Source organism: Neomonachus schauinslandi, chromosome 8, assembly GCF_002201575.2.
Source record: "Neomonachus schauinslandi chromosome 8, ASM220157v2, whole genome shotgun sequence".
Lineage (NCBI taxonomy): Eukaryota > Metazoa > Chordata > Mammalia > Carnivora > Phocidae > Neomonachus > Neomonachus schauinslandi.
In genome coordinates this window covers 95,599,762-95,839,140 of record NC_058410.1, presented here as the reverse complement: position 1 = coordinate 95,839,140, position 239,379 = coordinate 95,599,762, and the positions used below count along the sequence as shown (strand labels likewise).

Sequence of the window (239,379 nt, the reverse complement as noted above, 5' to 3'; positions counted from 1 at the left end):
GGGGAGAGAGAGGGAGGGAGGGAGGGCGAGGGCTACGGGGGGAGAGAGAGGGAGGGAGGGCGAGGGCTACGGGGAGAGAGAGGGAGAAACGGGCCGGGGGTGGGGAGAGAGAGAGAGAGAGAGAGGTACACACAGGCAGAGAGAGAACGAGAAATATACAGAGAGCGAGTGATCGAAGCACAGAGTGAGAGAGACACACAGCGAGAGACACACACAGAAACACACACAGCGAGACACACACAGAGCGAAACACACACACAGGGCACACCGAGATACACGGCACAGCGGGATACACACACGCGCACAGCGAGATACACACGGCGCACACCGAGATAGATACACAGGAACTATAAGCACTTAAGGTAGCTAATGCCTTTCTTCCATCTCAGGAAGGTTTTTAATAATATCACATTTGTACCAATCTTGATGGTTTAATTCCTGCTTAAAAGATATTTGTTTCTCTGACAAATTAGTTTCTCTAATATTTCTTAAACTTTTTGGTGTATATATGTATCCATTCTTGAGTTCAGTCATTCAACATAGATTTTAAGGATTTTCAAGAAGCTTTGCTGTCAAACCGTTGTAAGACAAATCGTAAGGAATGACTACGGGCTCAGGAAAAAGTTAAGAAATATATCCTTAAATTCCCAAATGTCTGATTTAAAATTATTTCTTTTTTATTTTTCCTTCTCAGTAACATTTACTAGACAGCTACAGTTCCAGGGCTGAGCAATATGTTCTGAGTACTGAGGAAGTAAAGTTAAAGAAGGTATAGCAAAATCTTTGTTCTCATGGAGCATTTATTTTGTTGGGGAAAGAAAGAACATAAACAACTAAATATACAAAGAGTTAAAAATTCTATAATAAAAGTTAAACAAGTTAATGTGAGAGAAAGTAATTGAGGCCTTTCTTTAGACTGGGTTGTCCACAAAGACTTACTAAAGACGTGAGATCTGTGCTGAACCTGAATGACAGACAAGAAGGAGCCAGGCTAAGAGCCAGGGAAAGCATTCCAGGCGGAGAGAAAAAGCAATGCACAGGACCTGAGGTGGGTCTGAATCTGGCTTGTTTGAGGAGCAAAGACCTTGGGGTACAGCACAATGCATGAGGGGTAACTGGTAAAGGTATTTTGAATACACAAAGTTTTAGATGCCCTTTAGATATCCAAAAGGAGATATCAAACAGGTAGGTGCTTCTCAAACTTAAGCGAGCATATGAGTCCTGGGATGGAGCTTTAGAGACTATTTCTCAAAAGGTCCCAAGCAATGGTAATCCTGCTGGCTGTGGAATACATTTTGAGTCGTAGGACAATTTTTATTTGTGGTATGTAGTTAAGCACAAAGGAGAGAAGGAGGAGACCAAAATACCAGAGGTAGAGGACATGGGACCAGAGAGGTGATGGGACATGCATAGAGTGGTCCCTAGGAACCAAGAAGTGCTTCCAGGAGGTGGAATGTCAAACAGAGTGGTAAAGGTAGCATGAGGACAGATACTTACACATGAACTTAGCATACAACAGCCCCTGGAAAACTTGGATGGAGTAAGATAAATTCTAATACAGCTCTAGGTGGGTTTCAAGATTTACCATTCCTCTCCAGCCCTCACTTCACCCCCTACTAATGCTTGAAGACCGCACTTCCTATCTTCATGGAAAAAATTAGCAGGATCACCTACTTGCCCTTTAAATGCATACCCCTCGGCTTTAAACCTTCTCCTGTTTCCATCCTTTGCTCCTGTCTCAGAGAAGCCAAATATGGTCTTTCCTTAGGGTTAACTTAACTGCCTCAATTCCCCACCATTTGATCATAAAATGTGCTCTGGTCAGGTTTTTTTCCTCCACTTCACTGATCTGTTCAAGGTCACCAGTGACCTTAGTTGGTCTATCCTTATGGTTTATTCCCCTCTTAAGTTACTGTTTAAGGAAGGGGCATGTAATGTTCTTCTCAAGGAAACATGAGGAGTTTGGGATGGGGGTGGGAAGATATTCTTCATTGATTAAGAAAAAAAATTAGAATAAAACCCTCCACAGCTGCTGAGCTTTGTGTGGAATGTGAGGCTGGGAAGTGCACCTACCATCTTATGACCCTGGGGAGCAGGAGCCTGATGGTGAGCCAATACCCTGAGACAAAAAAGAAGACAATGCAGAGAAACTTTTCACTTGGAACATATTGAGCTACTGAATTAAGTGATGGTGGAAAAGCAGTATTTCTGAAATACTGAAGAGAATTTTTCTTGCTGAAGCCTATCAAGTTAAGCTTTTTATTTGCAATTTATAGCAGCCTAACTGATGGACTCCACCATAGCAGAATGTACCTTCTTTTGAGCTGCTCAAGGCAGACAATAGCTTCTCACCCCTCTCTCCTGCCCTTTTCTCCCACCTTTCTACCACCTCCCCCTCCATTCCTGAACCTTTCCTCTCTGCCTCCCTCCCTTGCCCAGGATCCTCCCTTTTTCCCTGTCTCCAAAACTGTTCTTTTAACTTCTGGGTCTACCCTACATGGTACAAAACTTATATCTCCTAGCCCACAAAAGCAATTTGCAAATAGTTACTGGTATTCACAGCAATTCCTCACTTGCCTGTTACTTCAATTCAGATTTCTGGCTGGTGCTCAGGTCTTCATTTTATCTCTTCTTGACAATTCTGATAAGGCTGATATTTGTGGCTAACTTATTCAATGTTGTATAAGCTGTCACTCTTATATCTGGAGTTGATCATTTTGGAGGTATGGGATGCACATATATAGAAATGAATAGCCATATAAGTGCAGCTAAGAAGGAAGTAAATGTTATAGTAATCAGAATAACATAAAAGGGCATCCTGCATTTTCTCAGAAAGTCCTAGTCAGTTACCATTGATTTGCTTGGTGAATTTCATGAATCCGGAACTTAGGAAATTTGTGGTTTTCAGAGGACTTCATCTTAGTTTTAATCTATAATAGGTCATCAACATAAACATGTGATAAAACATGTTACATATTCTAGAACATAGGTTATTTTCCTTAAGGGCGGATGCCATAAAAGATTGTTTTGGTAAGTATTTTAGTAAAGTTCATAGTTGCTTTGCCATTCGTAAGCCTTTCCCCAAGGCTAACTCTGGTATGGGTTTGTGTGGGTTGTTGGGGTGGGTCCTACAGTGATTCCAAGTTTTCCTGGTTAGTTGAAATGTGGCTTTGGGGGGATTCTGCCTGTGGACTTCAGGTAGTTTTATGTGCTTTAGTGATTCCCACACCCACCCCCAAACCAGAAATGAAACTCCAATCTAGCAGGAAGTTTTAGATGGTTTGGGTGGGGAAAGGATAACAAATAACTAAAACATGAACTTTCTTGTAGTGAGTATGAATAGGAAACATTGAGATATTCTCGAAAATGAATCTGTAGACTGAGATGTGCTCTAAGTGTGTGCTAACCTGCACCCGGAGTTTCAGATTACTTGCTCTGCCTTCTGGAGAATCCATGGTTTGTATTTCAAAACAGCAAATCCTGGCTGTTTCTATAAGTAGTTTGCACCAACAGATCCTTTTCCAAATAGCTCAAAACTAAGAACCTCACAGTTCCATAAGAGAGGAAAACCTAGTCGCCTCAGAAGATGGGGTACATATCCTACTGTGCACACTAGGGCCGGTATCCCATTACTGCCCCAGTGCACAGGGCTGATTCTTGAAGAAAGACCCACAGGGAGATATAACAGGTAGATCCATGACGAGCTGTGATTTTGTTTGCTCCCTGCACTGCCCCCCTGCCAACACGAATCCAAATGCAAAGATTTACTCAGGACTCAGGATAACAAGCTCCTGCTCCAACACCCATCACAACCTGATGAGTTAGCCTCTTCCGTGGGAATTTAATGTGGTTTTGTCAATTACCAATATGCTTCCCTCGTGATTCTTACTATGAATATCTTTAAAGTTAACTGAGTTGTAATCAGTACTTCTCATGTTTTCTTGAATTTCTTTTTATTTCAATAGTTGTGATGAATATTTAATAGACAGTCCACAATGATCCTTTCATATTTCAAGTTATATTCAAATTTATTCAAAGATAAGATCACTAAGTATTACTAGAGAAGTCTACATAAATAATAGAACTGATGGTACAGACCTGCATTTAATAATTCTGTCCCCATATGATTTGCCTAGGTTACAGAAATGTTTTTTCTTAACATAGTCTTCCTGCTCCTCTTCTTAACTTTGATATATTACTTTTTATTTCTAGCAATGCTTTCTATTACAAGAGATAAAATTTCAGTCATTTCAATGTTAAAAATAACCATGAAATCAACCAAAAAAAGTGATTTAATCAAAGTACCCTGAATCAATGGAAAACAGTTTTTGTTTTTGTTTTTTGTTTTCCATGAATTAAAAACTGCCTTAATATTCTTAGGATCACAGTGACCTTTCCTTTGGCAATTTGGGTGTGATCTGAGAGTTATCAAAGTGGATTATAATATATGTATCAATCTATTCTTAACATTGCAACTGAAACATTGAGATGAAAGTCGGACCTTATATTTTTCAATAGTTGAGTAACACCATCCTGGTTTTTACCAAAATTGATGAAAGAGAAAATATGGTAAACTGGATGCATATAACAAACATGGGAGGTCATAATGTTTCCAGGATATGGCATCTTGCCATTGACCACAGCCTCTTGGAACAAGATAAAGTCATTGAAATAGTTAACAGATGTTAGCCATACTAGAAATATAAAAGTTCTATTGCTAAAAATTATGTACGGTCAGATGGAGATTTGGCGCTTGGGCCATAATTTAACTGACTTGGCAAATGGTAAGTTGAGATGCAGAGGCATAATGCATAATATCAAGGCCACACACTTTGCACACTATGCAGGAGCTCATAAACTACTGACAATATGTATACTGTGCTAAGCCAGCTTGATTAAGTATTAACACAGCATTTGATACTTAGGGAAATCTGAAGTCAATTTTCACATCTACTAAATTAAAAAGTTATTTCTATAAGAGCAAAAGAGTAGACTTTTCTCCAAATTCAAAAGCATGTCTACAAATCATATTATTTAGTTTCAGCTTGCAATTTACCAATGATTGGTATTGCTTTCCACTGATTTTGTAATCTATCTGGTAATACTCTTTAAAATTATATTTTCCCACTCTTGTCTATCACTTCACATTTCAGAACAAGTTGACAGTAATGAATTTCAGATAAGTATCTGTAGCTGAAATGGATCTTCCCAGCCTTGAGTCACAAGTTCATTCAAGTCAAGCATTGAAGGACGCTTGTGCTACTTTAGAGTTTGTGGTTTTATTCACAGCTTTGCAAATAAAGTCACCAGCTTCCATCACTTTGTAAAGATTCACACCCTGTTAAGGGAAAGAAGGGGTGGATTAGGGAGAAAGAAGACAAAACAGATTTCTTTTCATTTTATTAGTAGTTAATTAACAATCTGAAATTACTTAACAAAATGTTACTCATTGTTGATTTGAGAGTAACATTTGTCTTCTTCATGAATCACATAATCAGCATTTTGGATTTTTGTTTTATTAAAGCATAACTTGAATCTGACTCATATAAAATTATAGGCTATCTATCCCTGAAAAAACTCAGTGTAATTCAGGGTAGTATCTAAATTCTAGGCAAGACAATAACAGAACTAGGAACAATCTACAAAATACCAGTGGAAGGTAGTTAAAATTAGTATGGTTTGGAGGAGTTCATAGATAAGGACTTAAGAAAAAACCTTTTTACTATATAAACAAACAACTTGATAAACGTATGAGCAATACAGGAAAAGTAACTATATAGTTTTAACGATACTCAAACACTATCAGTATGATATTGAAGGAAATAGTTATAGGTCAAATAAAATGAAGTAGTATTTAGTACACATCTGGAACTTGTTTTCCTGAGAAGCTGTACTGTTTGAAAGCATAAACAGGATCAACAAAGGCTTAGGTAAATCCATGAGTGACAGGTAGGTGGTTGGGTATGAAGGCCAAGTTCAGGACATGCTCCTCATTTCTTGGGCTTGGTGTAACAAAAGATCCCATCAAGGTCTCCACCCAGCACCTCATCTGTCACTATAGGGAAAGTAGAGCATTAGGTAGATTACCCAGAGATTTGCCCTCAGGTAGCATTTCATAAACTCCTATGTCTTAACATGGACTAGAAACAATGTGGACTTAAAATTGAACAGACTCAGGCTTCCTTGCTATTAAGTAGTTCTTAATATTTATGTAAGTCTGTCATTTTCTTAAGAGAGACAAATATAAATATAGGCCCTTTTCATAACAGTGATCATGAGATCATCGTTTTAATACAGTCAATTCTCTCTAGAAACTTTTAGAGCAATGTTTCCTTTGTAGTTTACTTCTCTCTTTTTAAGAATGATCAAGAAAATTATTCTGTAAAATGATACTTATAAATGATTCTCTTTGTCTTTTTGCTATAAAGTTGTTCTTCAGTTATCAACATTTGCTTTGGTTTGAGATTGTCTTGTCCTGGGAATGGCTTTAGGTAGAATATGTTAGGCACATTTTATTTGACATCCTAAATGGAGTGCTATTTAAGTTTTATGAATAACTAGCTACATGTGTCTATCACTTTTGAATTACACCCAGCAAGGGATTATAGACAGATCTTAGTCACCAGTGTTCTTTGCTTTCCAAGAATTCCATTGATAATAAGTATGTACTGGGATTTGCTGACATTTTACACAAAAAAATTCATTTTGGCCTTTCTCTATCATTTTACCTAACAGATATCATTATAAAATAATATAGCCTTTATTATTGAATCATTTGTCAGGTGCTTAAATATGTCTCATGTACTATGATATGTTCTGGGTTTTCAAGAACCTCATGTAAAATAAGGCTTCTGTCCTCAGGCTGTTTAGCGTCAAGCAGGCAATATGGACCCCTGTTGAGAGGAGTCCTGTATTATAATTAAAGTCACTAATAGAGATATGCTCAGGTGATTATGAGGGCGAGGGTGGGGCAGTAAACCCATTGAGGAAAAGAAAGTAGAGAGGAGTGTGTCAGGAAAGGGTATGAGGAAGGGTACATTCTGACCCGAGTCTTACTTGGGGAGTACGAGTCATTGAGAAAGAGGACAGAGGGGGCACTGCAGCCAGAAGAACAGTACAAAACTTCTAAAAAAAAAAAATGCCATGCTGTATATGTAGAATGATGGGCAGAGATGACCTGAAAAGGCATGAAGAGGCCATATTGGGTACAAGAACACAGCTTTGCTTTACAGGAAATGAGAATCCACTGATGAGAACTCAAGCGGAAACAAGGCATATTCATATTTGTATTTTGGATGAAATTCTCTGATGATAGCATGGAAGATGAATTTAAAGCCAAGTCAGAAGTCTGCACACCAGTGTGGAGGATGAATACCCAGGAAAGAGCTAAGGAATTATGCTGACATAGCTATAGCAAGGATATTAAAGAACAAACAGCCAAAATATCTTATAAGTCAAATTAGTGACTCTTGGTAAGTGATATGGCATGGGAACCATAGTAACACTAGATCCTACAGAGAATCTTGGCTTTTTAGCCTAGGTAGGTGGTTGAATTGTAGCTCCTACCCCATGTAACAATTCTCTCCTTAAATTTTGAATGCTTAGGAATGAAGCCATGGTTTATTTGCATTTCAGCCCTCAAGTTCTAGAACGTGACCTGATACATAAGATGCATCATAGCATTAGCTGGGTTCAATTCAGTCATCTAAATCTCCAAGAAAGAATCTAATTTGCCTCAGTTTTTATCATGGCCATACATTTCTACCAGAAATGATTAAGCTACTGTAAATGAAATAATAGGTACTCCTAACCATGAAAGATGGGCAATAGCTTTTGGTGTTTATCCCAAGAGATACCCATCTCCTAGTGAATGTGATTGAGCATTTCTATGTAATGAGCATAGCTGTAATGATTTCTCGTTGGCTGCAGGGGAAGCTAGACACAGAAATAAGATCCTGATACAACCTCAGGGTAGGTTTAGAGGTAGAAGCACACAGGTTGGCATGGAAGTCCTAAGGGAGGAACCCAACAATATGAGGTTAGGCAGGGAGACACTAGAAGACTTTTGGGGGTGTGTGCAGCTCAGTCTCCAGGTGAAATCGAGGATGGGGAATAAGGCCATCTTAGTGGTGATGGAAGCAAGAGCCAGGAGTAGAGGTGAGAAATAAAATGGTGTGGAAATGGGAACTACAGGCAAGTGGTACTGCAGGAGCTGTCATGTAAGTAGAGTGAAGTGAGAGAAGATGGGAGAGAGAGAGAGGTAAAATTCCATGTTGTAATCCAGAGGAGGCTTTTACATCTCAGAAAACATTTTGAACTTCTAATCATCTGTGAACTTTTTTCTTTTATATTTTTGCCCTCCTCCCCTCCAAAAAAATCTGCCTTACAGACTAATAAGCAATGTTAACGAACATGTGGCAAAACAAAGTGCTAATTTAGGTGGATGCTATAGAGGATGTGACTTTTCAGGAACTTTTTTAAAAGAATTCTTGCTGTCCAGTGTCTCACGTACTAAGTAGTATTAAGCTCTCCTCTTTCTTGATCATTCCAATAGTGCCCTGGGCTCTTTTTCAGAAGCCCAAGTTGTCACTGCGAGAAAATCAAGTTCTCTGTTTCCTCCTAGGAAAACCTCCATCCAAAACAAAAGCTCAGAAACAACAATCCTAATGCAAAGACACAGACTCTCATTCACAGTCTGTGATATCAAATGAGATGATACATGAAAAAGTACTTTGGAGGTCATGAAGCACTATAAAAATGTGAAATGGTAGCATTATTGGTGATGGGGCTACAGCAGTAAGTTACTTTATAAAGCCCCCTAAAGAGTTTTTATTGTATTTTCCCCACTGTGCATTTTAGCAAACAGCAAAAGTGTAGTAAAACTTTGACCTTAAAATTGCTTCCCAAATCTGAGACACATTCCCATTTGTATCTGAAAGACATGAATATTAAAATATGTTAAATAACTTACTGTGTTGAGCCCCAAGCCATTAAGCATATATATCAAATCCTCAGTGGCTACATTTCCAGAAGCACCTTTTGCATAAGGGCAGCCACCTAATCCGGATACTGCCGAGTCCACCACATTAATCCCCATCTGGAAAACAAACCAGAACACTCAGGGCTTGTCTATTTATGGCATGTAAATTGTTGAATTTCTATTTAATCTGTTCCAAAGAGCAAATAAGCAAAATCTAAACCCATTATCCAAACACACTCACTTACTCACCTGCTGCTAGAACAGTCCCGGGGGTGCTGATTTCTTTTCTACCTAATCTTGTATTTTAGGCTAACAGAAACTCGAAGGATCTCAGGAAGTAGAATAATCTTAGATCAAAATAAAATGGTGTTATTCATTGTTAATCACATGACTGTAGGGGGTGAAGCTTGAAGTAAGATGAATTCATTTCCAGATTGTATAGATTCTCCAACCAATTCTCTAGTTTGATCCTAATACTATTATGTAAACACAAAATACTTCCAACACTGCAACTCAGAGTCAAGGTGCCTTAGAAGACTGGTGGTAGTGGTAGGGTCACTGTTTGAAATAGGATGTTTTAGGCTCAATTCACCCACTCAATTCACTTGATCTTTACTGAGCCACTATCTTGCGTACCCAGCCCAGCTTCTTTGGGAGAAATGAAGAGCTATTTGGGAGGCAAGACTTCCACTACTAACAATAGCACCATCCCACATTTACTGAGTCCTCATTAAGTGCTGGATATTATTCCTAACACCTTATGAATAGTAACCCATAATCTTCCCCCAAGCCCCATGAGGTAGATATCCTTCTATCATCCCCAAATCACAGATGAAGAAACTCAAGTATAGCAGGATCACAAAATTTGCCCAAGGTCATGTCTGTCTCCAGAGAGTTCACACTGGAATTTATGGTTTCTGGAAACAAGCAAATTGGTACAGGTCATGTATGTGGGGATATCAGAGGTAGGGGATATGTGTGTGCTGGAGATGTCCTTCAAGACATGATTACAGTGGGGTCTGAAAGGAACCCTGAAGATCAGAGGATTGGAGAAGACTGGAGAAGAGAGGCAGGCATGTCATACCTTGTAAAAGGCACAGTTGGATGATCAGAAGCTACCAAGAGGCATAATCTGATTATTCAACTCCTGGATATTAAAGAGAAAAAGTAACATGACTTCTGCTAAAATGAGCAGCCCCTTAAAGCAGAGATCTTGGGCAGCACGTTAGGTCAGCCATTCACATTCCCAGGATCAGAACCATACATCGTGGCTACATCTCCAGAGTCAGCCTTACAAGACCTGGGCTCAGACTTGAGAATCTGAGCTTTTCACAAGATCACGGATGCTGCTCTTGCTGCCAATCTGGGGATCACACTTCCTTTTGTTTTTCTTTTTGATTAACTTTTTATTTTAGAAGAGCTTCAGATCTTCAGAAAGCTGGTGAAGAACAGAGCATTCCCATATATAATGCACCTAGTTTCCCATATTGTTACATTATCTTACATGATTATGGTAACTCTGTCACAGCTGATGGAACATAATCGATATGGTATTAATGTCCACACATGATTCTGATTTCCTTATTTTGAACTTAATGTTCTTGTCTGTCCTTCAGTTTGGATTTGTCCAGTGTTTTTCTAATGGCTAGACTAGAATTCTGAAATATTTCGAGGAAGACCACAGAGGTGAAATGCCATTCTCAATACATCGTATTAAGGGTACACACTGTCAACAAGATTGATGACTGATAAGCACCTGGATCACCTGGCTGAGATAGTATTTGTCAGGGTTCTGCAGTAAGGAAGCCTCTGCTCCCCACTTTCCTGACTGTACTCTCTGGAGAAAAGTCACTATGTGCACCTCACACTTAGAGGTAGAGAGTATCTACAGAAATCACTTGGAATTCTCCCATTTGGGAGATTTGTATATTCTCCTCGATTTATTCAAACATTGTTTTTTATCAGTAGGCACTCAAGGTATTTTTTTTTTCAGTTTGGTTTAGAATCCAATATTATATATTTTGTGGATCAGGTTGTTTAAGATTTGGTTTTTAGCAGCTCTTTCAGTTGGTTCCTGTGTCTTTTTGTCATAACAAAGGGACTGTGTTTTGAACCATTCTTCTAGATTTCGCCTTGAGACTTAAGATACCTACACTAAAGCCTACAAGGTTTAAAAAAATTTTTTTTTGGATGATAGACCAAAACAGTTAACAGAGGTGATCACTGGGTGGTATGATTACAGGTAATTTATTTTAATTTTGTTTGTCTTTATTTTCCGATTCTTTCACAATGAATGCTAATTATATATAAAGTATTTTAAAAAAAAGGTTTCTGTAAACCTATGTGGTAGAATAACATTATGTAAAAGAGAATGAACATAAATGAATCCAAGGCTCATTTTCTTGATTAACATCATTATTTTGCAACTAAGTGATCTTTCTAGGGTGTGAGACTGCAGGGTTAATCTGCATACAAAATCTTTAAGACATGATCTGAGTGAAAGGTTACCTGGAAAATGGCCTTTCCCTATTTCCTAGAATCTGAAGAGCTGTAGACCTGGGGATTTTCTATCTGTAAGCTCTATTCCCAAGTTAATTGAATCAATTCTATGCACTATGTGGCTTTAAAGCAAATTTGAAGAGTTTGTTAAAGTATATATTACCTGTGAAGGAGAACATAAAGATATTAATGTTTTAATATTCTCTTTTGAATTCTCTTTTAAAAAAAATCATGGTACTACTTTAAAAGCACTTTTTATGCAGTATCTCCTAAATTCTGACCTCTATTAAATGTTCAATTCTCCCTAGAAATAAATCTTAATGGATAATGTTATCCATATACTAAGCTATGATCTAATTCTTAAATAAGCTGCTTTAGGAGCACCTAGGTGGCTCAATTGGTCAGGCGTCTGACTCGGTTTTGGCTTAGATCATGATCTCAGGGTTGTAGGATCTTAGGGCTCCATGCTCAGTGGGGAGTCTTCTTGAGATTCTCTCTCTCCCTTTCTCTCTGTGCTCCCTTCTTCCCCCCTCATATGAACTTGCTTGCTTTTGCTCACGCTCTCTCTCCCTAAAATAAATAAATCTTTAAAAAAATAAACAAGCTGCCTTGAAACTTTGCAACTATGAAAATTTTGTTTTACTATGTATATTTTCTTTACATCTACTTCCCTATTCCATTGGAAATGATACATACTATGATGTAAACAAGTTCTTGACAGAGTAGGAAGAAAAACATTTATTTTCTACATTTATTCTTGATGGTAAATAGAGGGACAATTTTTGTACTTACTGAAATAATACCATGTATTTGAAGATAATAGATGGGATCTTAGATGATTTTATCATACAAGAGATTGTCTTCATTAAAAGATGATTTGTAGATACTCCCTTTCCCATGTCTCCAAACACAAACCACTATTTTCAGGCTTTCACATTCCTATGGGTATGGGTGTGTGTGCACACATGTGTGTTCCCGGTGTGTGTGTGTGTACGCGTGCTCACACTCAAACGTGAGCAGGTTTTTGCACCATAGATTGAAAAACAAAGCATTTGTTTTGAGGGAAAGTACATCTTTAGATGAGAAACCACAAGGTGGCAATGTAGCTTCAAAATCCACCAATTTAAAGTCGAGCATTTACAACCCCACTGTGTTCCAGCCTCCCAAAATGACAAACATGTAAATAAAGCACTTCCGAAAAAAAATAGTTATTTTTATAATATAATGAGGAACTTCCACTAATGGTATAGAATAATAAAAAATATACTGAACCGCAGTTTGTAGTCTTCCTTTGACTTGAACCTGTTTACGAAGTGCATTCTTTGTGCCAGCAATTGGAATCCATACAAAGTACTATAGCTCATGGAGTTCAGCATTAGAAATTAAAATTACATATTTTGTCACTGAGAAGTAGCATACTATTATCAAGCTAGGAACCATTTTCCTCAGAGCTAAGGGAACTAGTAGTCCTCCCTAAACTAAAACCCAGAACTCAAAGGGTTGAGGTGTCCTTGGCTCCCAGCTTCCTCCAAGCTCATGATGAAAGCTATTAATCCAGTAACCAGGAAATGATAAACTTGAGTTTAGTTACGTGTGCTCTGTCTGCTTGAGCTCTATACTTATGTGCTTGGACTTAGGTGCTGAGAAAAATGAATAAGATATTAGTAGCCACTTTTTCTGGAAAATGGTAAATTGTAGATAAACCATGAGCACATCATTCTGTGCTACAATCTTAGGAGTATTAATTTTGTGTAGTGCTTAGATGCCCTGACCGTGCTGATATGCTAACGAAAAGTACATCTTGACTTTTTCTTAGTGCTGTAAGAACTTATTTCCCAAATAAAATAAGAAATCCGTAAGAGGAGTCAAATCTTTTTGCAAAGCTTATAATGTCCTATATCTTCATGATTTAAAAATATTTAGTGAAATCTCAAATTTTAGGTATTGAGGATACTAAAATCTTAAGGAACATGTACAATTTTGATATGTTAATTTTTGAAATGACCTCTTTACCCTCTAAGATCAACTTTTTCTTTAAAAAATCTGTAATGTTAGATTTAATTTAAAATGAGATGTTTCTGATGGTGTAAGTTACCCATTTTTGGATTTAAGTTACTTGGGTGGGGAAAGATAAATGTTCATGTGGGATAAATATTAAAAATGTACTCCTTTTTTAAATAGCTGTTTCCTTAGCCATTCCTAAGCCCGTGTACCCTCCAACAGAGGATTGCAATTATCCAAGCATAAGGTGCTGCTTGTATTCCAGTGATCAGGCCAGATAACACTAATGGAGCAGGGCACTCTTGCCAATAAGCCCAGAGCTTGCCTTGAGCTACTTCTCAACCAGCATTCTAAAGGGTTACTATATACTGAGTTATGATACCACCTGAGAAATAACACTGTTTGCATTCATGTGTACTGGGAATGTAACATGTAAATCACAGATAATGAACAGTTAGCATACATGACTTAAGCCCAGTGTTTTAATTAAGTGAAGTATATACCAAAATTGGTATGTAAATGATGATAGGCATATATATTACTGTTGGGGGATAACTAAGCTAGTGGTGACACTTTCATATAACCTCCCTCCTCTTTGAAAAGGTTTTCCTACATGCTTCATTCTTCTTTGCCTTACTACACATAATGAGACAGATTATATTCTTACCTTTATTTAGTATATTTCAAATGGAGATAGAAATGGGACTGTGTACATAGAAGGGGGGTAAGGAAACGGATAAACAGATAACAAGGGAATTCTCAATTTCAGTAAAATAAAATAATAGACTATTAGTGAACATTTATTGAATGTTTATTTTGTCACAGATCCTGCGTCTTAGGCCTTATATATGATAAAGCTGCACAAAGTTAGGGTGAAATGCGTAGTAACCCATGTCCATTTTACTGATGAGAAGACTGAGGCTCCAAGAAGATAAGCACTATTTCCTGCTTCAAACAGTGTAAGACAGAGGAAGAATGCAAATAGCTGTGTGCTACTGTCAAATTTTAATTGTTAACATTTCATTAATACTGTATGCCAGGCACGTGACTAAACACTTTGCACGGTTTCATTTAATCCATGTAATAACGTCAGGAGGCAAGGTGTGAATTAGGAAGAGAATGTTGACAAATCAAAAGGCTTCATTTTCTTAAGACGCTTTTTTCAACTTTCTGAAAAGTCTCTACACAATGTAGTAATAGGAGGCTTTCAAGAAAGTAAATGATCATTGTCCAAAGGGTTTTTTCCTAGGAAGCTAGCCCAAGAAAATAGCTAGAAATGTTATAGATTCATGGTTCAAGAATGGATATTCTTTGTAGCATGATTTGTAATAGGAAAAAAAGGCCATAAGTTAAATGTCCAATAATAGGGAAAGAGTTAACAAATTATATTAGACTATTATGAAACCATTAAATATTTTCAATGAATATGTAATGGTATAGAAAAATGATGATAAGAAACTGGAAGATAGGAGTGTTTGGGTGGCTCAGTTGGTTAAATGTCTGCCTTCAGCTCAGGTCATGATCCCAGGGTCCTGGGATCAAGTCCCACATTGGGCTCTCCGCTCAGTGGGGAGTCTGCTTCTCCCTCTCACTCTCCCTCCCTGCTTTCCTTTTGTCTCTCTCTCTCTCTCAAATAAATAAAATCTTTAAAAAAAAGAAAAGAAACTGGAAGATAGGACCATGCTTGGCATCATTCATTTGTGTTTCTAAGAATTTTTTTATCCTCCCTAATAAGTACATATCACACATGTAATGTGTACTCTTGTTTCATCATGATCCCCTTCTTCTGCCAGAACAATACCCCTAAACCATACTGGCCTTTCTCATTTCTTGGTTTCAGTCTAAATTCTAGAGATGATTCCTCTAGGAATCATCTACTTCTGCCTGTTCTTGAGTGGCTATTGGTCCTATACTGCACTTCTTCAGTAACCACCTATTCCCTCTAACCTACTGGCATAAAATAATTAAGTCAGTCCCCCTCAAACTTGAATGAGCATAAGATTCCAGTTACGATGTCTGACTAGAGGGTGTTACACTAAATGAAATAAATGGGACAGAGAAAGACAAAAGCCATATGATTTCACTTATATGTAAAACCTAAAAGAAACCCAAAACAAAAGAACAAGCATTTATGATGTCTGAGGTAGGACGTGAGCTTCTGCATTTCTAACACCTCCCAAATTATGCAGAAGCTGCTACTCCCCAGAACACACTTGAGTGGAAAGAAACTCCGGTTCTTCTAGGAAAGAACTGGTTCTTAGGTGTCAGTATAACCTGGTCCAGTCACTATGGTGATGCCATCTTGCCTTGCACAGTGTTGCTCAAATGGGACCACCTGAGTATCAGGTTTACCTAAAGTCCTGGTTAAAAAGGCAGATTTCTGTTGTCTACCCCAAAACTGAGTTTTTTTTCTTGTAAAGTCAAAGCATTTGCATTGTTTCAGCCTCCAAGTTGACTTTTATGCATAATAAAATTTGAAAATAACCTGATTTACCTGTTCATCTGTGGCAGATAGTGCTGGCTCTTCAGCAAAAATTTGTTTCCTCCTCTTCTGAGATTCAGCTAGGTGACATAACCAAATTGCCCTTTAATTTAGGTGTGGTTCTGTGACTGTAGGTTAGCCAGTGATGTGCAAGCAAAGTGATGCAAGCCATTTCTAGAATATTTCTTTTCAGAAATTCTGTCAATAGTCAAATGCAGATGACAATGAGGCCTTAGGGAATGGTGAGCCAAGAAATGGGAAGAGCCTGGGTCCATGAATTACCATGTGGAGGAGAGATAGCCACTGACAAAAACCTGTTCAGTGAGGAACAAACATCCATGTGTTTGAGCCGTTATTCATTTTGGGGTATACAGTTATATCAGCCAATTAGAAATAATATTCCAATTGATGGCATAGATTAAAATCTACATTTTTCCAGCTATTTTCTATTCCATCTGTTTTGTTTTTCCTCTTTTCTATCTTTTGTTTATTTTTTAATGATTCCATTTTCTCTTTTATTGACAATATTTCTACCTCTTTAAATTTTTTAGCACTCTATGGTTTACAATATAAACTTTAATAAGTCTACCTTCAACTCTCCATGACACAGGTAGGGAAGGACCTTACAATAGTATATTCTCAATTCCATCCAACCATCCTTTGTGCTATAGTTTCCCTACCTTTACTTTTATATACCCGTAATACATTTACATACCCATGAAGTGTTGTTCTTTTTTTGCTTTAGGCAGTTACCTTTTAGAGCAATTAAATTTTAAAAAATTATCTTGATTCACTCCACTTTTTCTCTGAAGAAACTTGACAGGAATAAGAATATCAGCGATTCAAATCCTAGTATTTAGTTAACACTCATCTTTTGGCGGTAAAAGAAGATGAGTTAGTGAAAGACATGAGGAGTTCAGGAGGAGGTCCAATGTCACAAGCCAGAGTAGGGAAAGTTTCTCTAAATACTTTTTTTTTTTTTTTTGAGAGGGAGAGAGAGTGCGAGGAGGGAGAGGAGAGGGAAAAATCTCAAGCAGGCTCCGTGCTCAGTGTGGAGTCTGACGTGGGGCTGTATCTCATGACCCTGAGATCGTGACCTGAGCCAAGATCAAGAGTCATACACTTAACCAACTGAGCCACCCAGGTGCCCCAAAGTTTCTTTAAATACTTATACCACAGTGACGAATACCTCACCTACATAAGGAAAGTAAGACCTGAGAAAAATCTGTATTTATGAAATTGACAAATTTTGATATTGATGGGTTCAGCAGAGACCAGACTAGGAGAGCTGGGAATTAACTGAAAAACAAATGGAGGTCATACAGCCTAGTTCTTAAAAAATCAGTTTAGGGAGACTTGTATTTGAACTTGTTCTGCCACTTGTTAACTGTGTGATGTTGATGTTACTTCTCTGTCCCATCAGCTATAAGATGAATATAATAGTACTGAATCATGGGCTTGTTGAGGACTCAGTGGGATCTTCCATGGAAAGTGCTTATCACATAGGATGGCATATAACACACAGCAAATGTTGGCTTTAACAAGTATATGTCAAGGGTATAGAGACAGAAGACATGTGGTGATAAAGAAGAAAACCAGGGTATAATTGGGGGTATATGAATGGGGAGATATGGAGGATATTTGAGACCTGTAACTTGGAAGGCTTAAGGGACAGAGGTAAGTAAATGGAAGTAAAGAATGATACCACACATAGAAGAGAAAATTCACAGAGGAAAAAAACCTTAGAGAGTGTAGATGAGTTTGGAATTAAGGCAGTTTAGCTAGAAATTAGTGGAGAATACTATCCTTTGAGGTGGGATGGACAGAGGTACAGAGATATGTTAAGGGAACACAGACCCTGAGGTCTTCACAGAAATAAATGATCAATACTCTCAGAAACACAGTAATTGAGTTAATCGGGGAGTTAGTTCAGAAACAAGTTAAGTCCTTTTTAGCTCCCTGACACTAGCTTCTCTTGGACCAGCCCTACCCTCCACTTAACACACTCTTGGATGTGTGCACAGAGGTGGATGCATAATGAAGAGGAAGGAAAGGGGACGGATCCATAAATAACACCATGTAAACAATAAAAAAATGTACTTATACATATGGAAGTGACTTTTTAATAAGAATCTGTAAATGCCAGATTTTTACAACTAGAAAATTTAGTCAATTTTCTCTATGATTGATTAATTGATTTAAAGGGAACTAAGCCCCGGAGTTCCTAGTGGGGCTACCAAAAGTCACAGAGGTCATTATTCTAGAGATGGATCTAGAATTTAGACCTTCATGTTTTTGTAATTTCACTGGTAGGAGGTAAATAACTTCCAATTCCAAATTAATGTTAGTGGGAGGCCTATGTAATAGTGTAAATATGCTATACTAAATATTAAGTAAATATTAAGTAAAAAAAAAAAAAAGTTACAGAATGAGAGCACAGTCATGCCTGATAAGAATTAGGTGTTACAGTGTTATTAGTACTCACAAACCAAGGAGTGCTTGGGATAGTGGGAAGACCAAATTTTGGTAAGAGGAGGGGAGTCAAAATAGCAGGTAATATATACAAACTATATGAGGGCAAGAGCCTTCCTCTGTCTCACTCCATTATAGGCTCAGCCTGTAGCATAGCACTCAGAACATGATGAGTTATTTCACAAGTATTTCCGAAAGAATGCAACAAATAATGTACCTAAAAGAACAATGAATGCAATAGCAAGTCCTGCGAGCAAGTATAACCATACATGGTAATAAGTGAACTTGATACAATTCAATTGGAAACACAGAACTGTATAAGGAGGATACTAAAATAAATGAAACAGTTCAGTGGATCACCACCTACTTTGTTTGCTCCCTAAACCTCCTTCTCTTCGTACCACCTTCTCATAAAACGGGTTCCTGGAACCTGTTTGTTTGTTCAGTGACTCCTTAGTAATCCTCAGTGCAGCTGATGGACCTAAATTGGATCAATCGCAGTCTCCTCCCCCATAATTTAGAAGAGAAACAATAACAGAATCCACCTTTCTAAAAGGTGAGATGTAGGGTGCCTGGGTGGCTCAGTTAGTTAAGCGACTGCCTTCAGCTCAGGTCGTGATCCTGGAGTCCCGGGATTGAGTCCCACATCGGGCTCCCTGCTCAGCAGGGGGTCTGCTTCTCCCTCTGACCCTCTTCCCTCTCGTGCTCTCTCTCTCATTCTCTCTCTCTCAAATAAATAAATCTTTAAAAAAAAATAAAATAAAAGGTGAGATGTAGAGCATATGAGGTATGGACAAGCAACTTTTTCCATGAGCAATGCAAAGTAGAGAAATTGAGTCTGCAGTAAGAGGGAAAAGGAAGCATCATTGAATTAGAAATGTCTCTTGAATTCCAGACAGCTTCTCAATCTTTCTGAGGTCCAGCTTCATTTCCTCCCTTTGTTTTTGAAATAACGTTTAATTAGAGCTATGCCAGGTGCGTTAAACCATACAATAATCGTAGGAAGTAGGTATTATTATCATTTTCATTTTATAAGTGAGAAAACTGAGCCACGGAACATTTAATATGATCATGCATGATGTTACATATTTGGTAAGTGATGTAAGCTGAGATGCAGGATCAGGTGGAAAAACCTCTAAATCTCTGCTCTTGACTTGTGTGTATACTTCTCTAAGAGGTTTCCACGGGACATCCCTGTATCCTCATAACAGTCTCCTTTTTGCTTGAGGTAGCTTGAGTTGGCTACTGTTACTTGGAAACAAAGAATAGTAACTAACACATCATTAAGTTAGTGACCTGGTGGAGAAGATATTCATAAATACAGAGAACAATAATGTAAAGTAGAGTGTGGTAGCTGCTATGAGAATTACAAACAGAGCTATTCAGAAACACCAGTGAGACAGTATCTATATTTTGCAGTAGAGCAAGGAAGGAGGGGCAGTGTGAAAAGGTTGATGAATAGTTTGGCTCTGCTTTGGGCCTTGAAGGATGTTGACAAGTGGAGGATGGTGAGGGAAAAGATACTCTACAGAGAGGGAACAGCTTGAGAAAAGGCACATATGATGAACAGGCCAAGGATGTACTGAGAATATTTTAATGAGACTTATATTGTAGGGGCTGTTGAGGTGTGGAAGGAGTACAGCTCCAGATCATGATAGGCCCTGAATGCCTTTCTCTGGGGGATGAACTTTATTCCCTAAGAAATAAAGAGCTACTTATGGTTCATGAATAATCATGACATCATCAGCATTTGTTTTACTCAAATTTTGTTATCAGGGGAGCAATAACTGAGATGGATAGAAGGTTGAGAAATATGTAAGTAGAAGTACTTGTTAGAAAATTAGTACAATGCATGAAGTCACTGGTGATGAGTACTTAAAATAAAGCAGAAGGGGAAAAAGATTTTTGTTAAGGAACAAATTTGACATTTATGAGGTAAAATAGTGTCTAAATGAATAATAATGGAAGAAAGAGGTGTCATTGACAAAAGCAGTGATTTCTAGCTTTAATAACTAAGATGATCCATTAACTGGAATGGGATATAGAATCAACTCTAGTGAAAGGTAGAAGATGGTTTCTTGGAAATCATTACAGATATAAAAAACTGGATATTTAACATGTCGCTTCTTAAAGCATCCCTGCTTGTTCAAGACTAGCTTTAATTCTTAATCTTTCATTGCATACCTATTTCTTCTCATTTACATCTGGGGTGATCCATGGCTTTGGTAATGTTCAAATTTATGGTTAAGCATTCTTACAACCCAAAGAACTGGCCTCCACTGGGTAGTGGAATAATTTAAAAAGATATGACAACGTGCTTCCTGGGTCCCTGAGTTGAAAGCTCCTCCTCTCCGCTGAGTACCAGGGATGTGGTTGGGGGAATGGGTGATAGGAGTTCCAGATAGGTTTAGGGGAGCCCTAGAATACAGGGACTGGTCCTGCTTCCAAACGTGTATGCTGGAGGGTGTACAAGACTCAAAATCTCCCATCCAGTTGGGTGGGATTCCAGGGTAGCAAAAGTGAAGTGAGGAGCCTGGCAAGTGGGACCTAAGGCAGCCTCAAAGATAAAAGGCACTCAAACCTGGCCATCAGACCAGGCACTCAAACCTGGCCATCAGACCATGGTGGATGGATACTCAAACTCCTTTCAAACTAAGCAAGAGCATAATAAGAACAAAAGGCAAAGAAGGGCAGGGGAAATTTGAGACACTGAGTTTTGAATGGAAATGACTAAGCTGATTAACATTAGTATTCAGCCATTAATTAGGAGATATTTGGGGCATTTAAACTGAAGGTTCATTAAACTGAACTGAAGTTTAAAGCATTTCACAATATTACATCACTACATGAATATTACTACTCAATCCTTGTTCATTTCAAATAGTTCAAGTTCGGTCTCCCTCCCTCCCTCCCTCCCTCCCTTCCATCCTTCCTTCCTCCCTCCCTCCCTTCCTTCCTTCCTTCTTTCTGAGAGGGGGGAGAGAGAAAGAGAGTCTTAAACACTGGGTGTGGAGCCGGATGTAGGACTTGATCTCACAATCCTGAGATCATGACCTAAACTGAAATCAAGAGTTGGATGAGTAACTGACTGAGCCACCCAGGTGCCCCAATCTGATTTATAAATGACTTACCGGGAATCTTGGTTACTCTAAAGACACAATCGATCAGAGTATCTCGCAAGATATTTATGGTAATAATGGTGTTAATTTTTCTAAGCAGTGAGTATAACTTGAAAAGAGAGAAAGCTGAGTACACATGAAATCAAAATAGATTTTCCTTCAGTTGAAGCCAGTTAACTGAAAGAAGGTAGGAAAACAAAAGTAAGTGTAATCATATTTAAATGTATAGGATGTGAAGCAGGTTTGGACCAAACCAACATATCTGGAAAATACGATATAATCAATGGTTGAGGCAATTGCGGGTATTTATCTTGGATAAGACTCAGAGGTAGATAATATTTGAAGTTACAGGATTCAAGATCATTATGTGGTCAAGAAAGTAGACATACTCTATATGATTCCAGAGGAAAATTGACAGAGGTAGATTTTGCTTGATTATGAGAGATAACTCTGTAGCCATTCAATGCTGCCTAAACTTGATTAGCTCTCAAAATAATGATCTCGCTGCCACTGAAACTATTAAAAGACAATCTAAAGGTAGTAGAAAGAATCCCTTCTACAGTGAGTGAAACTATTGGCTTTGATGGCCCCTAGGAATTTCATCCAATCCTAAGTCTGTCTATAAATCCATGTTTCACTTAGCTTGCTCAGTAACATCTAATTTTGTCATAAAGTTATAAACATAGACAACATTAAAATATGAAGTGCTGCTTCTAATATTCCTGGGGTAGGTCCATTCCTTGGCATCTGAATACAACAGGTAAATTCTAAGCAAAGACACAGCAAAGACCTATAAAACATAGTTTAAGGGAAAAAAAAACTTGAAGATGCTCCTGAAGGGTGTCAAACCCACACATATTTGGTATTTGCGGCAAGGCTGCCAAATACCACTAGAATTACAAAAGCTCCCATATCACTTGTAACACATTTTAGGATTTGTTTTAACTTTAATACTTCCAAACATCTAAAATCCAATGCCACCCTTAGTTAAAAGTGAAAATAGAGTAGCAGATAGGAATTTTTAGATCTGAGTCCAAGTACTATTCCCTCACTTGGCTAGATAACATTCAGAGAAAAAGAAAAATCACCTATGAAATATGTAGGAAAATACAATATTAACCACGGAAAAAACGGATTGATATGGCCAAATATCCTGTTTGGGCAAGAATAAAGTAAGACAACTCAACTTTCACAACAGGAAGGCTGCCACCTGCATCTCTGATTTCCACAGTGCATAGCCCTGTGATGGTCAAGTGCCTGCTTGCTCTGAGAGGTCATTCTTGTCTGTCCCTTTTCTGTTCTTTAACACAGGGGACTGCCTGTGCAGCCTGCCTTCCCCCAACTCCCACATGAGCTAGATTCCAACTGGTTCAGACGACAGAAGGCTCTGTTGGAGAAAGAAACTACAATATTCCCCCTTTCTGTTTCAGGTGCTATTTCTAGCAGAGCCTGTTTCCTCAGTGGCTCTAAATGTTGACCATGGACAGGCCCACAGTTCCAACTTCCTCCTGGTGACTCTGGATGGTGGGTTCCTGTAACAATGTCTTCTTTCTTTGTCCAGCCAAGGGGCCTCACTGATGTTACAGTGGTGGTTTCTTGCTCCTGCTTATATCAGGAGTGCCTCCTTAAAAGTGAGAGCACTGAGGGGCAAGCTACAAGAAGGTACTCACTCTCAGAGCAGAGTACAATCAGCACCTGAGAATGAGTGCTCCCTAAATGATGTGCCCTAGGCACCTGGTTACCCTGCCCTAACCCAGAACCTGCTCATTTCTGGATTGCTTTGCTGCCTAATGTTTAGTTTTATGGTTCTCCAGTCACCTGTGCACAATTTCCTGGATTCGGCTGCTTACATGGCTCCTGTTTTCTGGCTGGACCCTGAAAGATCCAAGTATCCATTTCATGGAGTTGTCTGAATTTGCTTCTATCTAGCTCCTACCAAAGGCAAATTGAGAAAATATTAAAGGAAGACCTTTTTAGGAGTATACAATCCCTCCTCTTCTAAGTATTTTAATTCTAGCCTTACATCAATTTAGTTAATCAGAAAGACATAGACCAGGATCTCATGAGCTCGGACTCCTACAGAAATAGCTTCCTTGAATGCCATTTTAAGGTTATTTTCTTGCATTTATTAATAGTTATTATAAACACTAAAAAATAAGTTGTGGTACATGATTTCTCCCCCCACATGTATCTTAAAACCTCCTGCTGGAGATATGGTTCTTAATTTTACTATATCGTGTCCTATATTAATCAGGATGATTAGGTTGAACTAAGGCGGGAAGAAAAAGAGGGGAAATCTATTGGTTCACTTAAGTGGATTGTGGAAAGAGTTTGGAACTAATCTTGGAAAAGACTGGAAACTTTCTCTTTCCTTCTGTCTCCTTCCCTCTCTCCCTCCTTCTCTCTTCACCCTCCCATCTTCCCCTTTCTCCTTCCCTCTGTCTTCATCCCCTTCTCCTCATCATTTCTTTCCTGTGTGGACTTTATTTTTTCATGTCTGCTATGCCAAAGGTCACAGGATTTTATATAAGAAAGGTGAGCACTTTTTCATGAGCTCCAGCCAGGAAACTATTGGGAAAGTTTTGGATCTTTATTGAGCCACCTTGAGTCACATGTCCATCTCTGGACCAGTTATTGAAGTCAAAGATTTCTTGCACTAGGGCCATGAGTCCACCATATCGTACACTTATTAGAGGTGTTGTGTATATGTTGTGTTTGTGTGTGTGTGTTAGGGAGAGTGCTGCAATTTCTACGCCCTCATAAGAACTACATGGTTGGACTTGTGGGGAACAGTTTCTTAGAAGAAGGAAGGTGTTATTTTCACAGATCAAACAAGGACTGCTCAGCAAATTCCTTTGGTAGAAGCCATGTCATATATTCCATTTAAATTTCAGTACCATAAAAACATCAGTGTTTAGCACTCATGTAACTCCTTATGTCTTTGTCTTTAGAAAAGTTAAAACATCAGGTAATGCTCTGTAGTGGCAACTACTGGTCCCACCAGTGCACAAACATTTGTTGAGTTCCTATGTTCTTCTGGGTGCCAGGTATAGAGTCGTGGGAAATAACATGCACAGAATTTGTGCTCTTATGGAGCCAACTTTCTGGTGGAGGAGAAAAACACGTAAGATGGTTAAACGACAAGGTAAGAGTAATTCAGGCAACAAGTGACAGGAAGACATGGCAATTTACACCATTCTTCCAAGAAACTTTGCTTGACAAAGGAGTATTTGAGCTGAGACTCAGATGAAGTAGGAAAGTGAACTTAAGTACTCATCTGAAATAATCATGTTTAAGACAAAATGAACCAAGTCAGGACAAATGCCTTGAAAAGGGATGATGCTTGGTGTGTTGAGATCAGTAAAGAGACCACAATGACTGCAGTGGCAGGAACAGGGAGACAGCGTTAGACAATAACATCAGATGTATGGCAGGGCCAGATCTTGTGGACAAGTATATTTTGATAAGGTCAATATCATTACTGTGGCAAACAGGAGTCTCCATCAGCATTTTTTCGATGGTAGGAATAGAATGGAAAACATCTTAGGGCATTATACTTTTTTCTGTATCATGAAACATTTTGCTGTTTGATAGGCCACAATGTTTTGGATTAGGAAACCACAGTAGACTAAGGAGGATGTTACAGGCCAAAGCTCATGAAGCTATTAACAAATTAACTGAAGTCATGTTTATGCTTTCCTGTCAAATAAAACATGTTGACTTGAACAAAAGTCTTCTGTAATTGACTACAGGAGATTTAGTTTCTTACTAGACAATATAATAATTACATAAATGTCTACTAGTTGAACAGGTTCTGATTTCACAGGGAGACCTCCTTTTTTTGTCAATATTACTATGAAATGATAGCTCTTATGAACATATTCAGCTTCATATAAGCTAAAGAATCAACCAAACAACATATTCAATTATACACTTAGAAAAGGCTTAGGATACCAGTATATTTAAGAGACAGTCCTTGATAGAAAAAACTTATAATCTAGTGGAAAAGCTATGATGTCTATGTGAATATATAGAAGGAAGACTGTGAGAAATACTAATTCAAGTCAATTAGGAAAATATTATAAGAGTTCAAGGAGAAGGAAGTTTTCAGGCCAGGTTAATCAGGGCAAGTTGCATGGAGGAAATGACTTCTGAATCTGGCCTTGAGGACTAGGATGATTTTACAGAGTATGGCACTTGGAAGGAGGCCTTTAAAAAGAACTAAAAACAACACCAATGACTGACCTTGTTAATAACAGTTTCCTGTTTATTGACATTTAACATTAATTCGATTCCTCCCACTATGTAGCACAATTTTGTAGAAGTACCCAAAATATTCATTTACTATTTATAAAAACATTTATTAAGTGGTTTCTATGTACAACTCACTATGGGGACAAAAATAAAAGTTAGATGCAATATTATAGAATGGGTTTTTAAAGATAGGAGTATGATATGTACACACACACATTTTTTAACTTTGAAATGCTACATTACTGAATATGTTTAAGATAGCTATATATAAGTATAGGAGGAGATATGCGTATCTTTATGTTGCTATTGGTGGGTATGTGTGTATATATATTTCAGCCATCTCACATAATTCATGTTTAATTTAGAACTCTCAGAATCTTCTTTACAGCTAGTGTCCACAAGACATCTGAAAGTACTATTGCATTTCTTAATAGAATTAGGTCTGTTCTTGCTCAGTATTTCAGGCCAGTGCCTAATCTTGTATCAATTACTCACATCATCTCACATGTCCAGAAAGAATTTATATCAAAGTTTGTCAGCCATCTAACAAAAATGCATGCATGCTTCTCTAAAGTAGAGCTGTATTTGAAATTTAATTTTACAGAGGTGGAACTCTTCCAGGCATCATATCTCACTAAGGATAAGAGAAATCCAAAACTGTATACAAAATGAAGTACAGTACTGTATAGTTATGCAAAATTTGCTGGTTTCTTATTGCAATATATGTAAAACCAAACATAATACTGTCAAGTTGGTATCTAACTCAAAGGTGAATGATTTATGTACACGAATAACTCATTATCACTTTACCAAAGACAAATGACAATTGAGAGTCGGAGAAAGCACTCACGTTTAATTTTACCCAAGTTTTTGTCCCTTTCACCAACCACATATTTATAAACATCATTTCACACCAGACAAGGTTTGGGGGAATACAATAGATGTGGCCTTTGGGTTTGCTTTTAGTTCTTCAGTAACTGGTATTTGACTTAGGAAGGGTTACTTTACCTCTTTCGGTCTCACTTTCCATATTTGAAAAGTGAGTTGTTGAAATAGTCCCCTTCAAAGTCTTACTTGTAGAGTACCGACAAACATTCTTTTTTTTAAAAAAAGAGGAAGGATAGGGTTTATGGTTACTCTCCTAACTATAAAGGAAATGAGAGATGTTTAAGACCTCCCTATAAAGTTTCAATAAAATGTCATTCAGGGTGCTCATACCTGCCGAACATCAGACATTCATAGCACAGGTTTGCACGTGGTAGACAGTCTGTGTTAGGTGAGTCAGGGAACATATTTTGCGTTTCTAATATATAATTCTACCGATAAGATATATAACAGTTAGGGGGCGCCTGGGTGGCTCAGTCGGTTAAGCGGCTGCCTTCGGCTCAGGTCATGATCCCAGGGTCCTGGGATCGAGTCCCGCATCGGGCTCCCTGCTCTGCGGGGAGCCTGCTTCTCCCTCTCCATCTGCGTGCTACTCCCCCTGCTTGTGCTCTCTATCTCTCTGTCAAATAAATAAATAAAATCTTTAAAAAAAAAAGATATATAACAGTTAAAACTGCATATTTAACATTAAGAGGATAGCATGTTGATTGTACTATAAATCATCGTGCTTCTCAATATATATGAAACTCTTTTTCTAAGTCACAGTTCCAAATGTTTTCTGAGTCATGGATTCCTCCAGGACCAGTATATCCTTTTGCTAGAAAAAAAAAAAAAATGCACAAAAAAGACACACATTCAAGTGAATATATTGATCTGATCCATGGGCAGAATACTTTTCTAAAAGAAATGTATTGAATTCACTTGTCACTTTAATCCAGGGGAGGAAAAATGTTCCATTGTTACTAGTAAGCTGTGTAGCCCATGTCTCTGCACCTTGTGGTGTCAGTTAGTGTTTTTTAACCTAGACATTTCTGAAATTTAGTATGAAGATAAGTTTTAATGTCACCATTTTTTTTATTATTAAAACACCAGCAACATTTAAACATTTATCTGACCAAGTAACATTAAGTAGGAAATGTCTGTGAGACATAAAATAGAAGATGTAATATCTTTTCATGAGAAACAACTTAATGTGTTATATTAAGACTTTTGCCCTTAGGGTGCTGCTACAGAACTTGGAACCAAAATCAGTTAACTCTGTGCCCTGAAAATGGAGAAAAAGAAAAAAAACCACAAATCTAATTTGTAAAATTATTCTGTGGTGTTTTGTTGGCAAGCAGTATAAACATCCTGAAGAATAATGACCCATTGTATTTTTTTAGTCATCCAGACATTCTTTAAGGTAGTAAAGATTTTTTTTTTTTGAGAGTAAATTGTTTTTTGGAGAGTCAAAAAGAAACATGTGGAACACATTCCTTGGCATTCTAAAATCTCCAACTGTGACTGACACATGTACAGTATTTTGAAAGTTAAAAAAAAAATCATACTGTTGTTCTCCAAATCATACTGTATCTGCTAAGTAATACTGCTTTTGAAAAGGTGTGGCTAGTGTGTCAAAGTCTGGTAATCAAGGTTAGGGGGTGTAGGGTGGGAGAGGGACTAAAACCAAATAGGCAAAGAATTATTTGCTACTTTTGAAATACATCGTTGATTAGAATACTTGGCACATGGTGAGAACAAGAATATAATTTCTTCTTTCACGTTCCTTTGAGAGTAAATTCCCTTAATGAAAACAGATTTATTTTGGTACTTCATTTAAAATTAAAACCACTCTTTGAATAAGAGAAGGTAACCATCATTTTATCAGAACGTCAAAAAATGCCACCATAAAATTAGACCAGTATTCTACAAAGTAATATTTTATATTTTAAATGTATGTGTACTTGTGGACCCTGGACTTAAATATATTGAAGAAGTACTCAAGGTAGTCCGCGATGTCACTCTGGCTGCTGCAAAACACAGAGCTGTGTAAAACTACCTGAAAACACATTAATAAGGAAATCCTCCTACTTAAAACTTGAGAGAGGAAAGTCTATAAATAGTAGCAAAATTAAATAAGAATGTAAATGGCTGTTTACTAGTAGGGCAGAAAGTTTGTGTGATTCATTGTGATCCACATGAATGACAAATACAGCAAATCAAGACAATCATTGGCCCCATCAGATATGTAATATATGCGTGTGAATATGGGGCCTTTGGGGCATAACTGATGGAAACCTCCCTTGAAATTAGAGTCAACAAATAAGCCTCTATGAAAACACCTTAGAAATTTTTTAAAAAGATGTAGTAAGAATGACTGTTTTGCTTCTCTATGCTTTTTTTCTAAAATATGAGTTACTTCTTTTCTCCAAAGAGGCAATCTGTCGTCTTGGGACCTTGCCTTCCTCAAAATTTTCACTTTTATCTGTTGGAACCATATCCAAAATTATTTCCATTCTTCCCATGCTAACCACATATGCTCACCTCTTAAATTTCTGGGTTTTGTTCTCTTCCTCAATTATACTGCATCGTAGCTTTCTCCCCCCTGACTGCCCTTGCCCCATGACTACTAGAGCTCTCCTCTCTCCCACATATATCTGCCTTCAACTTTTATATCTGGAATAACAACTATATGGTTTGAATTTCATCTAGAGATTTATTTATGTTTCAAAATGTAATCCATAATACTGTGCCAATACAACCTTACAAATTCTTTAAAGCAATCTAAAGTAGAGCATGCAAATGATCACTGAAAATGCCAGTCATCTTCAGCTGTACTTGGATAAGCTCCTGTAAAATGGTCTAAGGATTATTTTGAATACCACCTAAGACCAAACTGATTATACAGACTTCCTTTGTTATAGGCATGCCCCAGATGCTCAGATCTCATACTGCTGCTGTATATTTCAGCCAAGAGGCTTCTCAGAAGTAGTTAAGGGCAAAATGTATATACCAAACAATGACTCCATCACAGTTAAAACACAGTTTATGAAGGAAAATTGTGCATGGAAGGTACAAAGAGTCTCTTCCCATGTGGAACAGTATGTGTTGTCAATATTCACAAAGAAATTATGTTAGGGTTGGAGTGCTGAGTCCATGCAGCCTTTGCCTGAGAAGAGAGAAAGATATGTGGAAAAAATGGCTTTTGCAATGTAAAAAATTCTGCAACTATTTTAAAGCAAATGAAAAAGAAATGTTATAATTCATAATTTATTTACTGCTATGCCTTAGTTTCCTTGCTTTAGAACTATTACAGAGAAAGTTCCAGAAAAGTTATGCTAGAACATACAAGTTTTCAAAGTGTTCTTGTAAGATAATAAAATATATTCAGATACCGATATTTCAAAATATAACAATAGAAACATAAAAATTTTGGTTTGAAACTGTAGGTCAACTGCAGATTTTCTATCAAATAAAAATACCTACATTTGTTCCCTAAATATAGTAACCCCTTGGCACCTCTCCAGATGGAATCATCACTGAAAGAAAGTGAGCTTTGTCTTTTGTTCTGTTTCTGATTGAGCTGTTCATTTTTCTGCTTCACATACTCCTGCTTTCCTGAGAGAACACAAGGGACATGCTTTCAGTATAAAATATTTCCAAAGTCTTTTGATTGTTTTGAGTCTCCCCTCCAGGGCCATACTCTGTATGTACAGGATCATTTTTAAAAAATGAGAATACAAAACAGGTGGAAATCGGGAACCAAATAAAACTTTTCAGACCAAAATGTCTTATTTTGATTAGAGCTTTGTTCCTTTTTTATCTAGTTTAAATATTATATTGGCAATGAGATTCTTGAACAATTATCTAGGATTAAAATTTCTGTCAAGATACACATTTCTAGAAACAATGACTGTGAGCAATACGAATATTAAATTCCAAGAGAAATTGTTAATTGCTAATGTGTGATAGCTGAAAAAATTACATCTATGTCATTAGATTTTCATGAAGAGGATTCACTGGTTTAAAAATCTTACAAGATTATATAGAAAAATATTAGACTCCTAGTTGCGGAAATCAAATTAAAAAAAGACAAAAGACATAAAAGTCTTATTCTGCAGGGGCGCCTGGGTGGCTCAGATGGTTAAGCGTCTGCCTTCGGCTCAGATCATGATCCCAGGGTCCTGGGATCGAGTCCCACATCGAGCTCCCTGCTAGGCGGGGAGCCTGCTTCTCCCTCTGCCTCTCTCTCTCTCTCTCTCTCTCTCTCTCTGACTCTCATGAATTAATAAATAAAACATTAAAAAAAAAAAGTCTTATTCTGCAGCCATAACATTGATAATGTGACTTAGTGATTTAAGTTTTTTGAGTTCAAGAAAGCACTCCACAGCTAGGCCTCTATATACCCACCTGGATAGACATCTAAAGGATATTTTTAATAGATAAAACCTAAAAACAAAGTTCTCCAAACACAAATAATATGGCAATAGCTAAGCCTGACATTCAGTTTGAATTGTGATTCAAAACAACCTAGTGAGGCCTAACAGTAAAATAAAACTTCCTCGGGGCGCCTGGGTGGCTCAGTTGGTTAAGCGACTGCCTTCGGCTCAGGACATGATCCTGGAGTCCCAGGATCGAGTCCCGCATCGGGCTCCCTGCTCAGCGGGGGGTCTGCTTCTCCCTCTGACCCTCTTCCCTCTTGTGCTCTCTCATTCTCTCTCTCTAATAAATAAATAAAATCTTTAAAAAAAATTAAAAAAAAATAAAGTTTCCTCTGTGTGGATTTCCACAGGTAAAGCCAACACCCTCTCCTACTTTCTAGTCTTTTAGAATTAAGTATTTTGTGCGTTTTCCCAAGCATTGTGAACCTGCCTAAGCTCCCCATGAAATCAGTCCTGGAGGGAGGATGCTTTGTCATAAAGAAGTCTTCTCCTGATTAGAACGTGGTAAGGCAGGTTCTCTTATTTTAAAACCTTTCTTGTTTATTCTGCTTTATACTCCTCTATTTGTTTTGCTTTTTCTTATTAGGTTTATTGAAAGATAGTTGACATGTAACATTATGTAAGTTTAAGGTATACAACATGTCAATTTCATACATTTATATATTGCAAAATAATTACCACCATAGCATTAGCTAATACCTCCATTTGGTCATGTAATTACCATCTCTTGTATATCATGAGAATATTTAAGATCTACTCAATTAACAACTTTCAGGTATATAATACAGTATTATTGGCTATAGTCAACGTGCTGTATATTAGATCCTTGGACCTTATTAATTTTATAATTGGAGGTTTGTACCATTTGACCAATCTGTCCCCATTTCCTCTACCCTGCCAGTCCCACTTACTGTGTTTCTTTGAGTATAGCTTTTTTTAGCCTTCACATATAAGTGGTATCATACAGAATTTGTCTTTCTGTGACTGACTTGTCTCAGTGTAATGCCCTCAAAGTGCATCTAAGTTGTCAAGTTGTCATAAATGACAAGATTTCCTTTCCCATGACTGAACATACATGTGTGTCCATACCACATCTTCATCCATCAAAGGGCACTTAGGTTGTTTCTCTATCTTGGCTATTGTAAACAATGCTGCAATGAATATGGGGTACAGATAGGTCTTTTTTAAACTTTTTTATTAGAAAAGAAAAAAAATATTACATAGGTCTTAATACCTGGACACCAAATATATTCACGAACAGCGACTATCTTCATGTAAACCGTTCTAGGTAGAAGACGCAGATGGCACTCCTCTGGGGGAGGGGTTCCAGCCCCCACCCCAATCAGCCCCATCCCCTCACAGCTCAACTCTTCGGTACACATAGGGGGACAAGCCAAAGGCAGCCCCCACGTGCATTTTTCTTTCGGGTGTCAAAGATCCCTAAATGATCCCAACATCTACCCTTCCTCCTCTTAGATTCATGCCTTTGTAAGATAGCTGCCTAGGACAGGTCAGTAGTGAAGCTCTGATAAAAAACAAACACAAAAGCTACAAAAACAAGAAACACCTTGGGCCCCTTAAGACCATGAGCTACACAAACTACCTCTGTGACCTCCCCATCTCTCCGGGGCAACTACCAGGAGCACACATCCCTTGCAGAGGCCAGTGCAGCCCAGTCATTCTCCTGACTCTATCAGACCACTGTTGTCTTAATTGTTAGGAACAATAAAAATAATAAGGCACATGTTACATATACATCCAGCCAGAAGCCCCGTTGCCCCCTAAGCCTTTGTTTCATGCTACAGTACTGGGGAGCATGTGCCCCCAACTGCGAGCCGCCTGCACACCTCAGTGAGCTTCCTAGGAACCACAATGTTCCCTCTACCTCAATCTTCTTCCCCTCAGGTGGCTATTGTCCATTTCCTAAGAGTAGGCACCAGTCTCTCAGCTCCTGCCTGCCTAAGTCCACCCCCCAAATTCAGTTGTCTCTGCCATGGGGATGGGGTTGGTCCCCAGGCCCAAGTTCAATACTTCTCAATGAATAGTTCTTGGGAGCTATACAGATATTTCTTGGTGATTTGGAAGCCCATTTGCTCAGGGTCAGGGATGGGCTAAAGCCAGAGATGGAAGGAGTGATGGTGGAGCTGAATAGCCCCTGGATCTTAGGCCAGAGGTATAAGTTCAGACACCGCATGAGGGTCAGCTGGAAGCTGGGTACCAGGCTGGGGTCGAGGGCCTGCTGGCCAATGCTGTGGCATCTCTTGCCCTACAGTACACAGATACCCAGCAGTGCCCCTCACAGACCATGGGGTTTGCTGTAGCCCAGATGCAGTAGTTCCTTGCTCACCTGGCTGACCAGCCAGCTGGGCATTGATGACAGCCATTCTAACGGGTATGAGGTAATATCTTGTGGTTTTGATTTACATTTCCTTGAGGATTAGTGGTGTTGAGCACCTTTCTATGTATCTGTTGGCCATCTGTATGTCTTCTTTGGAAAAATATCTGCTCAGTTCTTTTGCCCATTTTTTAAAAGATTTTATTTATTTGAGACAGAGCGCACGTGCAAGAGAGCATGAGCGGGGCGGGGAAGAGGGAGAAGGAGAAGCAGGCTCCCTACTGAGCGGGGAGCCTGATGCAGGGCTCTATCCCAGGACTCAGGGATCATGACGTGAGCTGAAGGCAGACACTTAACTGAGCCACCCAGGCGCCCCTTTTTGCCCATTTTTAAATTGTGTTGTTTGTTTGCTATTGAGTTGTAGGAGTTCTTCATCTGTTTTACATATCAATCCCTTATCAGATATGTGACTTGCAAATATTTTCTCCCATTCCACGGGTTGCCTCTTTATTTTCCTGATTGCTTCTTTTGATGTGCAGAAGGCTTTTAGTTTGATGTAGTCCCACATAGCCTCTTGTAGTTTATTTTTGCTTTTGTAGCTTGTGCTTTTGATGTCATATCCAGAAAATTGCTTCCAAGACCAATGTAAAGGAACATTTTTCCCTATGTTTTCCTCTAGCAGTTTTAGGGTTTCAGGTCTTCTAAGAGTTTTATCCATTTCAAGTTAATTTTTGTGAGTGGTGTAAGATAGGAGTCCAATTTCATTCTTCTGCATGTGGTTATCCAGTTCCCAACATCATTTATTGAAGAGCCTATCCTTTCCCCATTGAGGATTCTTGGCTCCCTTGCAAATATTACTTGAACACATATGCGAGAACTTATTTCTGGGCTCTCAATTCTGTTCCATTGGTCTATATGTCTATTTTTATGCCAGAAACATTCTGTTTAACTTTGTTGAATAGCTGTATATTCAAGTTTGAAATCAGGAAGCATGATGCCTCCAGCTTTGTTCTTCTCAGGACTGCTTTGGTTCTTTGGGGCTTTTTTAGGATTTTTTTTTTTTTATTTCTGTGAATAATGTCACTGGAACTTTTATAGAAGTTTCATTGAATTTGTAGATGGATTTGGGTAATATGGACATTGTAACAATATGAATTCTTCTAATCCATGACCACAGGATATCTTTCCATTTGTTGTGTCTTTTTCAATTTCTTTCATCAAAGTCTTAGAGATCTACTACCTCCTGGGTAAAATTTATTCCCAAGTATTTTAATGTTTTTGATGATACTATGAATGGGATTGTTTTCTTTATTTTTTGATGTTTTGTTGTTAATGTATAGAAACCCAATTGTTATTCAGCTTTACTAAATTCATTGATAATTCTAGCAGTGTTTTGGTGGAGATTAGGATTTTCTGTATATAAAACAGTATCATCTATAAACAAAGACAGTTTTGCTTCTTTCTTTGATGTCTTTTATTTCTTGTCTGATTGCTCTGGCTAGGACTTCAGAACTATGTTGAATAGAACTGACAAGAAGGGGCACTCCTGTCTTGCTCATAATCTTACAGGAAAAACTTCCAACTTTTCATTAAGCATGATGATGTTTAGGTATATCACACATCACATTTACAGATTTTGTTTTTAAGTTTCATGAACAAAGCTGTCAGGATCATTTCAAAGAATATAAACTTTATAAATCAACATTGGGGCATTTGCCATCTTTAAGATACTGAATTCTCTCCTCTGTGAACATTATATATCTAGCTGTTTGTCCTGATTTCTTTATATTTCTTTTTTTAATTTAAATTCAGTTAGCCAACATATAGTACATCATTAGTTTCAGATGTAGGGTTCAGTAATTCATCAGTTGCATGTAACACCCAGTGCTCATCATATCATGTGTCCTCCTTAAAGTCCATCACCCAGTTCCCCCATTCCCCACCCCTTTGTATTTCTTGAATATCATTTTTAATATGTATAGGTTTTTACATAAAAAATTTAGTATATATTTGGTTTTAACACATATTTGGTTTTAACACATATTTGGTTTCTTCTAGTAATCTATAGTTCTTTTGTTGCTAACTTCAGTATTTTATTTAGTTTGTTAGATATTGAGAATTATATATAGTCTATTAAGCTATTCTGTGTGGGAGCACTGTGATGTTGGATATTTTTTAGCCTAGAACTTTGCTGAATACTTTTATTACTATATATATTCCCATTCCTACTACCACACAATAGTTATTACAAATGATAGGACTCTCTAGGAAAATCCAAGAGAATATATATTCTATCATTATAATAAAACATTTAAAAATACAGATGATTTTTTTAAAGTTCTTTTTTTAAAAGATTTTATTTATTTGAGAGAGAGAGAGAGGAAAAAAACACAAGCAGAGGGAGGAGCAGAGGGAGAGGGAGAAGCAGACTCCCTGCTAAGCAGGGAACCAGATGTGGGGCTCGTCCCAGGACCCTGGGATCATGACCTGAGCCGAAGGCAGACGCTTAAACTGACTGAGCCACCCAGACACCCCTGATTTTTAAAGTTCTAATTACTTTTTATTTTTCTTATTTTATTACATTTATTACAGTGCTAAAACATTGACAGACATCTTGTTTTAGAAAGAGACTCAATTAAAAAGTTCATAATTTAATATAATATTCATTGTAAGGTTTTGGTAGATAATATTCATGAGCTCCAGGAAGGTTCCCATCTACTTTAAAGAGGTTTTATCAAGAACAAGTATTTAGTCTGGTGATGGGTAATAAAGAGGGCACGTACTGACTGGAGCGTTGGGTGTTATACGCAAACAATGAATCATGGAACACTACATCAAAAACTAATGATGGAATGTATGGTGATTAACATAACATAATAAAATAAAAACAAGTATTAACCATTTTCTGCATTCCTTAAGACATGGTTTTCTCTTCTAATCTATTAATATTATGATTACATCAATTTCCTGATATTGAACTAATCTTTATTCATTCCTGGTATAAACCTTGGTGTCTCAGTCAGTTTGGGCTACTATAATAGAATACTATAAACTGCGTGGCTCACAAAACAGCCATTTGTTTCTTACACTTCTGGAGTCTGGGAAATCCAGCATCAAGGTGCCAACAGATCTGATGTCTGGTGAGGTCCCTCTTCCTGATTTGCAGATGGATGTTTTCATGTTGTATTCTTACATGATCAAGAGAAAAATCCATCTCATTTCTTCTCATAAGAACCTAGTCCTACTCGTGAGGCTTCTACTCTTATGACCTAATTACCTCCCAAAAGTTCCCATCTCCTAAAACTATAACAGGAGCTTTAAGATTTCAACATATGACTTGGCTGGGGGTGGGGCACAAATATTCAGTTCATAACAATTGGTCATGTTGTATTCTTTTCCATTTTGTAACAATTTTATAACAGTTTTTCAATTTTATAACAGTTTAAAATATGTGTTAAAACTTTTTTTTTTTTTTCCATTTATGCCCATGCATGTTTTAAAGTTGGTCTGGCTCCAAAACCACTGCACTTAATCTCTATGGTGTACTGCCATTAGTAATGGAAGTTGTTAAATAACAAAAATTCAACAGAGTAAATTTTAAAGATCCAACTGGCTTTACTAACTCAATTAATGAATCAGGCAGCATGCCATCTAGCAAGTAGAGGGGACTTCCAAAGGGCTACAGAAAAGAAGTTTTTAAAGGTAGAGAGGGAGCAGGAAAAAAAATGAAATTATTAGCAAAAAATCCATTGTTTTAAGCAAGGTCACCCTCCTAAGGTAAAGAGAAGAGGTGTATTAGTAAATTTCCTAGTGCTAACCAGGAAATTCCCATGTGGACTGGTTAAAGGTTACATTCTCAAGGGTTGAAACTGCAGTTAATTTAGGTATTAAATCTTGATTTACTGACTTGAGGCCTTTTTTGGCCTCAAGAAATAAGGGATGAAGTTCTGCCATAAGAAATAAAGGATGAAGTTCCATTTCTTGAGCTAATCTGACAAACTGAAATGGCTCTTGTGATTTATTGATTTATTTATATATTTTTTTAAGATTTTATGTATTTATTTGACAGAAAGAGAGAGGGAGCACAAGTAGGGGGAGAAGCAGGGAGAGGGAGAAGGAGAAGCAAGTTCCCCACTGAGCAGGGAGCCCCATGCGGGGCTGGATCCCAGGACCCCGGGTTCATGACCTGAGCTGAAGGCAGCCGCTTAAGGACTGAGCCACCCAGGTGCCCCTGAAATGGCTCTTGTGCTTTAACTCTTCTGTCTCCACTGCCTCTTCCATAGTTCAGGCACAACTCTTCTCTGCTTTGGGGGACCGCAACAGCAGTTTAAATGTATGTATAGGACAGTGGTTTGATCATTAACCATCCAGTCACTCCTGCAAAAACCATGGGAATCAGCTATGCATCTCCCTCTCCCCTTTCTCTCTCTCTCTCTTGCCTTCCATTTTCAGCCAATCATGAGGTCCTACTAGTATTAGCTCCTAAATAATTTCCAATAGCCCTCTTCTCCTACTCTTTATAGTATATGCCCTATACACAAAGCCATCAATAACTCTTGCTTGGTTCGCTGAAAGAGACTACCACCTGATCTGCCTTGTCCTATGTTCCTTACATTGACCCTCTACAGATCTGCCAGAAAGATTTTTCTAAAAATACAAACCTGAAGTTCTAATATCATTTCCCTGCTTAAAATCCTTTGTGTCTCTCCATCACCTACTGGATGAAATCCAAGATTCTTACCAATGCTAGTGAGGCCCTTCATGTTTTGGCATCAGGATATGTTGTGCAGCCTCATTTTTTTATCATTGTCTTACATTATATTTACATGACCATTTTCTTTATGTTGCCATTGTCTTGAAGTTCATATTTCAACAACATAAAACTTGTAGATTCCCTCACTGTTTGTAACTTCCTTGTTCTTACCACAACGTCTTTTCCCCTTGAAAATTTGCCTATATATGAAGTAATTTTTTGTCATCTGAAAGATTGCTTCTTTTATAAAACTACATTTTTGGAATAAAATCATGGTTTCAACTAATAAAGATCTCATTTTAAGAAGTTCTTACACACCTGTAAAAAAACATTTATTTTATGGATTTCCATGCCTGCAGTTCAAATATACAGCCTACATTCAATATAGAATATATTTTTGTTTTAGAATATATTTTCTCTTTGTGAATATTCTTTTTTGCAAATGTTTCAAGCAAGAGTCATTTCAGATTTCTTCTGCATAGACATCTAGTATTATGTTGCCATGCTACCTGAATGGACATTACTTAATTCCTGTTCCACCTTACATCTAACACCAACTGAATTAAATAATTCAACTACAGCTCACTTAAGGAAAATCAGCAGACCTAAGCAAATAAACAAAAATCAGCTTCTGAATTTTTAATTGTTTCACAGACCTTCCAAGTATTCCCCCATTAAGCACACATGTTCTGCTCTTTTTGCATCCTTAGGTACTGTGGTATCAGGTAGTCCTACTTTTCCACAAAGAAATCAAGGAAAAAAAATTCCTTATCATTGATGTAAGAAATAGAGTGTTTCTATTGAAACTGTATATTCTTAGCAGTATTTAGTCACTTTGAAGATAGGTATTGAACATTAAGCATATACTATGTGCTAGACCCTGTGCTAGAAATTATGACTAGTCTTTTTCCTCACTGTTAAGTGGAATACTGACATTAAGTAAGCAGTGTATAGTGCTGCAATAAACATGGAGGTATAGGAATGCCTGGGTGGCTCAGTCGGTTAAGAGGCTGCCTTCGGCTCAGGTCATGATCCCAGGGTCCTGGGACTGAGCCCCACATCAGGCTCCCTGCTCCACAGGAAGCCTGCTTCTCCCTCTCCCTCTGCCTGCCGCTTCCCCTACTTGCGTGCGCTCTCTCTCTCTGACAAATAAAATCTTAAAAAAAAAAAGATGGAGGTAAAGATATCTCTTCAATACTGTTTTCATTTCCTTTGGATATATAGCCAGAAGTAGGATTACCGGATCATAGGGTAGTTCTGTTTTCAATTTTTTGAGGTACCTCCATACTGTTTTCCACTGAGGCTAAACCAATTTACATTCTCACCAACAGTATTAGGGTTCCCTTTGTTCCACATCCTCACCAGTATTTATTGCCTCTTGTCTTTTTGATGGTAGCCATTCTTACAGGTATGAGGTTACATCTCATCATGGCTTTGATTTGCATTTTTCTGATGATTAATGATATTGAACACACATTATTAACAATAGTTAAGATATGGAAACAAGCTAAATGTCCATGAACTGATTAATGGATAAAGAAAATGTGGCATATATATGCAATGAAATATTCTTCAGGTATGAGAAAGAAAGAAATCCTCTCATTACCAACAACATGGATGGACCTTGAGGTCATTATACTAAGTGAAATAAATTAGAGAAAGCCAAATACTGCGTGATATCACCTAAATGTAGAATCTTAAAAAAAATGATAAAGAGTAGAAAAGTGGTTATCAGAGGTGGGGGCAGGTGAGGGAAGTAGGGAGAAGTTAGAAAAAGTGTACAGACTTTTAGCTATGAATGAGTTCTGAGGATCTAACATAAAACATGGTGACTACAGTTGATTACACTGAATTGTATAAGTAAAATGTGCTAAGACAGTAGAACTTATGTTCTCACCAAAAATTAAAAAAAAAAAAAAGTTATGTGAGGCAGTGGATGTGTGGGGGGAATCATTTCACAATGTATACACATATCAAAGCACCATGATGTATACCTTAAGTATATATATTTTTTGGTCAATTATACCTCAAGCTGAAATTAAGACAAATCAGCGTGGAAATACTGTGTGAACAGTAACAAAACCGGGTATATACCATGTGGTACGTGAGCACAGTCCGGAAACACCTGTTAAGGAACTCTTTATAAAGTGTGACTTAAAAGACAAATAGAGATTGTCCAGAGATAGGGGAAAAAATGTACCATAAAGAACAGCCTGTCTGAATGTCTCCAATCCAGAGGATTTGAGTGAAGAGGAGCATGAGAAGCGATAAGGCTGTGGTGGCAGGCCTAGCGCAGCCTAACAAGGGATCTGAGATCTACTTTGAGAACTGAAAGGTGCAGTGGAGTCACTAAAGACTTTAAGAATGTGAGTTCTTACTGTCTGCATAAGGTAACAATGGATTCAAGTTTCATTATTTTGAAATTACTGAAAAATGAATAGTACCCTCTCACAGATACACAATTAAGTTAGATAACAACCAATTTTACCACCTAGTAAAGTACAATAACTTTTTTTTTTATTAAAGTGTAATTAACATACAATGTTATATTAGTTTTAGGGGTATAACCTTATTAACAATTCTGTACATTATTGGGGCACCTGGGTGGCTCAGTCGTTAAGCGTCTGCCTTCAGCTCAGGTCATGATCCCAGCGTCCTGGGATCGAGCCCCGCATCGGGCTCCCCGCTCCTCGGGAAGCCTGCTTTCTCTCTCCCACTCTCCCTGCTTGTGTTCCCTCTTTCGCTGTGTCTCTCTCTGTCAAATAAATAAAATCTTTAAAAAACAAAAACAAAAACAATTCTGTACATTACTTAGTGCTCATCACAGTAAGTATAATCACCCTCTGCCACTGTATAACATTATTACATGATTGACTATATTCCCTATACTGTACTTTTCATCTCTATGACTTATTTATTTTGTAACTGGAAGGTTGTACCCCAATCTCCTTTATCTCTTTCATTCATCCCCCCACTCATCTCCCCTCTGGCAACCACCAGTTCTCTGTATCTAAGAGACTGTTTTTTGGTTTGTTAGTTTGTTTTTTAGGTTGCATATGTAAGTGAAATCATACAGTATTTGTCTCTCTGACTTATACCCTATAAGTCCCATCCATGTTGCTCATTCTTTTTGATGGCTGAGTAATATTCTATTGTGTGTGTGTATAAATAAATGACATCTTCATTCTATTGATGGACACTTGGGTTGCTTCCCTATCTTGGCTATTGAAAATAATGCTATAATAAACATGGGATTGCATATATCATTTCAAATGTTTTTGTTTTATTTGGGTAAATACCCAGTAGTGGAATTACTGGATCATTTGGTATTCCTATTTTTTCTTTTTGAGAAATCCCCGTACTATTTTCTACCGTGGTTACACCAATTTAAATTCTCACCAACAATGTATGAGGGTTGTTTTTACTCTACAGCCTCATCAACACTTGCTATTTTTTGTCTTTTTTATTTTAGCCATTCTGACAGGTAGAAGGTGATGTGTTATTGTCATTTTAATGTTCATTTACTTGATGATTAGTCACATGGAGCATCTTTTCATGTGTCTATTGGCCATACGCATGTCGTCTTTGGAAAAGGTCCTTCAAGTCCTTGGCCAATTTTTAATTGGATTGTTTGTTTTTTTGGTGTTGAGTTGTGTAAGTTCCTAAATATTTTGGATATTAACTCATTAGATGTATCATTTGTGAATATTTTCTCCCATTCAGTAGGTAGCCATATCATTTTGTTTATGGTTTCCTTCACTGTGCTAAAGCTTTTTATTTTGGTATAGTCCCAATATTTTATTTTTGCTTTTGTTTCCCTTACCGGAGGAGACATAGCTAGAAGAATGATGCTAAGGCTGATGTCAAAGAGATTACTGCCTGTTTTCTTTGAGGATTTTTATGGTTTCATGTCTTATAATTAGGTCTCTAATCCAAAGTGGTCCAGTTTCATTCCTTTGTGTGTAGCTGTCCAGTTTTCCCAGCACCATTTGTTGCAGAGACTGTCTTTTCCCCCTTACATATTCTTGCCTCCTTTATTATAGATTGGCCATGTAAGTATGGATTTATTTCTGGGCTCTCTATTCTGTTCCATTGATCTATGCATCCGTTTTTGTGCCAGCACCATACTATTTTGATTACTATAGTTTTGTAGTAAATCTTGGAATCTGGCATTGTGATACCGCTAGCTTTGTTCTTCCTTTACAGAATTGTTTTGGCTATTTGGGTTCTTCTGTGGTTCCATACAAATTTTAGCATTATTTGCTCCAGTTCTGTGAAAAATCCTGTTGGTATTTTGATGGGGATTGCATCGAATCTGTAGACTGCTTTGTTTAGTAAGGACATTTTAATGATATTAATTCTTCCAATCCATGAACATAGAATAGCTTTCCATTTGTGTCATCTTCAGTTTCTTTAATCAATGTTTTATAGTCTTCAGAATACAGATTTTTTTCACCTCCTTGGTTAAGTTTATTCTTAGGTGTTTTATTCTTTCTGGTAACGTGTAAATGGAGTTGTTTTCTTAATTTCTCTTAAAGTACAATATCTTATAAAAGGTGCTCAACAGATGTTTGATGAATTCCTGAGGAACACAGAAAAGTTCTTTTATAATGCAATGTTGCCACACCCAGTTAATTACCTACCTCAGACACAGATTTAGAGAGGAAGCCAACCTTCCAGTGGAAAGGTAGAATGATTGAATGATATTCTTGAATCTGGTATGGAGGCTAGACTGCCTGTTAGGTGATATATGGAGCAAATATGAAGAGTGAGAAAAGATAACATTTCCAATGATTAATATGTACCCACATTCACTTAATCCTCACAACTGCTCATGAGTAGGTACTATTGATATCCCAAATTTACAAGTCTGAAAACATGGGGTCTGGGGAACTTAAGTAATTTTCCCTAGGCCGCAGAGTCAATTAGAACCTAAACATTTAGATTCCAGAGGCCCTGCTTGTACTACTGTTCTATATTCTCCCATTTAGGAGCTAAGCTACTATAGATAAAATCAGAAAAAAAAAAAGTGAGTTGGCTTACCAGAAGTAATAGCTGTGCTTTATTTTTAAATGATGCATTTATTTATGTATTTGCAGATTTATTTTGATTAGGGACCACACAAGATGTTTGAGGATAGAGAAAGCATGTATTTACAGACCTATATTTCATTGTGCATATTTCCTTTATTCTCTAATTCATTTTATGAGTTTCATTCCAGGGCTCTTAAGATAGTATTTTGAAATTGGGACAAATATATTAATGCTGAAATGAGGAACTTCATGGAAATAAAAACAAAAAAACAAAAACTGGAAAAAAAGTTTTCAGAAGACTTAAAATGACAAAGGCCAAAACTGTCAAAGAGAAATTTGAATTTGAAGCAAGGGGATATGCTACATGAAGTAGGGAGCAGTAGGCAGAATCTGCTTGGAAGCCGAAGTGAGGAATAACCAGTCCAAATCCTGGCTATGTTTTACCACTGTTCTGTACACCTTGTAGACACTGCAAGACAGAGGCAGCTTCTACAGTCCATTGATCTTGAAGCCAGATATTTATGCAGTGACCCTCAAGGTTAGTTATCAATAACATGGAAATATACGTATGAAAATAGTTGTATTGTTTTTATTCCTTTGATTATTTGAAATATTCAATGCAAGAGCGGGGGAAGTGCTTGAGAGCTAGTTAGCAGAGAGGGAAGGACAAACAGAACGGGAGGAAAAAACACTTGCTACCGTTTGCAATTTTCACTGGCCAAATGGAACCCAAGTAAAAGGGGGCAAGTTACTAAACGCAAGCATAAACAAATAATCCACGGGGCTTCTTACATCATGGGGGTGAGGCAGGTGCGTATTCATCTTTTGGCACATTTGGGAAATGAAAGTTCTATTCTTTATTCAAAGGCCATTAAGTTATTTACAACTCGATCTAGAGGTTTCGTATTTATTATTGTGAAGTATAAAGCCAAATGTCCCTTTTTCAGGAGCACCAAAGATTAACAGATTAGAATGTTTTCCACATGTCCATTTTTACTGTCAAGAGAATTTTAAAGAAGTTTTCCAGCTTCCGCAGCTGAACCAGATGTCAGTGGGTCCCACAGTGAAATGAGATTGGCAGAGTAGCCTCATGACCCTGGGGTGGTTTTATCAGAGATCAGTTTAATGTCTAAGAGCCATTCCTTGCTGAAGACTGTTCAAGTTTTTGGGTCCAATCTGCCACAATTACAGAAATCTGCTGACTTGGTTGAACGACTGAAACCAAGCAATATTTCTTATAACTTTTCTCACATGACACTGTAATTGTTGTTTGTGTTGGCACAAGAAAAGTAAAGGGTCTTATTTCCACTGTGAGTTTCCGGTCTCTGATTTCAGGAACATCAGTAGAGAATATTTTACCAGCCACATTTTTTGTTGTGTAAATAGTCCTGGTGATTTATCCTATAGGTCCCTCCAATGTGTTCTCAAATGACCCAGGGCTGAAAGATAGTGGACGGACACATTATAAAATAACTGTGTTAGCACAATAATGTTTTATATTTTCATTGCTATCTTTGGTTCAGGATTTCATGGCCAAAAGTCCAAATGTGGTTACAGTGACATATTTCATTCTTTCTTTCTTTAACTTTTAATTTTCCATTGTTAATGTAAAAAGCATATTTAAAGGGGACATACAGTTTAAAACATAATAAAATGAACATATTTCTTTCCACACAGTTGAAGAAATACAGCATCACCAATATTTTTGAATCCCCCTGCAAGCTCTCCTTGATTACATGCACCCTCTCTTACAGAAAATTCTGCAAATCATTGTTTTTCTTTATAGTGTTACAATATAATATGATTGTTAATTTTGCATATTTTTGAACTTCACATAACTGAAATATTGCTTTAGGTATTCTTCAATAATTTGCTTTTCTTCACCCATTATTAGTTTGAGATGAATCCTGTGATTGCACATAGCTCTAGATATTCCTTATCATAGCGTATTTCATTGTGTGAATACGCCCTATTTTACCCAATTCATTTGAGATGAAATTAAGGCTGACTTAGTTTTTATTATTAACAGTTTGCTACAAACTCTTTTGCTCTGTCTCCTGTTGTACATGTACAAGAGATTTTCTAAGTTTATATCTCAGAATGAATTGCTGGATCATAGGCTATATACATGCTCGAAATTACTATGAAGAGCCAAACTTTTTCAAAAGTGGTTCCCTTTTGTGTGTAAATACCCTTTTGGACACAAAAGTGTTCCCTTTTGTGTGTAATACCTAATGGAGTCCTTTGACCATTTTCCTACTTTTTTTTTTCACTTTTTTTTTTTTTTTTTTTTAAGGAAACTCTTTAAGTATAACATACATACATATAAAGAAGAGCACAAATCCTAAGTGTACGGATCAATGAGTGTTCATAAGCCCACCCACATCAGAAAGTAGAATATTACCAGTCCAAGATGCCCCCCTGACACTTCCCCTCCCACATTATGCTATTCTCATCTTAACATCTATCACTGTGGATGAGCTTTGTGTTTTTGAATGTTAGGTAACTGTAATCTAATAAATACTTTATCATGGGTCTTCTCTTGCTCATCAAGTTTTCTTAAAATTCAAACATGTTGTATGTAGCAGTGTTTTGTTAATTCTATTATATAGATGTACATACCATCAACTATATAAGTTTTATTGCTGACGTACATTTGAGTTCCAATTTGGGGCTATTACAAAGAGTATTAGTGTGAAAATTCTTGAACATACTTCTTTATGGTGAGTAAGCGTATACATTTCTGTTGGTATATATTTAGGAATGCAATTGCTGAGTTTTAAAGTATACATATGTTAAAAAGTGGTGGTATCAATTTAAACTCCCACCAGCACTGTGTGAGAATGCCATCTGTTCAAAATTCTTGCCAATACTTACCAGACATTATAATTTTAGCAATTCTTGTGGCTATCCAGTGGTATCTCACTGTAGCTTTAATTTACATGTATCTGATTAATGGAGTTGAGTACCTCTTCATAGCTTAATGACCACTAGTAAATCTTCTATTGTAATATGTCTCTTCAACTCATTTGGTCATTACTCTCTTGGGTTTTTAATTTTTCTTCTTTTTCTTTTTTTTTAAAAGATTTTATTTATTTATTTGAGAGAGAGAGCGCAAGAGAGCCCGAGTGGGGGGGAAGGGATAGAAAGAGAAGGAGAAGCTGACCTCCTGCTGAGCAGGGAGCCTGACGTGGGTCTAGATCCCAGGCCCCTGGGATCATGACCTGAGCTGAAGGCAAACACTTTGACTGAGCCACCCAGGCATGCCAGTATTTATTTTTTCATAGATTAGTAGGAGCTCTACATGTAGTCAGTATTACTATTCCTTTGTCAAATATATGAATTACAAATATGTTTCCCCATATTGTGGCTTTTTTTCACTTTCATAATGCATCTTTTTATTCTAATAAACTTAATATTTTAGGGCAGCTTTAGATTTTCTGAAAAATGTGAATATAGTACCTAGAATTATCATATTAACTTACCCAATTGCCATAACCAATTACTCCTATTAACATATTTTATTAGTATGTATCTTGCTCTTTTGGGGTGGAATATTCTACAAATGTCAATTAGAATAAATTGGTTGATAGTGCTGTTCAGATCAACTCTATCCTTACTGATTTCCTGCTTGCTTGAGCTATATATAAATTACTGAAAGAGGTATGGCAAAGTCTCCAAATATAATAGGGAATTTGTCTATTTCTTGTTTAACTTCTGTCAGTTTTGCCTCAAATTTTGATGCTGTGCTGTTAGATGCATATATATTTGCAATTGTTATTTCGTCTTGGATACTTATCCTTTTGTCATTATTAATATGCTTGCTTATCCATGGTAATTTTCCTTGTTGTGAAGTCTGCTTTGTCTGAAATGAATATTGCTACCCCACCTCTCATTTGATTGGTCTTAGTATGGTGTGTGTGTGTGTGTGTGTATATATATATATATATATATATATATATATATATATATATATATATGAGTATTCATGTTTAAAGGGGATTTCTGGTAGACAACAAATAGTTGGGTCTTATTTTTTATCCACTCTGACAATCTCTTTCTTCCAATTGGTGCATTAATATAATATGTATTAATGTATATATAATGTATATACAATGTATATGCAAATACATTTGAAATGATTAGAGATTATAGGTGGATTAATATCCACCATGTTTGTAAATGTGTTCTACTCCTGGCATTTAAAAAAAAAAATTTCTCCATCTTTTTCAGCCTTCTCTGGTTTTAACCGGGCATTTTATATGACTATCATATCTCAGTTTATCAATTATAATTCTTTTTTTTAAAATCAGTGTAGGTTTGAGTATTTTTTAAATTTTTATTATTATGTTCAATTAGCCAACATATAGTACATCATTAGTTTTTGATGTAGTGTTCAACAGTTCATTAGTTGCATATAATTCTTTTTTTTTTTTTTAAGAGTATTTATTTATTTGAGACAGAGAGAACGAGAGAGAGCACATGAGAGGGGGGAGGGTCAGAGGGAGAAGCAGGTTCCCTGCTGAGCAGGGAGCCCGCCCGATGCGGGACTTGATCCAGGGACTCCAGGATCATGACCTGAGCCGAAGGCAGTCGCTTAACCAACTGAGCCACCCAGGCGCCCCAGTTGCATATAATTCTTTAAACAGTTTTTAGTGATTTCCCTAGACTTTCCAATACACATTTTTAACAAGTCTAAATTCACCTTCAAGTAATTCGATAGCATTTGTGTGTAGTGCTGGTACCTTATAACAGAGTATTCCCAATTCTTCCCTCTGATCCCTTTTAACATTGCTGTCATTTATTCTTAGGCTAAAATTACTCTACACTCTGTAACTACTATTACTTGGAACAAATGGTTGTCTATTAGATGTATTAAGAGTATTTTGAATAAAAGAATTGTATTTTACTTTCATTTATTGCATCTCTGCTCTTCCTTTCTTACATAGATCTGATTTTTCGGACACACATAATTTTCCTTATCTATGAAGAATATCTTTCACATTTTTAGTAGGGCAATTTATTGATGATGAAATAATCAGTTTTTGTCTGAAAAAGCATTTGTTTCTCTAACACCTATGAAGAGTAATTCTTTTGAATACAGAATGCTAGAATTGTGGGATTTTTCCTTCAACATTTTAAATATTTCACCCTACTTTCTGTTGCTGGCACAGTTTCTAATGAGAAATCCAATGTAATTCTTATGTTTCTATACAAGTAAGATGTTTATTTTCCTCTGGCTGCTTTTAAGATTTTTTTCTGTCTTTAGTTTTCTGAAATTTGAATATGATATGCCTAGGTGTAGATACTTTTGTATTTATTTATCCTGCTTGGTGTTCTCTGTGTTTCTTGGATCTGTGGTTTGGTGTCTGCCATTAATTTTGAAATATCCTCACATATTGCTTCAGCTATTTCTTCTACTCTGTTCTCTTTTTCTTCTCCTTCTGGTATTCCAATAACACGTGTTACACCTTTTAAAATTGTCCCACGGTTGTTGTATAGTCAGTTTTTATTCTTTTCCATTATTTTCCTCTTTGCATTTAGGTTTTATGAAGCTTCTTTTGACATATTTTTAAGCTCACTGATTCTCTCCTTGGCCATGTGCAGTCTACTGATGAGTCCATCAAAAGCATTCATTTCTATTACTTTCCTCCCCTTGAATTTCCTTTCAATTCCCTTCTTAGAGTTTCCATCTCTATGCTATATTCACAACTCTTTTTATTTTTTTTGCAGTTTCTACTTTTGCAATTAAAGCTGTTAACATTGTAATTATAGTTACTTTAAATTCCCTGTCTGAATATTCTAACATCTGTATTATATCTGAGTTGTTGTTTTTTTTTCCTATCCCGTTAGTAAGACATGAAGTCTGGCAGGGACTGGAGTGGGATGGATATCCTTCCCCAACTGGGATAAGGCTCTGGTAAGGTCTTTTTCCCTAGAGAATAGGCCCTTGAAGGGAGAATGCTCTGGTAATATTACCTAGTGAATATTCTTCTGCTCTCCTTGCCTAAACCATGCGAAGATCTTGTTTCTCTCTCTCCCACTCCCTCTGCTTGTGCTCCTTTGCTTCTCAGCTCCTTGCTACTAGAACTTGGTGGGGTTCCTTGAGGTAAAACTTAAGAAATTGTGATGACTCCTTTGAGACTGGCTCTAGGGGTTTCTCCACCTCCTGCTTATCCATGCTTAGCCTCCAGCAGTCTGTCAAAAGTATCATTTAAATGTGTCTAATAGTAAGGAGATCTCAGCTGTGCATCTCTGGATTTGTCTATCTCCAGATTTCAGGACAGAAGCTTGCCCTGCAATGTCAGTTCTCTGATGGGTCCAAGAAAAGTCCTTTATTTTGTTAGAATTTTTTTCTTATTTTAAGGATGAGGGTGATGATTCCAAGCTCTTTACATGTGGAGCTGATACCAGGGTTTTATAATATATCTTTTTTATGGACAGAAAATTCTAATTTTAATGTTGCCTGCTAATTGATCTTTTTCTATCTTGTTAACTCTTTATTATGTAATAAATCTGTCTATGCAAATCATTTTCTTTCATGTTATTTACTTCCACACTTAGATGTAGAAGCCACTGGGACTTGATTTTGTGTACAGTGTGAGGTAAGGGTTAAGACTTTTTTTTTTTTTTCCCGTGTGGATATCTCATTGAACAAGCACCGTTTATTGACAAAATAATGTTTTTCCCACTCAACTGTGTTGATGCTTTTATCACAAATCAAATAACTGTATGTATTTGAGTCTCTTTTTTAAAAGCTTTCTATTTTGTTATTTTGGTTCATATGTGTATCCTTACATTATTTGTTGTCTTCTTGATTTTTATCTTCATAATAACATTCTGATATGTTCCCCAGATTTGAAATTCCTCTTTTAGATTGCCTTGACTATTTTAGATCATCTGTAGGCTAACATCAATTTTAAGAAATACTTGCTGATTTCCACCACCCATCCCCCCCCCCCCAAAAAACCAAAACAAAACAAAAAACCTGCTGGAAATTGTATTGGGCTTGCATTGAATGTATAAATCAATTTGGTGAAAACCAGTATATGCACAATACTAAATATTTCATGCCAGAAGTTTGTCTCTCAATATTTAGAACTTCTTTCCATAAAATAATCTGTTACCTTCTACAAAGCAATTGCACGCGTCTGTGGTTAGATTTATGCCTTATTTGATATTTTAATAATACTACAATGGGAAATGTCCTTTGTAATGAAGTATGTTATTGGTATCTATAGGTATACTGGTCATTTTTGTATATGGCATGTGTATTCTTCAGTCTTCTTAAACAGAATTACTGATTTTAATAATTTATTTAAAAATTCTTTTAAGATATTGAATATACAATGATAACATCTGAAATAATGAAAATTTTATGTCCTCCGTTCCAATCTGTATACCTTATAAGTTCTTGTCCTTTACTGAACTGGATAGAACCTCCTACTTTCTTAAGCATGTTGAATAATTTTCTGTATCATTTCAGATGATCATAAGATTTCTTTTTTATTAATGTTGATAATTCCGCTGATTGATTTTAGAATGTTTTATTAAAACTTCTGGAATATAACTTGGTGGAAATACATTAGTGGTTTTTTTTTTTATGTCAGTGGATTGCATTCAAAGGATTTTTTTTTAAAGATTTTATTTATTCATTTGAGACACACAGATACAGAGAGAGAGAGAGAGCATGAGCAGGGAGAGAGGCAGAGGGGGAGGGAGAAGCAGGCTCCCTGCTGAGCCAGGAGCCCGATGTGGGGCTCGATCCCAGGACCCTGGGATCATGACCTGAGCTGAAGGCAAACGCTTAACCATCTGAGCCACCCAGGTGCCCCCATTCAAAGGATTTTATTTAGGACATCGTGAAATAGATTTGACTATGATTTTTCTTGTACTATTCTCCTAAGTTTTGTTGACAAGGTTATACTGGATTCATGAAATGATTTTGGAGGAGAACAGTGGAATTGAGCATCTAATATCACACTGGGGCCTCAATAACTTCAGTTGCACCCGAAGCAACTCAAGAATTTGCTTCCCTAGTGTTTAAGATTTGTTTTTAAATTTTAGGCAAGTGAACAAAAATTGAATAGTGAGAAACACTGAGCACCAAATGTATGGTATAGACATACACTGAGATAACAATGTCTTCTTTTTTTAAACTTTTATAGTGATTCCTAATACATTTTCTAATGCTGAACCTAACTTGAATTCTTAGAATGAAACAAAGTTCTTGGTTGATGAATTATCTTTTTACATATTACTGTATTTTGTTTACTAATTATTTAGGATATGACATCAATGCTCATGAGTGAGAATGGCCATAATTGTCCTTTTATATACTGTCCTTGGTGGATTTGGGAACCAGAAGCATATTACTTATAAAATGAAATGAGTGGCTCAGTGGGTTAAGTGCCTGCCTTTGGCTCAGGTCATGATCCCAGGGTTCTGGGATCAAGCCCCACATTGGGCTCTCTACTCAGCAGGGAGCCTGCTTCTCTCTCTCCCATTCCCCCTGCTTGTACTCTCTCTGTCAAATAAATAAAACCTTAAAAAAATAATAAAATAAAATGAAATGGGTTAGGTTCTGCATTTCAATATTGTCTGAAAATGTTTGTGTAATACAGAAACTACTTTCTTTATGTTCAATACAACTTAACCATAAAAGCATCTGGGTCTGATGTTTTCATTGTGGAAAAAATGTAAATTATTTCAATGCAGATCTATTTCTTTTTTCCATTTCTGATAATTCATATCATTGTATGAATTTTCTTTTCACCTAATTTTTCAAATATGTTGATATAATCTTTTCTTATGTTTTCTTTACTGTAACATTGTACATTCCTTCCATCTTCTCATCTCTCCTTATGACATCAAAAATGAGATGTGAAGAAGCTCATGAAGCCATTCAAAGTTTCACAGAAAAGTAAGAAACTATAGAACTTAGGAAGAAGCAGAGCCACATTTCCACAAGAATTTAAAACAGGAGAGAAATGAAAGAACAAATGAAAACAAGTAGATACGAATGAACTTAGAGATTTATCTGTGAGACATGGTAGAGTGAAGTCTTAAAAATTTGCAGAGCAGTAACCTCTTTGGGTGAATGGATTATAAAAGAACAAATATGTGTTAAAAATGAGTTATTACCAAAATATTGCATGTAACCAAAATAGTTCTTGAAGATGAAAATATTAAAGGAAATATAAAAACAGACATGAATCTAGGTTAATAATCACACAGATGTTTAAACATTTTATATATTTGTTTAGATTTTTAATGATGTAGCAAAGCTCTCAAAATACTAGTGAGGCACTGCACTCCAGGTCATTCTCCTTGTCTTAGGTGGAGTGAAAATTTGCATTTGAAATGACATCTTCTTTATTAATCATTAAACTAATTTTTTCCAGTTTTGAGATATAACTAATATAGATGAGTGCATAAGTTGAAGGTGTACAGCATAATGGCTTGACTTACATATATTGGGAAATATTACAATAAGTTTAATTAGCATCCATCATCTCATATAGATATATTAAAAAGGGGAAAAGCAAAAAGATAAAAATTTTCTTGTGATAAGAACTCTAACTTTTAATACTGTTGTATGATATATATATAAATGTTGTTAACTATAGTCCTCACGCTATATACGTCACCAGTATCTATTTATCTTATAACTTGAAGCTTACACATTTTGAAGACAGTTCCCCAATTTCCCTTCTCCCCTTCCCTCACTTCTGATAACCACAAAACTGATCCTTTTTTTTTTTTATGAGCTTGTTTTTTTTTTCCTGTAGGTTTTTAGTTTGTTTTTTAGATTCCATATGTAAGTGAGGTTATACAGTATTCCCTTTCTCTTTGTTTGCCTTATTTCACTTAACATAATGTCCTCAAAGTCCATCTATGTTGTCACAAATGGAAGAATTTCTTCCTTTTTTATGGCTGAATATTCCACATTGTACATTTCACAGCTTTATCCACTCATCTGTCAATGAACACTTAAGTTGTTTCCATATCATGACCATGGTAAATACTATTGCTGCGCACATGGGGGTGCAGATGAAAAGGTTATACCAACATACCTGAAAAGTTAGGTGAAATGAAAATGCATAGAATGATATAAATTATCAGAGAAAAAAAGAAATAAAACATCATTGAATGAGTAGTTTGCATATTTCAGATTACTATTTTCATTTCTTTGAATGTAGTCCCAGAAGTGGAAGTGCTGGATCATAAAGTAGTTCTATTTTTAATTTTTTGAGAATCCTTCATTCTTTTTTCTATAGTGAATGTACCAGTTTACAATCCCAGCAACAGGGTAAAAGGGTTCCCTTTTCTCCACATCCTCATTAGCATTGGTTATCTCTTGTCTTTTTGATGACGGCCATTCTAACAAGCATAAAGTAATATCTCATTGTGGTTTAGATTTGTATTTCCCTTATGATTAGTGATGTTGAGAGTGATGTTGAGTGAAATGCACCTGTTGGCATTTGCATATTGTCTTTGGAAAAATGTCTGCTCAGGTATTTTGCCCATTTTTAAATTGGATTGTTTTTTTGCTAATCGAATTGCTATTTGCTATTGTAGGAGTTCTTTATATCTTTTAGATACGAACTCCTTATCCAGTATGTTTGCAATGACTTGTTCCCATTCCATAGGTTGTCTTTTTACTTTGTTGATAGTTTGTGCTGTGCAGACACTTTTTAGTTTGATATAGTCCCACTTGTTTTTTATTTTGTTGCTTGTGCTTTAGGTATCCTATCCAAAATATCATTGCCAAGATCTGTGTTAAGGAGCTTTCTTCCCTGTTTTCTTCCAGAAGTTTCATGGTTTCACATTTTATATTTGTCTTTAATCTGTTTTGAGTTCCTTTTTGTGAGTGGTATAATACAAGTGTCTAGTTTCATTCTTTTACGTGTGAACATCCACTTGTCCCAGCACCATTTATTACAGGGAGTATCTTTTCTCCATTGAGTATAATAGTTGAACATATTTCTTGGGTTTATTTCTGGGCTCTCAGTTTTGTTCCATTGATCTTTTTTAATGCCAATACTATACTCTTCCTTTTGCCTTTATTTTATTTTATTTTATTTTTTTTTATTTTTTTTTTTGCCTTTATTTATTTTATTAAGTATGGTTGACAATGTGACATTATTTTCAGGTGTACAACTCTGATTTGACAACTTTATACATTATGCCCACCACAAGTGTAGCTCCCATCTGTCACCATACAAGGCTACTGCAATACCATTGACTATACTCCCTATGCTGTGCCTCTTATCCTCATCACTTACTCATTCCATGACTGGAAGTCTGTATCTCCCACTCCTCTTCATCCATTTTGCCCATCCCGCACCCCTTTCTCCTCTCACAATTATGTTTGTTCTATTTAGGAGTCTGTTTCTGCTTTTTTGTTGTTTTTTGGTTTTTTTCTTTTTAATTACACATATAAGTGAAATCATATGGCATATGTCTCTGTCTGACTTATTTCACTTCACATCATGCCTTCTAGGTCCTTCCATACTGTTGCAAATCGACCTCATTCTTTTTAATGGCTGAATAATATTCCACATTTTCTTTATTCACCCATCTTTGGGTTGCTTCCATATCTTGGTTATTGTAAATAATGATGCTGGAAACATAGGGTGCATGTATATTTTCAAGTTAGTGTTCTCATTTTCTTTGGGTAAATACTCAGTAGTGGAATTACTAGATTTGTCATTTCTACTCTGTACTCTTTGAGCAACCTCCATAATTTTTTCCATAGAGGCTTGCACGAATTTGCATTCCCAGCAACAGTACATGAGGGTTCCTTTTTCTCCACGTGCTCGCCATTACATATTTCTTTTTGATTCTAGCCATTCTGACAGGTCTGAGATGATATCTCATTGTGATTTTGACTTGCATTTCCTTGATGATTAGCCATGTTGAGCATCTTTTCATGTGTCTGTTGAACAAGTGTATGTCTTCTTTGAAAAAGGATTATTCAGATCCTCTGCCCATTTTTCAATTGGATTATTATTACTTGGTTTTGAGTTGTAGAAGTTATGTTTTTAATTTTATTTATTCATTTGAGACAGATACAGAGAGAGAGTGAGCAGGGGGAGAGGCAGAGGGAGAAGCAGACTCCCTGCTGAGCCAGGAGCCCGATGCAGGGCTCAATCCCAGGACCCAGAGATCATGACCGAGCTGAAGCAGACGCTTAACCATCTGAGCCCCCTAGGCGCCCCTATTTTATTTTTTTAAAGATTTTATTTATTTATTTGACACAGAGAGACAGAGCCAAGTAGGCAGAGTGGCAGGCAGAGGGAGAGAGAGAAGCAGGCTCCCCACTGGAGCAGGGAGCCCAGTGTGGGGCTCAATCCCAGGACTCCAGGATCATGACCTGAGATGCTTAACTGACTGAGCCACCCAGGCACCCCTGTTCTTTATTTTAGATATTAACCCTTTATCAAATATAATTTATGAATGTCTTCTCCCATTCAGTAGATTGCCTTATCAATTTTTGTGGTTTCTTTCACTGTGCAAAAGCTTTTTATGTTGATGTAGTCCTAATAGTTATTTTTGGTTTTGTTTCCCTTGCCTGAGCAGACATACCTAAAAAATGTTGCTAAGGCTGATGTTAAAGAGGTAACTGCCTTTGTTTTATGGCTTCAGGTCTCACATTTAGATCTTTAAGGATCCTTGATACCTTATGTTGTTGTTTGAGCATCTGAGTAAGTGGTCTCCTCTTCCAGAATTTGCAGGTTCTCATTGTCAGAAATAGTTCTCCAACAGTTTGCTCAGTTTTGGTTCTGAATATGTTGTATTGCAATGTCCTTGTCCAGGTGGGACCTACTAGTATTGCCTGTTTTAGGGTGAGTCAAATGGTCATGCTTGAGGTCGGGGGTGAGTGTGCCACTGGCTGAAAACAGTTGGATAGGACTGCCGGCTTGGTTCCATACCGAAATATTGCCTTAAGTCTCTAGTCAAACTTATTAGATGGTCATGACTGGGTAGTATAGTCAGTATTAGGTGGGGCTATGAATTAGCTTCCCCACATGGGCAGGGCAGCAGGAGAAGACCCAGGGCCTGTATGGGTTGTTGTATGGGGGCTCTAATCAGGCAAAAGTGTACACTGAATTCCCTGGTCCATGGAGGCCACCAGTTTTCTCTGCAGGTAAGGAAAGCCACAAGCTGTGTTCTCTGTTTAAGTGCCATGTAAGCAGGGTTGGTGGAAGGGCTGAAGGCTGTAGTCAGCAATAAGGGGCTAAAAATTCATTTTCCAGCCTGGGTACAGTGGAAGAAGTGGCTTAAAGGCCGGTAATGCTTTTGGTTAGTGAATTGTTTTATAAAAATAATTTTGAAAAGGATTTAAGGTGCCATATTTTTGTTATAAATTATTCTATGTATTTAAACTAAAAAAATAGTTCAGTAACCCCCCCACACCACCAATATATTCTCTGTATCTGAGAATTTTTTTTTTTACATTCTAGATATAAGAAAGATCACATACAGTATTTATCTCTGTCCTGACTTATTTCACTTGGCAAATGCCCTTGAAATCCACTGCTGCTGCAAATGGCACAATTTCATTTTTTATGGCTAAATAATGTTCTATTGTATATATAACATCTATCAATTCATCAGTGAGCACTTAGGTTGCTTCCATATTTGGCTATTGAAAATAATGATTCAATAAACATGGTGCTTCATATATCATTTTTTTTCTAGTATTTTTATTTTCTCCAGATAATTTCCACTTCAAAGTGGAATTGCTGGATCACCTGGTAGTTCTAATTTTAATTTTGTTGAGGTACATCCATACCATTTTCTATAATGGATGCACCAAATTACTTTCCCACCGACAGTGAATGAGGGTTCTCTTTTCTTCACACTCTCATCAACACTTCTTGTCTTTGTAATAATAGCCATGCTAATAGATCTGCCTAGATATCCCATTCTGAGTTGATTAATATTTCCCTAATTAGTGATGATGAGCATCTCTTCATTTACCTGGTGACCATCATCTATGTGTCTTCTTTGGAAAAATGTCTATTCATATCTCTTGCCCATTATTTAATCACTCAGTAGGCTGCCTTTTCAGTTGGTTGATGAATTTCTTAGTGTAATGCAGTCCCACTTGTTTGCTTTTGCTTTTGTTGCTTTCGTTTTGTTGTCAGAGTCAAAAAATCATAGCCAAGACTCCTGTCAAGAATATAACTGCCTATGTTTTCTTTTAGAAGTTTGGTGGTGTCATGTCTTACATTAAGTCTTTAATCCATTTTGAAATAATTTTGGTGTAAGATTCTAGTTTACAATCTAATTTTCCCAACATCATGTATTGTAAAGATTTTCCTTTCCCGATTGAATATGTTTGGGTCTTCTGTCATAAAATAATGGACCCTATATTTGTGGGTTTATTTCTGGATACCATTGATCTATGCATCTATTTTTATGCCAATACCACTACTTTAATTACTATAGGTTTATAATACGTTCTGACATAACAGAGTATTATGCCTCTATCTTTGTTTTCTCAAGATTAAAGTTTTTATTTTAATTGCAATTAATTGCATGCATTATATTGGTTTCAGGTGTACAATAGTGTGTAAACCTTTCCATCCATCACTCGATGCTTATCAAGATTTATTAAGTGCACTCCTTAACACCCATCACCTATTTAACCCATTCTCCCACTCACTTTCCTCTTTGTGCATTTCTTTAATTCCACATCTGAGTGAAATCATATGGTACTTTTATTTCTCGGACTTATTTCACTTAGCATTATACTATCTACCTCCAACCATGTCATTGCAAATGGTAGGATTTCATTCCTTTTTTTTAATGGCTGAATGGTATTCCTGGGTGTATGTATACACACACCCACACATATCTCCTTTATCCATTCATCATTCAATGGACACTGAGCTGCTTCCCTAGCTTGGCTATTGTAAACAATGCTGCTATAAACATAATGTAGTTCTCTTAACTTTTTGAGGAACCCCCCCCCCATTTTTATCCAGTGACTGCACCAGTTGTGGTTCTATACAAATGTTAAAACTGTTCTATGAAAAATGCCATTGGAACTTGAGGGTCTAGATTGCTTTGGGTAATATGGACATTTTAATAATATTGTCCATGAACATGGAATATTTTATAGTTTTCAGTGTATAAGCCTTTAACTTCTTTGGTTAAATTTATTGCTGCACCTTTATTGAATTTGTTATTTCGAATTTGTTATTTCTAGTGTTTTTTTTTTTTTGGTTAAGTCTTTAGGCTTTTCAATATGTAGTATGTCATCCACAAATAGTGACACTTTACCTTCTTCCTTTCCAGTTTGGATCCTTTTTATTTCTTTTTCTTGCCTTACCACATTGACTAGGACATCCAGTACTAGTTAAATAAAAGTGGAAAGAGTGAGCATCTTTGTCTTATTCCTGATCTTAGAGAAAAAGCTTTCAACTTTTCATTACTGAGTATAATGTTAGCTGCAGGCTTGTCCTATCTAGCCTTTGCCGAATGCTCTTTTCTCTACACATGCTTTGTTGAGAATTATTATAAATGGATGTTACGCTTTGTCAAATGCTTTTTCTGTATCTATTGAGATTGATTTTTATCATTTTTTATTAACATGTTGATTGACTTCTGAAAGTTGAACCATCCTTGCATCTCTGGAATAAATCCCACTTGAATAGCTATCTGTTCATCTTACGCTTCTCATAGTCTGTCTTGGCCTCTCAGGTGCAAGGTGGTACTTACACCAACTCCTTCAGGTTATTCTCACAGAGAACTATACTGAGTGAAAGAGAATTCACTTCAATTTCTTTTCATGATAAATATATAAACTCAAAATGTTAAAAATGTTAAGGGAGAAATCTTTCTTTAGAAATTTATTCTTTACCAATATGTCTTATATAAATTTAAGAAAATCGGAAAACAATGGATCTGAAATGTCCTCAGGTCTTAAAGTAAAGGGAATCTTAAAATCACCCCATCCATTCTCCCATACTAAAGCTCAAGACACATCCTCCCCAGGTTTGGGCTTTATAAAGCCCTTTACCAGCCTTTCCACATTCTCCATGGAAGCCTCCACTGTCTGCTGAGAACAATTTTCCACCCCTATTGTTCTTAATCACAACCTAGGACAACACTGGAAACAGCACATGTTTCATTACATTTTGGTGCTGCATATGTGTTGAAATACAGAGGCTTAATAAATTTCCTGAGCCATTTTCATTGAATATAAAATTATGAATCCCCTGCCTCTCTCATCCTAACTTTTTCATTTATATAACCACAAGTGATCCTCATAGAATCTTACACCTTATATCCATGTTGATTTCCAGGCCCCCCGCCCCAGTTTTGTATTAGTACAGGATCTCAGTACAATGTAGAAACTCACTTGAAAATATTTAAAGGTGGGGTGGCTCAGTTGTTAAGCATCTGCCTTCAGCTCAGGTCATGGACCCAGGGTCCTGGGATAGAGCCCCGCAATGGGCTCCCTGCTTGGTGGAGAGCCTGCTTCTCCCTCTCCCCCTGCTCTCGCTGTCAAATAGATAAAATCTGGAAAAAATATTTAAAGGTAATATTTTTTCAATTAAAAAAGAAATCATTTGTGTAAAAAAGTCAAGGACAGATAATTATAAATGTACATGTGTATACATCTTACTTTTATTCATTTTAACCTCTAATTCCAATTAATCTTATCTAGAATTTCTGTACTTACTAAGACTCCTGGATTCAGAAATGGTCCCAAAATGATGATATCTTTATTTCTTAAACCCACCAACCACTCTCTCTTCTTTAAAGAATTTAGATCAGATTTCTATGGGCGCCTGGGTGGCTCAGTTCGTTAAGCAACTGCCTTCGGCTCAGGTCATGATCCTGGAGTCCCGGGATCGAGTCCCACATCGGGCTCCCTGCTCAGCAGGGAGTCTGCTTCTCCCTCTAACCCTCGTCCCTCTCATTCTCTCTCGCAAATAAATAAAATCTTAAAAAAAAAAAGAATTTAGATCAGATTTCTAAAATTCAAATTCTTGCAGGGGTAAAAACAAGTGGGATACAACCTGCAAACTTTCCAGGGCTACCTGTAACTTTGGTCCAGTCTATTTTTGTCATGCAAGAATATAAAGTCACTTTGACAAACAAGTTAACACTTCATAAAAATCCATAGCAAGATTTTCAAGTGCCTTCTAAAAATTTAAGAAGGTAAGTAGTCAATATATTTGCTCATCTAACATTATGTGTGTTATTGTTCCTTTCAATCTTATTTCGTTAAAAATGTCTTCAATCTGCTCCTCAGGCCAAATGGCCGAGAGAGGCTACTCTTCATCTGCCTCTCCCCTAATGTCCCTTCTACTTTAATTTCTTCATAATTTAGTTACATCTTCCTACCCATACTACAAATGAACCCACTTACTGGGATTTGTTTCTTTACCCTTCAGTAAGTATGATTTTTAATAAGCAAACATATTAACATTTCTATATATTAATTCAAAAATTCTCACTAAATTCTGTGCCTATTTAAGCAAATGAGTCAAAAATTAGGATCAAATTCAGAAAGCTGTATCTTTATATTTCCTTTTTTTCGTAGATACACTATGGGTAACTGTTGGCCTTCTTAGAGCTGATGTGAATACTAATACATTTCACTTGAAGGTCTGGTACCTATAAAATCTTGTGTAGTATTTTCAGGGGGAACTGTTCCAAAATGTCTATGTAGAAAAATAAATAGAAACAGTATTCTTTTAATTTAGACCTTCAGTGAACACTGAAGCAAATGTTTCCTTTAAGAATATTTACTGAACTGAAAACATTTTACTAAGAAATCTGAGCTTTAATGAGATCAAAGTAAAAGGAATCTAATTCTCAGAGCATCCTTTTCAAACCTCAACTTTTTACCTCAGGAAATTGATGTTGTAAACATTTTCCATATCCCGTAAGGAAAGTTTTTCCCAAGAAATGAGGAAATGAGCCTTAGGGCAACTCAATTTTCTGAATGAAGGGAGAAAAAGATTGATAAAATATAAGGAAGCAGCAATATATTAAAATAATTCTACATCTACAGAAATAACCAAATGTCATTTTTATATAAACAACTTGAGTAAAATATACCAATTTATTGAGGATGAGGTAAATGAGACAAATATTTAAAAATAAGGAAAAGACTACATCCAGGGGTCATGTCATATTAGATTAAAAGTCACATTAATTAAAACTAGACCAAAATGACAGGGTAACAAGTTAGGGTACCATGTCTCTTCCTAATTCTACTACCTTTCAAGTAGGTGGCTTTGGTGCAACTGATCGAAACTGGATAAGCCACAGTGGCCTTATGTGAGGGAAAAAAAGTGTCATAGCTTAACATTGTCTATTGGTTAGGAAAGAAGACTTTTTTATGTAGTTATCCATGTATTAGAGAACTTATCTTTCACCATAAATAAAAAATTGGATTAAAATTGGATTAAAGATTGGAATATAAGAAATGAAGCCAAAGACAAGACAGGTAAGCAAGTTCTATAATTTAAAGGTTCTTCTAAGCACAATTCCAAAGGCAGAAGCCCTTAAGGGAAGACAATGTTATTGATAGGTGGTCTTTATCCAGCATTTAACATAGTTGATTACCTCTAGTCAAGATTCCTTCAATATCCCCTGGGATCTACTGATGCAATATTTTGGGGTTCCAGCTTTTGTCCTCATTTCTGCTCTTATCTACAGCTAATTACTTCCAAATTTACCTTTCACCCAAAACCCATTCTTACCCATCCAATTGCCTATAAGCATATGTAGGGATGATGAGGTACAGGTTTTTTAGATTGATACACTATCAAAACCATGTGTGTACAGATACACATTTTTCATTATACATGTATGACCTATTTTAATAATTTCCCTCGTGTGGTAAGTACACAATTTTTCTTTGTACTTAGCTATAGTTTCCACATATTTAAAAGTCGTTTTTTTAAGTGTTGAAATCCAACCTCTAGGAGGAATGACCTCATCCAGAGGGCAATCTTTGCTCTCCCTCACAAGAACAGCAACTGTTCATGGACAAGACAACCCAAGAACAGGGGAATGAGACCATCAAAGAGACTAAGGCATACTGCATTAGAAAGCAGCTACATGCTGACTGCATTGCCCTTCTCCTAGGTCTGTGAGGTCTCCCCTGAGAAAAGAGGTCCCTCTGGGGAAAAAAAGCCTTGTGGTGACATCTGGCTGGGTGACATCCTACTGGGGTCTTGCACTGTATTGAGGGGACTCTGCCTGGGATGGAGAAAGGGGTAGTGGCTTTTTAACAGTCTACACTCCAATCTTGGCAGAGTAAGTTCATACAGGCAGTATCCCAACTAGCTAACAGCAGAACCAAATTAATGGTGCATTCTGTCCAGGGAAAGCAGTGGAATTACTCATTGAGCTTGGTTTGCCCAGACCTAGAAGCTAAGTAACTGCCCAACCTAGCCCCAATTAACTGGAAGGGCTGATAAAAGCACTTGGCAACTGCACAAACTAGTAATGTTCTTAAGTTATAGCACCACCTAATGCTGACTACAGTAACCCAGTCACAACCATCCAGTAACCTGACCAGAGAACCCACCAAACCAGTGAGCCATCCTTCAGCCTCACTGGGGCAGGGAACCAAGCCAAATGTCCAATTGAACTGCACTTACCCAATGGTGAAACTCCAACGGCTGATGGCAAACTTGAACAATTGACTTCCAAAAATAGACACTAAGCCCTATGGCCAAGGACCTGACCAGCAGACACTTCAAGAACCCAAACTGATTGGTGGTATACTATTTATGACAAATCTACAAAGATCAGGTAAAGATGATACCACTAAAAGAAATAAAGCTCCAGTAACTCTAATGAAATCGAGATCTACAACCTGTCAATAATTCTTTTAAGAAGTTTAGTGAGCTATAAGAACATGCATAAAAATAATGAGGAAAACAATGAGAAGTTCAACAAAGAAAAGATTTAAAAGCAGACTTCACTATCTTTACCTATCAGTAATTACTTTGGATGAGGGGATTTCATCCATTTTTATTTAAAGATATAAAGCAGCTGAATGGATTAATATATATCAATATGCTACCTACCTGAGACCTTCATTAGCCCTTAAAGACACGTAATCTGAGAGTGAAGAGATGGAAAAAGGTATTTCAAGCAAATAGTAACAACAACAAAAAAATCGGGACTTAGACAAAGGTCATTACATAATGATAAAGAGGTCATCCTAGCAAGTAAACAAAAACTGGGACACCTGGGTGGCTCAGTAGGTTGAGTGTCTGGCTCAGGTCATGATCTCAGGGTTGTGAGATCAAACCGTGCATTGGGCTCCATGCTCAGTGAGGTGTCTGCTTGAGATCCTCTCCCTCTGCCCCTCATCCTACTCATGTTCTCAGTCTCTCTAAAATAAATAAATCCATCTTTAAATAAAAGCAAAAACTGATGAGAAAAACAGCAATGAAATAATAGTTTGGGACTTTAATATCTCTGCTTCAACGACAGAGAATCAAGAGGAAAACAGAGGACTTGAGCAACACTATAGACCATTTGGACCTAACGATATATACAGAACCTTTTATCCACCAACAATAGAATACATATTCTTCTCAAGTGCACGTGGAAGATTTTCTAGAGTAGACCATATATTAGGCAACAAAACAGATCTTTGCCAATTCAGGAAGATTGAAACCATACCAAGTATCTCTTATGACTACAACCGTATGAAAATAGAACTCAATACAGGAAAATTCATAAGTGAATATAAGCTAACACATCTCCAATCATTGGATCAGAGTACAAGCAAAAATGGAAACACCAAAACTGTGCACGCAACAAAACCTTTCTAAGAGGCAAGTTAATAGCAATAAATGCTTAAGTTTATTTGGGGATTGTTCTTCTTAACTCTACACCTTAAGGAACTAGAATTGGAAAATGAACTGAGCCCAAAGGTAGAACAAGGAGAGAAATAATAAAGATTGGAACAGAAAAATAATAAAAAGGAGAGAGGAAACTAGGGATTCTGAGGAACTCTTATATAGACTAAGGAGAAAAAAATGAAACAAACAGGATAAAATGCTACTAGGATCAACCAAATGCCAACAAACTGGACAATGTAGAAGCAATGGAAGAATTTTTATAAACCAGCAAGAAGTAAAAAATCTCCCAACAAAAGAAAGCCCAGGAGATGATGTCTTTGATAGTGAAATTTACCAAATAGTTAAAAATTTAATACCAGGGAACAGTCCCATTCATTTTACAAGGCCAATATTACAGACACCACAGCCAGAAAAGGACACTACTAGAAATCTACACACCAGTATTCTTGATGAATACAGATGCCAAAAGTCTCGATACTAGATACTGAATACTAAAATAAATTGAATTGAGCAGCCCATTAACACTTTGATCAAGTGGGTATTATCCCTGGGATGCAAAGGTTGAACATCTACATTAATTAAATCACATTAATATAATGAAAGAATCCCATCATCATTTCAGTAGATACAGGAAAATTATCTGATGAACATTTTATAATAAAAAATATTGTACTCAGGGAAGAAAGGTTGAAAGCTTTTCCTGTAAAATCAGGACTAAGGCAAGCATGCCCACTCTCCTTACTCCTATTCAACATAATGCTGGAAGTCCTTAGAAGAGAAATCAGGCAAGAAAAAGAAATAAACCCATCAATTAAAAAGAAAGAAGTAGGGGCACCTGGGTGGCTCAGATGGTTAAGCGTCTGCCTTCAGCTCAGGTCATGATCCCAGCATCCTGGGATCGAGCCCCGCATCAGGCTCCCTGCTTAGCCGGGAGCCTGCCTCTCTCCCTGCTCATGCTCTCTCTCTGTGTCTCAAATGAATAAAAAAGAAGTAAAATTGTCTCTACTTGCAGATGACATGGTTTTCCGTACTGAAAATCCTAAAGACTCAACCACAAAACTGTTATATCTAATCAATGAATTGTCCGAAAAAGAAATTGATCCCATTTATAACACCATCCAATAAAAAAGTACTTAAACTTAACCAAGAAAATAAGAGATCTCTAGTCTGAAAACATTGATGAAATAAACTGAAGGAAACACAAAAAATGGAAAGTATCCTGTGTTCAGAGATTGGAAGACTACTGTTAAAATCTCAACAGTACCAAAAGCCATCTAGAGATTTGATGAAATCCCCATCAAGATTCCAATGGTACTTTTTACATAAGTAAGAAAAAACTATATATATATATAAATATGGAACCACAAAAGATCAAAATTGTCAAAGCAATCCTGAGAAAGAAAAACAAAGTGGGAGGCATCACCCTTCTAATTTCAAACTATTCTACAAAGCTATAGTAATCAAAACAGCATGGTACTGGGATTAAAAAAGATCAATGCAACAGAATCAAAAGCTCAGAGATAATATGTTTAATATTTTACAAGTTATTCAAGAATACTCAATGGAGAAAAGATAGAATGTAACTAGACCCCTATTTTACACCACTCACAAAAATTAATTTGAAATGAGTTACTGTCTAAAATGTAAGATCTGAAACCATGAAATCAGAAGAAAACAGTAAAAACTCCTTGACATGACTCTGGCAATGATTATTTGGCCAAACCTAAAGCATAAATAACAAGAAGTAAGTGGGACCACATCAAACTAAATAACAGGAAAAAACAATCTACAGAATGAGAAAAAAATTGTAAAACATATCTGATAAGAGATTAATATCCTAATTATGTATAGAACTCCTATAACTCAATAGCCAAAAAATAAACACCCAATTAAAAAAATGGGCAAAAGGGGGCACCTGAGTGGCTCAGTCAGTCAGGCATCTGACTCTCGATCTCAGCTCAGGTCTTGATCTCAGGGTTGTGAGTTCATACCTCAACATTGGGCTCCACGCTGGGTATGGAGCCTACTTAAAAAAAGATCTGAATAGGCATTCTGTAGGCATTTTTCCAAAGACAATGCAAATGGCCAAGCAGCACATGAAAAGATTTTAACATCACTCATCAGTAGGGAAATGCAAATTAAAAGCACAATGAAATATTTCCTCATACCTAATAGGATGGCTATAATTGAAAGGACATTAAAAAAATGGTGAAAATGAGGAAAAAGGTAAAAAGCTTGTACACTGTTGGTGGGATTATACACTGGTACAGCCACAAAGGATAACAGTATGGAAGCTCATAAAGCAAACAAAAACTACAAATAGAACTACCATATGATCTAGCAATTCCACTTCTGGGAATATATCCGAAGGAAATGGAAACACTATAACTCAAATAGGTATCTGTACCTCATGTTCAATGAAGCATTATTTATAACAGTCAAGACATGAAAAGAACCTAAGTGTCGATTGACGGATGAATGGATAGTTTGGTGTGTGTGTGTGTATATATGTGTATATATACACATACACCATGGAATACTCTTCAGCAATAAAAAACAAGAAAATCATGCCATTTGTAACAACATGGATGGACCTTGAAGAAATTATGCTACGCGAAATAAGTTGGACAAAGGCAAATACTGAATTATGCCATCTAAATCTAGAATCCAAACTTAAAACACACACACACACACACAAAACCCTAGAGAGATCAGAATTTTGGTTACCAGAACTGGAGGGTGGACAGAGAGGGAACTGGAGCAAGGTGGTCAAAGATACCAACTGCTAGTTATAAATAAGTACTAGTGATGGAATACACAACATGATAATTATAATATCACTGTTACATAGGAAACCTGTTAGAGGTCAGTTAAGCATCTGTCTTTGGCTCAGGTTATGATCTCAGGGTCCTGGGATCGAGCCCCATATTGGGCTCCCTGCTCAGCAGGGAGTCTGCTTCTCCCTCTGCCTCTCCCCTGGCTTGTGCTCTCTCTCTCTCAAATAAATTTCTTATGAGATGTTAGATGTTAACTAAACTTACTGCTGTAATAATTTCATAAAATATGTAGTGAAACCTTTATGCTTTACACTTGAAACTCACACAGTGACTTGTATCTCAATAAAACCAGGAAAAAAAACCAAATAATATGCCCCTTTAAAACTGCTTTAAACAATAAAATAATAAATGCACAATATAGTTTTGACTGTATTGTTAAATTATTTGGCAGACAGGCATTCCAAAAGTCTATTTGCCTTAAGGACTGAGGCAGGCCTGATGAATTATTTTGCTGTGGTCATGTCAAACATGAAATATGGATTATTAACACTGCATTTTTTTCTCATAAAGTTTACAATATCTTGGAAAGATAAAATATCCTAATCACCTGTTTTCTAAACTTGCAGTCTTGGAGTCATTACTCTGATTTCCTGAACCACCCTCACAAATAATAAATGAATGAATGAATGAATAAAATAAGCAAGCAAGCAATTCCTAGTCCCACTGAGTCTGCATTGAAATAACATTTTTCATATGTGTCTTTTATTCTGTTTTCCCTCTAATCATTTATCATCAGGAAGGGACTATTGTAGTAGTCTTTGCCCTATTGTCTGTGTCTCTAGTCTCTGTAACTTTGCCTTTTCCTCTCTGCATCACCCAAAATCATGTAAGTTCATCTTCCACATAGAATTTGGAGTGAGCTTCCTGAAACAAGGCATTAATCAACTTGCCCTGACTTGCAATCATCAAATAGCTGTCCATTGCCAGTAAAGTATAACAAAATAAAAAGCTCATTCATGTTTGGTGCATACATTGTCACCCTTGGGTTCCTTTGACAGCAGAAACTCCCTCTGCTCATACAGGAAACTCTCCAAGATCAGACAGTAATCAAGCTTTCCACTACTCCAGAGCTCTTCACTGTTCAAATTACATATCTATCTCTATATCTATCTATAGATACTTCCCTATCACTCTATAGAGATAGATATAGATATACAGCCACTCATCCTCAAAGCAAAACCAGTACTAAGCATGGAGGGTTCCAGTGCTACATCCATATGTGGACTTAATTCATAGCAGCACCCATTGCTGGGTGTAGCTACTGATGTCACCCTACCTGTTCTCCCCAGGCAGGAGAGCTGTCACAGCCCTACACAACATAGAGCATGGCTCCTCACCCCATCTAATCAGAGAGGCTGATAAGAATACTTGGATATTGTGTAACTGATCAATGCTTGAGCTGACAGAGCTCATCACCCACAAAGTAAAACCAGTGGCCCTACTGGGTCAGGGAACATGGAACATGGGTCATCTAAGATCACACTGAACCCTGTCAAGGCAGGGAAGCTAATCCATATCCCCAGCTACTGGTTAATATAGTAGTCAATCACAACTATTTAGTAAGCCTGAGCAGAGAATCCTGGTAACCACAGAGCCTATCCTACAAACTCATTTGGACATGGAACCACACAGAAGTAATTTCCAACTGTTCTCAATCACTGCCATCCCCCAACCCTGACCTCTGAGCTCAAATAGTTGATTTTTCCAAAAATAGACCCTAATGGCAGGCCCCACCTACCCAAGGATGTTACAAGCAGACACGTCCAGAAACTCAAACTTAACTAAATGGTGAAGAACTGTCTCCTACAAAGCAAACCTGCAATGTTGGGAAGAAAAGATTGCTTACTCAAATGTACAGATAACAGCATAAGGACTCAAGGATCATGAAAAATCAGGTAAACAGGACACTGCCGAAGGAAATTAATAAAGCTTCAATAACTAACTGTAAGGAAATGGAAATCTATGAATTGTCTGTTAATTCAGAATAGTCCTTTGAAGAAGTTTAGTGAATTATAAGAACACACAGACAACTAAACAAAATTAGGAAAATGGTACATGAACAAATTCTGAAGTTAAATAGAAACCACCAAACCAAACAACAAACGGAAATCCTCAAGCTGAAAAATACAATAAACGCATTCCAAAGAGAGTTCCAAAAGCAAACTCAACCTTGCAGATGAAAGAATCCACAACTCGAATGATAGGACATTTGAAATTATCCAGTCAGAGAAGTAAAATGAAAGAGCAAAGAAAGACAAAAGAACTTATGATACCATGAAAAAAAAAAGAACCATAATCTCATGGGAATTCCAGGAGATAAGAAATACAAAAGGACACAAAGTTCTATAGTTTAGAACAATATTGGTTGAAACCTTCCCAAACATGGGGAGAAAAGTACATATCCAGATCAAAGAAGCCCATGAGACCCAAATACTTTGAACCCAAATAATGCTACATGGAGATACATGATAAATTGTCAAAAGTCCAAGATGGGGGAATCCCAGTCCAAGATGGTAAAATAAGAAGACCATGAACTCACCTCCTCCATGGACACAGCAAATCTACACCTATTTATAATGTAATTCCTCCTGAAGAAGTGCTGACTGAATAGCTTCTACATAGCAAAAGATAGAGAACAGCAAGAGAGATGTAGACATGATAGTGAACACTGATCCCCAACACTGCAAATTACAGTGGAGAGAGATGGTAATGAGATAGCAGACTTGTCTGCTCTAGGGCACAGAAAAATAAAAGATATAGTTTAAAAGAGCAACTATAATATAAAGGAACCAGACCCAGAACCCTGCCAAATGGCAGGGGAATTGCTGGAACTTCCTCTGGGTCTGAAAGGCTGTGAGCTCCATGGTTCAAGTTTCCTCTACAACTTAATAGCACAGAAGGGAGCAAGGTTTCAGGTGCCATAGCTGACCAACCACCTCAGTGAGTCCTGGGCCTAGCCCATACCAGCCCTGGAAACACTGGGGCATAGGAAAAATGGAAAAAAAAAAAAAAAAAAAAAAAAGAGAAGAAGAAAAAGAAAAGGCTGTGGTTTAAAAGAGCAACCAGAATATAAATGGACTAGTATTAGAATCCTTCCAAATAGCAAGGAGCCACCAGAATACTCTCCAGATTTAAGGAGCTAGTCAGCCCATGGTTTAAGATCCCCCTTCAAAATGACACAGTGGATGGGAACACAGTCCGGGTACCCTAGCTGGCCTACTGCCTCAGTGAGCCCTGAGCCCCTAGTCCACACCAGACCCAGCCATCCCACTGAGTTGGCCCCAGCATGGCACACACCAGGACACTGGTCAGCACTCACTATACCTCCATCTATCCCACCAAGAGAATACTGGCATAAAGCACACTGGCACACTCCAGGCCCACACCACTTTGGCTCCAGATAACTTGCTAAGGGTACCTTTGGTGCACAGTGCTCCAAGACCTGCCGGCTCATGTCTCCTCACACAACCAAGGTGCCCCATGCACGGAGTACCCTGGGAACCCCAGCTTGTGCCCACCTTGGTTTTAGGTCCCCACCATGTCACCCCCTGCACTGAGAACTCTAGGACATCCCAGCTTGACCTACTTCAGCTTCAACAGTCCTGCCAAGATGCCCTTGCTGCAAAGAACACAAGGATACACCAGCTTACACCCGCCTCGGCTTCAGCTATCTAGTCAGGGTTCCATCTGCACAGAGTCTGGTGATGGCCCCCAAGCCATGCCCAATTCACCTCCCACCATCCCATAATGGTTGCCCCAGCACAGAGTGCCTTGGGAGCCTGAACTCATGCCAGATACAGCTCTAGCCAGCTAGTGTCACCAGGATGACCATACATAAGACCATTCCTTCAAGTTTAGGTCAAGTACTTGCTCTAATTCACAAAAACACAGAAAGTCAAGCAAAATAGGGAAATAGACAAATATGCTCCAAATGAAAGAATAGGAAAAAACCTGAGAAAAGGAACTAAATAAAATGGAGATAAGCAATGTATCTGATCAAGATTTTAAATTAATGAACGTAAAGAGGCTCAGCAGAATGGAGGGAAGAGTGGAAGAACTCACTGAGAACTTCAACAAAGAGACATCAAATATAGAAAAGAACCAATAAGAGTTGAAAAATACAAAAACTAATATGAAAAACATACTAAAGGAAACCAACAGTTTAGTAGATAACAGAAGAACAGATCAGTTGAGCTGGAAAACAGCATCCATGTTGAACAGAAAAAAAAAATTAAAAAAAAAAGGACAGCTTAAGGGTCATCAAGCAAACAAACACTCACATTATAAGGTCTCAGAAGGAGATGAGAGGGAGAAAGGGGCAGAAAACTTATTTGAAAAAGTAATAGCTGACCTGGGGAAGGAAACAGACATCCATGTTCAGGAAATACACATAGTTGCAAACAAGATTAACCCAAGGAGGTCCATACGACAACACATAATGATTAAAATGTCAAAGGTTAAAGATAAAGAGAGAATTTTAAAAGCAAGAGAGAAGCAAAAAGTACAAAGGAAACCCCATAAGGCTATCAGCTGATTTTTCAGTAGAAACTTTGCAGGACAGAGGGAGTGATATGATATATTCAAAGAGCTGAAAGGAAAAAACCTACAACCAAAAATATCTGCCTAGCAAGGTTATCATTCAAAATTGAAGGGAGATATAGTTCCCAGACAAACAGAAGTTAAATGAATTTATCACTTCTAAACCAGGCTTCCAGGAATGCTAAAGGGACCTCTTTAAGTGGAAAAGACCATAATTAGAAGAAAATCATGAAAAATAGACATAAAATATGACAACTTATACATAAAACATGGACGGGGAATAAAACTGTTCTTTTAGAATATGTTTAAAATTAAGTGACCATCAACTTAATATAAACTGTTATAAACTTAGGATGCAATATATGAACCTCATGATAACCACAAACCTGAAACCTAAAATAAAGAGAAAGCCAGGAATAACACTACAGAAAGTCATCAATCACAAGGAAAGAGATCAAGAGAAGAACAGAAAAGAACTACAAAAACAACCAGAAAACAATTAACAAAATGGCAGTAAGTACATACATATCAATAATTACTCTAAATGGAAACAGTATAAATGCTCCAATTAAAAGATACAGGGTGGCAGAATGGATTTTCAAAAACAAGATTATCTATATGCTTCCTAGAAGAGAATCACTTCAGACCTAATAACACATACAGACTGAAAGTCAAGGGATAAAAAAAGACATTCCATGCAAACGGAAAGGGAGAAAAAAAGTCAAGATAGTAATACTTATATCACACAAAACAGACTTTAAAATAAAGACTATAACAAGAGACAGAAGGGATCAATCCAAGGTGGTTACAACAATGTAAATATATATGCACCCAACAATGGAGCACCTAAATACATAAGCAAATGTTAACAGACATAACCGTAATACAATAATAGTAGGGGACTTTAACACCCCACTTACATCAATGGATAGATCATCCAGACAGAATCAATAAAGAAATAGTGTCTTTGAATGACATATTAGCAGAGATGGACTTAACAGAGAACATTCCATATAAAAACAGCAGAGTATACATTCTTTCAAGTGCACATGGAACATTCTCCAATTCAGATCACGTTAGGCCACAAAACAAGTCTCAATAAATTTAAGATTTAAATCCTATACATCTTTTCTGACCAAAGTGGTATGAAACTAGAAATTAGTAACAAGAAAAAAACTGGAAAAAAAAAACACACACATGGAGGCTGAACAACGTGCTACTAAACATCCAAAAAAAAATACATGGAACCAAATGAAAACACAATGGTCTAAAATTTTTGGAATGCAGAAAAAGCAGTTTTTAGGAGGAAGTATATAGCACTACAGGCCTACCTGAAAAAAACAAGAAAATTTTCAAATAAACAGTCTAACTCTATGCCTAAAGGAACTAGAAAAAGAAAAACATAAAAGCCTAAGGTTAGTACAAGGAAGGAAATAATAAAGATCAGAGAAGAAACAAATGAAACAAAGAGTAAACAAACAAAACAATGGAAAAGACTGATTAAACCAAGAACTGGTTCTTTGAAAAGAGAAACAAAATTGCTAAATCTTTAGCTAGACCCAACAAGAAAATAGAATTCAAATGAGTAAAATCAGAAATAAAAAAGAAGTAACAACTGACACCACAGAAATACAAAGGATTATAAGAGAATACTACCAAAAATTATATGCCAACACATTGGATAACCTAGAAGAAATAGACAAATTTCTAGAAACATGCAAATTTCCAAAACTGAGTCAGAAAGAAAAAATCTGAACAGATGAGGTAGTAGCAACAAAATTGAATCAGTAATCAAAAAACTCCAAACAAGCAAAAGTCCAGGACCAGATAGATTCACGGGTGAATTTTTATCAAACATTTAAAGAAGAGTCAATACTTGTTCTCCTCCAACTATTCCAAAAAATAAAAGAGGAAGAAAAGCTTCCAAATATATTCTGTAAAGCCATAATTACCCTGATACCAAAACAGATAAAGACTACAAAAATAGAAAACTACTGGCCAATATTCCTGATGAACATAGATGCAAAATCCTCAACAAAATATTAGCAAATCACATTCAACAATATGTTAAAAGTATTATTCACCACAAATGGAATTTATTCCAGGGATGCAAAGATGGTGCAATATTTGCAAATCAATGTGATAAACAACAAAAGGAAGGATAACAATGAGATGATCATTTCAATATATACAGAAAAAAACATTTGACAAAATTTAACATCAGGTCATGATAAAACCTCTCAACAAATTGGGTTTAGAGGGGGCATACCTTAACATAATAAAGGCCATACATGAAAAACCCACAGCTAACATTATACTCAATGGTTAAAAAATGAGGACTTTTACTCTAAGATCGGTAATGGGACAGGGATATCCACTCTCTACTTATCTCAACATAGAACTGAGTTCTAGCCATAGCAATCAGACAAGGAAGAAAGGCATCCAAATTGGCGTGGAAGTTCAACTGTTACTATTTGCTGATGACATGATACTATACATAGAAAAGCCTAAAAACTCCACCAAAAAACTATTAGAATAAATGAATTCAGTAAAGTTGCAGGATACAAAATTAATACATACAGTTTTTGTGTTTCTATACACTAATAATGAAGTAGTAGAAAGAGAAATTAAGAAGACAATTCTATTTGCAATTCCACCAAAAAGAATAAAAAAAACCTAGGAATAAATTTAACCAAGGAGGTAAAAGACCTGTACTCTAAAAACTATAAAATGTTGATAAAAGAAATGGAAGACTGCACAAACAAATGTCAAGATTATCCATGCTCATGGATTGGAAGAATTAATACTGTTAAATGTCCACACTACCCAAAACTATCTACAGATTCAATGAAATCCCTATCAAAATACCAATAGCATTTTTCACAGACCTAGAGTAATACTCAAATTTGTATGAAACCACACAAGATCCCAAATAGCCAAAGTAATCTTGAGAAAGAAGAACAAAAAAAACTGGAAGTATCACAAACTCAGATTTCAGGATACACTACAAAACTAGAGTAATCAAAACAGTATGGTACTGGCACAAAAACAGACACACAGGTCAGGAAAACTGAATAGAGAACCTTGAAATAAACTCTTATATGATCAATTAATCTATAACAAAGGAGGCAAGAATGTACAATGGGGAAAGGATAGTCTTTACAATATGTGGTGCTGAGAAAACTAGATATCCACAAGCAAAAAAAAAAAAAAAAAAAGAAACTAGACCACTTTCTCATGTGTCCAAAAATAAACTAAAATGGATTAAAGACCTAAATGTGAAACCTGAAACCATAAAAATCCTCAAGAACACATAAGCAGTAATTTCTCTGACATTGGCCTTGTCACATTTTTCTAGATATATCTCCTTAAGCAAAAGAAACAAAAGACAAAATAAATTATTGCAACTATACCAAAAAAGCTTTTGTACAGCAAAGAAAACTATCAACAAAACAATAAGGCAACCTACTGAATGGGAGAAAATTCCGCAAATGATATATCTGATAAGGAGTTAATATCTAAAATAAAGAATGTATACAAATCAAAACCACATAATAATCTCATTAAAAATGGACAGAGCAGTTGAATAGACATTTTTCCAAGGAAGATATAAACATATCCAGCAGTCACATGAAAAGACGCTCAACATTACTAATCATCAGGGAAATGCAAATCAAACTCACAATGAGATACGATTTCACAGAATGGCTAGAATCAAAAAGACAAAAAATAACAAGTGTTTGGTGAGGATGTGAAGAAAGAGGAACACTTGTACACTGTTGTTGAGGATGTAAACTGGTGCAGTCACTGTGAAAAACAGTATGGAGGTTCTTCAAAAAGATGAAAATAGTAATACTATACGATCCAGTAATTCCGCTACTGGGTATCTATCAGCATATATGCACCCCTATGATCACTGTATTGTTATCTATAATAACAAGATATGGAAGCAACTAAAGTGTTTGTCAATAGATGAAGAGATAAAAAATAAATGATGTATATACACAATGGAATATTCTTCAGCCATAAAAGATAAGATCTTACCATTTGCAACAATATGGATGTCCCTAGAGGGTATTATGCTAAATGTAACAAGTCAAAGAAGGTCAAATACAATATCACTTCACTTATATGTGGAAAATAAAAAAAGAAAAGCAGAAAAAGACTCATAAATACAGAATAAGCTGATGGTTGCCAGAGGGGAGGGAGGTAGGAGGATGGGCAAAATTAGTGAAATGGAATGGGAGATACAGAGTTCCAGTTATGGAATAAGTCACAAGGACAAAAGGTACAGCATAAGAAATATGGTCAATGGTGTTATAGTAGTGTCTTATGTCTAATGTAACATTTTGTGTCAACTATATTTAAAAAAAAAAAGACAAAAAAGTGTAAAAATTAGCAAGAAAAAAATAGAGACGTACACGCAAGGGAACCCATATAAGACTATCCGTGGATTTCTCAAGAGAAACTTTTCAGGCCAGTGGAGAAGAAAAGGATATACTCAAATACTGAAACAAAAAAACTGTACAGATGACTGGGTGGTACAGTCCATTAAGCATCTGACTCTTGGTTCTGCTCAGGTTGTGATCTCATGGTTGTGAATTTGAATCCCACATCAAGTTCTGTGCTCTGCGTGGAGTCTGCTTCAGATTCTCTCTCCCTCTCCCTCTATTCCTAATTCGTGCTTTCTTTCAAATATTTTTTTTTAAAGAAAAACATGTCAATCAATATTTCTATACCAGCCAAGCTGTCCTAAAGGACTGAAGTAGGGATGACAATGAGTTATCACCTCATACCTGTATAATGGCCTTCATTAAAAAGACAAGAGATTACAAATGTTGCCAAGAATGAGGAGGAAAGGGAGCCCTTCTGTACTGTTGGTGGATTGTAAACAAGTATGGCCACTATGGAAAACAATATGGATAATCCTCAAAAAAAATAAATAAAACTACTGTATGGCCCAGGAATTCCACTTCTAGGAATATATCCAAAAGAAACCTACAACACTATCTTGAAAAGTTATGTGTATCCCATGTCCACTGCAGCAGTGACAGATGAATGCAAGAAGTTTTTGTGGTATATATACACCCAATGAAATACTCAGCCATAAAAAATGAGGAAATCCTGCCAATTCTGCCAACATGGATGGACCTTGAGAGCGCTATGCTAAGTGAAATAAGTCAGACAGAGAAAGACAAATGCTATATGATCTCACACGTGGACTCTAAGAACAAAACACCCCACCGAACTAAGAAAAAAAGATTCTATTTTTGGTTAACAGAGACCATGGTAGAGGAAGGGGGATTTGGAGTAAAGTGGTCAAAAGTACCGGTTTCCAGTTATAAGATACATAAACACTTGGGATATAACATACAACATGATGACTGTAGTTGTCATTGCTGTATGACTTACAGGAATGTTGTTAGAGTAAATCCTGAGGTCTCATAACAAGCAAAATTTTTGTATTTCTGTTTTGCTTTTTCTTTTTATTGTATCTATATGAGATGATGGATGCTAACTAAGCCTATCATGGTAATAATTTCACAAAAAATATAAGTGTGATCATTTTGCTGTATATCTGAAACTTACGGTGATTTCAATTATATCTCAATAAAATCACAAAAAGACAATTATTACAAAATATATTTTACTTAACTTGAGAAGTCTTTAGAAATATGTATCCATAACCTGATTTTTAATTATTTACAGATTTTTATTTATTTTTTTAAAGATTTTATTTATCTGAGAGAGAGAGAATGAGAGAGAGAACATGAGACAAGAGAGGGTCAGAGGCAGAAGCAGACTCCCTGCTGAGTGGGGAGCCCGATGGGGGACTCGATCCTGGGACTCCAGGATCATGACCTGAGCGAAGGCAGTTGCTTAACCAACTGAGCCACCCAGGCACCCCTTACACAGATTTTTAAAAATGTAAGTCTGTAGAACTTAAATTTGTAACCTAGGTGAAAATAACATTACCTAAACAATTTGACATGATTTCAATTATTTTGAGAGATGAAAATATTATTGAGTAAAGTGATGGTATTTCATCTGCTTCTTTTTGTCTATCATACCTAATAGCAGAGACACTGTCCCATGGAAGGTAGACAAATTTTTGGTTAAGCGAGCATTTTAAAATAAATTATAAAATAATTCTAAATGGTCACAATTGATAGGCATAATTTCCATTGTATGTTCTGCTCTATATTAAAGAAATTTATAAATAATGGAAAAAACTTCGTAGCTTCCAGTTTGGGATTCCACATTTGACACGCACTTCTTAAACTTCTCTTCTCCACTGACTATTCTTGAAGTTAACTTTTACTGAGAGTCCTAAAACCAAGTTTGGTATGCTACAGTGAGTAGTTTTATAAAAATGAGATCTAACAGCCATATTAGTAACATATATTACTTCTACCTAGTTCAAGCCCAGAGCTAGAAATATCTGGCAACATATGAGAAAGTTGTTCAAACAATAAAGCTGAGGGATTCTTGACTTCGGCTTAGTAGGGTATCAGTGGTTCCAATATTCTGTGTGTGTGCTTGTTTTTGTTTGTAGTGTTGGGCATACAACCATTAACTTGTTACATTACAATAAGTCAAAAACTAGTCAAGAGAATAATACTTTACATTAATACCAAACTGACCAATTTCAAACCAATATTCTAAAGGAAAATGAGCATTCACATTACATTCAGTAGCAAGATTATATGTGGTATATACAGTTTCCTTGTAAATATGAACTTCCAAGAGACAAAAAAATTGAGAAAAAAAACTTGGAAAAAATTAGAAAATGAAAAGCTGACTGTGTTTTTATACAAATAGGGCAAAACAACAAGATTTCCAAATTGAAACCATATGTGTTGAGAGATGTGATGAGTACTTGGTTGAAAACAAGATCGTGAACACAAGGTTAAAACAATAAGATGAGACATTTACAGAATGAATAAGAGAGGTGCTTGAAAAGATAGTGAGTTTTGAAATTTCCATCTCTTATGCCAAGGGAAGAATTATATCATATCCTGGCCCAAAGAGCCACCAATAATATAAAAGCCAAAGTTAAGTACTAAAGAGAAGAAAGACTAGAGTGGGAAGGAAATAACTGTATGAATAGATGTTATTTTTTTTTCCTGAAGGTGATAACAGCAACAAGGATTCATTTTAAATTAAGAATGGTTATTTTTTAAAAACTGGTAAAAATATTTACCAGGAGGAGTCTGTCCTCCTGATTCGAAACTTGCATTCTTATGTGCAAAGAAAATGAAATAACAGCTTTAGCCAAGGATTTCTGTCTTACTTGGTACACCCAGACGTAAAGACAAAGAGAGAGACATCCATTAATCTAATTTTTGGAATAAAATGGTCATGCTAATAAAATCAAAACTTCTAAGAAGAGCAAACAAGATATTTTGATTAACTATAACTGCTATGTATTGATGAAAATTTCATGAAAGAGATATGAACATGTTCTTTATCTTCTAGGATGATAGACATTTTGCATATGAGGGAATGGGAATCTAGAAAAATATGAAACTTTCTCAATATCATATTCTATAGATAATGGAAAACTCAGTGTCTAAGCATAATGTTGCAAGTCATAAGTGAAAAAAAGAAGTACCCACTGGGTGAACACTAGGTAATTTCAAGAAAATGAAGCAAACAGCACCACATTCAGGCTCATAGGGAGTGAAAAGACATCAAATAAGTCCACTCTTCACTTTCTACTCCAAGCTGCATGGTTCTTTATTCTACTTTTCTGTTCTCCAGGACTGCACCTTCAATCCACTCAGCCTTTGGCTCCCAAGGAAGATGATCTAATATGTGTTAGGGATTTTCCTGGATCCTGAGAACTGTGACTGGTGAGAATGGAAATCATAAGGTGTAGGGTTCTCCATGCATACCCCTTTATCCCAGAGTGTCAATCAATTGTAAATTAAAGGTTCTGATATAGTTGGGAAAACAAGGATTGTTTTGCAAAGTTAAACCACAATTAAAAACAAAACAAAATATTCTGCTGATGAATTCAGTGTTTTTCTTTACAGTCTCATAGAATCTTTTCTAAATAGAAAAAAAAAAAAAAAAAACAACCCTCGAGGCGCCTGGGTGGCTCAGTCCTTAAGCATCTGCCTTCGGCTCAGGTCATGATCCCAGGGTCCTGGGATGGAGCTTCGCATCAGGCTCCCTGCTCAGTGGGAAGCCTGCTTCTCCCTCTCCCACTCCCCCTGCTTGTGTTCCTTCTCTCGCTGTGTCTCTCTCTGTCAAATAAATAAAAGCTTAAAAAAAAAACCCTCAATCAATTTTTATAACATTTGCCTATTAAATCAGCAGGGATGCATTGCTGTAGGAGACACAGAGCATTTTTGGACATATTTTCTTTTGTGGTGAGCTTCAAGCTTATGATCTAAGCATAATCCATTGTATAAAGATAAAATACTTTCATTTTTAGCATATTACAGTAGAATTTCATGTATTTTTATATGCTGATTAATTGAATGCCAGTTTACAATGCCATCTAGTTCAGAAGCTGCTTTTCTACCTCTTTTAAATACCTGTAGAGGGGCACCTATGTGCCTCAGTAGGTTAAGTGTCTGCCTCTGCCTCAGGTCCTAGGATCGAGCCACACATCGGGCTCCTTGCTCAGCGGGGAGCCTGCTTCTCCCTCTGCCTGCTGCTCCCCCTGCTTGTGCTTGCTCACTCTGACAAAAAAATTAAACAACACCTGGGATTTGTAGAAACAGTTAAAAATTGTTATCTCTGAAAACAAAAAACTAACTGATCACCTATTGCTAAAACCAGAGAGTTTATATTAATAAAAAGATATTGGAGGTAAACAAAAAGAAAGCAACATCATTCAAATATTTAATCATTTTTCATCCCCGATATAAGCCATCTAAACACTTGAAAAAAATAGGAAGGTACTTTTTTCATCTTGTTCACACTGACTTTTATGGCTCAGGAGCCCTGCTTGTACACACTTGAAATTTGGACAACGCTAAACTTCTGCTGGACTTCTTGTCCTCTTTTATTTTTTTCTTTTTAAATAATTTACACATTATCCCACCTTTCGATGAGAATATCTTCCAACAGAATACTGTGCTGGAGAAAGCTAATTGTGTAGAAAAAAAAATTATAATCAAAAAGTTTTGAAAATACAGAGTGAGATATCACCTACTCTGTCTCCATGCCACCAATTAACACGTACTGTTTTTTGTGGTACTGGATTTCATTTGTTTTTCTCCGTTTTTACCCAGTTATAAAGACAAGTCATTTGAGGAAAAAAAAAGATTGTGCAATTGTCTGGTATTAAGTAGATTAAATAATTTGTTCACTAGTGTTTTACTCAGGTACTTGGGAACATGAGAAGGGTGAAACTCAATTTTTACATAAAAAATTAAGACAAGTATATTGGTTCACATACGTTTCTTCCATTACTAAAATGTTGTATGTTTTGTCACCTCATTTTCTTGCTTTTTCAGTTTTGAGTGGTTATAAATATCCCACACTTATAGCTGTAGTTTCAGAATTATTTCTCTATATTAAATACCTGATAATTATGAATTCTTGACTTCCATACAATTATGTACAGTTGAGTAAGTCATATGTTCAAGTAATAAAAACACACAATAAAACCTGGGAACCCAAGAAAGATCTCTCTACTCCACGATTAGTATGTGCTTTCCAGACTGAGGGGTGATGTTCCATTTATAACTCTCATTTGTTTCCTACCATTGTGGCCAAGTTTCCACTTATTATATGTCTCCTTGCCTTAATATTAACTTCCAGTTTAGAGCACTGTAAACTGTTTCTCGAGCCCTAAATTAAAGCAAATGATATCCACTCCACATCCACCACCAATTTTACTAGAAGCCACTTCAAAGATTCCATTTTAAAAAATGAAGTATGGCCACTGCTTCCCGAAGCCAAGGTTAGCCCCGTTCATAATGAAGTGGAACTCTCTCTGATTTCCCTTCTATTTAAACACCGGCAGTTTTTTCCAAGACATCTTCTCTCCTCCACTAAAGGTAAAGCTGGTCATTTTGTTGTTGTGGCTGTTGTTACTGGGGAGGGGATGGGAGAGGAGAAAAGAACCCTGGAGAACTCAGCCTTACTCAATGCTTCCGGGGACCAGCACACTTGTGTTTACAGGGACAGTCCAGTACCACATCCACCTCCGTTTATGAACATGCAAGTTCCAAAACATTAAAGATGGTCTCAGCTACACTCAGTTTCAAAGAGAGCGGCAGTGTATATTTCTTTCTTATGTTGTCACTGACTTATCAAACTGTATAGATATGGATGACAAAAGAGACAAAAGAACTTTACAAGGTCAACTTTTGGCTTCCTCAGCAGGTCTCTGCTTTTTGACCTTTTCCTCACTTGTTCATTTAACCTTGCCTCCTCAGCTTTACATCATGTTGCTTCTTAGATAAACCATTGTTACCCTCTTCTTTACCTACTTATACTGTGACTACAACTTAAGCTCTGGGGCAATGTAAGACCAGCTGGAAGTACACTCTTGCTTTCCCAGACCCCCTGCCCCCATTTTGCTGTCCTACCTCCCATAGTTACCTGGTGCTTGTGCACATAGTACAAGAGTAGAAAACACAGTTATAGACACCTGTAGATACATTTCCTACCAACTGCCACAGGAGCTGATGAGAATGCCCACCCTCTTGGGGTGCCTGGGTGGCTCAGTTGGTTAAGGGTCTGCCTTCAGCTCAGGTCATGATCCGGGGGTCCTGGGATCTAGTTCTATATCGGGCTCTCTGCTCAGTGGGGAGTCTGCTTGTCCCCCTACCTCTGCCTGGCTGGGCTCACTCTCTCTAGGTCTCACTCTCTCTCTCAAATAAATAAATAAAATTAAAAAAAAAAAAAATACCCACCTTCTTAGCCCGTTCCCTCCCTTGACACACACAACACACACACACACATATCTCAAATAGTTCATCTTAAGTTGAAGATGTTTTCTTTCAGAAAAGACCTGAAGGTGTCACTAACCCACAACCATTTAAAGGTAATTTATCTGCCCGATTCTTTCATTCTGCAGGTGATGTGAATTTGAACCCTGCATCCACATGGGGGTTGACAAAAGGTTATTAAGTATAAAGAGGGACCAGGTGTTTCTCCTCTATACATAGTCAAAGCCATAATGAATACTCTTGCCCTCTCCCCTTGTGAGGTGGAAGTTTTGCTGGTTCGTCCTTTGAGGGTATGGCATTTTAGAGGGGTCTCTCCATTTTATACCGGTTCCCATGCATGCTCCCTATATCTTACTTGGGCCCAGGGTTGTTTCCTGACCCTTAATATGGCTGTTGTAGGATGAGAAAATGACCCAGGATTTTGGTCCTTGCTTCTTTCCAAATAGACACTCTGCAATTCAACTAATTCAGCATATGTCATAAAGCTTAGCTTCTCTCCTGAATATATTTGTCTTCTCTCAGTTCCTAGGACATAATCCTCCCCTCTCCCAAGTACTTTTGACCAAGTGGTGTTTCATCTGCTTGAAGTACTCTTTTCATACACTGCCATGCACACACAGACACACCCATTATAGGGGTTAGTTCTCATGCTTTACATATGATTTTAAACATTACTTCCTCAAATAATCCTTGTTAACCATTAAAATCACAATAGGGAATCAGCAATATTTTGCATTTTGGCATTTTCAAGAGGCAGAAATTTGGGTGCCCAGATTTTGCACTATTATCCTGAATCCCAAATAACTAAATTGTCATTCATCATATAGTAAATATACTATAAAAAATAAATTACTACTAAAAGTGTTATCATATAGAAGATATACCCATATGAAGGAATGAGAAAGGGAAGGGGAAGGGAAGGACAGAAGTGAGAGGAGAAGGAGGAGAGAGAGAGAGAGAGAGATTGAAAAAAGGAATATCCATATCAGAGGGGTGGGGGTAGTGGGAGAGACAGATGTCTTCAGGAACGTGCTGGTCAGGAACACTTAATAAGTTACAGTTGTAGCTGAACACAGAATCCTGAAGTGATGCCTAGTTCTCTATTGTTTTAGAAACTAGAATACCTAGGAAGGGAAAATGGTAAAAATTCCCACACCCAAAAGTCCATGGGATATCAGTTTCTGTTCTAATTCAATACAATATTCCTTGCTTGCTTCCCGAGGATAAATATGGATTTGTGCACATATACTACAAAGTCAAAATAAGCTTTTTCTAGGACTTGATCTTCGCATTGTTTTTTAACTTCTGCCAAACAACTGTACACTTCAGGTCTATGACATAAAGCTTCACATATTGATTTTCAGCCTCATAAGAAAGTTTTGATACGGTCTTATCTTTAGTTGTCAAAATCTTAGGTTCTAAAAACATCACATGAACCTATTTTTAGCTGAGTTTAACAAACTAACACTAATTTTATGATATACCCTTATAATAATTTTTATATGTATTGTTTTAAATAAAAACATTCAAAATAACTAAGTTATTAGAATTTAATAAGTAATTTTTAATCATCCAACTTTCCAGATCTCTTCACTTTGATTATCTAAAAGCCTATGTTTGACAAAAACCAGGGATTTGCAGACAAAAGGATGTCTGCAATATCAGAAAAATATGTTAAACAAAATATAGAATATTTCAGTGCTGTATCTTCTCATAATAGAGCACCAAATTATCAACAAGAACATTACATGAACACAATAGAACACTCTATCTTTGTATTTTGTACTCCTCAGAATGCCATTATACTTTAATCTATTAAATTATATGGCTGAGAGCACGTAAGAGTTGATAAAACCAGACGTAGATCTACAAAGATTAATACTTTAAAAAGAATAAATTCAGGACTGAGGGGCTCAAGATAGTGGCATAAGAAGACTCTGGGCTTGCCTCCTCACACAGACACATTGAGTCTATACCTATATATGGAGCAATTCCTCCTGAAGAGGAACTGAGGGCTGAATGAACTGCTTCTTCACAACAAGGGATAGAGGGACCATATGACGAATGGCAGGAAAGAACCAGACATGGTAGCAATGGAAATCCTACCTCTATACTATGAACTGCAGAATGAAGGATAGGGCTGGCCTGTGCACAGATTTGTCTGACCTGCAATATAGCAAAAAAGCAGTGGTTTGAAGGGCGCCTAGACTTTAAGTTAAGGAAGCCTATTTATTTACCCTAAAGTATTCGATCAAATGGTGGGGAAATTGCTGGAGCTCTCTCTCTGGGATTGGAGGTATTGGGGAGCACCATTGTTTCCATTCCCTCTCCACACTGATAGCTCAGATAAGAGCAGAGTCCAGGCATCTAGCCAGCCTGCTGACTCAGTGAGCTCTGAGCCCTTAGCCCACACCAGCTCTAGCAGTCCCCATAATATAGTTCTCCCAACAAAGTCCCCCAACCGATGCCACCCCATACATAGCTGTCCCACCAAGGATGTTCCTGCATAGCATACAATGTGACACCTCCAGTGTGTACCCACTACAGCTCCAGCCATTTTGCCAAGGCATCCTGGACACAAACCAACCTGAGACATCTCCTGCCTGTGCCCATGCTGCCAGGACACCTCCTGTATGAAGCACCCAACCCAATTCTATCCCAGCTCCAGCCAGAGAGCCAAAGCCTCCAGGCACATGCAGTCTACAAAGGGGATGTTCCTATACAAGGCCACTCCTTTAAGACTGGGACAGGTAGCTGTTTCACCTAACTCATAGAAACAAACACAGAAAGTTAGACAAAATTAGGAGTCAATGAATATGCTTCAAGCAAAAGAACAAGACAAAGCTTAAAAAAAAAATAAATGAAACAGAGATAAGCAAACTACCTGACAAAGGGTTCAAAATTATTGTTATAAAGAAGCCCACTGGACTTGAGAGTAGATAAACTCAGTAAGAATTTCAACAGAAAAAAAATTTTAAAAAGGAACCAGTTAAAGCTGAGCAATACAATAACTGAAATGACAAATGCACTATCAATAGTAGATTAGCAGATGCAAAAGAATGGATCAGCAATCTGGAAGAAAGGGTAATGGAAAGCACCCAAGATGGGCAACAAAAACAAAATTTTTTTTAAACAAGAATAGGTTAAGGAAGCTGAAACAACATCAAGTATATTAGCATTCACAATATAGGGATCCCAGAAGAAGAAGTGAGAGAGAAAGGCACAGAAAAATTACTAAAAAAATAAGAGCTGAAAATTTCCCTAAGGTGGGGAATGAAAAAGACTAACAGGTCCAGGTAGAACAAAGAACCACTAATAGGATGAACCCAGAAAGGTCCACACCAAGACACAGAATAATTAAAATGTCAACAATTAAAGAGAAAATCTTAAAAGCACCAAGAGAAAAGCAACTAATTACATACAAGGAAAATTCATAAGGTTGTCAGCTGATTTTTCAGCAGAAACTTTTCAGGCCAGAAGAAAGTGGCATGATATACTCAGAGTACTAAAAAGAAAAAAAACCTACAACTAAGAATACTCTACATGGCAAGATTATTTCAGAATTGAAGGAGAGAGTTTCCCACACAAACAAAAGTTAAAGTTCATCACCTTTAAGCCAGCCTTATTAAAAGTGTTAAAGGGACTTCTTTAAATGGAAAAGGCAATAACTAGAAGAAAAATATTAATGGAAAAAATTGCACTAGTAAAAGCAAACATACAAACATAAAAAGGTAGTAAATCAATCAAGTATAAAGCTAGTATGAAGATTAAAAAAGGAAAATCAATTCTGTTTAAAATATTAAGGGATTCACAAAATCAAAGATAGAAAATAGACATCATATACATAAAACATGGAGAGGGAGGAATAAAAATGTCCTTATTAACATCATCATTAATACATGTGTTCTAACTTAAGCAACCATCAGCTTAATATTAACTTCTATACACTTAGGATGTTGTATATGAACCTCATGGTAAACACAATCCAAAGACCTATAATAGATTCACAAAAATTAAAGACAAAGATACTCAAGCATAACATCAAGGAAAATCACTCATCAAAAGGGAAGAGAGCAAGAGAAGAAGGAAGAAACACAGAAGAACTACAAAAACAACATGAGAACAATTAACAAAATGGCAAAAGGTATAAACCTATCAATAATTAAATATAAATACCCTAAATGTTCCATCAAAAGACATAGGGTGACTGAATGAAAAAAAAAAAGCAAGCCCCATCTCTAAGATGCCTACAAGAGACTAACTTCAGACCTAAACATATATAGAGAGACTGAAAGTGAAGGGATGGAAAAGACATACCATGCAAATGGAAACAAAAAGCTAGGATAGCAATATTATATAACACAAAATAGACTTTAGAACAAAGATTGTAACAAGAGACAAAAAGGACATTACATAATGATAAAGGAATCAATCCAAGAACAGGATATAACAATTATAAATATCTATGCACCCAACCACAGGAGCAACTAAATATATAGAATATTAATAGACATAAAGGGAGGAATTGACAGCAATACAATAATAGTAGGGAAACTGACCACCCCATTTACATCAATGGGTGGATCATCCAGACAGACCACCCCATTTACATCAATGGGTGCATCATCCAGACAGAAAATTGATAAAGAAATGCTGGCTTTAAACAACACATTAGACCAGATGGACTTAACAGATATATACAGAAATTCCATCCAAAAATGGTAGAATACACATTCTTTCAAGTGTAGATGGAACATTCTCAAGAGATCACATGTTAGGACACAAAACATGTCTCAATAAATTTAACAAGACTGACATTATATCAAGGATCTTTTCCAAACATGACAGAATGAAACTAGAAATAAATTACAAGAAAAAAAAGAAAACAAGCGGATGCCGAACAACATGCTAGTAAACAACCAGTGGGTCTCCAAAAAAATCAAAGAGCAAATCAAAAAATACATGGGGACAAATGAAGACAGAAACACATTGGATCAAAATCTTTGAGACATAGCAAAAGCAGTTCTAAGAGGGAAGTTGAGAGAGGAAAAAAAGTCTATCTCAAGAAACAATAAAAATCTCAAAAAAACAATCTAATATTATGCCTAAAGAAATTAGAAAAAGAACAAACAAAGCCCAGAGTTAGTAGAAAGAAGTAATAAAGATCAGAGTGAAATAAATGAAATAGAGACTAAAAATACAGTAGAAAAGATTATTGAAATTAAGATCAGGTCTTTGAAAAGGTAAACAAAATTGACAGCCAGATTCATCAAGAAAAAAAAAAAAAGAGAGGGGACACAAATAAATAAAATCAGAAATGAAAGAAGAGAAATAACAACCAACACCACAGAAATACAAAGAATTATGAGACTACTATGAAAAATTATGCACCCTCATTTGGACATCCTAAAAGAAATGGAGAAATTCCTAGAAATATATACTCTTCCTATACTGAATAAGGAAAATGGGAAATCGGAAAAGCCTGATTACCATCCATGAAATTGAATCAGTAATAAAAAAATTCCCAACAAGCAAAATTCCATAACCAGGTGGCTTCACAGGTTAATTCTACCAAACATATAAAGAAGAGTTAATATCTATCCTTCTCAAACTATCCCAAAAAAATTATAGGAAGGAAAGCTTCCTAATTCATTCTACAAAACCATCATTACCCTGATACAAAAAACAAAAACAAAAAAGATAAAAAACACTATTAAAAAAGAAAATTACTAAGAGGCTAATTTCTCTGATGAACAGAGGTGCAAAATCCTCAACAAAATATTATCAACCAAATAAATAATACATTAAGGATCATTCACCATAATCAAGTGGGATTTATTCCAGGGATGCAAGGATGATTGAATATCCACAAATCAATATACATGATATACCACATTAACATAATGAGGAATAAAAATCTTATTATCATCTCAATAGATGCAGATAAAGCACTTGATGAAATTCAACATCACTTAATAAAAACTCTCAAAAAAGTGGGTTTAAAGGTAACATTCCTCTACATAGTAAAGGCCACATATGAACAACCCACAGCTAATATCATACTCGATGGTAAAAAGCAGAAACCTTTTCCCCTAAGATCAGGAATATCCAATCTTGCCAGTTTTATTCAACATAGTACTAAAAATCTTAGCTTCAACAATCAGACAAAAAAAAAAATCCAAATTGTTATGGAAGAAGTATAACTGTCACTATTTGCAAATGACATGACACTATATATAAGACCCTAAAGACTAGACCCAAAATGCTGTTAGCATTACAAAATGAATTAAGTAATGTTGCAAGATAGAAAATAAAGAAAAATCCGTTGCATTTCTATACAGTAATAACAAAGAGGAAGAAAAAAAAATGAAGTAAGCAACCCCATTTACAATTGCATCAATAAGAATAAAATGCCTAGGAATAAATTTAACCAAGCAGGAAAGACATGCAGTTTGAAATCTGTAAGATGTTAAATAAAGAAACTGAAGATGACAGTTTCCAGAAATGGAAAGCTATATCATGCTTATGGATTAGAAGAATTAATATCATTAAAATGTTCATATAAGCCATAATAATCTAAAGATTCAATGCAATCCTTATCAAAATACCAACAGCATTTTTCACATAACTACAACAAACAATGCTAAAATTTGTAGGGAATTACATAGCACCCTGAATAGCCAAAGCAATCTTGAGAAAGAAAAACAAAGCTGGAGGTATCACAATCCCAGATTCCAAAATATATTACAAAGCTAAAGTAATTAAAACAGCATGGCCCTGGCACAAAAATAGACGCATAGATCAGTAGAACAGGATAGAGGGCCCAGAAATAAACCCATCGTTTCATGGTCAATTCATCTATGACAAAGGACATCAGAATATATGAAAGAAGTCAAGAATATACAATAGGGAAAGACCATCTGTTTAATAAATGGTTCTGGGAAAACTGGACAGCCATATGCAAAAGAATGAAACTAGACCACTATCTTTACACCATACACACACAAATAAACTCAAAATGGATTAAAAACATAAATATGAGACCTGACACCATAAAACTCTTAATATAAAACATAGGCAGTAATCTCTTAGACACTGGCCTTAGCAATATTTTTCTATACTTATCTCCTCAGGCACAGAGAACAAAACCATAATTAAACTATTGGAACTACACCAACATAAAAAAACTTTGGCACAGTGAAGGAAACCAACAGAACAAAAAGGCATCCTACTGAATGGGAGAAGATATTTGCAAATGATGTATCCGATAAGGAGATAACATCGAAAATATATTAAGAACTTAAACACACTTTAACACCAAAAAAATCCAATTACAAATAGGAAGAGAACCTGAATAGACATGTTTTTTTAAAGAAGATACACAGATGGCCAACAGACACAGGCAAAGAGATTCAGTATGAGTGATCATCAGGGAAATACAAATCACAACCACAATGAGATATTGGCTCATACTTGTCAGAATGGCTAGTATCAAAAAGACAAGTGCTAGTGAAGATGTGGAGAAAAAGCAACCCTCGTGTACTGTTGTTGGAAATGTAAATTGATGCAGCCACTGTGGAAAAACGGTATGGAATTGCCTCAAAAAATTAGGAATAGAAATACCATACAACCCAGTATTTCAACTTCTGGGCATTTACCTGAAGAAAACAAAAACACTAATTTAAAAAGATAAATGCACCTATCCATTCTGTGGCAGCATTATTTACAATAACCAAGATATGAAAGCAATTTTTGTGTCCATGAATAGATGAAAGGAGAAAGAAGATATGGTACATATATACACAGTGCAGTATTACTCAGCCACAAAAAGGAATGAAATCTTGCCATTTGCAACAACATGAACATTGCAAATAAGCCAGATGGAAAAGACAAATACTTCATGTATAATAATATAGGTCTGCAAACAAGCCATACAGGGAAAGACAAATACTATACGATTTCTCTTACATGTGGAATCTAAAAACCAAAACAAACAAGCAAATAGGCTCCTAAATACAGAGAACAAACACTTGGTTGCCAAAAGGGAGGTGGGTAGGGGGAATGGGTAAAATAGATGAACAGTATTAAAAAGTAAGTACAAACTTCCAGTTATAAAACAAAGTCATAAGCATGACAAGCATGTGGAACATAGTCAATATTGTAGTAAGTAACAGAGAGTAACTACACTTACTGTGGTGGTCATTTCATAATATATATAATTATTGAATTACTATGTTGCACCTAAAACTAATATTGTATGTCAACTACCCTACAGTAAAAAAAGAACAAATTTTATCAAATCAAATTAACAGCAGTAGGAGACATCATTGTCCTAAAAATAAATGTGTAATTTTCAGATATTTCCTGAGTGCTTGTCATGTGGTAGACACTGTTTAAGCACTATATTCATAGCAATTTATAAATGTTATCCCACTAATACTCTTAATGTTTATAAGTAAGGATACCCATTTTGCACATACACACAAATAATACAAAATACCTGAAGGGCCATAAGGATATTTGCTAAGGCTTGTCCATATGTGTCATGGCAGTGAACAGCAAGAGCACTAGGTGGGATTTCTTTCATGACACTCTCCAACATTCTCTTCATGCTTCCTGGAGTTCCCACTCCAATGGTGTCTCCCAGAGAGATCTCATAACAGCCCATGCCATACAATCTCTTAGATACCTGTCGGGAAAGGTGAGGAGCTAGTAAAACAATGGAAATGGACAGTCTCAAACCCTGTTATTCCTTAACAAACATCATCCAGAAGTAAAAGTCACAACTAAGATCAGTTACGTATCCATGGGAAACATTTATTTTAGTTTTCTGGTCTTTTTCCTGTTTATTAAATCCTAAGCATTATATAAAGGTTTTAAAGACATTACTATATTTTTCTAATATTCAAATTTGCCTTAGAATCGTAACTATCTATTTACATAGTTTGGTTATGAAATTATAAGCTACAATTTCAATTATGGGAGGCTTACTTTCTCAACCCTATCATCAAAACAGGAACATTACAAATTTACTTTGGAAGTAGTATTTCTTGAGACGTTAGATTAGAGGTCAAGAGATATCAATACTAGTTCCAGCTCTGTCAGTAAGTAGTTTTGTGATTGATAGAATCACCTAATATTTCTAACTTAATTTTTCCGGCTTATAAATGGATGCATTTGTGCAAAGTAAACTGTAAGTTCCCTTCATGCTGGGTAACTAATGTCACTTTCAAAGAGCAATATGAGTTTGCAAGAAGGCAGCATGGTATGTTAACAAAGACATGAGTTCTGAAATCAGACAAGCCTGGATTTAAATCTCAGCTTCCACCCATGCTAGTCATGTGATACTGGGTAGAAGATTAACCTTTTTAAGCCTCAGTCTCTTTTCTGTAAAATAGAGACAACAAATACTCTTATTAGCATATTTTCTAAGCCTTATTATTTTTTTTAAAGATTTTATTTTATTTATTTGAGAGAGAGACTGAGATAGAGAGAGCATGAGAGGGGGGAGGGTCAGAGGCAGAGGGAGAAACAGACTCCCCACTGAGCAGGGAGCCCGATGTGGGACTTGATCCCGGGACTCCAGGATCATGACCTGAGCCAAAGGCAGTCGCTTAACCAACTGAGCCACCCAGGCACCCCTAAGCCTTATTAATTTTTAAACATTGTATTAATGATGATGTTAATAAGGACATGTTGAGTCCTTATTAATGAGAATATATAAAAAATCGCTTTGTACAATATCTGACATTTGTAAAAAGTACTGTAACTCATTTATTATGTATTTCTTCAGTGCCCATTTTATGACAGGCACTAGTTTAGGTGCTGGGATATAATAAGCATATAAGTATTGAGATGGTTTATGCTGTCAACTGAGGATTGAACTCAATTCCACTCAAAAAAGTGTAAATACAAGTAAAATAAGAATTTTGGAACAAAGAAACAGGATTCTAAGAGCATGTAGCAAAGGATATTGACCTACATTTATCAGGTAGGAAGGGCCTAAGTGAGAGCTTGAGATAAAGTAGGCGTTAACTTGTTGAAGAGGGTGAGAAGAAGGGTACAAGAAGAATGTTTCAAGTGGAATATAACGTGTTCCAGACAGCTGAAATAGAAAATGCAAAGGGCATTCCAGATAGGAAAAAAATACAAAGGGTAGGTGTGGCAAGAAAGCAAAAACCAAGGGGGGAATGAAGCTACATAAATCTGGTGAGGTAGGCATAGGACAAACCATGCAGAGCCTTGCAAACAAGCCAAGCTGAGAATTTTGGTTGAGGATTCTTTCATAAGAGCAATAGGAAGCCACAATGGACTGTTGGGGTAATGGGGGTAGTGGCAATATTAATCTTTCAGAAAGGCACTATCAACAATATCAAAAACAGGTTGGAGGGCACTCAGAAGGGCCCCCTAGTCCAAGTAGGAGACTATTACTGGATGGAAACTTGGATTTTAAAAAAAAAAAAAGGCATAATGTTCATTCTTCCCTACTGCCTATTAAATGCTGGAATTTCTTAATGGCCAGGTAAAGGACAATGAAGTTTCAAAAGAGAAACCTAACCACAGTTGGATGAAAACCCAGTCAAGGGAGTTTAAGGAAACAAGGGTGTCATCAAGGACAAGTGGTCAGTAGTCCCAAATTCTGCTAAGATGTCAAGATGAGTACTGAATATGATCTTGCATTTTTTAACCCAAGTGCTAAGTGGTGGTCTTACAAAGAGGGATTTCAGGGGCGCCTGGGTGGCTCAGTCGTTGAGCGTCTGCCTTCGGCTCAGGTCATGATCCCAGGGTACTGGGATCGAGCCCCGCATCAGGCTCCCTGCTGAGCGGGAGGCCTGCTTCTCCCTCTCCCACTCCCCCTGCTTGTGTTCCCTCTCTCGCTGTGTCTCTCTGTCAAATAAATAAATAAAGTCTTTAAAAATAAAAAAAAAAAGAGAGGGATTTCAGTGAAGTGAATGGTCTAGAAGTCACCTTGGAGGATGATAAAGAGCTGGTGGCACCTGAGGAAATAAACACCAGTAGTGTAGACAGCCCTTTGAAGAAGTTTAGATGTAGAAGGATAAAAATAGGTAACCAGTAAATAGATGTGGATGCTTAATTAAGAAAGGAAGCTTTCAGATGGCAGAGACTTGAACGTGTTCAAGTGTCAACAGGAAGAATTCTAAGCAGTTGAATATACAGGGGAGTAAACAAGAGGAACTAGAAGCTTGAACAGACTGAACAGTTTGCAATGCTGACTGCAGGCAGTAAGAGAGGGAGTCGGCCACAAAACCTAGTAGAAGAGTACAGAAGGCTCATTTAAAGTTGCTGGTCATCAACTAACGCTTCCAATCTGCCTATTATGCAATTCTCTTCAACAACTCCTCAGGCATTCTGGTGCAGGCATGGAGAGGCTGAGGGTATGTGTGGTACGTCCAGAGACTCCACAAGGCAAAAGGCAGAAAAGCAAGGGGTTTGGTGTACAGGTAGAGTTGGAGCCTCATTTTTTGCGGAGCCTGAAGTGATATCATTTTGGAAATTTTAAGAAAAGAATATGTATTTGTAAATGCAAATTAATAACAAAGTCTTAGAAGGGTCCCATGCAGGTGAAGGACTACAACACGGAAGAATCCTTATTTTATAGTGTATCTGCCTCTGTGTGTAAAGGTCTTAAGAATAGACTGTGGGACAACACTCATTTGAAAAAAATCTGCAGTAAATTTCAAAAGTTCAAATGAATGCACAAAAGAGGAATGGCTTTAGCCAAACTGAAGGTTTATCCTCATAAATTCTGATTTTCTAACAATGCTCTATCTTCATGACTTTGGTAACGCATTACAAAATATATGAAAATAACAGCCTTAACAACAGGTGCACAGTAATATAGTTCACATACAAATGTGTTTCTGAGAGCCTAATATAGTCTCAAAGACTGAATATTTTGTCTTCATTAGTATCAATTAATAAACAAGAACAGGAAGTAGAAAATGAACTTCAATAAGCAGGTCTTTAATGGATATAATCTATCACCACAAAATTGCTCTCTAATAAAAGCAACTTGAATCTCAGCAGTAAGAGCTCTTGGATCTTAAAGGAACAAAAGCAGTGTACAGCAAAAGCAGTGTATACTCTGATACAAGTGTCAAAGTATGCAGGACAAAAACAAAGGGAGCCTACCTGAGCAACCAAAGCAAAGTTCAAGTGTGTGTGCACAAACTGTCCCAACATTCTGATGGAATGTGGAAAGGCCCTCACTGCATTCTGCCCATGTAAAAATGAAACAGGTGTTTTTATTCCTTCACCTTTGAGCACCCAAATGATAAGACTCAAAGGTTATTTAACTTTGAGGAGTTGTAGCCAATATATCCATCTGCAGTGTCAAAATGAAACAGTTAAGTAATCAAACTTGTCTTCCATTCCATGGTTCTCCTTAAACTCTGTTGTCAGATGCAAAACACAGTAAGGAAAATAGGCCACTTTTAAAAATAATATACATCATTTTACCAAGAACCAGAAAACCAGGGGTATCTTACTTCTGTCACTTTTTGTGGTGTGATGTTTCCTTCATACGGACAGCCCAGGGCACAAGACACATACCTAAATTTAAAATACAGAATCATATAAATATATGGATGATGGATAAGTCATTTCCTAATTTTCATTTTATCAAAATTAAGAAATAGCTAAAAAGTCATCAAAAATGTATTTTACACCAGTTCATTACTATTCTCAGAATAAACAAAAACAATTTTGGAACATTTTCAATTGATCTCACATTTTTATCTAGTAATTACAATTTGATATGTTATCTGATGGCAGATAGGAATAAGATAACATGTGTTTATCTTGTGGAGTTATTTATACAACAGCAATATATGAACATTCGAAGCAGAAAATATCACTGAACTACATAGTTTTATTTAAGTACATACATTCAATTGTTAAATATCCAGGTCTTTGGACTCAGAGAGAGATAGCATGTAGATGACTAACTGAATTTCTTTTTACTCCCATTTGGATCTTTTGGACTTATTTAGATACAGTCATTAATCACCCCAAAACTTCTAAACCTGGCCACAACCTCAAAGTTCATCTTGTTTATCTCCTGTGGGTATACTTAAATCATCCCAAACAGAAGAGTTTCTAGTCTGTTTAAAAGACTCCAAATAAAGATATTCCATAAGCTTCAACAATTTAATATAAAAAGTCAAGTCTTTCCTGAAATGATAATACTTTTCCATCTTAAGTATTAAGCTTTAGAAAAAGCCTGTTTTAGCTATTTTCAGCTCAACACCAATCCCATTTTATTAAACTTTCCTCAGAGATTTTACAACGCTTCTATTAAAATAATGCATCATGTGTTTGATTGTCAGGGATGAAGCAATTCACATGAGACAGGGGTGGTAGGAAATGAGGCTGGAGATCCAATTTTCTGAGCGAGAATATAACAGGATTTAGATAATAAGGCCCTTGAATGCCATGCCAAGGAGTCTGAACTTTGAGATCACTCAAAGTTATTAGGTAATATAGTGACAAGATCAGAGTAATTTTCCAGGAATGTTAACTCTTTGAGAACTCTGGAAGTGGTTGCCAGAGGAAAGGTGCAGGCAAAAACAAGACAAACCATAAAACCATTATTTCTATGATTCCAAGATGCTGTCCATTATAAGATACACTATGAATTTCATAACAGATTTTGGAGTGAAAAAGTAAACTATATATTCAATGATTCAATCCATTAAAATGTGAATAAAAGTTGTGTTTTGTGATTCAAATAAATAAGCAATTTACTAAATCAGGTAAGCAGTGATGAAGACAGAGAAGGAATAAAGAGGTTAATTCAATTAAAATTTGAAAGTTATGCTGGAGAGGAAATCCATTTCTCTGCTCCAATAATTACTATAATTTAATCTTGTTTGAATAATCTGTATAAATTTAATCAAGACAACTGGAAAGAAAATGTTACATAAACCTAACACTTGGAAAAGGAGGCTAAGGTTGAAAAAGAACAAACATTTTCAATTCAGATACAATGATTATAGATAAATATGTATTTTCTGTGTGTGTGTGTGTGTGTGTATAATCACCTTTATTCTAAACCCAAAATATCTAAATGTGATTAAATAGAAAATCCAAGCCATGCATTTACATGCCATCCCTCTAAATATATATATAAAAAAAAAATAAAGAAAAAAAAAGTGCAAAACAATAAAAGCAAAACAAAACCAACCTCTCCTGCATTCTCAACTAATCTGGCCATAGCTACCCCTTTGTGCTGTAATTTTAAGTTGGCCACGTGCATTTTCATTCACTCAAGTTTTCCCTGATTGCTTTCCAGGTTTGCCTGGTCTTCATATTCCACCGATTCCAACTTTGTCCATGTGCATTTTCATTCATTCAAGTTTTCCCTCTGATTCCTTCCCAGGTTTGCCTGGGTCTTCATATTTCACTGCATTCATCTTCACATATTCTTCTCCATCCTTGTAGGTGGCCACTCCTTTAACCTATTCACACATGGAGCTACTTTCTCCAAAACAAACATAAGGATTCTCAACTATGTTCATTAACTTACTTTAATATTCTATAAGCACAGGTTGGCAAACTAAGACCCACAGGCCAAATCCTGCTCATTAGTCTTTTGCAAGTAAATTTTATTGGAACAACGCCATGCCCATCTGTTTACCTATTATCCATGGCTATTTCTGCATTGTAAGAGCAGAGGTGAGGAGTCACACAGAGACCATTTGACCCACAAAACCTAAAATACTACTGTCTGGTCCTTTACAGAAAAAACTTGCTGCTGGTAATAAGTGAAATACTTTCATGAGTGTGAGAATGTCTCTACCATGATAAAAATAGTCTACATCATCTGCTTTGACTAGTGGCTAGAGTCAATGTCTAGATTTCCGCTCTTCTCTAGCAATTAGAGTGGCTCTCAAACTTGCCCACACAGAATCACCTGGGGAGCTTAAAAAACAAAACCATGATGGTTAGGACACACTCCAAACCAATTAAATCACAAACTTAGGAAATGAAATTCAACCACTAATATTTCAAAATAATTTCTAAATCTCCATTATTTTTTTAAAATTGAAAACCACTAAACCATTAGCAATACTACCGCCCCTGGATTGCCTGATTCCCTTGCATAAAAAAGGGGACAATACACAGATTTGAGAGTAGCTAGTCTCAAGAATCTCCTATTATGCCATAGAAACTTTGATCTATTTTTGATTCGCTGGTGGTTCAATTTCTCACAGACCTATCTCAAATCGTTCTACTCTGATGAAGCCCCAAACTACAACCTCTCCATTTCTTTTTTTTATCCAGTTTCTTACTTCTGGCTTAATGTCCTTTAGTACTTTTTTCCACCAATGGTTGAGTTTAGCAGACCATTTTGTCAGCAAATGATTTTATTTCACCTTAATTAATGTATAATAGTTTGGCTACGTATAAAATCCAGGTTAAGTTATTCTACCTTTTTGAACATATTTCACTATCTCTGCTCTCAGTTTTACTGATGAGAAATTTGCTATCTAGTGGTAAGGCCTCTATAGCAATTTTATAGTAATTTGTTCTCTATTATCTTTAGGATTCTCTGTTTATATCTAATATTCTACATTTTACCATGAGAATGTCAAGACTTGTTATACTTCTTTAATATTTACATTGATGTTTTTCTTCAAATCTAGAAAATCCTCAAGGTATTAATTCATCAAACCTATCTCTCACATCTGATTTCCTTTTTTTCTCCTGAAAATCTTGTTAGGCATGCTCTCTTAACCTCACTTTCAAAAGTTCTATTAATTTTTTCTGTGTTTTATTATTGCAATTTCCTTAAATCCTACTTCCAGTAATACCCCTTTCAACTGTATGTAATCTGCTGTTCAATGCAATCATTGTTTTCATTTAATAAATATATTTTTAAAGAAATGTTTCTTTTTGTAAAAGCTTCATTATTTTTTATAAAGATCTGTTCTTTTATGTTCTTCCTTTTCCTCTTTATTTTGAGGGGTTAATTTATAATCTCTCTTCAGATTGTTCTATTTCCTTCCTTTCTGTTAAAGTTTTCCTATATTTTTTTGTTTTTTCTTAGTGTACACTTTGTATCATCATGTGGTTTATAAATTTTACTGTATCTTTTCACAGTGATTTTAGTTTCTGTAGGAATTCCATGACAGTCTTGATTTATTCAAATGTCCCCATAAACAAGATCTGACTTCCTTTGGCCCTTGCTCTATGGACTTTACCAGTTCTTGGAAAAATTTCTACCTGAATTTCTTAATTTGGGTTTCCAGGATATACCAACAAGTTCCACTGACCTTGCATTTACAAGGAGGTGATTCCCGCTTCCAAGAATAATCACTTTCAAATCCATGTTTTAGTAGAATATCTGTCTTTTCCCATATAGACATTAAAATCCCATTTTCAAGCCACTAGGGATTATATCTGAAATAGATACCCCATGTGTTAGTGGCGTCAACCTGCATGCTTACCACACTTTCTTTGATGAAATCTGAGGACTTTCCTTTCTAGTTTGGCTGTATGTTTTAAAAGTGGTTATATTTATGTGTTTGTAATAGGAACAAAAAAGGGAGTCTCTGCATCAACTCAGTCCCCCACAGTCTCTGTCTTTCATCATTACACAGATAGATAACTCCAGGAACAACTCAAAATCTCATGAACATTACAAATTGATTCCCTGACATATTCACATGGCATATTAAGCTCAGTATGTCCAAAATGGTGCTCATTCCTGTTTCCCCTGCATTTGCCATTAAAAAAAATAATAGTAATACAGTCATTTTCAGAATCTGTCCTGCCAAATCACTTAAAGGTCATCTTTGAGAACATATTCAATAACTTGGGTTGGCTGGTTCTTCCTCTCCAGCCTCTGTAGCACATGACCTCTGCCAGTGCCAGCCCAAGTATACAGAACAGTCCCTGAATATCTTCTCCAGGACAGCTGCAAACATCTGCTAAGTGCTTTCCTTGCCTCTGGTCTCACATCACTCATTTGTACACCAATATCTATTGACAAAATAATATGACTACAACACAGATCTGTTTACATAGTTTTATACTTTGAAAATCTTTAGTGGCTTGCCATTGTCTACCAAGTAAACTTGGTATTCAAGTTCAGCAATTTGTGAAACTTCAACCTAAATTTCTACCTCTCCCCCATTACACAGCTTCAAAAACTCCCATTCCAGTGAAAGTAAACTTTTCCCTGTCACCTAAGCATTTTTTGAGACTTCTCTTCACTATGCCTTTGTTCTTTGTAGATTTCCTGCCCCACCTGAAAAAGCCATTATTTCTGTTTATGCTTCCATATATTTACCTATCTTTAATGACTTCATTTTACTGACACTTTCTGCATTAAGTTTCTCCAGATTACCCCAGAGAAATTTAATATAGTATTACTTTAAACTTGAATAGGATTTTTCTATATATCTCTTAATGTATTTGCCTTTTTTGACAATATAATAATTTTTTCTCTATATATTATTCTCCAGTCTGCTTGAAACTATTTGAAGGTTGGCTACTTTTTCATTTTCATATTCCATACAGTATCACTAGACAGTTCATTATATAAAACACTCAATATTTCTTGAATGAATTAATCCACAAATGTGTTAAGGTGACACTGTCATCATTTGAATAATTTTCTATGCAATTCCTAGTCTTTGCTCTAAATGTATAATCTTATACAGGCTATTAAAGTTCTAAATCCTAGGGGGGCGCCTGGGTGGCTCAGTTGGTTAAGCGACCGCCTTCGGCTCAGGTATGATCCTGGAGTCCCTGGATCGAGTCCCACATCGGGCTCCCTGCTCGGCAGGGAGTCTGCTTCTCTCTCTGACCCTCCCCCCTCTCATGTGTTCTCTCTCATTCTCTCTCTCTCAAATAATAAAATCTTTAAAAAAAAAAAATAAAAAATAAAAAAAAATAAAGTTCTAAATCCTATAGCCAGAGAAGATAGCATATATTTATGCGTTCAGACGTAGAATATTTTAAATATTATATAGGATATATTATATAGGATGACCGAATAATAAAGGATTTGCCAACCAATATTGAAGCTCATTGTGCTAAAATTAAAAGGATGGTGTTACAATAAACTCTGTGGATAGAAATGTGAGTTGTTTTATTTTTATTTGTGCTTGTTAAGGCCATTTATCAGTATTATGCAAAATCACGATAAAAGAGAAACTGAGGCATTCAAGTCTTTAACAACTTTTTCTGGTAAAACCGAATCATGAAAAAGTACCTACAATGAGGCCTTACCCAAGCCTACCTTCCCACAAGTACCCTACATCCTTTCACCATTCTGGCAAGAAGGATGAGGAAAAGCCTGGAAAAAATTTTCCAAACACTTTGAAAGGAAGCAATCAACCACTGCTATCCTCAGACGAGAAAAGCAATGCCAAGAGCAAGGAGATGACATGTGATGTCAATTAAACATAATTAAGACATTTAAATGTAGGAGCTGTTTTGATGCAGTCGTGCGGAGTACATCCACCTATAAATACAAAATAGCATTCCATTATTAATAAGCCAACCAAAAGTGGATTGTGAAAGCCTGTTAAACACTTAACACTGTGGGTGATATAAGAAATAAGGACTATCCCTTGGTCTCAAGGAGCAATTCTGCTAAGATGCTCTTTTAGCTCTCAAATGCTAATTTCATGAGAAATGAAAAAAACACACTCTTTCCTCAAAGACTCTATATGAAGGCGGTTTAGACATGACTGTACCAACACAGCTTACACATATTAACTGTTGCGGGGATGTGTTATTCTGATAAATAGCAGTGCCAGAATAATATGTAAGGCTAAAAAAAATGTATAAACCCTCAAACCATATGCATGACAGAAAATAGCTTTAACAGATGTCTCATTTTTAGAGTTTTATGTACCATGTTTTGGTAAATGATGCTATGAATTGCTCTTCTGATTTTTCTTCCAGGCCAACACAAAGGCCTCAGTTTAACAGAGGTTGGAAAGGAACCTGACCAATAAACTGTCCATTTAGAAGATGGTGCCATATATGCAAGTGAATGCCATTGGGGTAGATCATCCAATGGAAGGTATTTGCTATATTAGTCATGAGAAACACTGACTGCCAGTCACTGTGTATTTAAAAAATTGAGACTTAAAGAATGACGCTCACTATCACGCTCAATAATATTGCTATTACCTTCAGGGCCAGGATCAGAATCCGTAATGACATGTTATATCAGGCAGAGGGGGAATGAGAAATACAACATGGGCAAAATGACCTAAATGGCTTGGCTAACAAACAAGAAGGCTGCAAGTTCTTGATTAAGTAGGTGTTATAAATTATCTCTCAAAAGGAAAACCAGTGAAAACTGACCACTTTGAGGGAGAGGGCTCTGCCCTTACTTAACAGAAAGATTGCCATTTTAAAGGTCAGAAATTATACAGAGCTAGACAACAAGTCAAAAAATAATAAGCACAAGAATTTCCTAACATCATGAGTGTTTCATCAAGGAAACTGGTCACTGATATACATAATACAATCTTATTCAGAAGCCTTTAAACCAGATTGGATTTTTATTGGTCTCGGCTAAGAAGAAAGTAGGTGGTGAGGGTCATAGTAGATCAAGAGACGCAAAATTGGGGCACCTGGGTGGCTCAGTCGGTTAAGCGACTGCCTTCAGCTCAGGTCATGATCCCAGGGTCCTGGGATCGAGCCCCACATCGGGCTCCCTGCTCGGCAGGAGGCCTGCTTCTCCCTCTCCCACTCCCCCTGCTTGTGTTCCCTCTCTCGCTGTGTCTCTCTCTGCCAAATAAATAAATAAAATCTTTAAAAAAAAAAAGATGCAAAATTTATGCACTCTAGGAAAACAAAAGCAAAAATGAACCATAAAAAGATTTTGCACAGTGAAGGAGACCATCAACAAAATGAAAAGGCAACCTACCAAGTGGCGGGAAGATACCTGCAAATGATATAACCGATAAGGAGCTAATATAAAAAATACATAAAGAACTTATACAACTCAATATCAAAAAATAATAATCCAATTAAAAAGTGGGCAAAGGACCTGAATACATTTTTTCCAAAGAAGACATAGAGATGGCCAAGGGACACATGAAAAGATGCTCAACATCATGAATCATCAGGGAAATGTAAATCATACCACAAGGAGATACCACCTCATGCCTTTCAAAATAGCTAGTATCAAAAAGATAAATATATATATATATATAACAAGTGTTAGCACTGAGGTGGAAAAAAAAAAGGAACCCTCGTGCGTTGTTGGTGAGAATGTAAACTGGCAGGCACTGTGGAAAACAAAGTGGAGATTCCTCAAAAAATTAAAAATAGTAATTCCATACCATCCAGTCATTCCACTACTGGCTATTTACCCAAAGAAAAGAAAAACTCTAATTTGAAAAGTAAAACATTAATCACATCCTAAAATTGTTTTTTGTTTTTTTGTATCTAAAAGTTATATATTATTATCTTTATTAGTTTAACGACTAATTTGTCTTTTACTCCTTATTCTCATTATTTTGTACCTTTTTTCCAGGAATTTAAGAATTTCAGCAGTTACAGTTCACAGTTAAATATTTTTGCATTGTGTAATTTTTTTTTTTTAACAATGGATGGATAATTTTGTTTGACTTCTGGGAAATTGTTACAAATATACTTCTTTCAACTTTCAACAGGTTCTTTCAGAGTAATCACGGATCAACTCATTTTAAGTGATTTTGTAGGAGAGGCCTAAGATGTAATTATGTAACAAGTTTTGCTTTGTCATGTACAACTGCTGACCTTGTGAACTTATATATTTATAAGCATTTTAATAGTAAAATTAATAATGGCTCCTTAGTGATAGTTTCCTTTTTTAAATTAATATTCTCACGAAGAGAGAGAGCATGTGATTCTTGTGACTTCATTTAAGGTAAGTCGATACTTAGACAAAAAGGAATAAAGCTAAATGTCTGATATATTAAAGTACTACCTTCATATCTCGAGGCATTTCAATTTTGAAGGGATCTTGACAAGCCAAGAGATAATTATTTCAACAAATGTATTGATAAAAGTAGAGAAAATGACATTTATCACAGACTTATTTTTCTTTGCCTTTTTCACTTTTTAAAAATTTAGACAAATAGAAAAATAACCTACATATTTTAAACATATGTCATATGAATTACACATTAAAAAATGAAGTCTAAAATGTAGACATTTCATTGTTCACTCATATATAATGTATATTCAGCAGCAGTTAGCTGACTATGCATTTTATGTCAATGATTTGGCATGGTATGTTTTCCCAATGTGTCCCAGATGTTATGTGAAGTCCTGAGTACATATTAAAAAATGTGTACACATGCATATGTATATATGTGTTTCAGGGAGAGGGAGAAAATCCAACAATAGCCCTCGAAACTTTAATAAAAGCTGCTATTTAAACCATATGAAAGTTAACTATTTTTATAAAAATTTAAATGGTTTTAGTGAGCATTTATAAAACGTGTACTGCCTTATGGCCTTTAAATCTGACAGCTGATGACATAAATTTTCTGGATGGTGATCAAGTACATGTTGATGCAGCTGTTGCCATGTTGCCATAGTAAAATATGCTGAAGCATCTACTTCAGTTTCAACTGGTTGAGCATGACTCTTTCTTAAATGATTACTAATGACCTATGACTTTTAATAATGAGTATCTAAAATCTCGATTGCCAGTAAAAATAAAATCTAATTTAAACTCTATAAAAGTTTGGGGGAGGAGGAAGAGAATTCTCTACTGCACAAAGAGCAAACTCACATACTGAAAGGTGTATTTCTAAAAATGAATAGTGTTTCAGAAAATCTGTAAGTTGTGCTCCCAAGGAACAAAATCTGCATTGGAAAATATACATTTGTCTATTGTGTAACTCTCCAGCAAATCTCCAGTGGACTCTGCTTATTGCATTGGACTGTGGGTCACTTCGTATCCATCTTGCACCCTGTACCCTTCTTATCAAGGCCTGGCAAACTTTAAGTTGTAGCATGGTTAGGAATTTCTTTGCTGATGGGACAATATTAATTGCTCAACAATCAGTATTTAAGAGGATTTAGGGTTTCTATTAGCTTTAATACATTACCTATTCTACCTTATGAAGAGAAAAGCTAAATTTACATCCATCTTTTAACATTTAAAAAAAACTTGCCATTTGAAAAAAACAAACTTCCTATTTGAAATGCAAGCTGTGCATGCACTTTACTTTGTATAGTTATGCATTGTTTTCAACTTTCCAGCAAGAATGACTTTACCGTAAAACATACACTCTGCATTTAAACACACATTAAAATAGAATGGCCTCTTCTTTTTCCCTTTCTTTCAAAAGAAAGAGACAAACAACTTCTGTATGTTTGAATTTAGAAAATGATAGTACATTTCTTCTTTTTGATTGTGGTTATTCACTTTTGCCTTAAAATTACACATCCTTTATTTTCTGTCTATGGAAACACATTATCTTGGTTTTTAAATTTTTCTTGTATGTGCCTTCCATGATATGTATATATTTCAATTACAAGAACAATTTTGTATTTTTAAAAACTCATGCTGGAAACTATCACTCTGGAGAGAAGAAGAAGGTAACAAAAGTAACCCAACCAACAAGATAGTGCCCTGTGGTGTATTCTAACTCTATTTGCTCACCAAATGACCTTGAGTGACTTCTAACCCTCTTCTAATACCATCACTCAAAATTGGGTCCACTTGCCTTTTCATTAACCACCGAACCTTCCTTTGCCATTCTGAATTTTGCTCACCTCAACCAAGGGAAGTACAACCTGCCTCTAAATCCAATTACAGCTTTCGGGCTTCTCTTACAAATGCTCTGCATTTTAATTTGTTAATATGCTAAGATTATCATATCTCTGTAACTATAAAAAGCAACAGAAAATTAGCTAATGTCTTAGAAACAAATGCTTTCTTAAGTAACCAATAATTTATTATACATTTCACAGAGCATAGGCCTGGGAGTACAGCCTATTTGCAGTCCATGCTGCAACTGCTGGTTCTGGAAACAGGTCTCTCTCTCCTCTTTCCCCATTTGCCTTTGTTTTTGGGTCACACAAAGAAAACAGGGAAGTCTGCTGTTGAGGGGGAGGTTGAATGGGTTAAATGATGGGCTGAATTTCCCAGGGCAGCTCAAAGGCTCAATTTCACGTTTTACATACTGTATTGAAGTTCTACATAAAATAATATTTGAAGAAAAAGTCATGGTTCTTAAAAAAAAGGTTAAAGCTGTGGAAACCACATTTGATGATTCCTTCCCAAACGCTACTATGAGTTTACACAAATTTTTCAACCCACAGCAGGCTGAAATGAATTGATGGCTGCATTATGGTAAGTATTAATAAAATGAGTAACAATGTCAGGTTTGCATGCAATGTCAGGCTTGCAATGTCAAGTTTGCCTCTGATCTTAGCTGCATTATTCACTTCAAAGCTGGATACACTAATAATTATTAAGTGATATACACAAGATGTATCACTATACAGTGATGGCCCGGATCATACAAGGTACAAAAGATACCCTACATATATTATGAAAGGTAAAATAATGTCTACATAGTTCATAAATGAGCTTATACAACAGATATTAACTAAATAGCATTTGTGGGATTTCATAAATACCCTCGTGCTGGAATATTCATGTGCCTTGCAGACTTAACAACCTCCTCAAACTTCTCCATACTTTCTTCAATAGAACAGTTAATATTCTTCTTGCTAAAGGATTCAGATGCAGCACCAAAAACTGATATCTCAGTGGCTCCAGCAGCAACCTGAAAAAGAGAATTTAAAGGCAAAAGCTAGAAATTTCCAAAATGTACATGATAGCATTAGAAGAAATATTAACTACTCAATAAAGGCATACTTGTGTTAACATTTGCCTTAGAATTTAAAATTGGAGTCTGCTCATCCTGCCTCATATGCTCTTTTCAAACTTAAAAATATTTGGTGATAACACAAGAACTTTCTAAACTGCAACACCCATAAATCTGAGGCACAGAAAACACAGTGATGATGTTCCAATTTAATTTTACTTTTCCTAAATTATGTGTAGGCTTCAGAAATATCTTAACCATAATTATGGAAAATACTAGCATCCCAATAAAACCTTTTAATATCTATGGGAAACATTCTTCTTAGACCAATTATTAAAATAGAGGAAAGTAAATGCTTTCTGTTTTTGTCTTCCTATAACCTAACAGAAAAATGTTTTTCCAATTCATCATTTAGACTTTACCCAAAATTTTCTTCCTGTCTCTTAACCTAGCTTCCGTTGTTTCATACCTTGACTGCTACAACCATACCCTTGTGTGTCTAATGTCTTAATCCTCTTAGCCAGTCTTTAAATCCAAAATATTAACCTCAACATTTTTCCCCTTTGCCATCCTTTGTCCTTGCTCCAGGCCTCTCCAGTGACTTGTTTTCAAATATCAAGTTTCTTCATTTTCCAGCTGGATTTTTAAAGACTTTCTATTAATGTATCTCTAGCACTGTGCAAGATTCTCCTGATACTCTATTAATATATTAAGAAAGAAAATATGTCATTTTTTTCATTTAAAAAAACACTGGCTTCTAGTCCTCCACCCAAAATAAGTTTTTAACTTCTAAAATTAAAATTCTATTTATTTGAACACTTACTATGTACCAGTATTGTTGTTAGTACTTTGTATGCCCTATTTCTAACCCATAATCTTATAAACTAAGTATCATTTTGCCCATTTTATAGATGACAAAACTGTGGCCCAAAGAGGCTAAATCACTAAAGCTACTAAAAGTTCTGAAGTCCTGCTTTGAGCACAGGTGCACCTGACTCGCAAGCCCAAGCCGCTAGTTGCGCTCCATTACCTGCCCCTCCAAGCTATCACAAGGGTGTGCACTCAGTTGGTATCTTTTTCAAGGTGGAGACATTCTTTACTCTGTTAGGACCAGTGACAGCAATATTTATAATTTCTTAAAATGCCTCTTTCTTTACAATGGGATAAAAAAAATTATCAAAATAAACAAGAGTGGTTTTAACAAGCTACACAACAGGTGATATATCAACTAGCACCCACAACCTCAAATTTATGCAACACAGTCCCAAAGACAAAAGTGAAAAATATTACCACCAGAAATAGCTGCTGCCAAACTTTTACAGTAAAGCCATGTGAGCATAACACCTCAAGCCTTGACCTAAAATTGCTCTGATTCTTCTTGTACGTGTCATTATTAAAACTTTTTGTATATAAATTCTTAAGTCACATAGGACTGGAAGAAACCAACCAGAAGAGGAACAGGGAAGGTTGTTAGAGGCAGCTGCAAATGATAGTGATTAGCTTCACCTAGATGGAGGGAACAACAGCATCAGAGAGCTGATCCAAAAAAGTTGACAAAAATGATCCACTATAATATTAATAATTATTATATTGAGAAATGTTTAAGTTAAATTCTGTATTCCTTATTTAAGAGGGAAGCACAAAATATACTCTCAGAAGAATTTCATCAAAATGGGTAACTGTATTTTTGTGTTTCCATTCATGAATGGTTAAACTGGAAGGGCCATTAATGTGGAAGATTTCAGTCCCTAACAATACCCCGAGGTTTACAGATCGCATTGTAGTCATGTACCTATGTTAGAATAGCATTTATACAGGGTAACAAGGAAGCGACATCTGATACCGTTTTAACTATGTAAAGACCTTAAAACAGTAAGAAGCATATTGATATAAAAATAATGAGTAGCACACTTACAGCACGGTGAAAACCCTGAAGATTAGGAGTAAGGACAGGATATCGAACTCCTGGGTATTGATGAATGCCTTTCATCACTTCAGTGTGATCAGCCATCTGAAATACAAAATAGTTACATATATTCAACTTTAAATATTTTATCGAGCATGGTTTAGTTTTATAGGAAGGTTATAATTACACACGCAATTATATTCTATAAAATAATGTTAGAAATAATAAGCTATGCCAACGTAGCTAAAGATAAGTAGTTTCTAAAGTCATAAATATATGAAAACTAGATCTGGGTTTAACTTATTCACATAACAGAACCTGGCTAAATGATTACAAATAGTCAACAATTCTTAACTTTACTATTTTCACTTGACTGATTTTTAGTCTCTTCCTTTCATTTCACAACCCAAGTTTCAAATAAAAATACCCTTGAGATTAAGGAGAGGGTTTTTTTTTAAGATTTTATTTATTTATTTATTCGAAAACGGGGGGGGGGGAGAGCATAAGAGTAGGGGGAGGGAAAGAGGAAGGGGGAGAGGGAGAGTCTCAGAAAGACTTTCTCCTCAGCACGGAGCCTGACATGTGGCTTGATCCCATGACCCTGAGATCACGACCTGAGTGGAAACCAAGAGCACCATGTTTAACTGACTGAGCCACCCAGGCACCCCTCCACTGGGGAGAGTTTTAAAGGATATATGCCATGCATTTGCTTTCCATATGAAAATTTTATGTCTAAATAACTTTCAATGTATGAAATTTTACATTATTTAGTAAAAAATTACACATCTGTTTGAATAATTTAACAAGGCTGAGATGATAGTATATTATTTGGTTAGCATAAATATTTTAGTAATAGTCATAGTGTCCTATGCATTATTATCATTGGATTACTATTTGTTTTCATAATGATAACAAATGCATACGATGGAATACATAGTAAGAAAATTTAACCCATCCTTCCAAGCCTTTATTTTTCTATATTTTCTATGAGTCTTTAAAAATCAACCTTAAATTATCAAATCTTCTAGTTTGCCACAAAGTCTTTAGCCTCTTAGAGCAAATAACTGATGATTAAATCTCAGTCATCACATAGACAAATTACCACTGACATAACCATGAGCTTTACATATTTAGGAAATAAATTATGGCAGGAACAATAAATAAAAGGAATAATACATAAATAATGAAAAGTATACAAAAAGAGCATGGAGAAAGCTGTAAAATGCACCAAACCAAAATCTGTATCTTCAATATGGGAATGGATGAGGAAAGACTTGCTTTTTCTCTATACATCTTGACTTGTTACAATAAGGAAGTATTATTTTTAATTATTATTATTTTTTTTTATTTGACAGAGAGAGAGAAACAGCGAGAGAGGGAACACAAGCGGGTGGAGTATGACAGGGAGAAGCAGGCTCCCCGCTGAGCAGGGAGCCCGATGTGGGGCTCGATCCCAGGACCCTGGGATCATGACCTGAGCTGAAGACAGACACTTAACTGACTGAGCCACCCAGGTGCCCCTTATTTTTAATTTTAAAATGAAATAAAAATTAATCAAAGTACAAATGCTTTATAATATAACTACACACTTTTAAAAATATGAAATATTACAATATTTACTGCTATTAGCCAATTGGTCTTACTTTCAGTGAAATGCCAGTGGAATTACATTTAATACTTTCAAGGAATATAATATGGATTAAATGAGTTTTTAAAACATTTTAAATTTAAATATTTAAGATGCAAAAAAAAGTTGACTGCCATCATACCTTACTGACACTTAAGCCTCCAAGTTTCATTCGATCCAAACACATTTACTTCTGTCTAAAAGATGATTCTTGCTTACTTCTTAGGGATCACATTCACTATCTGCCACCAGTATCTGCATTCTGTATGAAGACTAATCACTGTGTTCATCTACAGTGCATAGAACCCAAGTCTCTAATTTCATGTTGAGCCTATTCGAATTTAAGCCAGATGTTTATTAAGCACCTACTGTGTCCAAAACCCTATACTAAACCCATGGTAAATAGAAATGCAGGCAAGTAAAGTCCTTGCACTAAATAATTTGCAATAGAGTTGGGGAGATAAAACAGATGCATATGGAAAACACTTAATTTAAAGGAATACACTGGTTATAAATGAGAGCACAGGTTAAATAAGTTCAGAAAGGGGAAAGGTTTGTAGGGCCTATAATAGTCTAGGAGAGTTACAAGAGGTATGGGATACAAACTGTAGAACATGACTACAGCATATTAAAATTTAAAAAGCTAGGGGCGCCTGGGTGGCTCCGTCGATTAAGTGGCCAGCTCTTGATTTCGGATCCGGTCATGATCTCAGGGTCTTGAGATTAAGCCCTGGGTCAGGCTCTGTGTTCAGCAGGGTGTCTGCTTGAGATTCTCTCTCCCTCTGCCCCCTCCCCCTCTCACTCTCTAATTAATAAATAAATCTTTAAAAATAAATAAAATTTATAAAAGTGGCCACAGCAATATCTCTAATCCTACATGCTCTTCCAGAAGCTCAACAGTCCTATCAAGAGGTGAACTGTGTTACGTCCCACTTAAACCTAGGCAGACTTGTGATTGCTCCAAGCAATAGAGTATAACAGAAATAATAACATGTGACTTGAGAGCCCAGGTTATAAAAAAGGATACAGCTTCCATATGGCTTTCTCTTTGGGGGTTGGGGGAGAGCCACTGTGGGGAAATCAGCTAACATGCAGTGAGAAAAATTAGCTTCTGCAGAGAGGCCATTTGCACGAGCCCAGGTGGAAAGACCCACGTGCAAAGAAACTAAGGCCCCCAGACAACAGCCAGCATCAGCCCCTAAATTTGTGACTGAAAGAACATTCAGATGACTTTAGCTTCCAGCATTCAAGTCACGCAGATGAAGCCCCAGACACTGTGGACCAGAGACAAGGTGTCCTCCCGTGCGTGACCTGTTCAAATTCCAACCCTCAGATTTCATGAGCATAGCACATATTCATTTATACCACTAAGTTCTCAGGTAATTCATTACAGAGCCATAAAAGCTGAAACACAGAAAATCAATAGAGTTGGAAAAGAGAGAGCAATAGGTGCAGCGTAGGAAAGCATTATCTGGCTAGAGAAGATTATGGGTAAATAATGTGGGAATAGATTATAAATGAAGATAGGGGACCATACACTGTGATGTGTCCTCCAGTTATGTTCACATTATTCTAAAAATACAGAAGGCAGTAGAAAGCCATCGGGAATTGGTGTTGAATTAGCTGAAGACTGAGATGCATGCAGTATTTTGGAAAGATCAACATGGTAGCAAGGCAAAGGGCGGTCTAGAGACAAGTGAGGCAATTCTCAGGCAATTGTGAGAATTCAGCATGCAACAAGTTCCAGAAGAATGGTACTGGGAATAGAAGTTCCCAGGAAAAATTAATAGGACACACTGGCTAGTCGTGTAAGGGAGAGGACTTTATTCAAAAATGTAGTCCCCATTAGTTTATAGCCTTTTAAAATTATTTAGCATTTCTGCATATTTCAACACAGTCTTTCATTATATATCTATGAATTTAGCCTTTCTGTCTGATGCTAGATTGTAAGGTCTGCCTTTCTGTGTCTCTTTCTCACACACACACAAGTGTACATGCAAACATGTACACACAAATTATGGTAAAAAAAATTAGAATACCACTTCTAATTTCAAACAAAGTTACTACTAGTTTGAGGGCACTGTAATGAAATCTAAAACAACACTCTTACTGGACAGTAATCTTAATATTACTAATACTTACGTCTAACTAAACATAGCATGTTTAAATATTTATTAGAAATATTTACATATGGGTGCCTGGTGGCTCAGTTTGTTAACCTACAGCCTTCAGCTCAGGTCATGATCCTGGAGTCCCGGGATCAAGTCCCACATTGGGCTCCCTGCTCAGCAGGATTCTGCTTCTCCCTGACCCGCCTCCCTCTTGGGCTTTCTCTCTCTCTCATTCTCTCTCTCTCAAATAAATAAAATCTTTAAAAAAAAAAAAAAGAAAAAGAAATATTTACATAACCATGGTAACAGAAATGAATAAAGTGCTTCTCTAACCAATACACAGATTTGGTTAAAGTGTGCATCAAAAAGCAGCATAAAGGGCACAAAACACATTCTTTAAGAAATATAGGTCATATTGACCTGTACACTATTATTTCATTCCACACGTAAATTAATAAAAATTTGAATAGATGTTTCAGTCAGTAAAAATAAAAAATAGAAATGATAGTAACCAAATTTCCAGGTCATTAAACCTAAACTTTGATAATCACTGAAGATACCATAGTGAAATTATAATACATAAATTTGATCCCAACAAATCAGTACTTTTTCTTTTAAAATAGTCATAGTATAATGAGGTAATCTAATAAGTAGTAGCATTCAGTCTAAATTTGGTCAATAAAAACGGTTATGTAAAGAGCTTTAGAGAATCCTGATAGGATATAATTTTATTACAATGAATAAATAAAATAGGTTTCAAGTAAAGGTATAAAATTCTTGCCTTACTATTTTTTTTTTTAACTAAGGAAGCTCATGCTATACTACAATCCTGATGTTATTTTAATGTCTAAAGTTTAAACTATTATTCAAACAATAATGGAACTATTCCTTTACAGCACTATTTTGACATTTTAATGAAACCTTTCTACATCTGGTTTGATTTAACATATTTTAAAGATTATGCTGTGACTTTTCATTTAAGATCATAAAAATCCCCATAATTTGGTTGATAACATACTTTGCTATCATCTGGCCACAGTCTGGAAATGGCAATACCTAAGTCTATCTGGCCAACAAAACCGGCTATACCTTGGTTATCAATTTCTTGGGAATCCACTTTATATATGGATTCAAATAATAATATTTGTGTAACACTTTGCAAGGGTATTAAATATATGCAAAAGGTCATAAAGATTAGAGTGTAATAGAGATTTTATTTGCTACTGTCATGTGGTAAATTTAGACACTCCACATTATACATATTTAGACATCTTACTAATATTTTGTCATTATCTGAATACTATAATCTCTCCTAAATACATAGGGTCCTCATCCAAGTTTTCTGAGTTTATTGGGATTTCAACATAATGCACAAGTCCTAAACAATGACAAAGGGTTTCTCATAAACTAAATGAGAGAAAAAAACATTAGAAGTTTCAATTATATTTTGTACACTAGCTATTAAATTTACATTGATGGGAGGGGCGCCTGGGTGGCTCAGTTGGTTAAGCGACTGCCTTCGGCTCAGGTCATGATCCTGGAGTCCCGGGATCGAGTCCCGCATCAGGCTCCCTGCTCAGCAGGGAGTCTGCTTCTCCCTCTGACCCTCCCCCTCTCATGTGCTCTCTCTCTCTCTCAAATAAATAAATAAAATCTTTAAAAAAAAAAAATTTACATTGATGGGATACCAAAGTTAATTTAAAAATGTCCTAAGACCTTAAAAAATAATTTTAAAAATTCATTTCAATATTTGAATACTGATTCAATATTTTATGCACTTACTACCTATTTAACATGGCATAGAAAAATGAAGCAGACACATAGAACACACAGACCAGCAGGGAAAGATATGTGTATATATGTGTACACACCAAACCACAAAATATAAATGTCATGTGATCTGGAGTTTTATGTAGCACAGATAAGAAAGCATTTTTCTTGGTAAACTAAATTAGAATAATGAGACAAATATTTAAGCTACACTTTGTCTAGGCTAAATGTAAATAACTGAGGGGCCTGTTTTTTAACAGAGCAAATTATTCTAAGGGTTTAATGAAGCAAAACTATTCATAGAACTTGAAACTATTCAAAAATACTCACAGAACAAGACTATTCACATATATGTACATATTTATTTTTCTATGATAAATTGAACTTTCTATGTACTGAAAAGGGTTTAATTAGCCTAAACTTAAAACATATGTTTTTATTAAAATTCTTCAAATAATTATGGGGAGAAAGATTTTATAGAATCTTTTTTTTTAAAATCACAAAATTCTTTCAAGTCCAATGAAATGAAAGTAAAAACATCTATTACTCTTGATCTCTCTTCCAAATAACAGCTGATAGAGAAAACAGAATATTCACTAAGTAAATATGGCTCATTTCCAACTGAATATACGTTGTCTGATATGTTCAATAAAGTGAAATATTTATAATTAATTTTAAATAGAAATGCAGGAAAAAACTGAGATTCTATTTTTTTTTTTTTTAGAAGAACTGACTCCTATTCACTTAACACTGATTAACATTTTTTCCTTTTCCCAGAACAAATTCAATTATAAAGATAACACATGGTACAGGGCTTTAAGTTCCAGAGCTGCATTATAAAAATTTTTATGGAAGTCTCACATACACTGATGACATATAAAATCACTACATTTATTATTTTAACTCAGTAAGAGTTTAGTCACTACCAAGACTGCAAAATACGTAAGAGAGTTTAGTTGTTTTGTATCACCATGGAAATTATTCAATGCATCTCTGTGGCTCTGTTGAAGGTGAGGAGAATGTGTTTTGGGGTGGAAATATTAAGAATTCAACTTAGCATTGTGTTCTTAAATGGCAAAGTGTTTAGAGTAGAATCTAAAATTAATGTGAGGGAAAAAATACTTAGAGATTCCATCTTTACAGTGTTATCTGCAAAGTGGTATCTGCCAAATTATATTACTTGACCACCTCTTACAACTGGATCTTATAACCTAAATATGGAACTCTACTTTTACTCCTTTTTCTCTGCCCTGATACAGCCAATATGACCAAGTCAAACATCATCACTGGGTGAGCATTACCCATTGTCCTTTCCTTCACTCCAATCACCTACTAAAGAACTCAAATTTTTCCTCCCTCTCATTCTTTTTTTTTTTTTTTTAAGATGTTATTTATTTATTTGACAGAGAGAAAGAACACAAGCAGGGGGAGTGGGAGAGGGAGAAGCAGGCTTCCTGCAGAGCAGGGAGCCTGATGCGGGGCTCGATCCCAGGATCCTGGGATCATGACCCGAGCCGAAGGCAGACACTTAATGACTGAGCCACCCAGGCGCCCCCTCCCTCTCATTCTAACAAGACTGCTGCACCTTATTTCTTCTCATGGTATTTTAAGAGGGAAACTGAGAAGTGCTAGGAAAAAGAGGAAAAGATAGAAAATCTAAATAAAATAGCAATAAAGTTGGAGGAAAATAGGATGGGAGGTGAGAGATATGTCTTGGTGGCAAGATGCTTTTACTGCTCTGGAGCAGTGAACAAATATGAGAAGAGAAGACAAAAGGGCAATTATACAAAATGTTTCTTTAATCATTATGCTGAGTCTCCTGTAATGGCCTACAAGTAATGCATATAAAGACTGGAACACCATTTGATTCTTTTGATGCTATATTATATTTCTGTATGTATGAATTCAGGCAAAAACTTTGCCACTAGGATGAGCCCCTGATTGTTGTGCTCTTCCAGAATATTGGTATAAATAGTCTCATATATTTAAAATACATAAAATACATTATATAACATATAGTACTCAGTTATACCTCCTATTAAAATTGTTACTCTAGAGTTAAGCAGAAAGTCCATATTCACCATGTCCTACAATATTTGGCACAAGAAATATGTAAATATTTGAGGAGAAACAAGTTTCAAAATGTATAGAACCAGAAGCTACCCTATAGAAAATTCTGCTAAACATTATATGTGTAAAACTGTAAGTGAATGAATCCGTTTTCATCAATGTCAAATTAAATGGAAGTTCTTTCTTACAAATAAATGCAATATGCAGTATATAAAATTAAGTACATCATTCAAATTTTTGTTTTTATCTTTTACAAAAATCACAGTATAGAATATATCAAAATTCTCCACTATGAAGGGTACAAAATTATAGTAATTCTTTGGAAATAGTATATCTGTTTATAAGGTTATACATCACAAAGTATTAGATACAATGTAACAAAACATTACCAAAAATGTATTATTAAACTGAAATACACTCTGCTAACCTACCAAAAATAAAAACAAAAAACAAAACCTTAACACCACAAGAGAAAAGACTGAATCATCTTTCTAGCTTCTCCATAGAAAATATTATAAAGTGCTATTATGAGAAAGAGGCAAACTAAAAATATGCCGTCAAAAAATAAAGAAAAAAGTGAAGAAATGGAAAATCACAACAGGACTACAACTAGCAATGAGACTGATTCAGTAAAACTGAACAAAGCAAAGCATAGGACCAGATGAGTTCTATCAAACATTTAAAGAAATCTTAATGCCAATCCTTCTTCCAATTCTTACAAAAAATTCAAGAGGAGGGAATACTTCCAAACTCATTTTATAAGAACATGCAGTAGAAGCTGGTCTTATAAGGCCTTGATACCAGAACCAGACAAGGTGTTACAAGAGAAGAAAACTACAGGGCAATATTTCTAATGAACACAGAGGAAATAATCCTCCACAAAATACTAGCAAACCAATAGGATGTGTAAAGGATCATACACCACGACCAAGTGGGATTTATCCTGGGATGCAAGAAAGATTTAACATGCACAAATAAATTAATGTGATACATTACAATGACAGAATCAAGGATAAAAGCCACATGATCATCTCAATATATGTCAAAATTTGACCAAAAAAATGCTTCATCAAAAAGCATTTGACAGGGCGCCTGGGTGGCTCAGATGGTTAAGCGTCTGCCTTCGGCTCAGGTCATGATCCCAGGGTCCTGGGATCGAGTCCCACATCGGGCTCCCGGCTCAGCGGGGAGCCTGCTTCTCCCTCTGACCCTCTCCCCTCTCATGCTGTTTCTCTCTCGCTTGCTCTCTAAAAAATAAATAAAATCTTTAAAAAAAAAAAAAAAAAGCATTTGACAAAATTCAACACTGTTTCATGATAAAAACTCTCAAACAAATAAAACTTTAGAAATAGAATAAAGGTACTTCAACTTAAGAAGGACCATATATGAAGCCCACAGCTATCATTGTACTCAACAGTGAGGAACTTTTCCTCTGAGATCAAGAATAAAACAGGATACCCACTCTTTCCATTTCTATTCAACACAGAATTAGAAGTCCTAGCCAACGCAATTAGGCAAGAAAAATAAAGGCATGCAAAGGAAAAGAAGAAGTAAAATTATCTCTGTTCACAGATGACATGATCTTTTTTTATAAGATTTTATTTCTTTATGTATTTGAGAGAGAGAGAGCATGCAAGTGAGCAGGGGGAGGGACAGAGGGAGAGGGAGAGAGAAAATCTCAAGAGGACTCTGAGCTGAGTGCAAAGCCCAACATGGGGCTTGATCTCATGACCCTGAGATCATGACCTAAGCCAAAATCAAGTCAGATGCTTAACTGACTGAACCACCTACACGCTCCATGGATAACATGACCTTAAATGTGGAAAACTCTAAGACTCCACATAAACAAAAACAAAAAACCTCTTAGAATTTAAAAATTCAGTAAAGCCACAGGATACAAAATCAGAATACAAAAATCAGTTGCACAAGAACAGACACATAGATCAATGAAACAGAATAGACAATACCAAAAATGGACCCTCAACTCTATGGTCAATTAATCTTCAACAAAGCAGGAAAGACTATCCAATGGAAAAATGACAGTCTCTTCAACAAATAGTGTTGGGAAAATTGGACAGCCACATGCAGAAGAATGAAACTGGACCACTTTCTTACACCACACACAAAAATAAACTCAAAATGGACGAAAGACCTAAAAGTGAGACAGGAGTCCATCAAAATCCTAGAGGAGAACACAGGCAGCAACCTCTTTGACCTTGGCCACAGCAACTTCTTGCTAGACACATCTCCAAAGGCAATGAAAACAAAAGCAAAAATGAACTATTGGGACTTTATCAGGATAAAAAGTTTTTGCACAGCAAAAGAAAGAGTCAACAAAAATGAAAGGCAACATGCAGAATGGAAGAAGATATTTGCAAATGACTTTTCAGATAAAGGGCTAGTATCCAAAATCTATAAAGAACTTATCAAACTCAACAACCACAAAAAGAAATAATCAGGTCAAGAAATGGGGAGAAAACATGAACAGTCATTTCTCCAAAAGACGACATACAAATGGCCAACAGACATATGAAAAAATGCTCAACATCACTCAGCATCAGGGAAATCCAAATCAAAACCACAATGAGATACCACCTCACACCAGTCAGAATGGCTAAAATTAACAGGTTAGGAAACAGCAGATGTTGGTGAGGATGTGGAGAAAGGGGAACCCTCTTACAATGTTGGTGGGAACGCAAACTGGTACAGCCACTCTGGAAAACAATATGGAGGTTCCTAAAGAAGTTAAAAATAGAAATACCCTACAACCCAGCAACTGCACTACTAGGTATTTATCCAAAGGATACAGTGATTCGAAGGGGCACATTCACCCCAATGTTTGTAGCAGCAACGTCCACAATAGCCAAACTATGGCAAGAGCCCAGATGTCCACTGACAGATGAATGGATAAAAAAGATGTGGTGTACACACACACACACACACACACACACAGAATATTACCCAGCCATCAAAAAGAATGAAATCTTGCCATTTGCCACAACGTGGATGGAACTAGAGGGTATTATGCTAAGCAAAATAAGTGAGAGAAAGACAAATACCATATGATTTCACTCCTATGTGGAATTTAAGAAAAAAAAAATGAACACAGAGGAAGGGAAGGAAAAATAAGATAAAAACAGAGATGGAGGTAAACCATAAGAGACTCTTAACTACAGGAAACAAACTGAGGGTTGCTGGAGGGGAGGTTGGTTGGGGGATGGGGTAATTGGCTGATGGGCATTAAGGAGGGCACTTGATGGCATATAACACTGGGTGTTATATGCAACTGATGGATCACTAAGTTCTACCTCTGAAACTAATAATACACTATATTTTAACTAAGTTGAATTTAAAAAAATCATTTAAAAATCAGTTTCATTTCTATACACTAACAAACCATCCAAAGAGGAAATTAAGACAATCTCATATACAATAATATCAAAAAGAATAAAGTACTTAGGAACTAAGTTAACCAAGGAGGTGGAAGAACTATACACGAAAACTATAAAACATTGATGAAAGAAATTAAAGAAGCTAGAAACAAACAGAAAGACATCCCATGTTCATGGATTCCAAGATTTAGTGCTGTGAAAATGTCCACACTACACAAAGTAATCTATAAATTAAAGATGCAATCCCTATCAAAATCTCAATGCCATTTTTTTACCAAAGTAAAAAAAAAAATCCTAACATTTATATGAAACCACAAAGAAACCCAAATAGCCAAATTAATCTTGAGAAAGAAGAATAAAGCTGGATATATTACACTTCCTGATTTCAAAATATATTTCAAAGCTACAGTAACAAAAACAACATGGCAGACATATAAACCAATGGAAAAGAATAGAGAGCCCAAAAACAAACTGATGCATGTACCTTCAATTGATCTTTGACAAGGATGCCAAAAATACACAATGGGGAAAAGACAATCTCTTCAATAAATGGTGCTGAAAAAACTAGATACCAACATGTAAAAGAATGAAATTGGATCCTGATCTTACACCATACATAAGAATGAACCCAAAATGGACTAAAATTTAAGAACTAGAACCATAAAACTCTTAGGAAATAAAAAAAAAAAAAAAAAGCTTTACAGCACTAATCTTGGCAATGACTTTTCATATAGGACACCAAAAGGATAACCAACAAAAGCAAAAACAGACAAGTGGGACTACACAAAACTAAAAAGCTCTGCACAGCAAAGAAAACAGGAGAGTGGAAAGGCAACCTACAAATTGAGAGAAAATATTTGCAAACCACATATAAGAGGATAATATCCAAAATATAGAAGGCATGCTGCCACCCTTATAGCAAAAATAACAACCCAATTAAAAAATGGGCAAAGAATTTGAATAGATATATTTCCAAAGAAGACATACAAATGGCCAACAGATATACACATGCTCAATATCGCTAGTCATCAGGAAACACAAATCAAAACCACAATAAGATCATTACTTTACACATGTTAGCATGGTTAATATGAAAAACACAGAAGATAACAAGTGTTGGCAAGGAAGTATGTGGAGAAAATGGAACTCTCGTACACTGTCAGTGAAAATGTAAAATGGCACACCCACTAGGGAAAACAGTGTGAAAGTGCCACAAAAAAATTAAAAATAGAAATACTGTATGTTCCAGCAATACTACTTCTAGGTATTTATCTGTAAGAATTAAAATCAAAATCTTGAACAGATATCGGCATTCCCAAGTCAGAGCAGCATCATTTACAATATCCAAGATGTGGAAATAATCTAAATCTCCATGGGTGAATGAATGGATAAGAAAATGTGGTATAAACTGACAACAAAATGTCAAAAAAAGTAAATTTTGCCAAATGCAACAACACAGATGAACCTTGAGTACATTACACTAAATGAAATAAGCCAATTATAGAATGATAAATACTGCATACATAATTCCACCTATATGAGGTATCTATAATATAGTCAAACACATAGAAGCAGAGAGTACAATGGTGATTGTGAGGGGCTGAGGGAAAAGGAGAAATGGGGAATTGTTATCCAATGGGTAAAGTTTTAGTTATGCAAGATGGTTAACTTCTGAATGTGTTGTACAATATTCTGCCTATATTTAGCAATACTGTATGGTACCCTGAAAAATTTAAGAGGGTAGGTCTCATGTTACATTTCCTTCCCATTAAAAAAAAGTATTATGATGTAACCTCAGACACTTAATTTTTAAAATACTTTTCCTTAATTTCAAGGTAACCTGGATACTTGATAACTTTTAAAACTACAATTTTATGAGGTTTTTTGCTCATTCAAAATTAATTGTTAATTTTACTACCTAATTTTATACTTGACATTACACACTCTTTTTTCTTAATGAGGGTCCTCCAATTGATACCTTCAAATTCAGAAGTTCCCTATAAGTGGTTAGCCTGTGTCCCCTAGTGATTCCCAGATCTCAGAATGAGAAAGATAGCCCTGAATTGTCCAGATACTACCAGTTAGCAACAGCATAACAACTTACTCCATTTAGAGTTATGAGACCTATGTGCTGGCCAACTACTCTCAAAACTAAATGACCTCAGGTTCCAGATCATACTTTGCACCTTACCAAAAACACAATCCTTGAAGAGGAAGGCAATTGAGCCATACATAACCTAATGTTTGTTCATTGGAAAACTACATATTCCCTAGTTCAAATGTTTGTGATAAGGGACCTTGACAGAGGCAACAAGGTTAAAACTTGACAGCATTTCAGAAGCATCAAATAGGAAGTAAAGTTACCAAGAGGAGAAGAAGGGGAATAGACTATAATAGGATGTGTTCTTTGGGTAGTATGATTAACATTGATAAGTTTGATGGAAATGAAAAAAGATCCTAAACAGAGTAAAAGTTGGGTCAGAACATTGACCCCACCATCATTCAAAGGAATCTTTGTCATTGTCAGCATGGATGCCTCCCTGACCCCGACCCATATACTTTATCTTTGTTGGTGCAAGCCGGCACCCACTGTGATATGGAATCAGGGGACTAAACAGAGATATACAGAACCTAAGAAGCATAAAGAAAAAGACTCATTGAGAGAACAAGAGACTCTAAAACATATGTGGGGTATAGGACATTTGGAGAGGTAAGGAAAGTGAATTTTCAAACTCCCAGAGTAGGATACAAATTAGGTCCCTTTTAATCCTCCATATGATGCACAAGTGAAGACTGGAAGGACTTAATTATTTTGACATTCCGAATGTATATATGAAGTCATTGCCAACCCATGATCCTGTGGGACCCACAATTTTATTTTAATTACATCCAACTGAAAGAATTAAGACCCTTCCTCTTGTTAGCTATGCTCTATGTAGACACAGACTTACTGAAAACCATGCCTAGAAATCTCCTAGAAAACCCATTCCCACCAGCAGGAATATGGGCATGGTTTTACTGCAAGGTCCAGTGTACTTTGAGAATGGTTTCTCAAACACCAACGTCTGAAGACCGCCTGGGTCAGAATTATCTGGGATGGTTTATAAAATGCCTATTTCTATATTTCACGGCAGCCCCAATGAATCAAAATTTCTGAGAGCATAAACTGTAAATGCGCATGTTGGAGAAGTTCCTTGGTTGATTTATATGAAGAGTCTAGAGGAGTCTGAACCTCCATCCTGGAGTGAAGAATCAAAATTTTAGAGTAAGTTGCTCCTTCAACTCACATAGACCCAATGGAATAAGATTTTTCTTTTGCTTTCTGTGAGCATCACCACTGTCCAGAGTGCTGTGGTTAGGTCACACCACCCCAACTTACTCGACTCCAGAAAACTGGTGTCACCTTAGATCAGATCCCCATGACCACAACAGCTGAGGACAGAATTATATCACAGTTAGTCATTCCTTGGCTGGAACCCTGTTCTCCTCTCCCCAGTATTTCAGAATAGTTTGCAACTAAGCCCTTGAAAGTTTTGAGAACTCCAGAATCCTATTTTTCCTTAATAGTTCATCTAATTCTTGAAGTGCTCCCAAATTTCCTCTAGCCATAGCAAAATGTCAAGCTGCTTTGCCTCTGATCCTTTGCATGTACCATTTGCCTGAAAATCATTTTTTTCATCGAGTTCATTTATTTCATCCAATATTCAGCTCAAAAACTCCTGAGATATTCTCAACAATCAGCTTGATTCACATGTTTCTATTATCTCCATAGCTATGTGTGTATAAAATTGCTCTCATCACATTTTGTATGATTTATTGTTTTATATGTTTCTCTCCCTGACTAAATTATTAGCTCCTTGAAGACTTTGCATAAAAGGCATTTAATAAATGGTTGTTTAAATGAACCGAAATTTCTCTTCCTTGTTGTTTATTCTATTTTGAATTCAACTCATCTTGAACCATGATTCTTTTCTCTACTAATTCTTATAAGATTTTACTGTTAGCAATGATGGTGATAATGATAAAAACAAACATTTACTTTATGCCGGGCTGTATGTTAGACCTATGTGTGTTGAATTCCTTATTTGCATATCTATTTAAATGTTTTTAACAATCCAGTGAGAGCAACAATTTTTGCAGAAGATAACTAGAGATATTAAGGATGAGGAAGATGACCCAGCTAGTGACTGGGAGAGCTGGGATGGGACCCAAGTCTACCTGACTGTAAAGCACATTCTCTAATACCTCTTTGATAAATATAACCCCTATATCTTCTATTGTCTTTATCTTTTATCTTAGTCATTGCTAAAGATTTCATGTGTCACAAGATCAAGGGAAAAACTCCTAGAAAGATCCCACCCTCAAGTTAAACAATTTTGGTGGGGACGCATGGTTTAATGATCTAAACCAGTGCCTCCCAAACTAGATTCATCATCAGAACTACTTGAGGTACTTTAAAATATACAGATTTCTTGGACCCATCTGTACAGATTCCGATTCTGTTCTGCTGTAAGACACAGGTATCTCTAGTCCCAAAACTTCTCAGGAGATGTTAGCCATCCACAAGACAGAATCACAGCAGATTCAATCACAAAGCCTGCTGCTGGCTTCTGCTCAAGGGAAGACCAATCAGTGCATCTGAGGCTCCCACTTCAATAAAGGAGATTCATTTTATTTTTATTCAGAGGCAAATACAGATTATGTGGATCTAAAATGACTGAAATATAGAGAGGAAGCTTCTTTAAGAAAAATACAAAAATATCTAACTTTTGTAACTTTCACTGAAATATATGTCCAGGTGAGTACATTGCTAGGGCCCCTCTTGGGAGGGAATCTATACGAACATTTCAACATAGTTTTCCTGTCTGTAGCACATATTGAGGTCCTAACTATGTTTTAACTAGAGTGAAAAAAATTCCATGGATTAAAAAATAAATAAAAGTTTGGAAATTACCAACCTTGGTGAAATGTCTTACTATGCTCTTAACAATGTCAAGATAGTTAAGGATCTTCATGAAATACATACTCATGGTGTCTTACTGCATTCTCTTTCCTTCCCACTTCAAGGGGAAAAAAAAAAACTATCAAGAAAGTAATGAGATCAGTCTGGAATGTCTTATTCTTGGTATATCCATAATATCTCTGAGTCTATCTATGTTTATAAATTCTCTGCTTAATAAACCATTGCAAATTCTGCCAGGAAATAGACTTAAACTCATGGACTTATAACCCTCATTTTCCCCTGCTTGCTAATATAGTCTGCTGAATCATTTTTTAAAAATATTTTTGAAGGGTTTTGTTTTTGTTTTTGTTTGCCCCAACACCTCCACCATCACCCAGAACAACATTCACATAAGTTCAAAATAAGCAAGCAATGTCAGAAGGCATTTGCCTACCATCTACTAGCTAGATGAGACGTAACTGATGGTATTACTTTCCATATGCAGGAGTGTAGGAGGAAAGACGGGTACAGAATGCACAATTTCTTCAACACATGCGATGGATTACTATAAAAATGTAAATAATGTGGTTTCAGACACTATAACTCAAAACTCAATTTGAGCAGTAACTCCTCTTAAATGTAATACATTTGTAATTTCAGTAATGAGAAAAAATGAGACTAGAGCTCTTCCTGACAATTCTGGGTGGAAATGCTCTACCCAGCTATGAATAGCATTGTAGGCTGGGTACTATAACCTTGTCTCATTCACAGACTCTGCACAAACCCCATATATCTTAGCCTCAGTAGCACACAGGAAATCTTGGTCTGCTTGAAGAAGTAAGACAGTTTTAATAAATCACAGTCTTATAATAATAAACACAGGAAATCTCTGGAAAATTGAACATCTAGTTTTCTCCCCCCACCCAATTCCCTGTTTTGGCTACACTACTAAAATGATCTGACATCACACTTAAAAAACTTCTTAAGTCCAGAAGCCTTAAAACTAATTTGGTCTGGTGTATAATTTCCTGTTCTTCTTTATTCAACATTACCTTTGTGTTCTAAGGACTTTTGTACTGCCCGGTATTAGATAGCATGCACATGTTTTCAAGAGTGACCAAATCAAGTAACATATGACCCCTACTCTTATGCAAATGCAGGAAGGACATTTTAATCATAATCCATTAAAGTCTACAAATATTCATTTTTAAATTATAAAATAAACCTAATCTACCCAATGGATTTGTGGGTTATAGACCGGAAGACCAATGTTTCAGACAGAGAAACCAGTCATTTTATTCAGTAACACTTCCCAGTTTCCTAAGATAAACAAAACAAATACACATTAGTTATTCTTTGTTCAGGTCAATGCCTTTGTGACCACCCTCCTGGTCTTCCCATGTCAAAACAATCATGTTCCTAACATCACTCTGAAGTAGGGGCAAGAAGTCTCAAAGCTCCCAGTACATAATTTTCTTTCCATTCAACTGTGTTGCCTCTCATATATCATGACTTTGTGTTTGATAATAACACTGTCAACATTGTTATTTTCCATGCATGGAAGAAGTCATTTTTAAAATACTGTATCTAATTGTACTCATTCCATACTCACTAAATGGAGTTTCCCTTCTCTACTTACACTTTTTATAAGCTACCTCTGCCCACAGTGGATAGTCACACTGACAAGAAGAGGGTAAGCCTGGGTTGTTTGAGGGAGACTATCAGTAAGGGCTATAGTAAAATGGTCTTACTACTGTGACAAGCAATGCCATCACTGTGAAAGTTGTATGATCAAATACAATGATTTGGCCATCATATGGATCCGGAGATCTCTATTTTATCAACAGTACAGAATGCAGAACTTTAAAAGGTTGGACAGAGTGACCAATGGCAAATTGCTTAGTGTGTTCAGTTTATCAGGTTCTATCTTATTATAACTAATTTACAGATATTCATTCGATTTGAAAACCTCCAAGTTTTCATTGTTTTTAGTGATTTAATTCCCACCATCCATTTTAATTTTACAATTGCCTTATTGTGTCAATATTATGGTTATTTTTAGCAAATACACATTATTCAATTTTTGACGTCAGTGAAGAACTTGATGTGGTTTTTAATAGATACAATAAAAGCAATGAATGGGCAAATGAATAAATGGAAAGGATCTAAGCCATAGATTAAAAAAATACTTTGCCAAATCACATCATAAATGAGTAAGAGTCAGGTCCCAGATTTTCTACCATATCATTAGAAAATGAATAGGTTATTATATCTAAACAGTAGATGTGGGGCGCCTGGGTGGCTCAGTTGGTTAAGCCTTCAGCTCAGGTCATGATCCCAGGGTCCTGGGATCAAGTCCCACATCAGGCTCCCGGCTCAGCGGGGAGCCTGCTTCTCCCTCTGACCCTCTCCCCTCTCATGCTGTTTCTCTCCTGCTCACTCTCAAATAAATAAATAAATAAATAATCTTTTAAAAAATAAATAAATAAATAAACAGTAGATGTAATAATATCACTAAAGCTCAGGAAACCTGCAACCTGAGGGCTTGGAGAAAAGTACAACTGTTTTGGGGTTACTAAGAAATGCATTTCTTACTACATATTGTAAGCCGAATTCAATACAAAATTCATCAGTCTTAACTGAGAGTACTATAGAAAAGTAATGCTACAAAATTTATAAGACTCGGTTATAAAAGGCTCACCATTTTGCCTGTCTCTTGGAGCACTCACCTTTGCAATTCTACACCACCATTTTAGATGTCTTAGGCTCTGCCATGATGTAAAGAAATCCAAACTAGCCTATACAGAGAGACCACATAGAGTGGTTCTAAGAACACATGGAGAAAGAGGTGTCCAGCCAGCTCCCAGCTGCCCCGGCCTCCCAGTCCCTGCTGTTGCAGCTCTGACCACCATCTGTGGAAAACCTCTAGCCAGAGGTGCCCAACTGAGCCATATCAAAATTCTTGATAGAAACCATAAGCAAAAACAATGGTTGTTACTGTCTCAGAAGATGGAATTTGGGGATTTTTTGTTATGCAGATAATCAAAAGGGACCAGCATTCATTTTACTAGCTTTTGGGGCATGTGGCAGTTTCATATATGTGAATGAATACACATGTGCACACACATATAGAGTATTTGCCACATGTTACACAATCAATGGAACAACATTGGACATACTGAAGCAATCTGAAGAGGCTGTGCTTTATGCCGTTAAATGCCGGGAAAAAATGAGGTAGAAAATATTACATGCTTGTTTTTTCTTTTCTTGAAGAGCTAATGCAATTTTTCTATGTGGATATAGCTTTCATAGCACAATTTTATCCCCATCTACTTTGAATAACTATCAGAGCTCATTTACTAAAGAACTTTGTATCTATCTTTCTCTGAGATTAAATATTGAATATTGAGCAATTATTTTTTGACATGTAAGAAATTCAACATGCTCAAGTTGGAGGGGGAAAAAAGCCTACTACAGTTAGAAACTATTGCTAAAAAAAAAAAAGACCCTTAAACTTCTTTTGGGGTACTTGGGTGGCACAGTAGGTTAGCTGTGGGACTCCTGATTTCAGCTGGGGTTGGGTTCTCAGGGTTGTGGGAATGAGCCCTGTGAGAGGATTCAGGCTAAGGGTGGAGCCTGCTTAGGATTCTCTCTCCTTCTGTAACCCCCTCACCCCTGTGTGTGTGTACAAGCTCTTTCTCTCTCAAAACAAAAACAAAAAACTTCTTTAATATAAGCCTATTTTATAAGGAAGCAGCACCAGTGTGTGCACCTGGACTGCCAATTCATGAGATAATAAAAAGGAAATGGAGACCTAAAGCCATGGAGTAGGACAGCAATTAAATGAAAGACAATCTTAGTGTGTAGCAGAAGAGTGTCCTAAACAAAGAATTGAGCACACTAAGGCAATGTCTGGTGAAGAGAATCAGGGTTAAATTCTGCTCCTCCTTCAGCTCCTCCTCCCTGAACTAGCTGGGTAAAAGGACTCCTGTAGTCATTAAATGGGCTGTGGTCTTGGTAAATCTCTTCTGCATCCTCTTTGGGGAGATGGCAGAGGCCAACTCATCTGGGGTGCAATGAATGAGACTTGCACTGAACACTTCCCAGATGATGATTACCCTGTCAGTTAACTGTGCCTCAGAAGCAGAATAATGTGGGGGCTCTGTGTGTATGCACATGCTCTCTCAACATCTCTCTCTCTCACACACACACACACACACACACACGCACGCACACACTAACACACTCAACATCTATGCTAAATTACCCTTTTCCTTGCTTCTTCTCCACACATCCATCCTTTCAACAAGAGCAGAGCCAGAAAGAGAAGCAGGGGGGATACTCAGAAGCAGAAGCTACAACCTCCCACATCTCATCAATGTAAACGTGAATCTGAAACTTCAATCCAGTAACTGTTTTCATTACTAATAAAAAAATTCTATCACACACAAAAGGAGGGCAGGGAAAAGTTCACCCATTCCTTGCTCACATTGTTCTTTGGCCATATTTTTAATTGTTCAACTGATTTGTAAGTAATTGTTAGTCTTTTTTTTTTTTTTAAGATTTTATTTATTTGAGAGAGAGAGAGAGAGAGAAACAGCATGAGAGGGGATAGGGTCAGAGGGAGAAGCAGGCTCCCCGCCGAGCCGGGAGCCCGATGTGGGACTCGATCCCAGGACTCCAGGATCATGACCTGAGCCGAAGGCAGTCGCTTAACCAACTGAGCCACCCAGGCGCCCGTAATTGTTAGTCTTTTAAGTGTATTTCTTTCTACTTTTACAGAGAAAATCTATTTCTACATCACGACGTGGGACCCATCCTTTAAAAATTTAAGAGGGAGTTAAAAATTAAGAGGGGGCATTTGCTGAGATTTTGCATATGACCTATGTAACAATGTTGTATGCATTTAATGTAATTTTTTTTTAAGATTTTATTTGAGAGGGAGAATCAGCAAGAGAGAAAGAGCATGAGCAGGGGGAGGGGCAGAGCGAGAGAGAGAGAAGCAGAGACTCCACTCTGAGCAGGGAGCCTGACTTGGGGCTCAATCCCAGGACCCTGGGATCATGACCTAAGCCAAAGGCAGATACTTAACCCACTGAGCCACCCAGGCACCCCTGTAGTCTTATTTTTCTGTAAATGATGTTCACTTTAATCACTCATGTGAATGAAGGTATTTAAAACCAAATTGCTAAATACTATGAATGTAAAGGACTTGTTCACTTTTGGAAACTATTGTATGTATAGTGATTTAAATAGCTTACTCCTCAAAAACTAATGATGTAATGTATGGTGATTAAAATAATAAATAAATAATAAATAAATAAATAAATAAATAACTTACTACTAAGAGCCACATTCCAAAATTGCAGTAAGACTATCTTTTTTTATAAACATGTTTTCTTTCTGCTGTTATTGTTCATTCCATAGAAAGTGAGGAGCTATCTGGATTCATTTCAAATGTTCTTATGTTACATGTCACTCTTAGGAAAACTTTTTTCCAGATAAGTTGTAAAGAACATTTTTTTTTTTAATGGCAGGTATTTTATCATCTTTGGCCATTTCGATTATAGGTGTGGGATCCTGTTTTATATGGCACCCTGCTACTGTGGAACTTTTCTTCTAGCTGCTTTAGAAAATTGCTGCCAAACAAAACAGTGGGAGGCAAATGTAAAAATGCTTTAAAATGCTAAAAAAAAAGAATAAGCGAACAAGCAGCAATCTAAACATAAACTAGAGGACTATTCCCATGACCTACGTTTAAGGGAAAGAAATAGAAGAAAATGCAGAGAATTAATGGAAGACCGATTTAGAGCCACATTTGTTGTCTTTAGAAGTGGAAATTACTTCAGATAATTACATGTAAGCTGTTGGACTAAAATTGTTCTGTCACATCTCAGACCTTGCTCTAAGTTAGAGGAGTCTGATGTCATGACATTTTCTTCAAAAATGAGTGATTAGGATATAAATTTTCAAAAGAAAAAATAACATTATGAATTAGTTCTGCTAATTTAATGCCTTTTTTTGTTAGCATAAAGACAACGAAATCAGCAGAATTACATGATGAGATGACCTCCAACCACAACAATAAAAACTGCTCTACTCAGGCAAGCTCAGTGAAATCTAAAACCCAAACACAACTATGGAAAAATCAAACTGCAAAAATGGGATATTCTCAATACTCAATATTGCCCTTTGAAAATCCCTTGATATGTTATGTAGTTAGTGACTGGTATAACTTTGGAAGAATCAATCTGATAATACCTTTGATTTAGGTACACTGCCTAAATCACACTACCCCTTTTTTTTCTTTTTTAACAGATTTGTGATTTTTAGTTCTAAGATTTTATTTAATTATTTGACAGAGAGAGAGAGAGCACTAGTGCATGTGCAAGCAGGAGGGGGCGGGAGAGGAAGAGGGCTTGGTCCCAAGACCCCGGGATCATGACCTGAGCCAAAGGCAGATGTTTAACTGAGTCACCCAGGCACCCCTGGATTTGTGATTTATTTAAAACGGGTTTTTTTTTGGTTTGGAATGCATGTAACCACATGAAAATTAAAAGTGAAATATGTAACGTATCTTTAGTATTTGAAGGATGAGTATCTTCAATTATTCAAATTGGGCCTACCTGATCCAATATTTAAACTAAACACACTTTAATCTTTAAGAAAAAGGTTTTTTATCAAAAAGAAGGAAGGTAACTTGTGTGGAGTCCCGTCAGTCAGTCCATCTGCTAGTCAGGCATTCCCTCAGGTAACACTACGGAGCACTGGTCAGCAACCAGGTGCTCTGGACTCTGGGCATTCACGTGCAGAGATCCATTCATGGGCCCTATTGCCCTGAACACTCCCATGCTCTAGGCAGCACTGCTAGGACGTCCCAGGCTCAAAGAAAGTCACGGACTCAAGCTCAGGGCAGAATGTAGACAGAAGGGGCGCCTGGGTGGCTCAGTCGTTAAGCGTCTGCCTTCGGCTCAGGTCATGATCTCAGGGTCCTGGGATCGAGCCCCGCATCGGGCTCCCTGCTCAGTGGGAAGCCTGCTTCTCCCTCTCCGACTCCCCCTGCTTGTGTTCTCTCTCTCGCTGTGTCTCTCTGTCAAATAAATAAATAAAATCTTAAAAAAAAAAAAAAAAAAAGAATGTAGACAGAAACACAGTACCAGAGGTACTTCCTCCTCACCATAGCTATCCCCAAGAGCTACAAGGGGAATTCCATCATGTATTCAATAACACTTCGAGCCTAGGAAGTGTTCGTTAAATCTCAATTGTTTAAGTCCTGAATTCACCTCCAGACCAAGCCCAGAATAAATCATCTTGTTTTGTGGTCCCATCACATACCTACTTAATGTGAGACCAGAAAACATTTTCCTATTACTGCATACAGAGGGACTGCCTTCCCTTTTGCTTGGACCATCTGATCTTTGAACTAGCTAAACAAGAAGTATGGCCCTCCAGGAAGGGTTCTAGCCTCTTCTTTCTAAATGTCACCGGATGTGTCCTAGATGAGTTTCAAGAATAATCTCTTGAAGATTTTCTAATATTGTGTAATAATAGAATGACAATGGGCATAATTTTAGCAAAGAAGAATATTTTGTAGGCAGCTTTATAAAACCATGGAAAAGGAATGTCTTGAAGAGGACCTAGTAAAATATATTATCTGAAATAAAAGTTTGATTGATCAATTAATATGACCAAGACCTCTCCTTTTTCCTGACATTACCCTCAAGTTATACCTGCCTTTCCAGTTTCTCTCCAACAATAATCGAATTTGTGAAACGAGCACTAACTGAATCAAACAAAGGCAATTTCATGAAGACTTAAATATGGTAAAAGGGTCTCACATTCTTTTAAAATTAATGACAGCTCATAAAATAACAATGGCTAACCATTTTGTAAAATGGCAATGTCAAGGAAGTATGTCTAGTCTCATAAAGCTATCTGTGCCTTCCTAAGGAAAAGATTTGTGGCCTTTATTACACAGGACCAAATACATGAACAAAAGTTAAGAGTCAGTTGTCCATACCAAAAAGTTGAAAGTATGCATTATTATTGTTTCAGGCTGATTGCTTCACTATTCATTTCACAATTACTTATTAAGCACCTACTTACTAGGCACTAAGCAAGGGGGTACAGTGATGAACAAGACCAACATGGTCACTCCTTCCATAACTCTTATAGTCTAGGAAACAGGTAATTTTAAAAATGTTTACCAAAAAATATATGATTATAAACAGTGACAACTGGGATGAAGGAAAGTTACATTTTTGTTTTGGGAAAAATAAAAGTAACCCTGATATTTGAAAACTGCCCCTGTGAAAAGTGATGTATTACTGTTAATTCTATTGTGGCTTCCGTTGCTCCCCAGGTCTTACAATTAAAAGGCTTCACTGTTTTAAGCCTTTTTACATCATCCTATTGTAACTGCAGAGCAATGCAGAAATTGAGATCTACATAAGCAAGGACACGTAAGGTGCTATCTAGATACAGAGTCAGGACTTGTAATTAGGGAACAAGAAGCAGTTTGGTTTGGCAGAACCTTCAGCAAAATGAAGTAGAGAAACAGAGTTAAGGCTGGAAATTAAAGAAGGGGCTAAGGTATAGAGGACCTGGACTACCAGACTAGTTTCCAGACTCTCTTAATGGGGAGAAGGTAATCTCTGAAGAACTTAGAGGGGCACCTGGGTGGCTCAGTCAGCTAAGTGTCTGACTTTGGCTCAGGACATGACCTCAAGGTCCTGGGATCGAGACCCATGTCGGGCTCTGTGCTCAGCAGGGAATCTGCTTCTCCCTTTACCTTTGCACCTCCTCCCACTTGTCCCTGCTCTCTCACTCTCTCTCAAATAAATAAAATCTTTAAAAAAACATAAAGAACTTAGAAGGCTGTTATTTCTGGGAGATTTTAGAAGCAACAGGCAAAATATAAAAGGAAAGGAGAAATAGTGCTTATGAATATCATTTAAGTGACTACCACAATAATTGGCTAATAAGGGTGTGCATTACTAATGTTACCAATAGGACTGAAAAGAAAATACATATGTAGGCTATGCTGAGGAAGAATAATCTTTGTGTCAGTAACTGACTAGATATGGAAGAGAGATCTTTGAGTACTGAAGTCCAGGACTCCAAAGAGAACTGATGAGCTATTTATATAAAGCAGGGTGGTCAGAAAGGAGTTTGATTTTGACCCACCTGAGCTTGAGGTACACTGGTGGCACATTCAGCTGAAGCTTATCAGAGAAGCCAGGACCAGAAGTACAGATATGTCATCCTTTTAAGGTGACTGTTGACGTTGGAAGAATAGGCAAAGGAGACAGCACAGAGAAAATGACTGAAGGCAGAATGTTAGGGGAACCTTAAACTTGTAATGAAATGACAGAAAAAAGAGCAAATGGGAGTGTAAATGAAGGAGGATTATTGAGAATAACAGCACCAAAGGAATGGGATGAGAAAGTAATCAGTGAAGTTAAGTGCTTGGGAGAGATAGAAGGATCCAAGGAATGAGAACATGTATTAGATAGTGAAGGAAAAGGGACTTAATGGTTACTAATCACTAATCACGTTTCAAAGACCAGAGCCAAGTCTCAGAAGTGATGATTGCTGCCACCTGCCTGTCAACTCTAGGTAAAGCTCTATCCTCTCTTAAGAGAAGATTCTAGGGGCACCTGGGTGGTGCAGCTGGTTAAGCATCTGACTCTTGGTTTTGGCTCAGGTCATGATCTCAGGGTCTTGAGATCAAGCCCCGAGTCTGGCTCCATACTTAGCATGGAGTCTGCTCTCCCTCTGCCCCTCCCACTCATGCTCTCTCTTTCTCCCTCTCTCTAAAATAAATAATCTTTTAAAAAAGAGAGAGAAGATTCTAGACAGCTCCCTTTACCTTGTGTATGATAGGCAGATAGATTTCTCTAGCAAATCTAAGTGCTAAAAAAAAAAAAAAAAAGGCAAAGAGTAGGGGTGCCTGGGTGGGTCAGTTGACTAAGAAACCGACTCTTGATTTTGGCTGAGGTCGTGATCTCAGGGTCATGAGATCAAGCCCTGTGTTGGCCCCATGCTGAGTGTGGATCCTGCTTAAGATTCTCTCTCACTCAGCCCCTCCCCTGTTCCCTCTCCATTCTAACAGACAAAAAAACTGAAGCATCTGAAGGTATTCAGATTATTCACGAGGTCAGTAAAATAGTAAGTGGATGGCAGGCTCCTAAATTGCTATTTAAGTGCCTTATCTACTCATTATATTGGAACATACAGTCAGGTAGGCTTAGGATAGAGTTCCAAATAATTTTTTAGAAGATGTTTCATGATAGGGGTTTTTCTTTAATCATGTCTCAGTGCATGGGCTAATATTTTGTAAAATTATAGCAAATCAGTAATAATGTCAGGTTAATATCACAATTTATATCACACATATTTGCTAAATCTTGGAAAAGTTTAATTAAAGATTCAGTTAAGGAATTACAGATTTACATACCTGTGGTACCCATCTGGAGGACACAAAGCTGGTCACTTCTATTACAGACAAGCCAGTTTGGGAAAGTTGATTGATAAATTCAATTTTTATATCTGTAGGAACTATAACCTATGAAAGCATTAAAATTATTTTATAAGTAATTTGTATAGAGTCTATTGAAGCATAAATAGAAAATTACTTCCTAACAAAAGCAAATTGTATTTAAGATGCATAAATTCAATAGCAATTGAGAACAAACATAATCATGTAATCTATAAAACCCATGTAAGTCTTTAGAATCTTAATATTATGATTTAGCATTTGAAATAAACTGTGTAAAACTAATATCAAACTACCTTTTCATTCTGCAATCCATCCCTAGGTCCAACTTCCACTATTTTAACATACTCAGGGAATCCAGATAACTGGGATGTTTCCTGAAATGGAAAATGCAAGGCAAGAAAAACAGGTTAACTGTTAGAACATCAAACTTGCTTTTTTGAAAAGTCAAACAATTACACTTTGTTAAATAAAGTTCTCACCCCAGAAAGCTAAAATGGTAAGAAATCGATACAATGCTACAATCCAAATATCAAGTTTATATCATTGGCAACATGAAGTCATTTTTTCCCTCTAGCTCAATGACATTCAGTCTAATTATGATTACAATTGAAAAGATGATATTTTAAAGTATAACTGTGGGAAAGGTAACATACTCAGGATCTAAAAAGCAAACTTGTTGAGTAATTGCACACATGATGATAAATTTACCATCGTTACAATTAGTTTAAAAATTGTATCTTTTGGGTCACCTGGGTGGCTCAGTCAGTTAAGTGTCTGACTGTTGGTTTCAGGTCAGGTCATGATCTCAGGATCATGAGATCAAGCCCCGTGTCCGGCTCCACGCTCAGCACAGAATCTTGGGAATCTCCCTCCCTCTGCCCCTCCCACTTATGCTCACTCACTCTCTTCCTCAAGCTCTCTAAAATAAATCTTAAAAAATAAAAATAAGGGGCGCCTGGGTGGCTCAGTCGTTAAGCGTCTGCCTTCAGCTCAGGTCATGATCCCAGGGTCCTGGGATCGAGCCCCGCATCGGGCTCCCTGCTCTGCGGGAAGCCTGCTTCTCCCTCTCCCACTCCCCCTGCTTGTGCTCCTTCTCTCGCTGTGTCTCTCTCTGTCAAATAAATAAATAAAATCTTTAAAAAATAAATAAATAAAAAATAAAAAAATAATAATAAAAATAAAATTGTATCTTTGTATTAACAGACTTGTACTGAGCACAGTCGTAAAGATGCCATACTCCATACCTTGAACTTGAGGAATGTGGTTTTGGTTTTCTGTCATGTGTCCAGGATGCTGAGGCAGGGGAAAACGTATGCTGTTGATTTTCTGTGTCACACAGCACAACCAGCACCTATACACACAGCTTCCCAGAATGATAGAGCCCCTCCAACTGGGACCTAAACCCTCAAAACTCCACTGGGAACACCTAGCTTTAAGCCCAGTGTAACAGTCTGTTCTATCTTCTGCCCAAATCTGGAATGGCAGATCTGGTCCAGGTCTGGACTCTGGAACCTCTGGCCCTAAACCAAGTACTATGGACACATCATATTTAGAAAGACATTAGTTTAATGCAGGAAAAATAGGAACAGCCTTTCTAAACATCATATTGCAGTTAAAATTAGAATGATCTCCTGGTATCTCTGAGCCATGTTAAGTGAGGGTAACTATCATCAGTTTCTTCAATGGATAGCTGATAGAATCAATCAAAATCAGCAGGACCTGTACTTCAGAGTGGTTTTCATCTTGCTTTTTAACAGGAATCATGAATGTGGGCTAACCAATGTATATTGTCCCTCTCTTTCCTTGTGGCAATCAACATACACTGGTGAAGTGGCTAGTTTGGATGCAGGACCCAGTCTGTTTCTAGGACACAGAAAAATGCCCCCTGGCCCCTTTAGGTTCCATATCCAATATGTCATCTTATTGGCTTTCTGTGCCAACTCACTCAGGAAAAGAACCCAGATGATCCCTGCTGCGAATGCTTTACATTGCCATGAAATTGGGCAATGCAATAAGCAAAAATTAACCACAAAGGAAAAGAATTCTCATTTCTACTCCTTCTGAGCATTGGAATCCATGCAGCTGGAAGGGTGTAGAGTTGAGAGAGGAAGCATGGGGTTATGCAGCTCTTCAGCTTTAAGCTCAGTTCCGGATGGCAAGCAAGAAACCATGTCAAAGTTCAGTGGTCATAATTGCAAGCAGGCACTGAATGACAGATGGCAGGGGAAAGTGGAGTAACTAAGAGAAGTTCACTCTTCTTTGCTGTCACCTCTAGCCCTAAGACTGCAGAAACGAAAAACAAAACTGGCCAATCTTAAGCTTATCACGGATTGTTTCATTATCGTGGACTGTTTCCTGAAACTGCACTTGCAACAGCAATTAGCTTGAAGCATACATGGCTAAGGACATCCTTATTAAACAGCAATGTTTTAACCACCACAAGGAACATAGTGTTTAAGGTATAACAATATGCTGAATGCAACTGAAGAACTCAAAACTCTCTTTTGCAACATTGCTGTAGCTAGCAGAAGTAACAATCTGAAAAAAACGAAAGTCTGAACCCCCAACCAATACAGCCATTTCAGTCAAAGTGTTAGGTAGAAGCTGGAAATGAGCACTGGAGGGAACACCACAAGGCAGAGTCCCAAGTCCTTGAAGGGGAATGATAGAGACATGAACTGGAGACAAGGATGGTGACCAATAAGCTACATATTAAAAGCCCAGGAGCACCACATCCTGACCTCGTGGTTTCTGAGACTTAAGGCTGACAGACCAAAGAGGTGCGGAACATGCCCTCTCCTCTTCCACCTCTGCCCCAGGGTAATCTCTACACACATTATATTGCATTTGCAATGTAGGTACAGCCCTCCGGGATGGAGAAAGGCTGGCATGATGATTCATAGTATGAACCTTGTAGGATCCAAAATTCCCCTTTCCAACCTGTGGGAGGAGTTCCCCAAATGACCGGAAGCAGCCTCCATTAGAGACCACCCCAATGCACTTCACAGCTCCTCCCAGATCAGAGAGACCCAATAATATCCAATCCATAAACAACCTAGGGGCTGCTTCCACCTCATGGAACATGCCCATTCTCCCACCTTGAGAGTACACCTCCGCTTTAATAAACTACTTTGTGCTTGCTACTTTCCTTCTGGTGGTCTTTATTCCAGCACTGATCCCCTCCTAAATCTTCCCGTGGGGAATCCAAGGACCGAGACCTTCATCACGCAATGCAGACTCTCTCTCATCCATAACAAAAGCAGTATATATGCTCAGTTGATATTATTTCAGATTTCTTCGTGAATATAATGCTGTTCTTTTGTCTTTCTAGGCAGGAATGTATTCCCTCTACCAGTGTATCTGAGAAATCAGAAGAAAGTTAAAATGTGTTCAGTAAGCTCAAAGAGTTAACAAGTTCCCCCTTGTTAATAGCAAATAAAATCAATTAACACGTACTTGAATATGTATGATGTGAGAGCCCTCTTTTGGTGATCTCTAGTCTTTTTCTAGGCATTACTATGTCTGTATTGATTTCTCTAAGGAGCTGTAGCTATACATCAACAGTGCCTACTAAAAAATTCACCTAAATGCTGTACAAGTACATAGAAGTGATTCAAAACCGATCTCCTTACTTTCCCCACCTCGTGCCTCTCCTCAGATACTTCACCACATGCTATGCTTTACCTTCTCTCTTACCATTTATATCTAAGTGGTCCATTTATTACTGGTTTGAGTTTGGCATACACCCAGCACCAAGCACAATGTCTAACACTTAGACTGCGTTCAATAATTAACCTGTTGATTTTATTAGTGAATCTCTTCTGTCACTGGCTTCATTAAAATTGTCATTTTTTTTTTCCTCAGCCAGTCTGTTGCTATTTCTTCCCTAAGTAGTTTTGCTAATCTTGTTTTTCCAGCCTTAAAATCTTTCAACATCCAGCAGTCACCTTCAGAGAGATCTATCAGCCAAGGTGAAATGATTCACGACAAGCCTCTCATCTTCTACCACACTCTCCTTCATGCATCCTCTGATTTTAGCCATGCCAAAATCATGTCTTCCTACTTTCATGTCTGTACACATGAAGTTTCTATTGGTTGGAAATACCTTTTGTCTGTGGGAGAGACTTTCCACCAAACCCATTTCTCTTCTTCATGGACAAAGGACTGGCCTGCATTTCTCTCCTAAGAGTTATTTCCGAACAAATTCCCATCAACCTTCCCCTGCAGCCAGCTTGATGCAGATGAGTATGACAAACTTGAACGTGACAAAAACAAAAACAAACAAATAAACAAAAAAATGAAGGAGCCTACATCTCTGAATCACTGCTTGAATAAGAAGTCCATGTCAATAATAAGCAATTATTTTATGCTTTATATGGACAAAAATAAATGTCAACTCTCTTAGACCATTTAGATTAAAGGTGTATCTTTATAATTAGTAATTGTGAAGAATGAGGAAGAGTCTGAAATTTTAGCCTACCTGTAAGCTAACCAGTGAGCCTGCCAAAGATGCTGCACAAGACTCCTTGGTGAGAGAAACAAAGCTTATTACAGCAATAGCAGTAGCCAGAGGATCAGGATTTGTGCTGGGTCCCCAAGCCCCAATTCCCACAGGGAGAAGTAAAAACGACAAGGTGACACTTGCACAAGCAATGGGTTGCATTACAAGAAAGGAATCCCAAGCACAGTGAACCCGAACCTTTGGTAATGGGTGATAAGCATGTCTCTTCATGGCTATAGAGGTAAACATCACGTTTACTACACCTGACTATGAGCATGCCTACATTTTACTTTAGAGGCAAATGGTATCTTCTATCTTCTAAGATTTTAAGCACCCTTAGCCTTTGCTCCAGAAGGAGACACTCTATCATTTAAAGCTCTTCCCAATATAAAAATTCTTGAAAAGATAGTTTGGAACCAAGACACTTGTAACTCTGCTTATAGACATATAGAAATTCAAGACACACCTGGAGAATTATTTCCCAATACTATCCACTCTTCATTTTTTTTTTTAAGATTTTTTTTTTTTAAAGATTTTCTTTATTTGTCAGAGAGAAAGAGACAGAGAGCACAAGCAGGGAGAGCGACAGAGGCAGAGGGAGAAGCAGGCTTCCCGCTGAGCGGGGAGCCCAATGCGGGACTCGATCCCAGGACCCTGGGATCATGACCTGAGCTGAAGGCAGACGCTTAGCCAACTGAGCCACCCAGGCGTCCCTCCACTCTTCATTTTTATACCATCTTGATTTATGTCAAATTTTCACAATTAGTAGGCTACTGTGTTGGCTCCTCCAATTATGAACAAAGGCTGGGGTCAAATCTGTTCAGTTGATCTCATAAGATATTTAATTAAGAATACTCTTGGGGTGCCTGGGTGGCTCAGTCTTTAAGCATCTGCCTTCGGCTCAGGTCATGATCCCAGGGTCCTGGGATGGAGCCCCGCATCGGGCTCCCTGTTCCGCGGGAAGCCTGCTTCTCCCTCTCCTACTCCCCCTGCTTGTGTTCCCTCTCTGTGTCTCTGTCAAATAAATAAAGAAAATCTTTAAAAAAAAAAAAATACTCTTAACAGAACTACAAGTAGTAGGATAAAGCCAACCAGCAGTGTTGACTTCAGCCCTCCTCTGAAGTGTCCTGGGCCCAATCAGCTGAATAAATCCTATGCAGTAGAGGCCTCTGTACCAGAAACTAAGAGTTGTTTACTTGGTGCCCATCTTTTGATGGTGGACATGTTGCCAGGCTCACTACTAGGATGGGTCCAGATAGCAATGATGACACTCCAGTGATGGAGGCTCAATCAACAGCTTGATTCCAGGGGGCCTTGGCAGAATATGGGCCTCAGGTGATTCAATCAGCACAATTCATAGCACCCAAACATGTGTCTTTGATTTATCAGTCTGTAGATGTCCAAATGGCAGACAAGTAAGATAGGGCACTGACCACAACCCCAAAGTCAGCAAAAAAAATGGTAACAACTTGAGTTCTCCTGAGTGGGTGGAATGATCACATCCATTTTTAGTTCTGTGCAGCTACCACAGAGGTTTTACAACTGTGGCAGCCCTGTGGACATCATCAGGTCTTGGCTTAGCCACATCATCATCCAACCAGGCCAAGGCATCAGGAAAAGCACTTTGAATAAAAGGACACCACTGAACTAGTGTCTGCTTCAGGCGGTGGGGTGGGCAGGAGAGAGCAACTGCCACTTTTTTTGTGTAAAGCTGAGACTGTGCTGGGGACAGGCTGACCACTTCCTCGAATATACCATTTTGATTTGATTAGTGAGGCCTGTTGAGATTGTCCTACCTTGCTAGTCATTGGGTCCAAGCTCATCTCCCAAAATGGAAATAGGACAGGGAGTCAGAAGGCCTCCATCCCTCAGGTGTCCAGTTTCAACAAGAGCTCAATAACAAGACAATACTTGATTTTCAAAAGATAATTGGTAGCTGTGTTAGGGCAGTGAGGGATCCAAAACCCTAACCAGCACCTCCAAGTGGATGTTGCCTGACTTTTTCAGAAGTTCCAATTTGCAAAATCAGCAGTCATAGACACATGCAGCTCTTCCTAATTGAGATGATCCCCTCTGGTACTTATGGGACCAAGAATTACAATCACATAACACATCAATTTTTACCAAATGTGCTCGCTTCGGCAGCCCATATACTAAAATTTTTACCAAATGTTCAGATGTGGAATTAACAACAGTACACTGTATTGGCCTCAACAGCCTCACCCAAAAGGTTACTTTGGTTCTCTTTTCCCATAGTGAACACTGCCCAAATCCCATCAGTTGAAACAAGACTCCTCATCCTCATGGGACTGAGCAAGATCGAGACTTTGATGCCTTTATAGGACAGCCATAAACGTTTGAATGCTCCCTTTCCCCAAAGTTCCTCAGCATATTCAGATGGATGATCTCAATGCACTAATAATCATCTTTTTCCTTAAAGCAGATGAAGGAGGAAGGTTGGGAATGATCTGGGGGCACAGAGGGAGAGATAAGTTCCGAATCAGTAAGGCACATTTACTTTCAATTTGGGGTAGCACAGTAGCTCCTCACCAGTTCAATCAAATGAACTTGCAATGTTTGGAAACCACACAAAGCCCTCATTACACATCAAAATCATCATTACTAACACCATGGATTTTAACATGGGGAATCCCTGGAGTCAGCATCCATAACTGTGTTTGTTTCCAGCAGGATAATGGGGTTTGTTCCCTCTGGCTGACATGGGCTTGACTTGCACATGATCCATCATCAAAATAACAGTTCTTAAGTCCTCATACAGTCACAATATATTGGATAAGGGAGTTCTGCAAAGTGGCAAGGCTGACTATAAAATTTATCTAGAATTCTTTGGCTCCCTTCTCATTCTCCAGTATGTTGCTTTTCAGCACTATATACACAATCTGAGTAGGGTCCCCCATACTAGTCAATGACTGACTCATCTATGGCTCCTCACAGGAGCTTGTCTATCCTAGCCAAGTCTCCCCAAGAGGGCCAAAGTTTCTATATAGCAGCCAGGACTCAGAGACTTGGAGACCTTGTGCAGGACAGGCTAAGCTGTAAGAAGATCCAGTTACTGCTATTCCTCTATCACAAGCATTACTTACCCCACCCCCTCAACTCCCAACTGAACTAATCAAAGTTCTTATGATTCACCTGGTTTCTTTTCATAATGTTGGCCAAATTTATTCCTTCTATACTCCTCGTAACTATTGATGGAAAGAGGGAAGAGAACTTTTAGCCCACATAGTGTTCATCTTAGTGCTAGTTGTTACAATGGATGGACCTGAGGCTGACCGCCAGATGGTCAAGGAAGTTCCCCTGCCCCTAGGAAAGTTAACATAACCACGGTACCACTTAGCCCTTGAACCTGCTTTCTGGAAACTAGACGGCCACCATCTTCCTAATTTCTCATCATTCACATGCAATAAAACAGAAGACCGTATTTTGCTCAATTGACTACAAAATCTGGTCAGTATGTTTGTTACCAATTTCCATTGACTTCCCTCAAATCCCTTTAATCCATTGGAAAAGTCCTCATTCAAGAAGTCATGTCATCTTCTATATCTCATCCTCATTAACAAAGTGTCACAACCTGTGAAGGACTAAGACTGTACCCTACATGCTAGCTAATAAGCAACCTGCCACAGGTTATGGGTGCTGGCAGAAGATATGCAACTCTTGAATCAGACACAAAGGCTTTATTATTCACAATAGCAGTAGTCAGAGCATCGGAGCATCAGCATTTCCTTACACTGGTTCCCCGAGCATGAGAGGAGCTGTGCTTGGGAACCTCAGTATTTCATAACGGGCAGTTAGCATGCCTGTCTTCTGCTCTTTTTCCCAAGGTTGTTTACTAGACAAACACCTTAAAAAAGTATTTTGAAAGAAAGTTAATCAGTCCCGTGCTAATCAGTCATACAGAAATGCAAGGGATCCATAAAGAATTGCTGCTCAACATTCTTATTACCTCAATTAATACTCAGTTATTGTTCTCAACAAAAACTCTCATTCATTATCTAAGGTTCAGTTTGTCCTCAAGACTCTTCTGACCTCCCCAAAGAGAATTCAGTAATTTCATTTCTATGATCCTATAGAGACTATCTTAAAAAGGTCTGTAATTACCACTTTGCCTATTTCCCATTTTTTATTATAAACCTTCACGGTCATCAGGGGTGCCTGGGTGACTCCGTCAATTAAGCATCTGACTCTTGATCTCAGAGTCATGAGTTCAAGCCCCATGTTGGGCTCCAATCTGGGTGTAGAGCCCACTTAAAACAAAAAGCAAAAACAAAACAAAAAAACCTTCAGAGTCCTCAGAATGGACACATATAAACACTTGAATGCTGTTTGTTAAATGAATGAATGGATGAATAAACGAGCTTACATCTAAAATGCATAAAAGGTTGACTCCTCATTTATCCAACACATATCGGCAACATTATTATAGTTATTGGATATATGGAAATGAACCAAACAAACAAAAACTCCTGCCCATAACAAGCTTATACTTTAGTGGCACAGGGATCTGCATGCTACCTTCTGGGAGTGGGGGTGGTGAAGGAACAGCCATTTTTTTTTTTATAGTGAATATATGAGAGTTGATGAATGACTTCTATATTCCAAGGAATTGAGTTAAAAAAAAAAAAAAGTCTGCAGAAGTTGGCAACATAGTCTTTAAACAGACCTATAGTCTGAATTTATTTTTATAGCATTAAAAGTTCTATGTTACTGAGCTCAGTGTATCCTGTTGAATGTGGAGTAGTGGAGGATACTAGTGAAAAACAAAAGCTGTATTATCCAGAACAAGGCTTTCAAAAAGCCATGTTATATGGCTGACTGTATGCCCACATTTGGCATCAAATTTCTAATGGTTCACTTTCATAGAAAACAAAAGCAATACTATCTTGCATTTACATGTTGCTGTATTATTCCAAAGCACTTTTCTACCTACATTTCATCTGTGAAGCTACTCTGTGAGGTAGGCAGAGCTGAAAGAGAGATTAAGTGACTTTCTAAGGTTACCCAACTAAGTTCCCTGGCTCCTTTTCTAGTTTTCTTTAGGATGAGATTAAATATACCACAAACTATTGAGCTTAAGGTTGAGAAATAATGAACCATTCTTTTATGCAGGACATAAATGGGCTGCTTTACTCACATTTTCAATCCTATGTAAGATTAAGTGGAAGGCATATTTTGATGGAGATTTCTCTGAAATCTTGATAGGGTGTGTGCATGTATTTATTTTTATATATATACATAAAATACATATGGGTGGCTTCTATATACACAATCAACCCTCCTAATGGTGACAGAGGATTCCTTACTATTCACTCTACAAATACTGCTTTTTTTCTCCCCTCTAAGAGAACACCACCATCCACAGTAGAAATTTCCTGACATATTTTTATATGTTCCACTCACTTCATTACTTCCTGACGAGTAATTTTATGTGTAAAGTCTTTATAATATTGACATATCCTGTTTCACAGCCAGTATTCTTCCCATAGAGAACTGCTACACCAGCCAAATCAAATGTTCCCACAGATGAGAAATCTGAATCAGGAAGTTGGAGGGTTTTCTTTTGAAATTAAATTGAACTTTAAGGGAGCATTAGATGTCCACTTTTACAAAAGAATCTAGTTTTTTCATCTCACCTGAAATATGCACATGGTGCATTCTGTGGTAACATTAAACCCTCCACATTCTCCTATTTGTTGCTTCTTAGATATTTCCCTTTTAGCCTAACATAGTCAGAAACATGTAAAGCATTATCATTGATTGAATAGATACCCACAGAAACGTTGGTCCTCTGGAGCAACCTAAAGACATTTTTCTCTCTGGTGCCTTTCCAGGATGAAGGGCTGAATCAACAAAGCTGATATTTGAAACCCTTCTTTCAGAATATCCATGTCCCAAAGTTGACTCAAAGGCAATCTCTGGCAGTTTAAGAAGAACTTACTTGTAATAAGATAAAAATAAGTTCATAATGTACTAAGTCACCTCAAACTTTATGAACAATATATCTTCATTTACAAAAGGTAAAAGAATGTATCCACTTACTGTTTAATAATTTTTGACTGCCAAAAGGAAAAATGGAGTATGTGCAGTACTTTGTTCCCAACTGCAGTCAGTCAATGTTAAACAGAGATTAAAAACAAGCTCTAAAAATGTGAACATTCTTCCGTATGTATGCATACTAATATTTGTTCTAGGCACTAAATGGAAAATTAATGCTGGGTGTCAGTGTAGATATGGAACATAATTAAATAGGAATTCCTTCTGGGAATATATAAATTTTATGAACACTTACATAAGAGTAGTTACAAAAAAGGCAGAAGAATATTATATAAGATTATCTGCCATAGACAGCCTATTGAAATATAGAATAATGGACAATACAAGAATTAAACTTATTAAAATTTTAAAAAGAGGTGGGGCGCCTGGGTGGCTTAATCAGTTCGGTGTCTGCCTTCTGCTCAGCAGGGAGCCTGCTTCTCCCTCTGCTCTCCCACACCATCCCACCCCTGGTTGTGCTCTATTTTTTTTTTAAGATTTATTTGAGAGACAGAGAGGGAGAGCACAAGATGGGAGAGGGTCAGAGGGAAAAGCAGACTCCCCGCTAAGCAGGGAGCCCAATGTGGGACTCGATTCTGGGATTCCGGGAGCTGAAGGCAGCCACTTAACCAACTGAGCCACCCAGGCGCCCTCAAATAAATATTTTTTTTAAATGGGGTTCTTAACATCTGCATCACTTAAGTTCATTTCCCAGTTAAATCAATTTCATTTTTAAAAGTGCCTTGGCCCTACAACCCAGCAATTGCACTACTGGGTATTTGCCCAAAGGATACAAATGCAGTGATCCAAAGGGGCACCTGCACCCCAATGTTTACAGCAGCAATGTCCACAATAGCCAAACTATGGAAAGAGCCCAAATGTCTATCCACAGATGAATGGATAAAAAAAGATGTGGTATATCTACACAATGGAATATCAGTCATTAAAAAAGATGAAATCTTACCATTTGCAATGATGTGGATAGAACTAGAGGGTATTATGCTAAGTGAATAAGTCAATCAGAGAAAGAAAATTATCATATGATTTCACTCATATGGGGAATTTAAGAAACAAAACAGAGGATCATAGGGGAAGGAAGGGAAAAATAAAATAAGATGAAATCAGAGAGGGAGACAAACCATAAGAGAGTCTTAACCAAAGGAAACAAACTAAGGGCTGCTGGAGGAGAGGGTGGTGGGGGATGGAGTAACTGGGTGATGGGCATTAAGGAGGGCACGTAATGTAATGAGCATTGGATGTTAGATGCAACTGATGAATAACTAAACTCTACCTCAGAAACTAACAATATACTATATGTTAATTAATTGAATTTAAATAAAATAAAATAGTGTCTTGAGTGGGGCACCTGGGTGGCTCATTAAGTCAAGTGGCCTACTCTTGGTTTTGGCTCAGGTCATGATCTCAGGGTCCTGGGATTGAGCCCTAAGTCAGGCTCTGCCCTTGGCAGGGAGTCTGCTTCTAGATTCTCTCTCCTTCTCCCTCTGCCCCTCTCCCTGCTCATTCTCACTCACTCTCTCTCAAATAAATCTTTAAAAATAAAGTGTCTTGAGCAACAAATGTATACATATGTATTTAATAGCCACTCATTTTAATATAAAAGCATAACTATCATAAATTAAATATTGTATGAGGACTGAAAATACAGAATATTAACACAGTGAACAGTTTATGAACCATGGATGGTAATCAATAGAAACAAAGGTGAAATGGAACATATGAGGAGAAACAAATCGAAGAAATCAAGATTAGTGCTTTTTAATACAAGAATTCTAAATTTATCTTAATGCTTTTACTGGACAGATTATAGAATTCAAAAATGAAAAACTTCTATGCATTGATATAGCATGAGATCTTGCTTCTTTAAATGGTGGCTGCTATTTACATTATTTAGTTTCAAAAAATAAAATGATTTATTCTTGCATCCATGGCAATTTAACAATAAAATAAACTTTATGAAAAATTAGCCAACATCATCTACAGCTTTCTCATTACTATCATCATTAATACGGTATTAAAGTTTAAGATAATAATAAAAGTGTTAATTAGAAAGCCAAGAGAAAAAGTTTGACTTGAAATGCTTTAAGTATGGTAAGTTACCTTTTCCTTGGTGTCTTTGCTAATATATGTTTTTTTTAACCACTAAGATTGTTTTTGGCTCCTGCAAATACAAAAGTAGTGAGGCTGATTGAAAATGTATACACACACGCTCACGGGCGTGTGCGCTTACACACACACACACACACGCACATACGCACTCACATACTTAGAAAAATTCCAACTCCCAGGAAAAAATGTGATATGTCATGTAATACACCAAGTCTCATCATGGAAATCTTTTTAGGATGATACATTTCTGAAAACAGTAGTTTATAATAGAACACGCAACTATGTTAAACTAGCTGTACGAACAGCATGTCCTTATAGCCACAAAGTTTAAGAAAACGTACTATTGGAACTATTGGAATACGTACTTTTGTCAGTTTTCAAATTCATATACTCAAGCTGGTATAGCGGTGCTTTTGCTGGGGAGCCACAATTCATTGTTCTAAATAGTTATTTAAATCTGGGTTGCCATTATCATTGACAAAAAGCAATTACATTGCTCTACATGACTTTGTTTTGCCATGTGGGTTGTATAACAAAGGCAAACTATGAAATCACATCAGCGATGTGCTGAGTCTTCAGCTTTATAATACTCTTTATTAAGCACAGTAAGACTACAGAATCCATTCAAACTTTATTTTTTTTAAAGATTTTTATGATTTATTTGACAGAGACACAGCGAGAGAGGGAATACAAGCAGGAGGAGTGGGAGAGGGAGAAGCGGGCTTCCTGCTGAGCAGAGAGTCCGATGCGGGGCTCGATCCCAGGACCCTGGGATCATGACCTGAGCCGAAGACAGACATTTAACGACTGAGGCATCCAGGTGCCCCAAATCCATTCAAACTTTAAATAAAATTCTTCAGATCTTAATGAAGCCCCTTTATCAAAATACTCTATTAGGTAATAGATATTTTCTGGTTGGCAAAAATCAAAATGCCTGAGAATTTGCATGGGTCTGGACATCTACTGAAAGTTCTTTGAAAATAACACACTAGCTAATTCATAATTTATGATGTCTCTTATCTCAGGTCAACAGTTTTTTGGTATTTGTGAGTGATGAATTGTTGAGTGTTAAAGGTGGCAAAACAAGAGACTGATTAGAGATAATACCACATGCTTGTGAAATTAGGTAGAATCTATGTCTTTGGAAAGTTTGCTCTGTGTTATTAATGCATGCTTTGGTGTGCTGCTGAGCTAGCCCTTTCAGGACTGAGACACTCCCAGAAGCTGGAGTTTTGGCAGCTGATGATATTTCACTTAGCCTTTTCTCAGGGACTGCCCTCAACTCAATCCCACAGTTGGATCTCTTCTCTGTGATCATCCAATGAGTGGTTAATGCAGGAACTGCCCAGCCCCTCTGCTGTAAGGCAGTGTACGTAACTCCTAAGGACCTTACCAGCCCCAGAGACGTTGGAGGGACGGAGACCTACCCCTCCTACTCACTCCACTTCCTCATAGGTACTAAGTCAAAGGCACCAACTTTCTGCACACAAATCCTCCTCCAAGAACCTATTTTCCCTATGCCTCCATGGTCATTTTCCAGTCTCTGAATATATAAATTGGAATAGACATATTTGGTAGTTTTAATAACTTCCACACTTTTGTTACTTGACCTGTAATATATGGACTATCATAGCAGGATGGGCAACTAGAAGCTTCTGAGCTGTCTATTCCTCCCATCTCCTGCTCAGCCAAAATAACAAAATAGAAAAAATTTTAAAAAGAAAATAGAAAAGAAAAGAATGGAAAAAGAAGAGAGGCACACTGGGTGAACTGGAGGAATGGCAGAGATTATTGCCATCCCTATATATCTAAAGAATATAGGAAGAATATAGTGGGGATTCAAGTGGGTTACAATTGTAACCCACTTGAATCCCCAGTACCACCTCTACTAAAAACCCCAGAAAGATAGTAAGATTTTGAAGGATAACAATTGGACTACCACAAACTCAACCCCAAATGTAGCTTCTGTGCCTATTTGGTGTGACACTGTTGTAATGTATTTGCCAAAACAAATTAACACTGCCTCAGGTAAATGTAGGTAGCCATTGATTGGGCAAATGTGCTCTTTTGTATACCTGATGGAAAGAAGAGCACGAACGATTCCCACTGGTTTGGAACAAAAGAGTAAACATTTGTAGAATTCTCCCTGGGCTATACTAACTCTCCTACCATTCGTCATAATATATTTCAAGGGATCTGAACTATCAGGACATTCTTCAGATCACACTGATTCACTGTATCAATGAATAAAGTTCTAACAGTATGAAAGGATACTCCAAGTGTATTAAAAAGTATAGAAGTAATTCATGGGACTTGAGTTTTTTGTTTTGTTTTGTTTTGTTTTGTTTAACTCAGGCATCTAAACGAAACAAAAATGCTGAATATTCAGTATAGAATTCAAAGTGTCAAACAGTCTGATTAATAAAATAGAAACCCGGGGCGCCTGGGTGGCTCACTCGTTAAGCGTCTGCCTTCAGCTCAGGTCATGATCCCAGAGTCCTGGGATCGAGCCCCGCATCAGGCTCCCTGCTCGGCAGGGAGTCTGCTTCTCCCTCTCCCACTCCCCCTGCTTGTGTTCCCTGTCTCACTGTGTCTCTCTCTGTCAAATAAATAAAATCTTTAAAAAAAATAAATAAAATAGAAACCCTGTCTCTGTAGGGCATGTATTCACCCCAAATGCCAAGTGTACTACCACACCTCTATTTCAGACCGAGGGTAGAAAACAGTAATAAAACATGGCAGTCTTTCACAAGGAGTCCAGGTATGGGCTTCTAGGCCTTCTCAGTATAGCTATCTACTTCAGTATCTGCTATCTATGTAGATACTAGTTCCACTTATCTATTACCAATGATTGAACCTAACAAAGCCAAAATCTATTTGTGATGTTTGGTATAGTGGAAGTGTTATTACCACTGTTAACCTTAAATGAAATAAAACTCCCAGTTATTTTACCAGCCAAAAAAAAAAGGGGGGGGAGGGGGGGAGTTATTCAGGAATAGCAGAGAAAAGCAATTTGGGACAAGCAAGCTATGACAAAACCATAGGCAAGTCTGGAGAACAAAGGTGAGAAACAATCTTTTATAAAGGAACTCAGTGATTTGGGGAGGCTGTTATAAACAAAAAGTCCATTGGTGTAAACTAGGAGTTCAGAGTACAGTGGCTTTTCACTGGCTGAGCTGTAACAGTCTCTCATTGGCTGGGCTGCTTCAGGAGAGGCAGAGAAAAGGAAAACCTTTCTTCTACTAGGAGCAACCTGCAAGGTAACTCTCATCCTGTTGGGTCTGCAACTGACAAGGAGTGGTAGAACAGGAGTGCTGCCCCTTCTGGCCTCCCAGCTCTGTATTAGTGAAGTTTCCTTTCATTAATTTTCAATTATATATCTTATTTACTCCTCTATAAAATGGAGATCATAGGAGTTATAGACCTCAACACCAAAAATAGTAATAATCCAATTAAAAATGGGCAGAGGATCTGAATAGACATTTTTCCAAAGAAAATATATAAATGGGGGCACCCAGGTGGCTCAGTCGGTTAAGCGTCTGCCTTTGGCTCAGGTCATGATCCCAGGGTCCTGAGATTGAGCCCTGAATCAGGCTTCCTGCTCAGCAGGGAGTCTTTTTCACCCTCTCCCGCAGCCCCTCCCCCCCCAAGCTCGTTCTCTCTCTCCCTCTCTCAAATAAGTAAATCTTTTTTTTTTTTTTAAGTTACCATGTGCCAGGTTCTTTTTTTTTTCTTTTATTATGTTATGTTAATCACCATACATCAATAGTTTTTGATGTAGTGTTCCATGATTCATTGTTTGCATATAACACCCAGTGCTCCATTCAATACGTGCCCTCTTTAATACCCATCACCAGACTAGCCCATCCCCCCAGCCCCCTCCCCTCTAGGACCCTCAGTTTGTTTTTGAGTACATAGTCTCTTATGGTTTGTGTGTGTGTGTGTGTGTGTGTGTGTGTGTGTGTGTGTGTGTGTGTATATATATATATATAAATGGCCAAGAGATACATGAAACAATACTCAATGTCACTATCATCAGGGAAACACAAATGAAAACCACAATGAGATATCACCTTACACCTGTCAGAATGACTGGAAACAAAAAGTCAAGAAATAATATGTGATGGCAAGGATGTGGAGAAGGAGGAACCCTCATGAACCATTGGTGGAAATGTAAATTGGTACAGCCACCATGGAGAACAGTATGAAGGTTCCTCAAAAAGTCAGAAATAACAAATGATCCAGTAATTCCACTACTGGGTATTTACCCGAAGAAAATGAAAACACCAACTCAAAAAGATATAAGCATCTCTATGTTCACTGCAGCATTATTTACAGTAGCCAAGATATGGAAGCAACCTACGTGTCCCTCAATGGACAAATGGATAAAGAAGATGTTCTTTACACACACAGAAATATCACTCAGCCATAAAAAAAGGATGAGATCTTACCGTTTACAACAACATAGATGGACCTAGAGAGTATTATGCTAAGTGAAATTAATCAGACAGAGAAAGACAAATATCATGTGACTTCGCCTATCTGTGGAATGTATAAAACAAACAAAAAGCAGAAACAGACTCCTGAATACAGAGAACAAACTGATGGCTGCCAGAGGGGAAGGAGGTGGGGGATGGGCAAAATGGGTGAAGGCAAGTGCGAGGTTACAGGCTTCCAGTTATGGAATGAATAAGTGATGGGAATATAGTCAATGGTACGTTATAGCATTGTATGGTGACAGATAATAGCTATGCTTGTGGGGAGCAAAGCATAACGTATAGACTTGTTGAATCACAAGGTTGTACACCCAAAATTAACATAACATGTGTCAACAATAGTTCGATTAAAAATAACAAAACATTGGCAAAGCATTGAGAGAAAACACATGAAATAAAATGGAGATCATAATAGCTTTGAAGAGTTGTAGCAAAACTATGCACAGTGCTGTATGTATAATGGCCATTAGACAAATAGGCACAGGCAGTCATGCTTTGTTCATTCACTTAATTCTGTGTAGCTAACAGACAAAACCCTATGCTACAAATTAGTCAAAGAAAGTTCATTTGGATATGGAGATCAATGTTCATGGAGTTACCCTAGTTAAAACTTCCCTAAAATAAATTATTCTAGTAGCTTTCTTTCTAATACAACTACTGAAGCAAATCTTAGAAGTCTTTTAAAAGCCATGGTGCAAGGGCCATCCCGTGTAGTAGTAAAAAACTCTGGAGACAAAAGACCTGGCTCTACCACACACTTGGATGCACAAACTTGAGGAAATAATTTGATTACTATTCCTCATTATCCTTTTTTTAAAGTGGGAATGTGACTCTCCTCTGAGCCAAGTGGTCCTTGGCTTATAAGTGTATTGTGAAGACTGAATATGAATATAAAGCATTTAGCTTGGTGAAGAGTTAATACTTGATCGATGTTTATCATGGGCCTTTCTTAAGGTTAACATGAAGACATGAATATTTTAAAAGAAGAATAGCTTAAAATTATGCCATTATCACTTTAAAATATACCGCTTTGTTTAAAATTTACAATGAAAGGAATCATTGTCGATAGCAGAGCAGATTACCTTATACAGTCCTAGCCATAATCAAAATAATACATGGAAATTATTCAAGGTCTTTCAGCAAGGAGCTCAAAACACTTTGGAGACATTATCCTATTCTGGAGCCTGCCAACGATTTTATCCACCAGTGCTGACACCATCAACTCCACCCATCCTGTTCCACTTGGCAATGTCAACCTCAGTTTGAACCTTTTAGAGGCGACAGAGAGGCCCTCACTTCAGTAAGAGGGTAAGTAAGAGCTCATATTCAAAACCTGGCTCAATAATGCCATAAGTGAACACAGGAGTCACAGTTATTTACTTGTTGGAAATGTTCTCCTGGAAAAAAAAATATATGAATTTAAAAAGCAAATTAAATACATTAATAATTCTCATTGGCTTCACATGCTCAAGGCAAGAGTATCAAAAAAGGCCTCTATCCTCTCCACAAGCTAGATTTTAATTTCTTCTTTCACCCCAGGGAGCTTCCTTTCTACCACCAAGAATAGTTTATGGGTATGGAAGATCCAATCAAAAAAAGAAGAAAAACAACAAGAACAATGCAGATCTTTTTGTGAAACACAGAGCCAGAGGCGGACACCACAGTGTCAGGTTTAAGCTGATCCACACCCTTGAGCCTAAGAGACTTCACAATGCCTGAAAGCCACCCAGTTACTCATTTTGTCGTCATTCTTGGAGTACACTGATTATTCTAATTTCCACTATAGGAAATGGAATACAAAAGCTTCCTGACCTCAAAATCCATCAGAAGTTTAAAAAATCTCATCATTTGGGACATTAAAATGTATGGGGCATAAAATATACTGAAACACTCAAAGCAGTGGCTTAGATAATTTTGAAAAAGTATGCCAATGCCAATGCATATGGCCCCTTGAGGCACGGAGTCCAGGGCAGGGCCCTAAGGGTGGTTATGTCTAAAACCGAGTCTTCTTTGTCTCTCTACAATCTGTCCTCTTGAAGGCTTCCACATCTCAGTAAATGGCATATTTTTCTTTTAAACTGCTTCTACAGACTGAACATACGTGTCCCCCACAAATTCATATGTTGAAATCCAACCCCCAATGTGATAATATTGGGAGGTAGGACCTTTAGGAGATGATTAAGTCATGAGGTGGAGACCTCATGAATGGGATTAATGCCCTTATAAAAGAGACTCTGGAGAGCTCCCACTATACTTCCACCATGTGAGGACAAAGAAAAAAGACAGACAGCTGTGAACTAGGAAGTAAATTCTCACAACACCAAATCAGCCAGCACCCTGATACTGGACCTCCCGTTATCAAGAACTGAGAAATAAATTAGTTGTTTATAAGCCACCCAGTCTATAGTATTCTATTATAGTAGTCCCAACAGACTAAAGGAACAGCTAAAGCCTACACATGGACTCATCCTTGACTCCTCTCTTCTTCATGCGCCCCATCAGGTCAATCAGCAAACCATGTTCCATCTTTGAAATAATCATCTCTCACCTGGATTACTGGAAGAGCATTGTAAGCAGCCTCTCTGCATCTACTCTTGCCACCCCCTCTCCAAGGCAGCAAACTTACTTACTAACACTTTTAAAACATAAAACCAATCACATCATTCCTCTGGTTCAACCACCCCCATGACTTCCCATTGCCCTTAGAGAAAAATCCAAGGTTTTTACCGTGGCTTTTGAGGACTCCAAGATGTTCTACCTTATTACCTTTTTGAGCTCCTCTCCCACTCCTCCTTTCCTCCTGCTCCAACCACACTGAATTCCCCACAGCCCCTTGAACACCTGTGCGCCCACACTTCCCCCGCTGGACTGCTCCTCCCTCATATAGCTCTGTGGCTCACTTCTTCACTTTCTTCATGACTCTGTTCTTTGTAAAGCCAATATGAAGAAAAAAAAAAATCCTCTTCACCATCTTATCACCCTTAACCTTTATTATTCTTCTAGTACTCACCACCCCCTAGAATGTTATGAGTATGTCTATTTAGTTATCTACTGTCTGTCTCTTCCCACTAAACTAAGAGCCCCATGAGCATATGGACTTAAGTTCACTGCTGTATCCTGGCTCTCTGAACTGAGTCTGGCATATGGAACATGCTCAGGAAACACTTATGGAATAAATAAATGGATATGATTTATTCAATCAGAATTCATAGAAGTTAGACATATAATAAAGGATGTTCACACTCATTATGGCTTAGAAAACTAATGAAAATTCACTATACATTGTGTTCCCTTACACTCTGAGAAAGACAATTGGAAGCATTATTTGCACATGAATTGTCCAAGGGAAACTTTCAAAAACCCAGTAGGAGTTTCATGTGGTAAAGAAGCTTCTACAAAAAGAAGTTAGGTCAAACATCTGGACCACTGCTTTTCTAAAAAATAGAATGTCCCGTGGGCTAAGAGAATATACAAGTTTCTGTTGTACAGATTCTCCTGGGCAGGGTGGGATAGAGTTGAAATTTTCTACTGGTATTACTGGCTATGATAAACCAAAATATATCTAGAGTTTTGACCTTGAGGGTCCAAACACTACCAGTATACAGGAATGCAGAATCTTTGTGATCATTGCTATCAGCATCAATTACCAAGGGCTCCACAGAATTCTGTGACTATTAGTAAGCTAGACTTTCTTTCATCCATTCCCTTGATAAGCCATGGCATACTACAGTGAACAGAACAGACAAAAAGATCCCTTCCTCATGGAGTTTACAACAAAAAATATAACAAATATGTTCTTAGCATTACAAAGAAAAAAAAATCAATGAGGGAAAGGGAAGAAGAATTTGGGGGACAAGAGACATGTTTCAAGTTTACATAGGAAGGTGCCCTTCGAGAAAAGAATAGAAGGAGTCGATGGGACTGGGTGCCAGGTTATAGAGAGGTCTTAGGAAAGGGCCTTCTAACAGCCAATGCCATGTTCTCCGAGTTGACTGGGGGAATGCATTTGGTGTGTTAACTGTTGTAGGAAGAGCCGGAAGGCCAGTGTTAAAAGAAGAGTGAGCAAGAAGTAAAACAAAGTAATAAATAAAATGAAGGTTTTGGTAGTAGAGAGAGCACGTAAGACTTATTCCCAGGCAGAGGGAAAGCCACTGGAGCACTCTGGAACAGAGGACTGACAGGATCAGAGGTGTTATTTCACTGGGCTCACTCCGGCTGCTCTATCAAGAACGGACTGCAGGGAAACCAGCAGGGAAGAGGCCAGCAGGGAAACCAGAGACTAAGAGACCAACAAAAGGTTGCAGCAATAATCCAGGTGAGGGGTAATGGTGGCTTGGGTTAGGACAGTTTAGGAGTAGAGGAGGCAAAAGGAGACCGTGAAGATACAACTTTTCACCCTAACAGAAGGTCTCTTGACTCCCAGGCAATGCAGGACAGATGAAAAACTTACACCCTGATTTTGCCGAGAAGTCTGACGATGTAAAATGCAGAAAAAGTCAGAATACTCATGACAGGGCAAGTGTTTGGGGGAAAAAAAAAAAAAGGAAAATAAATTGTTAAATTTATTCAAAATCTGCTTCCTCATTAAACTCCTCCCCACCTTCTCTGCAAACACTACTGCTGTCTCCCTGTCTGGAGCTTTGAACTACAGGCCAGCCTAGAGCAAAAGAACTCCATTAGGTTGTAGTGCTCACTTCGGCAGCACATACACTAGAACTCCATCAGGTTGCCTGGCTTCACCTCCTGCTTCCTGACGCCACTTGCCCGCAGCAACCCCGGCTCTGCATTCAGTCATTTCTAGACTGTTTCTCTCTCTGACTTCTCACCTGTCTCTGCTTTCTAGCACACTGACCTCTCCTGGCCCTAATTCTAATTAAAACTTATGTTTTGTTTCCTTAGGGCTCTGAATCCAACTGATGAGGTCGCTACTGGCTTTATTACACTTTCCTTTCCAGGTGGCCGATTTCATTTTGGAGACACTGAATCTGAAACCCCAGAGGTGTCTCTAATGTTAAAAATGTGATCAGGCTGGTAAGGGGTGGTCTGGTGCCGCTGAATTTCTGATCCTTCTTAAATCACATCATATGTGTATTTGTTCATTCCATGTAAGCCAAAATCTAGCCCTGCTTAAATGTTCTCTGTATACCAGGAAGTAGGGGGATACTCAATAAATTATATTGCCTAAATAGAATACAGCTGGTGTGCACACTGTACTTAAAAGTGTTCCACGTACTTAAGACTATGCCTAATTCATTCCACCACCTTCTATTCTCCAGCTGAACAAGTGAGCAACAGGATACTTAGATAAAAGTTTAACCTGTTGGGGTCAGTCTAAAACACCCCTGCCTTTCCAGAATTCAGTTGGAACTTACCGGGAGGACCCAGTTCTGTTTCAGGCTCCATTTAACAAGAAACTTAGGAAAGGTCTGCAAAGGAATTAAAGTAGCAGGCATAGCAAGGGCGAGAGATGGTAAAAAGGACTAGAAATATTTAGGCTGGAGTAGAGAGAACTAACGGGCAATTTTATAACTTAGTAGGTAAAGGATGACCCTACAAAGAATGGGGTCTCTGTCAATTTTTATTTAATGCAGGAATTAATAGAAATAGGTTGAGTACAAGGATGAAATTTTCTAAAAGTGAGGGCTGTTAAAAACTCGGAAGGGTTATTGATGGATGACTGCACTAACACGCTCTGAGGTGGCCAAACATCCCTTTTGTTTGAAGTGGTCCTGGCTTATACCTGTTGCCCTGGGGTAATTAATAGGACCCCCTTTTACCCTCAATGTACCCAAGTTTGGACCATAAGTTATATGATCACCTCACTTAAATTTCCTACATAAACTTACTTTGAAGGAATACAGACTTAATTTCACTATACATCCCTTCTACTCCTACCAGAATACAGAGTTCTCATAGTGACAGTAAGATTTCTGTCACTGACCCTGCTTATCATTTTCAGTCTATCCATGTGACTATGATGACCAAGAATAATCACAAATAAGCAAAGCCATCCCTCCAAGAATCCTTGAATCCCAATATGTGAACTGCCCTAGAAATTGAGCCTTTTCTCATGCCTATGTTTCTATAGGCAAATCTGGGCAATATGAAAAAGGAGACTTGTTTTCAACACTACTTCCTCCAGAGCTGCTTCTTGACTTTTTTTTAAATTTTCCATTTTGCAATGGATCCACCATCCTCAGAACTACCAAACATTCAAATCTCACCGAAATTTTCCCCATGTCCATCATCTGTCAGGACTATGGTCTTTGTTGTCAAAGTTCCATCCTCACCCTGATGTAGCCCAGAATAAATTTTGGGTAGGCAGACACTCCCAGACCTTTCATCTAGCAATGGAACCAACCCTAAGGCACATTTTAGCAAGGGCACCTCTTAAATTGTGACTTCTCACCACCACTTGATGAAATGATCATCCTGAGGGAACACCAGTTGTGCAGGAGGAGGAAAGAGGCCAGAGATATTTAAATAGAATTAAATGGGACCTTCTATTACAAAGTTTTGTTGTGGGACCAAATACTATACACAGAGCCCTCTATTTGCCCAGTCATTTGTTCCTGAATGTGCCCAGTTATATTCTCTTATAATCCAGAAGAAAAGAACCTGCCTAGAGATTTGCAGGAAGGTTAAGTCCATATGGTAGAGACCACTGTGCACACTCCACTATCACCCTCGCACCTGTGTATGACCATTCAAGTGAGTTCTGGACAATGGAGTGAAGCCAAAGTGTGTCCCTTTCAGAGTTAGGTGGGAAGAAATAGATGTGTCTTCCCCATGATCTTTTTTCCCCCCCAACCACCAGCTAAATGGAAGGACCTAGTGTGAAGCAGGGCCACAAGGAGGAGCCTAGGTCCCTGAATGACCAAATCATCTACAGTGGATTTGAGTAAGAAGTCACCTGTGATTGTCTGAAACTACAGAAAATGTGTAATTGTGCATTACAATATTTAGATAATTGGCTAATAAAATCCAATTCTTAGATTTTGAGTCTGGAGTCAAGATTGAGCCTTGTGTTGAGAGTCTCCATACATTAAGATTAAAGGAGTGGTGGGGAGTGGGAGGGATGGGGTGGCTGGGTGATGGACATTGGGGAGGGTATGTGCTATGGTGAGCGCTGTGAATTGTGTAAGACTGATGAATCACAGGCCTGTACCTCTGAAACAAATAATACATGTTAAAAAAAAGAAGATAGTAGGAAGGGGAAAATGAAGGGGGGGAAATCGGAGGGGGAGATGAACCATGAGAGACTATGGACTCTAAAAAACAAACTGAGGGTTCTAGAGAGGAGGGGGTTAGGGGAATGGTTAGCCTGGTGATAGGTATTAAAGAGGGCACGTATTGAATGGAGCACTGGGTGTTATACGCAAACAATGAATCATGGAACACTACATCAAAAACTAATGATGTAATGTATGGTGATTAACATAATAAAATAAAAGAAAATGAAAAAAAAAAAGATTAAAGGACCTTTAAATGACCACTGGGAAGATGACTGGTGGGAGAGCAGGGCATTAACCTCCCTAAAGCTGGCTTCTATTTCTAATCCCTGACTTTTCCCAATGCTCAAATATCTGGCATCAAGAAGAAAAACTTCTATTCAGAAGTAAACTTAATTTTGTTTTTAATAATAGAAGCCTTTTGTGGAAAAATAAACCATTCCCTACCATCAGAAGGGGTTGAGAACAAGCTTCCCCAAAATGCAGCATGTGGATTATTTTGAGCTGAACACAATGAAGGCCCTTAAAGACTCAGAAAGAACTTTTTACCTCCCCATTAATTGCCTCTAAGAATTCATATAGAGGGCCTGGCCCAGGAAGAGAGCTATCACCAGAGATAAGTATAAAGAGTATAAGCTAGGTGTGGTCAGCTGAGGGGAGCTTGGAAGGACCTGTTTGTTCAAATATCTATGTCCCATTGTCTCTGCATGTCATGCCACACATTTGTTTACCAATCTTTTGCTCTTCCCATCTTCCTGTGAATTATCTTCCTTCCCTTTGAAACTTCAGACCCCTACCCTCCTCTGTTTGGCTCAGGATGACCTATAAACCTAATTGCCTATCTTTGAGCTTCTCATATCTTTGAAATTAATTTTTCTATTAATCTGTCTTAGGTCAATTTAATAAACAAACCAGCCCTCCCCACCAATGCCCCCCAAAAAAACCTAGGAAAAGAAGGAAAATTTTTCTGTGCTTGCAATTAGTGACCATGAAGGGACCTTCAGCAGCTGGACACTGTTCACTCTGGGACTTTTGCAGCTGAGAGATCCCAGGACCTCTGACAAGCACCAGCATAAGGAATGAATTCTTACCATGTCAGTCTCCCAAATCTCTGCCTGCAGGGTCCAGTAGAAGAGTAGAGAGAGTCCTTTTCCCTTTTTTAAATTTAGATTACCAGGAAAAAATACTATGTGAACTAATTTCTTGGGTATAGTAACTGGCAAATTTTTGGTTTGAGTATTCTTATCTTCCTATTGATTCCTTTCTCCCAGAGATAGTCATTACTTGGTTTCTGTCTTCTTGTTCTATGTCCTGAGAGCTTGGCTTTAAAACCACAGAGAATATTCTCTAGTCTCCACCAACCAAAAGATACATGTATCAGTGTGAATCCAGCAGAGCCAAATAGGATGTGGATCTGATAAGAAAAACTAGACTTGGTCCAACTTGAGCTGGACTGGTTCCAGGGTGTAGTGGCATTCCCTTTGTCAGCTGTGGCAGCTCTCAAGGGAGTTTGTCAAAAAGGATCCCAGTCCATACAGGATCTTGGTCATTTTAATCTTCATTGTGTTGTTAGTGCTGGCCAAGTCCTACTCCGGGAGCACCTGCCCAGTGTCACAGATTAGCAGGCAATTCACATTCTCATGAGAAACTAGAGACTCCATTTGCACTACACCATTCCTACCAACTGTGACAATGAGGATCTTTTGCTTTCTTAGGCTAACCTTGAAAGTGAACTTTCTGGATTTTGTGAATCCTTTTGCACTCTCCTTTAGGATGGCCCTCGCAAAAAAAGGCTTACTGTTTTGAGTCCCTATTAAGAATATAAGATCCTAGGGGCACCTGGGTGGCTCAGTTGGTTAAGCGACTGCCTTCGGCTCAGGTCATGATCCTGGAGTCCCTGGATCGAGTCCCGCATCAGGCTCCCTGCTCAGCAGAGAACCTGCTTCTCCCTCTGACCCTCCCCCCTATCATGTGCTCTCTCTCTCTCATTCTCTCTGTCTCAAATAAATAAATAAATAAATAAATAAATAAAATCTTTAAAAAAAAAAAAAAGAATATAAGATCCTATTCATCAGTGGCCACATGACGGATCCTCTGAATTGGCTTTATTTGAAAGAAAAAATTTCATATAGTGCTCATCCTAAGTAATTGTCTTATTGGTACCTATGGAAAGACCAAATTAAAAAGAGAACACAAAAGATTATAATGGCTAGCCTTAGGGACTCTCTTAACAGAATAGAAGAACATAAATTAGACTTATAACAAAAATTAAGGTCCACACCCAACGTTAATTCTTCTTAAAAACTACCTTCTTAAAAACTACTGTATCTCCTCTGCCAATTCCCAGACCCTCCTGCAAATAATCAGGAAATAGATCAGCTTGAGGCCAACGTTCAGGGGGCTAATGGAAGCAATAGTAGAGTTTTTCACCCTACAGTGAATTGGTCTAAGGTTGAATTGTGTGCTCAGAAAGGAGAGTTGTTGAATGTTTTATACAGACTTTCCTAACCTCCCTGGGGTTGACGAGACTCTGGGGAATTTTCTGGTAAATTGCTACATTATTCCTTTAAATAGCTAAGGGAATTAAAATTAAAATTAATGAAAAATCTTGCCAAATTCTGGCAGATACTGGAGTCTGCAGAGGGGACCTTAGGAAAACTGGCAGAAGCCAGCTAAGAGCAAAGATTCTTGCCAGATTCAGCTCTCTTGCCTCTCTGTCTGTAAGGCCCAGTCAAGAGAGGAAAATAAAATTTGACATCCTTTCCTTTCCAAATCCAGACCCATTGGGTATTGATCCTTTCTCCCCCAGGGATTGGTATCGCTTTCTTGTCTCATCTTGTACCCTGAGATCTGCCTTGGCTTTCCATCTGCCTGGACCATGCAGGTTGTCAGTTCTTTCTTTTGGTTATCTTTATGAATGATGCCAGATCTTGTGAAGTTATCCTTTGCAGCTTCCTTGAGGACACCTCTTGAGTCCACAGGGTTGTTTAATACTGCCAGAAATATATACTGTTTGTCCCAGCTGAAACATGACAAGATATTTGAAAGGATTTAATAGCTCTGTGATAGAAATCTTGGCTATATTGGAAGCTGATATCCATAGCCTAATAGGATTTTTTTAGACCTTCTGCTGTAAGCTAAATGTGTCCAGAGAAAAAGGAAAACATTCCAATGTAGGTGGATAGATAGGTCAGTCCTTTATCATCCAGAGTACATACCAGTTCTTTGAGGAATTAAAGCAACTGCCTTATCTTAAAAATCTTTGCAAAACCAGAAATGCAACTCCAGGAACAACACAAAGGCCACTTATCCTTTTCACTACTCCCAAAATCACCCCTATTTATCTCAAAAGGCTTCTAAGTATTGTAAAAATTCTGGCCTTAAGGGAATAAGAGTCCGTTTAAGAGAAACTTGCATTCTTTCACTGTGCCTTTGAAATGTAAATGTCTTACCCCACCTTCCCTGGGAATTCTTAATTAGGTCATCACTTTAAAATAAACTTCAGAAAGGTATTTTTTTTTTAATCAAAAGAAAAGGGGAAAGGTTATTTGAACCTTAGGAAAATTAAAAAAAAAATCACCTCATGTGCCTTCTGCACAAATACCCATCTCATGGTTAAAATTTTAGAATGGAAACTATGAGGTCTGTGTTTGTCTGTATGTTCATGACTGTCTATATTTTACCTTGTGTAATCAAGCAGCTAAAATTGAATTGTTACTATAAGTACTTTAAAAAAATAAGCTTTATCATCAATAGTATACTTCTGTAAAACTGAGACTTAATTTTCTTTCATCTACTAAAAGGACAAAGTTTTCTTGAACTACTGGTTTAACCTTGATAAGAGATTATAAAAGGTTCTTCTTTACCTTTTAATATGCCTAGAAAACAAAAATTTGGCCATTTGTCTTGTAAAAACTATTTATCAAGTCTTTGATTACTCAAGAAAACTGAGTTTTCTCTATTAAAAGAGCTGTTTTGTGGGTTTTTGTTTTTGTTTTTTTGCAACTATTTAATTTTCTGTATTTGCCTTTGAAGTCTTTGTCCTTATGGCTAAATAGATAACTAAGTATTGTTTCATAGTGACCTATGATCCCCTTTGGTGGTTGTAAAACCTTTTGATATTTTTGACAAATTTCCCCAAAATCAAGTTCTAAATGAAATCTTTGACCTTGAACCAACTTTGGGATTTTTTAGAGGGTCCTTGGAACATCTCAAAAGAGTTGTTCTCTCTCCTTAAATTAAAAAAAAAAAGTTAAACTAATTAAACTTACTTGATATATTAAATGACATGGGAACCATTGTCAAAAAATACTAAGCCTTCTTTATGTTGTCTTTGTAGGTATATATGATAAGTATTCCAGAAATTGTATGTAACATTCCTAGAAATCTGATATGTCCTAATACAATGTTATCACTTGTAATTCCAATTATCTTAATATATTGTATGTCACATAATAACCAAATTCCTTGTCAACTGCATTATAATGAACTCTTATCTGACCTTTAGTCATCGCTATTTTTAAGCCTTTGTCATTTACAGTTATTGTTTTACTTTGATGTTTTTACAAAGTATCCACAAGTGTTTCAGCTTCAAAGAAATTTATGGAAAGGATTTTGTAAGTACTCTAGAGTACAGTTTTCTGATAAGTTTCAGATCATACCACTGAAGTAAGCAATTACAGAACTCCAAAGCGGGGGTGGGGGGTGGGGGGGGGGACTGATGGCTTCATAACACTGCTAACAAAAGATCAAAATTAACAAGAATTCATTATAGAAGCCTGATGAACTGAGATAGAGGATTTTAATTTTTATGGACTTTTTGTTTAAAATATTAATGGCTCTTTAATCATGTGTTTTCCAAACACAGGAAAACTCATCCTCCTGAGCTGTGACTCACAGCAATTTAGCAGAATGTATTTTTAAGAGCAAAGATTAAACATTTATCTTTTTCTCCCTACCTGATCCCCCCAGAATTTAAAAACTCTCTGGGAGTATTCTTATTTTCATGGCAATACACTTATTTGCCTAAGTTCAGAAAGAATCTGTTCACCTTGTAACAGGACACAATTGGAAACAATGGTTATGTTACCAAGGTTTTGAGTGGAATATCATATTTGGAGAACAATGTGCATATACTCAGACATAACCAGACACCTTTAAGGAACTAAGGTTGACTCTATGGAGCTAATAAAACCCCTTGGAAAAAAAAAAGTCAACTTGGCAACTTGCTTACAGGGTTCCTGGCAGCCTTACCAGGTGAATAAGGTCACTTTCTGGCAGGTATAGAAACCTCAGCATATTTGGGAGACCTCAAGAAGAGAAGAATTAACCTGAATCTATAGGTGTTGCTGGTGAAGTCTGACAGCAAGTCATTGGCTTGACCTCAAGAGGCTTTTAAAAATTCAATCTGAGCTTTTTTAATAAAAAGTTCCAGCAAAAGTAGGGGCACCTAAGCAACTCAATCAGTTGAGTGACCAACTCTTGATTTCGGCTCAGGTCATGATCTCAGGGTCATGAGATCGAGCCCCACTTTGGGAATGGAGCCTGCTTAAGATTCTCTCTCCCTATGCCCCTCCTTCATGTTCTCTTTCTCAAAAAACAAAAAGTTCCAACAAAGCAGATTTAAAAGAGCCTAGGTGAACAATCACTATTTTTGCTATAATTCTATAAATAATCAGGCCAAATTTATTGAAACTAGACTTAATCTGGGAACAAATTAGTCTGTTTAATAAATTACTTTAATAAAAATAGGGATGATTATAGAGAATTATTACATTGTAGTAACATATACCTTTGTGGATATCAAATTCTAGCGCTGTTAATTGTCTTTGAGATTTTGTTTTCTACCTATAAATTGGACTAGACCCTGAATTCCTCCAGTTTTTTCCTCCAATATTTGGCTACAATTCTCCAAACTTACACTTTTCTATTTTTTTTTTTAATATTTGAGAGAGAGAGAAAGAGAGCGTGCGCACATGAGAGGGGGAGGGCCAGAGGGAGAAGCAGATTCCCCGCTGAGCAGGGAGCCTGATGCGGGACTCGATCCTGGGACTCCAGGATCATGACCTGAGCCGAAGGCAGTCGCTTAACCAACTGAGCCACCGAGGTGCCCACTCCTATCTTTCTGACTTGAAATCACTGAGAACTAAATTTGCCCTTTTCCCTAAGCCATGCAAGCTAGAGTTGGACAATTTGCTATGAACTTCAGAGAAATCACAATAGTTCATGTATAAACAATCTTCATGCCAGTTGCTGAGTGACCACCTAGAAAGATCACCAGAGACATTCAAACTACAAACCAGGATTATCTATCAGATTTCCTCTGCCTGCCCTCACTCCACCTGAAGATGCTTCAAGCCAGACATCTAGAAATTTTCTCAACTAGCTGCCTTCAAAACTCAGAAACTGGGATTATAGTCTGTCCAATCACTAACCATTTTTTTCCTTTGTTTCCATAGAAATGTCTCTTATTAAAAACCTGATTGTACCATAAACTTAACTTTGGGGGTCCACCTGCATCACCATCCCCTGAAATGAGACAACTGTTTAACTGAACATACCTATTCTCAGGACTTAGGAGACAGGTTCAGTGAAATGGAGCAATCTAACAACTCAGCTTCTGGACTGTCAAACTTCTTGGCGAAGCTTTATAGGTGGGACTGAAGGGGGTTCAGAAGGAGTCTCCCCAAAATGTGTCACTTTGACATGTAGATTATTTTGAGCTGAAGCCTGTCAAGGCCCAAAAGACTCAGAAAGCTTTTTTACATCCCCATTAACTGCCTCTAAGAATTTAGATTCAGAGCCTGGTCCAGGAAGAAGAGAGCTAACACCAGAGATAACTACAAGAATTATAGGGCAGGTGTGGTAAGCTAGGGGAAGCTCCCCAGAGCCTGTTTGTCCAAATTCCTCTCTGTGTCCTACTGTCTGTGTGGCATGACAAACATTTACCAAACTTTTGCTCTTCCTATCAATTGTCTTTCTCTTCTTTGAAGCCCCAGATGCTTACTCCCTTTCTCCTTGGTTCGGGATGGCATATAAGCCTCAATTGCTTGACTGTCCTTGAGCTTCTCATGTTTTAGTGAGGCTCCTTTATGTATAAAATTATTTATGTATGAAAATTTTTTTTATTTAACAGACCAGCCCATATATTCCATATATTCAACCACTCATTCATTCATTCACAGTTTGGAGTAGAAAATAGTCACTAAGCAAGAGAAACGGGCAGGAAGATATGATCATTTACAAGAAGAGTAAAAATAAATTTCTGTGGAAAGCAATTTAAAGCAACACTGTCATTATGTATTATGAACAAGGTGGTATCAAACTGCTAAATCACAACCACTCACTTGATCAAAGCCTTGGATTTCTATTTACAAACCCCAGAGCTTTCTTAGGACTTTAAAGTAGGGCCAATATAATTAGAGTAAGACTATAAAGGTATAATGTGGGATATCTTTCCAACTCTAAAAAATGATTTCCAGTGGCTCTGAATAACTAGACATCATCACTGTCTTTACTATTCCAAGAAAATATGTTCCAGTATGTTCTGTATTATGTGACTCTCATATTCTGTTTCATTTGATACCTATAAGCTTTTCTGTCCAAATTCCAATTCCAGCTTTTTTTTTTTTATAAGTTCAGCTGTGATCTACGATTCATTCTGTTAAGTCTTCTCCATAATCCCTCTGTTCCATATTGCATATACACCTTCAGTGCTTCCTTCCCTCCCTCACATCCTAACACCTTCATTTAATCACTTCTTAATCACTTGCCTGAAAAGTAAACCCTCCAGTCACTGATTGTTTCCTTCCAGATGCTGCTGTGGAAGGACTCCCCATGGGCTTCACCTAACATTCCAGCCATGTTCATCTGGCTATGCCGACTCTGATTACAGCACTCTAAAGCTTTTAAGTTCTTTCTTTCCAAGAAAACTCATAGCTAACACCATTATTTCCTCACAAAAACAGCTAACATCTGCAGACTGAAACATCAAAACAAAGAAAAAAATTTTGCACAGTTCTGCTAAAGTTGGATGCAAACTTTATCAGCCATTTTAGGCAATAAATCAATGTTCTTTTATTCAGTGTCCATTAAAAAATAAACCATAAAGGCTGATTTTCAATTTCCCCTCAGAGGAACAATTAACAAACAGGTTACATGCAATGACTAATTAGACTTTATACCTTCCAGCTAAGCGAACCAAGCTTCTATTTGGAAACCTAATCTCTAGCAAAATTTATCAGGTTGCTCAATAAAATTTAACTTTATTCTATACATAAATAGTTCATTTCAGCAGCATTATCTGTTCAATTTATTCGGGACACAAGCATCCCAACAAACTGCTTTCTTCTAAACTAAAAGCATTCAATATTTATTAAAATTATTGATTGGAACTCTCATATTAATAACTTTGAATATAATTATACTGTATTCTTATAAAATCATTTTTAAAACTTGCATCTTATTTCTTTTACAACCTCAGTTAATGGAGATTCTTTTTTGGAAATAAGGTCCCTACAAGCCTGAGACAAACCTCAAGCCTCATCCCAGCTGCTTCCTGTATAGATCATAATGGCCTTTAGTCATCAGCAATTCCTTTAGATCAGTATTTCTCAAATTTTAATGTGCATGTGAATCCCCTGTAGAGCTTATTAAAACACAATTTCTTGGGCCCATCTCCAGAGATCATTATTCTCTAGGTCAGGTTGGATCCATGAATTTGCATTTCTAACCAGCTCACAGATAGTGATGATGCTGTTGAGGCAAGGACATAATCTGAGAACCATGGGTCTAGTTTAAGCCAACTTAAAAGAAAATCTATATGACTATGCTTAAGTGCCCATCACCATCAACTATAAAATCAATAAAATCCCTCTTCCAATATAATATAAAAATTAAAAAATCACAATCTTTATATTAATATCCATCCTAATTCCATAGCTTCCTAACTCCTTCCTTTCAAATACCATTATTTTATGTCTAAGTGAAAATGATTTATCTTTCCTCATTGGGACCATTCCAAATCGGTCTTCTCAGCATATGTTAGAGTAATTAATGGATGAAATTTTAAACTGTAACACGAATCTCAAACAATTCTACAAACTCTCTTTATAAAGTCTGCAAGTCATTTAAATATTTTTCTACCTCTTATTAAATTTTCAGTGGTATTTGAAATACCAATATTGGTAACATCCATGTATATTAGAGCACACTAAAAGGAACAGAGTCATTATGTTAATGCTGAATAGCTTGAGAGAATGGAAGATGGTTGTTCAGCAAAGGCCTCAAGATCTGCTGCCCCCCCTACCAGGCCATCTGGTCTCTAGGGCCTCTTTCAAGTCCTTGTAGAGGGAAAAAGTTGGAACATCAATGGCTGACTTACACAGGTTTGGTGTGGCAAGAGTAGGTCCTACTGTCCAAAGTGACATAATACCAGATGTAATAACTAATAGTGGTTATTTGAAGGTTTGAGATAATATATTGAAGTCTCAAGGACACTCAAAGATGTCAGCAGAATAAGCCAAGCGATCAATTACAAGGCAGGTAGGATAAACGAGAGGCACTGTGGAAGATTCTATACTAATTGATGCCTTCTCCTGGATGCCCACTTTTCAGTGGTCGCTCTGTTTTTCTTCTATCAATCCCATACACAATGCCCTCAATTGCTCCAGGTCCTAATCTCTCTTTGCCCAGCTCATCATTTTCCCCTGAGTGTTCTGACTCCAAAAACCATGCTGATATACTACCATTTACCCAAAAGTAATATGAACTTACATATATTCATAGACCTAAACTTACATACATGGAGATGTACATTCATAAACTCACAAACATGTTTGAACATGGATGGGGTGATTTTCAGTAAGTAGGTATATATGTCTTCACATGATGATAAACATTCACAGGAACAAGCTCCTGAGCTATGGATATTGGTCTTCATGAAAATTAGAGCAACTAAAATGTACTGGGACTTGGAAAGTACTCAAATGTTTAATTATAACTAATAAATCATCAGGGGTGTGAGAGCCAAATGTGATAAATAAAACCTATACCCTACAGACCAAATATAATTATACTCTGCCACAACAGCAATAACAAAACAATGTAAGAATATGCTCAGTTTTTCCTGGTTTTGAACTCCTGTGGTCTTTACCATCTAGGAGAATTGTATATTTTACTAATGATTAGGCACACATTTAATTTTTCACATGTAGGTTTCCTTCCTAGGAATTAAGGATATATCTATTGTCTAGTGTGTCTCAGTCCTTTCTAAATATTTCAAACTTTCGGGTGCCTGGGTGGCTCAGTCGTTAAGCGTCTGCCTTCGGCTCAGGTCATGATCCCAAGGTCCTGGGATCAAGTCCCGCATCGGGCTCCCTGCTCCTCGGGAAGCCTGCTTCTCCCTCTCCCTGCTTGTGTTCCTGCTCTCTGTCAAATAAAAAAATAATAAAAAAATAAATATTTCAAACTTTCTAAAAGAGCTCTTAGCATTCAGTTTCTCCTATCCCTATTGGTTAATAGATAAGGTCTCCAATGACGTTAGGAATCAGAAAACAAAAAGTTATTACATGTAGTTTGGTAATTAGTTAATCTGATACAAAGTTTTGCCCGTGGTTTCATCAAAACTAGTTAAACAGGAGTTCATACAAAAATAATGGCAAGAATCATTTTTATTTTCCCTTCTCAATAGTTTATAAAGAAGCTGCTGGTCCTCTCTTGCTTTTGCCTTTATTAGTAAAAGAAAAGAGGCATCAAAAATCATAAGGCTTGTGGCTTCCTCAGAGGTGGATCCTGCAGCCTCAGAGCCCGATGCTCTCTCAAGGAACAAAGTCAGACCCAGTGGCAAGAAGAAAGGAAGAAAGACACAACAGACCACCTCAACTTTCCCTACTTTGGCATTGTTTTTTTAGAAATGTTGAGCAGAAATGGAAGGACAGCAAAGCCATATGAAAGCGCATCTGTGACAGTATAAATTCAACTCAAATGTTCAGTCATAATGTGACCGGTTCCTGAGCTCCTCATTTCTCAAATGGAAACACCTTGAAGTTTTTCTCTTAGGGACACATTGTAGGGCTAGAACAACTGCCTTGTGATTATGTGATTATTCTTTCTTTCTCACCCATTACCTTTTTTATTCGATGATCGATTATATACAATTTGTTTCATCGTCTTTATTTTTTGACCTTCAGGGTCAGGCAGCAAATTCTTGTTTTCTATGCTTCAAACAAACCAGGTCTTAATAAAGGTTTTTATTAACCTCACAATAGCACTTCAGCACATTTTATGGGAATGAGTTTTTCTTTTTTTGTTCCATTTATTGTATAATAGTGTGGTTTTACTCTACACACTATGGTTTTCGATGACCTCTTAGAAAACAGAATAAAGATGCAGTGGTTGAAGGAAACAAATTTTTCCAACAGAACTTACTTAGCCAGGAACTTTCAATTGGTGTGTGAAGTCTACAAACATAGTACTTGGTATGAATACAATGCATTTTATATAAATCTGACCTTTTTGGTAGGACTTTAAGTCAACTGTACTTGCCCCAAGTTTAAGCTACTTACTGAAAAACTAAGAAAGGCCATATTTCTCAGAAATATCCTATAAAACCATTTCCCTGAGTACAGGGGTAAAAGAAGAGCTGCTGTTGGGTACAGAGCGAAAGGGGATGGTTATCAAAGATTCAAGAACAATGGCATCATTTTAAAGAGTCTGAATAACTTCTGTCTGAAATAAGGATTCATTCAGGCTCTTCCACCTCAGATTTTAAATGTTGAGTCTCAGAATGAACTAATGAGGGAAGGTGAGCTGTATCATCCCGTCATTTGTAACCGACTGCAGTCTCCCTCCTTAAAGTGATAATTATTAAGGTTCTAGATTAATTTATGTTAAATGAAGTTATAATAAGTGAGTACAAAACAGCTGACGTTCATACTGGTCAACAGACTGATAGGATGTAGCTAAGAAATACCGGCTTTGGAAACTGTTACAGGTTCAAGTCCAGGGCCTCTACTAGTTATGTGGCCTACAGAGATTTTTATTAACTCTCTGAGCCTTCATTTCCTCTTATTAAAAGTGAGCATAACGGGGGCGCCTGGGTGGCTCAGTCGTTAAGCGTCTGCCTTCGGCTCAGGTCATGATCCCAGGGTCCTGGGATCGAGTCCCACATTGGGTTCCCTCCTCAGCGGGAAGCCTGCTCTCCCTCTCCCACTCCCGCTGCTTGTGTTCCTGCTCTCGCTCTCTGTCAAATAAATAAATAAAATCTTTAAAAAACAAAAGTGAGCATAACGGGATCTTCTTTATGCAAATCTAGGAGTTCAGAAGTTAAATAAAGCCCTTAGCAAAGTCACTGGAATAAGTTCACCATCTGGTAGTGGGGTTGCTAATACTGATGCTGTGTGAGGGGCGCCTGGGTGGCTCCCTCCGTTAAGTGTCTGCCTTCGGCTGAGGTTATGATGCCAGGGTCCCGGGATCCAGCCCCACATCCGGGAGTTGGCTTCTCCCGCTCTCCCTGCTCTGCTCGTGCTATCAACTAAATAAATAAAATGTTTTAAAAAAAAAAAAAATACTGATGCTGTGTGATTTCCCAAACTCCTGTTAATAATACTCTATTAACAGTTTATGTAGCATTTTATATCTCCTGTATTCTTTCATTTGTCCCATTTGGTAAGTCAGTTGGCAATCTAGAGCAGGTATGCTAAAATAATACTATTGTCCCTAAATAATAATTTTTTATTAAGACAAATGATTGATGTTCTGTTTAACAAGTTATCACTATTCCTTTCTCACCAAAAGGCCAATATCTGTATACATTTTTTAAAGAGCAAATAGGTATTTAAGAGATCTAGCTCTCTAGAGAGGAGTATTTACAGAGGTTTGTGTTCCATCTCCTTTAGCTCAAGTTTTTCTTTCAATATTTTCTAGAGCATACATTTAGCAGAATTACATTAAATATTAAAATCGTGTCATATGGGAATGGGGACTAAGTGATAGCAGACATTCGTGAGTGAAACTCTGAATAACTACATCTGTTTCTCCACAGGTCTTGCGAATGTCTTTTAAACACAGCCCTAAAACCTAGGCAGACAGAACTCCAGATTGCCCTCAGCTTTTGTTTGACCAGGTCCACGGCGTTCTATAAAATGCAAGATTTGAACAGTGCCATCGCATTTTTAAAAATCTGAGAATTCTCAGTCCTTAAATCAAAATTCCCAGGAAGTAGAAATTGTGTCTAAGTAAAATAAGATTCATATTTGGACTTCAACATTAACCTGTATGATCAGCTTCTATTTCACAGTGAAATAAATACAGATTGAGGAAAGAATTTAGAAAGGGAATGCCAGACTCCGTACGCTCAGTGGGTTACAGATGTATGAAAGCAGTGGCACAGAGCCACCCCACTTCCTTCAAGATCCAAAAACATTTGGAAGGAAGCCCCAGAAGGAAAGATGTCTGACAGACATGTTCTCTTTGGGGTTCCCTGCCTCCTTGTTTGCCAAGCTTCCTAGACCCCATTGCTTGTTAATAAAGTTCACCAAGACGACTTTATGAAATGCTGATTTCATAGAGTGAAACTTGTATTAAAAGCGTTTTTATGTAGTCAAAGTTTCCTGACATCTGCATTTCCCTACTTCACAAATCCAGGGAAGCGTGACTTGGAAAGTTAACGAGCATAAGGTGACATTTGATGCGCTTACTATCAGTGGGATATTCAGCCCAAACACTGAATCCAAAACCAGAGACTGTGGCTGAGACACTGCAATAGAGAAGCTGCCTCACCCTGAGGGTATCATTATACCCCTCAGTGTGTCTACTCCTTCTCCCATAAAACGGAGATCTGAGAAGATGCATATTGTATACCGTGTGAATTAACTCAGTAAAAACAGAGATATGGAAAGTGAATGAAAAGCTAGATTCTACCTTCATAGCCAGGAAAGAAAAAAAAAAAAATTAGCACCTGGATTTAAAAATCTACATTACCGTCCAATGTAAAAAATAATATAGCACAACTAAAACTACTAACTCTACACAAGTACTATTTTTTTTTTTAAGATTTTATTATTTGACAGAGACAAAGCGAGAGAAGGAACACAAGCAGGGGGAGTGGGAGAGGGAGAAGCAGGCTTCCCACGGAGCAGGGAGCCCAATGCGGGACTCGATCCCAGGACCCTGGGATCATGACCTGAGCCGAAGGCAGACGCTTAACCGACTGAGCCACCCAGGCGTCCCCCTGACTGTGATTTTAGATAACACCTCATTTACTAAGTAAAAGCCAAAAGGCTTGCCATAAAGTCCTGTACTTTTTTTTTTTTTTTTTAAAGATTTCATTTTTATTTATTTGACAGAGAGAGACACAGCGAAGAGGGAACACAAGCAGGGGGAGTGGGAGAGGGAGAAGCAGGCTTCCAGCTGAGCAGGGAGCCCGATGCGGGGCTCGATCCCAGCACCCTGGGATCATGACCTGAGCCAAAGGCAGACGTCTAACAACTGAGCCACCCAGGTACCCCCAAAAGTACTATTTTTGATATTACTTGTGCCAATCACAAAGTCCGTTAATTTGGCAGAAAGCACCTGAAGTTTGCTGTATTTAACACGTAGAAACGATTTAGTTCCAGAAATATATTAAAAAGATCTGGATAACAGAAAGGAGAATCAAATATAGTTTCATCTCTAAGCTCTCAGTCTCACACTAAAAATATTGTGTATTTAATGTAGAGATACTTCCATCTATTCAAAAATATTTGATGGGGAACTCTACTTCTAAGTGGAAGATGGGCCCACTAAGCACTATACAGGGATTGGGGCTGGCAGAGGGAGAGGTGAACATAAGCCAAATACTCATAAGATTCACCACTTGCAAAACATAAGCATCCATTTTCAAATCAAACATGAAAAAAACTAGTAAGGCAATTTTTAAGATTGGGGCCTTTAAATTCTTTTTCCCTGTAAGAGACAATAGACCAGATAGAGGATCCAGATGTAGGTTGATATGCATATACTCAGACACAGAAATATTCCTAACTAAATGGATAACTCTCCATGACTTTATTACATTAAGTCTGCCCATAAATGTTCAATCGTCTTATTCTGACCCGGAATGCCTTCTATCTATGCAAATCCCATTTGACGTCCAATCTACCTCCAACACAAAGACTATTATCATCCTCATGGATTCGCCCTGCACTGCATTAGAACCTATTTGCAGGCTTGTGTTTGTAACTGAGTTTCAATCAAGGAATGCAGGAAAAAGCAGGATTCAAATAAAAAGCAGGATGAATAAATGAGCTTTCGGGAGACAGCAATGAAAAATGAACACATGGCCTGAATAGTGCTGTTGGGATGGAAGCGCTAGTGCTTCTATCTCCCTTTCTTGCCCACCAGGGTCCTTAGCACCTTGCCAGCATCCAAGAGCTGGAGCTCAGCCCTTCCGCTCTCTAAACCAGGGAAGGAAGTATCAGCTCCTCTTATCAAAATCATGTTTGTAATGCACAGCTCTGGTCCCTTCATCACTTATGTAGAAAGTAGTTTTTGTTTACATTTTATATTTTTCAGAGCCTTCCCACTACTTTGCTTTCCTTTACATTATTACTAGGCTTTCATATAAATGAGGAAAGTCTAAAAAATATAAACATCTATAAACTTGAATAATTTTCTAAATTATCTTCACATAAAAGGCTCTTCATATGAAGTCTGATTTTAGAATGCATGTTTTGGGAACAAGATCTGCCAACCAGTATTATTTTCCAAAGAAAAGAACATAAAAATTGGCCCCAAATTGGTCAGATGTAGAAGAAATGCAACAACACCTCAGTGTTCCCTTAGGAATGAATTCTGATCACTTAAAAAAGGAAGATCATCCAAAGGGGAAGATGGCAAATTTCTGGTAATTTAAAGACTTAACTCCTGTCTGTCGAGTAGTAAGGATTAGGGTCTATAGTGTTGAAAATATGCCAACGTTCAGAAATGTCCCAGATGGTTGTTGAGAACCGTGCTCATTAAAGCATCCCCATGTAACTATCCACCAAGGATAACAAAATCAAAGGAAGGTAATCCACCGGCACAGGAAGATAATCTGGGTGCCGGAGGCAGCTAAGTATACAAATAAAGAGTGCAAGTCCTGCTTAAAGCATTTCTATGTACTTATCTTTTCAGTGTAGTCTTGACCAAACAAAATATTTCCAGAGGTTAAATTCTGCTCACCTGTGAAACAGCCAATTTGCATCTCCCACTTAGACTAACAATAGAGAGACTGGCAGGAGGAAACTGGGAATCTATCTATATGCTGCTTTTATTATTAGGGCTTCAAGCAGGCTGGACAATCACTTTCAAATCAGAATTTCTGTTAAAAAATAATATTCCCCAAATACACGATTCTGCTTTAGCTCTTTTACTATGATCTGTTCCATGAGAGTGACCCATAAAGTCATGGTTCTGCACAGTCTAGCCCCTTAGTTGAGGAGGAAAAATAAAAGAAACAAAAATAAAAGCTAAACTTGGAAAGGGAGAATCAAGGAGAGAAGAAAGGGTCAGGGAAAGTTACAGCACAGAGTGAATAAGCATAAAGAAAGCCAGAAGACTTGGAGGAGCTCACAGCTAATGAAAAAAACAAGAACATAGAGTGGGGGGAGGGAAGGATGTGAAAGCCAGCTGGAATAAGAGAAAGCAAGAAATACAGGAGCCAACAGAAATCCAAGGACAGAAAGTATTGGAGATTGAAGGGAACAGGAAATTTATTGGAAACCAAGTTGTTTTTCCTTTTGTATCCAATGCAATTCTATTCCAGGCAGAACTCTAGTCTCAACCTCAAAGAGGACAGAAGGGAAGTTGAAACTCATAGGAGTCTTTCCTGGACAGCGGCCAGGAGCTCTGGAAAGACAGATTAGAAAAAAACATGATATGACAGCAGACCCTCTGAAAGCAGATATGGGGGGGAGGGGTGGCAGTCTCACCCAGCACATGATTTTCAAAAATCAAACAAAACAAAACAAAAGTAAAAACAGTGATAGTTTGGCTCCATCTCAGAGCTACTGAATAAGAATTTCTGGTACATTTAATAAACACCTCAGGGTAAATCTTATCACTGGAAAAGTCAAGGAAACACCGATTTAGTAGTAATAATAGAGGGCTCTGAAACTAGAGCTGCCTGAATTTCATTCCCAGCTCTGCTAGTCATTAGCTGTGGACCATGAACAAGTCATTTCACCTTTCTGCATCCCAAATATTCAGTTTATAAAGTGGATTGTTGGGAGCATTAAATGAGGTTTTGTACAGAAAGCAGTTAGGCAGGACCTAGCACATATTGAACACTCCACAGCGGTAGCTCTAGAACTATGAAAGTACTCTGAATAGAGAACTCATACAAAATAATGTGTCTTAATTGATTAAAATGTAAAATATGAAAAAGGAATAAAAAGGCTGCATCTTAGATGCAGTATGCATGGGATGAAGTATACATGGGAGCATTCTTCCCAACTGTACAGAGACCAAGCCACAACCATCAGGGTTTCTGCTCTTGGTCTCACCATTCACTAGTTGGGAATCAACATGTAAACAATCTTGACAAAGAGTTTATTTTTTTTTTCAAACGCATATATCAGTCAATTCAAATTAGAGGGGACTCCAAGATTTGGAGTCTCCATGCTCGAGGGAGGACGACTCTCTTGAAATGCAATAAATCCAGGACTTGGCTGATGTGGAGATACCCAAAGAGAACCACATCCATCACAAGACTGTTGAGGATCAAACACAAGGTAACCCACCTTATTTCACAATCCTGTTTTCTTTAGTCATTTTCCCATATATTATTCTCAACAACCATCTATTTCCTCTGTAGAACCATGTAGTTCTAGGCCTTTCTTGTTATGTGAAGACTCAAGTTCTTTCTTTTTCTATCTGGAAACTCAGCTCTGTAGTAAAAAGCTCCACCACGTTCACAACCTCTTTACTGAACATTCCCATCATCTTATGGCCTTAAATAAAGACTTGATCACCCTTATAGAAAGCACCTGCCCAGTAACCCTCTCATGTACAGACTGCTTAGCTTTCTAGACCTTGCTTAGTGACCAGAAGTATGGATGGTATCTGCAGTTTCTATTACTTCCTGAAAACTGTCACTCTTTATTTGTATGAAAACTCCTATTCCTTTGAGATCCATGTGATTTGGCCATATGGCCCTTTAGCCCTTTTTGAGGACTTGTATTCCTTATATACCAAAGCCATTAGAACTTAGTTTGCCATTGTTTTCTTACTCCCCAATTTTGACATTATTCTGCAGTTTACTCAATGTCCTGGTGAACCTTCTATCCAATATTCGATTTCCACTGAAATTTACTGGATTTTACTTTAGTTGAGCCATTAATTCACATGGTCATATGAAGGGCTTATTACTGCTTGTGACTGCTCACTTATTAAGATTCTGACCACAAATATTTTCAACTTTCTAATTTTGTTGTGCCCGTGACTAAAATCTTAGGCTTCATCAGTACTACAAGTCTTTGGAATTCTACTTCCACCTACCTGTGAGATATCTTAAGTTAACAAAGAGAGTCTCGAGAACGGCAATATACCTGGTAACATGCTATCCGAGGACCCATGGTGTAATAGTAATGAAACAGACATTTTCCTCAATATGAAGGAGTTCACTCTGTGAAATACATCTTTTGTTCCAAACAAGCATATTAATTTAAATATAAAATAAGAACACCAAAAAAGTATAAATAGCCTCAAAGATAAGAAATATAAAGTGGTGAGGCTGACAGATATGGCAGAAAATAGGATAAACATATCAAGAGTCACACATAATCACATGTAATTAAAGGTAAATTCACCTAATTAAGGATAGAGACAATCAGATAAGCAGCTCAGCTTATAAGAGACACAATTTAAAGCAAAATGACAGAGAAATGGATGTGAACTGTCTTAAGGCATTTTTAAGAGGACTAAAATTACATGAGCTAAATATTCAAATAAAGAAAATTAAAATGTTAATTCAGAAAACAGAAATGCAGGATTTTTTTCAAAAAATAGAAATCAGTTGTTAGCACGTCATACATATGCTCAAAGATACAAACATACATATAGAAGAGAGGATCTACAAACCTACAAAATACTTTTCAAATCAACTGATAAAATATGTTGATTTCTACCAAGGCTTAGGAATCAACAAAGAAAGAGAAAGAATTAACCAGGAATGAAATAAGGCAATGAAAAAGATTAAAAAGAAAAGGTTAATGACAATAAAATTTGTTTACCAACTCCATGTCAATAAAAAAAAAAAATCAAAAGATTTGAGATAAACTTTTATCAATAGACACAAAATACCATAAAGGGACTATCCATTTAATCATTCATTGATTCATTCAACAAACTTTACTGAACTATGTCACACAGAAGGAGTAAATAGTATATTGCTCCTCTAAAGCCAGATATTGAAGTTGAGCATAATTTTAATTTTTAAAATCTCTTTCATAATTCTTATTTATAGTGAAAACCATTGGAATAGTCTGTTTTTCCATGAAGTATTAGTTTCTCATAAAAAAGCCAATCTTTGAATTCCTTTTTGGAGTTTTAAATTGTTATTCTATACAAACTTTCAGCTGTAAGACAAATAAGTTCTGAAAATCTAATGTATAGCATAGTGATTATAGTTAATAATACTGCATTATATACTTGAAAGTTGCTAAGGATGTAGGTATTATATTTTCTCACCCCAAAAAGGAAATTGTAAATTCTGTTATGGGACTCAGATGCTAGCTAATGCTAAGGTGGTAATCATCGTGCAATATGTAAGTGTATCAAATCTGTACACCTTAAACTTATACAATGCTATATGTTAATTATATCTCATAAAGCTGGGAAGATAAATAGTTACTCTAAACAGTTTGTATATTATCTGGAACGTAACTACCTCAAAATTTTTGTAATATGGTAATATATTTTTACAACTCCAATTACATTGCATAATTGTTTTGTTTTCTTACATTTTCCCTCTTATATTGTTAGTATTTCAACTAGCTTGTTCAGAGTGAATTTCTGAGAACAACCAGAAAATCTGGACAAAATATTAATGAAAACACTTGTTTGATAGCCTCAGAGAGTTGCCAAGGTAGTGAGTACTTAAGTGGCCAATATACCAAATATATACGCAGAAGAAAAACAAAGTGGTAAGACCAACACTGATCATGACTTCCTCTTGAAATATTTGCCAATTCAATAGTAGCAGTTGAGAAGATCATCAGAGCTTCTAGAAGTCTTAGAGGCTGAGGAGAAAATACTTTGATTTTAGGTCCCAGCTAGGGGATACCCTGGTAAACACTCTAGGCTTTTCAGTTAGAACCCCTGAACAGTGACAAAATGAAAGGGTGAAGAGAAAAAGACAAATCCTCACAAGTAAAGTAGGCCCAGACTCAAATCAGCTAAGCATCTGATAGGCTTAAGGTAAGCTATCCTTATACTATTTGCTAAAAGCTAAAGATAATCCTTTCTGCATCTCACAACTATTAGAACAGCTACTTTAAAAAATCCAAGAAATAAGTGTAGTGAAGGATGGTGTGGGGGGAGGGGAGATCCCTCCTGTACCATTGGTGGGAACATAAATTGGTGCAGCCCCTTGGAAAACAGTATGGAGGGTCCTCCAAAAATTAAAAATAGAACTGCCATATGATCCAGCAATTCCACTTCTAAGTATCCAAAGGAAATCACTATATTTAAAAAGTACCTGCACCCCCATGTTCACTGCACCATCATTTACAATAGCCAACATTAGTGTCCATCAACAGATGAATGAATAAGATGTAGTAGATATATAGAGGCATATTTTCAGCTTTAAAATAAAAAAAAATCCTGTCATTTGTGACAAGATGGATAGACATTAAGGGCATTATGCTCAACAAAATAAGTCAGGCAGAGAAAGACAAATACAGTGAGGTATCATTTATATGTGGAATCTAAAAAAAAGCAAACTCATAGATACAGAGAACAGATTGTTGCCAGAGGTGGAGGTGGGGCAGGGAGGGCAAACAAGGGGAAGTAGGTAAATAAGGGGGGGGGGGGGGGAAAAAAACCCTTTTGGGGAAGGAAAATTTGGGGGGTCTCAAGTTAGGTCTATAATTTCCATTTCAGGTGTCTAACACACAAAGATCAGTAAGCATTCCAAGAGGAAAGATACATAAATAAGACCCACTAGAGATCCAAATATTGGAGTTATCACAGAACTTAAAAATAACACTGATAAATACTCAAGAATTCATGACAAGATGGAAAATTGTAGCAAAGAACAAAAAAGTTGTTTTGAAAAACAACATAGAAATGCATCAACTCAAAAATATAAAATTAAACTCAATACATTAGATTAACAGCAAATTACAACTGAAGAGAGAATTAGTGAAATGGAATACAAGTGAGAAGAAAATATTCAGACTGAACATGGAGAAAAAAAGGTGAAAAAGACAAAAATGAGTGTAAGAACTAGATGGAGCACAGGGAAAGTTCTAAGATTTTTCAAATGATAAGCCCAAGTGGAGGGATTAAAAAAGAAACAGAGCAATACTTAAGGAGAAATGGTTGAAAATTTTCTAAAGCCTATGAAAGCCAATAAAGCATGGAGCCATAGATCCAAAAAATGCTACAAACCACTGGCAAATGCAAAGAAAATTAAATCTAGACACATCATAGTCATACTGTGAAAAACCAAAGACAATGAGAAAACTTATTATCATCAAAGAAGCAAAAATAAGCCTAAAAGTTCATTTCATTATCTCTGGCTTCCATTACATCTCTTGAGAAATCTACATTTTGTGCTGTTGTCATGCATTTTAATTCTTTATGTGGACTATATATTCATGGTCAGTATTAACTTACAATTATGTACATCATTTATCAAAATAAATGTAATTTTAAACAAAAATGAAAAAAATCATCAGATTTTTACTAAAGAATGTAGGAAAAAAACTACTTCTAGCCGAAGGAAAATAATTTCAGATGGAAAAATGGAGATGAAGGAAGGAAGGAAGACCAAAGGAAAGAAATCTATTCTAAATATAAAATGTGTATCAACTATATACATATAGACAACAAATATAAAATTAACATATACAACAAAATATGAAAAGCAGAAGTCAGTAATGGAGCTAAAATACTATATTTGCATGTTTAATAAGTTGCAAAGATACCAATGTATATAATATTTTAATAAGTCCAGGTCATGTGTTGACATCTTATACATAGCAACAAAGAGTATAGTAAAAACAGTATAATTAAGCTCTGGTGGAGGAAAATGACTAAAAATAGGTCACTCAAAAGAAGCTATAAAAGGAGAAAAAGGGGGGGGAAAGCATAATAGGAGGAAAAGGGAAAAAGAACACTTGAGACAAATAAAAAAAACAGTGGGATGGTGCCTTGATTCTTTTCTGAAAATTCCTCTCCAGTCATCCTAAAGTATTTAGTAAATGTACTAACAACTGCATAGCTGCAAACTAAAAAGCATACAGTCACATTATCCTCGGATTAAATTTATGCAGAAATATATTTAGGTTAGATTCCTGAGAACTTTTAATACCAAATACTTTCTTTGAATCATAATTTTTGCTGAGAGCAAATGTAACTTAAAGGATTCAGGATATAATGTACAATAACTATAAGTTTAATGTCACATAATCTACAATTTTGCTTTTATACATCTACTGCATTTCAAATATTGCTTGTATTAGAATTTAGGCCCTGGAGAACTTTATTGTCACACAGGGTATTAATATATGAAAAAAATGTAGCTACTGCTTTAGCAGCACTTGCAAATCAGAAAGGAATTGCTTTATCAGGTACCTTACATTTAAGCAAAACCTTGAAATATACCAATTAAGCCAGCTTCTTCATACCGATTTTAACAGAGACAAACATAGAAAATAAAGCAGGCCTGAAAAGATAGCTTGAACCATAGGATGATCAATTTTCACCTCCTGGTCTCTGAAAGGAATCTTCTGCAAAAATCAGTGTCATTAGCAAAAAATTAGAGACTCAAAAATTTAATTTGTGAGGGGCGCCTGGGTGGCTCAGTCGTTAAGCATCTGCCTTTGGCTCAGGTCATGATCCCAAGGTCCTGGGATCGAGCCCCGCATCGGGCTCCCTGCTCAGCAGGAAGCCTGCTTCTCCCTCCCCCCTCGCCCTGCTTGTGTTCCTGCTCTCTCTGTCTCTCTCTCTGTCAAATAAATAAATAAAATCTTAAAAAAAACATTTAATTTGTGGAGCTGTGGTACAATAAACCTTTTATTCATACTGACCTATTTTGTATTGGATAATAAATTGTTAAACTTCAGGGCGCCTGGGTGGCTCAGTTGGTTAAGCGACTGCCTTCGGCTCAGGTCATGATCCCGGAGTCCTGGGATCGAGTCCCACATCAGGCTCCCGGCTCAGCGGGGAGCCTGCTTCTCCCTCTGACCCTATCCCCTCTCATGCTGTTTCTCTCTCTCTCTCTCTCTCTCTCTCTCTCTCTCTCTCTCTCAAATAAATAAAAATTAAAAAAAAGCTTTATAAAAAAAAATTGTTAAACTTCAAATGTATGTGTGTCTGTTTTTACACATATACACACCCAGTATTTTTCATCCTAATAATTTATCAGGGATATATTATTATCTCTCACATGTAAACTGAAATTTTAAGATCTAGCCAGGATATTGCCTGCACAAACTCACAGGATGAATTGGTAGCCGAAAAAGATCTAGGTTCCCAATCTTCTATTGCCTAGCACAGGATTCTTTCAAAATAGAATATTCTATCTGTCGCAACAGTTACCAAATTGTTTCAAATTCCAGAGGTCCTGCTCATGATTCTCTCTGCCGATTTTACAGTGATTTGTTAAGCACTGTGCTGTCTCATCAACACACCCCAGAATCCATTTTCAGCTCTTCTCCCTCAAAGCCTAACTCCTGTGAGATGAAAAGGTAAGACACCAACAGGAATAATATCCATCTTCTATCACTAAGACCAAACTGTATTGACATCAAGTATTCATTATCATCACATTAGCATTCACTTAACGAATATTTATCATTGTACCACAATGTACAAATCATTGATTTGGCAAATGCTACGAAGAATTTCATGGTCCCCATAAGCAGGAGATAAACATTCACTCATTTGTTCATTAAGTATTTACTGGCCGTGAAAGACTAACCAGACTAACCAGACATGGCGGGTGTTTCCCTTACTTTTATGATGCCTAGACTCTGGTAGGGAACTAGACATCAAATAATCACAAAAATAGGTAATTAATATTATATATAATGAACTGTGTACTGAGCCATATAGGATAACAAGAGCTGCTTGCCTTAAGAGTCTGGGAAAGAGTTCATGAGAAGGTAACATTTAAGACCTCAAGGGTGAACAGAAGTTAATTCGTTAAAAATAGTCTTCCCAGCAGAGGGGAAAACAAAGACCATGACTCCAGAGGAAACATTATTAAGAATTCAAAGAGGGCCACAGTGGCAAGAACAAGAGAATACCTTAAGATGATGTTCCAGAGAGATGCAATGCAAATAACAGGGAAAGCTTCAGAGACACATTGAAAGTTTTGGTATTCATTCCTAAAAATAAGAGAAAGGCATACAAGGCTATAAAACGGGGGGTCAGCAGGATTCCATCTGAAATAGAGAACATCTCCCAACTGGTTACATGGGTGTTGAAGAAGGACTGCAATCATCTAAGTAGTCCATGAGAGAAAATGCCATTTTAAAATTGATAGTAGGAGTAAAGTTGGAAAAAAAAGATGGATTTGAGAGAAATTTAAGAGGTAAAATTGCAGGACTTAGTGATACTTTGGATGTGGGGAAATGAAAATGAAGAGCTCTTGCCTTGTGGCGTATAGAACCGAACAGATTGTGATGGTTTCCTGAGATGGCAAATACTGGAGAAGGTCTGGGGTTGAAGGAAGGAGAATGTGAATCCAATTTTGGAAATGTTGAGTTTGAATTGCTTTTGAAATATCCAAGTGATTATGTCCAGTGAGCAGCTGAACATCAGGACTGGAGCCTAAGAAGGAGATAGGAATATAAATCTGGAGAACACAAATATATAAACAGTAACTGAAACCGTGAGTGTGGATACAAAGTCATGAGGAACCTGGTCATTTACCAGACAGCGATAGGCCACTGAGTCCGTCTGGTGCCAGACCAAGGAACCAGAGACTCCGTAGGGCTTAAAGCAGTTACAGGTGTTATTAAACAGATGCCAAGGAAGATCAACTTCAATGAGTCAAGTCAGATGTCTATGGTGCGGAGTTCAAATAAGGCAAGATATAAAAAACTACAATTCAACGAGTGGGACTGAAACAGAATGATGCATAAAATGCCATGGAAGCACAGAAATGGGGCATTAACTCTGGGTGGAGCAAAGAGTTGGTTAAAGGAAGTAACATTTAAGCTGTGTTTGAAAAATGAGTAAGAGTTTCCCAGGCAAAGAAGTCAGGGGAAGAAGTCACTATTTAGTGAAGGTATAGCTGTTTCTCACACTCCTTGTCATTTTTGACAACCTGCTTCCACTTCTTAACAGGGCAAAGTAGACAGCCTCAGGTAGCAGCCTAGTCTCCATCACTGCCCCCACAGCTCACAAAACCAGAACATGAGGGAGAGAAATACAATGTTAACACAGCAACAAACATCACGTAAAGTCTCAGAGTTATGGAAGAAAAGAGGATTCCTGATTCTCTAACAGACTGAATATGAAAGTTAAAAAAAAGTTATAAAAGCAAAGTTATAATAGCAAAAAATCAAATTAGAATGCAGAAAAATTAAATAGACATGCTAATATATGAGAAGAATCTTTCCTTCTCGTGCATTTTCAGCAACAGGCTTCAAGCCAGATGACCATGACCATCTTTTAAGTAATGAGGAGGACTGTATCTTCTGATTGGTTTTGAAAGAATCCACAAATGCTGAATTCCTATTTGTAGAACTAAGATCACAATTTCACATACTGATACAATAAGCTGAGAATACACTAAATGTAAAACTACAGGAAAAATGGATACCTAGTATTAGAAGAGCTGATTTAAAGCCACATAGTCAAATTATGTTTACCCACTGAAATATTATAATTAACCCAAATTATTATGCTGTTCACAAGATGAATCAGGGATAAACATTTTGGCATCCAGCAAAAAAAAAATCAAAAAAGAGTGAAACCCTTATACTGCCCCTTCATTTTTCCATGCTTTAACATTCACATAACAATCGTCACGGTTACTACTTGGTGAAATTTTAAATTTCGAGCTCTTTTAAAGGAAAAGCACATTTCTTTTTTCATTTACCTGACATTTGTTTGAGAATGCATTAAGCTGCAAACACGTGGATCCAATTAAGTTGCCTATTGTCTTAAAGCATTCAGGAATCACAGGGGCATCAATTTTGGTTTGAAATTGCTGTTATTTACAATCTTTTTCAAGCTTATTCAAGCGTGTTGAAGCATAAATACATTAGGGATAATTAATGATACGCTAGATAATTTCCCCCTACGATGTTTTCCTAGCTGTATATGTTGGATTCATTCCTCTTTCTGCCACACATTGTCCCCTTTGTTACACGGTACAGGGAAGGAACTGAAGATCAAGGCACTATCCCTGGCGGAAAGCCAAGAGATACGCATATTCTATAATGCAGCCCCTCCAAGGGAAAAACAGAGAAGCAGCAGTTTCCTTTAGGCGTCCCGCAAAAGGCCACAGGTAGGGACTTTGCTGGGTCTGAGCTATAGAGGCGGGTCTACACGTTCACAGCACAGAGAGGATGGGGAACCTTTTAGGAGGTGAGGCCTAACAAGACGGAACTGCTGCAGGGAGGGCCCTGGGAGCGGTGGTGACACAACAGGGAGAGAGACCAGCCGGCTGTGTGCAAAAGGGTGGGGACACCCTGGGCCGCGAGGTGGTACCTGCGCAGGGTCGAGTGCCCCAGCCACTGAATCCCCGATCCAGAGATGCTCCCGGAGAAGCTGCTGGTAGCTGAGGCAGTGCTTCACCGCAGATGGCACATTCCCCATGGCAGGGCCTGGGACTGCAGACGGAGATAGGAGGGCGCCAGGAGCCGGGAGGAGAGGGATGCGGAGCGAGGCGCGCCAGCCCAGAGCGCGCCCCTCCGGGCTACGGGCGGCGAGCACCAGCCCTGCTCCGCGCACTGCGTCGGCGCCGAGATGGTGGAGAGCGGGCCACACTCGCGGCGGCGCCCGGGGCAGGGAGTGCGGGAGGCACCTGCGGCGGACGTCCGCAGCAGCCGGAACCGAGAAGAAAAGGAACTGAGCCCAAGGATGTTCAGGTGTGGCTCATTTTCCTTACTGCGCTGAGCTTGCGGGGCTCTCTGCACACGCCCCACTTACCGACTTCTCACCTGGTTCAGATCCTAAGAGAAAGGGTGTAAATAAAGGGAAGGGCGCATGCGTTTTAGTGCCGGTGAGTTTGCTCATTTCCAGCTGCAGACTTTCATGCTTAATGTAGATTTGTCCAGCATCGAACTCACTTGAGTTTGTGCTTGACAACAGTAAGCTCGATTTTAAAATATGTTGAGCTCATTTGCAAGCTTAAAACACAGCCTAATAAAGAAGAAAATATACAAAGTACTACACTGGGGGAGATGTCACAGATAAGTCAGTAAATTGTCATTAAGTTGGAACTACAAGTTAAGCACTGAACTGGAATGAAGTTGCTTAAGAGATGCATGGCTCAAAACTGTTGAAGCCCTAAAGGCTAAATTCATTGGAACTAAAAATGCTACATAAATCCTTAGGATATTAGAGTAGGAGTAATCTTTGGTGTGGAAGGGATGGTCCTGGAACAGACCGTTTCCTTACCTCCTCTCCTTCACAGGCACAGGTACATCACCTGGACCCACTCTAAAACTTTTCAGAGTGGGTTCAGCGGCTTGCAACTGAATAGACATTCATCAAGAACAGTCTTGGGACATCTGGGTGGCTCAGTGGTTTAAGCGTCTGGCTTCGGCTCTGGTCATGATCCCAGGGTCCTGGGATTGAGTGCTAGCCACGGATTTCATGGCCATTGTTATACAACAACAAAAGTGTGTAGTGGTATTACCTTCCATACCATCAACAGTGTATTCATGAATTCTTAGCTCCTTGCTCAGCGGGGAGCCTGCTTCTCCCTCTGCCTTGGGCTCCCCTCTGCTTGTGCTCTCTAACAAATAAATAAATAAAATCTTAAAAAAACAAAAAACAAACACCAGTCTTGTGCAGCCAAGTGTTCATGGCCAGGCATACCAGTCAGTTCTACTGGTTGCTGCAGCAAACAGAAATCAGAAGCTGGCTGATGTTGTACAACCAGATGAAAGGATCCAAAGATTATCTTGTAAAACATAGTATAACACACTTAGAAGGAATTTAACACCCAGAATAAGGAAATAATCATTACTACTTGGAAGAGTGGTGAGACTTCCACCAGCAATAGAAATAAAGCATCTAAGGACAGAAAAAGGCAAAGAATGAGGGAGGTATCATGTAGATCCTCAGTGGAACAGCACTGGAAAGGGCAAAGAGGATAAGGGGATCTTAGACCTCACAGCTTTGACCAAGGAGGGTTAACTTGGAGAACATGCCCTGAGCTGCCAAAGTGAAGTCATGCAAGTATTGGATGCCTTTAAAACTCCTAAAGCACACCAAAAAAATTCCAATTATTATTTACCTGAAAGTGACTATTTTATACTATTTTATAGTGTGTACTCATAGGGCTAAATCTATTCTATGTTGTTTTTAGCACAGCTCAACTGTTAATTATTTTTCCTCCACAACTGAAATGCATTCAGGTTGCACCAATGCCTGTTATCTTTTTTTCTCTCCCTGTTGTAATACTGTAACAGGGAACATAGTTTCTGAAAGAATTTAAAAGGACCAATTTGAACAACAGTAAACAAGGTAACCTTCAGAATGGAGTCAGTCCTTCAAAACTTGAAATAGTTTTGACATTTATTAGTGAAGTCTAAGTTTTTGCAGAATATGACTTTTGAGATAAGCCAAATATTATACGTTCCTTTGCATAAAGAACACCTAGAAGTAAACTTTACTGCTTAATAGTTTTCTAAATAGGAAGGTCTTCAGAAAATATATCCCAGTTAGTTCACCAAAGTAATATAGTGGGGTTTTTTTTTCATAAAAGACATAAATATGAAAATATTTGTTGACACAGACTTACTTAAGGCATTAATGCCTTTCATATGGAAAATGCTATAATATCAAAAATTTAAACTATAATTCCTGTAAATACAAAAATCGTTAACAATAATAAGGACCAAATATCTTAAGAATGTTTACTCTCACAAATGAAAGGGAGTGAAAATAGATGGGCTTTTGCTGGAAGGTACAGTTTGATGTTAAAGTTAATTGTGAATGCTGAAAATGTATAAATTTGAAAAGTTGCATTAGTGTATATCTTTCTTTTTATCATTAGAATGAAATTTTGATCTGTACCCCTGTTAATGCAAATCGAGAAAGGAAAGCTCTAAATGAAATCAGAGTACATACAGTAAATCCGTGTGGTGGGCAATGTAGCTCTTTCTCCCCATACGCAGGTTAAGAAACTTGAGCTCCATCAGAGCAGTATAGGAAATACGTGTTAAAAATCACAAAGTGTGTGGCATATGGTGATCTGCACTGTATACCACTCTCATTATGCATCAGGACTAAGCCATTTCTATTTCATTGCATTTCAATCATTCAAATATAAGAAGATACAAAAAATCATTGCAAATTAAAAGGAATTAAATTTCCTGTTTCCTCTAGTGAATATAAATAACTTTTCATTCAAAACATTCACATGTACCTGTCTTTCCTGAATTGTTCTTGACTCCCTTCCCTCCTTAAGCTCCTACCAAAAATCCAATCTCCCAAGAAGAGATGTTAATTAACATCTTTGACCCATCCATTTTCTCTCTCTGTTCTCCTATTGACTTCTCTCTGCCACATTTCTTTTTGAAAGGCACCACCATCATAGCATAGTGAGGGAGAGCCCTCACCGTGGTTTTAGATTACCCGAGATGGGAGCCTGGTTCCACCAGTTACAAACTGAACGACCTTCAGCAAGTTCTTTAGCCTCTGTTTCCTTATGTTTAGGAGGGTGATGAGAAGGTTTCCTACCTGACAGAGCTGTTGCAAGATGAAATGAGTTAGAATATATAAAGTGATCAACACATGGTCTTTGGCACATAGTAAGCACCCAATAAAATTTAGCTATTATTACTACAGTGGTCTGGCTCTCTGTTTTATTTTGCATTCTAAAATCACACTGTATAGCCTGAGCAATTTTTGAAAATATGTATCTGATCAATATTTCTAAGCTTAAAATTCTTAGAGATTTCTCATAATTTTGCAGAGAAGTTTATTAAAATGACACCCAAGTTGTCTTGAGGAGACTCTTAGTTATCTTTCCAGTCTCATCTCCTGTCCGTTTCCAACTTGTTCTTAACTCCAGAAATATCAAAGTATTTGCAGTTCTCAAAATTTCAGGGCTCTCCCGTGTTGTACTATCATTCGAATTTTGTTCCATATTATACACATTTTGGGAAACTCAAAAGATTCATGAAGATATCAATGAAATCAGCCATCATTCTAATGCTAGAAATATTTTAACATATTTTCTCTGAGAGAAAATAAATTAACATTTTTCTATCTCTGCTTTTTATTCTGCCCTTTTCATTTAAAACTGAAGTTCTTTCAAACTATTATGCTAATGGCTATGCAATATTCATATATACATATATAATCAGAATCATTTTAATCATCTTCTAAAGCATAACCTTTTACTTATTTTTGAAAGGGAGATGAATAGCTAGAATATGATCATGTGAATGTTTGTATAAATAATTGTCTAATCTGCCAAAAACAACACGGTGGTGGAAATCTTCCATGATGGTTGTGTTTCTGTCAATTTCTATTTTTGTTTTTAACAAAGTTTGGTTTCATATATACAGCATTTCCTCATGTGGTTGGTAATTTACTAATATGAGTTTATCCTTGGTGAAGGCTTTCTTTTTAAGATTTTATTTATTTGACAGAGAGAGAGAGCACAAGCAGGGGGAGTAGCAGGCAGGGGGAGAAGCAGGCTCCCCGCTTAGCAAGGAGCCCGATGTGGGACTCGATCCCAGGACCCTGGGATCATGACCTGAGCAGAAGGCAGATGCTTAACCGACTGAGCCACCCAGGTGTCCCAAGGCTTTTTTTCTTTTTTTTTTTCCTATGGGGATCTTGTACGTGTTATTGGTACACCCCCTAAAGAATGGCTTCACTTTGGCTTGGCTGGGATTTCCAGTGAGTTTGGTTTGACAACTCTGGGATTCATTTTTTGTTAACATCTTAGCTTGGGGTACCATAAGGATATTATGAACCTGGAACTTAAAACCATGCACAATGGAATTTGGCTTCAGTTTTCTTGCAGGGAATTCCATTTCCCACTCACATGCTCAGGCAAACCTTTTCCATCTCATATACATGGAACTGATCTTGGCTCAATTAGCTCCCCTTCTCAGATGCTCATTGGATATCCCATTCCCATGTGATAAAAGCCCAACCTCTGGCTATAAAGACCTGTACCCTCCTGTGGGCTTCTTGGCAATATTTAGTCCCTGGGTACATCCTTGATATCAGTGTCTGAGGAGAGGGACAGAAATATCTCACATCAGCTTAGTCCCCCATATTTATCAGAATTCTAACTTGAAATTGTTTTTTATGATTACTGTGTTTGCACATATTGTTCAGTTCCTAGAGTTCCGGTCACCTCTAGTAAAGTAAAGGTAGAATCCAGGAGATGGTGAACTGAACTGAGAACATTAAGTGTAACTTGGAGAACCTGAGAAACTTACAGTAGAGTTCTGATATTTTGATGAATCTATAAGAAAGAAAACTAGACTGAAGCCATATGTTCTCATTACCCACTCCCATCCTTCTCCCTATCTCTTCTCCATATAAAATGACAACAATAAATTATGTAGTTGTGCATTGCCTATATCCTAATCAAAGTCTCTCAAAAACAGAATGGGGATGGGTTTGTATTCCAGAGACCAGTCAACCCAAAATTAGGTAGATTGACCACTATCAATCCTCTCAAGTGGCAAGTTCTTGGGGAGAAATGTCCAGTTAAAACAGGTTATTTTGTGAGTCCCTTTGGTCCCAAAGATGGCTATTTAAGGGTTTGTATGATGACAGCATGGATAAAATCAGAAGCAAGTGAAAAAATCAAAATAATAATAGTAGTAAGTGCCAAACTGGCATGTAGCCAAGGTACCTACTGGGCAGGGATCAAAGACACATATGGTGAATCTCAAACAATGATGCTGTAGAACTTTGGCAAGTATCACAAGGCTAATGTTCTCCAGCCTTAAACAATAAAAAAGAAAGAATGAAAACAACTTGGTTACCAATACTGGATGATACCTAAGGGGAAGCAAAGCTTTCATCATCTCAGTTTTATTGCTGAAAAATTTAGATAACTTCTCACATATGTTATGTCTGGCTGATCTAAATTGATGGGAAGGATAACAGTGTGTTTAAAAACATTCTTGGCATTTGGTCCCTAAAATCAGATTCCATTAACAATAGCATTGTTCTGAAATAGAACATTTTTTTGAGAGTAAGTAATGAGATTCTATTTTACCAAAACAACACCCCACCCAGGTGATGGATACCTGGCACTAGATACAGAAATCAGAACAAAGCTGCAAACCACATTTCTCCAGATGTAGGAGTCTATTTCTTCTTTCACTAATTCAGAAGGATCTAAAAGCATTAGCTTTGCCAGCTATATTGTAAAATAAAAGATACAGACAGTGAGTGTTCATTATCTAGTTCATTAGATGGCTGCAGTGCACATAATTTTTACCAATAGATATAAAAGTATCTTTCCATTCCATTACCTACAAACTCAGACTCTATTTGGAAAATGTTTTTATCGATCAGTTGATATATTTTGATGGTTCATAGTAAATGTGACCTTAACAAGTAAACTATATTAACTCTTACCCATGGACAGTATCATTCTTTGAATCTGTATCGAGCACTATTTGAATGAGAAAACAAGTCAATATCAATTATAAGTACAAAGCACTTTGTATTTTGCTTTGCACAGAGTAGGTGTTCAATAATACATCTTCGCTTTCTATCTTTTCTCCTCTTTTCAAATCAGTTCACTGTTAGAATATATATATGTGATATTGCCCCAGTTGGAGGGAATCTATAAAGCCTGAATTCAATGACTTCTATAGAACATCAGTTTAATTCACTTAAGAGATCTTTTTGATGCTCAGTAGTTAATGGGAAAATAAATATGAACAAACATATAAGATATACCCTCTTGGCTTTAAGGTCTCCCATTCTAGTGGTGACATCCAAAGAAAACAAAAATTAAAATGTATACATATATAATGTCTAATATGTATAGTAGCAGATGCATTTTAATTAGATGAATGTAGGACCTTAAATCCCACAGTTATAGAATCTAGGTTAAAACACATTATAGCACAATTTGCATGTTCATTAAATGTGCATTGAGTATTTAATTGCATAATAAGTATAGGTCACTATACTACTGTGTGGAGAGTAATGATGAACAAGCAGTCTTTAACACAAAGAGACTTCTAATTTTCTAGTGAAAGACGCCACTCAAATATCTACAACAAAGCAGTCTGTTGATAAGTGCCAAGTGATAATATAAGTTGAGAAGCATTGGAGCAGAGCACATCCCATGTTTAGTTAGGAATGTAAGAGAAGGCACCAGGAAGGAGGGCACATTGAGAGGATTGGACAGACCAAGCCCATCATGATGAAGGCAGCAGGATGGGGCAAGAAAGATCAATTGATAACGGGCTACATTACTACCAAGAACTATCAAGACATGGAAATAACTTCAAATAAAAATCTTCATAAAAACACCTAATCTAGGGGCGCCTCGGTGGCTCAGTCGTTAAGCGTCTGCCTTCGGTTCAGGTCATGATCCCAGGGTCCTGGGATTGAGCCCCGCGTCAGGCTCCCTGCTCTGCGGGAGGCCTCCTTCTCCCTCTCCCACTCCCCCTGCTTGTGTTCCCTCTCTCGCTGTGTCTCTCTCTGTCAAATAAATAAATAAAATCTTAAAAAAAAAAAAAAACACCTAATCTAATGATATTTTTATGTTCATGATTATTTCACTGTAGAAATTATGGATACAATGATCCTTTTCAGTTTTGCCACAGATGAATATAAACACATAAATATGAACAAATATAAATCCACTGGAGGCGCTAAAGAGACTAATTTTAAAGTATTTATTTTGCAAGTCAGACTTTTATATACAGCTTTAGATTTTTTTAAGTGTGTCATACCTGTTCTTGTGAGCAGGGGAGGAAAGGTTGTATTTAAGTGACAAGACCTAGGAAGCACTCCACTGGGTATTTTAACTATGCGTATGAATTCTCATCTCCATTTAACTGCTGCAGAAACTGAGGCTCAGAGATCTTGAACAACTACAGCAAAATCAAAACGAAGTGGGCTCAAATTTGTGTCTCTCAAACCCTTTGCTTTACCTTTTTCATATCATGGTTTTCAAGAATAAATGATAAACAGACATTATTCATACACATAGTCATTTGTTCCTCATAACACTTTCTAGAAAAGGAAACCTGCTCGGAGAGATTATGTTTACTCTAGAGCTCAGTCTTCTAATTCTGAATTCTATGAGATTTCCACAAAGTATGGAAGAACCAATCTTGTCTTAAGTAGGAAATTAGAGGACCTTTTCAGGCTTGATGATATTAAAAGTACTTTCCATAAGGTTAACATAAAGTTAAAGAACCCTCTTCATAACTTCAGCATCTATATATTCCCTGTCTTCTTTGAGGGTTTAAGACTAAGCTCTAGGTCCTCAAGAAAATTTGCAGAGGGGTACTTCATCTTGATAATTACATGTAGTGGTGGTTGGTGGTATTTTTCTTTTTAGAAGTTATTTAATCCATGAATTTATGTCCATGCTATAAGTTTATCAAAACATCTAATAAGAATTATGATTTTTAAATTCCTGATGACTTTTTACTTTTCATTTTTTCCTTCTCTGTCACTTGGAATACTCATTAGCATATTTCCCCACATGTCATATGCTATTTTTTTCCTGAACTAATGAAGTTCTACTCTACCACTTGAGGAAGTTTTTCCATCATGGACAAAGTGGTTGCCATGCCAACAGTTTCCCAGTGTTCTCTTGGAAGTACAATTCTCTAGAGAATTCACAACAACTGATTGGATAATGGAGTCCCTTTCTAACTAGAATGTCATCACTCAAGAACATTTTAGTTAAAAACTGTAAAGGCAGAAAGGCATAAGAGTACATTAATAAGTGGCATCACTCAATGCCCTGCATTTTTCCAGCCTCAAATCTTCATTAAATTCACAAATGGAAATGCCTCAATATGAAATATATGATTTTTAAGGCAATAATCTATAGTTATTATGTAATGCAATATTAATTTTTACAGCTTTCAAAAACTCATACATGATGTTTGGATAACTTTTCACTCACTCATTTAAAGTTTGAAATTAACTAAAAAGTTATAAACCCACCAGAGCCCAGGGTGGGGGTGGGAAGGGGAACAGGAGACTTAAAATCAGGTTCTTGAGATACCCCTCTTCTTGCTCAGTCCCTGTTCCCATTAGTGTTTGTCCAGTATCTTCTATTTCATCTCCTTAGTCTGTGTTGTATAACACTCTTGTTGCCTTATATATTTCCTTATTCCTTCAGAAACTTTTCCCACCCCATAGTTACATATCTATAGAGATTTGTGATTCTTGGTAACTCACAGTTTGCTTAACAGCAGCTTAGAAAATAGAGAGTTAATGTTAGGATTAACAGCATTATTTGCAACATTTTGAAAATGTTTGTTGGCCTTTAAACTTCATTTCCAACAACAGAATAAGTTAAATCAGTGTTTCTCAACCTCAGCACTATTGTTTTTTTGGATCTGTTAATTCTTTGTTTGAGGGCTATCCTGTACATTGTGGGAATTTTAGCAGACTCCTGCACTCTAACCCGCTAAATGCTAGTAGCTTCCCCTAAGTCATGACAACTAAAATTATCTCCAGGCACTGCCAAATGTCCCCCCTGGAAGGCAAAAACCACCACTGGTTGAGAATCATTGGTATAAATGATGATGATGGCAATGACTTAACCATGTGATAGGAAATATGCTAAGTACTTCAAGTACACATTATCTAATTGATGAGAAAGGTTCTGTGATTTTTACTTTACAGATGAGACAATGTGAGCACAGAGAAGTTAACTAAGTCACATAACATCACACGGCTAGTTAGTAAGACAGCTGGAATTCAAACCCAAGCAGTCTGACTTCAGAAGCTACAGTTTTTATCAGGCTATCGCAGCTTTGCTGAAATCACACTACGCAAGAATGGAATCCATCAAATTCCATTGGATAGTTTTAGGTTTACATTTTTTCCCCCATAATTTCAAACATATAACCCATGGAAAACAGAATTCCTACAAATGTAAAACCTCTCCTGATAAGTAGGTTCCCTTATTCCCTTAGTCCTGTTCATTGAGTTGTTGAAATTCCATGAAAGACCAGATTTTCCAGGCAGAGATTTAAAGCTCAGTCCAAGGAATTAGATTCTGGAATCACATCCTGACAGAACCATAGTTATGAGTATGAGACCCATAAATATCATAAAGCTGCCTACATGTTATTTTACTTTATAATCACTCAAATATGAAGAGGATCTATATATTTTTATTATCATTAGTTCAAAACAAAATCGTTAAAATTAGTTTATAAAGCCTGTATCTCTCAGCATTCAAATATTATTTTCTTATAAATAATAGCCAGCAAAACTTAGATTTATTTTGCCACCTCTCTATCTTAACTGTGTGTGGCAGAAGTGATATTTTCACACAAAATAAAAACTATCATACAGCATAATTTATAAAGATTTTGCCTTTGTAAGCACCGTGTCTTCAAAAAATAGGATATCTCTCTTGATCTAAAACCCTGTTTTGTTTCATGCTGACTATAAAATGTTGTAAGGAGTATAGTCTAATAATCAAAGTTTTATTTCTAATCAAGCATGGTTAATTTATATAATATTAAATACATGAGAAGTATTCTCTCCTTCCAAGCTTCTAGGAAGGTTGATTGCAATAATAACAACCTTAACTTAACTTGCATTTATTGATTGATTTCTATGTGCCACACACTATATGAACAGTTCTTCATGTATTAATTCATTTAATCCTCATAAAAACCCCTTTATGTAGATATCTTTAATATCCCCATTGTGGAAGCAAAGAATTAGAACCATAGAGAGATTAAAGAACTTGACCAAAGTCACATAGCTAGGAAATGATTTAGTTTAGTGGGTTTAGTTAAACCCACACAGTTTGGCACCAAAGCTATAGTGGAATCACTCATGTATAGTACCCTCCTAAAGTGGGGGGATTATCGTCACATATTATATTAGTTGTCATTTTAGTAGATAGAGTAATTAAATTAGAACATCTATCTTACACTGACACAGTAGGAAAAATGTACTTGGTCTCCTAAAAACTGTACCATCTATAAAAAATTCTTGGCAGCAGAGGGTAAGAATTCCATCTTATGAAGAAATTAATTAATAATTATAAAAATGCTTTTGAATTCAATGATTCTAAATTATTACATAAACAGTTAATTTCTTTTCTTTCTTCCCTTCTCATTAGCTCAAATATCTGAGTCCTCTTGTCTTTCACATCACCTGTCAGTGAGACAGGTTTTCCAGTTTGCTTGGGTCAGTCCCAGATTATACTTGTCCTGGTGTCCTATACTATTTGGAATTTCCTGAATTTCTCACTTTTAACAAAGAATTTTATTTAGTAATTGTATTAAAATAAGCCAGGTCATCATTATGTCGACCTCCAGCTTTTGTCATAAGCTCATCTTGCAGAGTGTGAGACATTTGTTCTGAGAATGGAGTTCTCAGTTTAACACGTGGTTAAATCTGTAAGAGGACCAGCAACAAGACTCTTCCTTTATTTGATCTTTTCCAGATGGAACATATAACTACTATCTCCTTTTCAAAGACAGCATGCAGGGTACCAGCTGATCAAATAAAGTGTGCTCTGTGAGAAGCAGCTAGGGACAGCTAACTCCATGTGATCTTGGGTGGTGATGGTCAGAAAAGAAATCTACCCATCAGCCCCTGCTGGTCCCTTGGTCTTACAAGCTGGCTAGTTTTTCCATGACCCCTTCCTAGTTTTGTGAGACATCTGAGGCTGACATAATACCAATCCTGTGGGCCAGAGGAAAATATTGAAAATCATAAGCTAAACATACATGAATAGAGGCTGAGGGAACAGAGGCTGAGCAGTCCTGCTAGAGTATAGATTGTAGCGAATACTCTGGATTTTGTGGAGTTTTTAAAAATTGTACAACATAACTCCACAAGTGTTCATTGGATTTTTACTTATACTAGTATTTTTATTTTGTAATAAAATCTTTTGATAGCAATCTCATGAGAAAACAGAAATGTGTGTTTAGAGTAATAAGTTCTGAATTTCCATTTCTCAAGAAAGTTGATGATGCTCTTGTAATTTAAACAAAATGTGTTTCACTACCATCTACCCTGAGAGTTGTACTGATCACATCAAAATCAAAAGACAAGTCTACAACAGAAGCATCAGCATTTTAAGAAGACAGCACCCAAAGACAACATCTAAACACATGAACAGGCAGAGGTGGGACATATATTAATCTATAAAGCATGACTTTTCATTTAGTTAAGTAACTATTCTAAGTTAATCTTCCTATTTACTTTCTAAGACTCTGGGTTTTTTGTTTTTGTGTATTGGTGTGTGTGTGTATGTGTGTGTGTGTGCACGTGTGAATAATAAAGATAGGGCTGTTAATATATTCACTCCATGAGAAAGAGAACTTGTAAGTAATACCTGTTTATTATACTGTGTTCAGAAATTTCAATAGAAAAGCAGCTTAGCTAATTACCACAAAAGTTTTGTTTCCTATCTGATTCATGGAATCAAAGTAAAGCTGTTGAAATGTATTCCACCAAAGTAAAAGATCTGACTTGACTGTGAATGTTATTGTAAGGTCTGCTAAAAGTTTAACATGGAAGATAATTTTTGTCATGATTGTGATAATACAAATGAAAAGTTTGGTGTATCATACCAATATAATAAAAACAACGTTCCTACTAAAAAAAACCTATAAAGAAAAAAATGTACTTGGGATTGGCTATGAGGCAAAAATAATTCATGAATGTAGCCAAACTGGGGAAATATTCTACTAATCAAAATTGAAGATCTAGATGTCAAAATTTACACATATTAGGGAATATATTGTTGAACTACAATCTTTTGTGATGAACTGATGTTGAAAAAAATACCATAGCTTAATGGTATAATATTCCTTCTTCACTGATTATCTTTGATCGTATTTTAGAATATTAGGACCTTTGTAAACAACTTTGCAAATAAATCTCAGTTTCTAATATGTATTGAACGTGTTTTGTAAAAGATTCCTCTAAATTGTGATGGCATTTTATTCAAAAGAAATTAGTCAATCAGAGAAAGACAAGTATCATATGATCTCACTGATATGAGGAACTCTTAATCTCAGGAAACAAACTGAGGGTTGCTGGAGTGGTGGGGGGTGGGAGGGATGGGGTAGCTGGGTGATGGACACTGGGGAGGGTATGTGCTATGGTGAGCACTGTGAATTGTGTAAGACTGATGAATCACAGACCTGTACCTCTGAAACAAATAATACATTTTATCTTTAAAAAAAAAAAAAAAGATAGAAGGGAAAAATGAAGGGGGGGAAATTGGAGGGGGAGACGAACCATGAGAGACTATGGGCTCTGAGAAACAAACTGAGGGTTTTAGAGGGGAGAGGGTGGGGAGATGGGTTAGCCCGGCAATGGGTATTAAGGAGGGCAAGTATTGCATGGAGCACTGGGTGTTATATGCAAACAATGAATCATGGAACACTACATCAAAAACTAATGATGTAAAGATGATGGAGGAGTAGGAGACCTAAATTTTATCTGGTCGCAGGAATTCAGCTAGATAGGGATAAAACCATTCTGAACACTTATGAACTCAACAAATCGAAGAAAAGAATAGCAGCAACTCTCTGACCAGAAAAGTGACCACTTTCGGGAAGGTAGGACATGCGGAGAAGTGAATCCGAGGTGATATTCGGGAAGATAGACGGTGGGGGGAGGGAGCCTCCCTCAGCCACTATCAGCAAGTGTTAGAGCCACAGAGCACAAAATCGGAACTTTTAGAAGTCAGCTCTGCTGAGGGACATCGCTCCAGTGGCTAAGCGGGGGGTGGAACCCTCGCTGGGACAGTGTGGTCTCAGGAGCCTCAGGGCCATAGAAAGACCAGGGGTGCCTGAGTGTGGCAGAGCTCCCAGGTATCAGAACAGGGAAGCTGGCTGCAGAGATGGAGCCGAGGAACAAGCTCTCAGCTCGGGGTTACCATAAACCGTGATCCACGGCACAGTCGGGCCACTGCTCCTCCAGCAGGGACCCAACAAGTGGCAGATCCGGGAAGACTCCCCTTCCTCCCCTGGGAGGAGCGGCGCAGGAGCGCACTGCAGGGATCTGCTGGGTTTGGAGACTCCACACTGAGTCGTGTGCCAGAGATAGAAATGCTCGGTCACAGGCCGGGTGAGCACGGAGTGCAGCCGGAGACCGGGGAGACGGGAGTGACTGCTTTTCTCTGGGGGCTTACTGAGGAGTGGGGCCCCGGGTTCTTGGCTCCTCTGGGGCAGAGGTTGGGAGGCCGCCATTTTCACTCTCCTCCTCCAAAACTGTACCGAAAGCTTGCAGGGAACAAAAGCTCCCGAGAGCAAACCCGAGCAGATTACTTAGCCCAGACCTCCAGCAAAGACATTTGGGAACCATGGCAATGGGCCCCTCCCCCAGAAGATCAGCAAGAACAGCCAGCCAAGACCAAGTTTACCGAGCAATGAGAACGGCAGAACTCCAGCGCTAGTGGAATAATGCACATAGAATCCATGGCTTTTTTCCCATGATTCTTTAGTCTTTCAAAGTTAATTTTTTTTAGCTTTTTTTTTTCTGAATTTTTCTTTTTCCCTTTTTCAACCAACATCAATCCCTTCTTGAAAAGAAAATCTTTTTTATTTTTCATTTTTAGAGTCATATTCTATCCCTTCATAGTAGTTAACCTTATTTTTGTATATGTATATATATATATATATAAGTTGTTCTCTTTTTAAAATTTTGGGATACAGTTTCTTCTAACACATCAAAATATATCCTAAATCTCTAGTGTATGATTTTGTTCTAGTCTCCTGCCTGATCACACTCTCTCCCTTTTTTTTTTTAATTTCTCTCCTTTCTTTTTTCAACCAACTTCTTATCCTATCAATTCCCTTTATAAAATCTTTTATAATTTTCATCTTTACAGTCATATTCCATCACATCATCATATTTACCCTTATTTTTGTACATATATAAGCTTTTTTTTTTTTTTAATTTTGGGAGCCAGTTTCCTCTAACAGATCAAAATACACCCAAAATCTAGTGTGTGGCACTGATCTATGCACCATCCTGATCATATTTGATCATATTCTTTTTTTATCTTTTTCTTTTTTTTCTTTCTTTCCCTTTCTTTTGCCCTGGTTTCGGGTCTCTTCTGATTTGTTTAGTGTATATTTATCTGGGGTCGTTGTTACCCTGTTAGCATTTTGTTCTCTCATTCATCTATTCTATTCTGGACAAAATGACAAGATAGAAAAAAATCACCTCAAAAAAAAAGAACAAGAGGCAGTACCGACTGCCAGGGACCTAATCAATATGGACATTAGTAACATATTGGAACTAGAGTCCAGAATGACGATTATAAAGATACTAGCTGAGCTTGAAAAAAGCATGGAAGTTATTAGAGAAACCCATTCTGGAGAAATAAAAGAACTAAAATCTAACCAAGTCGAAATCAAAAAGGCTATTAAGGAGGTGCAATCAAAAATGGAGCTCTAACTGCTGGGATAGATGAAGTATAAGAGAGAATTAGTGATATGGAAGACCAAATGATGGAAAATAAAGAAGCTGAGAAAAAGAGAGATAAACAACTACTGGATCACGAGGGCAGAATTCGAGAGATAAGTGATACCATAAGACAAAACAACATTAGAATAATTGGGATCCCAGAACAAGAAGAAAGAGAGAGAGGGGCAGAAGGTATATTGGAGCAAATTATAGCAGAGAACTTCCCTAATTTGGGGAAGGAAACAGGCATCAAAATCCAGGAGGCACAGAGAACCCCCTCAAAATCAATAAAAATAGGTCAACACCCCGACATCTAATAGTAAAACTTATGAGTCTCAGAGACAAAGAGAAAATCCTGAAAGCAGCTCGGGAGAAGAGATATGTAACCTACAATGTTAGAAACATTAGATTGGCAATAGACCTATCCACAGACACCTGGGAGGCCAGAAAGGACTGGCAGGATATATTCAGAGCACTAAATGAGAAAAATATGCAGCCAAGAATATTATATCCTGCTAGGCTGTCATTGAAAATAGAAGGAGAGATAAAAAGCTTCCAGGACAAAGAAAAACTAAAGGAATTTGCAAACAAGAAGCCAGCCCTACAAGAAATATTGAAAGGGGTCCTCTAAGCAAAGAGAGAGTCTAAAAGTAACATGGACCAGAAAGGAACACAGATAATATACAGTAACAGTCACCTTACAGGCAATACTATGGCACTAAATTCCTATCTTTCAATAGTTACCCTGAATGTAAATGGGCTAAATGCCCCAATCAAAAGACACAGACTATCAGACAATACAATAATAGTAGGGGACTTTAACACCCCCTCACTGAAATGGACAGATCATCTAAGCAAAAGATCAACAAGGAAATAAAGACTTAAAATGACACACTGGATCAAATGGACTTCACAGACATATTCAGAACATTCCATCCCAAAGCAACAGAATACACATTCTTCTCTAGTGCCCATGGAACATTCTTCAGAATAGATCACATCCTAGGTCACAAATCAGGTCTCAACCAGTACCAAAAGATTGGGACCATTCCCTGCCTATTTTCAGACCACAATGCTTTGAAACTAGAACGTAATCACAAGAAGAAAGTCGAAAAGAACTCAAATACATGGAGGCTAAAGAGCATCCTACTAAAGAATGGATGGGTCAACCAGGAAATTAAAGAAGAATTAAAAAAATTCATGGAAACAAATGAAAATGAAAACACAACTGTTCAAAATCTTTGGGATGCAGCAAAGGCAGTCCTAAGCAATACAAGCCTTTCTCAAGAAATAAGAAAGGTCTCAAGTACACAACCTAACCCTACACCTAAAGGAGCTGGAGAAAGAACAGCAAATAAAGCCTAAACCCAGCAGGAGAAGAGAAATAATAAAGATCAGAGCAGAAATCAATGAAATAGAAACCAAAAGAACAGTAGAGCAGATCAATGAAACTAGGAGCTGGTTCTTTGAAAGAATTAATAAGACTGATAAACCCCTGGTCAGACTTACCAAAAAGAAAAGAGAAATGACCCAATTCAACAAAATCACACATGAATGAAAGAGGAGAGATCACAACCAACATCAAAGAAATACAAACAATTATAAGAACATATTATGAGCAACTATATGCCAGCAAATTAGATAATCTGGAAGAAATGGATGCATTCCTAGAGATGTATAAACTACCAAACTAAACCAGGAAGAAATAGAAAACCTGAACAGACCTATAACCACTAAGGAAATTGATGCATTAATCAAAAATCTCCCAACAAACAAGAGCCCAGGGCTAGATGGCCTCCCAGGGAATTCTACCAAACATGTAAAGAAGAATTAATACCTATTCTTCTGAACCTTTTCCAAAAAATAGAAATGGAAGGAAAACTTCCAAACTCATTTTATGAGGCCACCATTACCTTAATTCCAAAACCAAAGACCCCATCAAAAAGGAGAATTATGGAGCGCCTGGGTGGCTCAGTCAGTTAAGTGGCTGCCTTCAGCTCAGGTCATGATCCCAGGGTCCTGGGACCGAGCCCCGCATTGGGCTCCCTGCTCAGTGGAGAGTCCGCTTCTCCCTCTCTCCCTCTGCCTGCCTCTCTGCCTACTTGTGCTCTCTCTCTATCTCATTGTCAAATAAATAAATAAAATCTTTAAAAAAAAAAAGGATATTTACAGACCAATATCCCTGATGAACATGGATGCAAAAATTCTCACCAAAATACTAGCCAATAGGATCCAACAGTACATTAAAAGGATTATTCACCACAACCAAGTGGGATTTATTCCTGGGCTGCAAGGTTGGTTCAACACCTGCAAATCAATCAATTTGATGCAATACATTAATAAAAGAAAGAATAAGAACCATATGATCCTCTCAACAGATGCAGAAAAAGCTTTTGACAAAGTACAGCATCCTTTCTTGATCAAAATTCTTCAGAGTATAGGGATAGAGGGTACATACCTCAATATCATAAAAGCTATCTATGAAAAACCTACAGCGAATATCATTCTCAATGGGGAAAAACTGAGAGCTCCCCTTAAGGTCAAGAACACGGCAAGGATGTCCACTATCACTACTGATATTCAATATAGTACTAGAAGTCCTAGCCACAGCAATCAGACAACAAAAAGAAATAAAAGGCATCCAAATCAGCAAAGAAGTCAAACTCTCACTCTTTGCAGATGATATGATACTTTATGTGGAAAACCCAAAAGACCCCACCCCAAAACTGGTAGAATTCATACAGGAATTCAGTCAAGTGGCAGGATATAAAATCAATGCACAGAAATCAGTGGCATTCCTATACACCAACAACAAGACAGAAGAAAGAGAAATTAAGGCGTCGATCCCATTTACAATTGCACCCAAAACCATAAGATACCTAGAAATAAATGTAACCAAAGAGGCAAAGAATCTGTACTCAGAAAACTATAAAATACTCATGAAAGAAATTGAGGAAGACACAAAGAAATGGAAAAACATTCCATGCTCATGGATTGGAAGAACAAATATTGTGAAGATGTCAACGCTACCTAGAGCAATCTACACATTTAATGCAATCCCTATCACAATACCATCAACTTTTTTCAAAGAAATGAAACAAATAATCCTAATATTTGTATGGAACCAGAAAAGACCCCGAATAGCCAGAGGAATGTTGAGAAAGAAGAGGAAAGCTGGTGGCATCACAATTCCGACTTCAAGCTCTATTACAAAGCTGTCATCATCAAGACAGTATGATACTGGCACAAAAACAGACACATGGATCAATGGAACAGAATAGAGAGCCCAGAAATGGACCCTCAACTCTATGGTCAACTCATCTTTGACAAAGCAGGAAAGAATGTCCAATGGCAAAAAGACAGTCTCTTCAACAAATGGTGTTGGGAAAATTGGACAGCCACATGCAGAAGAATGAAACTGGACCATTTCCTTACACCACACACAAAAATAGACTCTAAATGGCTGAAAGACCTCAATGTGAGACAGGAGTCCATCAAAATCCTTGAGGAGAACACGGGCAGCAACCTTTTCGACCTCAGCTGCAGCAGCTTCTTCCTAGAAACATTGCCAAAGGCAAGGGAATCAAGGGCAAAAATGAACTATTGGGACTTCATCAAGATAAAAAGCTTTTGCACAGCAAAAGAAACCGTCAACAAAACCAAAAGATAACTGACAGAATGGGAGAAGATATTTGCAAATGACATATCAGATAAAGGGCTAGTATCCAAAATCTATAAAGAACTTATCAAACTCAACACCCAAAGAACAAGTAATCCAATCAAGAAATGGGCAGAAGACATGAACAGACATTTTTCCAAAGAAGACATCCAAATGGCCCACAGACACATGAAAAAGTGCTGAACAACGCTCAGCATCAGGGAAATCCAAATCAAAGCCTCAATGAGATACCACCTCACACCAGTCAGAATGGCTAAAATGAACAAGTCAGGAAACGACAGATGTTGGTGGGGATGAGGAGAAAGAGGAACCCTCCTACACTGTTGTTGATAATGCAAGCTGGTATAGCCACTCTGGAAACCAGCATGGAGGTTCCTCAAAAAGTTGAAAATAGAGCTTCCCTGTGACCCAGCAATTGCACTACTGGGTATTTACCCCAAAGATACAAATGTAGTGATCTGAAGAGGTACATGCACCCCGATGTTTATAGCATCAATGTCCACAATAGCCAAACTATGGAAAGAACCAAGATGTCCATCAACAGATGAATGGATAAAGAAGATGTGGTGTATATAATACAATGGAATATTATGCAGCCATAAAAAAGAACAAAAAACCGAAATCTTGCCATTTGCAATGACGTGGATGGAACTGGAGGGTATTATGCTGAGCAAAATAAGTCAGTCAGAGAAAGACATGTATCATATGATCTTACTGATATGAGGAATTCTTAATCTCGGGAAACAAACAGGGTTATTGGAGTGGTGGGGGGTGGGAGGCATGGGGTGGCTGGGTGATAGACATTGGGGAGGGTATGTGCTATGGTGATCACTGTGAATTGTGTAAAACTGTTGAATCACAGACCTGTACCTCTGAAACAAATAATACATTATATGTTAAAAAAAAAAAAAAAAAGAAGATAGTAGGAAGGTAGAAATGAAGGGGGGAAAATTGGAGGGGGGAGACGAACCATGAGAGACTATGGGCTCTGAGAAACAAACTGAGAGTTCTGTTGGGGGGGATGGGTTAGCCTCGTGATGGGTATTAAAGAGGGCACATATTGAATGGAGCACTGGGTGTTATATGCAAACAATGAATCATGGAACACTACATCAAAATCTAATGATGTAATGTATGGTGATTAACATAACATAATAAAATAAAAAAAAAGAAACAGGAATATTTAGAGTTGCCAAGAGGAAAAAAAAAATCTAATGATGTAATGTATGGTGACTAACATAATAAAATAAAATTAATAAAAAATTTTTAAAAATCTCATTAAGAAGAAAAAAGCACAAAATAAAGAACAGGCAAGACTGAGGGAGCAAAAAAAAAAAAAAGGGCTTGAATTCTTTAATATATATGTTCAATTAATAGAATGCCCAAGACTAACTTTTGAAAATTTTAGCAAATTATAATTATAGAAAACCAAGTTTACAAAGAGAAGTCTTTAATATTTATCTTTACCACTTCAAACTAAATGGCAAAATTTAAATGATATATAAGATTTAAGTCTGAACTTGTATAACTGAGTTTTATGATATCTTGAATTTGGGGATGAACCTTTTGTTAAAAACCTTATATGTTATCAGATAAATTCATATTCTCTATGGGAATGAAATTAAAGAAGGTTTATACTTTCACAATATCTTATTTGGAAAACATTCAACAAAACAGATATTAAACAAGATACTGATATTTATATTGAAAGAAATATTGAATTTGAATAGAATAATGAATATTCATAGAGACAGTTTGCTCGATGAATTTTATCTTGCAAATGTTGTTTTCAAAGCAAAAATTTCTTTTTTTTTTTTTAAAGATTTTATTTATTTATTTGAGAGAGAGAGAATGAGAGAGAGCACATGAGAGGGGGGAGGGCCAGAGGGAGAAGCAGACCCCCTGCTGAGCAGGGAGCCCGATGCGGGACTTGATCCCAGGACTCCAGGATCATGACCTGAGCCGAAGGCAGTCGCTTAACCAACTGAGCCACCCAGGCGCCCAAAGCAAAAATTTCTAAATGCAATTTAAAGACACTATAGTTACTTGGGTTAAAATATTTGAATGAAATACAGGAATTGAGGGGCACCTGGGTGCCTCAGTCTGTTAAGCATCTAACTCTTGATTTCGGCTCAGATCGTGGTCTCAACGTCATGAGATCAAGCCCCACATTAGGCTCTGCACTGAGCATGGAACCTGCTTAAGATTCCCTCTCTCCCTCTCTGCCCTCGCACCCTGCTCGCAATGCTCTCTCTCTCAAAAAAAATAAAAAAATAAAAAATTCAAAAAAAATATATATATATATGTATAGGAATTGAGAAACCCTCTACACCAAAATTTCTTTTTTCTGAGCTTACCAGGAAATTCAGCAAATATATAAAAATATTTTCTCAACTAAAAAAATATCTTCTATAGGAAAGAGTCCAGTTCAGCAATAAAATTTCAATTTTATTAAACAAAATATATAATTTTAGGAAAGAATGTAGAAATATTATGGAAAATTTTGATGTTAAGTCCATGTTGAAAAAGCATATTCCCACATACATTTTAGAAAATATCAGGGATATGCTATTAGAGAAAGATATGACTAACAAATGGATTAAGTTCATGAATAAATGTAGTAGTTTTTTTAATGTTCAGATAATTAATACAACAAAATCTATTTTCTTTTTATATAGGTATATATTTTTATTTTTTAAAGAAAACTAAGAGTATTGTTTAAAAGAGCTATTTTATATGTGCACCAATATATTATCAATAAATAAATATTTCAGAATTTACATAGTTTCAATTACTTTAGTGTATTTTTAAAATTTAATAGAGTCTCAATTTGGACAATTAAATCATGTGGTCACTCTATATGATTAAAACCACAGCATGTGTGGGAACCTACAATAAGATTGTATTGGTGTTTCGTCATTGTGTAACAAATTACCACAAACTAAGCAGCTTAAAGCAATACACATTTATTATCTCACAGCTCCATATGAAAGAATCTGGGCATAACTTAACAGCGTCCTCTCCCCAGGCTCTCACAAGGCTGCAGTCAAGGTATATGGACTATATTCTAAACAGAAGGCTCATCAGAAGAATTCACTCCCAAGTTCATCCGAGTTGTTGGTAGAATCCCTTTCTCTGACGCCATATGATTAGAAGTCCTGGCTTTTTGCTGGCTGCAAGCTGGAGACTGCTCTCAGGTCCTAGAGACCACCCATAGTTCCTTGCCAGGTGGGCACTTCTCCAACATGGCTGCATCCTTCATTGAACCCACAGGAGAATCTCTAGCTCTAGTTGGCTAAGATGGCACCTCATGTGATATAATTGCAAGAATGACATTCCATCACCTTATTTTATCAGTTAAAAGCAAGTTCACAAATTCTGCCCACACTCACAAAAAAAAGTATTACACAAAGTTGTAAACCCCAGGAGGTGGGAATCATTGGGTGTCAACTTAGGATTTATTCATGAGAAAGATAATATTAGATATTTCAAAATCTTTAAAATCTTAAAAAAATGAACATGCTTAAAACAGTGGTTTTAAGATCTGTTCATAAGTTCATTGATAACCCTACCCTGAGAGGTGGTGTCTATGTCCTCTTGACTCAGAGCCAACCTTACTTGACTATTTTTTAACTGAAAGAACCCAATGGAAGTGAAATGTTGTGACTTCTGAGACTCAGTCAGAGAAGGCCATGCAGCTTTTATTCTATCACTCATTTGTTTCTATCACTTACTCTTTGGAGGCCTCTCTTGGGACACATCCTTTCAGACCTCAGCCACCAGGCTCTGAGGAATCCATATTACATGGAGAGGTCATGTGTAGGTGATCCAGTCAACAGATCCAGCCCAGATGCCAGAATGTGAGAAAAGAAGCCATCTTGGAAGTAAATTCCCCAGCTCCAGCTTTTCAAGGCCACAACCACTGCTGAGTCTTCCCAGCTAAGGCTCCAGACATGGTAGAGTAAGAAATATTTGTCCTCTGTGCCATTCCCTAATTCCTGACCCACAGAATTAGTGAGTGTAATAAAATGGTTGTTGCTTATAACTCTAAGTTCGAGGTGGTTTGTTACACAGCAATAGTAACTAGAATATATATTGAGAACTTATGTGCAATTTTTATTTAAAATCATGAGTTCAGAAAACTTGGATATAACTCAAAATGTCTCTAGCAAAAGTATGAATAAAAACACAGTGAAAGTTTAGGAATTTATAGATTTACATTGTAAAATCTCAAGTACATTTCACTATGTATTTAAATTACATACATATTTAATTTCTTTCTTTCAAATCTGTTATTAGCAATTAGTTCATGAAGTTTATATCACCAGATGATGAATTTTAAACTACTGTCTGCCAAATTAAACGTTTAACATTTAAAACCACTATGACAATTCTTTTTTTTTTTTTTTTAATTTTTTTAAAGGTTTTTTTTTTTTTTTTAAAGATTTTTTATTTATTTATTTGACAGAGAGAGACACAGCAAAAGCAGGAACACAAGCAGGGGGAGTGGGAGAGGGAGAAGCAGGCTTCCTGCCAAGCAGGGAGCCCGATGTGGGACTCGATCCCAGGACCCCGGGATCATGACCTGAGCCGAAGGCAGATGCTTAACGACTGAGCCACCCAGGCGCCCTATGACAATTCTATTTACTATGTAGATATTGAAAATCATGACAAATACTAAAATACACTTAGCTTGTAACTAAAGCCAGTTGTTGGCTTATCAACATGGAAAAATATTTAAAATATATACTATCAGCTAGATGAAAAATATATTAAAATAACATGTCATTATAAAAAAAGTAAAATGTTATGTGTGAAATTCAATGATTCTTGATCAGCAACAAAATGTTGGTATCATTTGCTTCTCTACATTTCATTTCGGTTTTATCTCAAGGTCAAGTTACAGCAGTTAGATGTTATGAATAAGGTAAGATCTTTAGACCCTAACATAAATATTTTTTACTTTTGGCTTTCATTGCAAACACCATGTCAATAAAGTTAATAAAACTTTAATAAAGAAATTCTAAAAAGAAAAAGTAATTATACATACTTTTATAAAGTTCAAAATATAATGCCTCTATAGGACTTTCCCTTTCATCACAAGAATACTAAAGGCATATTAAAATAAATGTTTAAATATGATTTACAACCTCTTTCTATCTATGAAGACATAGTTTCTTCCATAACAAAACAGTACTTATGTAAGAATTAATCCCAGATTTTCAAAGCTGCCATTGAAAAGGATACAGAAGTTGTTAAGAGGGAATTAAAATACAAGATATATTAAGAAGTTGTAAAAGGAAGAAATTGTAAGAGCTCAGGGCTCATGGCCCAGAAAATTACATGTCTGGAGTCTATGAAAATTTAAAAAAATTTTTTAAAATAATAAAAACTCCCTGTACTTATTCCATTATCTTTGAGATATGGCATAAAGGAACTACCAATGACAATGGTAAAATGAAGTAATCATTTTCAAAATAAAGAGATTAAAATATTAATTCCATGTGAGATGCTAGCTGAAATTATAAATGGGACAGTTTGTAAGTACAGAAAATAGAAATGTTAATCATTATGGCCAGGACAACTTCACAAAAATAAACCATTTTAAACTAAATTTTTCTTTTCTTTTTTTTAGAGACTTAGCCTTGTAAGACAAAGAAATGGAGCTTAGTATCTGGTATTTTACCTTAATAAGACTAAACTCAGAAAGGGGCATGATGACTAAAATAAAATGTTTGAGGAAATCCATTGTGGAAGAAGGATTAGACTGGTTCTGCATGATTACAATGATTAGGATTTGGATCAGTGCGTGAAAACACAGGTTCAGTGTACAGAAGGGTAGATTTCCCACAAGAAGAGCGGGGTCAACTAAACTGTACTTATCCAGGATATGTAAGGTCCTCATCATGGATGTGTTCAAATTAAGGGCTAAAAACAAACAAATAAACACCACCCCAAAACAAAAACAAAACCCCACCTTTGCAGGAGAAGGATCTGTTATCTACTGTCATTATGGTTGCCAAGTGTCCTATATGCACAGAACATGTCCTGTGTTGAATGATTTTGCTCTGTATCCTGGAGTAACTTTGATAGGGTACTTTAAATGTCCTTTAGCTTTTGTCAAAAAACTACAAAAAATATGTCAGACCTATTTTTCTGCCACAGTAACTGGTGCTTAAATAAATTAAGTGCCAACATTAGCTGAAGCCGTACCTTCACTCACTAATAAAGATCTGAACGATCTCTTATGTTTCTCCTGCAGTTTTAACTAAGGGAAAATGAACAGGGAGGGCTGAGAATTAAAAGTACTTATTTTTTTTTCTATTCATAGAAGAGAAAGAGAAAGACTGTTTTGGCCAGTTCTAAGTTGTGACAAGTAGCCGCCATTAAGTAGAGATAACCTCAAATCTGTTCACAAGCTCTGAAATCAGCCATTCCACAACAGTCTCACTTTGGAAAGTAAGAACATGAATGACAGCCCCATGCATCTGAAAGTCAGCAGCTTCATCAGTGACCAGTCTAGACAACAGCCAATCAGCCAGTCAACATCAGCCCTACTTCTAAGACCCACACTAACACACCTGGAAGTCCATCAGAAACATATCTGCTTCTGGAAGTCCATTAATTCTTGAACTTCAGGCTTTACTAAACTTTATGGAAGATCAACTCTAGCTTTGTAGTCATATCTTAAAATACAGCTCTCTCTTGCAGGCAAAAGGGAGTTAACCATTTTTCCATCAGACATCAAAGTCACTTATTGTTAGTTTGCAACTCTCAATTATTTGAACTCTGATTAGTTAGTTATGAGTTTGCACTTGTGAAAAAACAGACCCACTGGTGTGGCTGTGAGATTATCAAATGGAATCTTTTCGATTCCTGCAGTGGTTTCTATTATTATCTTCTTTTCTTAAGCTAAGACAGCAGAAGCGATGATGTATTGTACACTCAGCCACAGATGAAAACAGAATTAGCCCCAAAAGTCACACGTCCAGGGCAAAGGACCAAAAGGGATTGTTTTGGTGTGAGCCAGATGGGTCTCTCAAAGGTGGTCCTTGCAATCCATTGAATCAAATTCTAGAAAGTAGGCATGCGGTCCAATCTGTACCAGCATCCCTGGCCCCCAGCTTTCCGTGGTTCTGCTCCTGCAGCTTCCATGGGTGCACAAGCTAGTGGTTTACTTGGACCTCGGACTCATCCTTTTTCACTTCAGCCTGTGCATCCGCTTGTCCTCCACGTGGGCTGTCATGGTGCCAAGGTTTCCAGGACGATGTCACTAAGGCCCAGAGCTCTGTTATCTATTTTTTATTTGTACCCCAAAATGAAAAAGTCAATTTTGTGAATCATTTTCTGAAGAGTGGACACTTATTAAACAAAGAAAAAGAACTCTTGAGACTCCTTGAGCAATATGAATTTGTTAATTCAATATCGATAATGATGTAAAATCAGATACAAAGCAATATTTTCCAGCCAAGATCTTCAACTAGTGCTGGGAATGGCCTGCAATCCCTGTACCTATGGATGAAAGATGACTCCAAACTTTGCCGTGAAAGAGAGAAGGCAAGCAGGTCAACGCTCAGAGACCAAGACCCTCTGCTCCTCTTTGCCCTTGCCTTTATTGGTCCTTCAGGATAATCACAAATCCTTATCACTGTTTCTCAAACATGTGATGTGTGATGAGCGGTCCTACTGGAACTAGGAGGATCTGTTTATGGGAAAGATACAATATGCTAATCTGCATGTTCTACGAGTTCTGCTAAACACAGCCTAAGGGACAATGCAGGCATCTTACATCTCTTAGAGCACAGGGAGGCTGTTTGGGCTAAGAAAGCTTTGGGGAAGGCAACACCCCCACCCCTACATTCCTACCACAGAGTGGTCATGCAGGCCTCAACATTCCAAAGGCCTATGCCCTTCTCCAAAACCTTCCCTAGGCCCCAGCGGCCTCTGTGTTACATTTTAGCAAGCCAGGTATTATGGTTGATTTCATGCTCTACATTAACCCCAACAAACTCGTACCAAAGAAAGAGATAAATAACAAACATTCCAATGAAGAGAAATTCAGATAAAGAAAACAAGTTGAAATGACCAACCACACTGAATATTTTCATTAGTCTTTTTCAGCTCAAAGGACCAAACATACTCCTATCAGAGGAATTTTCTGATTCTAAAATTGCAAGCAAATTTTCAAGTGCCAAAACAAAATCTATTGCAATAATTTTTAAAAGTACTAACTCCATTTACTACTACGGAGATAAAAATATAAATGTCTCGCTTTTTAAACCATAACTTGCATAAACCATAGATAAGCAATCACAATGCCGAAAAAAATTTCCCTTTGCCCATGCAATATTTTTGTGTGTGTGAAAATGTCTTGCTTATAAAATGAGACTTGAGAAACAATAGAAAATTTTGCAGATTCTCTTATTTAGTAGTTAATGGGAAAAAAGTACTGCTTTTAATGGAGGTCAAACAAATATAAATTTGGTAAATGTTAGTATAAATGTGAAGACGGTGTCTATTTGAAGTTGAAGCAAAACATGAATGGTCTTATAGAAGGTATTGGCTGTCTTGCCCATATTCTAATAATGTTCCTCAAGCATCATTGGATTTCCATTCTATTGAAGTAAATGTTATAAAATTATTCTTTCACTTCATTTGTTCTATTCAAACTGAAAGATTAAAGAATTTTTGTGATTATTTTGGCATTCAATATTAACTTCTTTCACATTCAAAATCTGTGGCTCTCTTTAACAAATGCAGTTGAGAGAATCCTCAATTTATCTGAAGCTCTGAAATCTGTTTTAATTCTAAAAAAAAGGCCCCCCCAAATTCTTTTTTTTAATTTAATTTATTTATTTATTTGAGATAGAGAGGGAGAGAGCGCACACGCGAGAGAGAGCACAAGGGGGGGGGTGCAGAAGGAGAGGGAGAAGCAGGCTTTCGGCTGAGCAGGGAGCTAAATGCAGGGCTCAATCCTAGGACTCTGGGATCATGACCTGAGCTGAAGGCAGATGCTTAACCTACTGGGCCACCCAGGTGCCCCGAGGCCCCCCACATTCTTGTTGACAAGAATGTTGACACTAAGGGAAGCCTATAGTTTCTTTTTAACATTAGGATTATGTAAATTGAAAGAAGAGTTAACAGTGTTATTGAAATACTGCCTTGTTTCAAGGAACTTTTCAGATGTGTTAAAGAAAGAATCAATGAAAAATGTATCCTGCTAGGTATCAAGGCTCTTCTTAAAAGAGGGACATCACTTATAAATAGGAAAATAAATTCTGATTTGAAGTGTATAATTGTTAAGGCACTTGTCATGACTATTTTTTGAAGTGGACTTCACCCCTTAAAGAATTTGATTCTTCTATATGGATGTTAGTAAATGCTCTTCCAGCATGAGAATATGAAATCGTTATGTGTAGTGCTGAAGAAGAATGGAATAAAAGTTGATAACAATGCTCTTTTCTTGTTAGTGGACAACATTTTAAAAAGTTGCTTATCAGGATACGCAACACAATCCTGAAGAAGGCAAAAGCAAGTTGTGCCATTAAAATAGTGTTAGGTGTCACATAGTACCTAAACTTGTGGTGAGCATAGCATAATGTATAAACTGGTTGAATCACTGTGTATACTTGAAACTCATGTAACATTGTGTGTCTATCGTACTTACCTAAAAAATAGTATGTGCTTCAAAAATCAAACTGAAAATCAACTCTGAGTTAACTTTATGCTAACAAGTGTTCAGTATACCAGTGTATAATGCCAATGCTCAGTGTGTTTTCCCATTAGTGAATGTTCAATGGACCAAAGAACAGAAGAAGTTGGCTCTGATGATTGTAGGAGCTATGTTTCAATGGAATCTGATAAGCAAATTATGTAAAACAAGAAACTGTTAAATAAAATAAAGCCAAATCATCAGGGAAATATAGTTGAAGAAAGAAGTATATAATTCACATACTTATAATTTATTGCAGATAAATCAGAAATAATTTTTAGTATAGATAGGGCTCTCACAAATTTTCTTTTATCTCAATGCAATATTCGAAGCTAATTAGAAATAATTCAATATTTAAGTGAGCATCTTGTATTTTTTTTAAAGATTTTATTTATTTGGGACAGAGAGAGAGAGCACAAGCAGGGTAGGGAAGAGGGAGAGGGAGAAGCAGGCTCCCCACTGAACAGGGAGCCTGATGTGGGCTGGATCCCAGGACCTTGGGATCATGACCTGAGCTGAAGGCAGATGCTTAACTAACTGAGCCACCCAGGTGGCCCAGTATCTTGTATTTTTATTAACTAAGTCTGGCAACCCACATGGCCACAAATAAAACCTCAGTGACATGCATTTGTGAATGTGAATTGTGTTGTGAATTGTGAGTCTGTAGGTCAGGTGGATGGTACTACTGATCTTGGCCAGACTTGGCTAATCTAAAGAGGGCTTTATTCAGTATCTATCTTCAGTTGATGGGAAGGCTAAGGCCTGACTGTCAGAGGATGGCCTCACTCATTTATCTAGTTAATGGTTTGCTAACTGTTGGCTGAAGCTATTGGGGTGGCTGGGACACATGACTCTCATCATTCTGTAGCATAGCCTTGATTTGTTCTCAGTTGCTACAAAGGTTTCAAAGAGAAACAGTGGAAACACATGGTCTCTTAACTGACAGATTATCAATTCTACTGCATTGTACTGGACAAATCAAGTCTTAAGTTTAATACAAACTCAAAGAGTAAGAATATAGACTTTACTCCTTGAACCTACTGAATTATATTGTAAAAGGGGATAAATAAGGAATAAATGGAGAATCGTAGCCATTTTTGCAATAAATTTACCACACAGGAGTTCAAGCAGTGTAGCTCTAAAAACTGTTTTCTTCTTCTAAGTCATCACATTTGCTAATTGTTAGATGTTCTTGATTAAAAAGTGAATTGGATATAATTAACATTTAAGAAAATTGACTCGACTATAAATCACTGATTTTGACCAAATTTCTTAATTAGCATGTTTTTATTATTAATTTCTTATACTAAAGACTAAAAACATAAATTTTTTTTTAAAGATTTTATTTATTTATTTGAGAGAGAGAATGAGAGACAGAGAGCAGGAGAGGGAGGAGGGTCAGAGGGAGAAGCAGACTCCCTGCTGAGCAGGGAGCCCGATGTGGGACTCGATCCCGGGACTCCAGGATCATGACCTGAGGCGAAGGCAGTCGCTTAACCAACTGAGCCACCCAGGGGCCCAAAACATAAATATTTTAACTGTAAGTAATATGGGGCACCTGGGTGGCTCAGTCAGTTAAGCATCTGACTCTTGATTTCAGCTCAGGTCATGATCTCAGTGTCCTGGGATTGAGCCCCTTGTTGGTCTAGTGTCCAGGATCCCCCCTCAGGAATTTGCTTGTCTCCCTCTCCTTCTGCCCCTCCCCCAGCTCACATGTTCTCTCTTTCTCTCTCTCTCTCTAAAATAAATAAATGAATCTTAAACCATAAGTAATATGATTTAACTTTAATATGTTGTTATTCTTTTAGCAATTATTTTCCCACATACCTTTTTCAATCTAGATAAGTCCAATGCTAATGTTTTCCCTTTATAGACCTTTTGTTATAGCTTCCATGAAAGTTTCTCCATTTTAAGATAGGATAAATATAAATAATAATATATTATTAATAAAATACATCATCTCTCTAGAAATGTTTCATTTGTCTCTAGATCTCTTGGTTTGATAAATAAATATACAAAAATTACATGAAAAGAATATCCTTTGTCAAATAATGAAATCAGCAAAAAGTAAGAATGCAGAGCATAGAGTAGTATAGAGCTGGCCTTTTATATTTGACTCCGGTAGCAAAAGAAGTTTCATAGATCATTTAGTTTGAGAACAACTGATTGAATATTGTTCACATGCATACAAAAAGAATTGATAACTAAAATTATAAGGAAAATAAGATTTTTCTATATATGTTATGAAAATTTCCATTCCCAAAAAGCCAAAAAAAAAAAATGTTACACAACCTGTAATTGCATTTTCTTTTAAATCACAGTCTTTGATGATACAGTTCTGGCATTTCATGCATTGTCTTAACTTGTTTGTATTTTCTTCCACAATTAAACACAAAATCATTAAGATTAGGCCCCATAAGCATCCAAAAGGGACTAAAAGCCTGCAATTTCTGGTGCATTTAATTTCAGGTTTTATTTCACTTAGATAAAATTATGAGAATTCTGTTTCAATAAGTAGTATCAATACTTTGGTGTTTACGTTTTGCACTCTTTCTATATAAAAGCAAGTTAAAAAAAAAAAAAATTCAACAACTGACCAAGCAAGCAAATACTTATATACAGTTTAGGAACTGATTCTGAAGAAGATGAACTGTTGGCATCACCATATGAGTCAGCTAATATCTAAAGTACATTTTATCTGAAATACAAACATGAACATTAAGATACGCATATAATTCAGTAGAATGACATTTTTTTAAAAGGGCATATAATTTCCTATAAAACAATGGTTCCCAATCTTTAGCCTGAATCAGAAGCACGTGGAGAACATGCTAAAACACAGATTGCTGGGCCTAGTCCCAGTTTTTTAAGTCTGGGGTGTGCTTGCGAATTTGCATTTTTAACAAATTTCCAGGTAATGGTGATGCTGCTGGTCCAGAAATCAAACTCTGAAAACTACTGATCCCAGAGGGCCTGAAGAAACAGTATAAAAATTAATTACTCATTATTCTTGAGTCTCCAGTCTACTACTTCTTTGGATAAATTGTTCTATTTTCTAGGCACCTTGATAAAACTATTTATCAATCCATACTAATCTGAAGACAAATGCTGCAATTAAGGATTATATAACTAGGATGTGAGGGCGATCTGGCTGCAACATCTATCACCCCGTTGATCGCCAGGGTTGATTCGGCTGATCTGGCTGGCTAGGCGGGTGTCCCCTTCCTCCCTCACCGCTCCATGTGCGTCCCTCCCGAAGCTGCGCGCTCGGTCGAAGAGGACGACCTTCCCCGATAGAGGAGGACCGTTCTTCGGTCAAGGGTATACGAGTAGCTGCGCTCCCCTGCTAGAACCTCCAAACAAGCTCTCAAGGATTATATAACTAAGAAAAGCTTTACACTTTTCCTACATAGAGTGTTGAAATCATGTCCCTAACTCATGCCTAGTTGACAGTTTCACATACTTGGACTATCCTTTGAACTGCTTTATTTACAGTTTTTTAAGTTATATTTTAGGTTTTATTTTTAGTTAATAAACTCTATTTTTAAATACCATATAATGAGAGACTTCTGGGTGGCTCAGTCGATTGAGCAGCCAACTCTGGATTTCGGCTCAGGCCATGATCCCAGGGTCCTAGGATGGAGCCTAGAGTCAGGCTCCGTGCTCAGAGGGGAGTCTGCTTCTCCCTCTCCCTCTGCCCCTCCCCCTGCTCTCTCTCTTTCTAAAAAGAATAAGTAAATCTTTAGAAAAAAATTAAAATACAGTATAAAGAGATATTTGTGAGTGCTCTTGCTACCTGTGTATATCTATTCATACCAGGGGTTCTCATTGCTCAATTTGGGAGAAATGTGATAGTTTGCTGTTTTAGCTGATATAATATCTCCTGTTTACTCAACATAAAAATGTAGAGTTTCTGAATACTAGACTCTTCTCAGTGGTCTCAGTATTTAACTCATTCATTTCATGATTTGGGGGACAGAAAATGCCCATGCCTCCAAGCCTAGTAAAATTTGTGTCACCATGTGAGGTCTTCTTGCAGAAAAATTGGTGGTATCCTTCCTGTGGCCCATCAGTAACTTTAGTCTTTTATTACATCTGACTAGTCTGAAAGTTATTAGGACACGAGCTTGCTTAGCTTCAAAAAACCAGAAGTTATATAGCATGTTTATGTTTCTCTGAAATTTATTTTTAAAAAGTATCAGTGATTCTTTTGTAGTTTATGATTTTTCCAGAAGAATGTTCTACTTCTCCCTAATAGGGGCAAGCTAAAGAGCTGAAGCATAAGAAGCCTGATTATCTCCTGTATCAAAGTCAGATTGTTTTCTCAGTGAAAACGTTCGATAAAAAAAGTAAGTTGATTTGATTCCGTAAGTGCATACAAAAGTTATATTGATTAGCTATCTATTCCTATAGAGAAGTAATTTGTTGGGTGTCTAGAGAGTTTGGTGAGGAGAAAGGTCATTCATAAAATGATCTCATCCAAAATTTTCCTTCCTCCCTTTTTTTTTAAAGGAGAAGAAAAGTCGAAGGCAGCAGGGAGCTAGCCCAGTGGCTTCAGGCTCCACCACCAGTGAATGTTTGATCTGCAGGGCTCTTTGCCAAGTGTTCCACTGACAAAGAAGCCCTGAAATGGGAACCTTTAAGGCAATTCATCAAAAAACAAATATTACATATAAATTAGTTTGAGGAAAAGAAAATCATACCCATTCTTTAACTTCTCTAGTTATTTTGAAACAAAACAAACCCCTCCCACCTCTGCCAGAGTGTGTGGCAAACACATGGAACTAGCTACATTTTAAGCCTTAAGATTGAGTTTATACTTCTAGATTAGTTTCAATTCACTTTTATGTTGCTCAAGTTTTCTAGGTTTGTATTTTGTAATTTTAAATTACATTTTCAAAGATTGTGCATTTAGTTTCCTAAAGCTTTTGATTAAGACAAAGGAAACTTTAAAATATTTTTGTAGAAATAGTGATACTTATCCCGGAGGGACGTCTTGAAAACATAATGAAAAACGAATGAAATTTTCAAGGGCTACTGGCATCGAAAGCTTGCAGTTTTAAGGGTTTTTCTTTTTTTCAGTTTTAAAATTAATAATAAATGAAATAGTTTCCTTGAAAACATTCCAATTGGCAGAAAACCTAAATGTACAGACAATTATTAGGATGATACAAGCTCTGAAGATTTTACACTCTCCGAATGCAGGGATGTATATTACTATTTTATAATCATGAATATTCACACAGTGGGTACTACAATATACTGAGTATTCTAAACACTTTACATGTATTAATTTTCAACAATCCTGTATAGATGTGACCGTTTTATAAAATGAAGAAACTAAAGCACATGGAGATCAATTGGCCAAAGATCAGGTACTGTTGTTTATATTATTTAATGTGTTGCTATTTAAACTCATAAAATGCTATATATGTGGTAGACAAGGAGATCTGCCATCCAAATTCTCCCAATGAAGAATTTATTAGCCTCAGCTGCTAGAAATGCTGTTGGCAGAAAGCCTTCAGCTGGCAGTGCTTATAAAGACCATCTCAGCTGCATAGAGCTGACTCAAATCCTCCCCAGGGCAGCCCACCTCTAGTGGCCAATGGTGGGGTTGAAAGACTTGGCCATCCCATCCAAGATGGGTATCTCTGGCTGGCCGTATTAGCTCCAGAGGCTATTGTCAGGCTTACATTGCACCTTGACCACCCTCTCCACCCAATCCTGCTTCTCTTCCTTTCCTCCCACAGCTTTGGTTGCAAGGACACTTACTAATAAACATCGTATGCACTGAACTTCATCTCAGGACCCACTTCTCAGAGAACCTAACATGGAACACTGTATCTGCATAATAACAAAACACATTTGTGTCTATGATATATATGTCTAATTATTCGATATAATATTTCAGTAAACATCCTTGTACATTTTTGTAGGTATTGGCAAAAATTCATATTCAAATAGGATTATTTTTTATTTGATCATTAATTTTACTTCAGTTTCATATTCTATCCTAAAGACTTTTTTTTTAAAGATTTTATTTATTTATTTGAGAGAGAGAGAATGAGAGAGAGTACATGAGAGGGGGGAGGGGCAGAGGGAGAAGCAGACTCCCCGCCGAGCAGGGAGCCCGATGCGGGACTCGATCCAGGGACTCCAGGATCATGACCTGAGCCGAAGGCAGTCGCTTAACCAACTGAGCCACCCAGGCGCCCTCATATTCTATCCTAAAGACTTATCATCCCATCTTGATTTAGAAAAGTCACAATCACTCTCTAATTGTAAATCTTCCCACCAGCTCTAACAGTAAATCTTTTAAGATAGGTGATTGCCTTATCAATTCCCTACAGTGCCAACTTCTGCAGTAATGAGTGATCTGGGTTCCCACTGCAGCAATCCTCTCAATCACTTCCTCAAGCCCCTGATTTAAAAATCCGTTCCAAATGTTGTACTATTGGGTTTTTTTTTTTCATAACTCATTCCTATTACATAAACCTTGGGATTATGTTTTCATCAATATCATATGTACTTTGCAATTTTCCTATAGCAAAATAACATTGCAGTACCACTTTTACTCTTTACTTTTTTTGAAATAGATGAAATAATATCAGGTCTTCATTTTATAATTTTCTTGTTAGGTAGATTGAAAAGGTACAGGTTATTGAAGGGCCAGTCAACTAATACAAAGGTCACCTTTCCATGTACTTCTATTGCTGCTTTTTGAATATTTCAATGCTCTGTAAAGCCAAGGTTTCATTGTAAACTAAGAGAGGAGGAAGGGAAATAAGAAACTAGAATCCAAGCTACTGAATGAAGTTTATCTCTCCGATTAAAGCTTTGGTTGAAGGTTATTACAATTAGTACAAAAATGAGATATCTAGGTGATTTTTTTTCAAAAACATAACTTATTTCCATAATTGGGACAAATAACCCATTAAAGCTATGCAGAAAAATTATTTTTATATTTTATATCTCTAATGGACCAACTCACATTTAGAAAAAGAAACTAAGGGCCATGAACTTTCACAATCAGTTAGTGGCAGAGGCAAGATATGAACCCAGGTATCTTGGGCTTCTGGTCTGATACTCTTCCATTACCCAATCAGTGTTTCATGGTCTTCCTAACCATAGTCCTTCATTTAATCTTCTGCACAGTACCAACTAATTGCTGCACAAGTTTTTCTAAGAATTTTCTAACAAGTATCCTAAAAAAGGATGATCTATATTTCTATGTTGAAAGATGAGTATAAAGGCCTAGCATCTCAGCCCATTTGGGGACAATGTCAAAGGTCAATCTAGCACAGAGCTTCCCGTGGGGTCAGCTGTGACTGTCACAAAGCCTGACTTTTCCCTCTACTCATGCTTGCTTTCTTCTACTTTCTTTCTCAGGTATTGATCCTAAGAACATTTCTTAACAAATATCCTGCATTCTAAACTCCACCTCAAAAATCAGCTTTTTTCAGTACCTAACCTACAGAGATAAGATTCTCTGAAATCGGGCGCCTGGGTGGCTCAGTTGGTTAAGCGACTGCGTTCGGCTCAGGTCATGATCCCGGAGTCCCGGGATCGAGTCCCACATCGGGCTCCCTGCTCGGCGGGGAGTCTGCTTCTCCCTCTAACCCTACCCCCTCTTGCGCTCTCTCTCTCACTCTCTCTCTAATAAATAAATTTAAAAAAAAAAGATTCTCTGCAATCTAGTTCTACCTCTGCCATTAAATATTTGGGAGATCAAGATAAATCAAACCTTCCTGCCCCTCTAATTCAGACTTCTACATTCATATGAAAAATAATATTTAAAAAAATACTTGCTTTTTTTTAAATGCAGCTAATACTAGTCCCTCTTCCTGCTAGACCAAGACCATTTTCTATCTTCTTAGTACCCATTAATTTACATTTATTTTAGTAAACATCTGAGGATATAAATCTTGGCATTCTCCCCAGTTTTCTCAATTACTACACAGTTTGTCCTACTCTACACCATTTCCTGGGTCAACTAGAATCTATTGCTACCACTTAACTTCTGATCTTCCTGCAAAAGACTTATAGCATATCTTGTAATATTTTCTTCACGGGACACCATTACATGTACAGTTACATACATCATCTTTAAAGAAAGTCAACACCCTGCACTTGTCAGAGATAAATTCTAAGTTTACTGATGAATATGTCAGGGGCTCCAGAGAAGTTTGTGGATGTTTAGTTTCTCCCTTGTCCCATTCCAGACTGAAAGGAAACCCTACTGACACTTATGCATTTCTGCTAGAGAATCAAACATTCTTTAGATAAAGGTACTGAAAATCAAAAAGAATTTAAAAGAGGACACCAAGCTATCTCAGACCCAAAAAAGTTTATTTTAGGACATCCAGGAAGACCAAAGTAATTGCATTGAAATAAAGAAGAAAAATAGCCCAATTCACCATGGTAAGATAACTCCTCTTTTCCTATTTTTTTTTTAAATTCAATGCATGTGTGTAAATTAAGGAAAAATAACTGTCTTCTTTCCAGTCTCACCTAAAGTCATTTCTAAAACTTGTACTGTGGAAACCCTAGAGTATTATAAATCTGCTTCTTTTTTTTTTAAGATTTTTATTTATTCATTTGAGACAGAGATAGAGAGAGAGAGCATGAGCAGGGAGAGAGGCAGAGGGAGAGGGAGAAGCAGGCTCCCCGCTGAGCCAGGAGCCCAATGTGGGGCTCGATCCCAGGACCCTGGGATCATGACCCGAGCTGAAGGCAGATGCTTAACCATCTGAGCCACCCAGGCACCCCTATAAATCTGCTTCTTAAAGTTGTATTTGAGCATGGCAAAAAGTACTAATATTTCTGTTTTAGTGAACAAAAAATATTATATTCTCACAAATAGCAAATATTGATAAATATTGATATGATTTTAATAAGTCATAGTTTTTCAAATATCCACATTCCTCAATGCTATTTTTTAAATTATATATGTGATGCTATTGGTACCCTTATAAAAAGAGACAAGGTATTTTCTCCACTCCCCCTCTCCCTCTTTCTGATATATGCCTAGGATCTGGCAAGAAAGCAGCTGTCTGCAAACCAGGAAAATGGCCTTCACCAGACACCACATCTGTTGGCACCTTGATCTTGGACTCACCAACCTCTAGAACTATGAAAAATCAATGTCTGTTGCTTAAGCCACCCAGTCTATATTGTTACAGCAGCCCAAATCGACTAAGACACCAAAATTTTAAAATATTTTATTATATGAACTAATTCTAATCATATCCAATAATAATCTTTCTAGTTTATTAAAGTTCTTTCTTCTGATTAATTTGAGATTTGGAGATGTCTATGGGTTTCATATTTTTGTTCTTGTTGTTAAACCATCTTGGCCTAAAGAAAGTTTGGGTTCTTATTACTTTCCAGTTCTGTAGATAACTAAGTATATAACATTCTAACATTTAATCTTAAAATTATAACTATAAATCTTCACAAATATTTAAAATAAAAATACCATATCCTTCAGTCTAAGCAACAGCAACAAATATCCCCACATATGGTCAGTTTCTCTATTAAATGTTAAATGGAAAAATTTATGCTACATTCTAATGAATAAACTTAATAGAAATAAATAATCATTAATGAAATTTTCTTGTCATTTACCAAAACCAAATTTAATCTTGGATTGGCTCTTGGTGTAAACCAATGGTGGTTTTCTAACACCAGGTTATATGTAAATGCTTAGTTATTGCATGGTTGTAAAGAAAAAAGAAAAGGAGAACCACATCTACCTCCTCCACTCCCTCCTAAAAAATTACAATATAGTTAAACCCACAAAAACAAGAAAGAAGATGATAGCAAAAAGTGTTGAAATCTGAAAAGCATACAAATGAAGGATAACTGCCTCACCACACCAGTGAAAAGTAAATCCAAAGCTAGCATTTGGAGCAGGATTGCAAAAACTAGTAAGGCATCTGGTACCTCTAGAAAGTTTGCGTACAGGTAGAGAGGAGGGGAGGTTTGGAGGAAATCTTAAAAAGATTTTAGGGACACCTGGGTGGCTCAGTTGTTAAGCATCTGACTTTTGATTTTGGCTCAGGTCATGCTCTCAGGGTTGTGAGAGGGAACACCATGTCAGGCTCTGTGCTGGGCACGGGGCCTGCTTAAGATTCTCTCCCTCTTCCTCTGCCCCTCCCCACTCTCAAGAAAAAAAAGATTTCCCGACTCAATTACTGGATCTAGTGTACTAATGATGGCAAGACTTTTGTGGAATGTCTTAGACTTAACATGTTTGGTAAATGGAATGTACAGCATTTGAAATTTATACATCATAGAAAGATGTATCCATAGACTATTTCCAAATAATAGTACCAGGTAAGTCCTGCTTAAAAGCCACTTCATTGCTGACCATTAACTACTGCATCATAGGTATATTTTTTTTCTCCATTTAAGTATTTGTCTACAGACTATACCACCACACAACTCCTTCCCTACCACATTAACAAAAGTGTGAAAGCTTACTCTCTGAGGAGGCTAAGCCAGAGAATGTCTTGATTCAGGGTCAATAGGCAAAAATGAGTGTAGGGTATTAAAATGACAGGAAATTTAAGAGAAAATGGCATAGTGATTGCTAAAACACTTTCAGCCTATCCCCCTACTTGAAACAGCATCAATTACACTTTTATTCCCTTGAAAATTTACTTCTGGGTAAAATTTTAAAAGAAAAGATTTACAGAACTTGAGATTTGAAAACACCCAACAAAACAGCTGAGAACCATTCTGTTGTAGATTATAAAAGTAGCCACTAATTCTTTTTATTTTTGCGTTGAGCATGCTCTCTTGATGTACTGAAAATCCTGGGACTACCTGTGAACCAGCTCATTCTAGTCTGCTGGAAGATGACAGGAAGAGGAAGACATAACCCAGACAACAGCCCACCAACCATTACACATGAGATCCTAGGTCATTCAGGTGCCAGTCAGCATAGCCCTTAGTCAAAAAAACATGAGCTGGCCCAGAGAAATCAGCTGGGCCAGTTCAGACTCCACCTAAACCACAGAATCATGAGCTAAATAAATGGTTATTAAAGTTACTCATTTTGAGTATCAATAACTAACTGGTACACTAGTTGACCAAGTTATAATACCTCCTATGAAATGAGACCCATTTTTGAACATGGAACTTCCTACCAGGTTTAAAGGACAAATTCTTAACTAGGAAAAAGAAAGTCAAATACAGTCTTAACCCACACATGAAGAAAATACTTAATTAGAAAACTGAGACCAAAACAGATAACAAATCTTTTTCCGCAAATGAAAACAAAACCAGTGAAGATAAAAGAATAAAGCATCATTAAAGTTTATTTAATGTCTTTGGAAAGATGAAAGATGGTATTTCACCATCTAAGAAGAAGGTAAGTTTATAGAAACAGAATCTTTAAGGGCAAAAGGCGCTATTGGAAATTTAAAATATGAGAGCAGTAACAGAGAACTGAGTAGAAACACTGGATGAAAAATTGAGAAAATCTGCCGGAATAAAAAAGAATGAGACAAATAAAGAAAATGGGAGAAAAAGGAGAACAAAATATGAATCAGTTTAAGAATCTGAATATGAATAATACACATTTGGGGCACCTGGGTGGCTCAGTCGGTTAAGCGTCTGCCTTCGGCTCAGGTCATGGTCCCAGGGTCCTGGGATCGAGCCCCGCATCGGGCTCCCTGCTCAATGGGAAGCCTGCTTCTCCCTCTCCCACTCCCCCTGCTTGTGTTCCCTCTTTCGCTGTGTCTCTCTCTCTGTCAAATAAATAAATAAAATCTTTAAAAAAATAAAAAAATAATACACATTTAAGAGAGTCGAGAAAACAGAGAATAAATTATAGAAGAAATTATTTAAGTTTTGTTTTTATAAGTTAAGCACATTAATATTCCAGATTACTGTAAAATAATTTAAAAGACAGACATATAATTTGAAATCTTATAACTCTAGAAATAAAGACTTGTAGAAATAGGAGAGGAAAGGAGAAAAAAAGTTCATATAAGAGAATCTGGAGTAAGAATGTTGTAGAACTGCTGAATCAGTAAATTTTAGTTACTTTTTTTGTAATTTTAGTAACTAAAGTAGTTTTTTAACTTACTGGAGATTAAAAAGTTGAAAATCATTGAAAGTTAAAAAGCACTGAAAGCTAAACCCCTTAACTGAAGGGACATAATTCTTAACTAGAATGATACACCCAGTATGTTTATGTCAAGTGTGAGAAGAAGCTAATGACATTATCAGGCGTGCAAGGTTTTAAAGTTTTTACTGCCCATGCAACTTCTCTCAGGAAATTACCGGACGAAGGGTTTCCTCCAAAGAGAAGATAAAGCAAAAAGAGGGGAAAATATGGAATCCAGGAAATGGTAGAAAACAGCAGATTCCAGGATGAGGGAGACCATCAGCAGTCTCCAGAGCAACCTAACAAAAGTGTGGTAGGAGGATGGAGGATGTGAAGAGGGATGTGGCAAGAAGATGAAATTGGAAGAATACTGGGTGCGTCTAGAACATGTAGAGGGGCACAATAAAGTACTTTCATGATTGCTTCTGTACTTATGTCTTATGAGGTTGAATACACATAGCATTCATAATGAAAAATGTCTTAGTTTCGAAGGACTGTGCTCAAATGCATTAAATGCACACTTCCTATAAAATGGTATCTCCAAAAAAGTGATTTTGTTTCTAGCACAAAATGTAAATTCTATCTTTGAGGAGTTAATAAGGCTACTGATTCTAATACCTTTTCACATATTTCAAATTCAAAACAAAATTCAAAGAGTGGGAGTTTCTGTAAGCTATCTGTATTAAATTTGGTCAATTACAAGCATTTGATTCCTCCATGAATCATGGAGTTAATAGATAATTTATAATGAATTATTCATACCACTATAACCATGGGCATTTTCCCCAGGAGAAAATCAAGTTATAAGGACACTAAGATCATGGTTGTCTGCCAAAAGCCAAGATATTAGAGGGTGCCTGTGTGGCTCAGTCAGTTGAGCCCCTGACTCTTGGTTTTGGCTGAGGTCATGATCTCAGGGTCATGAGATTGAGCCCTGCCTTGGACTCAGTGCTGGGCGTGGAGTCAGCTTGGGGTTCTTTCCCTCTCCCTCTGCCCCTTCCCCTGCTTGCTCTCTCTCTCTCTCTCTCTCCCTGTAAAATAAATAAATAAATAAAATCTTTAAAAAAAAAAAAAGCCAAGATGTTGAGGCAGACTGTCAGAAGTGGAGCTCTTCCAGGGACCCTGGAACCCTGCTTTGGTGCCCACTCCTCCCCAACTCCTCAGCACAGTGCATTTCCCATTAAGTCCCTGATTCAAACTAGAACTTGAGACTGTTGTTAGAACAATTGTTTTAGGGGCACCTGCATGGCTCAGTTGGTTCAGCATCCAACTCTTGATTTGGGCTGAGGTCAGGATCTCAGGGTCATGGGATTGAGCCCCACACCCAGTTCCACACTGAGTGGAGAGTCTGCTTGAAATTTTCTCTCTCCTCCCTCTTCCCCTCTCCCCTACACAGACATGCTCTCTCTCTCTCTCTCTCTCTCTCTCTAAAATAAATAGATCTTTAAAAAAAAGATTCTCTCTCTGCCCCTCCCAACTCACGTGTGCTCTCTCTCTCTCAAAAAAAATCATTTTATAAATTTAAAAATGTACCAATTTATTGATTTCCTCTGTACCATTACTGCATACCACCTCACAATTCACTTTGGGATTGATTCATGTGTTCTAAGTACAGCATGATAAATAAATGAATAGATTTTAAAATATATGTAAATTACGTTTGGTATAATAATGTTTACAGGCCACAACCTCCCATGTCATGTGTGATGCTGTGTAAGTTGGAAGCTCTGAAGAGTCACAGAGGAAAAGGGCAGAACATTTTAAGGAAAAGTATTCTACTAGCCTTACTTAGTTTATCATACTCTTTACCTATTTTATCATACATTGGTACAGGTCCACTGAGATTAGCCTCTATGAACTCTTGTGTTTCCAAAGCATTGAGGTTGTGTTTGTTTTTTAAAATTTGATCTGGGGCACCTGGGTGGCTCAGTTGGTTAAGCGACTGCCTTCGGCTCAGGTCATGATCCTGGAGTCCTGGGATCGAGTCCCGCATCGGGCTCCCTGCTCGGCAGGGAGTCTGCTTCTCCCTCTGACCCTCCCCCCTCTCATGTGCTCTCTCTCTTTCTCTCTGTCTCAAATAAATAAAAAAAATTAAAAAAAAAATCTTTAAAATTTGATCTGAAGCCATGAGTAAAATAGATCAATACGTCCCAGAGGCCCCCCCAGATAAAGAAGCAGTGAAAGCCTAACAACCTTTGAGCCAAGATGAAGATTAAAGGATGCACTTAAAATAAAACAATGTATTTTTTAAAAAGCCTAGAGGACGATTTCTACTCGCCTCACATTTCACCCTAGTAAAAGCATGCAATATACTGGCAATTCAAAACAGACTAAATAAACTTCTAGTCAGTTATTTTTAAGAATTCCAATAATGAGAGAATAATATAGTTAATCAAAATAAGCTAAAATAATCTGTGCATGGTATGGCATTTTTGTTAATTGAACACATTTTAATAGGTTTTTGGTATTACAGTTGATTGTTAATAATAATTATTTTATTTAAACTTTATATAAAGTTGTGTCATTTATTATATATAATTTATTTAGAGTTCAAAATTTGTTATTCTCGTATATAAAAATATAAAAAATGAGCAAGCCTAACATTTTGATTTGACCTACTGAATTTCTTGTTCTTTAGACTTTTATAATCAAATTCATATCATTCAACTTTTTTGGAAGTACTCATCTTTTTAAGGAACCTACCCATCACATCAATTGAGAGACAGTGAATTTTGTACATGTTTATATTATAGCATCTATCATATTCTAATGGAGAGTGAGCTCCTGAGAGGGAGTAAAAAAATTCATAGTAACAAGTAGGATGCCTGATAGGTGATCATATACTTTGATTCAGTAAAGGCATAAACATATCCTTCTTTGAGTTCTGCTAGAAAATTTTTAAGATAGAGAATCTCAGTGAATTCAGAGTTCTGTGAATTTTACTGACTAGCTGGAAAGACCACATAGCTATACATGAAGCAATGAAGAAACATAAAGCACATAGGCTTTTGGCATCTCTGAGAGTCATCTAGCACCCTGTTTGATTTGCCTAATTGGCAAGGATTTGCATTTGTGGTGGATGTTATTTTTCACATGAAATAAAAATTGTAGTACTTTACAAAAGACTACAAATGCAACTGTAAAGCAGGGGATGACAATGTTGGCCAGTTTGCTCACTAGTAAGTGACTCACTAGCCCACACCAGCCTCAAGGCATGTGTGATTCAAATTTATGCCTCACCAAATTACATAGAGAGAATAAATGGATTTTTTGATCCTGCAAAGGTCAAAACCACAAATGTAAGTAGGAAAATGCCTATGGTCTAATACATGGTCAAGTGTGCCTTGAGTTACAGGAATCAAAAAAGGAGTAAGCCAATATTGGTTGGTCTAGTCATTAATTGCTCATGGAAGAGATATATGTTCAATAGCCTCAGAAGAAGGGTGTGTTTGAATAAGCAAAGAGAGATTTCAAGTAAATAAAGTAGCATAATTCAGGAATAAAGATTGAAATGAGAATGCTGTATTCATGGAACAATGGAGAAACCAATTTAATGCAAATAGAAAGTAGATATATAAAAAATGGAAAATAAGATCAGAAAACCTTAGTTCAGATACAGAGGAAGTATAGCATGCAAAAACAAAACAAAACATTAAAGTTAATGTGAGAAATTCAACCTTGATACAGTAGGCATCAGGGAACAATTGTTGGTTTTCCAGCAAGATAAAGTGATTTAAGCAAATAATGTTTTAGAAAGAATAAGTCAATAGAGGTGAGCAGAACAGGCTAAAAAGATTAAAAATGTACAGAAACAATAATCTTCAGAAAGCTCAGAAATGACTAATTACACAGTGGACAAGGGATGCCTGGGTGGCTCAGTTGGTTAAGTGTCTGCCTTCATTCAGCTCAGGTCATGACCCCAGGGTCCGGCCATCAAGTCCTGCATCAGGCTCCTTGCTCAGCGGGGAGTCTGATTTTACCTCTGCCTGCTGCTCCCCCTGCTTGTGCTCTCTCTCTCTCTCTTTCTGACAAATAAATAAATAAATAAATAAATAAATAAATAAATAAATAATACCTTAAAAAAGTAAACAGTGGATAGTAAGAAGTGAAGAGGAATGTACAAATCGAAAAGAAATTGAAATTATATTAGTGCCAAAACTTGGTGACTGGATATTGAGAAGGAGAGGTAAAAGTGAAGAAAAAAAAAAAAAATTTTGTGTTTAAGCTAGTTTCCTCAGGTGTTGGCAATATCTTCTGAATAAATTTGCACATATCAACACATCTCATTTTAAGAACTGCTTCAGCCTGTCTTTTAGCAAATATTCCACTCAAATCATTCTATATTTTCATATCTTATTACTGTCAACCCTTTCACACTTATATTTGAAAATTTTGGGTCATACTTTTATTGTCTTTGTTTATTAGCTGAAAGGCGAAATTGTTGTTAAAAATAGCACCAAAGCCTCATCTCAAGGATAGAAAGCAAAGTAAATGTGTCAAGAATAGAAGTGATTCTGGGGGTGGGGATCAGAGGGGGAGATGAACCATGAGAGACTATGGACTCTGAGAAACAAAGTGAGGGTTCTACAGGGGAGGGGGGTGGGGGATGGGTTAGCCTGGTGATGGGTATTAAAGAGGACACGTTCTGCATGGAGCACTGGGTGTTATACGCAAACAATGAATCATGGAACACTTCATCTAAAACTAATGATGTAATGTATGGGGATTAACATAAGAATAATAAATAAATAAATAAATAAAAAACTAATGATGTAATGTGTGGTGATTAACATAACATAATAAAATTTTAAAAAAAGAGAAAAAAAAAGAATAGAAGTGATTCCAAATGGTGCCCTTGATTCAAAGTGTCATCCAGCAGTTGAAAGTAGGGAGAGAGATATTAATAAAAGTGATAGATTTAGACCTTCACTGAAAATGTGCACGTGTGTATAATGTTTGCTAAAACATCTGCTCAGCTACCTCTAGCAAGGGTAACAGAAATAATGAGAATGAAAGGGACATAAAAGAGAAACTATGTGTCTGAAACCTCAGAATGTTTGAGTAAGCTTTTGCTACTTGGCTTTAGCACTCTGCCTTTAAGATTACTACTGTGAACCCAGCAGGAGTTTAAGACAAAGAGGAATTGGAGAAATGATTTGGAACATCTTAATCCATGTAGCCAGAAGTAATAAATGACATTTCTAAAATGACCAAAATGCTTCCTCCCAATATTCCTGCAGTCGAATGCCCATGATGATGAATGTAAACATGTCACATCTCTTTTCCAAGTAGATCAGTCTGTCGATACCTTTCCCAAATTCTAAAACTTTACTTGGTTGAAATAATGAGAACTCTCATGGTGCATTTAGTAAATTACTCATCCATATGTGGTACATTATTCATATCCTGGAAAGGGAAGAGTCCTCAGAGGAGAATTTTAGTCCCTGGAACATGTTTTACTTCCCTTGCTCACCACCTAATTGGGCCTTTTGTGAATAAAATCAAACACTACTTAATCTGAGGGTGGAAAAATGCATTCTACATAGGCAAATTGAAGATGAGGATTTCTAAATATTCTAAAAATAACTGAGACATTTTATTATCTGTGAAGGCACACACATCCTGAGTCTCCAAGTAAACAAACCTCTGAATATAAAAACTCAAAACTTCCCTAAGGGAGAGTTGGATGTGCCTACAAACTGGAAATATAAAGTGACCTAGACAAAACACTTAAAACTATATTGTCTGGATAGACAAAATAATCTGATTCTAAGAGATGTGTCTCCATGTCATTCTCAAGATGTATGGGGGGAAAAAAAATCATATGCCCATAACAACAAAATAGAAAAGTTGAAATATATATGGAATTTTTTTCTAGTAAAGTTTATCTCTTTGTCCATGTCTAGTAGTAAAGTAAACAGACAACTGAGACCTAGCTTTGACTCATATATAATTATATAGCTAAGGGAAATGTTGAGAGGTAGAGCCAACCCATTAGTCTGAAACATCACAGAACGAGAGACTGTCAAGTTAGAGATGACAAAGACCTGATCGTCATGAGGCCCAGCCAAGAGTCCTGGGTGAGAAAAATGTCCTCATTTTAGTGGAATATACAGCCGAAAACAGAGAACTAAATTTCATATATTGTATTATATTCAATTTTCTGTGGTTGAATTGATTACTGTACCAAGTTACTAAGACTATGTACTTCTTTCCCAAAAATGCATGCTGGTTGTCACTTAGATGTCATCCCTACAGAGAGTCAGTTTTCACTTTTGCTTAAGTTTATGGAGAAGGTACATCATTTTGACTTTTTTTGCCAAGCATCTACAGCAGGATTTCTTCTTTACCGTATCACTAGAGGAATGGGGCAGGGGGAGAGTTAAAGGAACTCAAGAGCTAGGACAGAAACTCTGAAAAAAAAAAAAATCTTTGTCCTAGCTTTATTGACCCTGGCCATTGCTGAACACAAAGAATGGTGATGTTTAATAAAAACCAGAGAAGTAGAGTTAAAGTCTGGGGAATTGCTAGCAGCCAAGAGAACTGATCACAGAAGCTACTGTGGGAACCCAGCTTGTTTGCTAGCATTGTCTACAAGTGACCCAATCACAGGTTTGATAGGAGGCAATCAGAAGTCCTCCAACAGTGCATCGTACCCCTGGACAGAACACCGACTCTACTCTGAAACACTGAGACTGTAAATCTCAGGATCAAGTAGAGCACTTGCCTTTAGGGCACTTGTTTCATTTTCACAACACAAGGCATCAGTAATATGACTCAGGACGTTACACAGAGCCCACTCCCACTTTGCAAAGACCTAGACCATCTCAAAGGGGACTGTAAGTGAAGAGTGACCAAAAACATTTTAAATTAAAAATAAACATTTTTAAGCATTTTAAAATGTTTATGTGTTCAAAAAAATTCTATAAATATTATGCATAGGATAGCCATAAACATCCGGATAGAAATCATGATAGAACTTAGTGGAACTTTGAAGGATAATACAAATAATGAGTAAAATGTACAGTAACATGTTCTCACTAAGAACAAAGGGTCTCAGTTTCCTGGCCATGCTAGTAGTAGCTAGTTCCTATTTCCATATGTCCTTATTACTATAAATGCTTTGTTTCCAGTGTTACAGCTGTACTCACAACCTACATCTTTTAAATTCAATTGCTGGTAAGCTAAATAGCTTATGGCTTAGTGTAAGGATTCATATTTCTTAACTTTAAGCAATGAGTTGTTGCCTGTGGGGATGTGTTAAACTAACATGTGAGTAATATGCGTCTAGAGAGTTCAAACAAGGGAGGTGTCTTGCATTCACACCAGGTCCCCCATGTATTTTTCTCATTATGATTACAGACAGAATAGTATCATTTTAAAATCTGGACAGTAATAAGGAAACAAAGCTTAAAGACCAAATAATGAGACAGTTCACAAATATAATAAAAGGAAACAAGCTCTGTAAAAGAAGTGGCTTGAAAAGGGTCCCTCATATCATTATTTACTTCTGACAGACCCACGTGGGGTGAAGGATGACATAAGGAGCCTCCTGCAGGGTTACAGACTTTAAAACCCCGATTCAATTGCTCCTCGCAAGTTGAAAGAAGTGTGACGATAAAATTACGTCTCCCACAAAAACACATTGAAAATTGACTTTAAAAAAGTCAAGTGAAAAATAAAAACAGATAATTCTCTTTTAAAAACATGCATATTTAAGAAATTTCTCCTATTTTCTGAGCATCCTTGTTAATACTCATTTAGGTTTCAGCCAAAGAACTAGTATACATCCCTCCGAGTAGAGACCACATCTGATCATACAGCATCCTATATTCTTCCTAGAATAATGAATGCACAGGATATCAAAAGACACATATGTCCCCTTGTCTTTCTTCTGCAATTTGATGCACACCCACATACATGCAGCAAAGATACATACGGCATAAGTGAATTATCTAGTAGAGAATTGGGACTAAATCATTTGTCATTACAGTGGCTTTGTGAATCCAAAGCAAAGGGCAGTGAAAAGGCATACAGGGAAGAGAGCACAGTGGCTTAAGTCTGCAAAGCATAATTGGTTTTATCCATACTACTGCCAAAAGTTAAAACTATAAAACTCACCTTAAACATGCTCTATATAACCTTGACCCTAGAACTCAGTGTTTAACACTGATCCAGTTATGTCACTATTGCAATCTTGACAATTTTACTCCATTTTTGCTAGGACTATAGACAAAAACATCAGAGTAGGGCAGAGTGATACTAGAAATAGAAACAAAAAGTAATTTAGAAATAGGGATTTTTCCGCATTAAAAAAGAGTTTATCAGTATTTGGCTTCCCAAACTACCTTAAATGACAAAAAGCAGTTTGATACCAGAAAAGTAAACTCAAAAACAAAACAAGAAAGTAAAAAAAAAAAAAAAAAAAAATTCACTCTGAATTGAGTTCTGGGTTTTTCATTTTCACTCTTTACTATCTTGTGAAAGTCACATTAACTTCTTGAAAACCCAATTTCTTCATTTGTAAAATGTAGATGATAAGCCTACTTAATCTGCAGGGTTCTTGTACAAATAACAGGAAATAGTACAAGAGAATTTATTTTGATGTGTCCCTGACTTTGTTTGGTTTTAGGTAGCTTGGTAGCTTTCAAAAATATATACAATAAAAGAGATAAATTAAATAGCTTCGGGAATTAAGATAAATGGAAAGCAGGAAGAGGGAAACAAAGCCAGGAGTAAAATAAACACTCAATTTACACCATATGGTCCTAAATATCTTAAGGTAAGCTGCAATGTTAAATCTATGTTTTCTAGCAGCCCAAGGAAAGACTGTGGAGAATGACAGTATATGCAACACCTGAAAGATAGACCAGATTTTTAAGTTAATATGTAATCAGTCTGTGAATTCTAATTATAATTAGTAATAATTATTTAAGCTTTCTTTGCTTCAGTTTTCTTATTCCTGAAAAGGAAATTATACCTAGTGCAGAAATTGTTCAGTGATGAGATTAAATAATTCATGTGTGTGCATACAGTACAATTTCAGTAAGTGTTAGCTACTATTATTACTAATAGCAACATCGCTGTCATTAAGATGAGCACTACTACCACCTCTACTTTACTGATAATATTTTTACTAGTACTACTAGTACTACTAGTACTACTAATAGTACTGGGTTTTGTTGAGTTCTGGGTTTTTCATTTACTAGTACTAGTAGTACTAGTACTACGACTACCACCACCACCACTACCACCAGCAGGACAATGACTTACTAGCAAACATTTCATAGGCATTTACTCTGTGCCAGGCACCTTGCTGAGATTTTTTCCAGTTGCTATATTGTTAAATTAATTAATTCATTCTGCAAATATTTATTGAATAGCTACTAGATGAGAGCACAGTATTCTAGACACCAAAAATACAGTGGTGAACCAACTCTTATATTTCTGGTTTTTTGTTTTTTGTTTTCTTTCCTGGAGCTAAAGTTCTACTGGAGAACATAGGCACAATTAGGTTTTCCTAATTTATTGATAGGGAAATGGAGATCAATAACTCATGCAAAAATACACAGCAAGGACTGGCAGAGTAGATCTCAAACTCAGATCTACTGCTTTCCACACATAAGCCCAGAGAATTCATACTCATTTTTAAGAATGGTTTAAATGTTTTAAGATTTAGACATCAAAGGAATTGTGAAGCACAAATAGAGTGAAGCTAAAGATTATCACAAAATCTTTCCCTGCTCTATTTTTTCTTCCATTTTTCCATCACCAGTTGTCTAAGTCAGGTTAAAGGAAAACAATGACAACAACCACAATGGAGGAGGAAGAAGAGGAAAAGAAGGAGGAAAGAAGGAGGATAAATTGCACAATATCTCACAAAGCTGAAGATGCTCATACCATGTAGTCAGGCAACTTCCCTCTTTGGTACATATAAATAGTAAATTTGCATCAACAGGAGAGTAGGTCAATTTATCATACTTTATTACTCAATGGAACACTATCCAAAAGCCAAAAATGAATAAACTACAGATTTGCCTATTAACATGAATTGTATAAATGTAATATATAACAAAAAAGCAAGGCATGGAAGAGTGTATAGAGCACTATTCTTGTATATAAAGGCACAAATCTTGGGCTATTTAAAGATATATATATATAAATTAATAAAAATAAAAAACTTTGCATTCAAGATTATATCTATCACTGGTACTGTAAGGAGGTAGAAGAAAGAAAGGTGTAAACTACAATCAGGACTAGAAAAGAGTTTTCCAGTGCTTTGGTGATTTCTGTCACTACGGTAGGCACATACTACTCTTCAAACCTTTATCACATCACATGTGTATATTATATATGTATTATGCATAATATATTTCACAATATATTATATATCATGTCACATAATTTACACTTTATATATTGCACACATTATTGAATGAAATGTTTTTAAATTTTACGTCCATGAAACAAACTTTGTTTACCTTTTGGTTGTGTAATGGGAATTCTAATCCAAAGTTATGGTTAAACGAAGAATTTTTTTTTTTTTAAGATTCTACTTATTTATTTGAGAGAGAGAGACAGAGATAGCAAGAGAGAGCATGAGTGGGGAGGAGAGGGAGAAGCAGGCTTCTCATGACCTGAGTCGAAGGGACATGCCCAACTGACTGAGCCACCCAAGCACCCCTGAAAAAGATTATTTTTTAAAAAGCATAGTTAAGTAATGTTAAAGAAGTAACATTAGGTTATGTTAAAATTAGAGCCATACCGATTTATTTGGAGAGGTTTTCGTAAGATATTATTGAGTAAAAAAAAAACAAGATAAAGAGAAAGAAAACTTGAGAAGTTTTTGGTTAACAAACAGTGAAAAGGGGCGCCTGGGTGGCTCAGTCGTTAAGCGTCTGCCTTCAGCTCAGGCCATGATCCCAGGGTCCTGGGATCGAGCCCCGCATCCGGCTCCCTGCTCGGCGGGCAGCCTGCTTCTCCCTCTCCCACTCACCCCGCTTGTGTTCCCTCTCTCGCTGTGTCTCTCTCTGTCAAATAAATAAACAAAAAACAAACAGTGAAAAATCTTATACTGGTGTACATTTTAAGTTATTGAGAAAGATAGAAAAGGAAGAAGGAAGCAAACAATAAAAAGAAAGACCCAATATGTTTTTAAAACTAGCGCATGTGGTATAATCACTTATGTATAATTATTTTTATATGTTTATATGCATTAATAAATTAGAACATCAAAACAATAAAGTTAGATCTATTGATATACAGGAAACCAATATACTGAGTGAAAAGCAAGTGGCAGAATAATAGGTATATTAAAGGTAATACCTATAAATAATAACAAATGATGAAAATGTTTTATATATCTGTGTATAATATATATATAATGTGTGTATATATATGTATATATATAAATTGCCATCTCATAACGCATATGCTTTTCTGATCAAGAAGAATGAAATAATAGGATAACCTCTGTGGTTAATCTTGGTTACTTAAGAAAAACAGAATTGGGGTAGAGATTAGAGAGGAAAGGGAGAGACAGCTAAACATATTTTTGTACATCTTTGAATAATTTAACCTATTATAATAAATATGCACAATTCTATAATTTAAAAACCACCAAATGGAAAAATATGATTTTTTTTAAAAAGGAAAGAAGAGTTTGTTTCACGTGCAGCTACATTTCTGTTACAAGGACTAAAGCAATCCTTTGTAATTGTAACAAAAAATAAATTACTTTCACATTCCACTATCATTTTCTCAAGAAAAGAAAACTGTATCAGAACAAGGAAAAAATATAGCTTTCTTAATGGATTGGTTAACAACAGGAATATTAAATTATGGGTCAATCTGCATGAATTTTTGATCAGTCAGGTTTCTGATGCTTCTAAGAGAACATCCATTATGTGTGACTTTCTTCTGTCAATCGCCATGGACTCTTTTAGAGAAGAAGCCCTCCATGTTGTCATACCAATATTAGGACATCATTGTCAAAATTCAGGGAGACCTGGTAGGCATCTGAAGGTAAATAAAAACTGACTTTGAATCTATAATGCCTTGACATTGAAAATTCCAGATTTGCACAAAATTTAGACATTGCAGTTCATTATGCAGAAAACAAATTAAGAGAAGAAAATTTAAGAGAATAAGCTATTGTAAGGATAAATAATACGATGTTCTTTACCAGATAGAAAACAGGTATTAAGTGTTTGTGGTGAGGGATTTTTGAATGGTTCAGCACGTGTTTCTACAATTAGGTTTGTCAAGGACAACCATGGTCTGCAGTTTGTCTGTCATTGTGTCTGTCTTACAGAACTTGAACTAACAAGAGTTGATGGTCAGGGGAATCTCATGGCCTTCAGAAATCATATTCAAGTCAGTCTTTTCTGCAAACCCTGTCTATTTGGGGAAGCAGAGAATATCTTTTTCTTTCTAAACATCCTATAACTATCCTAAAAACAAGGAAATATCCATAAGCAAATGGCTATGGGGACAAAAATTAAGAGTAGATCTTGGATCATGACATTCCAGAACAGATTTTACACATCTTTATAAATAGCTTCTTCCATTTATTTGCATGCAAATTTGTTATTTTTGTTCATCTAATAAAAAAACTAGCACATTCCTTTTTTTTTCTCACTTTAAGTAACTACGGCTTTATTCTGAAATACCCATTTTCTCAACAAGTCTCTTATGGAGAAAAACTCATGATTCTAGGGGAAAGAATGACATCCATATCCAACTTGATTTCTGAAGTTCATTCTATACCATTACTTTTCCATCCCTGTGTGAGAGAAAGAAGAAAGGAAGGAAGGAAGGAAGGAAGGAAGGAAGGAAGGAAGGAAGGAAGGAAGGAAGAAAGAAAGAAAGAAAGAAAGAAAGAAAGAAAGAAAGAAAGAAAGAAAGAAAGA

The 239,379-nt window shown here is 37.0% G+C and overlaps 1 protein-coding gene across 3 annotated transcripts; it reads right to left on the bottom strand.

Annotated features, from left to right (window-relative positions):
• Positions 1-5,213: 5,213 nt before the first annotated feature.
• On the bottom strand, positions 5,214-185,962 carry HMGCLL1 (3-hydroxymethyl-3-methylglutaryl-CoA lyase like 1). 3 transcript variants are annotated; one of them, XM_021692059.1, is made up of 9 exons: positions 185,855-185,962; positions 134,828-134,908; positions 134,493-134,600; positions 108,131-108,226; positions 106,025-106,173; positions 94,897-94,960; positions 90,888-91,076; positions 8,972-9,097; positions 5,214-5,338 (listed from the first exon to the last, which is right to left on the bottom strand). In XM_021692059.1, the coding sequence occupies exons 1-9, from the start codon at positions 185,960-185,962 to the stop codon at positions 5,237-5,239; spliced, it is 1,023 nt and encodes a 340-aa protein (XP_021547734.1). In that variant the 3' UTR covers positions 5,214-5,236. The 3 variants fall into 3 exon arrangements, with proteins under 3 accessions (XP_021547734.1, XP_021547735.1, XP_021547736.1); XM_021692060.1 differs by lacking the exon at positions 108,131-108,226; XM_021692061.1 differs by lacking the exons at positions 94,897-94,960; positions 106,025-106,173; positions 108,131-108,226.
• Positions 185,963-239,379: the final 53,417 nt, after the last annotated feature.

Coding starts and splice junctions, on each gene's coding strand:
- HMGCLL1 (XM_021692059.1), bottom strand. CDS start 185,962: ATGGGGAATGTGCCATCTGCGGTGAAGCACTGCCTCAGCTACCAGCAG. Junction 134,909..185,854: donor GGGCACTCGACCCTGCGCAG/GTACCACCTCGC, acceptor TTTCCATTTCAG/GAAACATCCCAGTTATCTGG. Junction 134,601..134,827: donor ATGGATTGCAGAATGAAAAG/GTAGTTTGATAT, acceptor ATGCTTTCATAG/GTTATAGTTCCTACAGATAT.